Genomic DNA, 288,358 nt, shown 5'->3' with positions numbered 1-288,358 from the left:
AAACAGTCAGACCAGAAGACTAAAAGACATAAAACAATCTGGAAATCACCCCCTTAGAGCACACATGCTCTGACAACATTAGCTCCAGGTGTTTCCATCTGCTCAGTCTTCCAAGCTGTTACTCCCAGTGAGGACATCATTTCCCTGTGCCCATGTTAATGGCAAACCTCTCCAAGCTGACTCATCTAGATCCACAAACCTCAAGCCAGCCCAGCTGGAGCCAAAGCCTCCACTCCAGCACAGCTGTCTGATGTGATGCTCCCAGCAGAGGCTGATCTCACCGCACTGCTCTGTCTAACACCAAATGACAAACTGGTTTCCAGCGATTCCTTATGCTCCACTTGTATTTGAAACCCAAATGTTCCCAGCACAAAGAGGAAAGTTTGGAGTGAGAGATGAGATTCTACCTGAGAAGGAAGCATCAGCTCCCTCCAGGGCTTTGTGGCTCTGCTTACCCAAAGGGAGATGGTCATTGATACCAGCTGTCAGTGAGCTCGCTGCCTCATTCATTTTTTGTAGTTGTTCCAGTGGCTTCCTGTACCAATTTCTCTAGAACAGTCTAAAGCTGACTTCAGATGAAATCCCAGAAAGCCCAGAGACACCCCCCTTTCAAAGAGCCATCCACCAATTGTAGGCATTAATAGCTTCATAGAATGGTTCAGAAGGGAACTTAAAGATGATCTTGTTCCAAACCCCCTGCCACAGGCAGTGACACGCTCCACCACAGCAGGAACCTCAGGCTGCTCACACACACAGCCAGTGCCTACCACAATACTTGCCATGTTGTGGCTGGCCAGAAAATTTTTCTCAGTGAATGGGGGACAAGAATTGTAGCTTATTTTACTTGCAGTTTCCATATTTTCCTTGCTGTTTTGGTACAGCACTTTCATTCACTGCCAAGAAGATCCCTGCCCAAGCACTCGGATCACGCTGCCTTGGACGTACATCCCTCCAACACAAAACCCAAGTTGTAATTACCAAGCAGGCAATGCACTTCAGAGAGACAGCAAAGCCCAGTCCTGCTGAGCCCAGCTGTGGATATGGTGTTGTTTGGGACTCTTTTCTACATTCATATCTATAATAAACCAGGACATCTTCCTTTCTCACTTCAGAGACGACTCCAGCAAGAATTACTGGGACAGGTTTTGGCCTGGCATGAGCCAGGGGATGATCACATTGTGAGCACACCTGCTTACTGGTAACAAACAGCACCACACTGCAGAGCATGAAGCTGCCATAGTTTAGTACTTACACATCCTTTGGCGTGATTTTCCTCCATGACGCTCCATCCCAGGGTGCCTGTGAATGCAGATCCATTTCATTGTTGGAGGAAGTTTCCAATTCCTGTTCTTTATGAAGCTGTTTATTTAGTAGTCTCACACTAAGTTATCACAGGGAATTGTGTTTGCACAGGGAAAAAACAAACCAGCAAAATATGAGCCAGTTTCCTTTATTGCTGAAATCAACCTTAGCACTAATGACAGGAAGTTTTCTCTTCTTTCCAGACCCACTACAGTAGAAATAAGATGAACAGCAGTTCCTACAACATCACCCTAGGAAACCACTCAAGGTGGCTATTATTTTTATCTTTTAAAAGCTTAATTGACATAATTATTAAGTAGGTAAATACAGCAATTATGAATTCACAAAAGCACTCAGGTTATCATATCCTATTGGCTTACGCAACTATATTTTCAGTGACCTCATTGTAATGCAAATTCATACCAGAATTTTACTTAACCTGAAAAGCAAAACAAAGCTGGAAGTCAAAAAACCCCTACTTTTATGGGAGTGCATTAACTGTTTTAAATATCAAAGCATTTTTTCTTTCAACTTATTATTTATTTCAACTCATTCCAAGGAAAACAAATTGACGTATCAATTTTATTGTTATGGAGCCTACTCAGCAAAAAAATACAGAGGATCACAGAAATGTTGGTGGGATGGGACCTCTGGAGGTCACCTAGTCCTACCTACTGCTGAGCACATAAACTGTGTCTTTCTTGAGCCCCAGAATGCCTGTTCTGACTCTGGTGCATGCCTACCAAACAGCAAGTAAGGGCAAACTCAGTCTTCATGTTCAGGATCCCTGGGGAGGACAGAGCTGAACTCCGGCAGCAGGACGTGCCTGTGAGCTGCCCTCAGTGTATCAACCTCTTCTGTACCAGACTAATCTGGCTCACTGTCCTGAAATGGTTTGTGAGAGCTGATAGGATCAATCTTTTTCTACACCAGCAGAGATTCCCCAAAGCCAGGAAATATTCCATTTTTTAGACACCAGGTCCCCAAAAAAATAATAAAAAATATGCTTGAGACATTCTTGTTGATTTGATCCACACATGCCAGAGCAGCTGTGTGTGGGCACACCATGCCTCTCAGATCATTGGAAACTAATTAAGGGCTTTCTTCACCACGTGGATAATTATTATTATTCAAAATGAATTGATTCATTAAAGAATTTGACTCAAACACAGTAACTCCCTTACTCCTGGGTAAGGAGGCTGTTGTATAGCTCAGCCTTGGCTTCTGATCCTTTCCACTAGAGTTTCAGTGTCTGATTATCCTCAGGTTGCATCCTTATGAATTCTTGCTCTTAGACAAAGCTGTGCTAGAGAAGATAGACCAAGAGTGGGGTTTCTAGAGGGAACAGCAGCAATTATGTCTAATTTTTCAAAAGCTTTCTACATTCAAGGAATGTAGTGCTGAAAATTCCAAGGGAATGTCATGTCATCTTGCCCAACTCCCTGCATAATGCAAATGAGATAATTCCATCTAGTACTTAGAGTGCCATCAAAGCACACTGCCCAAAAGGCAGCTTGCCCTGATTTGACAACTTCAAAAAAGACCAAATCCATACAAGACTGAAAAATTCCCCTCTGTCATTTCAGAGAAAGATGGGAGATGTAGACTGAATTCTGCTTCAATTATTTGCTTGTCACACTTCAGTGCTGCTCAGTTTAGCCAAGGGATTTGGCTAATTTCTTCCAGGAGGAGGAAGTCAAGGTCCACAGATGATTTATTTGCAAATATCCATAAAATTAACTGCCTCTAAGTAAGGGATGACTTGGGCAACCCTTTGTGTCTATCTCCTTTTGTCCCTGTAAGAGGAGCTAATTTGGCTTCTTTCTCATTTTTACTGACATACAAGCACTAGAAATTAGACTAAATGAAGAGCTGGATAAGACCTGTATGATTCCATCACCATCACCCACCTTTTGACCACCTGCATCTTGGACCCACACCAGTCACCTTTACACCTATTTTAACACAGAAGTGTCACAAGTTTTTCATCCAGACAGCAGCCTCACCTTACAGGTAACCAGCTAGGAGTCCCAAGAACTGTCCACATCTTCAGTTCTGAAGAGCAGTCATTCATACCAATGAGCTCAAGAACACAACACTCAGTTCCTTTACCTTTTGCACATCCTAGCAAAAATGCTTCATTCCTGAAGGTACACATTTCCTCAATTAAACATGAAAGCTGTTCAAGCCCAAAGATGACCCTTAATTATGGCTTTGAATCCACTTGTTAGAATTACCTCCTTGCTCATCTTGGGAAAGTATAATAAGAAGTAACATGATAATATGCAGTGCTGTAGTTTTGGAGTAATTGCCTAGCATGCATGAACTCTGTGAGGCCTTTCCCAATTACATTTGTAGCTTGCTAATGTTTGGGGATTTTCCAGGATAAATTACGTTAATTGTGTTCCTTGGATCTGTTTTCCACAAAAAGCCCAATAAACAGCAAGAAGAGGGAGGGAGAGAATTAAGTGGCAGAGTTAATTAGATTAGGCTTGTGCTGTAGTGTAGCAGGAAGATTCCACTAAATCCTATAATAGGCCCTAATGAGGATTTTATCATGCTTGTTAAACGGGTCATTTAGTTGTGTGACGGGGCCGCTGAGTGCAATGCAAAAACTGGTTAATAAAAAAAAAAGTATTTTAATTGCACACACAGGCAAAGCAGTGTCAAAAGAATCCAGCCAAATGGAATAGCCTCCAACCAAACACGGGAAAAGCTTTGCAGTTCCTGAAGTGGTGAACATGTACCGTGATTAGGCCACTTAATTTTCCTTGACTGGCATAAAAATTAATGCTTCATGAGTGATTCACACTGGGGAACTTTAATAATCCAGATTTATCAAAATAGAAATTAGATTTTTCTTCTTTATTTGCTGTCTTGTTTTGTTGTTTGCTTTTTTTTACAGTGTACAAAAATGAATGTAGATCTGATTGTTGTTGAACCATCTGTACCTGTCCCTCTTGTTAGTGTTTGTAGAAATATCCATAACAGAGCCACTGACTGTTCTCATTAAGCTCTTGCCAGGGATGGGGAGAGACAATCCTAGCATTTTGTTTTCAGGCAGCAGACACCACACAGAAAAATGAGAGTCCTGGGAAATGCACCCCATAGAGAATTCTTCCTTTTCACTTTAATTTTTCATTCAAAGACAAAGGTCCTGGATGTCCTGCTTAGTACTGGGCACAAGAAACTATATATGCCCTGAATTTGCCAGGGGGTGTTTTTCTGTTCTCTCACCCCTGAGACCAACTAAAAAAGACTAACCTTAACCCTGCAGACACACTTTGAGGCTATGTTTAATAAACAAGAAGCAAATCTAGACCATCAGCAAAAATTATGAAGGATACCATTTGATCCCCCTGCTTGTCAAGGTTCACTCATTCAAAATGAGACTCATGATAGGAGCTTAAAGGTCTCCTGTCTCCTGGAAGCCTGTGAATGGTTGTTCTCTACAAGCTGCTTTCTTGGGTGATGTGTGGCCTGCATGTCTTCAGAGGCAGAGTACATCTCATCCCTATGAGCTGGTAATTCAGCCCCAAGCTCACATAAACAATAAGGGAAGATATCTCTTTTGTCTAGCTCTAGCCTTTGATTATTCTTCCAGTTCTCCCAGAGATGTTCTCATGTGCTCATGACTTCCTTCAGCATTCAGCTCAAGCAGCACAACAACTCCCCAGCTGGCTGCCAGCCTCTCAGGGCTGCATCTCTGACACTTCCTTCCTTGTACTTGAAAGCATCCATTTGTTTTCCCAAATGCAGTCAGGGTTTGATTTATATCAATCTCCACGGCGTGTGGCAGGGACCAGGTGGTGACTGAGCAGAAGACCATCGTGCTCCCACCAGTCCAGCAAGGGACAGCCATTACCCGAGCAGCCCTGGTGACACAGCAGCTGCTGCGCCCCCAGCACAGCTTGGTGGCACCCCAGAGGCACCAGCACAGGACAGCAGGTCATCCATAAACGCCTCTTCCAGCGCCCCGTGCTCTGTGCCTCAACAACCAAACATCTGCGGGGGAAAATGAGCACAAGAAGTTCAGCTCTTCCCTGCTTATTCATTCTGCACCAGCGATTTTTCAGCTTCTTTCGGTTTGCAGGGGTCTAATGGCAGCATGTGAGCCCCCCTGCAGGGATTCAAGCCAATCAACTGCTAATCAACTTCATTTTCTTAGTTCCCATTTCAGGAATGTTCTGTATGTTCTAGGAGACTCAGCACTAGCTACAGGTGGAATGTTGTTGTCCTGCTCACTTTCTAATAACATAACAAGTAAAATAAAAGAAAAATACCTGTCCAATAAGACATGACAACACCAGCCCACACACACTATTGGCACTGTAACTGTACATGTGTCTGAGCTTGTTTAAAATCTAAGTTTTATCTGTGACAAATACAATCCTTATAGAGCAGCTACTAGAATTTGCTAAATTTATGGCAGCTACTTTATCTTCCTTCTTGAGTCCTTCTTACAACAGTCCTGTGCCACAGAAGCTCCCCAAAACTATGTAAACATTAAGCAGCTTTCACTGCTTTGCAAGATTTATATCATTATTGTATTAAGTTCATATGTCTCATTGTATTATCCTTTTTGTATGCTTAGTCTGTAAACACTGAATTCCCTTCTCTGTGTTTCTCCAGCACTTGACACAATGGAGCCTGATCTATATCTGGATTTCCTTTGCACTACGAACATGAAAACGTTAAAATGATGTTATCTTTAGAAGTAGTTGCATTGTGGGCCACTCTGGGGCATCTGAAGCTCTTACAGATAAGGTGACTCCTGGATAAATAAACTAGCACTGCAGTTTGACTTCCTTGCTTCTTTTTCTTGAGTTTTCAGAGCTACATTCAGCCAGATTACTATGGGCCAATCCTCCTGTCCATCAAGATATCCGAACAACCACGTCTATTAATGTGTAAGGTGATCCCTGTTGCTCACAGCCAGGGTCCAATGTGCAACCTGTCAGTGATCCTGCAAAAAGCTCCAGCTCCTTCCTGCTCACAGTCTATTTCCTCAGAGTCACATCAGTGAGCACAGGGGTGCTGAAGACCTGGGTGGGATAGCAGGTTAAAATCACGCTGGTGGTCAAAGTCACAGCAATGCCAAGCAGATAAGTAGGCCAATGTGCTCTGAAAAGAGACTTGAGAGACTCTTACATTCACCAGGGCCTGCTGAAATGGTTAAAGCCAAGCACAGGCTCTGTTGCCATATCAATAACCGTGCTACATCTGTCATACTACAAGATACAGCTGCTTGTCATGGCTGGATAGCATTTTGCCCTTAATGTTTCATTGCATTTCACATTGCACAACTCAGTCTTCTACTCCCAGCTTGCAGAATTAAGTTCACTTTACTGAATCATTTTGCCAAGGAAAGACTTCTGGTTTTCTTCATCTACTCATCAAAATTATCAGCCTATGGGTGCACCCACATCTATGACAACATCCCTCAAATACACAGCTGTGACTAATAACACAGGGAAAGAACAGGAAAGACAAACTAACAAATGTGACCTACAAAGAACATTCAAACAGTGGATGCCAAACTGCTTAGAAGACAAGGGAGAAGATTTGGTAGTGGTATTCAAATAAGTCACCAGGGAGAGAAAGCCTCTTGACTTTAGAACTACCTCTGCTTTGAAAAGGAGGCTGTTCACCCAACAGCTGCCCAGCTCTGTGCTCTAACATCCCCTTGAACTCATTAGAGCAAAACCAGTGGGTGTAAACTTCAGCAATGGAGATTTAAATTAGATAGGAGAATTAAGAGCTAGGAAGCTGAGGCAAGTGTGATGACTCTTGCAGAAGGGTTTTATGAACCATGTCAAAAAACATCATCCTGGAACAGCCTCTGGGGTGGAGGGATAGGATTAGATGATCTATTGAGTCTCTGCTATACATCTGATATCTGTGATTTGACATGTTTCCTAACAAAAGCTGGACAAGTAGGATGTACATTAAAGGAGTGTGTTGCTTCACAGCAGAGCAGACTTCCCTTCCAATCAATGAGGCTCCCAGCGAGCAAAGTGCTGAAATAAACTCAAAATATTTTAATTGGCAACTTCCTTTCTTTAAACAATAAAGAAGTCATATGGGTCACTTCTCTTGTGGAGCAGCACAGACTTTCTGTCAGGCACAGGCAAGACTTGTATAACAACAAGATGGAAAATGCTGGCTTTATGTTCTCTGCTATTATACTTGTGACCTGGACTTCTCCCTGTTCTTCCTTTTTTTTCTCTCTCTCTCTCTTATTTTTTTTCCTCCTAATGCCAAGCCCTGAAAACATCCCAACCTGCCAAGTTCTCTTCCTACAGACAGCTGAAGCTGCTAATTGCAATCCCATCAGTAAAATGCAGACCTGCCCCTCATCTCCCCTGTACCATTCCTGTCTTTCCCTTGTGTTAATGAAGTGTCTCATGCTGCGGAGGGAGTGGTTTGTAGACCCAGCTTTCACCAAGATACTTACAATGCTATGCTCACAGCAAGGAATTAGAGCCAAAGCTCTCAGAAAATCAAAGGAAGAAAGAACTACCCACTGTTTTATAACCTGGGCAGGCAGTGGGCTGCAAGTACAAAGTGTCTGGGGATGGCTCTGTTGCATGGATTTCTCTGGACCTTGCTGTCTTCCCTGAGACTGTTTGTTTGCTTAGCCCCTGATGCAGCATAGCCAGTCCACACTCCAAGATTCATCTCTTTGCTTTTTGTCAAAAGGTCAAGAACACTCTGTGGATACAGCATGGCTTTTTCTGAAGAGGCAGAAGAAATGTGCTTCCTGGGAAGGGCAAAATCCTTTGGCATGGGAGTGTTGCTGTACAGGGAGCTGACCTGCCTTTCAGCTCTGTTGCTGGAGGCTGGGAAAGCTACACTTGTGAGACCCAGCAAACTGAGTGAGCTCCCTGACATGGCACAACAGCCTGATGACACTCTTCGCTTCTCCAGACTTCAAGTTCCTGTGGTTTGGGGGTGCAAATGTTATTTTTTCTCCTGGCTGTTGGGTTGGTTTGGAAGTCTATTTTTCCAATGAGAAGTTGTACCGAATTAATCTTAAAACAGTGACTTGAATTAAACTGACTTGGGGCACTCTCTAAAATTCCCCCCAAAAGAGGTCATCAACATGTAAGGGGAACAACTGCTCTTAGCCTGTCTTGAAAATCCAGTGGTGATGGAGGATGGATGTCTCACGGCAGCATTAGTTTTAGCTACAAGGAACCAGAATTGCTTCCAGACTCTTTTGCCCTCTCAGTCTCACACAGGGAGTCACCTATGAGAGGAAGAGGAGGGATAATTCCCAGGGAGGAATACGTTTTGGATATGCCGTGACAGCTCCCTATCTTTATGCTTGGTACTGGTTCCAGGATCCTTGTCTGTCTCTGCTGATCCTGTCTGCCCCTGCACCTTCTACACAAGTCCAGAGTTCGTACAATATTTGGGCCCAAGGCGCTGCATCCCCTCAGTCAGAGTATTCATTTAAATACATAACTGGTGAAACTAAAATAAACCAAATTCTGAGGCCCCAGGTGCTCTGGAGATTAATACATGGCTATATGTTAGCAACTGATTTCTCCAGAGATGGAAAACTGGTTCTCATCCCTGTCACAGCTGCCTCTGCTTTCTGCAGGGAGGATTGAAAGGGCCAAACCTCAAATAGGATGTCTAGATCCAGGCTTGCAAACAAAGCAAAACCAACAAACATATGAGATTTTGAAAAAAAAATTAATAAAAATAGAGGAATACTTAATACTTGCCATTTGCTTTCTGTTGTGAAGGGTTAATTTCTAAGTCTTATCTCCAGCTATGAAAGCTGAAAGTTATTCAGTCATCCCAAGGTTCACAGTTTAGCTACTTCCTAAGCACCTGTGAAAGGAGGCAAAGTAAAAGGTCACCTGTGCTGCACAGTAACCACACATGCACAATTTCAAAGCACCTCTTCAGTCTCCATGGGAAATGCTTAGAAATCAACAAATTGCAACTGTTTGGAAATGCTTCTTCTTTCTAAAGCTGTGAGCACCTAATCTATCCTTGTACTCTTACATCCATCTATGTGCATGTTTCTGGCAAATCCTTCTCAGGCTGAAGGTTTTAAAATCTAACTGGTTGAATGTAACAGAGTTTTAAAATCTAACTGGTTGAATGTAACAGAACTTTGTGCTGAAAGTGGTCCCAGCCATGGAGAGAAAGAGGCAGAATCCTTGGATGCACCCAGGCTGGTGGGGAAAGGATGAATCTTTGCCTTGTGAACACCAGGTGCTAAATGCAGTATAAGAAAAGTGCTCCCAGCCCAAAAAAGCTTTTAATTCTCACTTTCTGTTGGTGTGAATGAGATGTATGTCTCACCTGCCTTAGGCAGACCCTCAGTGCTGAATGTGGGCAGCCATTTCCCCACAAACATTTCTGCCATCACATCTCAGCGAGGGCTCATCTGCTGTCCACATTGCTCAGCTGCATCTGAGAGAACAGAGCTTCACACAGCTCTGCTCTCCAGAGGTGAACCACTATTAATATATCCCATTGCTGTTAAAAACATTAATAAAAGAAAGAACACACACATACAGAGAACTCAAGGAATTCATCATAATAATGGACAGCCCCTGAAGCACTGTAAATTCAAGCATATGAATTTCAACATCTTCAGGGGTTTTAATGGCATTTTTCCCTTCTGGTATCTAAGTGTTATAAAACTCTGGGCAAGTCAGTGAACCAGGGACTGAAACTGATTTGAAATAAAAGCAAAATGACTCAGGGGTTTAATTGTCCAGGCTGGGCAAAGTGAAAAAAAGTAAATAAGCACTTTGTTATACATGATGGAAAACAAATTGGAGCAAGTTCAATGCTGCAAACTTTCTTCAGGCAAAATTTTCATCAGTTTCACTGGCAGGGGCAGGTATGAGTTCCCAGAGTGGGACTCAGTGACTGGAAATCATCAAAAGCTCACAGAGCCACAGGGCATTTTTGAACATCAAACTGGAAACAGCCAGAAGGTGGGTGATTTTCAGAGCATTTCACCTGTATAAATTTGGGGGTTTTAGAATATCTCCACCAGGGCAATAAAAAGTTTGATGCTGAAGTTGTGCTCCCTCAAATAACATGTAGAGTGGTGTGTGATGTGAAGAATTCTGAATTTAGCACCCTACAGTGGGTTGAATTATTTCCATAAAGCACTTCCTTCATGAAAGAAAAGACTCTGCTTTTTTTCTTTTAATTACAGGTGATATTTTTCACAGGAAAACTTTGTTTCCACTTGATGATCTATTTTTTTTTTTAGTCAAGAAGAGTCAAATAAGAGGATTTTAGCTTTGCGCTGACATTTCAAAAATGCCAAGAACATCAACATTTGTTCAGATCATAGGTGTCACTATTCATCAATCTGATAGTTCAGAACTGGGATTTTCCAGAGCAAAAGCATTCAACAAAAATTTGATTTTTATCACATCCCAAAAACACGTTTTCAAAAACTTCTCCCAACCTCCACACGAAATGACAGCATCCACCACTGGCTGGCCCTGTGTCTCAGAAGTCCCCAGAGTGCCTGGAAGGGTACACCTCTCCAAGGTGTGTGTGTGACAGCAGAGCAGACACTACACAACAGTCCACAGCAGTCAAGGAGGCATAAAGGCCTGGCACAAAGTTCTCCAAAACCATGGGGAAACTGAAGGAAGAGCAAGGAAGCAATTCCCAGTGTTAAACTGGGCAGGCAGAGGAGCTGAAAATTCACCTGGCTTCCCCATCCAACAGCTTCTCTCCCTTCTCCAAGTGGCTGCACCAAGGACGAGGTACATGATTTCCCCCAGGCCCCTTCACGTGGCCAGGCTGAAAGCTCCTCTGGAATTGGCAGCACTGCTAAAATCTAATCAGGTGCTTCTGTGCAACAGACCCAGAAGCAATTGCAATCAAGGCAATTGCTGCATCTGATTACACATGAAAACCCTCGTGCCGTAAGTGTTTTGCAGTGCTTAATAAAATGTGCTGGTCTTGCCTCAAATTGCATCAGGCAGGGCTGGCTTGGTGTTTTTTTTTTTTAATATTAAGAATTATGTGAACAGAAAGAAACAGAAAGAATAGGGTGGAATTTGAAAAAGCAACCAGTGAAAGCAAGGTAACAGAGGCCGAAAATACACTAATTCCCTCATCACAGTGAAATGAGATCTTCAGGATGAACTTCATAGAAATCCCAGCAATCCCAGGAGAGAATTTGGCCAGGTGCCCATAGCTCCTTTGCTGGCCATGACAGACAGTCACACTGGTTAATCAAAGGCAGTGGTCTAATTCCCTAGAGAACAGTTTGGGTTTAACACACCCAGAATCTTGGGTTTGGGGGCACACACAGAAACACCCCTGAACAAAGGCACTACACCAGCCAAAACAAACAAAACCCACAGTATTTGTACCACTTCTGGCTGAGTTTCTGTTTTTCCCAATTTTCTAGCAATCTTCACAAAAACAGGATGAAAAATCTTAACTCTGAATTTTCCTTGTTAACCCATCACTTAGAAGTCATGGATTTTGCAATTGGTACATCAGCACAGCCCATCCTATGTTCCCTAAAGTCTTGATTTAAAGTGAGCCAACTGGAGACAGAAACTGCATGTTTGTGATAACACTGGAGAAGTCTTGCCTGCACTGTGCTTAGTCTACGTGGAAATTCACCATTTCACAGGCCCTGTGAGTCACACATCTCCTCCTCCAGCCAGTCCCACCATGTCTCCATCTCCCACACGTGCAGTGCAGCACCACCATCATCCCAGTTGGTGTTCTCAGACCTGTTGTGACCATCAAAGTGCCATCCTTTAGCTCTTTGGGCACCCACTTCTACATCTGTGCAGCTCAGGCTTGCTGCCTGGGCCAAGCATCTCCAGCAGTATATGGTTTCTCCTGAGCTCAAAGGAAGTATCTGCCAGACACACAGAGCTTCGGCCATTTCCAGACAGTCCCAGAGTGAGGGCAGCCCCAAAGAACCTGTTTGAACATTTGAGAGAAACAAAGAGTGATGGAGAAGAGGGATTAATGAACAAAATGACAGCCACATGCATTTTCTTTTATAACATAAATTGTGCCACTGTGAATTATGGTCTAATCGTGGCAGAGGAATTTATATTCCTGCAATAATGAGTAAAAGCTTGAAGCTGCCACAAATCCTGGAGCAATAGGCCACTCATCCCTGCTGCACTAAATTTCAGCTATGAAATCCAAAACTTCATAAAGAAGAGATACTCCCCCCTACCACTCCAGCAAAGGCAAAAAGGGAGCAAGGAGTTGCAGTGGGAGAAGAAAGCTCCAGGTCAACAGCGATTCCCACACACACCCAACCTCTGCCAATTGCAGCAGAGACTTGGCTCTGCTTCCTGGTTTTCAGCAAGGGGGCCATTGGAGCTGATGAATTCATAACCTCTGAAAGTCAAACCCATTCCTTGCAATTGCTGGTCAGGGTTTGGCAGAGGCGCTGAAGAAATCTCTGGCTTGAAAGGGAGCTGCAGCTCCAAGCTGGGACTTAGAGACACCAGTGCACATCATCTTCCCTTGAGGAAAGACTGAGCTCAGCAGCCAAATTCCAGGGCAGAAAATTGTATCCTAGCACAACTGAAGAAATTAAAGTCATAAAATGTTTCATGATACAATAAAGAAAACTGACAACAGGGAATCATTAAAAACATTATTATTTTAAAATAAGGCCAAGATAACCAATAGCGAGAAGCACTGTCTTCCTCTTACAATGACTTGGCCTCCAAGAGTGAGAGAAAATCTGAATGCTCTACTCTTCCATGTAATTCCATAGGTTCACCATATCCAACTTGTCCCTTTGGATTCCTTGCAGAGGCCCCTGTGACCCCCTTCAAAGTTCACCAAGATGCTGCAGGGCGCTTCAGTGGTTTTGGAGTGGCTGTTGAAGTCCCTTACAACCCCAGAGCAAAGGCACCAGGAGGGTTAATGCATCCTGAGTGCTGGAAAAAGCACTGCTTAAAACATTCAGCAGAAGGATGAGGCTGTGCAAGCCTGCTCAGAGACTCACGTCAGGAATTAAGCCTGCAGTGCTCATTAATAATAATGGGAACTAAATGCTATATTGCATGTGTCGTGATGGGAACAGACTCCTTCTGGTACAGCATGGGGCTGTCCTAAACAGATGATTTAATTAGTATGTTACAAGTATTGATTGTGGGAATAAATATGAATTCAACAAATATTGCTAATGAGCTTCTCAACCCAGCAGTATGTCCTCCACGCAAACCAGAAGCAGTTGCTAATTTAATAAATGCCATATCCCAATACTGACAGGAAAACCACTCTTAATGGCAAGACCAAAAATAATCTCTGCTTCCCTCAAATCTGTGTTTCAAGTCAGCATTTACAACTGGCCTTTCCATAGTCTCATTTTACTGTGTAGGCTTCTCTTTTAAAAGATGTTACTTTTTTAGGAAGCAGAATGTCCATGTGAGGATCGGGAACAGGCTTCCTGAGAGGGGCCCAGGAGGTAGGTCTCTACTAATCATTGGACTAAAACCAAATATCTACATAATATTCTTTTTGCTCTGGTCTTTTCCTGCATAGAGTTGCTGTGAGCCTGCACAGACCCCTCTGCTAGATATGAAGACCTGTTCAGACCCTACATTAAAATAATGTGGTCAGAGAAGTCTTTCTGCAACTCCTCCATTTCATGCTTGCATTTTCCTTTCTTTCTGTGCTTATTCTCATTCTCATTTAAAGTCTTTGGAGGACTGAACTCTACTGGCTGCTCACTTGTGCTGGTGCAGCACAGAGGAATCAGCAGAATTTTAGCCATCATTCTCCAAAATCTGGCAATGAAGTGCCCAACAGGACTCCCAGTTGGTCCACAGAATACAAGCAGTACCAGGTCCAACTGCAAGTCATCCTCATCAGTGAGCCAGACCTGTCCCACATAACCCTACATCTCTTGATTCAGATTTCTTCCTCCTGATGACTCATTGCACTGCTAGATTTTTGCATCCATCGTGACTCAGCCATTTGAGTAGCTCCAAATTGGGAAGAAGGGAAGGATTTTCTCCAATGAATTTGACCTTCACTTAATTGCTATTCATAAGTGTATATAGATGAACAAAAATTTTCACCTGAATTGCCTGCATTTTTGCAAAAGAGAGATTCCCAATCTTGTATATATGGTCATTAACTGATGCTTTCCCATCTGCTCTTTGCAGGGAATATGCAGGCTTGTTGATAATATTAGCTGTGGTAGTCAAGGGAAAAATCTCTGACTGCTGTGCATTAGCTTGGCTTTCCTCTGTTCTGGCAAGTTTGACTTATCATTAAACATCCCAGAAATGCCAGCTCTAAAAATCATTTCTACTTTGATGTTATTTTCCACCTCTGAGAAATTGCTGCTCTCTTTTGGGGATTTGATTTTTATTAGAAACTTTTTTAAAGGCCAAAAAGCAAGAAATGCATCAACAAAATCAAATGACTCCATCTCCAACTCAAGAAGAGAGCCAAAACCCTTCCACATTTCAGCCACTTTTTTAATGCACATTTTCCAATCCATCTCACTCTCTCCCTTCTTTATTACATAAATGTATAAAAGGAAAATAGATTATTTTTTTTTCCTAGCCAAAATTATTATCTGTTATGTTACATGAGAACTTAAGAACAGTCAGTCTGGGTTTAAAAAAATGTCCAGCCCAATATGCTTCCACAGCACAGGAGGTCAAGTAAGCTTGTACAAAACTTTCCCCCAGGCACCCCTTTCCTCCATGAGTCATTAGCAGTCATTAGCATTTTCTTTGTGTTGATTAACGCTTGCATGTAATAACTAATTACATATAGTTCATGAAGCTCAAATTCGGTGTTACTTTATGATGAGTAGCTGGTGCTAATCTATACTGGTGTTGAAAGAGCCAAGGGCCCTCTTCCCTGTTCCCATTTATTGAAATGCCAATCCATGTGCACTTACACAGAGATCCTGAGCAGATAACATTACTCACCATTTCCAACCTCCCCAGAGAAGTGTTTTCACTGCAAATGTTCCCAGCCTCATATAACACTGAGTTGTTCTTGTCCAGTCATGTCTCCAGAGTGAGCTGCTCACTATCAGCTCTGTGCATCTGTAGGCCAGAATCGCTCTCATGAATAAATAAGAAGGCATGATCAGTTATCAGGAGCATCAACATGCTGGAGAAGAAAGCTCACTAGGGGAGGGAAAAAGCTTTTATTACTTTTAGATGCCCTTTTGGTCTTATTAGAATGGAAACTGTGGGGCTAGAATGTGGAGATAAAGAAGTGCTGGCAATAGCAGATTTTATTGGAAAAAAAAATTATATATACACATTGTCAAGTTCCTGTTTTCACCTGGAAATCCTGTGTGGCCTTCAAGCCCTGCTCACAGAGTGTGGCAGCACCAGTTCCAGGAGGGGCTGTTAGCACAGGAACATCCTCCCAGCTTGGTTTGTGGAGGGCCTGGAGTACCACCAAGCCTGGGTTTGGGTCCCAGGACTGCAGCCAGCCTGCCTCCTTTTAGCCAGTGCATTACAGAGCTGCTTCTGTCCCTCCTGCCTGCACAGTGACCATTCCACTGCACTCAGCTGGACTCCAGACAGAGAACCTGCTAAATAAGAAGCTGCAAAGGATGTAGAGCCTGGCTTTGCATGCGTTTGTTATTCCTACCCACAGGCTGGAACTAGCTTTCAGATTTTCCTATCAATTCAGATATTCCAATGCAAGGACTTCAGGCTTGATTGTTCTCTGCAAGCCTTTCCTACAGACCTAAATAAAGAATTGAACAATACAACAATTAAGGTGTGGAGACTCTGCAGAGACCAATCCTGGATCATTGCTAAGAGTGCTTAACGATCCTTAAATTCATGAGGAAGAGAGAGGACCTCACCTCTCCAAAGAGCCATTTTTCCCATTTGGATCAGGTCCAAAGAAAAATATGGCAATTTTCTTTCAGGGAAATTTCTGCAGGTTTGAAATTCTGCAAAAAAAAAAAAAACATTGAGATGAAAAGTAGTTAAATGAGTTGTTTGGTTGGCTTTGTCTTCGGCTGAATTTTCTGATGTCTGACAGATTGTGAGTTCTGAAGCCTTTTCCCAAATCTGGACAATGATAGCAGTGTAATCCTATGTGGACTCCACTGTCTAGCAAAAGCTGTGGTCATGCACTAACACAGAAAAATTCTCCTTAACCTCTTTCAGGTCTCTTCTTTTTACAAAATACATAGAAGCTAGCTATATTTGAGATCTCTACCCTCTGCCAAATCTGATGACAATTCAATCCTCTAAAAAAACTTCATGCAGGTAGAAGATGAGCACACATACCTACACAAACGCAGGAAGTAGGGTCACACAAGTCAAGCACAGTGCAACAGAGCATTGGTTGATCCAAGATTTTCCTTCAATGCTGATCAATGCCAGCTATTTGAGGAAACATATTAGAACATGACAAGCGTTCAATGATACTTCAAGTATTTTTTCAGCCTCCAGGAAATCCTGTTAAAGGTTTTCCCAAACCAAAGGGGATACCCATTAAAGGATTTTTCTCCCAATAAATCTGTTCACTTATGTTTTACATGCATGGAAACTTCTAGCGTTTACAGCAACTGCAGCAAGGAACTCCACAGCCTAAGGATACATTTTGTGAAGATGACTCCCTTTTGTTTTCTCTGAGACTGCACCGTCACAGTTTCATGCCCCCATACTGAAAAAGGCATGGTGTTGTATTTCATTAGATTTAGAAACAAAATATCAAACAAACAACTCTGATCTGTACAAGAAAGTACTTGGCCTGCAGGCTACTCCAGAGACCAGCGTCAGAATCTCAGTAGTCACATTAGATGTTCAAAAACACACAAATCTGAAGGCTACTAATACTTGGTTTACCCATCCCTTGTGTCAAGACTTCTGAAAAAAAAAAAAACCTGAAACCCAGAAAAGAAAAAGTATAGGAATAAAAGTTCTCAGTCCAAACTCTCTTTCTACAAGCTATCCATCACACTGAGAAACATCAAAGATATTTGATTCTGGCTTTGGAGACTTTTATAAGCTCTTGTCCTATATAAGTAGCTGGGCCATTTTCTCTATGTACAATATATTAATATCAACCAGTGATTACTGCAATCAATGGAAGCCCTCCAGTTCAGCTCAAAATAGTTAATCAGGCTCCAAAAGCTGATCTTTGTTAATCTGCTTTGAAAACCTAAAAATCAAGGCTGATTTTCTCTTTTGAGGCCTCTCAACATCTTGAAAAACTACTCAGTCAGGGCCCTCAGATTACATTATTTATTAATCTGCTCTGCAAACCTAAAATAGAGGAAAAAAATAAGATTATCAATGTCTCAAAGAATGATGAATGCAATTTTCACTGATCCTCTGTGTAGGAAAACTTAGGGCTGCTAATACTGAATATAGGTCAATAAATCATCCTAGTAAGAGTGACCTAATTAACACTCAAGCACTGATTTGAATGCATGAAGCTCATTATCTTCACTTGAGGTTCACTCTCATAAAAAATAAAAAAAAATTAAAACTAAAAATCTCATAGAAAACTTTGTGGAAGCAAAGTTTCTGGACAAGACTAAAGGCAAATATTGCTTCTGGTTTCCAGTCTAAGATTCCTCCAGAACAAGAGGAGAGAATAGGAAACACTTTCAATGAGTCTGGTGCAGAACAACTGATGATGGCTCTGTTTGTAAATGCACTCTTTGCCTGTTTGAAAGGCTCCCCAGAGCTCAAAGGATATAAAAGCACAGTCTATTGCAGAACCCAAATAGCACGTCTGCAGTGACCTGTCCCCATGGAATACACAAGCCCAGGCCTGGCAGGCAGTATTCCAGCTCTCAGGGTCTTTGTCTGGAGGAATCAATTCCATTGCTCTGCCTCCCTGATTCAAGGCCAAAGAAATCTGTATGATCACCTATGTACCTAAACCCAAAAATCCTTCCTTAAATTATTGTAATGGCTCGAGACTAAACCTATATATTTTCCTTTTACAACTCCTTCTTCCCCAACACCAATCAGCTGGAATAAGAGTTTTCTCATTGCTTTTGTACTAAAAGTTGAACAGTGAACAAGGGAATATACTTTGGCAGATGAACAGGGTAGTGTTGCTTCTGAGTATCAGGTGTCAATTGAGAAAGATTTGGACCAGAAAGTGACCAAGGCCTGCTCTTTGACAGACAAGGTGGATTCTCCCTGTGGCACAAATGCCCACCATTGCATCCCCAACTATGCATCAGACACAAGTGGCAATAACCCAAGCACAGACACTCAGCTCTTGGAAAGAACAGAATAATTTAGAATAAACTAAGTGCAAGGTAGTTTAGGACACTTAATCTGGAAACTAGGAATTATTTCTAGTAGAGGAAGGAGACAATTTCTGGATAGATGAACAAGACAAATAGAGATTACTGGTTTTGAAGCTGAATGCTGATGTATGACAGAGATTATATAGTGCAAAAACTTAAGTTTCTGCAGTGGACCAGAGCTCTTCTGTAACCTGTAGTCCTGTCTTCACAATGTACTGCTGCGTATAAACTCATGTACTCTTATTCAGACTTTGGAAAAGGTGTATGAAACTGGAAAATTGAATCCATTTATCTCATTAACTGAAAAAAAAAAAAAACCTGAAGTGGAATCCTGTTCCATACAGCTCACTTGACTTAATTAACTAAAGCCTGAATCAGTGCTTGTTTGCAAATACTGTCATTCTAAATCAGGAGCCAGAACCAGCAATTGTTCATTTTCTATTAGAGTCATTGAGGAGGGTACCATTCAATTAGCCTATGGCTTTATTGATTAATTTATCATTTCTTTGTTTGGTATAGATTTTGATTGATTTTCTGTGCTCTTAGCAAATGAGTAGGTTGTCATGAATACAAAAGCACTACACACACAACCAGCACCACAGCTCACCCATCTGTTGTTCTCCTGATGCTCTAGTCACTGAAGCTGCCTCTTTTTGCTGTCACCAGCTCTCAATAACTGCTGTGTGAATTAATGACTGCACCTGGGCTACCAAAAAAGTACAGCGTCCTTACCAGAGACACAACAGGACAGAAGAGCAGGTAGTCACAGTGCCCCTTCAGTTTGAAATTAAGGTCTATTTAGACACAGGTCTCGTTGTAGCATGACACCAGATTGCTGCAGAGCTATGACATTTTTAGAAATTGCTGCTGATGAGAAATAGTTAATATTTTAGGAATAAAACAGAGATATGCTGGGCAAGACCATACCCATGTGGTCACACCAGCTTGTCCTGTTTGATTTTGGAATGGTAGAAACTCACACTGGTTCTGCAAAAGGAGCCTTGCCTCGTGAGTGGATTATGTGTTACAGCCCCTCTGTAGTACCCCTGCTGCAGTACTGGAAAAATTAGAGGGGCCGTGATAAGAGAAAATTAAACTGACTGTTGACAAGAAACAAACTGGAACTACTAAGACCAATTAGAAAAAAAATTTTAAAAAATTGGGGAGAGGGGGAAAAACTACAGAATTAACCACTGTGCTTTTAACTGTGTGGCAGAAGCAGTGTTCATTAGAGCAGTACCATTAGGAATTGAAAATGGGAATTCTTATTTTGTATGTATGTGCCTTTATGTACTTACCTATATGTATTCACGTATTTATTCCCATTTGTCCATTAGGATCTCTTCAACTGACAGTCAGGAGTTCTTTATCTATCGCTGAAACATAGTTCACTGAAACAGAATGTACTATAATTTCTTACTAGCAGTGGTTTGAAAATATAGAACAACAGACAGCTTGAAGTGTACCCAATTCATCTGTGATGAAAAGCAGAACAAAGACAGTATTTCCAGGGTATAGAAAGAGAAAGTATAAATGTGATGCAGATCAAGTGTCAGAACCTTTTTCCATTTTCACCCATAAAAGTTCAGTATTAAATTGAAAGGGTTATACTGAATTTTAACAGCATGGTATAGCCCTGTTCTATTGTTACTTCACTCAAACCTAATAGTAAGCAGACCACAGAAAAACAGAGAGGCACAACACAGGGTTTCATCCCTGATTAAAAGATTTTTGAGCGTGACAGAAAGCACAAAAGCTGCTGGGAAGTTGGGTAACCAGATACCATGTTTTAGCGTTTGTAGCTTGGTGGGATTCTGATGTACCCAGGATGATACTGAGAAGCCAGGTGAGTCACCCTTCTAGCCCTTTTCAATAAAAGACAATGAATGTAAGGTACTGCAGAAAGAGAGAAAGTGGGATACTCCCCTTTTCACCTCATGAAATAAACTGTAAGTTAACAATCCTGAAACATCGATCTGTGCTGCCTTGCATTATAGAAACCCCATCAAAAACTAATTAAGAGCCAAATACCATGCCATCTACTTCAAGATATGTTTCTAAAAGCATTTCATGCTTCTCTTGAGCTAATTTTGTGATCTCATGAAAATAAAGCATTCATCATCACTCCCAGACACACAAAGACAGAGGTAGGACCTCAGCAGCCCTTTCTGCCCGACTACTAAAATAGCACTTTCCTCCCAGGTTTAGAACTGATTCACAACAGAAAAAGTCAGAAGGTCAACAAACACAATTAGATTCAAAGCACAGACAAGCAAATCTTCACTTCAGGCCACATCTCCAAGCAGCAGCCAGTTGGCAGGGAGAAGCTCAGCAGGTTAGCCTTGTCCTCTCTGCCCACTTGCCAGAACAAATGGTGCTATTTCAGTCTGCCGTGGCTGCAGGCAAGCGATTAACTCTCAGGCTGATGAATTGAGAGCAGGACTAAATGGAGCAACCCAGTTTTTCCATGGGGTTCTCTAATCACAATTCACCACCCAGTAGGAAGAAGTGTAATCTTAGGTTTCTGCAGCCTTTCTGCTGGGTAACATGATTATATTGTAAAGCCATAATACTGTATAATGCTGTATACCTTTATGGAGCCTGAGGTGGCTGCAGCATTCTAGCAGCATTGTAATACAAAACCCAACCCACATTACACACAGAATATATTTAGCCCCTGTAACAGAGAAGTTGAGAAGACTGAGCTGATCAATAAAGAGTCTACAAAACCTCCCTGCAATGATGCAATATAAGAAAGATGAGCTCAGGATTTGACAGAATGCAAAAGTGCAGGAGAGAAATCCTAAAATTAAAGAGAAATAAGGAGGAGTCATCATCTGTGAGGTGAAGAAAACTATATAAGCAAGTTGACCAGGACATGGGCAAAGTGAAAAAGGATTTCCAACAGACTGAACTGAAGCTAGAAAAAAGGAGTTGTGGGGATAAGAGGAGAAGGCAGGTATTCAAAGAAAGGGACAAGAATGGTTGAAGTGTAGAGTAAGTAGAGAAAGCCTGAGAAAGCAATAGAAGAGCAAGAGAAGAAGGATTGAAAAATTTGAAAGGAGACAGGGGAAGTGAATTCCAGTAGAAAGACAGAGAAGAGCTGAAAGAAAAAAAGAAATGGGTGCAAAGAAAATAACTTAATTACATCCCAGGAGATGTGATCCTTTGGAAAAGCCAATGGAACGCGCTGGGGCATTCACACCTTAGTTCCTTTTTGATATTGGCTTTCAACAAGAGGTTCTGCCTTTGCTTCATCCATACCCCTAGAAAAAAAAAAGTTGAAATAGGCATTAAGATGTTAGACATTTTTTAATTCATCTTCCCTGGGACAGAACCAGGACAGGAACATTTCTCTGGGACAGGAACATTGCTCCTCACAGGGAGGAGCTTCTGACTGTCCAAGTCCTCTGACTCAGAGATAACTCCTCCCTTCAAGAAGTCCAACCCCACAGCCCTGGCAGCTCCCTGTGTTGGGATGCACAGAGCTGGATAAACCCACGACTCCTCAGATCTGCCTGGTTTGCCTTGTCTGTGATTATATCACTTTGCCTGGCTCAGAGCAGCTGGGAGGAACAAGCCTGGTGGGTATGTTCACATTACTCACCTTTCACCTCACCCCAGACCAAGCTCCTCACACCCATCCATCAACATCCCCCAGCCTGGAGAGGCAGAGATGCTTCTGTCTGCCTGTTAACAGCAAACAGCCCTGGATTGGAGGCCTGCAGACTCCCTGGTGTTCAAAGGAAGGAATTCTCTCTGGCCTGTCTGGCCACCTTTCTGCAGGCTGGCTTTCAGGTGACTTTCTGCCTGCCCTGCTGTGCAGTGCTCACAGAATGAATAAACCTGTTCTGCACACAGGTCTTTCATCTCTGTCTAGGCAAGCTGGAAATGAAAGACTGGGCCACAGCATTCAGCTAAGGTTTCCAAAGCAATTGGCTTCCCATTCCCCATGGATAGACTGAGATTACACCTAGAAACAGTAATTGCCACAAGTTTGCTGTGATCAAGCCAAGGGATGCTGATACATATTCTCCAGGCCCTGCAGTATGTGCAGACTGTGTCTAGAGGCAAACTGCTACGAAATTTAAACCAAGGTCCCCTGACCACACAGCTAAAAGCCTTGTGGTTTTATAATTTATATTTCATACAGAATTCCTGAGGGAACAGAGCTGGTTTAATTCCCCCCACCAGCAGCACTCCCTAAAGCACGAGTGACCCCCTTGGAAGAACCTCTCACCATCTCACTGCTAAGGGAGGAAAAATAGACAGGCTGATGTAGATGTCTGCAGTCTGGGTGGCTAAATGAGCTCCAGTAACTGCAAAATGAACAAAGGAAACAAACAAACAAAACAGTGGCAATGAAACCAAATAAATACCACAAACAAACAAACAAAAACCCACACAAAACTCTTTGGAATTAACTCTTATGGTCATTATAGTCCTGATTCCACTGGTCTTTACTGCAAGATTTTATCACAAGCCATTTATAAAGGGCAGGTGGGAGTAAGAAGATTATTTTTGCTTTCATTTCCTTGCCCAGGAAAGGGATCTTTGAGGTGATCTAGAGTAAATGTTGAGGGGAGGGAATGTATATACACAGAAGGGAATCTTCCACCTTCAGGACTAATCAAACCTCTGTAGAAGTTCAGAAACTTTCCAAAAGCCTTTTCCAGTTTTTTGATCACTCCAGAAATCTTGTTTGCAGAAACACACTGCAAGTCTGATCTTTAAATTGGATTGTTACACAAGCTTTTCACTGCCTCTAAACAAAGCAAGATACAGTCCTGTGGCAGTCTGCAGTGTACTCAATGTGAAATATCTGAGCATTAGCAGAACCTGCTCTGCAAAGGCAGATCTTTTGGGAGCTCGTGGGACCACCTGAACTGTCAGTAACCGGGAGAAGCCTGGCAAAACACAGATTCACAATTGCTACTAAGATGGTTTATCACAGTTTTCTATTGAAAGTCTTATAAGCTCAACACACCCATTAGTATGAAAATTGGACTCACTCATATCTGCTCAAAAGCAGGCTGGGGCCAAGTTGAAAAGGCATCTTGTGCATTACACCTCTGCTTAGAAACCAAGGCCTATTGGTAAAGTTCATTTTGCAATAGGAAAGAAATAAAAGGAGAAAAATTCCCTCCTCAGAGTCCCTACATGGCCTCTGCCAGTTACACACACAGTAATCCCTTCAAAGAACAAAAAAGTTCATACCTTCTCCTAAGCCAATGCTCAAGAAATGTAGGCTTTAGTTCATATTTGCTTTTCTCTCCTGCATCTTTTTTACAGTTAACATATTAAAATGAGAACTGGAAATGTAACAAACATCTCAAACAGAGCAGAGATTTGAGAATATTATCAAAGTCAGTTCATAAATTCAAACAAGTCCCTTAAATTTTACTTGGATTATTTTGGTCTTGTGTGTGCATCTGTATCATCACACTTGAGACACAGGGCCTCACACTCGATTGTAACACTTTTAATGATTTGTCATGTGACTTGGCAGGAAAAAATTTCTCCTTGTGGTAATTTAAACAACCTGTCCTTTATTCTTATTCCTGTAATAACTTAATTCCTTATTTCCTACCGAACAGACAACACAGCCCAGAGATGTTATCCTTACACCAGGACACGGGAGTTTCCAATGCCTCTGAAGTGGCCATGAGAAATTGGGAAAGGACTTGAGAGAAAGAGGACAGAGACTCATTCTTCTCGTTCAAAAGTGCAGTCTCAAGGCGTGGCACACAGCATGCTCAGGTGCTCTGAGATGGGTGCAGTGCTACCAGGGCTTTAGAGGAAGGGGAGGGCTTTGAAATATCTGGGAAAGAAGCCCCCCCTGCATTACCAGCGTCAAGCAGAGCACTGTTCTCAGCAGGCAGGTAATGAGATCACACCACATTGAAAGTCAATGAAGACTTTGAAGTTCTGACTTTACAAAGACAAACTGATTCTTACATTTTTTTGCCTTTCCCAAGTAGCAGTTCTGGCAGACACCTGAAAAGAAATGGTAACTAGACGTAAATATAAACAATTACTGTGTTTTACCCCTGTGTTATCCCAGTGGTACTTGGCATTTTAGGAGTTTAAAGTTTAATTACATTTTTGCTTTTGGTACATTGGATAGCCATTCACCTATGAAGAAGAGCATCTGAGAGGGTTTCAAGCTCATTTAAAACACTCAGAAGCAAAAACTGCTGAAGCGTGCGAGGCTGGCTCTGTGTTTTGATGTGCTATAGAATAATGTATGGAATTATTTATACATTCCCTAAGTGGTGTATTTTTCATTGTGCTTTCAGCTAACTTGCAAACTCCACCGGTCTCATCTCAGGAAAGCTCTCTCCACACTTGTTAATGCTTCAAGTAATATGCTGAATTTTTCCTTGCCCCATAGCACTATTGTGGGGAAGGAGATATTTGAAAGTCTGCTCAAATTGCAGTGTTATAAGAAAAGGGGGAAAGAGATGATCGAGAACATTTCAGTCACTTCATTGCTCACAGAATTTCTTATTTATTCAGATTACCCACTCCCAGCTTCCTCCAATCTCCTTGGTTTCTGATGCCTTTCCTGCCATTACCTCACGAGACAGGAGCTGGGGACCCTTCATCTTGAATCTCTTTGAATTTGTTCATCAGCAAGAAATCCCTGTTACAGCACTGGGCTCCGATGGTCATGTCCACAAAGTCACAACGTGCTCCTCACAAAAACTGTCAGGGCAGGCTGTTTTGAGGGACAGAAATGGCCATGTAGAAGTCAGCTTTTGATCTTCATCAGGTGGGCAAGGAGCCAGGGGAATCACCAGAATCACTGCAGAGTTTCCTGCTTGCCTGGTTACATCGTGAGTTCCACCACCCTCGTGTGTTTGCCTCCTCCATCTCTCTCTCGCTGTCCTGAGCATCCTCCTGCTGCCAGGGGCATGGAGCCAGCCCCTGCTGAGCTCAGCTCCACCAGCCACTGCTCCAGAGCAGGGGAATTGATTTTGCTAACACACGTCTGAAAACACAGCTTCTGCTGCTGTGGTAAATCAACACAGCACCGCAGGATCGGAGCAATAAAACACGGAGCAAGCTGGGGGTCTATTTCCTCTGCCTGAAGGGTGCTCCATCATGCCAAGCTATGATTACTACAGCCCCACACCAGCAATCTCCTCCATTTCTCAGGTCCAGTTTCAGTAGTTTGCTATAGGAGTGCATAGTTGTTTGTTTTAATCTAATCACTATTTGTTTTCAGTTACCCAGGAAAATGAGAAAATCTTTCACAATACGCAATGCCTGGGATTCTTTACCTCTGCCTCTGAGTGGGCTGGTTGCTGAAAGGACCTGGCCACGCAGGCTCTGATTTGGGGAAAAGATAGAAAATGTGGTAGTGGGCACCAAAAACATAAAAAACAGAATAAAGAAGTACAGGAAAATGTGATATACTGTCAAAAAATTTATATGTGATCAAAAAGAAACTGCTAAATAGATGGGCTAAAATTTCTTATACATACATGTATACATATATGACTATAATTATATATGTAGTTGCTGTGTACTTATGTATAAAAATATGCATGTATGTACAGAAAATGCCTCCCTCATCACATGTGGGCTTCTCTAGAAAACCCATTGTTTTCATTCTAATCTGGGAGGGAAGTAGATAGCCTGGTGTGATTTTTCAAAGGAAAAACAGGGAGCAGTTGATGATGCTGACTCCTACACTGCCTCCTGCCTCATTCAGTGGGGCTTTTTTCCTCACTCAAAGCTGTCCAAGGGATTCACACATGCACACATACACATATGCTTCTGTCTTTGCTCAGATGCTTGAATGATTGTTCTGGCCAGCAGTTACCCTCTCAGTCACAGGGAAAGCTTGTCTTTCACCAGCAAACTTTGTGAGAAGCCTCTGGACTTCCTCACCATTGTTTCAGGTTTTGTTACTTTTTCTTATTTAGCTGCAGAAAATTGTTAAAGAGAAGAAGTCCAGCTCCCCACAGTGCCTTTCAAAATCATTTCAAATGTACCTTACTGGGCTGAGACAGCTGTTTTTATCTTCTTAGGGGAAAAAAAAAAGGAAAAAAAAAGAGAGAGGGAGAAAGAGAGAGTTCTTTTGCTCCTTTTTTTTCCCTACTCTACAGACTCTCTTTTAAAAGGCACGTGTGTTTCCACTTCTGACCAAGGTTTCACAGCAGGAAGACAGCATCTCTGCCACCACCAGCAGCCTCCCAGCCTCACTCTCCAGCCTTTCCCTTGCACATGGAAAGGCTGCAGAGCTGAAGGCATTACCTCTGTTTCCCTCTGCAGCAGCCTGGGACAAACCCCAGGGCAGCATCACAGAAGAGAGGTTACAAAGACACTTCCATTTCAGGATCACAAAGCCCAGTGCCCCATGCACCAGGACCAGTTCTTGTGGACTCTTTGGAAACCTCTCTGGGAAATCACGGTGCCTGTATCCTGATCCATGCATCCCAAGCCACATCATGACTTCGTGTGCTCCTCCAGAGCTGCTCCAGAGGAACAGCCAGGGTTAGGGGAGCACAGTGACCAAGCTGGACAGTCCTACCAGGTACCAAGACAAAGTTTCTCACAGTTTCTAACAGGAATTCCTTCCTTTGCAGAAGGAATCAGGTTGTCTGCAAGATGGAGTTGAGTGCAGGCCAGCTGGATTAGACTATGGCAGTATTCAGGCTGCTGAACGTGAAAACCTTTACAGAAGCAGGAATCTGTCACCTCACACAGGGCTACCAGGTCGATGAGCAAGCTGTCTCCCTGCTATCCAGCTTTCTTTTCTGAGGACTCACTTGTCACTAGCACGGGATGTCCCCAGCTCACACCAGGGAGAAGAAACTCAATAATTATGGTTTAGTCAATTAACCTTTTGGACTCCAGCTCTAATGGGGCTACTGCTGACATCAGGAAAGGGATAAGGGGTGTCATGGGATCAAAGCTTGCTAAACCAAGGGCCAGATTAGCAGAATTTTAAGGCATTGGAAAATTATATCAAATATGATTTATAATCATAGCTGTTACAGAGCAAATCCAATGAAAAAAAAAAAAAAACAAGTCCTTTGACAAAAATAAAGGCAGCTACAAAATAGCCTTTCCGAGGCACTAGCATTCCCATGTAGGAGTCTGAAACCAAATCTATACTGCAATGAAATAGTTTTCTGCAAAACCATGCTGCAGTCCATTGGCTAGGTCATGCTCATGAGCTGAACTGTGACTCTGGGATCTAAAGGCATCAGTCACTTCTGCCAGAGCAGGGTTAGTAGTTGTGAAGCAGGAACCAGGATCTGATCTCTGCAAAGGGACATAGACAAGTTCAGTCAATATATTATTTGCTGTGTCTACACTGACAGCTGGATTGGATCCAAGCCCCCTGGCCACCCTCTGATTTACTGGAGCCTTTTAGTCACTGCATTTCTGCTTTAGCTCAGTGTGAGCCAGAATTAGCAAGTCCTGCCGAGATCCCCAAAGAAGGGTTGTGGTAGGTCAGAGCAGCTGTAGCCATGGGGAGAAAAGGCAGGTTTCTGTCAGTGTCCAGTCAGGGATTGTGCAGCTCTGTGGGAACGTTTTCCAAAGATAAACTAGGCAAACATCTCATTAAGACCCTTTCCTGTTGACCATCAGTGGATACTCACTTTCTCATCTTCTCAGAGAAATTCCCATACTGGATTGCCATAGGACCAACATCAAGTTCAGCTATGCCATTCCTGCTGAGACCTGTCTTGGTTCACCATGTCACAGCCAGCATGGCCTTCCTGCAGGCTCTCATCCTCCAGTCTGGAAAAAGACAGCACAGAGTCAGGGCAGCAAGAAAACAGATATGTCTTAGAAAGTCCTCCCCAAGCTTAAGTAAAACACAGTGAGCTGTGAACCCACCCAGGGGACACTCAGACTGATCACACTCAAAGCTCAGGCTCAAAATCAGGCTGGAGCAGAACATCATGTTGGTGATCAGTGCATTATTACACAGCAGCTGGGCTACAATAATTGTATTCCTCCTTAGCCTTGGAACAGCCCAGATAGTACAGCATGGCTTATCCCCAGGAAAAAGAAAGGTTACATCAAGCTGCTCCAGTCTCAGATTAAAAGCATGTGAGCAGAGGGGCAGTCAGCAGTGCCCACCTGCCTCCCAGTGACATACTGAGCCACTTTAATTTGGAAAACTGTCTAAGCCCCATATTTCATGGTATTTCTTTTAATGTGCTGGAGGGTGTTTGTCATGTTAGGCTGTATGGCTCAGGGCTGTTTTGGGGTCTGTTATAGAGCACAGTTTGTTAAAGTTCCTGTGCAGGTGCTGGGGAAGATCACAAGCATTACCCACCATGACAGGGACACATGCACCTCTCCTCTCAGCCCATCTCACCAGCCTCTCCAATTGTACAGGAGTGATCCCTGTGCTGTTTTATACATTTTGAAACCCATTAAGGCTGACACTTATGCAAATGTAAGTGTCTCATCCTTATTAAAGGGGACATTTAACTTTGAGCTCCTATAAGAATATGTGTGTGCTGTGGCCATCCAGGAGCCTCTCACACCTTCTGCCTGCTGAGACAAATGGGGCATTTCAAGCAGCCACCCATCTTCTTCCCTGTGAGACCATGAGCTGTTGGCACAATGGGCAGAGGAAAGCCAGAGCCATACTGACACCGACTGACTTGTTCTGTGCCTGCACCAAGGAATGTTGCACAGACATTTTAATCTTCATCAGCACAAAGCCCTGCATCTGGAAAAAAAAATAAAGCACAAGGGCAGGGCAGAAGAAGCCTGAAAAATTAACATAGGGCCACTTTCCCACCCCTGTCTTTTCATATGAGGAAAGGATGTTCTATCGGGACTGTAAATGGGGCCCCCAGTTGTGAGAGATGCTGAGATGTGCAATTTTCCTTCATGCTCTGCCTCTCACAGCTGCCACTAAATGATAGTCATGGAAAGCTAAGCTGTCATCCCTTTCCTGGAGTGACTTCCACTTACTTTGCCTACGTGTGGCACTTAGGGATATGGTTGGCAATGTTAGGATAATGACTGGACTTCCAACCTAAATTGTTCTATAGCTGTATTTGGTCACATTGCACTGTTCATTAAGAGATCTCAAAAACCTTTTTGAAAGGTGGCTCCTGGCACTGTCATCCTTGCAGAGAGGGCAAAATGAAGTGTATTGTGGTAAGGGACCTTGCCTGTGGTCCCAGGGATTAGGGGTAATTGGAGATGGTTTTGGGTTTTGAAGCCTCAGATTAATTCAGGCTGCATAATCCAGGCTGGTACTAGGTAGCTGCTGGCACTGTCAGCTCTTGTTCCTGCAAGGAAATAATTATTTGATCATGAGATTTCTCATACACATATATCTGGCATGTACACATGGCATTAGTTATAACTGCCTCAATTCTAAGCCACATGAACTCATTAAAATTCATTCCAATTAATGCCAATGAGCCGAAAACAAACCCAACACCTGCAAGCCAGAGAGAAATCAGCAGTTACAATACTTTACATATGTCACCCTACCTTGGAAGTTTTGCTGGAGCTTTAATGTGCAGGCTGTGAATTGAAAATGAAAATTTCTCTGCTCAGGCAGATCTTTACAGCTAAGGAGTTGAGAAGGTTAGGGAAGCCAGTGCACAATTAACCTCATGTGGCACTCTGCATGCAGCTGGTCCAGCACTACTTGCACAAGTTTGGAAATCTTTCCCTCATCTTACAGCCAAGGAAAGTGAAGCACAGAGGGAAAGGCACAAAGGCACTAGAATTGTTCTCCTGTGAGTCCCACCTCGAGGAGGAACATGCACACAGGTGTTGACTTGATCAGGGTTGAAGGGGCAGAATCTGCAGTTCCACTAGCCCACACTGCTTTGTCAGGGAGCTGGGAGACAGGAGCATCCTAGAAAATTGTCTGCCAAAAGCAGGGGCATGCTGGTGGTGAGAACAGCCTGACAAGCTGCTGAGGTGCAGCTGCAGCTGCAGCCTCTGCCCCAGAGCTCTATCCATCAATTACAGCTCTTGGGTAGGGAAGAGAGTTTGGAAGCACCAGAGCACACAGGTTATTCTCAACAGCCCCAAACATCACATCCTCTCCCAGCTCTGCCTCTGTGCTAGAGATAGAGCTGAGTCCCTTCCACAAAACCATCTCCCTTCTGAGGGTGCCACACAGCTCTAGAAAGGTTTAGTCATGGGGACCTCACTTTTGCCTCATGCACAGGAACATGCAAATTGCAATGACAGCACCGTTTCTTTGTGTCACACAAAATCTGGGCTGATGGAGCTTCTTGGGCAGGAGACCAGAAAACAAAAATAAAAGATAGAAACTTCTGAAATTCATGTGAACTATTCCCCATGTTTCTGTAGCACTTCAGAGCAGAGTGTGCCTTGTGTTTGTTCCCTCTCCTATCTGCAGTGTTGATATTTGCTTTAATGATTTTTTTTTTTCATTTCTTCTCTAGGTGTTCACTGGGAATTGTCAGCATCTCTTTTTCCCTATCAAGACTGAATGAACCACAAGTGCATTTTGTATTCAACTTAGCAGACTGATTGACTTTAGACTAAGTTTCACTATTTCTCACCTGACTTTCATTACCTTGAATAAGATGGTAAGTCAACCTGAACTGAAAGCAATTAAGGGAGTTTTGGAAGGGGAGGGTAAAAAATAAATGAAGAAAAAAAATCATTCTCTCTTCAAACACATAATTGTACAAAAATAACAGAACATGCAAATGACTTACAGATGTGCCAATCTGGCTCATTTGTTGTCACTTTGAAGATAGTAACTACAAAGGGCTAATATTTGTAATCTACTGACACAGTAGTACTGCTAAAGTGTGCTATTTAGCATCTTCCAAAAACACCTCCTGGGTTGGTCTAAAAGTATCTGAAGGAAACCCTGAAGTCTCTTCTCATTCAGACATTCCCCAAAATATCAAATCAAGCAGGATATGGGATAGACTCATGTGAGTTAACATTCCAGCTCTTGGATTTCACACAAAGTCAAGTTCAGCTCCTTTGCCAGCATGACTGGCTGCAAGCTCAAGGGTATATGGTTTTAAGAGCTCTGTTCAAGGCCAAAATATTTCAAATGTACCTTGTCCAAACTTGGATCTGCACATGAAAGTCAGGATTTTTTGTGTAGCCATTACCAGTATTAGGAGCTTTCAGTATTGGTAGATTAAAAAAGTTATCCCAGAGAGCTATAAGGGATATCACAGAATAATAATGTTGGAAATTATCTAAATGTATTCCAGTCTGCTTTGGAAAAAAACCCAAACAGACTCATAGGGACAACCTGAGTGTTGAGAATGCCACTCTGTAGCTCTAATTACTTTGTAGCTCTAACTACTTCATCCAATATTTTTTTTTTCAACAAGTGCCATTAAAACTCTGGTGGCAAACATTTGATGGCAAATCCAGAATTATTTTGTATAAGGACCAGGGAGAGAGCATACAGCAGGGCATGGTACACTTTGCCTCTAACACAATATAAATTACACTCCTTCAAAAACTCACTCAATGGCGATTTCAGCCTAGATCTGATGCTGCTTGAACCACAGGAAGAGATAACAGGCTCCGTACATGGCCCATCAGTCCCATTAACAGTGAGAGGAAGCAGCAGAGAAAAGTGGCAATGACAGCAAATCCCCAGGAATGAGGCAAGGACCAGCAGAGCAGGAGGAGGGATGCATGGCACCAGCTTGTTCAAGTCCTTACCCCTCATAGCTGATAAATGCCTGCCTTTGAATCACCTTTTGGTCACTCATCTAAATAATGCTTCCCGCAGAGCAGAAGGCTTCAGTGAAACAAGAACTAATTTCTGACATGGAATACTTTCTTCATCTCAGCAGCACAACAAATGAATTAAAGATAAAAATTGAGCCAGGGCTTTACTTTGGAGGCAGGTCAAAAGCACAAAGCACAGAGATTTTCCTTTCCCCAAAACTTATAGGGTGTCTGCTGTGAGATGTCCATGAAAGCAGTGGATTTCTGGCCACTGTGTTTTACTCATGGTGCATGGACTGGAACCATACTGGATGTCTGTCCATAGCCTTTGGGGACTTTTGGATGAATGACCATGAAAAAATATTTTCTCTCATTTCCAGATAACTGTGCACTGCAGGGATTTATCCTCTAAACAAGAAATTTATCCTCTGAATAAGCTTCTCTGTCACATTAAAAATAGTGAGACCTCTTAAAACAAAGAGGAATTCAGCTTTGAGTAGTGTTTTTAAGCATCCAACATCAGTAAAGGGGATAATTTATGCATCAAATAAGGAGCTGTCACTTTGTTCTGTGATGGTGAACAGTGTGAAATTCATCACTGATGCTGCCTCCCAGCAGAAACTGTAGGGAACATGGATGTGAGTAGAGTGCCCTGGGTAGCTGGAGTCTGTAACTTGCATCCTCATCCAGTTTCCTCTCAGGCCATGAGACTCCAGCATGTCCCTTGGAAATTTCCAAGCAAGAATTTCCATAGATGAGAACCAGGCAGAGGATACAGGTGTGGAGCTGTCTGCTCACCTGGATTGTTTATAGGCTCTGTGTTTGCTGCTGCTACCCACATGCCTTCCTGACAGGTGAGAAACAGTCTGAACTCCTCCCATGCTGGATCTTTCATCAGTGTCTAAGAAGGAAAGTTATCCAATGTCTTGCTTCATAAGGAATGTGTTCTGAGTTTCAGCAGAGGGCCATTATTCAGCTCTGAGAAAGCAAATAGTAACAGTCTGTCCTAAACCCTACCGTACATACCAAATGTATCTGTTTCTCTACCATGCATCATTAAAAGTCCTCCTGTCCTCAGGCTCTTTCTAGGGCACACTTAATTTCCAGCTCACATGACAAACAGCCTTTGGACAGCATGCCACGACACTGGGTGTCCTCTGTGCATTGACAGTGGCCAGACAACCCCTTCCCACTACCTGCTAATTTCTAGCGATGCCAGGTCCAGCTGAGCCAAATGGACATCAGCTGTTCAGAGCAGTACTTCTGGAAACAGTGGGGGTTGAGATTTTTAGCAAAGACTGTCCTTTCCTTCTACCTCTACAGCTGTCCTGTAACCTAAAGGACAAAAAAAAAAAAGCTTAATTATTTTTTCATTAATTGTTTTATAATTCACTGGATTCTCTGATCCTGTTCCAGTGCCTTTGCACAGACAGTGCTGTCTGTGCAGCAAAGGTAAGACCAGGAACAGCAAGAGGAAGGAAAGGTTTGAATGCCTGACTCAGTATCATCATGAATCCTTCACTTGGGAAATCAAACCTGAATGTTCCCACCTGTTTCTGAGATTTTAGCAACCCTTTTCGCTCTAATTGTTTCACTGAGGACTGTAATTAAATGAAAGTATGACAATTGTCCCCAACACTTATTTGCCTGGAAGCTGTCTGCTTGTGCTTTAGGCCCAAAGAAAGGCTGTTGTGCCCACCAGTTCCTTCAGTATTTAATTTTTTTTCTAGATATGGCTCTTGATCTAATAAGAAAATCTATTATCTCTGTCTGCCAATTTTTATCTCAAGTATTTATGGTGATTATGTTACATGGGGCTGTAGAGTTACTTATCTGTCAATATATGCTCACTAATTTATATGTTCATAATTTTTTTTCATTTACCTGCAAGGCTGATTTTTCCTTTTTCTTTTAAGATCTATTTAGCAATAGATCTTCTTTTATGACAATGTTTCCAAGCCAGGTTTGGTGCAGAAGCAGAGATCCCTCCTCCTCACTTTCCCTCTAAATTGTGGAAGTGAAAACACAGAACAGCTGCAGAACTACATTTATACAGCTGGTCCCACATCCCACACACTACTTGGTGGTTCCTACCTTCAGAGAGCTGACCTGAAGTCCAGAAATGGAGAGAAACCCATCCCAGATCAGATCCTGCACTTCTGAGCAGGACAGACACAGCTGGCAGCCACAGTGGTCTCCTCACAGAGAGTTATCTTCATTAAGGACACTTCAAAGCTAAATTCTGGGCTAAACAATTAAAGAAAAATCAGGCTGGAAGCACAGTTTGGGTTAAAGGCAAAGGCAAGATAAGAATTCTGTGAGAATCTGGTAGGGACAAACACAAAGCCCTTAGGATAATAATGGAGGATCTCCTATCAGATCTACCAGGAAATCACCTATTTGACATTATGCAAGTCTTATAGAGTAAAATCCTGAAATATTAGGCTTATCAAGGTGTAGTCAAAAGGCCTTTCTTTTCTTTTTTTCCTTTTACTGTTCTGTCACACAAGAAACTCATGAGATCATAGGCCCTATACAGGCTTGAGCAGAGCCTCTAGCTGGAGTTTTACAGATTAGAAAATGTGTAAGGAAGGGGATATCAGCCTGTAAGGGTGCCTGAGTTGTGCTCATGCAGGGAAGCAGCTCCTGGCTGCTGGGAGCTTTATCTTCCATGCAGCTCCTTCATGCTCCTGGGGAGCTGGTCACCCTTCTCCCACTTGTCCTATTTCACAGTCTGATGGCCAGTTTGGTTATTTTGGGAATATTTCAGCACCCTTTCAGGCTCTTCCAGCTGGGATAAATAGAAAGAGACTTTAAGGGAAAAAAACAGCTCAACAAAAACACTGTCCTCTTTATTTCTGTAAACACAAAAGCTCCCCAAACCTTTGATTTGGATTTGCTTTTAGAGGATGCTTGCATGTCTGCAAGGCGCTGCTGGAACACCAGAGCAGAGCAGAACGCACCCACATGCTGGGCAATTACCCAGCTGCTAATTCCCACAGCCAGAGCAGCCTCTGATCTGGAATGTGCTGGAAGGACTGGAGCTGCCAGCCATGTGCTGTGGGCACACGGGGGAGCTTTGTTCCTCCAACTTCAGAGGAGCCATTTCATCTGGGCACCGCCAGCCAGTGGGGCAGCCCTGTCAAACGCAAACCAGCAACGAGCAATGCCTATGAAAGAGAGATACCATGAGAGCTCTTGGGAACAATGAAAGGCTCGGGCAGGTTGCTCTGATTGTGCAACCTACCCGGGGCCTGTCAGCTCTGATAACAATGGCAGCCATCAATTCCTGCAAAAATGGCAATAGCATGAATTGAAAATTGTGAAGAACCATTTAGGGTCGAAATGAGATTTTCTTCAGAATGCGTTTGTCGGCGTGTTCCCATTCACTTGAAAAGCTCTGGACAGATCAGAACCAACGTGAAGTAGCCAGGGCTGGGAGGTTTTTTTTGTTATTATTCCTCCTCCTCCTTACAAAGCAGTTTTAAATGCCAAGAGTTTTCACAAAACAACAGTGGTTTCAGAGCTGCCAAAGGGCAATTTGAAAGTGAAAGGTATTCTCTTCAAATTACCTTGGAAAATGATACATGTTATGAAAGGGGTTTACTTTTTGGAGTGTTAAAGAGATACCAAAAATCCAATTTTATCGTCAGATTATGGAGGCAGGCAGTAGGGGACTGTGTAAAATTGCCAAATATCCTCTTTAGATTCCACAGATGTCTATTTGCCTTTCACTGACACCTACAATGAGGTATCAGAATGAACTGAAAGGCAAAAAAGAGATGTGGTTGTTTGGAAAATCTGTTTTGTTAGAATATTAACAAAAAGAGTCAGAGCTTACACAATTGTTACCTGTTAATAGTGAGAAAGAAAGAACTGCTTGAGACAATGCTGGTCAAAATCCCTGGAGAGACAGGAGCGACAAGAAATTTTTGTATTGGTTAAAGGAGGGTTGAGCCTGAAGAGGAAAATAAGTCTGTGACCCTCTTTATCAGCTTTAGATAACAGTATTTAGAATGCAGGTTTTTAATAGGGTTTTCTCCCCACACCCTTTGGTGCATGGAAAGGGGATTTTTGCCTTTTCATTTTTCTGAACAGCATGACATCTATTATTCCCCAAGGGAAAGAGCAAATCAAGTCAGCCTCCAAAATGTATGTTTTCTAACTTGTAGAATGGATGGATGGAAAATAACAGCACAGGCCTTTGAAAAAGGAAAATTGAGTCTGAAATCTGAATAGGATGAACATAATCGCTGTGTTCAGTGCAGAGGAGAAGGCAAACCTCAGGATTGAATTTTGCCCCAAGATGAGCAGGGAAATGTAAACCTGAGGATGGGTTCAGTCCTGCTACACAATAGACTCCTTTTGCTTATAAGTCCCAGTTCTATTTTCCCTCTTTCTTGTTCTTGAATTGGTTTTTATCCTTTAGAAAAAGATGGATCAGTAAAAAAAGCTACTTTTTGAAGAGCCTAGCACACTTAGTTCCCAGATAGTAGATATTCCTTTCTCTGAAATCACAGAAGAATTCTTTTCTCCTCTGGTCCAGGCTGACCAGTGACAGCTCTGTCCCTGTGGGCAGAGATGATGCTCATTGATCCAAGCCCAAACATGACAGTAATGGATGATGCCCTCTGACAGCTTCTAGGAGACAAATTCTAACTCAGCTAAGAGCAGTCAAATCCAGCTCCCACTGGGGTCAGGTGGTCCACACTGTGGTTTAAGTCCCTCAGCAAGCACCTAGCAGTCAGATGAAGACATAAGACTGGTGAGAAGTGGGAAACCTTTTCCATCTCTGTTTCTTGAAAGCAGAAAGTGACAAGTTGCTTCCTCTTCCCAGAGAGTCCCTTTTCAGGTGGAACCAAATCTGGTGGACCCTTCCCGGAGGACTGCCCCCTGGTTCTCCCAGTTGGAACCTTTTGCCTAAATTACAAGCCCCACTGGGAGCATTTTACAGCTGGAGTCTGTAACCATACAGAATTTAAGATGCACAAGTATTTGCTTTGCATAACAGGCAAGGAGCCACAGCCTGGGTTAGTGCTCACTATGAGCCCAGTGGAAGCAGGGGTTGAAATCATACTTACCTCTGACTTTCTCCTCCATCTGTGATCTTTAAAGGAACATCTGAAATACAGGAGCAGAGCTGGATTTGTGATTTCTTTGAGCTCCAAGACTTGCCTTTGAGGGAGAAAGGTTGCAGCATGAGCTGCAACAGTGAAACACCCTGTGTTCATACAAATCCAGGGTATTGCAAAGAACCATCAGGAAGAGAAACAAGCTTCCTTTTCCAACTCACTGCATTACTTCTAACTTGTCCTTTCCTTGCCAGCTAAGCTTCTACAAATTCAAAATCTTTCACTGGAGAATTTCTTCATGAATCAGAAAGGCCAAAAGAAAAATAAAAAGGAAGGAAATTGTTTCACATTTCCCATTGTTGCTTGCTTTGCTATTGAGGCTTCAAAGCAGGCTTCCAAGCAGATGGCAGATCTGTGTTTTCTGAGGCTGAAATGTACATGGGTGCACACACACTCTCACAAAATATCAGTCTCTGTCAGCTCCAATGAGCTCTTTCTGCCTGTGTTTTTCAGAGAAGGCTGAAAACCATGTCCCTCAGCCCATGCTGCAGTGAACTGTGATGCAGCTGAGACAACAGAGTCAGATTAAGGGAGATTGAAAGCTTTTGGGGAGAATTTGCTACCTTAGAAAGATTTGTGAAGTTTAAAAAGCCAAACACACCAAAATCAGGAGCTATTACCTTTTAGAAAACAAGTCCTACTTTGTTTGTAAAAAACATCTGTGCATGTGTGCATGCACATGGACATCCTCCCACCACCAGAAGCTCTGATTGTACCTGCTCTTTGAAAGCCAAGATTTGTTGCTTCATAACAGCTCCATGAAGTTTCTAAGGAGAAACACAGCTTGCTTTGGGAATATGGCATTCATGATTCACATTGGTGGCCAAATTATTGCAGCTTTAGGGGCTGGGGGCATAGGGGGGCCATTTCCTTGGGTGGAATATTGAAAGCAAGGCAGTTGATGGCAAGCATGGTTTACCAGGAGCCTCACCCAGAGAGGGCCTGAGGGCTGGTGTGTCACAGACATCTTTTATGGCAAATCCTTTCCTCAGGATTTTTCCTCCTGAGAAGCTGAGAGGCCTCAGGAACAAAATGTAAACAATGATTATCTGCTATTGTGGAATGCAGCAGGTGCATCTGTGATTGGTCTCATGTGGTTGTTTGTAATTAATGGCCAATCACAGTCAGCTGGCTCAGACAGAGCCCGAGCCACAAGCCTTTGTTATCATTCCTTCTTATTCTATTCTTAGCTAGCCTTCTGATGAAATCCTTTCTTCTATTCTTTTAGTATAGTTTTAATTTAAGATATATCACGAAATAATAAATCAAGCCTTCTGAAATATGGAGTCAAATCCTCATCTCTTCCCTCAACCTGAGACCCCTGTGAACACCACCACACTGCTGCTCCTCTGGCTGCTTCTCAGCCTCCCTGACTACATGCTGCTCCCCACTGGCAGCTGCAACTGCAGCAATTTTTTTCCCTTCCTATTTTATCCTCAGACTCTGCTTTTTCAGTCTTACCATGTACAGGCAACTGATGCTTTGCTTTACAGTGAATAACATGTTTTGCAGGTAGAAAAGACAGCCTGGGGGAAAGAGCAGCTGCTTTTTCCAACCAGAGTCTTTGGGGAGCATTTGTTTGGAGCTGGTTAAAGCCTTGGGTACCTCCATCATAGGAAAGCCCAAAGAGACCAAACTGGAGAGCTGGATGTTGGTGACACCCACGAGTGAGTGGCCCTGGGCAGGAGCCAGGGTTCCCTGCTCGTGCCTCTCTGGTGGTGCTTGCACACAGCAGTTCCAGTCCAAGACAAGCCTGGGTGTCCTGTGCCATGCTTTGGTTGTCCCCTTTGGGTCATGGAGTGATGCCAATTCTGCTTCCTTCCTCTGCCAGGGGGATTTCTAATAGTTTTCATCAATATAATAAACCATCTTTCAGTGGTTCATTCCTGCTGGAACCAAAAGGTTTAACCCTTCCTCCTGCCCTTGCTTCCCCATCTGTCATCTGTGGTGGTACAGTGATGAAGCATGCATTAGAGCCTGGGAGATGCTCACAATCTAGCAGGATGCAGGAGAAGGCTGGCACATCTCCTTTTGGCCAGCTGGAAAAGGAATGCCTTAAAAACAGCTTGGGGCTCAACATGTGCTTCCAGAACAGCAAGAGCATGTGCTACACTATTCACCCATCTTTGATATTCCACTTCTGTCATCATCACAAAGAAGTAATCGATTAAAAATTAATATCCCAGCTCTGAGATAGCAGTATTATTTCCTAATAAGTTTCTTGCCAGCCACTGCAAAGCAATAAATCTGACATGGCATGGTCATAAGAGGAAACATATAATCCTTCACCCTCTTTTTAAATATCTACTCAAAATTCATCCCCATGACTGCAGAAGTTTCCAGGTATAGGAAACCTTGTCCCTCCTTCTTAGGCAATGTCAGGAGCAGCAGTTAACAACAGTTAATTGTAATATTTGTCTTGAAACCTTTTGCAGTATTTGGCAACATCATCATCATCATTAGAGACCTCTCTTTCCCCTGGGGTGTTTAAGCATCACCATCTACTCACTGTCCAACAATTATTATTGTGTCAACTCCTGGCAGTCTTAGAAGATAAAAAAGAGTGAGAAAGGTCTCATATCCTGAGTTACTAGTAGTAGGACCTCCATTCAACCACTTTCTTTAGAATTTCTTGTCCAAAACATTCATAACCCATAATACAGAATTTTAACCCATTATTTATTCTCTCTAAGGTCTTATTCTTCCCACAACAAAAATATGCTGAGAGCTGATACATTGCTGCCCCAAACCCTCATGCTAAGAGCTAGAGCAGGGGTATCATCTCTTATTACCCCAATGCCTCCCCAAATCTAACTTCTGCAGTGCTCTGGCTGTCATGTGTCCCACAGCCTCAATGCTCAGCATTCTCAGGCCATTTGCTAAGTACAAGCAGACTCTGTTCAAAGCAGGGCATTTCTAGGCAGAGGGGGGATTTAACAATCAAAGTAGGAAACAGCAGCAGTCAAAAGAAAAAAATATTGACTTGTCCATTGTGAGCTGAAAAGTCTAAAAATAACCAATAAAGTTCCTCTTCTTTCCTCTACTCCCCAGCCTAAAATATGTCTGCTTTTCAGATTAACTCATTGCTACTCAGGCTCCCTGCCTTCATTCCTTTAATGTTTAACACAATATATTAAAGCAGAAAACAATGCCCTCAGCTCCATTTCAGGAAGCACTATGAAGTAAAGTATATCATAATCTGCTTCTTTATCTTTTCTCCAAGGGAATCTTTGTTCTCCTTCCCTCATAAACCTTCCTAGTAAACTGGTACTGCTGATTATCTCCTGCTCTCCGTTGGACTGCCTCTGCCATTTGTTTCTATTTAATGTGGGAGTTTTTTTGCTTTGACCTTTTTGCTCTGAGGTTCAGCCCCCAAAGTCCCAATAGCCAATAAGAAAACACCAGAGCACTTGGGGTTGGGACTGGGCACGCTGTGTGAAGTCTCTGGAGACAAGTACTTGAGACCTTCACTCACCTCCAGCTTCTGGACAGAGAATGAGATGAGGAATCACTCATGGGGACAGACCTGTCCCTTGCACAATGTGTGCACACACCTGGTGAAATTGTCACAGATATCTTTTATAAAAAATCCTTTCCTTGGGATTTTTCCTCCTGAGAAGCTGAGAGGCCTCAGGAACAAAATGTAAACAATGGTTATCTGCTGCTGTGGAATGCAACAGGTGCATCTGGGATCGGCCCATGTTGGTCATTTCTAATTAATGGCCAATCACAGTCAGCTGGCTGGGACAGAGACCCAAGACACAAGCCTTTGCTATCGTTCTTTCTTTTTCTATTCTTAGCTAGCCTTCTGATGAAATCCCTTCTTCTATTCTTTTAGTATAGTTTTAATGTAATATATATCATAAAATAATAAATCAAGCCTCCTGAAACATGGAGTCAGATCCCCATCTCTTCCCTCCTCCTCAGACCCCTGTGAACACACGGTCACAGTGAAATCCTTCATCCAGCAGCTCAGCGTCCCCCAGGTGCTCCTGGCAGGGTCTGACAGCCCCAGGAGAAACTGGATTCCATTTCACACTGGGAAGGGGCAAAGCTGAGAGCAAAGATGACCAAGGGCAGAGGGGGGACCCAGCCTCCCAGGTGGCAGCCAGGCTGCAGCACAGAGCCCAGAGCCCCTGTCTCTGAGCCCTCTGCTTAAACCACAGGGCTATTAAGCTAATAGGCATTAGTGTATGATTTTTCCCACAGGAGCATTTATTTCCTTGTGTGGTTAACTGCTTTGTCTTGTATTTCTCACTGTCATTGCTGTGTTGGCATTCTGCAAACCTCCTTATTTGCTGTTCTTTGCCCTTCTCTCGTGGGTTTCTGTCTGCACTGGGATTGAGGTAGACTGAGGTGTCTTTCATCTCACCTGCTAAAGTAATGATGTTTGCCATGAGAGAGAGGGTTTGATCAGGGAGAAGGAGGGGGAGGATTTAGAAGGAGAAAAACAGTGAAAAGAACATGAAGGAAAAGCAACTCAGGCTGAGAGAAGATATTGAAAATGTTGGTTGATTTGACATCTGATGCTTTGGAGAAATTCTTGGCCATATCTCCTAAGCAGGAGCCTTTGTGCTCCCTTTCTGGCAGCAGCAGCAGGAGAGACACAGCAGCAGAGACCTGTGCTGCAGACAGTCAACAGAATATCTCATCCTCCAAAAAAGCAACTGCTGTCCTTGTTCTGAGGGATAAAACGCCCTGCCTGGATTTTGTGGGGTTTGCAAATCCTGGAAAACTGCATTTGGCTCCATTTTATGTATTGCTACTTCTCTTTAGTTTTTGTGCTTTGCCTTTTCCTAGTTCCAGCCAAGCAGTCTCTATAGCCTCAGTAAAACACCCCTGCTGTTTATGCTTAGGGGAAGAGAATGCAGGAACAGACAGCAAGTCTCCTTTCTGATGGAGCTGTTTCCCTTTAGGCAACTCAGGATTTGATTCCACACAGCCATGGAGATACAGAAACCAGATCTGGGGATGAGTGGACATGTGTCCATCCCTGTGACCTGCCCTGCCCAAGCACTGCTGACACTGCTGTATCAGCACAACCAGCTCACAAATGGCTCAGTTACTTCTTCCCTGTACAAGGAGCAGATCCAAAGCACAACACAGGGAAAGGAGCTGGTGAGGGAAGCCTCCAGCTGGATGAGGAGAAGAAATAATGATTCAAACTCTAGGTAGCTGCCCTGGGCAGTGCTAAAGCTCAGGGGAAGCCCTGATGCTGTCTAGAACAAGTGGAGATGCTTTGCTTCCCAAATCACCAAAGCTTCAAGGGTATTTCAGGCATCAAACCTGCCACTTCACCAGGATGGGATGTCACCCCTGAGGCTGGGAGGTATTAATGAATAACAGAGAAGAAGCTTGGACATACACACAGGTACTCACCTGTATGCTGTGGCACCCAGCAGGATGCCTGTGACAGGACACCTCCCTGCCAGGGCTCCTGAAACTGTCCCCTGCAAAGCTGACAGAGAGACACTGTGAATAGCAGTGGGTGGATTTATCATTCATATATAGACACATAAATGGATTTCTAAATCTCTTTACACATCATGAGGGCTGCCTTGTTTCTGTCTGGGAGCCCCTGGACACATTTACATGTTCTTGAGCACATGGGCCACAGGTTTCACATAAAAAGCACAGAGCATCCACACAGCAGATATGTTGTCAGGGAAGAGGTAACAGCACAGCTTAGGTACCTTATGTCAGACTACACTGGAAATCCAGGAAAAACAGGGAAAATTCTTAACATCAAACTGAATGAAATGCCTAGGAGAAAATGTAATGTCCCATTGCCTTTATATTTATTTATACTGCTGTGTCTAATTAGGTAGGTGCATAGGTTTTATGGGATAAATAGATTTGACAGATAACAAATTGCACAGGAATATAAATGAAACATATTGAGTAGGCAGATTTCACATCATAGATCAGCTGCTTGGAGCTCCTCAAACCCATGAAATTGTGTCAATCACCCCCAGGAGACAGGTCAGTGCTGAGAGCACAAATGAAACAGCAACCAGCACACACGAGGCTGTGTCTGTTCCAGATCCGTGTGCCACTGCTCCCTCTCAGCCAGATGATGTCGGGATGAAGAGCTGTCACTCAAAGGTGACACTTTCCTTTGGGACTAGACAGTGCTAACAATCAATGCGGTGGCATTTTATAGTGTTCCTTTCCAATACTTCCTACAGAGGTTACACGCTTTTCCTTTCTGCCACGTACAGCAGAAATGTGTCTTTGGCACATGAGGTCACTTGAAATGCAAAAAATAGAGAAAATAGAAATAACCTTCTCTTTCTACATGGCAGTGATTTAATACTGCCAGATGTGAGCCCAAACTCAGGCTTGCCATAAAGCCACTTGAATTCCAGCACAGTGTGACTGGAGAAAGAGAGATGTTACCAAACAGGGACTTTTCCAGAGTGCCCTTAATTAAACCCAGCATGGCAGGACACAGACTTCTGCAGTTTGCATCTGTGGACTATTTTGTATGAAACCCCCGATGCTCCTTCTGGGGATACAACTCCCCGTGTGTCAGCAAGAAAATGGAATAAGCACAGGGAGCAGCGCAAACCGCAGGGCAACACTGCCACCCTGAGCTGCTCCTGCGGAGCTGCACGACAGCAAGGCAGCAAGGAGTTCAGCTGCCCAAGGCAACAGGATCTTTGTGAAAGCCATGAAGAAAGCTCTCAAACTGCTTTTGGCTTCAGCCAGACAAGCCACCAAAGTGGAATGGATGAATCTCATTCCTAAACCCAAGTAACGTGTTAACCATGGCTGTGCTGTCCTGATAAAAGCCTGTCAGGTGTCACTGTGACACCAATCCATCAGTCCAGATTTCCTGTGACAGAGCCATTGCTGGGCCTCCCAGCCTTCCTCACTGGGAGAAATGCTGCAGTTAAAAAAAAAAACACAGCATGGAGTGTTTGAAGAACAGAGACTTTGCTTGGCATCATGATATAAAATCCCACACCTGGACATTTGTCTGCAAGCTGTGGCAGTGTTTCTACCCTGACTGTAGGATCTCCTGTCTCTCCCCACAGTGAAATCCCTCTTCTGCCAGGGCCACCCTTCAAGCATCCTTCCTTGCTCACAACCTGCCTCCTGCAGCCTTCCAATGGCTGAGGGGCTGTGCTGCTCCCAGGGCACCTGGCCACCTCTCCACAGGGACTCTGCTGCTTTCTCACAGGAGCTGAGCCACCTTGAAGGAAGAAATGTGCCCTTTACACAAGCACGTCAGTAACACAGCAGCCCCCTGAAGTGTTGGTGGAGATCCCCTGTCTGCAACGCTCTGTGCAGCGCTCAGCAGGCTGACTCTTTAACATCAGGCTGAATTTAGGAGAAAAAGGTGTGCTGTGCTTTATAATGCACAGGTCAGTGCTATAAATCTGGCTTTTATAAGTGCCTGGTGTGATCAGTGCTTTCACAACCTTTCAGTGTGGCTATAACCAGTCCTGTGGCTTTCACTCACCACGGGGTGTTGCAAATGAAGTACTTTGGTCCAGCAGCCCAGGCACTTTTACATCACAAAAATTTGCTTTGTCACAGAGTCCATTAAGGGGAAATGGTGCTGTGCTGCAAAGCAAGTCTTCTGTACCCCTGTAAAATCATATCAATCTACCAGTCTCACTGCTGGGAGTGACTGCAAACAGGCTGAGGGAGTTCTGCAGAGAGCCAGCACTATTAAGTGCTATTGACTGGACTTTCAAAAAACAAAGTCCATGTTAATAACTATAACACACACACCCCAGCTCCTCATCAGAGAAGCTGGCCTTGTCTTCTACTTGCACCACACTCCTGGGTGTGATCCATCCTCAGCCTTTTATCCTCTGAAGAGTGGGTGATACAACTTGCTCCTGATGGTAAGAAAGCAGAAAAGAAATAACAACTCTGGCAGCTGTAGAGCTTTATCCTAATTACAAAACTCTTTTCCCCAGCTGAGATGGAGCCTGTTATCTTTCTCCCATCCCATCCCATGGACCAGTGACACCTGCAAGGCAATTTCCAGCCACAGCAGGAGACAGGATGCAAGAAACATGCTTCTTGCTGGGGCTCCACAGCCTCCATCCCACTCCAGGTTTTTTCCCCCTAAACCCAGAGCCAGGCTGCAACACTGCAGGGCTGAGGTCTTTGTGAGCTATTTCTGCTGAGACAGCAATGCTTTTCCTCTGCAGAAACAGCTCCATGGTGGCAGGATCATAGCAAAAGCCCCAAATGCCACAGCAGCAAGTCCTACAAGAGCTGTAAAGAAATGGTTTGCAAGCAAGGACTCACCTCTGTCAAAGCCAGCTCCTGAGGCAGCCAGGACCCTGGCTGTAGCGGGAAAGCAAGATCTGAATGTCATAAGGAAGAATGGAGTCTGAAAGAAGCCATAAGAGGAGGGCATTACTTGTTCTCATATCCAACAGCTGGTAGCCCTTTGCCATGTAGTCTTGAATTTGAAGAAGCAAAGTCATACAGTGCTGTCCCTAGTAACACTGAAAGACACCTTTTCCCTTCTGCAGTGGCTCTTATTAGAGAGACATCTTCCTTCCAGCTGTCCCAAAAGGAAAATCAACCCCTAAGAGACATATCATGCTAGCCTACCATGATACTGCATCTGTGACAGGTTTCCTGCTGAGAAAACATGAATAATATTACTTCTGGGGATGAGAAGTCCATCTCATTGCATAGGAAGCTCAATATCTTAGTGATTTCTGACAGACACTGGACACAGTGGCCATCCAAACCTGTTCAGGGACTAAACAGGATATGGGGTGAGAGACCTATAAACCAGCCTCAGCTGCTGTGCTCTAAGAGCCTGGAACTCCATGAGCTCCTGTGGTTATGCAGAAGTCTGGAGCAGGGCAAGGACCAAAGCCAGCCCCCCTGAAGCCCATTGCAGCTGAGCTGCCTTTCCTGACTCACCTACCCTTATTCAGTGATGATCTTCAGTGTTCCAGAGGCAATCCTTTGTCAATGGCAAGGACACCAAATTTACATTTATCTTGTTTACTCTACCCTGGCGTTGGGTATTTCTATAGCTGCCAGCTCTCTGTGACACATGACCAACATTCTTGAAAATGGGACTTCTCAGAAGTGTCTTGGCACCTCTAAAAGCAAAACACCCATGATTTCAGTAGGATGTAGGCATGGAGAGTTCTCAGTGAGTCCCCACAAGTATTTATCCACCTAAACACCGTAGAAAATCCAGCCCAAACATCACACTGCAGCCTCCCACTATGAAGTCTGAATAGTTGCATCATTGACATGAAAATGTGCAATTTCCCAGCTGACAGCTGCTTCCACTACAGCAGTGCCTACATTTGTGTGAGCATCAAAGGGGGACAGCCCTTGTACATCATCACATTTGGCCAGAAGATAACTAAGCAGCTTCAAAGCTGAGACATGTAACAACACAGATAACAGAAGGTGGTTTCAAAGTACAACAAAAATCACCCTATTCCCCCTCATTTTCTTTTCTTATTCTTCCTTTTTTTTGCCCACTCAAGCAACTGCCTAGTGACTACCTCACACCTGAAGACAGGTGAAGCAGAGGTGCTTTAGGAGTGCTGCTGCTGTGAGACATTCCATGTGCCTGGCTGCCTGTGCTGCAGAGAAGGGCCACTGGAACACGGCTCTCTTTTCTGCTGTTGTGCCAACGTGTCCCTTCTCCTTGAGCCATGGAAAGCCCAGTTTTGTTTTCTGCAGCTCAAGATCTTTCTGCTCAGCACGTGTGATGGCTGGCACCATCCCTTAGCCCAAAACCAACCCCTTAATTATAAAAACTAAGCTGGGTCTGGTCCTTCCTGGAAGGCTGTCATGGTTTGTTGAGGCATCCACGTCCCTAAGATGTGAAAACTGCTTGGATGAACATTACTGTGCACAGGAAGGGGAGGTGCAGGGATGGCTTCAGTGCTGTGCACACATCCTCTGTTACCCACACACACAGAGGCTGCAGCTCAGTTGCTACAGACTCCCCAAAGAATGGTGCAGCCACAACAGCAAGCACCTGGGGAGGTTAGGTCTTCTTCAAGCTACATTTAATTCCTTTGCTTATAAACCTACACATTAATAAAAAGGGGGTATTGGAAGAACCTTTCATCTCCCAGTGCAAGTGTTTCAAGAGAGCATAAATGAGGCCTTGCAGGAGTTAAAGAGCACCAGAACAGCAGAAAGTTCAAGTGGAAATGAAAAAAAGTCATTACAGATTAAACCGGCTGTGTAAAGCCCCCAAAGCTTAGAATTAAAAGCTTCTAAAAAGCTTTGCATGGACTCACTGACTCATCAAAATTTAAAGGCAGAATTATTCCAAAGGAGATGCTAACAGACTTTTAACTCAATGATGGAGAAAGAAGTGGAGCAGGAAAGGATTTTTTAAAATAAAGAAAAAAAACTCCTTTAAAGCCCCGATAGACTTGAGCTGGTCAAGCTGCTGATAGCAGCACTGCTGAGTGGCTGCAAGTCCCAAATTCAGTGTGGAGCATCAGGCAAATGCACAGCTGGGAACTGCTGGGAAGGGAAGGTGCTGCAAAAGGCTTGAGCACACTGGATCCCTCACACTGCCCTCCTCCAAGGCAGGGATCAGATCACTCTGCCCTCCTCCAAGGCAGGATCAGATCACTCTGCCCTCCTCTAAGGCAGGATCAGATCACTCTGCCCTCCTCCAAGCAGCTCACCTCTCCAGGGCTCACAGCCACAAGGCCTGAGGCAGAAGTCCCAGAAGGTCCTTAATCCAAAGGAGCTCATGCTGTATCCTGTGCTGTATCCACAGCTGCATCCAGCAGCCACAGCACCAGGAGTGCTGCTGGTTGTGACTCTGAACATTGGCTCTCAGCAATTGACCCTGTCCTGTCATGTTCTTTAGCCTAATAACTGCGAGGAGTGTTGCATTTCTGGCCTGGATAGATATTTCTTGAGATTCAGAAACAGAGGTACAGACAACCCAACTTTAACCCCTGAGAAACCTCCATAGGAAATTTTCTTTTGGGCATCTCGATTCCTATTGAAAAGCTTGGGATTTAGCTCTTTCTATTTCTGGATATGTTCAGAAGATCACAGCAGTTTCACTTTCTTTCCCCTTGAGTTTCTCAACACACACTAAAAGCCACAGGATTCCCCCCTGCTGCTGGAGATAAAAATGGTGCAAGCCCAGGGCTCTGCTTGGCAGTGCTCCACATCTAAGCTAAGCAAAGCTGGTCAACAGCTGCAACACCTTACATCAAAAAAAGAGAAAAAGCTTAATTAACAAAATTGTAAAATTTGTAGAATGTTTGTAGTAGAAATACTATGTTCCACTGTTTTGATTTTCTACTTTTCACTTCCACAATAGCACTGTGTTATTAAAATCAGGAAATAGATGTTTATAATAAAAATGAAAAAGTTGGAACAGGAAAATACAGAAAACAGGAGTTCTGTGTTTGGCAGACTGATATTGTCCATCAGCTCACTGAAACTGAGTTTTAACTTTTAATCTCAATTTTCTTTTAAGGCAAATTTGAAAGTCTCATGCTCAGAAAAAAAAAAATTTCTTTCTCAGAAATAGAAAAATCAAACTTTTGTTTTAATTCCAATCCACATTCACTCCTACACCACCTTCATGACCCAGAGCTGATTGTATCAGAATAATGGCAGAGGGAGACCCAATTCCTGGCTTTTGCCCAAATTTCCAGCATTAACAGGCAGTTCTTGAGAAAGCTGCAATTTCTGCAAAGGGACTTGGAGAATACACACAGAGCTCTCTGAGTCTGCTGCTGTGGCACCTTTGTACAGCTCAGGTCCTTTGAGTTGCACCTAACCCTGCTGCAGATCCCACAAGAAGCCCATATAAGATAAGTCTGCTTATAAAGAGCTTGAGTATCAAAATTAATCACAGTGAAGAAAGAGGCCACAAGAATGACACCTGGAAGGAGGAAGTCAAAACCACAGTCTAATTCCAGGCAGAGAAGGCTTTCCTGGCTGTCTCACACACTCATCAGGAAGCCATTTGTTTATTCATTATTATTATTATTTATGATAAATGAAGTGTGCTGTAAACCCAAGGCCGGAAGAAGCTGTGCAGCTGGAATAAGATGCTCCTCAGATGGCTGCTCTGGGGAGACTGAAATGTTTTTGCAGAGCTAATTGCCTCATAAATTGGTTTTATTCTCCTGGCTGAGGCTAATGTCTTCTTTTAAAGTTAATAAAAAGAACTCAATTTGCTGATTGTTCTGGACTGGTACTAGCAAAAAGAGCTGCTCAGGGACTCTGGAAGGGCCCAGACAATTCCTCAAAGCCATTGCAGCTTGGATGCTAAGTGGTGCCAAGCAAGGTGTTCCCTGTCTGCTAGTTAATCTGCTTTGCAGTGATGCTGTCACAGTGCGTGCCTTGGGTGTCCCCAAAAACATTTAAGGGGGAGAGATTGTAACTGACAGCCTCCCGTAGCAGACTCCAGGGCTGGGATTGAGGGAACAGAGCAGGTGTTTGTGCCAAAGAGTGGGATATCAGCAGGCATGATGTGAGCCCAGGTCCCAGCAGTGCTCAAGGCACAGCAGGCTCCTCACACCCCACCTTCCATGGCTCAGGGCCACCAGCCCGTGAACTCACCACTTCCAGGGCATCCCTCTGCAGGTCACAGTCTGAGCAGCCCTGCAGGGCTTTGTCAAATGGATCCTGTGGGGTCACTCCTGAAGCTGGCACACCCTGCAAGCCCCATCACGGGCAGGGCTGTGTCCTGCCCCACCACCCCAGAGCCTGGTGCACGTGGAACCGCACCAGTAGGAACATTTTTGCCCTGGTCAGGTAAGAAATGAGCTGTTCCCAGCTGTGATCCTTACATACCCTGATATCCAGAGTGAAGCGTGAGCCCCTCACAACACATCCTCCCTGCCTTTCCATTTAGGAAGAGAAGGAAATCCCTATCCATGACCATGGCACATGCAGTGCCTGGATGCTGCATGTGATCATTGCAGACACACCAGCTGCAGCCACCACCCCTGTGAGACCTCTTTGATAATCTGAGATAAATGAGAATGTCACAAACCCACAGCTTCTTACACTGACACAAATTTCCCAGGAGTTAAGCAGGAACTGACTCTGGAAAACTTGAGCTGAAAACTTCAGCAGAGATCCAAGGAGGATGCTTAAAACTCAGTGCCCCTTGGCCCCTCGTGCTTTGAAAGGATCAAATCCTCTGCTAGTGCTAAGCACAGGGAACTCAGCTGTGATGCTGAGCTTAATTAAATAGAAATATGAAGTAAGAAAGCAGGGCTAATTAGATAGAAATGCAGAGTTAGAGGATGTGAATGCTGATTAACCTAATAATAGACAATAATGCTGTTAAAGGGAGTTAAATTGATTGCTTAATGGATGGAATGATCTATAGTATATAATATATAAAGTACTTAACAGTAAACATTTAATTACCTCTTCAGTTGCATTTTTCTTTATTGTGTGAAGAAAAAGTGCTTCATAAAAGAGTTATTGGATGGGAGTAATTTACAGTCCTGCAAAAACATCTGTATTGCAAGGGAAAGAGCAACAATTTGTCAGAGCCACAGCAGAAAGCCTGAGACACAGTGAGCAGTGACAGAGTTGCCAGATAGGGCAGAACAAGGCAAGTGAAATGCCTGCCCTCCTGGTATGGGACAGCACTGCCTCTGTGGGGCAGGAGGCACAGCCTGCCCCGATGTGCCTCCCACAGGAAGGAGGGCTTAGGAAGCAAAGATGGATGGATGTGACACTTCATGAGATGGCTCCAGGTGAAATTCACTGAGGATTTAGGAAGGTGACCACTTGTCACAGAGGAGCAAAGCCAGCTTCTGCTGTGCACTATGGGGAAAGTCCTTGGAGGGCTGGAAGCATCTCTGGTTCATGTGACCATCAAGTGCAATGCTGCTGCAGTTACATTGCATGAGTTCTATTATCATTACATTGCAAGGGTTTCATATTGCTAGAGTACCTCCTTGATGTTTCTTGTAGGCAGCTCCTCCAAGCACTGACTCATCCTCACAGCAGCCATCTGACTGCAGTTCCCTCAACCAACCAATCCACTCTTTTATAACACTCTTCTTGTTGGCTACAGCTGTGGCCTGTTAACATCAGGTCTGCTCCTAATCTTTAATAACTAACCCAGCTGCAACTCTTTAGTGATAAGATTACTTTGTATACTACCTTCATTTACTTATATTCTATCCCCCTACACAATGCCATGGCCCAGCCACTAAAACACTGTGACTGCTCCCAGCACAGATGAGCTTTTTTCAGTTTGAGCTTTTCCCAGATTTCCCCAGGGGAGCCAACCAGAAGTCTGGCATACAGAAGGTGTTTCCCAGACCCTAGGGATATTTCACACTGAGACAGGGAGCTCGTGGATGTCACGAGTGCCTCCGTGTGGCCAGCTCCCTGCTAAAGCAGCATCGCCCTCAGCAGCAAATACAGCACTTTCTGCAAAATCAATAGTCAGGTCTCTCCTGGAGGCCTCTAATAGAGATGTACAGAGGCAATCCTGAACATTAGAGAGGGGAAGTCACTCCAGGAGGTTCTCACAGGTCTCTGAATTGGAGACAGGAGAAATTACAGTCTGGCACAGGGGTTTCTGTACCTGCTTCACTACTGCTGTAATAGGCATAATTGTGACTGTCACAGAGCGTGCCCTAAAGGGGCACATGATCATGTCACTTTGGGACACAGGACAAGGCTTGCACTCCTTACTGGCAGCACAGCAGCAGTCTCAGTCCCATCACATTCATTTCACACCCTGGGCTGTATCATGTTGCTCAAATGATGAAAACGTGTGCAATTTAATTTCTATACCTTGCACTCCTGCTAGAATTTTTCTTTCTCCTATCTCATTGCTAAGCAGCTGGGAGAGAGGCAATCATTTGCACTTGGTGGAGCTCAGCCCTCTCCCTGGCAGGGTCACTACTAGAGTGGATTGCTTCCTCATCACTTGGATTTCAAAAAGCAGCCTTGCTTTCATCTCCTCGTTACAGCACGGCTCTGTCATCCCCAGTGCCTGATGCAGCAAAGGTGGCACCTGAATTTCTAAATATTAATTCCTGAGGAAGTGCTGAGACAAGCAGAGTACACGTGAAGGAGTCAGCCTCAGTAAGAGGGAGCAGAAGCAGGACGTGAGGTAAGAGCAGTGCTAGGGAAAGGAAAGCTGATATTAGCTTGGGGCTGTGCCAGAGTTGCCTACCTGACTTTGATAACTAACAAGTTCCCTTACAGATCTATTCCCCCAGCATCCAAAAAAACAATCTCACCCAAAACCTCTCTGCAGCCCATCAGAACAGCTCAGAGAGTCTGCCCATTGCCCCTGGCAGGGGGCTATGCCTTGTCCAGGGGGAAGCAATGCCTATTCCATTACCTGCACCACAGGGCCAAGGAGAGCAGCCTGGCCATTAACTGCCTGTGACGAGCTAATTAATCATGGGCACTTGCTGAATTCCTGTTCCCACACCATTATTAATGGCTCTGTGGATTGGGCTGCACAGCAGAGGCTCCTCCACGTGCTGAAGCAGCAATTCTGCTCTGCAAAGGGCACCAGCTTCAGCCAGCCAGCAAACAGGAGAAATTGCTGAGTGCTGCCCCAAACTCCCATCTTCTCTTCCTCACCATTGTGGACTGACTCCCAGCTGCCCACTGGGGCTCAAGCTCCTGTCACGAGGTCTTCCCAGGTGGCATGGGCTCCTGCTGAAGGACAGCCCTGGTATACCAGCTTGTCCCTTCATGTGTGCATGTCATGAGGTGACTAACACCAGTCACTGCACCACAGAACACCCTGGCTTCCACCTTGTCACTCCCAGACACTCCAGCCTCACCTGGAGTCTCCTCCATTTTAGAGGCTTCCTTCTCCAGCTGTGTTGCCAGAGGGAAGCCCAGTCTTCCCTCAGTGTGATAAGTCTTCCCTCACTGATGTTGGACCAGGGCCCCTTGAGCCTGACCCTGCTCCAGATGTGCTGCCAGAGCTTATGTGGCCACAGCCTGCACATAGCCAATGACACCAACTGCTGCTTGTTTGGAGCAACAAAGCATCACTGGGAATGAATTATGCAGCCGAGCAGAGACTCTGACAATGAATTCTTCACTGTTCCCACTCATCTGTCTTCTCCCCTCTCATTTCCTTCATGTTTCTAGATGATGGGAATGAAACTGTGTGAGGCAGGACAAGCAGAAGGCATGAACAGAGCCTCTGGGTCCTGCTCCTGCCCTGTGAGCTTCCACCTGCAGCAGATCTGGCCCAGCTCAGCCTCCCAGGTGTTGTCTTATATATCAAGATCTCTATTATCATTATAGCACAAGGATTCCATACCGCCAGAGTTTCATGCCTCCTCGATGTTTCTTGTAGGCAGCTCCTCTAGGCACTGACTCTTCCTGGTCCTTGCAGCAGCCATCTGACTCCAGTTCCCACCAATCAACTCTTTTATACCACTTGTTCTTATTGGCTACAGGTGTGGCCTGTTAAGATCAGGCCTGCTCCTAATCTTTAGTAATTGGGCCAGCTGCAACTCATTGGGGGGTAAGATTACATTCTGTGCCCCCTTCATTTACCCATGCTGCATCCCCCTACACCCAGGAGCCACCACACCAAGGCAGAGCCCGAGGCACCAGCTGCAGTGATAGTTCCAGGGGCACAGCCTTGCTTGTGCCTCTTGCTCTCCCTCTGCCACAAGATGTGACTCAGGTCCATCCCAAGGCCATAGAGGTGAGAGGCTAAAGGCCATTAAACCCTCCAGGCTGTCTGGAAGCAAAGGAATGGTGCAAGCACAGCTTAGACAGTTGCCTGAGCTGGCTCCAGGCTTGTGGAGCTTGTGCATCCTAAAGCAGTGGACTCTGGCAGTCCATTTATCAAAGTGTTCACTGGCACCAGTTTACAGCTGTGCCAAGCCTGTCTGGAACCAAGCATCTGAGGGAGTGGCACCAAAACCAGTCAGCTATGAACTGTGAATCCTTCTCATCCTATCCCTCAATCCCAGTGGCTCATGGGCACAAACACCCCTTTCTACCTGCAAAGGAAATGTCCAATTTAAAGAGAAGAACCCAAATCCAGCCTGGGAACTGAGCTCACACAGGTGTGGCAGCAAGTCAGAGGGAGCTGAGCAGAGTTTGGCCAGGTGGCACAGAGTGCCCTTGCAGTGCCATAGTCCCACCACAGACCTGCTTTAGACAATGAAGGTCACATCACTTTGGGGTCAGTAGCTAATAAAAAGGAAAGATCTCAAATCCTTTCTTACACTACTTTCATTTAGTGTCACAATCAAGTGGAAGAGAGATGCTGCTACAAGAGCTTACCCTGCTCTTGTAAGGACCAGCATCACCCTCTCCATCCTATGTGAGTGCAAGAACTCCCAATGTTAAAGGTGCCTGGACACCAAACACCTATGAAGCTACTCACCTCTGTGGGGAGAAAAAGGTCCTGAATTGTTTCAGCTTCTTAATATAAAGGTAGGAAAAAAATAGAGAGAGAAACTGACACAGGATTTAGGATGACACAAATTATATTTCTGAACATCACCAAGAAACAAGATGGGACAAATTCATCTAGTACTTGTGGAACTGGGTATCACAGCTCTAAATACAATGGGAATTGTTCAGCTTTGATTAAACAAAACAAAAAATTAATTAAAAAATCACTCAACCCCCAAACATGTTTCAGGTCATTGTGATTAAACTCAGAGACTGAATTAACAGAAGGAAAAGAGATTGCTAATACACTGCCAAAGTCGTTCCCACTTAATTCAGCTAAAGAGAAGCAATAAGCCCAGAGCTGCATCTGGCAAGTTTCAAGTAGGGACCATCTACATGAAATGCAGACTAGGGTCACAAGAGCAGAATAAGCTGCAGAAGGAGGTGAAGGAATTATAGCCATAGGACACATCAAAGTACAAGCTTATACAGACCAGTCTTCACAGCTGTAGTTTCTCCATTTAGTTTCATAAGCAAAATTTCCAAAAGAGCCTTTGATTCTTAGCCCCCAAGTGTCAACTAGACCCGATGGATTGTGAGGGCTGGTGCCACAATCCAGCTCTGGGCACCACCCAGGACTCCTTTCCATCAGGAGTTGTGCAAAAAAAGGTGTGAACCAGAGCATGCAAGCAGAGAGGGGTCTGCACCAGTGCCAGGTGTGACAGTACCTGTGTGGCAAGGAGTAGCTTCCCTTTGGTGGCCCAGAGAATCAAAGCTGTTGCTTGTTTTCCTGGTATCAGCACTGTCAAGCTGCATTGTGTAGGATTTGCTGATGGACATGTTTGTGCATCTTCTGGCTTTGCACATTTTGGCTGGTGGGACGTGCCCAATGCTGCCATCATCCTCAAAGAGCATGGGAGAGGCTGGGAAGTGAGAGGAGCTGGAGAATGGGGCCAGTGCTGAAATCAGAGGTGCCTGTGTTAGACACACACAGTCCTCCCTTGTCTGTGGGAGATCCACAGGTCTTCCTAGAAAGGGCTGAGATGCACCTCTGCCTCCTTCAGACAAGGACATTCACTGTTTTGGGGCACTGACTGCAGACCATCCAGAATACCTGTGGCAGAGCATTGCATCTGTCTGGCACAGAGCAGGAAGCTCAGAACTCAGTGCTACTAGCAGGCAAGAAGCACCTGCTATCAGATTGAACATACACATCTTGGCATTCATATTTTGTTCTCAGCCCTATAGAGTTTCTCCCTGGAATTAAGAGGTGAGGGAGTCAGTACATCAACCCAAAATGAAAAAGATAATGAGTCATCCCTCCATCCTCCTCCATCTCCTCAGCTTTGGGCCTTTTCCCTCCAATTAGGATGCAAAACCTAATTGAACTGGCATCCCAGTTCCAGGTAGAATTTGGAGTCCTCAATCCTGCTCCAAGTCCCCTTGGGGCTGTCTGCCTTGGCCACAGTCTTAGGGTAGGGGGACAGGAAAGGGTTCTGCAGCAGTGAACAAAGCTTCAGGGATTGTGGCACAATTCACACAAAGCACTACCAGCTTTGAGCAGTTGGAAATGAACCTGCACAACCCCATTTACTGCCTCACCTCAACAGCCAAGAAAACAAAGGTGATAAAAGCAGAGAGCTGAGGAATCCCCATGGAAAACAGCACAGAGTATGTGGGAGTCTCACCTGGAACACCATACTCTTCTTCACCCGGGGACTCTTCCTTAATTCTATCAAATAGATATATTACTGACACTGCTAAGATAGAAAAAGGGGTAAGAAACAATGTCTTAACTTCTTTCTCATCAGTTGGGTAAATATTAATTACCACTTCATACTAGGATTAGGCTCAAACTGAAGTATCATAAATCTGTAACCAAACTGAAGCCAACAGAGCAAGAATTACTTTTTAAGTCCAGCTACAAAACCAGTCAATGGCACGGGATGAGAGATGCTTTTATTTTTCACCCAGTAGAACAATCAAGTGGAAGATTATTAAATGGGGAAAACAGCAGCTTTGATGGGCCAGATACCAAGTAATCCCTGAAATGTGTCCAGTGTATCTGTCAGTGGAGCAGAACTGGGCTTCTTTGGGTTCTCTTCAGTGGATATTTGCAAAAAAACACAGTTTAGAGTTAACTGAAACCAGTCATCAGATTAAGAAAAAAGGCAAAAAGACTATTAACGCTAAAACATTTTCTTTCAGCATTTTCAAAACAGAAGGTTTCACATTTTTGCTTCAAAGCAATTTGTTACAGCCCAAGACATAACATTTGTTAAAATGCAAGCCTAGAAATTAATGTTTCATTTTGGTATGAAAGGATTTGTTTGTTTCAATTTTTCCCTTTTTCATTCCACTGTGGAAATGGAAAAAAAAATTGTCTCAGGTCACCCTTACATTTTTTCTCAGATTTTTCAGTTCAGCCTGCAAACTGAAAAACCAGAAGGGTACAGCCTACTTGAGAGTTTACTGTCCCTCTTTCTATTTGAATCAGATCTAAACCAAAGAAAAGGGGAAGTTCATTTCACCACGTAACACCAACCAGAATCAAGGTATGTAGGAGATGTAAAAACACTGAAAATGGGAGGAGCCATGGCTGTTTACAAGGGGCTGAAGGACCCAGGAGACAGCTCTCCTGGCTCTAAAGAACACTGCCATCTACAGGTTTCCTGCTCTGCCATCCTCCTTTCACATAAGGCAATTTATAAACTGTGGGTCCGATCCTGCATTTTCAGAACCTGACTTGAGATGTGCTGACACCAATTATCTGTGAGCAATGCAAGATCCAGGTAACCCACCCTAACCTGCTCTAAGCCAGGGGGCTTGGGGGTTTTGGGGCCGGGGGAAGCAAATGGAGAGAGACACAACACTCTCCCCACCAGCAACACTGGAGCATCACTCAACTGACCTGAAAACAACATCCCTTTTTTGCAAAGTGCTACCACTTCTGCAGGGACAATACAGTACTGGATAGTTGCTCTGCAAGCTCAATAAAATGAAAAGGCCTTACACGGATCTTTGTTGGGACAGTCATCTGGTTCAAGCACAGCAGAGGACAACAACAGCAAAAAAATAACCCCACAATAAATTAGGTATCAGCACAGCTTTCTAAATGGTCTAGAACAGTTACTACAAGACAAAAATCACAGCTCTGGTAACTTAGAATCTTGTCCTTTTTTTAAAAAAAACAAAGCTATTATCCACAGGTTTTGCATAAAAATAAACATTTTAAGCTGACAGCATTATGTTAATTGGATCAACCCGCTTTTTTATATATATATATTTATATATATATTTAAATGTATATTTTTATATGAATAATCTTTAAAGGAGTAATGGGAGTCACAAATGCATAAAAATAGATATTTTGAAAAACAAAAAAAAGAGTAATAATAAAGACAACCCTGATGAAAAAGGAAAAAAAAGTCAAACAGGGCAGTATTCTAAAGCAACAGCTCACCATACCATAATTTGTGGAGTCCAGTCCTTCTGTATTGTGAGCAGTTACTCCTAAATACTATTGGGGTTTTTTAACAGTGATGCAAAATAAATTGCTGCACATTTTTTTCTTTTAAAAAGGAGAAGGGATTTGGGTATATAGGACAGATTTAATGCCTGTTACATTGCTGTAAATAACTAGCATGGATCATCTCCTAAGCTGAAAGCAGGAGGAACTCCAACAATGCTTGCATCTATAAGAATATATTTTCTGATCAAAATCAGATCTGTCCAAACTAAGTTGTTTGGTTTTTTGGTTGTTTTTTTAACACAATTTTACCCTACAATATTTTTCTGTTGTTCTACAAATAATGCAAACAGACTGAAAAAGGTGAGATTTTTCAATACTCTGTCAGCATTTTGTGCAGCTTTGACAAAAGCCAACTCCTACCAGTTTGGAAGATTATTTCAGAGTGATCCTGAGCGTGGTGTAACCTCACTGTTAAAAATCCCTTCAGGGCAAAACAATCATGGGGGAGGAGGGGAAGCTGTAAAAAATTAAAATAGTCTGACTTGCTTGCCAGCTGCATCAGTATTCAAGTAAAGTTTATAAAGTACCTTTGTGGGACTTTAGAGTCTTGGAGAGAGCCAGACCGGCTTATATTAACAAGTGTAATATGCACTTAGAATATGCCTTGTCATCTGCTTGTCTAAACTAAAAAAAAAAAAAAAAACAAAATTCAAAAACAAACAGAAGCAAAGGAAAGGTAAAGGAAAGGACTCAGCATCAGTATTAGACTGCAGAGTGTCTTCTTGACACTGACACTTTGATATTCTTGCCTTCCTTTCTAATGCATTACAATAGCATGAAGTCACACAGCCATTTTAAACAAGCATTTCAAGAGTCCAGTTTTCATAGAGGTTAACTTGATCATCAGCACAGCACTGGAGAAAGCTGATCTAACGATATTTCACTTACAGAACTCTTCAAAGGAAAATAAGAAATACAATTCCACAAAAAACAACGCCAATGAAAAGCACAGAAAGTAATTTGTTTTTTATCAGTGTTTTTGCTTTGATATTCTTACAGAAAAAAAAATTCCCTTATCTGTCTTTAAAAGCAAATTTTCTAACCAGTAGATTTTAGAGCTATTTTCCATCTACATGAATCTAACTTTTCTGAAACCACCAATAGGTTTGGGGTTTTTTTGGGGGAGTAAGGGATGGGGATGTGTGTACTAGAGGATTCTCTCTCCTAAATTTCAGACATCCAAATGGCATCTATTTGTTTTGTCTTGTTTCTCCTCTTGAATTTGTCCATTCCCCTTAGGTTTTCAAAGGCCATCACTACTGTGAGAATTTAGGTGTCCGCATTTCAAAGAACTTTGGACTGAGCACAGCTTCACACATTTCACCTTCTTCATGCCCTTTCCATGTAGTTTCTTCTCTCTTTTTATGTATAAAATCACAGTTTATGTAACATTGTTTTAAAGGAAGAAAATAAAATACACACACACACACATACATTGTAGTGGTGAACACTATACACTAAATTTTTTTTCAACAGCATAACAGAAAGTTTGGCCTACTGTAGGTTGAAAATGTAGGGAAGGCTGAATTTTTATGGTTGCCATGCAAGCCACCTTCAAGACAAAACAGATTAACCCACCCAAGAGCAAACGCAGCTCCTACTTTCAAACCATTCAACAAATACTGCCTTTCCAGGAATCAGACTGACATCTGACAATTCAGTCAATGCAGTACTTGGAGAACCTCACTGAGTTGCTTCTGTATCAGTCCTTTGAATCCAAATGCTGTTTAAACCAAAGGGGAAGAGGGTATCTGAATTGCCTTATTATTATTAATATGTATATATTTCAGTAACACTTTGAATTTCAATTAACTTCTGAAACCTTGCCCTTTGAGAAGAACACACCCTTTAAGTTGACTTTTTTTTTCAGGCTTCTATTCCTTCATTATTCTCTCTTCATTTCCTCTTGTTGTTCTTTTTCAGTTATCTACCAGAAAACTTGCTTTCTTCCAGCAGAAACTCAGCTGGTGGGGCTTGGACTTTCACTGCACCCGTTCTGTGAAATTCTCAGGGAAAACCCCTCGGCATTGGTCAAGTTCCTTATGCTGGATCCAGTCAGACTCCTTCACACCCATCAGCCATCCTTCATCCTGCAGGGGAAGACAGAGATCAGATGCTAAGGGACGCATGTGAGCAGGGATTTTTCTTACACAGTGCAGGCCAAGGAGGTGTCAAGGCATTACCAAAGCCATGCTCTTATTTGGCTTGGAGACAGTCCAGGAGGAGTATGGGGAAGAAGGAAAAACTGCTTTTGTTTCCTTTTAAACAGAGAAAAGGCTACATCCCGCCAGAGTTCATACCAAAGCTCCCATCTGACCCAGACTGTGCAGACACAGTAAAAAATAAGCAAGTGTAACAGAAACATGTCATAATTTACACCCACTGAAACAGGAGAAATTCTGCCAAAAGAGACTCCAGAGCTACAGGATGGGAATCATCTATCTCACCCTTCACAATGCAAACATGAGGGGTCTAGCATTCTCCATAGCCATAAAAGAGACAGGCACCTCCAGCGTGTTATTCACCCCATTCATCTCGGGCACAAGGCTTTGGAAAGGATAAATCAGCCCCAGGAGGTGCTCATCCCTGCTCCAGTCAGGGGCACTCAGATGACTGGCATTTTAGAGGTGGTACAGGCAAAAGGAGTCTTACTTGCTGTGCTGAAATCCTGACCTATGGGAGCTGGGAGCTGAGTAACCCAATCCATCTTCCCAAAACTCAGCAGTCTGTATGGTTTGATGCAAGGTGAGGTTTGCAAAACTCCCAAATTTTGGTTACATGTGATTTAGGTCTTTCAATAAGGTCTTCCCTAGCCTCCAACCTGTACATCTATAAACACAGATGAATTTTCACTCAGGCAAAAGGAACCCTGCTTGGTAGAACCTGGTCATGAGCAGCAGCAGACTTCCCACCCTCTGCCTGGAGGCTGCCTGGCACTGAGGTTTCTGCACCATCCTAGGCACATGAGGGAGATATTCAGGGTGGGAGGGCTGCACTGAGCTTGCAGCTCAGGTGTACAACCTCTGTATTCCCTGCATGCCTTGGAGCTGCCACAGTGGGAGCTCCCCTTCCACGCACATGCCCCACTCATTTGCAGGGGGCAGCCGATGGGTTTAGAGTGCAGCATGAGGCACGGGAGCTGCACAGTCCCCAGGGCCTGCAGGCTCACTCAGCCCTGACTGCTGCCTTAGACTGGAACATTCAGGAGAATAACACGAGATGGGAGCCCATCTGCAGCAGCCAGCTGCAGAATCTGTGCAAGGATTGACATGCCATAAATCAGGGAGACAAACAACGAGGCAGAAGGCACTGGGCCCAAGTGTGTAGAAGGCAGCTCCCAGCACGTCAGGCACAAAAGCTCATCCATTTGCACACAGTGCTGTGCCATAGAGCATGCATGCATCACTCCCACCACATCCTGCTATGAGGGGTCTCCTTGGCTGTAGGGATTAGACACAAGGATCCAGATGGGGCCTTAACAATTTTAAACCACATCACTTGAAGTGCCAGCTTAGAAGTGTTGCTGCCCTCAACCCTTTCTTCTACCAAGAGAGATGAATCCAGGCCTGGGCACACCCACAAACTGAGACCTAAGCTGCAAGGCAGGGATGGGAATCACTCCAGTATCCTAAGCTCCCTCCACTCACCTGCACAGTTCATGCACATGTTAACAGCCAGCCATTCCTGGCTGGGTATGGTTGAGGTTAGGGAAATGAGTTGTAGCACAGGATACACTGTAGAAGGGTTAGAGGGCTTCAGTGCAGCTACAGAGTCATGTTAGCAACACTCAGAGCTCACCCTCTGCAGCTTGGAGAGTCTCGAGTTCATGGCTGTTGCACCCACATCCAGCTAAAGTGCAAACACATGGCATTGAAAAACTCTGATCCAAAAACGCCATCTGCTCCACAAACGCCATCTCCTACCACAGAAACTGGGGGAGCTGACACTCATTTCCCATCCAGAAAGCTTTCTGAGAAAGAAATGTTCACAAATGCTTGTGCAGGGCAGTCCCACCCAGTGGGGAGTCTCGTCTCCAGAGGGAATCAGTGCCTGTTCCCCAAAAACCTCTCCTCCTCTAGCTGTGTGGGAACTGTTGGCATTTTATGGCTCCATTTCACAAGCATCAGCATGATCTGCCTCCTTCGTTCACAAAGCCAACAGCTGGGCCACAAAGAGGATCCACATTTTCTGAGTTAGTGAACTACAACACCTTCCCTTTACCCCTTGTAGAATCCAGATCTTATCTGAACTTGGCCAAACCCAAAGAGCTGATCACTGCTCATCAATTTGGAGAATTCTCTTTTGTTTTCCAAACAGAAACCTAGAGATGTGAGCATTAATTTTATAAACTCAACACCTCTCTCAGTCAAGACAGTAAAACTGCTGCAGATTGTCAGCTGGGTGCCGTCAAACACAGAAAGTGAGGAGCAATCACTCAAGGCTTCTAGCTCAAATTAAAGAAAAACATGACCAAGTAAATTCAGGTTGAAGATGAGCAGCAAGACTTGTTCTCTGGAGCTGAGACCTGTTCTAGCCTTTGATTCTGCTGCCATCTCCTGACCAAACACAGTCATTTGGAAACAGCCACTGCTGAGCTAGATGCAAGACATCATCCACCACCAGCTGCTTTCTCAGAGCTCCAACATTTCTCAAAAGAGAAGAAAACATCATAAGGTATGAGTCACTTCTCTCAATGCCACAGTCTGTGGCATTGAATATGGATCAAGTTTAGGGGCAGTGAGGAGGCAAAGTATGGGCTCTGTTGGGCACCCTGATCAAGAGAGCCACTGCATTGGCTCAAATGTTTTGATAGGGACAAGAACCCACAGCTACTCCACATGCTTTATGCAGAATAATGTCTCCACTTTCCAGGAACAAGCAGAGTCTCCCCTCTGTTGCAAGAAGCCAATCTCAAGCTCAAGGACAACCAGCTCTCTTGCCAGCTCCCAGCCACAAACTAACGGCTCAGGACTCAGCCAGCCAACTGTTAGTGAAGAAAGAAGCAGCTCAGGAAGCCCCCTTGGCTCCACCTGGCCCATGCTCACACCCTGCCTCCCCCACTCACCTGCTCCTCAGGGTTCTCAAACGGAATCACAAGCACCACGTCCCCAGCCTTCAGCTGCAGCTCGTCAGTGTCGGTGGCCGTGTAATCGTGCATGGCCTGGACCTGCAGGGACAGGAGAGCAGCACTTTGAGCACTGCAGCCTAAAATGCCACCTGAAACCACACTCAATGTTATGAGCCTCCTGCCATTCTTCAGGGCTTTGCCATTCTTCTGCTTTCAGCAGAACTCACAGAAAAAAAAATGGGAATGATTAAAGCAGGGAAGTGTTCCTACAGTAAGATGCTGTAAATTCTCACTTTCAGGACACGATAAAGCTGTACTTTCTGGCTACCACACTCCTTTATGCACATTAAATTTGTGGCTTATCTTCACCCAGAATCACTCCTTCCTCCACTCCTTTGCTGCAAGTGATCTTTGGCATATTGAGAATGCCCACCCAACTAACCTGCCTAGTCCTATACTTTTCTCTGTTAAGTCTGACTTTTTAACATCCCTGAACATAGAGTGCACTGCTCCTGCTGGTGTTCCAAACTCTTCTCAATTTGCCAACTTGCACCAAAGTTTAACTTTTCCTGTCAGGAGCACATTTTATCCACTATCCAGAGTCTGTGACTGACAACACCACACCACCAAGACAGAGACCACTCCAGCAGAGAGAACAGATTTTGCTGCACAGTACAGCAAGACCTTTAGATGCTGATCTTCTTACATAATCCTTTGAAACATCTGGAACTGCATGAAGCTGCAGTGCTGGAGAGGAAGGTTTATCTCTTCTTCAACTTCTGTTCTGCCTTTCAATGTGGCCTAGCCCATGGCCATGCTGAATGAAAGCAGTTAATGCCTTACAGAGGAGGAAAAAACCCTCACCAGGAACTCAATGCTGCACAGCCACACACTCACCTTGAACAGAAATCCTGGGGGCATGTCAGCTCTCTCAGATGAAGCACCTCCTTCCACAGTGCCATTGACAGTCGCAGGGAAAGTTTCCACAACAACAGCAGGCAAAGAGCTCTGATAGGCAGTGGCAGCCAAGGAAGGGAAAAAAAAGACATTGAGAAAAGAGAATCCAAAACTGAAGCTCCAAGTCCACCCTGGAGGATCCAGACCCCAACCATCCCATGGCTTCAGTGGGTTTTCCAAGAACACCCCAAGGGACAGCAGAGGCAGCAGTGAGAAGGCAGAATTGGTGACTGCTGTCTTTCTCTGCCTAAGGCTGCAGAAAGGCAGGGATGAGTTGTAGGTTTCCTGAGACCATAATGCCCAGCATTTCCCAGTTGCTGTGATCACAATGCAATCTCAGAGCCCTCCTGGAACAGACAATTCAAATGTGACTGCCTGTAAGAACAAAGCTGCCATGAAACAGGACCTACCCCTGTCCCCTATAAAGGGCAGTAGTGTCACCAAGAAGAGAGGAAGCCTGGATATTCGGGACACAGCCAGAGCCCAGAGGACAGGGTAGGTAAAGTAAATGGCAAGCAAGAGGGAATCCAGCTGACAACACAGCTTAGGACAGCATGGGCTGTGAGCTGACTTCATAACAAGGGATAATTCTTTTACTGAATTTTCCAGCAGAACTTCTCCCTAAGTATTACACAGATAAAATGCAACAACTAAGTCTGGTCCCTGAATAAGAGCATTGTAACTCCTCTCGTGGCAGGGATGTGTTTTTCCAAGCAGCCACACAGCTCTTGTCCCAGTCCAGCCTCCCACGTGTGCTGTGTAACAAAGGGATGGAGGAAAGGGATTGCTGTCCTTGAGGTGTTTACCGATCCTGAGTCAGCTTCAGCTTTAGATGCTTCAGCTCCAGCTGCTGCTTCTGATCCAGCTGCTTCAGCTCCTGCACGGGCTGCTTCTGCAGGCTGCAATACAAAAGTTATCCCAGTGGAAAGTTACTCTCATTCCAGCTACACAAGTGTGCAGAAAAGTGCAGCCCAGCCTGCCCAAGTGCTCTGTGCCACTGCCTGAGCCATCTGCTGACTAACGGGTGAGACACTGCAGGGTCTGGCTGCACTTCTGTCTTCTCCTTTCTCTGCAACGCATGGAAATCACAACAAAGTCAGAAACCCTCAACTCCAGCCATGCCATAATTCAGAGGAAATCAATGAAATGCCAAAAATTCTCCGTGCCTTTTTCTCTTCACAATCCAAACTGCAGACCTACTTTACACACACACAGTACTTATTATTAGATCTAGATTGCCCACTTGTAAGAGAATACAAGCTCTCTTGCATGCCAAAGAACAAGGATCTCTCCACAGTCTTCTTCCAAGGATAACAATCACAGAACATTTAAGTACTCACCTACTCCCAGAAACAAAAGAGCATGGAAAGAATGTGCCCAGATATGAAATTTAGTCCAGACCCAGCACCAACATGACATTAGCACTGAATCAAACAGACACTGAGCTAACTTACACTCCCTTCAATTTCGGACAGGCCCAAACAGTTCTGAATTTGGATTCTTTTGTGAATATTCTATTACTAAGAATTTTCTAGGAATATTCCAGATGGGGTGCATAGCACATTTGTGTTGATGGAAAGCTTCTACTGCACAAAAGCTGCCACCACCAAGGAAAACCAGTGTCACCCACAAATCACTGCCTGACAAAACAAGCCTGGGGACAGGGGTTTCTGTGCACAACAAAAGACCAACCACACGCCTATGATAGGCTTCCAGCAGTTCAAGTTTTTATTCTCCTTTATCTGGAGTCAGATCAACTTCTTTTTTAACACAAAATTAAAAGACATTCATTTGCCCCTCCCAAAAATTGCAACAATACAGGAAGTACATTGGATCTGGTAGCACCAAGGCTGCAAATCAGCCCCCTGGGAGACTGGCCAGGCAGCATCAGGGAAGACTCCCAAGATTTGCCATTTTTAATACATGGGAAAACCCAGCTTTAGAATGCCTACATGTCTCATAAATTTGATAAAAATGTGTTGTCCTGCTTCAGCTGGGATAGTTGATTTTCTTCCTAACAGCTGGTACAGGGCTGTGTTTTGGATTTAGGATGAGAATAATGTTGCCAACACTGATGATGTAGTTGTTGTTGAGCAGTACTCACACCAATTCAAAGACTTTTCAGCTCCTCTTGCTGCCCTGCCAGCAAGGAGGCTGGGGGGCACAAGGACATGGGAGGGGACACAGCCAGGACAGTTGACCCAACTGACCACAGGGATATCCCAAATGCCATCATGCTCAGCAGTGTATAAACTAGGGGAAAAGCTGATCAGGCACCACTGCTCAGGAATGAACTGGGCATCAGTCAGCTGGTGTTGAGCAACTGTTTTTCATTTGCCTCACTTGGGTTTTTTGGGGTTTCATTTATCTCTGTTATTTTTCTTTTTATTACAATTATTATTATTTGTTTGAACTAAGATGGTCTCATCTCAATCCACAAGTTTTATTACTTTTATCCTTCCAACTTTCTCCTCCATCCCACCAATGGGAGGGAAATGAATGAGTGGTTGTGTGGTGCTTCACTGCCAGTTGGAGTTTAATCAAGACACATGCACCCCTGCATACAATCATATTCAAAACAAGGCATTGTCCAGATTCCTTAACTTTATAATTCTCATAGTCCCAACCTTACAAAACCCCAGAGTAAAGCAATCACCATGGTAAACCTTAAATGTACCAGCTGGCTACTAGCCATGCACTAGCACAATGCTCCAGGCAGCATTCTAATAACAGCAGCCATAACAAAGAAATAAATCCTTGATTTAATAAAAATCCATTACTTTACCTTAAGCTGGTCCAGTGGTGTCATCTAACACATGCTTTCCTCCCCTACCACATCCTTCCTCATGTCTCCCAATCACCATGTCCACAGGCCTATACTGCCAGAAGATGTTCTAAAGAGCAGAGCTGTTCCCATCCTACAGAGGATTCCCTCAGCAGCTTTGGTAGAGCTAAGGTAAATATATGCCTGTAAAATGCTACAAAGGATCATCCTGTTTAATTGGATTCACTCCCAGGTTTTCATTTGGGTTCAGTGAAACTGGAACTGGGACAAATGCCAGGCCAGCTCTATCTGACCATGCATGAGTTTAATATGGACAAGTGAAAAGGACCTCAAGGTGAGGGTTTGGAGTTTTGTTGATTTTTAAGCAGCTAATTTGCAAAAATAGTATGGAATAGTCAGAGAAACTGGATCTACATTAATCCCCTGAATTTCAACAAAGGGCATTTTCATGTTAACTATTAATTTTTCTGTTTTATATAGTAAGGCATCCTGAGGCCTATAAGAGCATTTACAGCCATGGAAAGATATTACAGGGAGAGGAAAAATTGCTCACTGCTGTTACCAGGTTTAAAACTTTGCTTATTCCAACAGCAGCATCATGCACACCAAATGCACATTTCCCCATCTGCAGAACTAAGCCAGTCCTGCTGCACTCAAGTTTCTATGCAGTTGTTAACCTCACGGCCCAGGGGACTAAAGAACCCCAAAAAAAAAAGTCTCCTCTCATCAACAGCTAAGAATATTTATAACAAAAACACTTCAGAAGACTTGAAGAGGGAGATTCCCCAGCCTTAGGAAGCTCTGCTCTCTGTGTATGGTATGCCAAGGTGAGAATTGGTACAGTGAGAACACCTTGACTAGTAGCATTTCCTGGTTGAGCAGATTCTCCTTTGGGTAAAACCAGTTTGCAGGATGAGAGATGTGGTCATAAAAAAAAAAAAAAAAAAAAAAAAACCTTTTACAGCCAAGACTGTAAGCACAGCTCAATCAGATGCAGTCATACCTTACCCCATTCACCTGAAAGGAATGAGATTTTTCCTAGCTAAACCAGTCTCTTCTTCCCTATGACAGATTGACAATGCACATACAGGGGAAGGACAGATGTTAAACACTGATGGCTGGTACAACACACAGGGGAAACCCTTCTTCCTTGACATCACCCAAGCTCATGGGAAGGAGAGTAGGGGCCACTGTGAGCCCTTAGGCCAGGGCTAAGTCATGTCCTTCCAAGTATACTTATTCTAGAGGGTGATCTGACCCTCGGGAATGGAAGGCTGGCAGGACTCAATTCCTCTGCACGAGCCAAGGCCATGAGCTTACTCAGTGAATACAGCCAGTTCCAGCAGCAGGCCTGAGAACCCAGATCAAGCATTTTCTGTCCACACTGCTGGCTGCCAGTCCAGGGGGACTCAGAAGTAGTTGTGCTTGAAATACCTCTCAAGGGGCTCATCTGCAGCAACCTGAGACCTGCCCAGGCCACATATGTAAGAGAGCATAAACAAGGGCCAGGTTTCTGTTCAGATGCAGGGCACGTGCAGGGTCTCCATGTCAGCAAGCTCCAAAGCTGAGGCAGATGCCAGGCAGGTCTTGGGCCTGCAGTTAACTTCCAGTGGAGACACAGGGTGAGCAAAATCACATCAGCCTTTCTGACAACGATGGTCAATGAACAGCAAACACCACAGACAATTCAAGATGAGTACATATCTAATGGTACAGGCAGTAATGATGATATATTTATGATAGCTGAGATATTAATGCATTGCACACAAGACCAACAGCACACAGAGAGTTCAGGAAATGTGTTGTGGAGAGTGAGGATGATGCCACAGGTGTTAAGTATGAGTTGAAAGTCACAGTATTATGCCAAGGGAAGGATGAGTGGGTTAGCAGGGAAAGGCAAGGGCCATGTGCACTGGTAGAATGGTAAGTCTCAGAGTGCCAGACTGACTTGCAAACATGTGCTTGGCCCTGGGGCTTCATACAAGGTGCATAAATGGGTCCAGCAGCACAAAGAGCAACTTTGGCCTGGGGTGTGCAGGAAGGAGAAGCAGTGAAGGAAAGGAGACAGGCATGTGAACAGAGCTGGCACAGGCACGTGAACAGACATGATGAGAGACAAAAGCTGTATGAATTTCTTACCTCCCATAAATCCCAAGGTAAAGACTAAGCATGTCAAAGAGCAACAAAAATAAAACATGTTTATACATGATTATTTCAAACACTACAGACACTGATCAGACAGAAGCAGACATACACATTCAACAGCACTTATCTCTGCATGTTTTGAAAATATCTGTTAGTACATGAATTTATACATCCCTGGGAATAGAAGATCTTTAAGGTCCCTTCCAACCCTTTAACATTCCATGATTCTGAGGTGTCTTTGGATCAGTAGTAAAATACCTTAACCACTCTGCCATACTGCCCATCCTATAGGAAATAAATCTGACTGTTTAGATACCTAGGTGGTTTTCACTATTTTTTGGTTACCAATAGAAAATATTTCTTTTTTACTCTCTTTTAATGACTTCTGAAGCTGATAATAATTAGGTTAGAACACTAAATATGCTATTGTTGAGTACTTTTGAAAAACCCACTTAGTGTAATATTTGTTGCTTACTGGAAGGATAACAATTTCAAGTCAAATTTATACTTGTATCCTATGTAAATATAACCAATAATCTGAGTTCTAACTGATGATTCAGAAAAAACAGTAATTTTTTTTTTTTCAGAAAGGCTTTTCCTGATATGCAGCTTGTCCTGAAGGCAAGTAGACACAAAATGCCCATGTACCCACATAAAGTTCCAAAAAAGGATAGCTTTGCCATTTTGGTGTGTATCCAATTATGATAATAAATAGTATCTTGCAGATACAGTATTTTAATTTAGGGGAATCAAATGCCTAGTGTTTGCTTGCTCTGACAAAAGAAGTCTTATTCCTACAAAAATCTGTGCCATATAGACCCACTTAACATGATTATACTGGAGATGTACTATAAACAACCCAATTATGTTAATTTCAAATTTTAGTGGCATCCACAGGCAAAAAATAACCACTTCACATATATAAAACGGAAAATCTCAGTGAGGACAAGAACTATATTCAGGATGCACTGCAAAGCCTCCAGTCACATAGACATAACACAAGGCACAGTCCACCTGCCTCTGACAGAGGACAGGACCAGGTACAGGCCAGAACAGAATTAGGCATCTTCCTTTATGATACCAGACTGTGACAGGCAGGAAGCTGCTTCTCAACTATGAGTGCAGGCTGTGTCATACATAGAAAAAGAAGAGCTTCACATCACTTGAATATCCATTTACAGCCTTATTCACCTTAAGTAACTGCAGATTATCAAAGTGTCTGTTAATTAAAAATTCATTTGAGAGCAATTTATAGCAGGAGCACAGAGCTCAGGCTGAATTCCCATCCAAGAATAACAACTTTAATACATACAGCATACAGAGCATGCTGCTCTAGGGAGGGACATACATTAAGTGGATCATCAGAGCAAAGCCCAAGCACCCCACAAACACCTAGTGCCTGACTGTGGCCAGGCCAGCAGCCACTGATTCTTCCTGGTCTTTCACACCGAGCAGAGAAGACCAAGGTCCCCATACCCAAGCCCAGCCTCCCACAGCTCAGATCCATGCTATTGTTCAAGGTGGGTGCAAGTCAGTCATGAAGGGAGAAGGAACGGCGAGATGAACCAACCTGGGAGGCGGGTGTGGGGGTCTTCCCCACAGTGGCATCTGGTTTAATGGGATCAAAATCCAGATCCAACAGGCTTGCTCCCTCCTGGAAGGGCCCAGGGGCATCAAACTTGGCAGCAGTGAGGGAGAGAAGTAGTATGAGCATTAGACACGCGCGTGTGCACGGTGGAGGGAGGGCGTGTGATATCCCGGAGCTGAGGCTGCAAGCGCAGAAGAAATGGTGGCAGCGCAAACACTGGATGCGAGTCCTGACTGCCTGGTGCCCACAATCACAGGCAGCTCACGTGGGGCCCTGCAAACCAAATCTGAGCCTTTTCCACAGCACTCATTCATCTTCCCACCTGGCCGAATGAGCTGACATGGTGTGAGCATCTGATCTGCTGTGGCCAAAGGGATCACGGCCACTGACGAGTGAGAAGGGCTGCTCCTCTATCTGCATCTACTCCCCACAGCTCACCCAGCTGCCTTTACACTGACAGACCAACTTCCCCAGCTGCATATAAAAGAGCTACCATCCATACAATCCATCTCAGGAACAAAAATCCAGGCAGAATACCACTGAAACTACTGGAAGGAAAGGCTGAGAGACCTCAGAGCTAAGTCCCAAAGGTGCTAATTTCCTCCTGCCTTCTGAGTCAGAAACACAAAATATGGCAGCTCACCCCAGCTAAGAGATTTTAATCCCCTCCCAACTCAAAAATGTTGTTTTCAATAGTTTTCATTTCTAGACATCCCATAAACTTACACATGTAAGTCTTCTAAAAAGCATACATTTGAGAAGCTTTGCTACTTTATTCAAAGTCATCAGAGTAACTCCCTTTGAGTGAATAATGCTCTACCTAGAGACAATGATTCCACATTTGCTGATCACCATTAATAAGAAATCTACAAAGGACAACTACAAAGGACACAAATTATTAGCATTTAAGACTGGACTATCACTTTGGTGGTTTAGATTTAATCTAACCACAAGATACTGTTTTCCACTCAGCTTCAGAGGAAGCTGCTGTCTCTGGGAAGTCAGGAAGATTTGCCCCTGTTTCCTACAACCTCCCAGCTCACTGGCCCAACTGCTTCAGCTACCTTTTCAATAACACAAAATTTGGCAGATTGGTCTCCACAGTTATATGAAAATACCACAATGGCAAAGCTTCTGGAAAGTAGCAAGTGACACTCTTTAAGGTAAGTCCTCTGAATTCCACCAACATTTTTGCCTCTTCTAATTTTCTCTTGCCCCAATTTTCTTACAGATTTTTCTCTGCCTTATGAATATGCCTTTTTTGAGATCCACAAGGATAAGGAACCAAGCTTTCTCATCTCATCTGACCAGCATGCAAAAACCAACTATCATTCTAGTAATTCTAGTTTGTTCTTCCAGCATATCCAAGCCACCCATCAGAGAGTTTACAACCCGAATCTTTAGCTTTGTTTAGTAGTGAAACCTCAAAAGGCTGCAGCCATGGAATAGTCTTACCTGTCATTCAAGATTTGAATGCAAGGGCTAACACTCCTTGCCTTTACCCAAATCTCCCACAGGACAGCTCATTGGAACTAAGGCATCTGACAGAACAGCCCTGGGCAACACACAGAGTGCCAGGGGCTGCTGGGCCCTTGAAGTGAAGATTGTTCTGGAAACCAGAGTCCTCCCTCAGGACTCCCATCTGGTCAAAAGTCACAGCAGATCCCATCCTGGCTCAGAGCACTGATCAGGTGCAGAAGAGCATGACTAAGGGCTGGCATTCACATGGAAATACATGATAGAGAGCATGGGACAGACAGAGCTGTCCATTGCAATAAAGGAGAAGGAAGCACAGACGATGATAAAGAGTTGCTCAGCTGCCTGCAGTCCCCGCCTTCCAGCAGTGATGTCAAATCATCTCTCCACTCTGCAAGTTTTATCTATTGCAATGCCAAATCTAACATGGACTTCCTTCCCTCCCCACATCATCTCTGCCCCCCAGCAGCTGGGTGGAAGGTGGCAAACCAGAGGCAATGGAGCAGCGTGATGCAAGGAGAAATGAGGGAATGAGTCACAGATGAGCACGATAGAGATAGGATTTGTGCTTTAACAAGCATTTAGGGAATATATATATACACATTTGTACATACATATGTGTATATATATATTTAAATAAAGTAGATGCAGGTATCTCATGATACAGCCAGAAATCTGGTCAGGCTCCTATGTACATAAGGACTGCCATTCTCCTAGATCCAACAGAGAACTGTCTACCTGGATAGCCTCTCTGGTAGTGACACAAATCAAAGGGCATATGAAAACATGAAAACATATAATCTGTAAACTTTTTCCTTTTTCAGGGCTTCAGAAGGTGCCACTTGACAATACTGACAGACTGTGTCAGTAGACTTAACTACAGGCACAGTCCTGCCCATCTAACTACATCAACTATTCTTTGCAAAGAGAACTTTGGCAATTCCTTGTGGCCTTTCCCGGGCTTTAAACCACAAAGCACATGAGTGAAGACACAGAGAGCACAAAACTGTCTTCTCCAAGAACTGGCAGAGATGCCAAGGTCAGCAGTTAGGGACGTACATGGGCAGGGAAAAAAAAATGTTTCATCCACACAGGATCAGTGGCTTTGGAGAAAGCATAGCACACCACAGGACATGAAGGGAGTCATAATCCATGTGCACTGCTGCTGAATAAATGCAGCAATTACTTTCTGGTATCTTGACCAGGTGCATTTCTCCTGTTTCTTCTATGAATGAAAGCTCTCAAGGGACAACCTGTTACTGCCTTTCAAGTACTCTCCCCTTTAAGTCAGCTCCTAGGTAATCCTTTGCCTTCTGAGGTCCAATGCTGAGCTTGCTTTCCTCTTTCACCTGACCAGGTTTCATGGCTTGACACCTCCAAAAAGAAAAATGGTCTGAAGGAAGAGTTCAGAGGCAGAGAAAAATTAGGCAGGGCATAGCAGCTAACCTGCGAAGGGGTTGTCACACTTATCTCGGGGACAAAATTGTCATCAAACAGACTGATGATGTTCTCCTGCTTGATCTCCTTGGAGGGGGTGACTTTTGGAGGCGGAGGCACTGGAGGCCCTTTCCTCAACTGCATGCAAGAGAGCACACGGCCACAGCACAGACGGCGACACCCAAAAAAACCAAAGACAGGAACCAGGTTAGTCACAAAAACTGAAGGTGAGGGAAATCACAACCACTGGCACAGAGCAGGGTCCAATCAACTCCATCTGAAGAGAGAGGGGAAGGGCTGAAGGGCGGAACTGAAACAAAACAAAAATCAATAACCACACGCCTCCAGAGAAGGTTTGGCATCATTAGTTACACTTCAGCCGCGGGCAAGTTTCCCTCTGCAGAGGAGAAGCGTAACACAATTAATATGCATTGACAGGACATGCATACATAATTAAACACGTGCAACCTTCAAAAGAACCACTGGGAAGGGAGCAGATCAATTACTGAGAACATGATCCAACAGAACAGGCCAGCACTGCCTCCCTTTGCCATACTTACCATACCTAAGGGAATGAGAGAAGAGACTCCGTTTGTCCTACAGTGGGTGGGTGGCATTGACAGGACAGACGGATCTGCCCAGTTCAGGACAGACTGATCTGCCCAGTTCTGGCTCCCTGGTGCACTGATTTTAAGTGTGCTGTAAGAAAGGTCTGCAGGAGCTCTTGATGGCATCTCAGCTTTAGGCAAGAACAACTCAAACTCCTGAGAAGCCATGACTGCTGTGAGCCCAACTCTGCTCTCAGTTTCACCAGTGAGCATTGACAGCAATGAAGTCATGTCTCCCAAATGGAGATCCCAGTGAATACATAAAACCACCTCACTCTGTAACTTTAACCCATTCTATTACCCCTCATCATGCTAAATATTCACCCCGACACTGCATCCACAACCCCACGGAAGTCAAGGTAGGTGCTGCCTAGATCATCCCATCCACATAACTTTTCATATTTTGCTTTGTACAGGGGTTAATGATTGTTTCTAGATCAAATCAGACTTTGAGGAGCTGCTGCTTTGTTGCCATACAGCAGCAGCAGTATGTCAGCCATACAAGTTTCCAGCAACGCTTAGCAATGACAATGCCTCCCATTTACAATGAAGTTTTCCAGCTACTTGGTCTTCTTATTGCATACAAGGCAGCAAGACCCAGAGACCTGACAATGTGCACCCAGTGTATCAGTGTGAAGCCCAGATCTGAAATCCATTACTCCTAGGCCTGTGTTCACACTTCTCCAGCACAAAACTAAGTCCTACACAGCCTTTATTCAGATTTCTAAGGATGTGCCCAGTTTTCTACTGGATTATCCTACTTGAGAGAGAGTGATTGTGTATGAAAACATACTTCCCCCCCCCGAAATAGCTAGCTAGGGGAAATAATGGAAGCAAGTGTGTTCACTTGTAACTTTTTGTTTGCAGAAGGTGGTGTATCTACATTCCCTGAGAACAATTCCTGACTGAAAACCCCCTGCCTTCCAGTTGCAAGATGGGACCAGGAGTTTCAGGGAAATGCTCTTCTCAGAACAGATCCACCCTCTGCAGAAATGGAAGGCTCCAATTACTAACTCTCAAGTCAAAAATATCACAACTCACTCTTCTATTTATTCCTCTGATATGGATAGTCAGTCTCCTTCATTCCAATGCAATAGTGTTTTGGAAATCACCAGTTCCAAACTATTCCAGCATTACTTCCAAAAGCACATTTCAAAGACAAGATGATTGCATATTGATGTTGGGTTAAACCCATAAATTCATCATGCATTAACAACTTTGTTGCCTAGAATAGAACAAATCCTCTAAAATCCTTCTGCTGACTTCGACCTCACAGAGATTTATCTGCCCAAATTCTGCACAGTTGCACTGATTTCAAAAGTCTCATTACAGAGTTTCAGAGGTGTAACTGAGAGCAGAAGTCTGACCTTTTAATTTTCACAGATCCCCTCAAGTCTTGTTTCATCATCAAATTATTCTGCTGAGAGCTGAGAGCATTCACTTATTCCAAAAGACACAAATAAACTGTTCTTAAAAATTAAATGACAGTAAAAGAGTTTGAGGTTGCTTTGGGTTGTACAGGGAACAGTGCAAAATTTAGTTAGCATTTATTTGATCACTCCTGATCTTGTCTTTCTCTCCACAGCCTTTGCTCACACTCTGCATTGGTATTTCAGACACAAAGAGGCCAGGGAATTGTTCTTGCTCATTGCTTTGTGTTCCATCCTCCCAAAGAGGGTGAGCCTCTTAGCCTCCCTTGGAGGACCAATAGAGAACAAATCACTTACCCAGAGGTCAAAAGTAATGACACCTGTGAAGATTTCAGTGTTAAAGTCAGGCACTTTTGCTGTTGAGAGATCAGACACTTGTGCTCCCAGCTGCCTGGTAAGCTAACACACACTTGGTTCCTAGATTTTATCCACACAGACACCAGGCTCAGCTCTGAGTGTGAAACTCCTGCCTTTGCCTTCTCTGCCTCTGGAGCTCCATCCCTCAGCAACTGCTGTGAATACGGAGTGGAGCTCTCCTCTTCATGATTCCTGAGGGAATGAGTTAAACACAGGCTGGCAAAGAGCTGCCGGGCGGTGGCAGCATTGGCTGCAAATGTCATTTCAGTGCTGCCTGTGGCCCAGCCCAGACAGGGCTGTGCTGGAATATCTCCTGCTTGTTCCTCAAGGGGTGCCTCCAGCCCCATTCCTGCGGGCAGGCAGGCAGCAAGTGAAGGAGAAAGCACTTGCAGGCTGGCAAAAACAAGGGTTGTGTGTGCTATTTAAAGGAAAGGGAAGAAACCAAACTCGGCAAGATGAGTCCACAGGCAGGGTAAGTGAAGTCTGTCGTAAATAGCTTAATAAATCTCTATATGACTTCTTGTTCCAAATTTTAGTCAAGTTTGGAAATCTCTGGGGGAATAAAAAAAAAAAAAAAACCTGCAACAGAAGGGCAATTTTGGATATTTTATCTTCTCCCCCCCATATACACAGCGTACTCCAGAGGTCCTAACCAGGTTGGTGGTCAGGCTCTGCACTGCTGAGCTTTTCAGAGCTTTTCAGAGACCCTGAAGAAGTCCTGAAAAGACAATGCCAGGCATCCACACATCTCACAGGGCTGGAAAAGAAATTTTGCCACATGTCCTCTTCCTGTCCCTCAATAATCGTAAAAAGCAAATATGCAGTGGAGAGAACAATATAGCGAGAGGCAATCTAGAAACAGGAATAAAAACTACCCCACAGGCTTGGATTTGGAATCACACTGCTATGCATGGGAACAGCAAGGAAGTTCTGGGTTGCACCCATCTCTTCTCAGAGGCAGTGGGTTTTCTTACCAGTTTGGCCAGAACCCCTCTGAGCTTTAATTCTTCCTGGAAGATTTCTCCCAATGTCCCACTTACTGAGACACAAGGACTGGAACCCAATGTAAATTTGGCCTAGTTACTACTTTTCCCTGCTAGGCTTTTCCCCCACTCAGCAACAGAGGGACAAGAGGATGGAGTAAATGTTTTATTTTCCCAAAGTAAAACACATAGATGATATGCTGAGCAGCTGTATCTACTGTTTTGAACATGCTGCTGGATATTTCCTATGTAAGGAAAGGCCTAATGAAGGCCATATGGAAGGTATCACATTCATACAATGAACTATCTTCTTCCTGGAACCCACCTAATTTCTTCCTAGCATAAAAATATAATCCTTTTTTTTTAGCATAATATTGTATCTTGATAGTAAAGTGAAATGTCATCCAATGTACAGATGATCTCCTTATAGTATTAAGCTTTTTTATTTTAACCTTTCTCAGCTTGAGAAGTTCTTAAAAACAAACTGGACCACTGAATCCCACTGGTTAATTCAAATGTAAAGAACAAACCTCCTCATCCAGCTACAACTCCATCCTCCCTGGATCTTCTTGGCCATCCTATCAGACAGCAAAAAGTGTTACTGGCCTTCCCCCTGTGAAACCATTCAAAGACAGTTCTTATAATAGAAAGATGGCAAATAAGCAACTTGCATTCTCAGGAACTTTCTCAGGAACCAGTGGAAGAAAACAACCATCATGTGATATTCTGTGTGCTCAGTAGCAGGATGAGGTCTAAAAAAACAACTGATGGAGTTCTTTGACTCACAGAGCTTGTGCCATCAGAAGAGACATGGTCAATGCCATGGGGACACTACCTGAGACGGTGACTTTGGGATGCTTGCCCCAGGTGCTTCCAAAGTGGACGGCTCCAGCTCGTGGTTGGCAGTCTTGGTCTCAGGGCTGGTGATGGGAGATCCATCTGGTGGAGGCGAGGGGCTTTTATTTGCTTTCGCTGGGGTGCTGTCACTGAAGGAAGTGGAGAGAGAAAGGAGGAGACAGGGGGAGAGAGAGGGGAAGAAAGAGAGAGAGAAGTCTGAGCCGGGCCTAGGAGGAGCTGTGCTAACCAGCACAGATCAGTGGCCTCCATTATCTCTTTGCTTCACTGCCCAGATACGCAATGAAGACATTTGGAGCTCCTGAGAAGCATCTCTGCTGAGTCACTCGCAGTCCAACACACTGCAGCAGCACCACTTTGCAGCAGGCTACTCACTAAAAGCCTACAGAACTTACATACTTGCCTCAGACACAGAAAAACAAAAACAAAACAACCAGGCATCCTTCATTTTGCCAGATTTTAATGTAAGTGCCTGACATTAAATTATAGTCTTTAATACTGGGGAAGTAGATGGGGAAAGGAGTTCAGTGCTACTCATTTAGTTTTAAATGCCACCACAGATTAGAATTTTTCTGTGTGGTTGTCTATGGACCTCTGCATGGGTTATGACTAATAGATTCACAACACCTGAACTAAGGCTGCAATCACAGAATGTCTTATTCCTTGATGTGGTATGAACTGACCAAGCTAGTAGAGAGGCAAAGTAGCCAGAGGTTTCACAGATCACTCCAGGAACAGTGAGGTTCTGGCTACTAATAGAGATTTCTCTATTATGAAAGGTCACCCTAGTTGATCTCTAGTCCAAGACTGTTTCTGACACACAGTCAAGAGAGATTCTTCAGGAAATTAAGATGCAAGAAGCATATGCCAGTGGCATTTGTTGGTTCACAGCTTGGACAGATTTGGGCAGATTTTTCAAAGGCATGGCAAGAGGCACATGCCTTTCCCTACAGGCATGCCCTGGCTGGGTGTCAAGTCTCTGCTTCAAAACACAGAGTCATGAGACATTTAGCAAAAAGTTGGTTACCAGAGAATTTCAACTGGGAAAATTCACTGCTGGAGGATATTTTAGCAGAAGTGATTACAGTTTGGCAAAACCATACGCAGATGAAAATATAATATCACAGCATATTGCAAAAGGGCTGTGCAACCTCATCTACAGGGAGTGATATTTGACTCCAGTAAAAGTCACAGTTCCTGTGAAATTCAAGGCCTTGAGAGAAGCTGAAAGAAACAGACCCTTTCCTACAACTTGAGACACTAAACCCTGGCATAGAGCCAGCACTAAAGCAAGGCAGATCTGATTCTGCAGGGAGATGAAGTAATTTATTACCTTACTCTGTCCCAAGAGAGCCCAGAGCCTCAGACATGTACATCCACTCACACTTGGATGCCTGAGTTGTGGTGGTCACTGGCCAACATGCACGATGGCCTCATTCCTAAACATTGGTTTGCAAGTGGGGGATAGCAAGAGGAAGAAGGGATAGCAAGGCATTTCAACAAACCTCCTCTCACAGGCAAGCATCTCACCCTGCTCAGCATTCCAGCTTTCAAGCTCCCCATCCCATTCCCTCTTCATTCACTTTGCCCTCACCCATTCCCCCAACTTTCTCCCCCCATATCCACACCCCACACACACATTTCCCCATAAAGCACTTTTTCTCAGGTCCACATGCAGGCTGGACACTTCTGATGACACTGATGCCAAGAGCACACCAACATGATGCAACAAACCCAAGGACATTCCCTGCCAGCAGCTCTCAACCAGGGGCACACACACCAAGGGAGAAAGAGGGACATGAGGAAGGAAAAGGGAGGAGGAGAGACTGAAGAACATGGATGCCAACCCCTGCAGCTCTTCAGTCTGACTGAAAGTGTCCTTCCTCAAAAGTTCCCAGAAATCACTTCAATACCTGGAGTCTGTAAAGAATTCTGAAAAAATCTACGAAGTTGTGCTACAGATCAAAAGTAGTAATGGTTGGAGGGTGAGGGTAAAGTCCTGATGTAAACAGGAGTCACCAGGAAACATCAAAGAACATCCTCTAATACTAGATTTGGGGGGAAAAAAGTACATGTTACCTCCCTTGGAGTTGAAAGCACTTTGGAGAAAATGGGGGACACAGTGATCTACATCTAAAGTGCCAGGACTTCCCAAATGCCCCAGCTACACTGGGAACACTGGGACTGTGGCTATCAGCTGAACTACCAAGACAAGGGTAGACTTTTCCTTCTAGGGACTTGAAAAGGCCAGTTCTCCCAGTGAGAAAGGAGTTCAGGCTTATTTTCTAAAGGCCGTGGAACAGTTTTGGAGTGACTTATTTCCAGTGCCTGGCAGTGACTTAATTTGGAGATATATTGGTAAAAGGCTCCCATGTGAGTCAGCCCCTGTAGGATGAAGGGAAGAACTGGGCTGTGAGGGCCCAACACTAAAGCCTTCATTAAGTCACTACTATTTACAGCTTGTTTGATGTGTTGGCCAGCCCCCCTAGGAAAATGCCAGTGCTAATTTTGGCTGAGCCTTTTCCAGCCCCCTGAGCGGCACCTTCATTCCTGCACTTGCTGCTTTGTAACTTTGCTGAATTTAGCCAGTGCAACCAGCATCAAGTGAGATGGTCACCAGGATCCTCTGTCCTTCACACGTCCCCAGGGAGCACACACTGCCCACACAGAGCAAAATCTTGTCTCCAGCTAACTGTTTTCTCCAGGAAACACAGGAAAGAGCCAGAGTGCAGGGACTCTACCTACTGACCAAACATGAGCACCACAGTAAAAGCAAGCCAAAACAACAAGGCCACTGCTCTTTTTCCTTCCCATGAGCAAATGGGAAGTGATGCCAATTCCAGGAATATCAGGCAACGAAAGGAAACAGAGAGTTTCTTCTGCAAACAGAGAGCTGGGTCTAATACAGCTGAAGAGAAAGTCAAAATCCCCCAGCCTCTTTTTAGTGCTGCTGAGCTCCCAGACACTCCAAGGTGCTGCCTCATTTGTTCTGGAAGGGCAGAGTAACATCTGCAGATGAGTTTCCCTTGCACTTGTAACAATCCTACATTAGAGGATAAAACCTATTTTCCAATGTGGTAAAAACAGATCAGTCACATCCTGCCAAGTTCTCAAGTTAAAAAAGAAAAAAAGACTGACATCTCAGTTAAGGCTCACACTGGGCCTTTCAGCCAAAGGTAATTAAATTTTTACCTGTAGAGCATACTGGAGAATTATTTGGAAATAAAATTAAAGGAGTGGGTGGGAGAAAGAAGGAAAAAAGAACCTACATACCTAAACATATGGTGGCACAAATGTACATTCTTGCTGCAGATCAAATATGGAGTTCCAGATCCTCCTTCTCTGCACTAGGGATTGCACATTTCTCTGTGACCCCAGCAGCTGCTCTGACAGCACAAACCACCAGCAGAGCCCAGGTCAGGCACCTTTATGTCCAGGCCAGTTGGACTTTACCGGGGGAGAGCAGGAGCCCAGAACTCATCAGGGGGGCTCTCCTTCTGTTGCATAATCCATCCACTCTCAGGGACTGGAAATATCAGACTTCCTGCCTGGTACAGATACAACACCAGTCCAACCAAGACCAGAGTCCTCCTTTTCCTACAGTAGAAAACCCCAGAATAGTAACAACACAATCTATTGCCTTATTACTTGCATTTGAAGATATAAATATCTAAGCTTGCCCATCAGCTTTCTTGTGAAATTACCACTCTTCACTCTCCAACTTCCCACTTTACAAAATATGCACAGCAGACACAAAGAGAAAGGCTGCATTACTTGCCCTAGTCAGTGGGAAACCAGATCAGGAAAAACAAGGATCTCAATCCAGCAGCACTTTCTTTTATTGCTGGCAGGACACCATCTTGACAATTATAATTTTTTTTCTCCCAGTAAGGATCCCATGGAGGAAGTACCAACAAAAAAAGTGAGAAAAACCAAAATCAGAGGAATTTTCCATGTCATTATGGAGCAGCTCCCACTTTGCTCCAGAGCATGTTCTTGTCAGAGTCCTTGACCTATGGTAACTCCAGGCATTGTAGCAATCCAGAAAATCAATGCCATCACTGTTTTAAAGGCAAGATGCAGATACTAGTCTTTATACAAGACAAGGTTCTTCCTATTTCTCCAGTCCTGCACAAAATCTTACATGGATGGAGCAAGATAGTGAGGATTCTCAAGAACAGAGCAAGCAAAGAGCAAAGCTGGACGTATCCTTCTCCCACCTCATTATTCTCCCAATTGCAACAGGTAGATAGGATAGGATAGGACTTCTGAGGGTGAAAGACCTGCCTACTGGTCCTCCCTGGCTAGGCAGGGGATGAGAATGCAGCATTTCAGACCTACTCAAAAGGACAAGCCCACTAGGTAAAACTAGAAGCTGTTAAAACACCAAAATCGATTATACTTCCCATGGAAAACCCAGCACTGCATTTTCCATCACACAAAAACAACTGGACAGACAATGCCTGAGTTTTCACACGGCCTTCTTAGATAGGAAAAGAAGCAAGGATTCAAACCAGGCACACAAGCAAGTTAATGGGATTATCCAGACACAGAAAGATCTCAGCAGGACCCAGCAGGCCACAAACACATCTTATCATGCACAGGACCCCTCTCCCACCACAGGGTTAACACGTGCCAGGCTGTTAGAGTCCAGCAACAGCCTCTCCAGTTTTAGGAGCTCAATGAAACACGTATCGAAATGCTGCTCTCCATACCAGTACCTGCTCATCTTTTTCCTCAGCCTGGCGAACAGTTTAGTTTTCTTTCTGTTGAGGATGGCACGCAAATCATTTCAGTTACAGGACGGCACAGTCAAACCAGGGAGGAAAAGTTTAGCTTCCAAGTACCCATTCAGTGGGTGCCACAAAACTCGGTGTAATTAAGATGACAGGATCTCCTCTCTCTCTCACACACACATGAGTACACACAGACACACTTCCCTTCATTACTAGAAAGCTATGACCTGGTCTAGAGAAAGCAGAAGAAGGTTCTTTATGTCTGTCAAAGACATACATCTATATCTATACATATAAGCAAACTAGAACTTTCCCTGCACTTTGGAATATGGGGCCAGGGTGCAAATGGAAAAGAAGAAAAAGGAAACTATACAGACCACCAGAGTACTGTAAATGTGCTTTCACAGCTCCTCACGGTCCCCTGTGAATATTGCTGCAAAAGAAATAAGCTCCCAATTCTTCTTTTCTTATGTAGTCTGTGCAGTCTGATACATGGAACCTACTCAGCAGCTTTCCTGCCATGTCTTTTTCCAGTTTACCCAATCACATGAGGATAATCCCACAGATCTCCTCGGTCTTCTAGGCATCTGAGCCCTGAACATTCCTACCTCTTTCAGAAGCAAATCCCAAACATAGGTCTGAGGTTCCCAGAAATACACCAGCTGTTCTGTGCTACACTGCCAGCTCCAGAGACATCAGCCACAGCAGTATTTGTGTAGGGCCTCACATGAATGCCATAATGATGTGCACAGATAACTGCCTCTCTTCTCACACCTCCTCATTCATTTCCTGCCATTGTATCCATCTCCAGTCCCCTTCCCAGTAGAAAAGGGTTAGGGAAGCATCTGCTCCTACTGCAGACCAGAATAAGCTGTCAGATGAGTGAGGGCTATTTCCTCCTGCACACTCTCACCCCAGCCCTGCCCCACAAGGAGAGGCCAGATGTGCAGCAGACACAGAAGTGCCTCACAGCAGTTCCTGGGCACTGCAGAGCCACCCTGGCAAATCTTTGCTACATCCTCCTACAACACCCTGCTCCAGTGTGCTCAGGAGGAAGAGATTCACTCTGGGGCAGGTCTGGCTCCTCAGCTGAGATGCAGAGAGTGGGTGATGAAGCAGCAGCTCTCAGACTGCTGCCCACACAGGGACCCTTCTGTGTGCACTCAGGTTTTAGGGCCACGTGGTCTCCTAGCCAGCCAAAGGGCACAGAACTGCAGCTGAGATACCCACTACAGCCCCAGAGCAAGCTAGCAGGCTGGGGGGAGAGGGGGGCAGAAATTGTACAGAGATGGGGCAGGAATTGTAAAAACAGGTGATTTGCTCATTGAAAGCTCTTTAAGGCCAGAAACCTTGCCACAACAGCAAGGAACATCTCTGAGCCAGGTTGCCACTACTGCCTACAATCAGTTCTTCAAGGAATAGAGAACGGAGGAAAAAGAAGCTGGGCAAAGCAATAGTACAGCCTTCATCTGTCCTGTTACCTCATCCTCCTCCAGGGACCCTGGAGGATGCTGCTAACAGAGACAACACAGCCAATGGCAGCAAGAGGATGGGCACCACAACCTCCTCACAAGGTTTCAGTCTGGTTGGGTTGTGATGATCAACAGACACCACATAGTAATTTGGGGGGAAGACATTTTCACAAATAGCATTCCAACTGGCATCACTGAAATCTGCTGTCAGCAATCCAGAATTCAGGGGCCAAAATTCAACCCAAACCTCCTCTTTTTTTAGAGTTGGCAACCACCACACTGGAAGAATTGCTGGGAGAAGACATGCAAGTCATCAATGCATGACTGCAACAGGTTAAACTGGGAGGAGACACAAGGGAGCACCGAGGTCTCAACAGCTGATCTATCCCTTCTAAACCAATGCACTCAGACCGCAGCGTGCCCTTACTTCATGCTGACTTCACCTCCTCCTTCCATTAACGCAGCAGTCGAGGACCTGGGCCGTGCTGCTGCTCTCCCTGCACGTGGGATTAGCAGCAGCTGGAAGCCAAAGCTATTTCATCACTTGTGCACTTGGATGGGGGCCAGTCAGCCCAATCCAGAGCCCAACCCCTCCATCCCTCCTCAGTGCTAGGGAATGTGCAGAGTTGCACTTAAACACACAGAACAGGACCCAGCTGAGAAAGCAAACTGAAGCCCAGAGGACACTCACTCCTTGCACACACACAGATTGGAAGTGCTCTGAGTTCAGGAGGCCTCCTATGAGTGATGCTGCAACTACTTCCACAACACAGGAAGGAGAAACACACTGCAGCTGGGTACACAGGATGGGCATACGGCTCTGGCAAAATGGTGATTCCAGGTTTGGTGGGCCAAAGAAGGGGTTGGGGAAATGGGCTCTTGGTGCTGAAGCTGCTGGTACATGGCAGGAGCTTTTGAGGGAAAGAACAGGACAGGTGCTGGGCAACTGGGCCCAGAAGGAAGGGCAGCTCAGTAGCTGGAATTAGATTTTAAAAGCAGAGCTGAGAGTCAGTTGCCTAAATATCAGGACCTAGTGAACGTTCAGGCCTCCAGATGCTATCCTAGAAAGGTAAGAGGTATTGGATTGCACCATGCAATGCCAAGTGCAATCTTGGGCATGGCTCTAGGAAGTCTCAGGAGGGCACTGGCAGGTGGGCAAATCACTTGCAACTGACAGCTTGGAGGTTTCAACACCCCTGGGCAGGTAGAGAGATCCCTGTCCCACCTCCCCTGCTGAGGGAAAGCCACTACCCACAGTTACTGACCTGGGCTGTGCTTTAACAGGGAAGGCATTGCCTGAGTACTGCTTGTCTAGACCCAGCAGGACATCGTGAAGATTTTGGTTCAACTGCAAAATACAAAAACAAAAGACAGAAAAATAATGAGAAAGGAGCTCAGATGCCAGAGAAGAGCCTGGGCTGGCCTGCACAGACTGACCAAACACAAGCTTGTGGCAGGACATGCACAGTTCCTCAGCTATCCCAAGAGAGGACAACCTTAAATCTGGTTCCACTTCTCTGTGGGCTGTGCAGTGCTACAGCACTTGAGCTGTCAAAGAGCTGCTGGCATTTCTGGGAATGCTCTGCCTTCCTTAGAGATCATCATCTTTGCTTCCCTATCACCTGGACCCACCAGTGTGCTGCCAGGCACCACTGCAGAAGCAGGTGGATTGTTTACCTAAGATCTGTGTGCTACAGCTGGAGCTTCACTCAGGATTTGTAGCCAAAAGCTGTTTCTCAGCTTGGGACACGGCCATTTCCATGAACAACCTTCAATTTCACCAGCTACCTGGGCCATCTAGACCTGGGCAGCACCTGGATGTCTTTGCAGAAATGCACTGCTAGGGGTTAAACTCTCCCTGGCACTGAAGGCTGCAGCAGTGACTCCAGACACTCCTATCCTGGAACAGCCAGTCCATGAACGAGACAAGATGTTGGATTTATCACTGGCAGGAGGAGGGATCCCATGAAATCAAGGTTGGAGGCAGTGTGCAGGCAACACCAGCAATTAATTGGAAGCTGTAGCAGTAATAAGAAACAGATGGTTCTTATGGAACCAAAGCAAAAGCCCTGCCCTCATACAAAATTCCTCAAGAAAGAAAATATCCTGACTAGAAAAATCATACAAGAAGAGAATTCCTGTCTAACAAGCATCTTTCCTATGTTTTGTTGAATGTGAGCTAGCAGCAACAAACCAGTAATTCTAACAATCCTCCCTATTCTTAACACTTAGTTCATCCCTCAGTGGAGAAGAGCAGGCTATTAACTGGAAAAGACCCCATAAAATGTCAGCAGGGCTCAAAATTGATGTGTTACACCAAGGCAGAGGGCCCCTGACTGCTGGGAGTTGAAGGACTATAATGTTTCCTGTTGCTTAGTGGCTGTTTTGTTGTCAGGATGACATTAGGGAGCACAGGGAATATAAGGGTTTTCCAGCTGGGCTCTCACTCCTGCCTCAAGATTAGTGCAACATTTACATTTCCAAGCAGCATGCAGACCTAAGGAATCCAGGATTTCTCTAGCTCTTCACTGAAAGAACAAGAACGTATCTGTAAATGAGACTGGCAATGGGGGACGTTCCCACAGACCGGTCCTGGGGTCTCCTGTGGGTGCTGCCACACAGCACCAGGATGTTGCCAACCCTGCTTTCTGTTGTGATTCCCAACTCAAGGCACACTGGGGGTCCACACAACGCCCACACTAAGTACTTAAATGCCTTCTTTTGGGTCACAGGACAGGAAAGGAGCCAAAGCAGAGGGGTACTGTGGGGGAGAGCCTTTTTGAGGGACTGGAGTGAGGCATGTCTCAGTCTTCAGTCGATTCAGACTACCTGCTGGTTTTAACCCCACACCTGGGTACAGTGAGGGTACAGAGCAACTGGGTGCAGGCAGCAGAGGGGGAGGAAAATGTACCAGGCTTAGCCTGGCCAGGTCATAGGTTACAGATCCACAATGCAGATGAACTAAAAATGGCAGCAAGAGACAGGTCAAAGAGTGGCTTCCCTTTCCTCTGTGGATCTGGAAATGAGTGCTGTCAAGTGACAAACTCCCCACTGCTGCCCACAGCTCAGCAGTCTCTTCCCTGTGCTCCATCCCTTTACATTACTGTGTCAGACTGCCTTTGTCCCATGTTGCTCAGAAAAATATTAAGGGTTTTATTATGCTCCAACATAGGGCCATTTTCTACAACTGTGTTTTAGCTTGAGGTTTTGGTGGGTTTTTTTTTTTTGGTTTGTTTGTTTTTTCTTTGGTTTTGTTTGAATTTGTTTGCTGGCTCTTGGTTTTTGTTTTTCTTTCATTAACAGTGAAGAGACAGTAAGTAGGATAAGCTGTTGGTTGCCTTACCTTGCTCATTTCTTTATGGAAGTTCTCTTCTAGGCCAGCTATACTCTGGAATGTGTTGACATAGAAACCAACACGACTGTCAAATGAAATACAAGACAGAAGAACTTAATGGACACAGTGCTCTCTCAAAATCTTTCAATCCTGCTCTGCTACCTCCCACCCACCATTCCCATGCAAACTCAACTCAGATATGGTACATGTGAGAAGAGAGGGTGGCAAGGAAATGGAACCATGGAGCAAAGGCGAGGCACAGGACAAACATGTCCATGGGAAGATGAGACTGAGTAGGACAGGATTTGAATTTATGCTGACTGAAGGGAGAGGGAGGTATAGGGTGGGCAGGAAAAAAAGAAATAAAAAATACAAAAGAAGGTTAAAAAAAAAATAAAGCATCAGCTGTAGGAAAATGGTAAAAAAAAAGGATAGAGGCTGTGATGCAGACAGTGCTGGGAGAATTAGCAGGGGACAGATATTAATTCATCCAGAAGTCCCTTAGCACCAGGGAATCAAAAAAGAGCATGAACTGTTTGCTTCAGGGGCAGAAAGAGTAAGAAAGCAAAGGAGAGCACAGAGAGTAACAGGGAAGCAGAAGGATCAGCTGGGAAGCAGGAGTCTGTGAAAAACCTGTGGGGCCTGAAAATGCCAGCAGCTGCCTGTCACCAGCCTGCCAGCTGCCAACAGAGAGTGCTCCACCAGCACCCAGCCTAAGGAGCAACAGCAGGAGGGACAGGAGAGGCTGTCCCAGGCCAGCAGCATTGGGGCTCTGCACAGTGAACCCCCAGATGCCTCTGTCCCTCCCAGCTCCTTCCCCAGCCAGGCCTGCAGGCTGCTGTGAGCACAAGTCCTGGCTCAGGCTGGTGGAAAGGGGAGTGAAGGCACACATCAGCACTCTGCTTTCCCACCCTGCTGCTGCCCACTTTCTCAATCCTCACAGAGCATCACTGTCAGCCTGGACATGACCATTGCATTTGAAAATAAGAAGCTGGGACACTGCTAGGAAGATTTGGCCAGATTTCCACTGTGTCATCCCCATAAATCAGCTTCTGCTGCCCTGCAGTTCATCCCCCAAGCTAAATGTTGGTCTTTGCTTCACCTCTCTTTTCATCACCACAATCTCTGGTATGGCAAACCCATGGTCTCTCAGGTCTTTCTTGAAAATGGAGCAGAGTTGGTAACATGCAATATAAAGACCATTTTGTACAAATCTCTAATAACTCTGTGCAAAATAACAACTAAATAAACTATTTAGGGCAATACAGCAGTAGGGCAAAGAGATTAAGAAAAGCAGAGAAATACAGTTTCTCTTTGTGGTAAAATCATGCTTTTCAGGAAAATCATGAAGTAAAGCACAAGAGTGAACCTGTGACTGAGGGGAATCCTAGGACAGACAGAGACAATCCAGAGGAAAAAAAAAGAGCAGACACCCAGTCTAGGCTAAGAGGATTTGTGACCCTAGAGCTTGGATATTCATTTCCTTCCAACCAGGCTTCAGGAAAAGTTCCATCACTCACCTATTCCATAGTGAAGGCAGTTCCTCCTGCAGATCAACATTCATCTCTTCAAACACCTTCTGAGCCTTTACCAACTCTTCTTCAGCCTTAGCAACAGAGAAAGGAAATTGTCAGCTCCAGCACAGCCAAGCACCCTGCAGGGCTGGAACAGCTGAGACTCTTTTCACTTCTTTGGGAGACCAGGCAAAATTCTGGCATGAGGTAACCAGCGTCCCAAGTGAGTCTCCCAGGAACCAGGGCTGCACCACAGGTGACCCTTTAGGTTGAATTTGTTCCTCTCAGGTTCTCTCAACAAATTTCCCCGTTTATACACACAGCAATTCAAACAACCACTAATGTGTTTCAAGTTCTTTAAACCTCCCTGACTTCAAAAACTGAAAGGAATTGGTCAGGCATCCAGCCTCCAGCTCAGATACAGATGAAGGTAACAGGGGCCTCTGTCCCTTGCCAGATCTCAGAAAGAGTTGAAACCCATCCCAAATGGCTTTAGAGAAGAATCCTCCCTCTTGAAGACTCTCTGCTGAGGTCAGGTCATGCCAAAGCCCCATCTCCTTGAGGAAGAGAGGAGGTCTGCATCCTTGGCTGATAGAGCCCTCCCACAAAGCTGACTGGAGAAGCAAGGAAGGGTATGCAAAGCATGAGTTGTGCCAGAGGGAGGCCAGGCTGCAGGCCTTCAGCAGCACATCCTGGTTTCCATGGTCTCACACAAGCGCAATCCCTGGCTGGCTGTCGGCCCCAACTCCAGAAGGGATCTCCTTCTCCCAGATGAGAGTTTAAATTTGATCTGTTCATTGGACCCAGACACTGACAGATCCCAACACTGATGGACAATTCTGTCAGTTTTCAGCAACAAAAAGGATGCTCCTGGTTTCTGTTGCTGACAGCAGACACCAGCAACAAGCACATGTCCTTTCCTGCATCTGCCCTAGGTCACCTCTTTCTCTTTTCAGTGCCTTGACCTAAAGTTTTCTAATTAAAATATTTCTATCCTGTAATCTATAGCAGCACAGCATTCTGCCATGCAGTGAGATGTAGAATAGAAAAAAACCCTGCATGATCAAATTTGGAAGGTCAGCACAAGTGCCTTTATTTGTGACAACAGCAGGAATTTCACAACACCACAGGCCTCTGCAAAGAGCCCACAAGCTATGGAAGCTGAATCTCCCTACCAGCCTGTAGTCAGATTCCTACACCTTCTATGAAATCAAATTTTATCTTCTTTGTGTCAGCTTAATTAAAGAAATCCAGCTTACTGCTCCTTAGTGACAGTTATATACAACAACAGGAATGATGGGAGAAATGGCTTAAAAATATTTGGCAGTTCCAAATCCTGTTCCTCACAGGAATCACTCTCCATTATATGGAGCAGGATCCTTTCACTCTCCATTTCTCTCCTGACTCAAGAGCAAACCACAGGAGCTCCTACTTTCCAGCTAGCTTCACCTATCACAGGGTTGCTCATTGCTGCCAGAGGCAAGGCTAAGGCTCTGTACTCAAGACCAGGGGAAAAATATTCCCCTGTAAAAAGACACATCTGGGTATTCAGAAATTAAGACCTGGTGAGGAACAGGCAAGGGGAGAAGGGGTCATGGTGCTTCCACCCAGAAACCCCTGTTTCGCTGCTACACTCACTGAAAAACTCAACATTTCAAGAGGGTTTGCACAAAACAAACAAAAAGTCTTTTAAACAGAGACACAGTTTATGCTGAATGAGAGACAATGATCACAAAGACTCCTTCTACCTTAAAACACCTTTATGAATGAATGCTACTAATGCAACCATTTTAAAAGGAGTAAAAAAATAAAAAAACCAACAAGTCCACCCTTTGGCTTTATCTTATTCGAACTTCCAAACTATATTGGAACCTGAATCAACCCAGGAGATGACATGACATCATCAAATGCTGTTAGTTTTTCAGATGTGGTAAATATCATTAACATTCTTTCCCTCTCCCATTTACTTATTTATAAGGTCAAAACCTAGAAAGCAAGGTGTGAATATTGTGACATCCCGAGGCAAAAGCAAAGCCAGGAACAGGCAACGTTCACTCTAGAGCAGTTGTAGGAATCAGGGATCCATCCAGCAGGGCCTGTGGCTCAGCTAGTGCTCTCATCCCCAGCTAGAGCATTGAAACAATTCTTCAGTCCTTAGTCTGCCCAGGGATCTTCTCACCAGTGGGATTTATTTTGCTTGGAAGCTGGAATCCTGGCACTTGATAGCCCTGACTGCTTCCAGCCAGAGCCAAAGCCAGACATCAGCCTGGTCACAAGCCCTTCTAGAGAAAAAATAGGAAACAGGATCTCAGAAAATCTCTCTCTCCTCTCCCTGCCTGAAAGGGGGAAGGTTTGGGCAGGAGATGGACAACAAATACTTTCCTGACCTTCCACCTAGCCAAAGCTCAGAGTGCCAAGCACAACCAGTTCAGTTGTGGCAGGGGACAATTTTTCCACACTGTTTATGCTACTACCACTGATTCTGCAACATCCCAGCCCTCCTGAGTGTCTGGTTATGTCCAGCCTTGTGCTTCCAGGCAGTCTGGTGACCATTTCACTTCAAAGGCTTTTGTTGTGAACTGTGGTAATTAGGCACTGCTCAGTAAATAGTTTAGATACCCAAGAGGCAGGGATAAGGAACAGAGCAGGAAGATTCCCTCCAGGCCCAGGCCCCACCAGTCCCAACCAGACCTGCCTCTCAGAAAGGCTCAACTTGCTCACCTTTTCCTGCAGACAGAGATATTGTTCTGTTATCACTGGGATGTTGATTTTTAGTCTGCATTAAACATGTCAGCAGAGCTTAGTCAAAAGGCAAGAATGTGCTGTTCTAAGCCATTTTCCTCTTTGTTTCAAAAAGCACAGTCACTGACATTTCTAACTGGGAGTGTGCAATAGCAACTCCCACAGCAGACTTCACAAAAAATCCTCACTGTGTTGTTTTTGTTTTTATCTGCTAAAGGCCTAAAGAGCCAGAAGTTTGCACACTGGAAGGAAGTGTGCACACACTGGAAGGAAGTTTCTGCGTTACACTAGAAACACCATATCTCACTGACCCCATTTTTGCATGGAGGCTGTAAAAGTATCAGGCAAGAAGAGACAGCAACACAGCTGCTGGTAAAAGGAGACTTTTTTGAGGCTTGACATTCTGAAGCTTCTCAATAAATCCAGTGTCATCAGCCCTCCTGGTTTTATTAAGAGGTTAATGAGATTTAGGGCTGTCATTAACACCTTCAGTCTTGAAATCACACAAATGTAAAAACTGAAGCCTTTTCTTCCTATCTACTCATTTTTGTGAAGGCAAGCCAGAAAACCTACAGGTTAAGAATACAACTAATGTTCTTTGTTAAGGGGTTTTTTTGGTTATTCTCCAACCAAAAGTAAAACTAAAATAAAGAAAAAAACCCCAAATGCTTACACAAATAGAAAAAAAAAAATTAGCGTTGGCAATAGCATTACTCAGCAGAGGAATAAAAGGGAGCGTTTTGAAAATATCTGTGGTCACTGAATATATTAATGCCATGTACTGGGAGATTAATGCCCCCGCAGCACAGTGCCTGGAAAGATTACACAGTCCCTTGCATGTGCTGTAGGGCAAAGTGACCCAGAACAGTGAAATTATGGAGTGACTCTTGGTATCCTAAGATCCACAGGCAATGGATGAGGGGGCACTCATAGGAACTTCCTCTCTGGGCAGTCTGTGCTTGCTGCTATTATAGCAGTCACCACAGCCAAGCCTGAGAAGAGGAAAAACGCCCATGAGCTGATAGATTCATATATTTATTTGTGACTTGAGGAACTTTCCATACCTGTTTTCTAGTTCTCCAGAAAAACCACCAGTCAAACAGACCAGTCAAGAACCCCAGCTGTGCAGGTAGCTCCCAGCTGGGCCAGCAGAGTTACAGGAAAAGCCCCCAGGAGGCTGCCATGTGTCCTTCTCCCTTCAATCTAGAATGAATACATATTTCCTCCCTTTGCTCTGCATCTTAAGCAGGGCTGCTAACAGCTGTTTGTTCCCCAAGCTTTACTGATGTGGTACTGGAGTCTTTTCCCTGATCCAAAGCCATAAAGTGACTGTGAAAACCCAGGGGCTTCATAAGGTGAGAGGCGTTTCTAAACTGCAATTCATTCCATGGACAAGGAATGTGAAAACACAGGAGCATTTGAATGAGAACACATGAGCTCACCAGGAATTTGTGAGCAGGTAACTGGTGCTCTCTCCCAGTCTGGTAAGGATTTATTATCCCTTGCTCATTGAAAGCATTTTCTTCTCACTGACTGTCTTCTGACAACTCCCTCTTGTCCCTTAAGGTGTTCCAACTGAAACACTGATCAAGATTTCATCAGAAAGTCACACTTCTATGCAAGTAGGATTGAAATTTTTCTTCCCTGCAGTTCCTCTGAGCTGCTTATATCTCTCAAGGTGCTATAGCCTAAGTACTGCTAGATGACACCACCTTGATCTCAGCCTGTTCAAATATGTCACACAGGGTACAAATTGCCCGATCTGGGCCCATCTCCTCTCCTGTGCAGATCGAAATTGTATCTAAAAATGGCTTTTAAACCACAACAGCCAGGACAGTGCTCATGTGGGAATATCACAGGAGAATGTTGCAAGCTAACTCAGCAGCCACAGAAATCACAATGTTATTTTTTTGTGGCTTTACTCAATGACACGAATCCATAGGCCAATTTTTCAGCGTTTCCTTTTTCTCTTTTTTTTTGAAATGGCAACAATAAAAATTGACTGCTTCTCTTAGCGCAAAATGGAAGCGGTAATTGGAGGAGCTGTGTAATACATCACCCTCTGCCTCAGAGTTATTCCATAGCCTTTCTTCATCCACATTTCATCTCGGGGGAAAAAACAACAGCCCAGTATTAACACATCTGACTAGAAATCAGTCAGGCAGCCACAGATTCATTCACTGGTCAGCAACTTCCCCGTGCCCACGGTGGCTAAGGAGTGTCAAGGACTTGTCAAGGCTCTCTTGCCAGTCCAGAGAGGACTTGTCAGTCCCCTCTGATCTTGACACTGATCAGAGAGGACTAGAGTGAACGTTGCCTAGAGATTACTTGCAGGGTGCAATCTAGAGCCCAAAATAGCACATGCAGGGTTAGAGCCAGGTAGATCAGCAGTCACCTGATTTCGGAGCAGATTAGTTTGTGCAACGAGGTGAGCTTGTAGCTTCCCTTGACACCACTGAGGCGCAGCTTTCTCAAGCAGCGAAACAGGCTGGGGGAGGGAGCATGTTTGAGTGGGAAAAAAAAGAAAAACAAATAAACAGAGAACAAGAGAGACACAAACATTTATCTTTTAGGATAAAAAAATTAAAATCACAACAGAGTGTGTATTTAGAGGCTGGGCCAAACCAGTATCACCAAGGTGAGAGAAAAAAAACAAACATCCTGGGACTGATCAGTTATGAATCCTTTGAAGCATGCCAAGTTTAGCAGTAATTAATGTCCCCATGTGGGCTGGATACTGCAGACCAGCCAGGCAGCTGTAAGAGCAACAGATACAGTTGTTAGTGACCTAGCACACAAACAACCCTACTCCAAGGCATGGCTGTGAAGTTGGAGCTCCTTAAAGAGAGGTCAGGATTAATTAATCATCATAATTATTTGCATGCAACAGCTGAAAGTCCACAGTGATTTATTTTAATAGCAGGATGTAAGTTTAGCAATAAGTGGCAGGGGTCCTGGGTGGGAAAAGAACATCCATATATTAGAGAAGAATAAAAGAGACCACGTAATGCCAAAAAGTATCTGCACTGCTGTTTCTGTTACTATACCATGAAACCTTAATTAAGTCAGTTCCCACTTGTATCCCGTGTCAGAAACATGAATTCCCTCTCCTAGGGGTCTGTCATCACATTCCAAAGTAACTTATACTGGAACAACCCTACTTCAAAGGTCACAGGAGCAAAACTCCAGGCACAGAAACAGAGGTGAACTACCTCCAGCAGCTGAGTGCACACTGAGCCCTGGCTGCTGCCCACAACCCTGCAGAGCTGTGTGACTGCAAATGCCAGATCCCAGGCTGGGCAGTGAGAGCTGCCCCCTTGGGAAGGCCACACACACAACCCCCAGGGACTTGCTGCTCCCATCTTTGCAGTGCAATGTGTCACCTATTATCCTGTGCATGAGCTTATGGCCTGAATTCCAGAGGGTGGAAAGATCAGATCCAGTGCATGCTTTGGCTGATGAGAAGAGTTTGATCAGGTACTGAGAGACCCTTTCACAGGCTCATGAATAGAGCACCAACTCCTAACTCTCAATATTTCACTCTTCAAACTATACTTTCCTCCATACCTGTTATATCATCTTAGGTGAACATTTGGGGCAACAGTGACTGCAGCAGTGATAAGGGCAGCTAAACTCTGCTGCAGGGCACCAGGTACCAACCTGAGTAGATCAATTCCTACAAAACAATTTGGCTTTATCTTACACTGCAGCAAAGATCCCACTGGCATGCACCAATAAAATAACATGCCCCAGGGAAATTCTGCTCCTGCCCCAGACACAATGAATTACTGCTTTGAACTGAAGGCACAACCAGCTGGGCCTCATGCCTTGCATACAGAATCAAGACTTGCTTTGCCACACAAGTGATGCAATGACACTTGGGCCATCAATCTCTCTCCCCTTTTGTCTGTCAAGGTTAATCACAGTGCAAGCAGCACACTGTAGATGACTGATGACTTGCAGGTTAACAATCAAAGTACAGTGGCCTCTAAATGCACATCTTTCACTCAGAGCAGGGATGCATCTTAATTTCTTCTATGCAGGAAAAACACCAGCATCACTTACCTAGCTCATATTCCCCCCTAACAGAAATAACCCTAAGCAAAAAATGACTTGTCAGCCTGGTTAAAAGATACAGATCCAGGGTCTTTCTTTCCTCCACCGCTTCTACCCTGAGCAGTCACAATTTACCATGGCCCACACTGAAGAGAATAAAAGATGTCTCCCCAGCCCTGGACTATTCTGTTGTGTCAAGAAGTATCCTGTGAAAGGAAGCACATGGGTTCAAATACACTCCGGGTATAAGAGGAATCCATAGCTCATTTTAGGGACAGTATTCAATCCATGCACCTTCTCTAGAACAAAATTAGCACTATTACCTTTTTTCAGCTACATTAAAAAAATGTAAACTTTACTTTTAATTAAAATAAATCTCATTAAAAATAAAATCCTTCACTTGACTATTGGGCAAGCCCTGGATCAAGCTATTCAGAGGCAGGAAAGAAACCTGACAAGGAAAAACTCTTATTTTTCTGCTGTTGGCCATATTTATTATCCAGTAATTGTGACCAACAGACAATAGAATGCATTCATCAAGTGTGCATAGAGTGCTTTTCCATTGATGTACTTGTACTTCACACTCCTAAGGTTCTCTCTGCTGGGATATCAGAAGGTTTCACAAACAGAACCAACTTCAAGTAACACTGAAACATTCCTACCACTGCTCTAGGATGGAGAGAAAGTCCCAAGAAGCAGACAAACTGTAACATTTTTCTGGAGCACTGCAAGATTTTGCTTCCCCAAGGAGCACACAGGCTTTTCTGTCAGAGGCTGTTGGTCCTGTGCACGTGACAAACCCATGCCCAAGCATTTGGCCACCAAGACATGCAGACTGATGATAGTGGGTCTGAACCAACCAAACAGAGGCCATCCTGCCTTCCAGGAAAACTAAACAAATGAGAAGGAAATACCTAGCAAAACGTCACCAGTTCACAACACCCTAATGATCTTAAAGGTCCTTGCCAAAATGAATGAATTCTATGAAAACACAATGAACAGGTACAACTGGCAAATGCAGAGCTCCCAAAAAGAAAGGAAGGCTGCGTATCCTGATTCCTTTACCTTTGCAATTTTGGTTTCATCCTTCTTCTTTGCAGTTTGCAGGGCTTCAAAGTGGTGCCTGGCACTGTCGTAATCCACAAGCTTCCTTCCTCGCTTGGCGATACGAGACTAGAAACATGGAGAAAAGAGTCACACCAAGAGTCCTCCCCAGCAGCCAAAACTGCAAAGCCTCCCAGGGAAAACACCCTCCCAACCTCCAGAACACCCCACACTCTGCCCACACAAGGACTCTCCCTGGATCCTCCACACAGGAGACGGCCCTGGGAGCCACTGTGGCAAGCACCATTTCAGAGGGAGCACCTCAGGAGGAGAGAGAAGCCATCAAGGGAAGGTGAAGGGATCCACCAACAGGCCCCAGCTCTGGGTGACATGGGTGTTTTCAGAACTTTAGCTCCACTGCCTCCTAAGCCCCACCATGGGCATGCATCCTGTTCTTCATTATTTTCAGGGCTTCCTGAGGCCTGCAGTCAGTCTCTAACGAACCAGCTCACTAGTTAGTGTGGAAGCCTGAGAGATTAAGTTCAACAAAAGAAGGCATTTCTGCTGCCAGCACAGCTAAAGCACTCATCCCCATGCTCGGGCTATGCCATGGACAGCTTTTTGGACCCTGTGACAGAAGCTGCAGACGGTGGTGACTGCCAAAGGCAGAGGTTGCTGTCACCAGCATTCAAACAAGGGAAGTGCAAGGGAAAACCTGCAGCCCTGGGTCACCAACACACAACACTGAAGCCAAAACAAATACAGGGAGAGTGCTGACTGTGTACCAGACTTAAATTTAGGAATGGAGTCCTGACAAATCCATGGTTGAGAATCCAGGACAGACAGTCAGGCCTGTGGCCTGATCCTGTGTGGAAGTGAGGAGCCCAAGGCTCTCTCTCCCAGCCGAGTTGCACTTTATTGAGGTTCTGGCCCACTGGGTTTCCCTATTTTAGGAACTATCCATCCCCTCAGCCCCCTTGCCTCCCACACTGCGTGCAAACACGCCAGACTATCTGGGTTGGAGCACACACCTTCCCAGCCTCACCAAACACTTCTCCCTGGATCACAGAGCCTGGACCAGGGTCAGTAATCAGCCGCCCAGAGACAGGCTGGATAACAGAGAGAAAAGGCATGGCAATGAGCCAGGAGCATTTCTAATTAACCACAAAACCCAGGGACACAGTGCAGAAGGAGGAATCAGCACTGGGATTTACTTGCAAAAGCAGAATCTCCTTCTGTCCTGCCTTGGCAGGGAGCTGTGGTTTCCTCTCCCCAGGCTCCTGCAGATACGCTGCAGAGCCGTGCTCGGGGCTGATCTGTGCCAGAGCAGCTCACACACCTCCCACACACACTGATCTGCTCCTCCAGCAAACACTGCTGCAGCTCTGGGTGAGTCACAGCAGAGCTGCAGGATCTCAGCCACATGCACTCCCAAACTCTCCTCTAAATGCTCAGCTCACTCCAAGAGAGGAGTCACGAAGAAGCTGAGCCACCCCACAGCTGAGGTCACTAGGAGACACCTCCCAAACACCACAGTGCCAGCCAGAAGACAAGGTATTGGAGGGGGCTTCCAGCTGCAGAGCAACCTGATCTGCAGCTTAATGCATCTTACAAACAGACCAGAGGAAACATGACCCCATCTGGGATTTAAGATACCACTTTGCCCCCAGGTCAGCCTGGTAGAGATAGCTGGAGTTCTCCCCACCTCTGACATGGCCACACAGACACTTCAGTTTTCAGGCTACCCACCAGGAAGTTTGATTCAATGTCACCCATCTTTCAAACAAAGTCACCCTTCCATGTTTATGCAGCTCCCAAACTTCTAACACCCCCATGTTTCTGTTTCATTCTTCCCTGGAGTACAGGGAAATGCTGCAAGGTACAGACACACAGGGTGTGAGCTCTCCTGGAGTAACCACTGAGCACACCACTGTCAGTGGTGGCACTAACAGGATTGTTGGGAAGACTCAAGGCTCCCTCCTATCACTCCAGGACAGCTGCAGGGACCCACCATCACCCAAATGTAACAGCTGAACTCCAGCAGACTTCATTACTTTGCAATTAATCCATTTTTTTTAAGGAGGCTCAAATTAACAAACCCAAGCCGTCACAAAAAACTTCTGCCCTCCACACCCTTCTTTACTGATATTTGGTTTTACAGCTAGTTTTAGTGCTAGACAGAAAATCCCTAATTCCACAGCTATTCAGAACTTGGGCTGTAGTTTATCTTCTCTGGGCTCACTACAGAGACCTGTACTATTACTGCATGTTGTGAAAAACCGACAAAAAAAATGCAAGAAGAGTCCTACTCCAAGAAGTACAGACACTGACCTGCAAAGAAAGTTTAAAGTACTTTTTCAAGTTAGAGAAGATGGAGAGGCCTTGTTCAGGGGTTAACTTCCAACACTGGATAAATTATTTTCTTTAACACACAAAAATTCCTTACTAAAGGCATGCTCTGTTTTCACACTCCTGCTGCAGATCCCTTTTCAAGTCCAAAGAATCCAAGGGAATTTTTACAGCCCCTCAAGTAAAGATTGATTGAGAACATGCTAGAATGTAACAAAAAAATAGCACATGCATGATCTAACTCAAACATTTTAATTACTAGGCTATTAATAAAAACAGGCCTTTTCACAACAAAATTAAAATCATCTCTCCATTAATCAACTTATTTTACCAGAGTAATGCCAGAATTCCAGGAAAAGCAGAAAATTTCATTTTGTGGAAAACAAAAACCAGAAAACTAATACCACAACAACAAAAACCAACTCAAATATTCTGTAAATGACATGAGACAGGGAATTTTTTTAATTTTTTTTGCCTGCAAATCTCAAGAATGCTAATTCTTTATGTGAGGCCTAGCTATACTTCTGTGTAGCTAACAATGTTCAACAACTGATAAAATGTGATTTGGACCAAAGGAGTGCCAAAGCCTGAGTCTGCAGCAAGCCCAAAGTAAGGCACCCAGCTGAGGAAGCAGCACAGGGTGCACTTTGACTGAGGCCCATGGCATCACATCCCAGAGAGATCAGCCCTACAGCTTCCAGGGGCTGGAAAGCCACAGCCCTTCCCCACCCCAGAATTCCAGGGGCAGAACAGGCTGGAAAAATGAAGCAAACCCAGGGAGTCCCAGGAGACAAGGCCACTGCTGTTCAGGGCTCATTTTACAAGCCTGTGACCTGCCCCCATCTGATACAGCACAGTCCTCCTGAAGCGATAAATATTGACAAAGGTTTTAAGAGACATGTGCTGGGGAAAGGGCTGCTCTCACTGGAAAGGAGCCAAGCTGATACTTCCCATATGGTGATATCATTACTTGTGCTTCCATATGGTGAAGACATTTCCTGCATAACCTCCAAATGAACAGAGGAGATAGCTGTGGGGGAAGGGAAGGTCACAGGCCAGCATTCAAACCCTGGTCCCTGGATACATTCTCTCCCAAAAAGACACCCATCCAGCACTCTCCCTTCCCTGAAAAAAGCTGGGTACACACACAGCAGACTTCAAGGACCCACAGAAATTTGCCTTCCACACCAGCCTCTATTCATAAAGTACATTTGGCACTAACTGCTTCCTCAATTTTTTCTGCTTACAAGAAAGTTATAAGACAAAAGGACAAAAAGAGATTGAGACCTTCTGAGCTTTTGTTGACACTGCCCCCCCTGCACTCTGATGCAATAGGGAATTTCATGGATCCTCTTGTTCAACACTTCTATTTTCTCTTCAGCATCTTTCCCCTGGAATCTTCACTCTCATTTTAAGCCCAAAATTAGAACAAGACATTTTCAATTAACCCAGGGCTACAAAGATCTTGGCTGCTTTTAAAGAAGACCTTGGAGAAGCCCAGTACACACTCTCCTAAAGCAGATATAAGAAATTGATCTTCAGAGCTTTTATCTGCTGCGAGTCTCTAGATCAAATAGTTCCAAGAGAATCTTACTTTAATATCTGGAAATTGGCCAAGGTATGTATCCATGGTCAGAAGTGCTTGATCCACCAGCTTCTGATGGAAATCTGTCCACAGGAGATCATTGTTCTGAAAAACAAAAGTAATGAGTTAACTATTAAGAACACAGGGCTCCACATTTCTGTTTTTCTCTGTGAGTGCGACAGCCAACAATCTTGGGCATTCAGAGCTCTTAAGAAACAGTAAGTTCTTTGGAAAACTAATGATAACAGAGATCTTGGCAGAAATGGCAAAGCCTCATGCTGCTAATTCTGGTGACCTCTCCAAGGACAGAATGCCTTTGAAGCCCTATCTTTCCCCTGCAATGTTAAACTCAAATCTCTACAATGGAAGGTAATTGCCAAGCTGGTTTTGCCTCCTTCTCCCAGCAGCTACAAAAAAGGGACACCTGACACCACAAGCCACTATTTTCTGGTTTTCATTGCAACACAGCTTCCTGGATAATCATGAACAACAGAAAGCTACACTATCAATCTCACACCTCCTGCCTCCACAGCCCAATGGAAGCCACAGCCAAGGCTTTCACCTTGAGCTGTGCCCACTTCATCCTTGACCTTAACTCAGGCACAGCGATTTCCTATCAACACCTTGAATTAGGTGAAAATTACCCTCTCTCCTGTTTTTCCACATGAACAAAGGGTTTTGGCTAAAACATTCAGGAAAACTTCCCACTTTGTGCTTTTTATTTAGCAGGAATAATTCTTCTCTCTCACCTTCTCACAAGCAAACTATAAATAAGGAATTAAAAGGGAAAGTAGACAGCTGGAAATATTCTTGCAGACCCAAAGGGTAGCTACAGTTAGTTCTAGGATTCATGTCCCCTTTGATGTCTCTGGCTCAAGTTTTCTGAAGGGTCAATGTCTCAGGAGGCACCACAGTTGCTCAGGAAAAAAAAACAAGGCCAACAGAGACTGCGTAGTCAAACCAGCTGAAATACAACTCCATTATTTACTGCAACAGCACTTCCTAATGAAAAGTTTCCATGTTAATGAAAAAACTGACCTGGAAATGTTCAGATTTTGTTTGAATTATCTGCTTTGAAGTCATTATTTCCTGGGCAAGATACAGATGTTATTTCAGGTGAGATTTTCTGCAGGGGAAAGGAGGAGAAGGAAAGAATCCTTCTCCTGTTTACTCCTTCACCACTTCTCCAATGGCACAGACAGCTGCAGATAAGCCCAGTCCTGCAGCCTCATGGCAAATGAATCCAGAGAGCTGAACTGGAACAGCTGTTGCTCAGCAGAACAGCTGAGCAAGAGAGCAGAGGTTGCTGCCTCCAGCTGGATCCACCCCAGGCACAGGCCAAGGGGATCCAAGCTGCCAAATGCCAGGCTGGGCCCTGAGCTCCACAGCAAACACCTGGGCAAGCTGCACGGGCATCACCTTGCCAAGGGATGACAACACCTGCAGTGGGGGTGACACATGGCTCAGCCAAACAAGGGAGCAAGTGGAACAAGGCAGCTGGTGGTGCTGCCATGAGGGGCTGTGGCAGCTACACAACTGGCTGCTCTGAGAGCTTTAGCCATGATTGTATCTGCTCCTTTCTCTTACACAGAACATAAGCAGTACACCCAGCTGGCCCTCCTGAGTTTCTGTTGGAATCCTCTGTCCCCGTTTAGCCACTCAGGAGAAACAAACAGCCTCTGGGCATAAGTGTTCAGTTCTGTGTAATGTACAAGCATTTGGCAACAATCTCCTACAAAAATACAGGGCACATCCTTCCAGCCTTCCTTTCCTCACAGTGCTGTGTTTGTCTCCAATTCTTCTGCAAAGTGTTATGCCTGGAGAAATGTGGTGCACAGACACAGCTTCCAAAGCTCATCTCTGCTGACAGAGCAAGTCTGGACATCCCCACATCCTGGACAAAGTCTTACCTCTGCTATTTTATTTGTGTCATCTCTCCCAGGCCAATCTGGCTCATAAACTTCCTGCAAACACTCTGTCAGCTTCTTGGAGGCCTCGTGCATAGCTAGGAAAGAAGAGGGAACTGTTCAGACAAAGAAGAAAATAATGTGTTCGTCACAGTTTAACCCTTACCCAGAGGCACAGGAGCATTACAACAGATGCTGAGCTCTGCCTTATGAAATGTCTGACCCTTGATGAAATGGAGATGGAAGGTAACCAGAGGGAGAAAGGAACCAAGGGTGCAGCTGCATTAAGCCCTTTGTGTCCATCCTCCCCTAGAAGAACATGTGGAGGTCCATCTGCTAAGACACCACCACGTGTTTGGCACCAAAGCATCCCCAGCTGGTGCCAAAGGACTCTGAAAGATTCCCCCTCTAACAAAGCTGCAACCCATGCCTGGGGTAACAGCAGGGAGGGGGAGGCTGCAGAAACCTCCCTGGGAGGTGGCACTGGAAGGGAACAAACCTCAGCTGGTGCAGACCTTACCTTTGACAGAAGCCAAGTAAGTGCGGAGGTCCTTCTGCAGCCTCGTGCCTTCGGACTGCCAACGTAAGGAGATAGCAGTTATTCTCTCAGCTAAGGAGAGTCTGTAAGAAGCACTCAAGCATTTATAACTAAAGAAAACTGGTCTGGCAGACAGGCTACACACCAGTCCTATGATCACATGAAACTTCAAGCCATCGCATTTTTTGTATTTTTTTGCTCTGTGTTCTAGGAACTTGTAGGACTTTTGCAGCAAATGTAACTCCTCTCCTCTTGTACTCTCTTTGGGTCAGTTCCCAATGCTTCCCCAGACCAGAAGACTTTGTTTGTAAAACTGGCCAGCTTTTTCCAATCCCTCATTTCCTTTTCTGATGGCAGTAGGAAAAGAACAAATGTGAACTCATCCAGAACTTTCGAGGCATGGAAAACAATTTGGGCCATGCTGCTGGAAGCAGAGGGATTTCTCACAAAGCTATGCTATCACTGCCACTTCAACAGCTGGGCAGATTTAGCCTCTGCTTAGAGAGCACAGCTGCACTGGGAACACAAAGGATCTCAGCATGAGCTCAGTTGAGACAAGAGGTGCCTGAGTGGTGGGGAGAGCTGATGGGAAACATCTGCTTTTGAAGTCAGTAGCTCTGAGGCAGCTGTTGAAGATGTCCCGTGAGCTCCCAGTCTCTGGAGTTGGCTTCAGCTGTCAAAAGTCATTATGCTGGGGTGCCCCCTCAATGGGGCACAAACTGGGAAGGAGAAAAACGATAGCAGGCTATGAGGTGCAATGGTTGCATTCTTGTTTTGCACAAGATATGCAAAGTCCCACCAATGGATACATTATCATCCTGCTGTATCATTTTTAAGAATAACTAAATTTCAAACAAACTCACATAAATTTGTAGGTTATAAAAAACTGTCAGCAGGGAAAGTCCTCTGCAGAACTTGCCCACTACACACTTGGGCACTGCAATGTCTGGAGCAGTAACATTCAAAACTGTAACATCTAAAATCAGAAGCCACTTCTAAAATTGTGTGCATGCTTGCTCTAATCCTGCCACAGCAGCAAATGACACAAGCCAAACTCAGAACTCTTCAAGTCTCAATACCCAGTTCCAAAGCCATGGAGACAAAAGTATCCTCTGAGCAGAAAACCAGCACCACAATTAAATGTCTAGTCAATATTTTTAGATAGATCTCCTGGAAAAGGTAGGGCTGAAAAGTGGAGTATGCAAATGCAGCAATGCAGAACCAGCCTTCTGTGCTCTCCAGGCATCCTCACCAGTGGTGCTGCATCCTGCAGCTGGAGTGCTCTCAGTCACCTCTTGCTGATGTTTAAACTCAGCTGTGCACTCAGTGCACATTTGACATCTGAGGGGGCAGGAGATATGTCCTGTTTCAGATTAGATTAATGTAGGGCTGGAAGAGCAGACTGTGTAATTACAGGGAGGGGAAGCACTGAAACAACAGCTCCAGGTAACCCCCCCTCAGCAAAACTTCAGAGCTGTTAACACAGAGCATGAACTCTGGGAGGGAAGCTCCACCCTAGGGTACCACAGCGAGGCTGTTAAGCTGGCTTTGTCACATAGGGCTGAAATGGAAACTGCTGGGTCTGAAGGGTTCTTGTCAGGGAAGAAACCCTCTTTGAGCTCCTGACTGCAATGGGAACCTACTCTGTGACAGCAAATGTCCCCAGTGCCTGCCCTGCAGCAGGGGCTGTGCCCACCACAGTGTGGTGCAGGCAGAGGTGGGTGCAGCCTGTGCCAGCAGCAGCTTCCCTCTCATGTGCTCGGTGTGAAAGGTGTAAACCAGCCCAGAACTTCCACACAAGTGGCAGCTCAGGAAGGGTATCAGAACCCAGCAGCTCTGCCAGGTAGAAACACACCTGGTGCCAGGTGTAAGAGCTGCCACCAGCCTCACACTGTCCCTGCAGTGAGTACTTCAGCTCAGGGTAAGAGAAGGCAAAGCCTGGCACACCTCAGGCACGGGCTGAGCTGCACCTTTATAGCAGACTCTTGCTCCCAGGTCAGCATCTGGGACAGATCCTCGCGCCAGTGACTGAACACAAGTGACACTGGGAAAGTGAAAAAGGAGGGAACCTTCAAATGGCCATTTGGGAAGGTAAATAGCCAAAGAATCTCCATGAGGGAGTAGTGAGGGGCAGTTCTGCTGCCTGTCAAGCCTTCAGGAGATGCAGCTGCACCTGCGCAGCTCTCTCCAGCTCTTTTGCCACAAAGCAGATCCATCTGAGCCAAAAAGTTCATACCATTCAGGGACCTCAGAGTGGTGCTCTTATATGAACCTGATGGACGGAGTTAGGAAGTCCAGTGCCTTCCCTTATGTCCACTCAACCACTATTTGAGAGACCCACAAACACCTTGGCTGAAAATGACTGATTTTTAGACCTGTACTCCATTCCTCAGCAGACCACACACAGCAACATGTGTCAAAGTGATCCAGCACAGTCATTAGAGTCAGAGGAGCCTCTAATCAGCCAGTGAACAAGGTCAATGCCTGCTCACACCCTGGCCAGTTCCACAAGAGAGCAGCGCTGTCCTGTCACCAGCCTGCAGCAACAGGTCAGCTTTCCTCCAGACCTCCATTCCCCACTGGAGCAGTTTGTAATGAAAGGTCACAGAAATCTCAAAGATAACAATACTACACACACCTAATACATAGAAAAATATAAAGAAGTTTGTATATATGTATGTAAAGCTAATTTTTTATTCCCCTAGCCTTCAGCTCTGGATATCCTAAGAATCCAGCTAACTCACACTCATGGTTTGCCCTGTAAAACAGGCATTGTCTGCATTTATTTTAGTAATAGGGAAACTGAAAGCCTAAGAAAAACCAGCAGACCCCAAGCAGCAAATGCAGAGCAGCCTCCAGCTTCTTTGATTAATTATTTGGAGAATTTAGTTCATGGTCTGCTCCACAAAAAAGGAGAAAGAATTCAGATGCAAGGGATACAAGAGGCAGTGCTTCTTAACAGGCTCCTCACTGGAACTTAGGGCTTTGGAAATTGAAAAAGCCATCCCAGAGAGTCACAACTAGAAATGTGAATCTGAGGGTTTTTGTATTTCTCATTTATAAAGGTTATTTCTTAATTGCTTAAAAATTATACCAAAAAAGTCATGTCTGGTAATGTCACATTGTCAGAAAGCAGTTAAAATATATTCTGCTGTCTACAAAACAGTATCATTGCTGGACATGCTGCATGGACTTCTGGAGCAATAGCTGCTATTGCTGCCAAGAGAAGGAGCATTAGTGTTCAGGAATCTGCAATCAGCTCTGGTTACACATAAGTCAAAGCCAGACTGAAGGATTTTCATTACATTCAGCTGTGGCAAATCCCTGCTCAGCTGGTTTTGCGACACCACCACATCTGCTGAGTCTCAACAGACACGATGCAGCTGCCACTAACAGCTCTAGAAAAAGGTCCTAAATGTGTCAAGCCACAAAAGAGTAACATGTATTCAGCACCACCTGAGCTACGCTGTGGCACACATTTCCTGCCACAAAACAGAAGCAATGCTTCCCCTACCAACAAGCACCAGCAAAATCCACAAGGTAACTGGTGTTTTCCCGGCTGGGAGGCTGAAGGCTCTAGATAAAAAAATAAAACAAAACACACCCAGTTGAAGATTGAAACCTACTGCTGTGGAAGTAGGAGGGTGGGGGAAAATTGCTACACTGTTAAAATATTTCTGTGCCCTAAAATACTGGGGATGAGGCAGACACGCAGAAGAATAATGACTCAGGCCTGACACAGTGATTGTGCAAGTATGGGGAAGAAGTCAGATTTAGGTCTTAGCCATGGAAGGATGTTCCCTTTTCAGCATTTGCTTTCTCTGTCTCTTCTGCCCTACACTGTGCTTGGGAAACTGAAACTGCCTTGTTCCATTTTACTTTTTTATTTCTAATCTGTTTCCCAACTTATCCCTCGTTCAGTGACACAATGTTGCTCTTATATCTCTGCTTCCAGCAGAGCAGCAAAAATTATATTACAAAGCAGCTGCTAACTGAAGAAAGTGTTCTGCTCAAGCTATTTCTTCTTGTAAAATTGAGTCTAGAACAAGCATTATTTTTACTGATCTCTTCATTATTTTTACTGATCTCTTCCCTCTCATGACCAGTGACAGGACTGAGGAAACAGGATGAAGCTGAGGAGGGGAGATTTAGGCTGGGTATCAAGAAAAGGTTTTTCACCCTGAGGGTGGTTGGGCACTGGGACAGGCTCCTCAGGGACATTTTCACAGCACCAGGCCTGACAGAGCTCAGGAAGGATTTGGACAATGCTCTCAGGCACATGGTGTGACTCGTGGGGTGTCCTGCACAGGGATTGGACTTATGATCCTGATGGGCACCTTCCATCTCAGCATGCTCGATGATTCTCCCACTGATCCCATGAAAGAGACCCTGGAAGCCACAATGTCATTTCTTGTAAGTGAGAAGTTATGAGTTATGGGTCACTTCAACAGGTCTATGTCATTGTTTAATTTAATGGCCTTTAATTGCATTGCAGCAGATGACTGGAGGCTAATACTGAAACCCAGGGTGCAATTACATATTGACAATTATCTTACCAGCTGTTTGTTGAAGTTTTGCACACACTGTTCAAACTGCTCATCTTTTGTTTCATCTGCTTTACCAAGCTTCTGAAGGACCTGCAGAGAGAGAGGAGAAAGGAGACTTTAAACACAGATACAGAAAAGCATAGAAACAGTTGCACATTTTTGGTCCCAAGGCCAAAGTTAAAAAGTCACCCTTATTCTTGTGCTCAGGATTTTCAGAATATTTTTCCACACAATCATAGTTTGAAAACAGATTTACAGATGAGTCAGGAAGAACTCAGACCCCTTACATTCTGCTGTACTGAAGAGCATGACTGAGGCTTCTCTTTCACTGATGCAATGTTTTTTCGCAGACAAGGCAACAGCAATCCAGTTATCTCCTGAACCAGCAAGACACAAACCACATCCCTAATATGCCTTGTGTTGTGCAGTTACATTTGTCCTGATTTAACACTAGTGCCTAGTCCAGACAGGGTGGGGTTCTGCTCCCAGAACAGCAGGATTGGCCTCAAACAGAGAGAGTTGTGCAGCGATCTCAGGGAGGGAGGGAGAGTGGCTGGAGCACTGAAAGTCCCACCTTCCTTCCACCTTTTCTCACTCTGCCCATGCCTGGCAAGAGCTGGTGCTGAGAGCCATTGGGGACCTTACACCACTAATCTGTGTGACACTCAGGCCAAGTGTCACTTCTGAGAGTGTCAGCAGCCACATCCCTGCACAGCACAGCTCCCCACAGCCTGTACAAAAATCCTTATCAGGCTACTTCTCTTATCACCCTTTTCTCTTAGTTCCCTCTCCGTGCAGCTAAGTGGATTGCTCCCAGGCTTAGAACAAAACAGCATTTCATGTTCTGGGCTGGCAGGTACATCCATCACAAGAGGTCTGGGCAAACCTGTGGAGGAGGGCAGCAGCTATTTGCCATGCCCCAAGCAACTCCAGCTGCAGGGAGACTGGGATATACCCTGTAATTGGTTAATGCTGATTATATCATATCTCTGTATCAAAACTAAAACCTAACCATACCAAAAAAAAAAAAAAAAGGCAAAAAAAGCCTTGTCTCACAGGAACAGTGAAACCAGAGAAAAGCCCTCCCAGCCCTCAGCCACAGGAGGTTTTGGTGAGCCAGAGGTGAGCTAGAAAGGGAGCTGAGGGAGCACCTCAATGAGTGAGGCAGCCCTGTCTGGAAAGGGCACCAGTGCCCAAGAGGCAAAAGGGTCTGGAAAGCTGGAGTCCCCCTTGCTCTGCTGAGCACAGCACAACAGCCCTTTACCCACAGACCCCAGCTGTAAATTCAGCTTCTTTGGGGGAAAAGGGGATTACGGCAAAAAAAGCAGGTCCCTGATACTGACACCAAGTCTTCATGCAGACCATTACTAACTGTTCCCAGACTGAGGGACTGCCAGAGAGCCATGACAGTCACCCAAACCAGTTTCCTCCAGCTGCCTTTGCTACCCATGGATCTTCTCAGAGAACACAAGAGAGAATTTTTCCCCTGCAAGGCAGAGATCAGTCTTTCATGATTAGTCCCCAAAATGGAATTGAAAAGGATCGTGCAACAGGATGTAAATAGAATATTTTCAATTTGAAGTGACCTACAATAATAATTTAGTCCAACTGGCCATGCACCTACTGGCCCATTCTCATGGTTTTTTATACTGTTGAGGTGGAGAACACCTGTTATGCCTATTTGGCTAATCTCAGTTTCTCTCTCCCCAACACAAGAATGGATATTCCCATCTCACCCCTGACCACAGTAACAGACTCTGGTGGAAGATCTGATAAATAGTGCAGTCATTCAGCATTCAGCTCCTAAATCCCCTTATTTCAGCTGGAATTAAATGTCTAGGAGGAAATCACTATTTTTCATCCTCCCTCTGTTCAACAGCTTCTCTTCACCTCCAGAAAATGCTGAGGTATTCCAGTGTCAGCAAAAGGAGGGGAAAGGACACACAGACAAAAAGTACCCTCTTTGTCACCAAGAGCTGAATCAAGGACCACCAGAATTTTGAGTACAACTCAACAAACACTGCAACCACAAATGCCTGGTAAATCCGTCTACACAGCAGGACACAGACAGCATGAATATTCCCTTCTTCCTCACAAACCCTTGGCACGTAGGAGCTTGCTGGAGAGAGAAGCAGCAATGTTGTTTGTACTGGCAGAGTCCTGTGCACCAGACACTGGTGTCTCCTGTACCCATCCACTCCAGCAAAGGGGAGCACATCCCATAGCAGCACTGCTGCTGAGGTTACACATTCCTCTGCCATGCCAGCAGGACACAAGTTCAGTATGGCCTCATCTTTCTCATCAAGTGGTATCTCCTCCAGATGTTGTTCAGCTGCACTCCCCTAGGCTGTCAGATCTATGGAGCAGGGGTTTCCCACCTGCTGGGTGACTTTCTAGGTGTCCAAAGAGCAGGCACACCAATAGCACCCATCACTGATAAAATAAAGTATGCAAGCTGTAAATTCCAAAGAAGAATTACATTCTCTCTCAATGTGCAGATCAATAGAATTACTGGAGATACAAAGGAGATTTTTACAGGGCAATGCATCTGTCTGGCTGTTCAAAAGATGTGATGCTTTCAGGCCTGGAGGGGAGGGAAGGAGAGCATTTAACTGGGAGGAATCTGGAGTATGTTACCAGGGTCAAAGACTCAGAACAGCCTCAGTGCTTTCTGGTGTAAAACACTGAGCAGCACTCACAGACTATTCATTATGGAGCCACATGCCTGCTTCCATCATATCCAAGGAGTTAATTTCCAGTTCTACTGCCCCTTGGGGAACAGGCACACTTAGTCTGGGATCATCTGGCCAGCCGGGAAAATCTTGTTCCACTGTGCTGAGGCGCTCTGTACAATTTCTGTAAAACACTGGGCACTGCAAAGAGCTCTGATCCCAGCCTATCTCTAAGGAAAAAGCTCCTGCTGTAACAGGTGAGGAGCAGCTCTGAATGGGGAGAGAGGAAGGGAGGAGAAACCCTGTGTGATTCCAGTGGTGACAAGGGATGGGTGAAACAGATGACTTGGGGATGCCTGCAGAGGAATAAAGCAAGGAAAACAAAATCAGGTACAAGAGAGAGCCTGTGAGAAGTGAATCCCTGGCTACACAAAAAAAAAAAAAAAAATCCCTTTTCTTGCTTCCTACACTACTCCCCAAGTAGATGAAGGCTCGTGCCCCATGTCTGCCAGCTGGCCCTGTGGGCAAGCCCCAGCCATACAATGATCCCTTCTTTTACCTGCTATGATGCAGCAGAGAGACAACAGCCCTGGGCTGCAGCAGGACAGTGGTTATCTCATCACAATGCTCTCCCTCATAGCCAGATCTGCCCTGCACAAAGCCCAGAGGTCAAACCCCAAGCCATCTGAGCAGCACGGAGGACGGCGCCTCAATGCTGGCCCTCCAGCCTACTCCCAGTTCCCCCATCCAAGAGCTGTGCTGGCAAGCCATACTAACAAATCCCCCTGGACTCCCTGAAGCAGGCAGGGATGGAGCAGCTGGCCCAGGGCGTGCTGCTGACTGCAGACATGTCTGTGCTCACTGCTAATAACCCCTGAGCTCACAGGACAGCTCCCCTCCCCAGGCTGGCACTGCCGTCATAGGTCAGGCTATTCCGGGTGAGCCGCGGCCGCTCCCTCCCTTCCCCTGCCACAGCTTTAATCCTCCAGCTCACTGCAAAGCCAGATAAAGTTGGGATGGAAACTTCAGGCTCTTTGATAGCTATTAATGGAGCAGCTTTACCAGGGCAGGAGACAGGAGTCCACCGCAGCTCCCAGATCTCGGGCGGATCAGAGATGGTGTGATGTGTCAGCTGCTGTCTGGTGCAAACCACACCAGAAGCAGGCATGGATCTGGCATTCAGAGATCAAGCAGCAACCATGGCCTGGCTCCTTGGTCTGCCCTTGACCTCAGGAGTCCTGGCCCTGCTAAGGACAGGGACCATTGCAAAATGGTGCAAGATAGGGTGAAGGAGGGAATACTTTGTCTGAATCCCACAGAACACCTTGCGAAATGGATTTCAGAGGAGGCTCTAGTGTTGCTGTGGGTTTCAGTCTTGATTTACAATGGCAATAGTAAATTGATTTACTATGATTTATTGATTTACTATGACAGGATGGGGCTGTCATCCCAGCCAGTGTTTTTTGCCTCAGTGTTTTTCACTGAGGCAAAATACTTTTCCAGTGTTTCTCAGAAACCAGGTCTCTTCTAATAATTATAGCTAGACCTGCAAATGCTCTGCATAAACTAAGATCAACAGGCACAGACCAGCTACTGTAGAATCTCCAAAGACAGCCAAATTCCACTCACAGAGCCTCAGTTTTTCCTGCATTTGAATAAAAGCAACAAACAAAACAAGGAAACTCAGAGTTCAATTGAAGTTTTAAAAGCAGTTTAAGAACCTCGAAGGCAAGATGCTATTAAAAAAAAAAAAATCAGTAAATAATCACATTCCTCTCATATCACACATGTGTTTGTAATCTGCTGTTGTGGACAGAACCATCTGCAGTAAACTCAGAATTGCTACACTTTGAGAACAGAAGAAGTGAAAGGGAAATATGAAAATCCTCATACCAGAGATGTGGCCTTTGCTAGCAATGGTCAGAGAAGTCAAGGCATTAAATAGCCTTTAAAAACAGCAGCTGTTCCTACCAAATTTGAACATTTGATTTGGGCTACCCAAGTTGCAGGTTCTCCCCAAAGACCATTAGATTCACAGTGACTGATCATTACCTAAATACCACAACTTGTACAACTCAAAATAAAGCACCTTATCTGGTTGCAGTTTTTTCCCAGGTTTGTACAGGTGCAAACATTCCTGAAGGGCAAGCCCCACAGCGATTAGCACAGGGTCTCCAGCGCTCTGATTCAAGCACTGGGCGGTAAGGGAATGGAGATCTGGATCAGCCCTGTGACCACCAAATTCTGATATAGAGCAGCAATCCCCAGTAAGGACAAACACTTACTGGCAGTGCCGCAGCTGTCAGCACCAAGCAGCAGTATCAAACCAAATAAATGCAATTCTGCTTTGATTCAAAAAGCAACTGAAACCACATTTATGCTTTCTAATAAAGAAATATATGCCAGCTGCTTAATGCAGCCACAGTCCTCAGTCAGCACTTTCCCTTTACTCCCTTTTGAAATATCAATGCCACAACACAGCAAAAGCCCTGAAACCCCAAATATTCTCAACACACCCCATGCAGACTCATTATGTGAACCAATAACCTAGCAAAAGCCTACTTTCCACGGCATATGGATCACCCAGGCTAAATACCAGTTTAGGGAATGCAAGTGATGATCAGGAAGGCAATAAAATAAACACATTTATTTTGTGGCTCTCAAACAAAGCTAAATCTGCCTCTGAAACACCTGAATTTAGAGTGGTCCAGCCCTGATGAAGGGGAAGTCATCAAGCACAAACCCAGGCAACTTCAGCCCTACAAGTCCACATCTTAGTCCCCCCACAGTATCAGAGAGGAGCTGCACTTTCTGACATGGGCCCACTGCCCCTAAATCACTCCATCTCCTGACCTCCTCACCCCTTATCAACAACACCTCTGACTGCTGCTGTGTCTGCCAACCCCAGTGCATAATCTCCAAGCACCAAATGGGCACTGAGCCAGTAAATACTGTGACTAATTTTGAATTGCAATAAATTGGCATGTGTCAATGGGTCAACCAGCAACAGAACAAACAGACCTTTGATCTCAAGCTGCTGCCTGTTATCCCATGGAAGACATTCTACTCAGAACAGGAGGAGAAGGAAATAGTGTCCAAGTCAGATGGAAAGCACAAAGCCATGTAACTTAATAAGGTACAAAGGAAGCTTCATAAGCTTTTTTAAGCCTCTCTGTGCCCAGATACAATGTGACTTGTTCACTGAAGTAGACTTGTGCTCATGGAATACTTTGGTTATTTCATTCAGATTTGGGGAGAGAAGCACGAGCAGTAGGGGGAATCTGCTCCCCCTCCAGCCCTCCCCAGGAGAAGGGCACGTCCTCCTGCCCTCCATGCCTGACTCCAGGCTGGTTTTGGGGACAGCCTGGCTTTCCTCATGCAAGCCTGACACAATCAAGTCTTTCTTTCAAACAACTGGACAAAAGAAGATGGGGGTGGAGAGGAAGAAACTCCAAACATATTAATGCTTAATTTTAAATTGAGGAAATTATTCCCATAGCTGGGCAATCACCAAGGCCCTCGGATCACCGGAAGATGGGAAAGGGCAATGTCAAACTTGGCACAGACAGAGCAGTTCTTGTTTGCTTCTTACTTGCAAACAAGGTTCAATAGATCCCACAAAGACAGGACACTGCCTCTGCTACAGAGCTAAGTGTTGGGAAATGAGGGTCCAATACTGCATTTTGTTAGAAGCTTCCTGAATGACCTGGAAAAGCCATGTCTAATGTCACACATTCAGCTGTAAGGAAGTGTTTGGTCAGCATGTCACAGAGTCACCAAATTTATCTCTGGCATTTCCAGCTGGCAAATGGGAAAGAGGAACAGAGAGATGAGATGACCAGTTTTCAGTGTTTGGCTCAAGGCACACTGAGTTCGATTTTCACAGGTGTCCCTATAGTTAAACTATGTGAGAATTTGCATGCTTAGAGCCATACTGTAAAACACAAATGACTAAACAGATAATTCTCTGTACACACTCCCCAAAAATGTTACCAGTGAGGAATTCAAATCATTAAGATAGATTGCATGAAAGTCCTTTGCTAATGAAAGACTTTAAGGCAAGCATCTCAAGTGTGACTTAAGCCAGATTGATCCCACTCTACAAAATAGTCAGACCTTGTAAGGTCGTTCCAAAGCTATTCTTTCCCAAACTCAGAAGATGACAGCTTCAACAAAGGTCAATCACTTCATCTCCAAAGAAACAGATCAAAAATATCTCATTCCTTTCTCCATATAATACTGAGTGTGTGACTAGATACTAACAAGTGTGGCTAGATACTAACAACATACATAGCCAAAGAAACAGCCTGTATGTGTCAAAGAACCATCATCTTCCCTAAATAGCACTATATTAAAAAATTTCTGTAGGAGCCAGTCATGCTGCATTGCCTTGAAGGCTCATCTCAAGTATTTGCCTCTGACAGCTGTTAAACAGCAGCCTCACCATGACCTGCACCTTCAGGACACACCTCTCAAGTTTAACATGACTCAGTGTGCTCATATTGCAACGCCTTTCATGCTTCATCCTTCTCTCTCACTCTGTAGTCAATGTAGAAAAAAAAAAAAAAAAAAACAAGTTTCAGTTTTCTCACTCAGAATTATCTCCTGGAAAACCTCCTTCCCCACAACAGGCTCAAGAGAAAGTTCATGGCAACAATTTTCACCAGGCTGAAGTCAGCATCTTAAAATACACAGGACATCAAGTGTCCTAGGACCATAGGTGACCAAAATGAGAAGAATCAGGTCTAACCCCAGTTTTCGGACATTCCTCCCAATGCTACCTCCATGGGTTTAGTGGATCTCAGGCTGTTCCTGCTCAAGATGCTGTCCTCCAGGCTGTTGTTGGAGAACTCCTGACATGCCTGGCTGGTCAAAATTGCTACACCCATAGGTAGAACCCTGTGCCCAAGATAAAAAGCCCTCTCGTACACAGGGCCAGAATTCCAGTTAATCTTCTGCCCTAGGAAAAAGACCAGGATGATTTTGATTTCCCGGATTACCTCTTCTCTTTCTACTGCTCCCAGAATCTGCAGTATCACCTGCTGACCCCATTCTCTGTCTCAGCAAGACTAATGTCCCTGAGGACCCACATAAAAAGCATCTTTGTTTTTGGAGTAGAACCTATGACAGTTTCTCCCAAGGCCATTCCCACTCTACTGACAATACTCAGTTTTTCCTGAAGCAGGTACCAAACACTTTGCCTCCAACCTCCGTGCTGTGATCAAATCACTTACCTAAAATGGGCTTTGACATTTCCCTGCCTCTATGCCACTCCCACTCTGGGAAGCGTGGCTATCTGCTAACACTGTCTCTAACCATGCAATGGTTTAAAAAAACGTTCATAGTCCTTTACATTATTGCAAGGCTCAGTGCTGCTTCCCACAGAACTGGGATAAGTATCTCAGTGGGATGGGTTGAGCCTTGACTTCCCAGAACACAGCAGTGGGACTTGTGCAGAACTCTAAACCAAAAGGCACAGTAAGTTCTGTACCCCTAATCTGTGCTGACTCTAGTCTCATACAGACTCATTAAGGAAAAAGATAAAGATGACATTCAAGTGTACACAAAGCCCAGGGACTCAGTCAATTTTTTGCAGCATCAGCTTTGGCAAAAAGCCTATAAATAACCAGCTCTTTGAAGAAATGGGCAAGCTGTATATGTACTCCCTTGCTTTTACTTCAGATAAGCACTTTCAGTGGGAAAAAAATTGTTCATATTTCTCTTGAATGGCTCCAGTTGAGTTTTAAAGCAAAAAACAACAACAAAACGAACAAAAAAGTACAAACTTACAACCAAAACCACAAACTCAAGAGCTCCCCAAAATCACTGCGATATATTCAAAAGCTCCACCCCAAGCTCATTATTCCATCTAAAGTGTTAATTGAAGTATTTTTTTCTTTTAAAGAAAAGAATAAAGCCACAAATAGAATCGCTCCCTTAACAGTAGTATGTCCCGCATTTTTATTAGCTATTCTAGCAAAAGTTTAAAATTTGCTTGCAAAGATTTTTAAAACTGACAGTGTAGGAGCCTTATTTTATTCAAGACCCTAATGTAACATCATCTCAGTGGTCAATTGTGAAAAGACATTTCTGAACAAATTAGCAGGTTTTTTAAGTCATATGACCAGTCCCCAGATGTTCTTCCATCTAAGAACAGATTGCAAAGCACAAGCTCTCTCCTTCCAGCAAGAGCTCCTGTGAACACACCTGCATCGAGCAGATTTGCTCTGTTAGATGGACCCTGAACTTAGAGATATTCAGAAGGAAGATACCATGAAGAGATTAAGTCAAAACCTCCTGGTTGGCCTGGCAGCAAATGCTTTCATCACTGCAAAGAGCAGATCTAGAATGCTTCACTGTTTTCTCCCAGGAGCACAGATCAAGGTGAAGGACATTTCACCACACCTGTGTCAGGTACAATACAAATGACATTTCTTGATTGCACCATTTGGGGAGAAGAGGGCCCTTCCACATTTCACTGCCTACATCAGGGATGGATTTCCCAGCAGTGTGAAAGGAGATGCTGTCCTCATGCTAGCAGTCACGTATGTCCCCACAGCAGGCAATGACATGAGGAGTTCAGCTGCCCTCTCTTCCTGAAGGATCACAGCTATGTCCTCAACACAGAGCTGTGCAGACTTCTCAAGTGTCTTTTTCTTTCATGGAAGAAGATACCAAGAGCTGCTGAGAGAGCCCAGCTCAGCTGACATTAGCACAGGGCAGCAAGGGTGCTGAGGTCCTGTCACCAGCACCAGACAGCAGGGACTGCTGAGTTGTCTGCATCTTGTGAGTTTGGCAAAAGCACCGAGGTGCCTCTCCTGCTCTGGCTCCATTTGCCATTTTTGTTTTACTGTTTTTTAAAGAGAGAGGGCTCCTTCATATGCTAAAGCAGCAGCAAAATTGTTTGCTAAATCCTTAAAAACGGTACATGGGAAAGCATGCTGTGCTCTGCGTTATCAACTCAGTCACTTCTGTCCTTCACAGTTTGCAGTTCTCAGATATCCAGATCTGGTTCAAGCTCAGCAGCTTTTATTTTTGACAGCAGTCTCAGAGCTCAGTTACCAGCCTTGGACAAGATGGCTCTGCTCAGCTTCATGCTGGAAGGGTGTCGACAGATGCTGAATATATTATGAACAAGTGGACATGAACTGTCACTCCCTAAGGAGAAGAAAATGCCACACTGAGGAAATTTGGTCACTATAAATCAGTTGGAGGGGGGTCTGTTAAAAGATCCTCAGATTGTTTTTATTCCTGCCGTGCACCATACATTAATCAACATTAAAAGAGGTCCATGAAACAACACAGGAACAACAACTTAAAGCTGCTGCAAAGTACTTCAAGGAGAGCATTATACAGCTAGAAATGGCTCAAAACATCTCTCTTTATTTGATGAAGTGTGGTGGAAAGAAAAAATATTTCCTCTTTTTTGTCCAAGGCAGTACCAATCGTAGGTATTCGTATAGGTAGATATCATAGAGATCTGTATCTATAGATGTAGAGATCTTTTCACTCATATCTTTATAGATGTCACATGAATTGTCCAGGGATTTTAGTACTATCCCATACATAGCTACTGAAACAACAAGATTCGTCAACCAGAACTCAGTACCTTTCATTCACAGGTGTGTTGATGGACCAACACTTCTCTCTCACCCTGGTACTCCATGCCCCAGAAAATCCCAAATTCAGGCAAGCAGGATTGCTGATTACAGCATCAGCACAGCTGCAAAGCTTGGTCTGCTCAGTATCATCATTCATTGTATGCAACCTCAAGGCAGAAGGCCTTTCTTGTTCCAGATTTGTTTACCCTGGAGCTTTACTCCTCAGAAGTGCTGCAGTGCTAATGCACAATCACACTAACAAGAATGAAACTGGACCATGTGTCCAGCCTACCAAAGGACAGAAGGGTTGCAAAGCACACATAACTGAAAATCCTCAAGTCTCCTACAGACAAAAGATGCAGCTCACTCCACAAATACCAAGTGACAATGGAAACGCTGCTAGCACTGCTCACATAGGTGCAGTTTTGCAAACTTGAAGAGCAAGGACTAAAAGAAGTGGAAACAGAGGGTCGAGTTCTGCATTAGCTCAGGACATTTCTGGCTCAGCCATCACTGGACAAGGATCTGCTCCTCTCTCCCTGTGCTACCAGTTGCTTGAGCATTCAAACAGAACAGGCTTCCCCTCCTAGTCCTCCTCCTTCAAGGCCACCTCTGCTCTTTTGGTCTAGCCTGCTGTGGGAAGCAGGAGAATTTCTGTCTTGCAACAATGTTCATTAACAGGAAACTCTTCTAAAAGAGTAACAGGGATGCAAGGCAAGAAATGAAATCTCAGCAGTCAGCTAAGACCACATGCTATTTCCAGATGGCTTATGGACAACCACCCACAAAGCATGTCATTAGCTGTGCACAGGTGGGGCCAAGGCTACCAGCCAACTCTAAGTTCAGCTTGCCCAAAAAACCCAAAACCACACAGTCACACTGACAGTCCCAGAGTTATGAATATCTACCACACACTTCAGAAGAGCCAACCCAAAGTGCCAAAATAGGTAACAACCTTTCAACACTTCAGTATCTCAAATGAGAATTTACGGCAACTAGTCCATGAAAATCCATGAAGGTTTAACACCTCCCTCTTTCACATTCAGCCATAGTTTGGAATTCCTGTTACATTTTCATTTGCAGAAGGCTTCCCCTGGTTTTTTATCTTATAAAGCACACACATGCAGACAAACACAAAATCACCACCTAAACTTAGACCAGAGAAGTTAACTCTGCTGTAAATGTCACTGGGTTTAAGCCTTGGCTGGGGGGAGGACAAGTTTGTGTTACTGTCAATCAAAAGCCAGGCAGAGACACATTGCTGTACCAAACACCATTGTCAGCTGTCTCCCCCAAAGCAAACACAGGGCCTATTCTCAGAATCTGAGAGACCTTGCTGTGGCCATTAATAACCAGGGAACTGTCAACAACCTGCAGCTCTCCCAAAGCCCAGCTCCACATGCCTCCACTTGATGTTACAGCCTCACTTGGAAAGGCCTGAAATTTCAAGTAGATTCACAGAAAACAAGAAGGTTTTATATAAGAATTAATGCAGCTGAAGGTTTGCAGAGCAGCACACATGAGTGGAATGAGCCAGGCATGGACTCAGTTCACCTGCATCATCACTCAGGGGGTGTCACAAAGAACCAGCACTTGCTCTGTGCCATCCCAGTCACATCCTACCACAGAGTGACACAGAGGCAGCCTGGCACTCACAAGCTGTCATCCCTCCAAAAGGGCTCACTGAGAACCTAAGATTCTCTAGGAAAGTAGTAGATACTCAATAACCTGGGAGCAAACCCCCTTGCTTTTATTTGATTCCAGCTTTGTGGCAGTGCTTGTGGACAAAACCAGGCCCACTCATTTTGTTTTACACCTAGGATATGAGAAAGTATAAAGAAGGGGATGTCTTGTTATACACTACAGACTTTAAATTTCCCACACAGACCTCTCAAAGCAGAGCAGAGACAGTACCTATAGAAAAAGTAGAGTAACCAGAAGGAATTATGATTTGTGGCTTTCTGCATGGAGCAAAGCTGGGCAATACCTAAAGGAGGGGAGTTACATCCATCCCTCACCTTGGGCCCTAGGCATGTACATCTCTGGAAACACAGCCACCAGTGCCTGAGCACTCCCTGCCCACCACATTACTTATATTTCTGTTTATCCACTAAAAAAGCACCTGTATGTCTACAAACATCAACACCATTCTTTCAATCCTCTGTCATTATTACAATTATACAAATATCAGTCAGAATCATAAGGGTTGCTAAGACACCCACATGCCCAGTGACACCCTCCTGCTACTCTGTCCTGGCCTCCCTCTTGTTTGTGTTCTCCTGTTCACCATCTTCACATGCATTTTGTATACATCTGGGGCCATAGCTCTAAATGGCACCAACTCCTGCAAGAGGAGTCAAGCACACAGTTCTCAACCTTCCTGCACAGCTGACTTCACCCTCAGCACACTTTCAAAAGGCGTTTAAGGGGCCTCTTGGAAATTCAGGGGTCAGTCTGGGGTTCTCGTTCACTCCCACCAAAAATGTGTAAATCAAAGTCCTCTGCAAAGCTCTTGAGTCATTACAATGAAGATAATAAGCAAAAGGGGAAAGATACAAGTTAAAAGGAGGACAAGTTACCTTGCCACAAATTAACTCCAATTGCATTTTCATTATCAGCCTAAGATCACAGCTTTTAAAATACAACTCTCATCACAGTGTCTGATTAGCAAAAGACACCCAGTATTTACATCGGTGCTTCTCATTTTACAGAGATGAGATTAGCTTCATTCCAACATAAGGAAAACCCCAGAACCATTTCAAAGAAAAATAGTCAAACAGGGAAAAAAAATGAACCCACCACTCTTTCAATATTTGTGCTTAATAAAGTTGAGAGTTCCCACAGAAAATACTTGTCACTGAAGACCTGATTTTGTCAAAGTTTTCAGCCACAACATTTGTCATGGTAATGAAAATGTCTTCATACCAACCCAGATACAGAGATTAAAGACCACCTGGCTTGTTCTGTGAGTCATTTGGTGCTAATCTTGTTATACAGGCTAACAATAAAATCATAATGTCTGTCTGGAGCCCGAAGGCCTCGCTGACCTTCTGTGGTTAAAGCACACTTATTCCACTGCTAGCAGCACTCACAAAAGAAAGGCTGGAAATGCCTCCAGTTGCTTTTATCTCCTCTTGCCCAAGAGTTTATTTGTAAAGGGTTACCAGGAGCCAGCAAGCCCAGATACAACTCAAGTTGTCTCTGTATCACAGCAAACCTATTTAACCACATCACCCCTGTTCAGATCTCATGCATATTCACTGCTGCACACCTTTGGTTATGCCACCACCAACTGCACAGCTTTGTAAAGTCCCCTCTAACATTCAACATGGTCTGCAAGAACACCATCAGGACATCTTTATGTCTCAAGTCACTTTATGCCATCTTTAAGTCTAAATCTTCTATGCCAAGATTTCTGTATTTCACAAACTTTTTCTGGATTGCCTTTGAAGTACCAAGAGCCAGTCCCTTGAAACCCCACCTCACACACTTTAAGTCACACACAGAGAACAGAGAAGCCCCTGCCAGTATTTAAGAGCATTCACATCCTCTTACATTACATTTCATACTCAACATGTTGAATTGGTATGCAATAGACACCCTTGCACTACCCTGGATGACCAGGAAGGATTCAAGTGCACAATCTGCTGAAGAAGAGGGACCAAAGAACCTCCTAACACATCTCCAGTCCTGGATTCACTTTGCAGCAGTACAGACATGTACATCCAGCCTTGCAGCAACTCTGCCCTCAGAGCAAAGTGGCCAGGCTCCTTTTCTGTTCAGAGCTGGATGTGCAATGCTGCTGCAAGACCCAATGGCACTGTAAAAAAGACACAAAGAGCTGCCTGCACACACTGGAACAAGAGCAAACTCAGCACAGTATACTTTCTAACTCACACTTTGATGCATTAGAACCCTGCTCAGTAACCAGTCAGGCTGTGTTTTGAGTTACTGTCACTACAGGTTCACCACCACAGTGACAAAAGCACCAAGCTGTGACCTTCAAGTAGTTTCATCACTGTAGGCACACTTAGATGCCAGCATTCCATTCAACTCACTCTGCTGCACAAAATTTACCATGAAAGCCAAATAAAAAGAAGGGACCAAACAAGTTTTTGTGCTTCTGTCTCACAGGATACATTTAAATGCTTTGTTACAACAAGCAGGACAAGTTATCTGTTCTAAAACCTGCCTCATTTAAACATTAAATGTCTCCAGACAGTCATGTACAACTTTGTGTAATGATCAATCTCTTAAACAGCTTTTTGAAAAGCTTGTCCCTGGAACAGAGCCATGTTTGAATCTTTACTATAAAGTCAACATCTAAAGCACTTTTATTCCAGATAATTACATGCAAGCAATTTTGCCCTTCTTAATCCCACACATGAAATACAACAGAGGCCTTTTCCACTTGCCCAGTTCCTTGCAGTAGATTTTATCCATAGATAATGTAAGATAAACTTTTCTTTTGACACAGACCCCCTTTATCCAGGTGGTTCCCAAGCCTGCTTCTATTCTTGCTGCTGCTGAAGTCAGAGAAGAGCAAGTCCCAGCTAAAACAGGGAACTAAGTTGTCAGTGACTAGAGCGATTGAAGGTTTTGTTCACCTACCCAGAAAACGAAATTCCCAGAGAACAAACCCTGCAGAGGAGAGTCTATGCTCAAAGGGAACAGGAAGGGCAAGGGTTCAATACACAAAATAAGGCAGAAACCACAACAATGATCTGGCACTGTAGGAAGCATCAGAAAGCAGCCACATGGGAATTGTCACAGAAGTTACTCCTTCTCTGATTATCCATGAAAGCAATTGTCAGTCAGGAGATGAGATGAAGTGCCAGGCAAACACAGGCATCACCCAAACAACCTTCACCATATATTACCAAAAATCATCCTTCTCAGAAGAGACAAGGGAGGGAGGCACTCAGTGCAAAACCATCTCACCACTCTGGGAGCCAGATCTGAGCAGGCACCTTTGCTTTCCTCATATTTGGATGGGAGTGTCCAGCTGTCACCAAGATGCTGTGCACCTACATAGTGGTTCAACACAGCATGGGTAGGGGTTGCCAGGGTTTACTTTACAAGTACCCCAGGAATACAAAGGACACATGAAAGGTACACTGTCATTCATCCAACTTCTTCAGAATGGGGAGATAACCCCACTGAGTTTTCAAACCACTGCCACAAACAGATCAGTTACATCAGCCCAGGATTCCAGATACAGGAGACCATGTTAGGAAAAAAATAAATGCCTGAGCTCACTCTGCCACAGTCATGCTAGATTGTGGGATGGTGGTTCAATTTTTTTTCCCCCAACTGTAAACAGCACAAGGAGTTACACAGCAAGGCCAGAAGATACTGGGTTGAAATTACAGATCTGGCAATAAACACAAAAGAATGTCGCGTGATTTTCAGCATGTGGTCTGCAGACTCCAAGGGCAATGAAGAACAACTATGGAAAGCGAGCTGTATATCTGGCATTTACAGAGAAGGCCAAATCCCTGGAAAAGAAAATGAAGGCCCCATGACTCAAGAAAAGGTTTGAAGCCCTCCTCTAGTTCATCTAGAACATGGATGAGACTTTTTTTCATGAGGTACATTCCTCTCCTGGTTTTAAGGGAACCTCCTTCAATACCACTGACACATTCACATAAAACTCAGCTATGGGAAGCCAGTACCTGTCTGGAAAAAGAACAAGCACCTCATTAAGACTAACACAACACAATCTGCACCCATTATGAATAAAGATTTAAAACTGGAATGAGTGGGGTATGAAACAAAATAACCATAAAGATAAGATTTCTTGATAAAAACCTTATAAAGGCTTCTCTGTTTTCTGTAATTCTCAAGCAGAAGTAAGGGGAACTAAGTAATATCTCTTTCTTGGTCTTTAAACACAGAGCCATGCCAGGCCTGCCAGTACAGCTGTTATGGATCCAAGCAAGGCTGCTGCCCAGGACATGCAGCCACACCAGTGTCATGGCCATGGTCACTGCCCCTCAGCACCGGGTGCTGCAGGCGTGCTGGCTCACATGGGTGTCCTTCCAGCACAGTCACACAGCCTCCTGGGCAGCTCCTACACACTAATTTTGGCTCAGCATGGTTTTAATAAAAATGAGTCATGACAGCAACCAGCAAGTGTTCCATGGCTGCGGCTACCCACACGGGTAGCTCAGGAAAACAAAAATGGCACACGCACACATCTCTGTGCCTGCCTTCCCACGAGGCAGGTGCCAGCACCTGAATACTTCTGCTGGCACCTGCAAGGATGAAGGTGGGCCTGAGGCTGCTGTCAGCACCTGCTCCGTCCATTCCCCACCACATGGACAATGCTGCAGATACCTGATGGGCACGGGACACTGTTACAAAACCTCCCTGCTGGATCCTATCCTGCCACAGTTTCACTTCCCAGTCCTTAAACAGCTCTGCGTGACAACAGCCAAGCAAGCACAGGAACTGGACTGCTCCCATGGAGGGGAACAGAAACCTGAGAAGGGAGGAGAACTTCTCTCAGCAGGTGGGTGTTCCCCAGCTCATTCCCAAGTCCCAACCTGCTCCTCAAACACCTCTCCCCACCAACCACCACACTTTAGTTTCAATGATGCACAGCCTGCAGAGTTTCAATGGTGTTAAATGCTACTACTGAACACAGACAGGGTTTAGGAAAAATAAAACCAAACCCCAAAACAAACACACAACTGAGATTAGCTGCATAAAGCATATAAGAGCAAAGGTAGAAGAGAACAGAGAAAAACGTGTTTATCACTGTCTGTTCACTGTTGCCTGCACCTGGCCACAAAGGCTCACATTCACCCAATATTGAGCTTCCTCCTGTGCAAACTTCGACCTCACTCGTGCCTTTTCTCCTCTCCCAGAATGACAATAGGAAGCACTCTCTGGTCAGTGTGGTGACTCCCCAGGAGGCTCTGGAATCCCTGCAGGATGCCCCAGCCAGAGGCAAGTGCTGGGAAGCACGTTCATGTCCCGGGCCACAGCTCCCAACAAAAGGAGCCTTTGTCCCCCGGTGGCTTTTGCAGGACTGTGCCAGAATCAACAGGGATCGACTCCAGCAGCGCTAGGAAACAGGATGGGGCAGGAAAAAATAGGCTGGGCTGCTCCTACCTTCTGCTCACCTCTGACTTGCACTGGGGGGAGGGCTGCATATCAAAGGAACCTGGCTTTTAAGAACTGTACCATCCTAAAAACCTTCAGGTGCTTGATACGAGACATAGGATCCATCTTCTGTAGACAGCTTAAATACACAAATCATTCAAAAGTACAGCCACCTAATCACTTCCAGGTAGCAGTTTCCAGAGTCAAAGTTCTGCTCTAATTCATCTCCTGCAAGAAACAATAGGACCTTCCTTTGAAGTACACTTTCCAGCACAGATGGGTACAGCATCCCCGCCACCCTCATTTCCAGAATGGAACTATCCTACTCAGGGGATAGAGAGAATATCTGTTTTGGACTGGAGAAATTCCCAGAGTACAGACGACTCTTTGCAGAGGTCACAGTTTCATGAATACTTAAAAGTTTTCCCAAGAAGGCCACTGGAAAAGCCTCATTTCCCACTCTCTCCTGCCTCTGGATCACTGTCCCTCCTTGTGCTTCCCCAAGAATGCAAGGGCTAAATGCTGAAACAGGATTGACAACCAAACCTCAACTCCAAATAGCAACACAGGTTGGGCTGAAAGTAACCAATGGTTTCAATGTCCCAGCCTGGCTCACAAGGGGTGGAATTGAATTTCCAAGCAGCACTGCTGCACTTATGCCCTCCTGTAAATTGCTGGGCCATTGTTTTCACTAAGTCACACCAGTTGAGGGTGGATTCTGGGCTAAAGGACTAGAAAGGCTGGGCTGTTTCAGCAGAATGTCCCCTGTTTCTAGCACTCTGGAAAACACCAAGCTTGAGACTTGCTAAACTTGTATAAACTTGTATTTCAACACTAAGAAATTCCCACCCATTCCTAAAGAGGAGAATCACTGCCAAGCCTTTTTCTTTTTCAAGATAAGATGTTGAATTCCAGTCTCAGCATTTCAAATTGTTTTAAACTCTTAATTATACAAGGGAGATGCAGATAAGTCAGACAATTTCAGACAAACCCATTCAAATTCAGTGGTTTAGGAACCAGTTTATTGACTGAAAACTTTGGCTTTGCTCACCAAGAGTAATTCCAAACCTCAATATTTACATACCTTCTATAACACCTGAAGTTCTCACTGAGATCCAAGTGTTTAAAAAAAAAAAAAGTGTGAATCTACTGTTCTAAGCAACACAGAGTATGACCCAATATTATGGAGATAAAACTGCAATGGCAAAGCTCCAAACCAACTTTACCACATATCTTCACAGTTCATGTAACTTCTGGGGTAGGTTTTTGCTGTCCACTCAAGACAAATCTCCCAAGAAACTGAGTGCTGGGTTTCTGAGACTTCATTACTGTCAGATTTTTAAAGCGATACCATTTCAACTACTACAAAACTATTTTCATATCTAAACTGGTTTTAAAATTATGTAGCTTTTTGAGACAGTTTCTCAGGCTGATGAGGCCACTCTGCAATTGTGGCTAGTCTCAGGATGTGTGCAGCTAGTCTCAGGATGAACTTTGGAAAGCAATTAAGAGCTTAAAATGACTGTATACTGCCCAAATCACTAATTAAAATTTTGAATGAAAGAAGACCCAATGCACCTTGTAATGTCATTTCCTCTGTAAGAACCAGAGCCCTATTATTAAATGCAGGCTAGGATCAAAGAGGCAGCCCCATCTGGATTCTGGTCTGATTGCACAGCTGCCACAGGCAAAGGTTAAAGATGATGGGAAGAGAAAGAAAAAATAGAACAATGAGGATATAGATCAACAACTAAATAGATGTTACTGTGGAACACCACACATCCTGAGACAGAAGTCTTAACTGGGAAGAGGAGGGGTCACCTGTGTTTTGGCTCGTCTATGATTAGAGGACAGAAAGCTCTGAGGAGCTGTTTGAGGTGACAGCTTCAGGTTTTCCAAGAGCAGGAAAACACAGTCAAAGCAGGGGCACTTTCTAACACCAAAAGGGAGCTGGGAGCACAGACAGGCTCCCAGGGCCTCCCTTGGAGCTCTCTGGGGAAAGCCCTTCTCAGTAGCTGAGGAGGGTATCCCCTCCTTAAGCACTTGGCTGCCTGCCACCCCTGGAGATGGCTGGGGATTACCAGGGGGGATTGGAAGGAAGGTGGGATTGGAAGCAGGAACTCCAACGATGCACAGCTGATGCTATCTAGGCCTTAGGTGCTTTGCTAAGCAGATGAAAGGAACAAATAAATGCACAATCAGAGCTGATCACCAGTTTCTTGTGAAGAGGAGCATCCAGCTGCAGCTATTTTTTCCACATGCACCTGCAGGCAAGTGTAAAATGCTTGGACATCTTCCTCTGAAACAAACACAGAACCTTCTTCTGTATCAAAAGAAACAAGCACATCACACAGCAGCACTAGTACTGCCCCAGTGCAAGCACAAAATACTTTCTTTCTCATCTCTGACTTCAGAGCAGGGACACAAACAAACCAAAGATGCTGGCTGAAAGCAGGCAGTCTGTCTCTGCCAATCTTCACCAGCACACACAACACAAACCCAGAACACTTCTGCAGCAGAGAGCAGGGCAGTCTCACCCAGAGCACTGCCAGGAGGAGAGCAGGCTACGTGCAAAGGCTTGGCCATCACACACATGCGCTCAAAGACTTTTTCACCCCACACAGAACCACTTCCTCTTCATTATTTGAAGATTTCAGAATGAGACCTCTAGAGAACAAGTAACTCAGCCATAGCTGTACAAGGAGTACTCAACACTGCTACAAAATAACCCTAAAGTACATGTAAGTCAATAATAAACAATAATGTTTATTATAGAAGGAATGGAGAAACTGTCACAGTTCCCTCCACACCCAGGAAAACCTGCACTGTCACAGAGGCGCTGTTCAGTTTTGTACAAACCATGATGCCCTTCTGCATCATTACCTTTCCTTTCTGTCACAGTGGGGCCTGTACTCTCACACAGCCCCTGAGGAAGCACAAAATAACTGATATTAAAAAAATCAGGTGCTTAATTTAAGAATTCCAAGCATTTTCCCTTACCACTGCTGGGGCCATTGTGTATGGCAGCACTAGTTCTTGCAAGATAATATTTCTGTCAGGTAGACAAGTCCAGCTGGCTTCTTCAGCTACTGCTGAAGGAGATAAAGATGCTGATTATGCTCCTGGCTCTCCTTCAGCCTTTTGGGTTTTACACACTGGGTAATGGTGAGGGAGGAACAAAAAACTGTTTACTTCTGCAACCTTGAGTCAGCTTTGCACGGGCTACATCTCAGCCACACTGGGGATTTCCTTCCAAAAAGCAAGGACATCAAGTAAAAAAAAAAAAAAAGTGAAAACCAGTTTAAAGGGTTCCAAAGAACATTCCCAAGTGGTCATTCTCAAATTGAGATTTCCTCCTTGGGCAAGACAGGAGTGAAGCATCCAGGCTGTACAGATATTGGTCCCAAGATATACTAACACAGGTAAATAAACACAGCTACTCCAAAACTCTTCTCTTTTTTTCTTGCGCCCACATGTTCCCAGCAAGAACTAGTTCTGAAGCCCAAAGAAATGAGCTGCACTGGTGCAACATGCCCCAAGGACAAAGCTCAAGGACAGGGGAACTGACTGACCTTACATCATCTCCTCCTCCTCCTCTTCTCCCCTGCAAAGCCTCCTAGAGAAGTCACAGTTGAATGAACAAAGGGTATCCTGACTTGTACCTTTCTTTTCTTTACAAAAATGGCAAAATCAATCCAAGCATGACTGATGACTAGAAGGAACACTAGAGAGAATGACAGCAACAAACAGAAAGCAGATCAATGGGTTTTAGTAAGGAAGCTATAGAGCCAGACAGCAAAGCAGAAAGCACTACGCATGAATTTTCATCTCTCAGCCTGTCACCACAAAAACAGATTCTGTTTTCCTATGTTTTCGTCATGTTTCCAACCACTTGTTAACATCCCTCCTTATCCTGGCCACAGTTTCAGGATAACACTAAAAATCTGTCTGGGTTGGTACAGGCACATGGGGTTAGAGTAGCAGGGCTACCATCACTACTGGAGACAATATCCTGTGAATAAAAATATCACCAGAAGGTTACTACAGTCAGAAAACTAAGGGAGGCAGCAGCAGGAGGAAGAAATTAAGGAAGAGTTTGTTGTCTCAACACACAGCCTCTTCTCCACATTGTAATCTCCCATCACCCAGAGACTCCTTACTGGTGAGAGCTTTAACCATGGCACAGGAGTATGCACATCTTTCAGACCCCCGTTTCCCCTTTTTGCATCTTCCCCAATAGCTTCACCAGAGAAAAAATGTTAGGGATGGGAGGAAGGAACAGAGAGAACAGGTCAGGGAGGGAACAGGAAGGACTTGGGAATTATGAACAGCCTATCACTGATAACCACCCCTACAGTAACAGACCAGAGCAAATGAACAATGCTCTCTGTTTGAACAGCCTTGCCTCCAACTCCAACCCTACTTTTTCTAAAAACGAAAGGGACATTACTCAAGTCTTTTGATTTTCCACATGGGAGGGAGCTGATTTTTATGTTACAGTCATGTCTTAGTGCCACAGATCCACCAACAGCTCAAGGAAAAACAGAGGAGGGAGCTCCAAAGGAAGCCGGTTCCAAACATGACAATTTCACCTCCAAAAACAAGTACCTGTTTCATCTGATGAGGGAAAAAAAAGCTTTTTTGTCTGTTCTCCATTCCATGAAACAAGGAGTTAGTCATCACTTAAAAAGGACACCTGGTTCCTCAGCACCAGGAGAGAAAAAACCACAGGAATATTTTTTTTCTGGCCCCTTCAACCCTTGCCCCTACTCATTCTGGCTAAAAATATCCATCAAGGCTCTTGATACCCTTCCATACCTACATCATGACTGGCTTTGGGCCCTGGGCTCCAAGAATGTGCTGCATGGCTTCTCCCTCAACACAGAGGTCAGTCAGCTGTCCCCTTCCTTCCCACCGCCATCACTGCAGGCTCTCAAGGAGGGCTTTACTCCCAAGGCCTGCCACTCCACTGTCCCATCCTGGCTTTCATTAACAGCTCCATTCATGATGGTGAAACCCTAACTCACACCCAGGCAGCCAAGCTGTGCTGCTGCTCCTTGCTGCCTGTGGGGCCCAGGGTCTGTGTCTGCAGGGCTCTGAGCACAGGCCCGGGGGCACACGGCCGCACGGGCAGCCTCTGCCAACGGCAGCAGGGGCTTAGGAACCTGCTCCAGAGCAGGACTCAGCCCCCACCAACACCTGCTGCAGAAAAACAAGGCACACCATCACGCTCCAGGGATTTCTTTGGCAGTCCCTTTCTTTCCTGTCCTTCTGAAGTAGCACTTTCCTACATATGAGCTGGCACTGGTGCTATTTCCCATAAAGCAAAAGGCCCCATTTCCTCCCCTGGAAGCCCCACTCCAGCTCTCACTCCTCCTGTTCATTACCCCTGTTGTAGCTGGACCCTGTTTTTCTATTCAGCCCCTAAAACACATTTGTTCCTTTTACAGGATCAGACCTCCTGTGACAAGGAGAACATTTCCATTCCCTTCCCCAAGCAGCCTGTGCCAGTCCCACCAGTGCTGCTCTCAGACACTGAGCACCACAAGGTTTCTGAGGCCAGGTCCCTCCTTCAGCCCCTGCTGCCCAGCAAGACACAGCAGCTCCTCACTGAGCCTGCCCACCCAGGGATGGCAGAGCCTCCAGAACTCCCATCTGACACCCTGCTGTCCCACCAGGCAGGACTCTGCTCCTGACACCACGGCAGAGGGCTGGAGCTAAGAAACATACACATTTTAGAGCAATTCCAGCTTAGTTCCCAAGATTTGGCAGGGCAGAAGGATCTTTTATTTTTCTTCTGTTTTACTCCAGGAGACTTTACTGGGCACCTGAAACATCACCCCAACTCACTGGTGACAGTTTTAATGACACAGCTTCCCACACAAACACTTTACCATCTGTCTCCTCAAGTTCTTCAGGGCAGAGCAGTTCCCCAGAGCTGATTTTTGGGTGACTTTTTCCCAAGCAGACTGCGTTGTTTGCCAACTAACAAGTCTGTCAGCTCAAATTCACCTCCTGAGCACCTCTCCCTTCCTTCCTTCCTCGAGTATCCATTAACTCCCATTAATCCATCCTCCTGGATAATCAGAGTAATGCTCTTTGCCCTGTGTTAGGTGTTTAAAGCCACTCTCTGTCTGCAGGTTGTGTTAGAGGGCACAGTGACCCTGCAGGTAACATGACTGGGAATATTATGCTCCAGAGCCTCCAAATAATCCATTTATGGAGAGAGGTCCCCAGAAGAGGACATGACTACTGCAGAAAAGGCACTTTTGCTGAGTCTCCTGGCATACTCAAATACACCTGGCTAAACAGAGACTTACTGCAGTCCTAAAACAAAGTGTTCCCTCCCCTCCTCCAACCACCCTGGACAACATCTCATCTAATTTAAGAGTGACATTGGATGAATCATTTCTGTCTGTGTGAAAGAAAATCATCTTGAGAAGAGCTGGCAGCATGATTTTCCCCTCCCTTTCTGATAAATTGTCCAGGTCATCAGCATCCACACTACACTGAATTGTCAAAAAGCCAGTGCATGGGAACACCAAAGGAGAAGACAGATTGGGACTCTTCACCATCACAAAAATCTGCTTTTCTGACTCCCTGACCTTGAAGCAGGAACTGAAAAAGGCTTTGGCACCCATTGCAGGAGAAACCAAACTGGTGCACCATGAACCAGGAGAAATGGAAAGCTGCTGTTAGCACCTATCAAATACCTTGGAATTAAGGTGGCAGGGAACTATAACATCATTTAATTCTCTTATGTTCCAGGAAAGGAGCCAGTTAGATTTCATCAGTCGGTGAGCTGCATCCTCATCCCTCATTCCCCCTCTGTGCAGTCACAGTCAGCTCACCCCATGCATGAAGAGGCTGGAAGGAGGGCAGGATTCTCACCCATCCCTGCCAGCTGAGGAGCTCAGACTCAGTGAATTCAACAAACAAGGATAAAGACAAAGATTTTCATCCAACAGTAAAAATTCTTTTTTTGCTGCCACTTAATATTACAAACAAAGCAAATTAGGGTATGACATTAACATTAAGGATGTGGCTTCTTACATAAAAAACTCTCAAGTGACTGAGATGCAGCGCTAACCTCTGAAACTGCTCCAACAACAATAAAAAGGTCAGTACAAGTGGAAGACAGGCCCAACAGCACTGCAACAAAAAGCCAGCCTTGGAAATAGGTGAACAGCAGCTGCTTGACCTAAACTAAAATCTGAGTAGAAGCAAAGATTTATCTTAAAATCTGTGTTCACTTTTGTAAGAGAATATTAATGCACCTTCTATATGTCTAATATCAGCCCTTATAAGGGTCACTTTTCTCTAGAAAACAGCCATATTGACAGTTTAAGAAAACAGAAGAACAGATCTCCAGGATGCAAGAGTTATTTTCCTCAAAGCAATCTACAGCATGTTTACAGAAAGATACAAATAAACCCCCAGCTATCCAGATGTTTTGCAAGCACTCTCTGCAATGGCCAATCAGTGAGGATGAAAGGTTCTTTTACCTTCATAACCACAGGCTCAAACCAAGCATCTCCTCTCCCACAGAGGGCATTTAGAAACAAGACAAGCCTCAAGAAGGTGAACTGGCTGGGGACTCTGGTGTGCATCTAGTACTGACACGAACACTGACATATCAGGATTTTTTTATATGAAGATTTTAGTCTCTTCACTATGTTTAACATTTTAGGTATTTTCTCCCCCCCTCTTCACCCACAGTTTTTGCAGTTTAGCTCCATTTGTCAGTCAAGTCTAAATTAAGTGATGCTCCAGCAGGAGTGGGGCTGTGACAGACAGCAAGGAAAAGCAGTTCCCTGTCGCCCTGGCAGGATGCTTGGTGTCTGCACTCACACACTTGCAATGCAGTTCAGTGTCTGCCTAGCTCGAGGCCACCCAAGCACCTTCAAAAGCAGGTTCCTTTTAAGGCTCCTCCTACATTAGTTGATGTATCTTGCTACTCCTCTCTCTCTCTGTTTAGTTCATTTTGCATTGTGCCTGCCCTGCAGGTACAGCCCAGGCACTGTGTTTGTACTCCAGCATGAATTCAAGGGTTGGTTCTCAGGTATAACCAACATTATATAATAAACTGAAAAAAAAATAATTATTTCCTCCTTTTTTTTTTTTTTCTTAAATAGATCTATGTTCCCAGCCCCCATCCATCTCCAAATATTTGACTGATATGTCAGGTTTCCTGCAGGTCTAACTCATTGTGTTATTTAGTGGAGTTTTTTTCTCCCTTCTATAAATGAACGAGCTTGCCTTGCTAAATAAAAGCTTATCAGGAAAATATAGTGGGGCTTATTTATCTTTTCTTGTTTCTTACAGATTTTAACAGTTAAAAAGAAAACAGATATTTCCCTCTTCTCTCCTTTACTCTTCACACACATACCCCATTTATATTTAAGGACATGAAAAATCCTCGCAAATGTGATATAAACTTCACTTCCAATTTTTTCCCCATCAATTTTATAGCCTTCAGTCAGAGGTTTCAGAGAATCAAAACATAAGCAAAAGAGAGCATAAAATTAAGAGGTTAGGTGCTAGCTACAGATCTAGTTGAGCTGAGCTGGGACAGAGGCAAAGCTCAGGCACCATCCCACTGCCCTATAGTCCTGTGGATTGCTTGGCTTTCCCCTGTTCCCACACTTTTTGCTGCCCTCTAGTCCCCCATCCAGAATTTCCCATTTAGTCCAGCTATGAAAGGAGAGATTTGAAAGAACACCAGGTAAAGCAGCACAACCAGAGGGTTGATAATGGAGCAGCAGAATGCAGAACAGAGGAGGAAAAGGTGCAGCCAGAGATGACACATCTCAGTGGCAGAGGTGATGTGAAACAGCTGCCCCAGAGGGAGTAGCTGGGTCAGGTTAAACTTCAGTCTGTAAAGACAAGATGTATTTAAGGCAGGCAGATGGAGACACAAAGAAAGTGCTCCAGCAGCAGAGGACAGGGCAGCACGATAACTATTCAGAAGTGGTCACTTCTCCCTCCAGAACAAACTCAATGCCAGAAGCAGGCACCTGCCTCAAGAGATGTGGGAGATTAAGAATATTAAGAGCTTAAGCCAGAGTTTTCAGACTTTGAATGCTTTAATCTTGACACCTTAAGCAGATGGCCCAGTTCCTGAGGTGCTGACAACACAGCTCCACCAGGAGACACAGCTCTGCAGGGTCAGCCTTAGTCTGTCATGGCTGGGGTCCCCAAACTGCACACAGGTACCACTCCACCATCACTGTCACTGCCCCCTCAGCCCCTGGCTGTGCTGGTGACACCTGGCCATCCTCACCAGATGCTGTTGTATGCCTCATTCATAACTTTGGGGGCAATTTTTTTCTACTTGGTTTGCTCTTATTCAAAGCAGGCAGCTAAAAACACTGCACCCCCGACTTCATGCTATTCAACAAAGCAGAAACTGGAGAGAATATGTATTTGTCAATACCGTGAAAATTTCAGTCTCCAGAAAGCAGGTAAATTTCCACCCTCCCTTCTGTTTGCCCCAGCCCTAAGCAGACACCAAAGAGAGACCAAAAAAAGTGGCACAACTGTGGAGCTACATCCCAGCTCTGTAGTTAATAAAGCCAAATGGCATCATTTAATTCAGCTGGCATCAATGTGACATTCCAGGCAACACAACTTCAGCAACATCAACGTCTATTACTTGGATAGGCATTTAACATAGCTTAATTAAACCCTATCTATAGCCAACAGTAACACTAGCAAGAGGAATAGATAGTATAAATAGTGTTGTTTGCACAAATTCCCCGTCTCAATTCCTCTGCCTCCTCCTCTGCAACACTCATTTTAAATGCTGATACTTCTGCATGAAGTATTTTTATTTTTACACAGGCCCTGATGCAGAATGAAGCAACCAAATCAGGAGAACATAAAAGGCATTTGAGGCCATGACTGAGCTGGAGAAAGAGATAGAGGAGCAGGTGCATGCTAGGAGGGAGGGGCCAAAGAGCTCTTACAAGGCAAAACAATGCTAGGGGGGGACTCCAGAAGGGACAGGCTGGATGCAGAGCCCTTAGAGGCCAGTACAGCTCCTTCACAGGTTCACAAACACCTTGCTGGACAACAATGAGAGCTTCCCAAGTGCAGTACACATTGGGAACATGCAGCACACAGTGGGGCACAGGAAAGACATGGGCATCTGGGTCAGCTATTGCCATTCCCTGAGCTGGAAGGTGATGCTGCAAGGGACCAGCCATGGGGGACTTAGGAACAGTGCCCTCCAGGGCCAAGCTGACCTACAGAATGTGGTTTGTCCCATGAAAGTGTGAATGTATCGATCAACAGATGATTAGCTCTTGGTCTTTCCCTAGCAGCTTTTGAACAGCTCTTCTCCTTTTCACCTTTGCTTTTTCTTCAGCAGAGCTGAAGGGCAAGGAACAGTAAATTGGAGAGCCAGGCTTGATAGGGCAAGTCTTTTGGCTGTGAATGAGTGTTAAGTCCATCAGCTTCTTTGCCAGAGCACTTGTTAAGGATCTGGGCCACACTGGTTTTGGAGAGGAAAATCACTACAAAGTGCTCCCCAAAGAGCCTCCTCAAAAACCAAGGCCTCAGCTGGAGACTCAGGACTGCCAGCTCAGGTGACATTCTAGCTAAAACATCCCAGCTCCAAGTCACCTTCACCCAGCATGACAAAGCAGCTCTTTTAACCTGCAACATCCACAGCCCACGGTAAGGGCATCCAGCCCTGATAACGCACACTTCCTCCCTGAATTATTTACAGCCACCAAGGGGCAGGAATAAGGAGAGCTTGGCAAAAAGCTCTAGTCTGGCAACTGCCTCTGACATCCATTCAAGAGAAGTCCCAGACCATGAGCAATTGGGTGCAGCACACCATTCCAGAGCTCTGTGACTGATGGACCACGTAACCCCTCTGACTCCACCACAGCCAGGTGAACAAACTCTACTGTCCCAGCCCTGCACAAAAACTCTTCTTCCTCTCCAAAGACAGACAATCTTTTTACACTTTCTTATGCTATTTCCATAAAAATTTTACTGGTCAAAAACAGTCCTGAACCTTTGCTTACAAAACCATCCATATCCAACTTCTGCAAAAATATCTGAAAACCCTTTTACGTCTTTTGGAATAAACTTTTACTGAAACAAACCAGAATCATCTGTTTTAACTGAGACTGTCCAATATTTACATTGGAATTGTTTCAGAATAGGGAATGGCCTTTTTTGGCAATACAGAATGCAATCACACTGCAGATACTAACAAATAATCACACTGACTGCTTGCATGATGTAGGAAACATTATCAGAGCGAGTACATCCTTTTAATAGCTCATGTTTATTAACACACAATTAAGCTTGGCCTTTCACAATGGCTGCCCAGTCTAAACAGACCAAAAAAAAATCCCTACTATCCCTCTACTGCAGAGGTCAGTTCAATACACTGAAGAATGGCCATTTCACTCCTCTGCTGAGGAAACTGTACCTAAGGAGTGTTTCAGTCAGAACCCAAGTGTATTTCTCCATCTGAATGATTTTACACTCTCCTTGAGCACTGTTCCTCTTATGGAAGCTGCCTCTCTCTCAACAGAATTTTTCCAAAAACATATTTTCAAGCAACCTTTGAAATATGCTGTCCCTCAGTACAACAACTCAAACCCTTTTCGTGCCTCGTGTCAAACTCAACACCTGGACCAAGGGGTCACGTTGCACCCACAGTGGGGAAAGGCAGCAGCTCTCCAGGACAACACTTTACTGCCTGAAAATTGAAAATTAATGAGCTGAACATTCAAATGCCAGGAAAGGAATTTCCTGCATTTTTAAGCATACTCTTCTTTTATTTCCCCCTCAATGACTGTAGAAGTGGGGATAAGGAAATAAGGTTGGTCTTTCCACACTCAAGACTCACAGAGCTGGCAGGATCAAGACTTAAGTAGTTACAACAATTTACAGGAATGGTGAACTTCACCTACAAGGGTACTGGAGAGCTACAAGAGCAGCATATCTGTTAAATAAAAAGATTCAGAGATCTACATTTTCTTCAAATGTCAGGTATTTATACCTTCTTGGTATAAGTTTGCATCTGTTGCTGGCACCATTCCAAGTAAATCCAATGGGAAGAATTGTTTCACTCTGCAAATACCATCCAAGTCAGTTCTGAGTCAGTTAAGTCACACATTATTGTTCCTGGCCTGATAAAATGTGCAATCAAGCCAAGTAGTACAAAGGAAAAAAAAAAACCCCAAAAGTGTAAACACTTTTAGCTGTGTTTTCAAATACTGCAGTTTCTGTACCATTGAAGTTCCCTTTCCATCCCTGCTGGCAAACAAGCATTCAGCTCTGTCTAATACAGTTCCAAAGCAGAGTATTAGCAATTGCCCAATGAAAAATGTTTGCACTTCAGCTGTATCAACCTCTAATCTCCCTCCTGAAGAGCTAACTTTGAAACAACTGAGAAACTAATGTGGCTCTTAAAGTTTAACAAAAAGCTCTAAACCTATTTAAAATAAACAAACCAAATACGATCAATACAGAATTACAAAAAAAAAAAAAAAAAGAATTTCAGAACAGGTTACCAACTTTCTGAAACTGCCTGTCAAATCCTTGCAGAGAGGGCAGCACTCCTGCATATCAAGAGATTAAATACAGCCCATGGTTTTCACAGAGGGATTAGTTGTTGTTAAGCACTGCTTTCTCCTTATTGGTGAAGTCTGCACTCTCCATCCTGCCTGGCAGCCTATATTAAGAACACACTGCCACCCAGACTTCTTCTTTCTTGTAAAGAATGGGACAGAAAGAAAGGCAACACTGTCTGGCTTTCAGGACTCTCCCAGCAGCACTTCTGTGGAAACACTGACTTTCAGAAACTTCAACCTCCCAGACCTCCCAGGTCTGAGTAAAGCTCACTCCAACCCAGCCCAAACAGTAGAAAATTCTATGTTGCACATGTGTACTAACAGAGATCTGAGCAAACACAGAACCTATTTCTCATTTCATAAAGCTGCTCATAGTGACTCTGTGAGACCTCTGTCTACATTTGTGAAAGCCCCAAGTTCATCATAAAATGCAACTCCCTGCTCTGGCAAACCCTTCCTGAATGCAGGCTCCCAACATAACAAAGGAGAAACCCAGGGGGAAAAAAAGGAGAGAAAAAAAGGAAGGAAAAAAAATAAATTAAACAACTGTCCAACTTCAGCAGCTTGAAGAATTTCTATTCCCTTCTGTTCCTTCACATCACAAATCCACAAATCTAAAGAGAACTACAAATCTACAGAGAGGTACTTTCTGAGCAGCAGCTAAGAAACAAATCTATGCAAGCAAGTTGGCATGATGAAAATATAACCCAAACAAAAAAAATACTCATCAATCCTATTTCCTGCTAATAAATACACTTTAAGTTTTTCTCCAGGAATGTGGCACAGGACCTACCCTGCAGCACTTGCCAGCTTCATGAAGATCAAATGGCTTCAGAGGCTAGGAAAGTGCCTAGGGAAACCTGAACAGTCTGAGGTTCTCCAGCCACTTGGATGCACCTGCTGAGAAGACACCTGACAAGATTTATTCATTCCCTGTGCCACTGCCAATAGCTCAGGCAAATTTGCAGGGGTTCCCCTCTCCTGTTTTGACAGTATTAGCTACTCAATGAATTCCATATTTAAAATTTATTTTGACTAGCAGGAAAATGGAAACTTTCTTCTCTCTCCCAAGCCCTTCCTGTGAGAGATGTCCCCTTTTAGCTCAGTAGAAAGGATGCCAGAATGGCACAGGTTTGGTGGCACTCATGCATTCAATATTGTAGTTGCTGGAGAAACCCAAATAAACAGTCCCTCAAGAGAAGGCTAAAACAGCCTGAAGTCAGAATGGGCCTTTTTGCACAATTCTACCTCCAAGGAGGCTTTATTCATATTTAATGTTTGTTCCCATCCCATTGATCTGGGGTAGAGAATGCACAGTCTCCTGGTCAGCATTAACTCAGTCTCACCCCATTAGAAGCTGCTGGTCTGCACACTCTGAATGGGCCAGCTCAGGGTGACAGCCCTGCCTGCTCTGCTTGGCAAACTGAGTCTGGCTTTGTCATCAGTCAGGGTGCCAGCACAGAACTTTGGGAAGACAGGCTGACCCTTCTGTGCACAGGTAGGCAGCCAGGGCTGTAAGATGATCCTTGCAAAGCTGCAGAACTCACACCACAGGCAGCTCAGGTGTCTGGGCACCATTGCGACAGCAGAAAAAAATAACCACTCTAATACCTGTTAACCTAAGGGGCCCTCTTGTCATCCCAAATGTTTCTAAACCAGAGCTTTATTACACATTTGATCCCAAGCAATAGGGTCTTGTGTCTCTGTCCAGGGAGTCGTGAACAAAGGAAAACTTGTGTTATTTCTAAAGGCCCTAGTCCAGTTAGATGCTGAACGCAGCTTTCCCCAATGGCTTGGCTACAGCCACGTGCAAAGAACAATCATGATGTTGGAAAAAAAACAAACATCTGAGCCTGGAAACACAAACCTTGCCTAACAGCATGCAGGATGGAGGGATAGCCAGACAAGCTTTGATGTCACCCCCAGAGAGATGAGGTCTGTAACACTCTGTATGGCCTAGAGCCTCTTTAAAAGCCCACAGAGAAAAGAGATCTGCCAGATCCTGCTTCATAAACCTGATCTCACAAGAACTGCACTGAAAAGGACTGTTTGCAAGACTAGAACTTACAGGGAAGATAAAATGACAAGGAATAGGGTTGGGCCTTTTCCAATCAGAAAATTCATCCATCCATGAGATTCTGCTTCACATAAGAAATCTGTTGCCAATAGCCAGACAGAAGGGCACCTTCAGCACGGCACTGTAAGTGCTCTGCCAATCAAACCATTCCATGGGCAAGGAGACATGTGGAGCCTGGTTTCCTATTTCACCTCCTCCCTGTGCCATGCAGATTATCTGATACCAGTAATACAGTCTGAGCTCACACTGGAATCATCTGAACGTTAGGGGCATTAATTCAGATCTTCCTGCAGTATCCAGTGCCTGTTTTCCAGCAACCTTTAGGCATGAAGTACCTTTGAGACTCTACCCATCCCCTAAGCCCTGCATTCTTAGGAAAGCAAGCTAACAGACAAAGTAAAAAGCCCCATCTTTGTCATCTAGGGAGTCCCTCAGAAAAAAAAAACCAAAATGTCAATTTTCCTGCCAGATTAGAAGGCAAATAATACTTGCAGCTTTTCAGGCCATTTGTTCTTTGCTAGCACAAGGCAGACTGCCACCAACCCATCCTACCCTATGCAAAGGCAAGAAAAAAAACCATAGAAGTTTTGCAGAGACAGGAGGACCCGGAAGGAAAACCAATGAGGAATTTGTCTCAAGTAGGTAGATGGATTACTATTTCCCAATAACAGAGCTTGCTGCATCTACCATTTTTACAGAAAGGCTCCCTGCCCACCTGCAGAGTTTCTACAGAGCAGGGAGCCTCTGACAGGCTGGTAATAGCTGTATTTAAATTTGCTTTAAGGTTCTTGGGTACTGCTCATTAGTATGGACTCTCACCTGCTTCAACAGGGCTGAAATTTTATCCCAGGTGTTTCCTTCTGCAATGCTCCACCTATTGGAGCTTAGAAGGACAAAAAAATGTCTTATCAGGGCAAACTCAAAATGCAAACCATGCCTCCTGCAAACCCAGTTCCACCCAAACCACAACCTGTGAGACCAAGACTGCAGCCCAGGCTCCTTGGACTGTGCAGCCAGCGGAGAGCAGAACTGTGCTCTGAAAGATGGTTTAACCGGGAAAACTTCAAATACACCGGGGCAAACATCGGTGGAATTAACAAAGCCGGGAACAGGAAAACAAAGTGACATTTCACAGCAACAGGCAAGCCAGAGTCTGTGACTATAAACGGCAGTTTACGACCTAAATGTGACCCTTTAACACAAGGGAGTTGGGATTTCCAAACTAAGCTTTGCCAGGTCCCACGTGGAAAGCAAGGCTTTCCCCTTTGGTTAGGGATGGAGAGAGAGAAAAGGGGGTGCCTTGGTTTGTTGGTACATCAGAAGATACCCATGACAAAATACAACAGTCTGTTCATGCCCCAGAACACAGACTCCTCATTTTGCCCAGCTTTGTAACAAAAAGAGTGAGAGACCACCACTCCTATAGGATAAGAACTTCCCACACTCAGTCTAAGTAAAAACAAGTCCATTCCTTTCTACTCCTCTCCACACACACAAAAAAAAAAAAAAAAAGCTCCCAAGGGAAAAACAAAAATCTTTTTTTCTTTCTGATGTCAACTTTGCATTTCATCTCCTCAGACAAAGCTATTAACCTGTATGCAGCTTAAATCAACAGTTGGTACCCATACAGCCAATACATCTTTCCACCCTGAACCTCCACCTAACATGCAGAAGGAAAGCAAAGAGCCTGATCCTGTGACAAGGACACTGCCAGTCAAGATATTAAACCCCAACTCTTTGCTCCTTGAGCTCAGCTCCCTGCTGGAACCTACAGAGTTACCCTCACCCCAGGATGGCATCAAGTCATCAAGATGCTGTTTGAATTTGTTCAGAACAGAAACATGCATGTGCAGGTAGACACATTCAGAAACAGGACATTATTAGAGGAAAATGAGAATTGTGGAAACTGGGGAGATTTTTAAAATTTTCAAAAGTTTTAAGATAAAACACCAACTTTAACCAAGATAATGGATTACAAGCATAAAGAATAAAAAACTTCATAAACTGGAAGAGTTTAAAAGAACGGCAAACATCAGGCTCCCTCTAAGACACCATGACAGTGGGGGCATTACATTTTTTACTCATATTTAAGAAGTTTAGAATTATGAAAAGTCCAGAGCTCAACATCTCAGGCTGAAAATTCTTCAGCTAAATTTCAGATTAACTGATCGTGATTTCCAGTCTAGATATCCTAATTAGTTGGAAAAGGTGATATGAGTTAGAAACAGTTGCATGGGTTCCTTCTGCAAGGTCTGTTCCTCTGGATAGCACCATCAATTTGATACATTTCGCTGGACAACTGGGAAATTATTGCCCAGTATTGTGCTTGAGGCTACCTCTGAGCAGAGATGGAGGTTAAATGGGTGTCCATCCCCTTTTTAAAACCACAGTCGACCATTCCACCATATATTTCCTGCGGGATTGCTCGAGTGCCTTCCAAAAATAGCCAACAGTTTTGCTGAAAGGCTCAAAACAAACAGCACTTCTGAGGGAATATCTTACATAGTTTACATAATAGGCATCTCAGAAGGGAAAAAAGGATGTGTGCAGTGTTTCAATGTGAATTCTGCACTGAACAAAAAGACATCATTCTTTGCTTAGCACAAGGCTGAAATTCACCAGGAAGAAAACTGCTGAGGTCAAAGCCTCAGGGCTCACGTTGAGAGGGAAATATTCTCAAGGGAAGAACTTTTTTATCCTTGATTCAAATGAAAATACGATATGGAAAAGGAACAGTCAGCTGTTTAAGCTCAAAAAGGAAGAGTTCAACCCTAGCCAAAATATATTCACAAAAAATCTAACACATATTTAAGTTGTTAGCAGATCCACCTCTGCACATCTCTGCTTACCGTTTTTTAAATTATTTAACACCTGGTCCTTATCTCCTGACCCACGGTTCACCCTTCCTGCTAAACACAGTATCTCAGTTTATAACTAAATACCACAAGTGTAGAGTGTCATAACCACTGGTGCTTCCACATCACTTCAATTTCAGCTGTATCTCTCCTCAGAACCTGAAAGTGAACACTGACATATATTCCTCACTGAAAGTCTGTCCTTCATGGGTAAAATACTAAATGCTTCACAAAAGAAGAATTGCTACAGAGAATCCTGTAGCAGTATGAAGAGGCAAGTCAGATGATGAAGCTAGCAATGCCATTTTTTTCTTTTTTTGAGAGCCCAGAGATTTAAGTTGTACTGTTTGCATCAGGGTAACAACAACTGAATGGTCTAAAATTTGTATTAGCAAGTGCTTTGGGCTTGTTTTCCTTTTCTCCTTAAAGCAAAACAAGCCGTGCTTTTCTCTTCCCAAAGAAACAAACAACTGCTTTCAGATCGTGCAAATCACCTGCAATAACCAGCTAACTCTCGATTATTATTGCCATTCCCAGTCCCCAAACACCACCAGGGAGTGAGCAAGGAAGTGAGCTAGATCAACAGCGGACAGGAATTTGTGGAAAATCCTCCGTAGGAAAAGAACCTGTGTGTGTTTGATAAGAGACAGGGCAGGGCTTGGCAGGACAAGCTTGGTTCCAAGCTGCACCACTAAATATAACAACTCCATCAGCAGGCCCAGGAGCTCTACACCTACCCTAATGTTAACTACAAATATGGTTGCCATCTGGTGGCTAACACTGAATGAAGTTTAGCATCTGTGATGAGTTCACGGTGGACCAGATTCCCTGGAACAACAGTAGGATAAAGAAAACCACAGATGTGGCCATCTCATTCTTGTGTTCAGAGTGAAGCCAGGACCTTGTTGCTGCAGTTCCATACTGGATCTGGCAGTCATTGGGGAATTTTACAAGCAGTCAGACAAGTTCAAGGGATGCTCCTCGTCTCAGCAAGCGAGCTAAAAGTAGTGGATGCAGCATAGGGAAACATTAAATAAAAGTGGTTTGGGCTGCCATTCTGACCCAGCAGCGTTTTTGAGCAGGGTCAGAGATTGGTACAAGGCTCAGGCCAGCACCGTGTTTAATCCAAGCCCTCCTAGATTAAATCTAGCTGCTAAAGATAACTCGCAGGGAACACGAGCAGCAGTGGGCAGATCTGCTCGCCCGCCCTCCCTCCGAGATGCACCAGTCCTTATTCAGTCAATGTCATCTCACAGCAAACCACTGAAAACCAAGACGAGCGTGCCCGCAGTAAAAGCAGCTGATCAATGTCCCTGCGTAAAACGCCCGACAATCCCTGCCCAGAGCAGGCAGCTGGCATCAGATGCGGCATGCCAGAGAGATGAACAGGAAAAGTATCCATTGCATATTCCTGGCACCTTCTGCCGGCACAGGGGTGGGCGGAGAGCAGCGAAAGGGCTCCCGGGATCCAAAAATCCCCCCCTCCCTGAGCAGATCGGCACAATCTTTAGAGGCCGTGTGGCTGAACCACCATTCCAAAACGAGCAGCTCAAGGTCAGCACAGCGAGCAGCGATGCTGCTGGAGATAAGGGGCGAGTGTCCGTCTGTCTCCCTTCCCTCACCATCTTTGGTGTTACGCATTTAGCGCTATGGCAAAGCACGGCACCGCTCCGAAAACGCTGCATAAGCACACCCTAAATGCCACAAGGAGAGGTCTCCTCCTGGTGAAACAAAAAGCATCCGCGGATCCCGCCCGGGCGAGCGGCGCTCCCGCTGCCGGCCGGAGCCGATGCCATGTTTGCGGCGAGCCCGCAGCGCTCCAGCGGGGGCACCCGGCATCCCCGGGATGCACCGGGAACCCGGCTCCGCAGGCAGGGAACGCAGCTGCCATGCCCTCGCAGGGACCCACTGCCAGACCCATCCCTGCTCCGGGCAGGGCTGTCACCATCCCCGGTGCCCGCAGCCCCCGCGCCCAGCCCCGCATCCCGGGGATGCCCCCCCTTCCCCGCTACCTTCTCCTGCGCCCGGGTCAGCTTCTTCTGCACGTTGCTGGCGATTTTCCCGGCCGTGACCCCCTTGCTGCCCAGCTCGGCCATCTTGCCTGCTCTTTTTAACGGGCTGCGAGCGGCGGACCGGCAGGAAGGGGGGGAAAACCCGGCGGGCAGGCGATGGCCCCGGCCGTCACCGCCGCGCCGCCCGCCCGCCGCCTTTTAAAGGGACAGCGCCGCCTTACCGGGACACGCGCGGGGCCGGCTCGGCGCGGATCGCCCCCGCACTGACTGCTCCGGGTCCGCGCCGCTGCCCGGCCCACGGGAAGGCAGCAGGGTGGGAAAGTCCGGGAAGCATCGCAAGGGATTCGCATTAGATACTAAAATGAGTTTGCTGGCATCTTTCATCCCGCAGCAAAACGCCACTCTTGTTTTAAGAGATTTGTGGCACTAATTGTTATCACTGATTGTCCAAATTCATATGACAAAGGCACTTTCCAAATTATTCCTGGGTATTCACAAGCACAAAGAGAAATTTAATTCCTTAAGGAAGGGCACCTGGAAATTAATCAAACCCCCGATTTTAAAAGGTGACATGAAGTTTCAGAAGATTCCATCCTTTAATCATGGAATTATTAAGGTTGGGAAAGACCTCTCATAATTGAGTCCAACCATTACCCCAGCATCACTGTGTTCACCACTAAACCATACCCCAAGTGCAACATTCCCCCACTCTTTGAACACTTCCAGGGATGGTGATTTCACCACATCCCTGGGCAGCACATTTCAATGCCTGATCATCCTGTCAGTGAAGAAATTTTTCCCACTATCCAATCTAAAGCACCAACAGCAAATCCTGAGGCCATTTCTGCTAGTTCTGTCATTTGTTACCAGGGGAAAGAGAACAACATCCACCTTGCTACAATCTTTTTTCAGGTGAGCACAGAGAGGGATGGTGTTGCAGTTGAGACAGCCACAATACACAGAGTGTCACCATCCAATTTCAGAAAGCTTCAAGCCATACAGAGTAACACCATACCTCATCAGAAGGCTCCAAGCATCTGCCCTTCTTACTCTTTAGCCCAACCTTTTAAATTCTTCATCCTACATGCTTTACACCTGTGTGCCCTCTGTTCCCTTTGGTGGTTGGTCAGTGCCCCTGGGCACTCCATGGCTCATTGCTGACAGTGCTGCTCACAGCTGTGCCCATTGGGGATGAGGCTCGGCCTCACTCCCAATCACCACAAACTGTGTACCCACATGATGAGGTCTCCCTTGAGACTCCTTTCCTCCAGGCTGAATCCTCCCAGCCCCCTCAGCTGTTTCTCATGGCACTTGTGCTCCAGACCTTCCACCAGCCTTGTTATGCTGCTGTGGATACCCTTCAGCACCTCTGTGTCTTTCCTGAATTGCACAGCCAGGAAAATGAGCACAGGATTTGGGGTGTGGCCTCACCAGTGTCAGGTACAGGGAGGTGATCACTGCTCTGGGCCTGGTGCCACACTGATGCCATTAGCCACAATGCCATTTCTGATTCCATTTCTGATGCCATTAGCCACGATGCCATTGGCCTTCCTGGCCACCTGGCTTTGGTTTTGCTTTGCTAGGTCTGCTGGGCAAATACCTTTTGTGAAACTTTATCCCTTTACACGTCAGGACAGAGTTCTGCTTCCTGGAACTCAGGAAGCCACCTCAGTGCTGTTATTCACATCCTAATCCTCGGCCCCCAGGCTTCCCTCAGTACCACACACCAGGGCTTGGGTGAGTGGTGGGGAAGCTTCCTTCCTTCCTATCCTGCTCCTGCACACTCATCCCAGCTCTTTGTGGTGCTTGGGACTATGTGCACTCAGTACCCAGTACACTACCAACCAATCCAGTGCTCTGCAGAAAATTGAGATACATAACAAACTTGCATTTACCTTTAAGATGGGAACACCTATTTTAATTCAACAATGGGACCAAAACCTCTGTATGTCCCCAGAGCATTTCACACAGTCATTATTTTTCCAGATGAAGACTGTTATCTCCAGTTTCACACACAGGGAATAGTGTAGCACACACTACTGCAATGTAAAGCAGCAGATAAATGTTGAAGATGTTAACTTAAGACAGCTAAACCAGGTCTTCCAAAATATATATAATTAATTTTTTTCCATTTCTGCTTCAGTACTATTTCTGTTCATTCAGATCAGAAAATAAAAATAAAACCAATTAAAATAAAAACAATTGTCTTGTCAGAGCCCTTAGAAACTGTGAGCAGAGAAACTGTCAACACCTCTTTGTAAGGCTTCATGAGACAGTGCCTCTGCATTTCTTGCCTGTTTTCACAATGGCTTTTTTAATGACAAAACCTTCATTCAGAATCTAGTTTAAATCTATGGTATACTTAATATGTTAGTAGACATACTATTCCTATTTAATAAAATACTAGGACATGTGTTCCAGTTGTGCATAAGAAAAGTGCAGTGACACTGGACATAGTGTGTGACTACCCATGATGCCAATCTGTATTGCAAACTGCAAATTTATTCAATTCCTTCCTGGTTTTATATCTAGTATTCATCTATCTGCATGATTTGCATTTAGTATTAATTTAGTACTCATTTTCTATAGTACTTGTCCCAAATGCATCTGATTTCTTCCATAATTTCAGCCTTACTAGTTATTTTCACATTACCTTTCTTCTTGGGTATCATCCATAATTTTTCTCTCACCCCCACCTCCCCTGCCTTAGCTGAGTTTTTAAGGTTGAAAGATGCACATGTGTTTAAACATTTGTAACATCACGTTTAAAAAAGCAGATGTTTCAGGGTCAGAACACATTCCTCTCCGCCCTACCTCATATATTTGCTTCTCCTGCTTAGGCTTTTCTTCAGTGGAACTGGTTTTGAGGAGATTTTTGTCTGATTACGTCCTTTCAAGTGAAAAGCAAATTAGCTGAGAAGAGAGTCCACAGCAAACATCAGACAACCGTGAAACAAAAGCAGCCAGACACACACACTGTTCACCACAATGAAAAATGATGACAAACTGTGTACACTTTAAAAGCTGGGATTAACAGCAAGTATCCACCTCTCAGCATGAGTCATTTCCCAGTTATTTCTGTACTTGATTGGATCAGCACCAAAGACCAAAGCTGCAAAGCATTTGCTGGGCTCCAGGTGTGTTGCAAAAGGTACTCCCCTGGCATGACCCACATACTATGAGTGGCCATGCCCCTGAGTGACCATGTAAGCCATTTCAGCCAGGTCACATATGCAGGAGGTGAGCAAGAAAGGCTTCAGGCTCATATCTATCCACCATTGTTCTGATCTCAAGCTTACTGTGTTTTACAAGGCTATAAATGTAAATAAATTCAATTGGACTGCAGTGCAATTATGTAGTTACAAACATACAGGCTGGTAACTTAATGCTTTTATATATGTTTATGCTTTGTGTCATTGTGTGACAGAGATATCAAGCCTTTTGGAAGCCATTAGTGACAGATTCTGCACAATTGGAGTTAATATAAATCAAACTTAATGCTTATGAGTATCATCTGAGATTAAGTTCAATATGTGCATATTTGTCTAATCTATTCTAACACTGGACCCAGAACACTTCATTTTGCCCAACTGTAACCAGCTAAACATATTTAATTTCAGCTGAGTCACCTTGGCTCCTTTTATAGTCAAAAGAGAGAAATCTGTATCTCAAAGCTGAGGAAAGGTAACCAGAAAGGTCTCCCTTCCCCGTGAGCCACAGAGGGAGATTAGCTGGATAGCTCAAATAGCTGAAGCTGAGAAAGCCAGATGGGTTATGAAACCCACCTGTAGTCCATCTCCCTGGTGACAGCATGACTCACTGCCACAGTTCAGAGGGAAGAAGCAAATCTGTCAGACACCCCAGCACAAACAGGCATATCTAACGTGTACATAGCCACCACTGCCTTTTTATGGCTCTCTTAATTGATTAATGCTCTAGTCAATAATAACTGTGTTAGGCCTCAGCCCCACAAGTGCATTTCACTTCTCAGTTGTCTCATTAAAGGGAGATGAACTGTTCACCTGTTTACAATTAAACATATGCTTAAATGCTCACTGGCTTGGAGTCTATTATTTTGCAGCTTAGGTACAATTTATTCCCTTCATTGCACAAATTGTTGTTCCAGCTATTTTTTTCATTATTATCAGTATTCCTGTTTTGCCAGTTTTGTCCATCTGGGAGCAGGATGTTTTCTTCATGATTAGAAGAGTGATTGCAAAGAGTGATTTCAGCAATGTATCCATTAACTGTTTTTTTTATTTTTCCTGACTTGAACCTTTAAATTCTAGTTCATGTGTTTAAAAGTACAAGCTATGATAATCAAAATCTTCCCTGCTACTGATGGCAAAATCTTTCATTTTAATAAAATAATTTAAATAAAATAATTGTAAAATAACAGCAGAAGTTGTTTCTACTATTCATGGAACTAGAAGTATATATTCTCTGTTCCAATTACACAGAAGATTGAAAGCCAGTTAAATTGATTTTTGTTTCTTTTCAGCAAGGAGTTCTGATTTTCAGTGTATAATTACAGTTTTTAGAAAATATTTAGTAGAGTTCAATTAATTAAATATTTATGGAAATATTAATATATCAGTATTGGATGCTTTAAATTCTTATAGTTAAGAATAATATTTGCAGTAAACTATTTGAAGAACTCTAAAGCCCTTTACCCCAAGTACCCATATGATGCAAAATGGGTCTATTTCAATCACAATTTGTTGCAGCATTCAAAGCTGAAGTTTGGGTATTAAACAATACCTGGTTGTTTGGATCTGTAGCTCTGTTCTGACCTTGGCCTCACTCCCTCCAGCACCACTCTCTGCCTTCAGTGATGTCAGCTGCAGGACTAATTTAAGACAGTAAATCCAACATCTTGAAAACAACAAATTGCACTAAATATATTATGTAACAAAATCCAATCAAGTTCTAACTCCAACCCTGCCCACCTTTTTCTTTCCCTTGCAGATCATGCATTCTTCTGGGACAGCATTCCAGAGGAGTTTGCAAAGGTGACTTCTGTCTTTTTTTTTTAACCTGATAACATTGTCAGGGATAATTTGGTTATCAATTTCACCATTATCTAGTTTGTCTTAGAATTCCTTCCTGACTGACTATAATCTCTTGCAAACTCTCCCTTTGTTCTCCCACAGGAAGGTGCAGGGAAGAATCAGGAAGTTTCTGCCATAGAAATAATAGATAAGAACTTGCTGATTACATGTTCTCTCCTTTAAAACAAGTGCAACGTGAAAGAACTTTGATTTAAAAATAGTGTCCGAAGGTGTTCCCTCCCACACCCCTCAGACACAATTCCTGTTGAATCTCTCCATTATCTTTTGTGAGAATCAGATGATACCAAATTTACTCTTCTCATGCTCTAAACACACAAAATAAACCAACAAAAAACCCCCTAATCCTATGGCACTGGGAAGGCTCCAAAGCTGAGAGCTTTGCCTGTCTAGCCCAGACTCTCCTGTTCAGAAACAGGGAGAGGCAGGAAATAAAATGGCATTAAAACTTTGTCTCATGTCTCACTGAAGACTGTCCTGTGGTTGCAAGCTTGCTTGAATTTTAGGGAATTACTGGGTGTTCATGATGTGCCTTACTGGAACCTCTAAATTTTGGCAGATTTTTCAAAATTCAGAGTGCATTTCTTTTCCATCCACATACCTGTTTGAGTGCTTGATACACATGCATGTAATTATTTTTTTCTCTGCCTGAGTGGATTTAGCCATTACAAAGTGATCTTTGGCCCTGCATTTGTGACAGATTAGCCACACTTCACTATCAAATGAAGTGAGTAAAGAATGGCAAAGGTCTGTAAGATTTGCACTAATGTATATCCAAGAAGCTTGTCAAAAATTCTGTGTACCCTATTGTGCAGGAAAAGAAGGGATTTAGCAAATATGAAATAATTTTGGTTTTACTTTTTCATTATCATCAGTCAGCAAGGAACAGGCAAGTGAATCATGTGCTTCCTTTGGAAAATATTCTGAGAATTCTGGAAGCCTTCAACTATTTATTAAAATATCTTAAAAAATCAGAAATAATTATATACTCAAATGGACTCAGTTTATACACAGTTTATCCCCATCTATAGCTACAGTAGAACACATGGGCCAAGTGGTGGAATCACACAAAGGATCTCATATCAACAGCACAAACTGTCACTGAAGTGCAGGAGGTATTTGACATTTTCTATCAAGCACACATCCACAAGTTCCACACTTGTGATAACCATGCCAGGTGGATTATGTAATGCTAACAGTTGTCCCAGTTGCAATGTCTTCCTCCTTGCTTCCCTTTACCAAGAGCCTCATTTTATTTCCTTGGCAACGAAATAGAATGACTTATTCACTGCACATTACTTACAAGAGCCATCTCTCCTTCAACTACTGCAAGCTTGCTATCAGTACAAATCTTTGCAGTTTTTAAAATTATCCAACTCTTTGCTTTTGAGGTCTGGGATTTGATTTTTCCCTAAAATAAGGATGGTGGCTTTCCAGTCTGGGCAAATCCTCTTTTCTCCAATATCTAATAAAACATTGGATACAATTTATTCATACAATCTATTCTATTTAATAATTACTGACATTTATAATAATGTTTTCCTAGACGTGGATCAGAAGAAAATACAACACAGAAAAATGTTAAAAAAAAATCATTCTTACCTGTAACAACTCAGCCATTTCCAGAGCTCTATCAAGCGTGTAAAAAGGCTTTCATAAAGATTCAGCAAAAAACAGTGAAGGCCTCAAATAGTTAGAATTAGTTAGAATTGATATATTTCTCTTCCCAAATTATGTGACATTTTAATGTATCATTCAGTGCTGTGACATCTTCAAGTTTCCCTGCCAAGTTTAGCAGAGAACATTCACAGTCCTAAAGGAAGCATCCTCTACAGTTTAATGAGTCAAAGCCATGTGTACACAGATATCAGGGTTATCAGCATGTAGAAGAATAAACATAAATTTCAAGCTAAATTTCTGCTTTGTTTCCATACTGTATTTTGAAACAAGGCAACATTACCAAATAAATGAACCAAATGTAGTAAATTGTGAAAAATTTTCTTAACATGTCACTCACTGCACAAGTGATGGAAATACATGTTATTTCTACTATTTTACTCTGAAAGACAAGGCACAAGTCTGGAAATGTTGCACATCTGAGCATTTTTACTAGAGATTTTTTAATACAGGATGTTCCCTCAAAATCCCACCTTTTGGAATCACATGAATGGGTGTTCAGACAGGAGAAAAAGTAATAATCTGAATCACAAAAACTGTAAACCAAAGAAGGGCAGGGGGAATTAAACCACCACTTAAACATTTTCAAATATTTTAAAGAATTCACAGCCTTGAGTCACAAGGTAAGGAAAGACAAAACGTGACACTTCTCTCTTGGACATGGAGGTGAATTTATTATAGATATTGCTGAAGTATGCTGCTTGTAAAACAAGCTTCCAGAAACTGGTAGCAAATAGAAAGCCAAAAGGCAACTATTAACAGAGAGCAGTATTTTTGGTCTACATAACAGCAGTGAGCTACATCACAACAAAACAAAGCAAACTGCCTGGATAGGAATAATCTTGCACAGCATTATCCCCTGGCTGTATGTGTGCTGTCACATCTTCTGAGATCCTAGCCAACCAAACAAACAAAAATATCCCTTCCTAGCACGCCAACATGATCCAGATTTACCAACTCTTACACAGCAAACATTTAGAAAGGCAAGCAAGCCTACATTCCCTAGACAGGGCAACAAATATGTACAAATCCATTTGCAGATCCTACCAACACTGCACCAACTCATAGCCTCAAAAGGGTGTGGTGATCCTGGGAACCACACAGTTCTTTCCTGCTGAAATTACACATTTCCATTCTATTTAGAAAGCTTTTCTATATGAGGAAGAACAAGAAGGTTTGACCTTGCCATTAATGAAATATTTCCTAGAGATATTTAATTAATTCTCCTATCCTATCCTATCCTATCCTATCCTATCCTATCCTATCCTATCCTATCCTATCCTATCCTATCCTATCCTATCCCATCCCATCCCATCCCATCCCATCCCATCCCATCCCATCCCATCCATTATCACAGCAAACAAGTCTTCATCTTCTTATGTAATTATCAGAATATGTAAATGGAAATACACACAATTAGTGCTTTATACTGTACAGGATGGAACAGTGCCCCACACAGGTTTTGATAAAGGTAATCTGATCAGTTATGATCTTTTTATAAAAAAATATTTTACAGATTCCTGTTTGTTTATATGTAATATTAGAGGCAGTGCTGTAGACACTAGTCCCACATTAATTATCTTGCAATTAGAGGTTGCTGTTCATCTCACAGGAATGTCCAGCTGACCACAAAAACTTTAGTGACTTACTGCTGTCTTTGATGCATTTCTCTTGGCCCCTTGGTTACAATCACTAGTCACTAAAAACACCAATCACAATCACAAAAACCAGCCAAAGAAAGTATCTTCTAGCTAGCAGTTCTTACTCATTTATAAGTTGCCATCCTCTTAAAAAATACTTCAATAAATATTAAAGCATGACAAGCCTTCCTTGTTTTAGTTCTTCTTTACTGATCCTGAGAAATAAATAATGGATTCTCATTGCTCTCTGGTGCTGACACTGAACATCCCTCTTTCCAGTCAAATTGTTCAACATTAAACTTCCAAACTTTAGATGTCGAGTGCATAATGATAACCAATAAAGAGAATGCTTCCATTTGTTGCCTAAAGACATCTAAAAATAATGAGCTCTTTTCTCCTCTCTTTTTTCTTATCACTGTGCAGTTACATAATAGTCATAGAAGTAAAGCAAAGGCCTAGGAAGATTTTCTCCTCTGAGAAGTAGCCAGCTCAGTGGAAAAGCCTGAGGACCTTGACTTAACCCAGCATCTGGGAATGTAAGGTTATTCCCCATCCACTATATGTTTTTCTGTAATTTAATTCATTTTAATTTTACATGAATCGCACAACTGATATTTCATCACTTCTCATGGCAGAAAATCATTAGTAGCTCACTGTTTTCTGTTCCAGTAGAAAAAAGACAATGTGCTAATTGTAATTATTTTCTAGCCAAATAACAGCATAAATTTCATTTGGTCTTGTCTCTAGTATTGTGCAGTGGAATGCCAACATCAAAAATAATAATGAAAGTACTTAATACCAAATTATCCATCAACACAATTGCAGTAATTACAATCAGTGCTCTTGCATTCCAATGTGACCCAGAATCATGACAGATTAAAACATTAATCTCTACCTATGCATTTGCCAGTGAAGCTTTGTCAGTTGAGATGACCCAGTCCCACAAGATGCAGAAAGAGGAATTCAAAACAATGAAACTGTTCAGAGTGGGCCTAAAATTCACAGTCTTGAAAACATACAAACATTATAGACATCTGCTCTGATGCTGTATTAGATTTTCCTGCCTCAATTTAATCTGACATGACCAGTGGATGGAGAAGTGTAGCCACTCCCCGCAGAGGTGATGATTGATCTCTGCATCACAGGAGGAGTTAGAAAGCTTTGCCAGCTGAGATTTATGTCTCAGAAATCTGCAAAGTTGGGATGTTTTTTAACCATTTTAAAAATACAATGTAGGATAGAGGTGAGACAAATGGCTGCCCACACTTCCTGGAGCTGATTTCTATTTATATTGCAAAACTAAGCTGACTAGCAACCAGTGAATGATTACTGCTTGGATGAATTTGGTGCCTTCATTCTTTGTGGAAAGAAATGCATGTTATTTCATACAACCTCCTCTGAAAATAACAGGTGTTTGGTAAAGTTATCATGATTGCTATGCATTTATTATTTATGAATTTGTGACCATAAGAGAAGCATCGATAAATGTGATAGTCCTTGGGAAAATTAGAAATACTGACTGCCTTTTCAGTGGTATCTTCTTAAATGAAGATGTTTAGCCAAATCCCTCCAGATATGTGTAACTGATTCCCTGCATACCTTTCTGATTCTCTAATCCACTAGACTTAATTCTTCTTTTCACATTTGGGATGAGACTGCCTCTGCATTATTTGGGAATCTTCAAGCAAATTCAAGTGTTCACCCCTGTCTGCATAAAGGAGACAAAGAGCTTCAGGAGTTGAGCTGCTGAAAGTGAGAAAGGCTTGTCCAAGTATTTCTTATCCCATTCTTAGCTGTGGTGGCAAACATTCTCTTGCAGCCGTTTATCCCTTAGACACTTCTTCCCAGAATCCCTGACTCCAGCCTTCCTTTTGTCTGAGTAAAGTGGGCTGCTTCAGTGAGTTTACACTTCAGTGAGTTTACACTTCAATGTAATTGTTTCCCAACTAGATAAACATTTGACAGCAAACACAGACTTTCAAACATTGCCAAGATTGCTACAACACCCTCTAAATGGTGTCAGATGATCTCCTGTTTGCTGCAATGTTTACTGCAGGAGTGTCTGAAACACACTAATATCCCCCTCAATTGCTTCCTGTCTCCTTCACTCTTATCTCACCTCGGCTGTGATCTCTTCAGAGTAGGAACTGGCTTTATTTTGAATTTTGCATGATAACAGGTAGAGTGTCAAAGCTCAATGATTAACAAACTGTTAAAGACAAATCTCAGCAGGAGCCATACAGGATTGCAAAGGCTGGATTTTCTCTAACAAAACATTTCCCATATGAAACTTTGGACATGCTCTACTTTTTCCCACGTGCAAATTCCCATTTTGAGCAAGGATATACAAAAGATGAACAGAAATTGAGACTGTTTACATGTACAGGGGCAAAGAGACTTTGTGAAACAAGTGTAACCAAACTCTTCTATCTTTAAGAAGCCATCATAAGTATATATATTATATATTTATTATATATTTATATCTTTTTCTTATTTTTTCCATAGATATATAATCCCAGACTTTCACCAAGGAATACTATAAAGGCAGCACCACCTAGTGGTACCAAAACCACAGTGTAGTATTTTCAGTGGTTTCCCGAAAATCCTTTTGGAAACACACGGGAAATTCAGCTGAAATTATTTTTGAAATACCCAAATGACATTTACATGTTTTGGTCTTTTTTTTTCCATCAAGAACATGAATAAATATTTGCAAGCTCATAGCATACATACATATATATATATATATATATATATACTTGTTTTCTGTTGTAAGTACCCTTTGGAAAGGAAGAAGGGAAGTAAACAGGTGCATTAATCACAGTAGACAAAATATTTTTCTTTATACACACACACACACAAATACATATATATATATTAATACTTTTAAATGATCAGGTGCCAAAATAATTACTACTCACACCTTTCCATACCACTTTATTATTTTCTACTGCATGTGTGAGGTTTAGAGGAAAACCTACACAGGAATAAGAAATACCTGGCAGCTTTGGACTGCTTCCCAAATATTTTCCAGCATACATTCCAGGGAACTGTAATTTATCTTGCTTCAATAAATACAGTCCATGACAGAGGTGCTCACTTCCAAAAATCAGAAGGGTCCAGAGTGTCAGGGCCCAGTTTTCCTCCCCAGAGATGGTATTGGCACATGGATTTACATCTGTGCTCAGTAGCTGTGCAGTGCTGGGAGTATCTTTAGATCATCCTACCATCTGCTTTTCACTTGCCCCTGTAAATCCTCTATTGACACTTCAGGAGGTGAAAAACCCTCGGATTCATCTGCATCCGTGGGAGCCTGCCAGGGCAAACTACCATTGTTCTGAGCAGTGAGAATCAGTGGTTTGTTACAGCCCTTCTGAGTCTTCCTCTGGGCATGCACTGGTGAAGTTTGGCATTACCAAAGATATAAATCTTAGCAATTCTATGAAATTATATGATAGCATGTTTTAAAGTTAGAAACATTATGTGACGTATGGAATTCTTTATCATTTCATGGTTGGGGATATTAATTTTTTTTCAGTCTTCCCCACGTCTCAGAATGACTTCATTCTAAACTCTAATTCCCCTGATAGTTTGAAACCTTCCACACCAGTTTACTGATTCATTGTTACTGGTGATACCTGTTTTGAACAGGCATTGTCCTTTGCCTTAAGGAGTAAAGAGCTTAACCTGAAAGTATTTGAAGAGATTATGTCCTCTTACAATATTCACTTTTCTAGAACTAATTACATGAACTTTTTGAGGATAAATTTAATCTCTTGCAGATATCCATGTTTCCACTACCTGTTATCTAATCCAACTGGAAAGAGCAAAATCAACTCAGCAGTTTTGTGTCCAACAAAACAAGTTCTCCAAACCCCATGGTTACATAGCTTCCAGATGTGCCAGGGCTTGATCTGCCAGCAAACCACAGGGAGGCAGAGCACAAACCATTATAGCATAACCCTTTCTCCACTCACAGAAACTATGAACCTGATAATCTCAGTGCGTCCTCATCTGCCCAAATCAAACCCCACCCTTCTTGAACAGTGAAGCACACTGTATTACAGCAGTTAGAAGTACCTCTGACAGAAGTTGGGGAAGAATAGGTCAGATTGCATCTCCTACATTGTAGGCTGTATTTCTCATTATTCTCACATACTTGCACTTTCTAGTCACCTGTGATTATCTAAGCCTTCCTCCACATATTACATTTTCAAGTGGTGAGCTCCTCAAATAAATTATTTTTATTTCCCACATAGATATATTTTGCTATTAAGTTCCAGCCCATTTCTATTACATTCTGGGTTGTTTATGTTGTTTTGGTTTGATTTTCACACTTTTTGCCTTTTTTCTTTATATCTTTAATACTCTTTATCTTCTTTAATACTCATCTGTGTATTAAGCAGTTAATCAAAACATTAACATTAGAGTCAGTCCTTGGGTATTTCTTGGACAACTTTGCCAGTACCTTTCCTCCACAATGACAGTACCCTTAAGATAATGTTATCTCCCCTTTTGCCAAGTCATTACACATCTTAAATTCTTGTAAGAATGCCCCTCTTTTCTAGCTGAACTATTACCTTTCCATGGAGTAGTCAATCTTTCAGTTCAATACAACAACTTAAAGACTTGAGGCTGCTAAAGAAAAATGCCAATATAAATAGTAATTAAAATAAGAACAAAGCCTTGTAAATTCTGTATAAATATTTTATTACGTATAAAAGACAACTTACATGGATAGGTGCTCTATTAGAACAAAATACTGGCTGTTTTCATTAAAAGATTCAAATGCTACAAAAAGCATTTTAGAATGTCTCTTCCATCTTCTGCACTGACATTTTACTTAGGGACTCACACCAAGCAGCAAATGTACGGCAACATACCAGTGGCTGGTGTTTCTAATGATGCTGTGGCAAAGCAAAAGGAAGGCACCATATGGCATCCAAATTTGGATTCAAGGCAGGAGCTCCTTGTCTCCAAGTCAACAAAACCAGGCAGAGTTATGGAGTCAAATACTCAGTCCATAGACTTTTAAACAGATTTTGCAAAACATCTCCTTTGGGATGTCAGCTGGTTCTGGCAAATACAAATTTCTTCATTTGATTTAAGATGGAGACAATTGAAAATAACAATGGGGGGAAAAAAAAGATGGAATAATTGGGAGCCTTGGAAAAATCAGAAGGCAGGCTTGTTCAAGGAAAATACTCCCAAGAGAATACCTGGTTTTCTTACAGTACACATACATGCTCAACACAAGAATAATATTTTTAAAGTCCTTATGTAGGCATTTAATCCTCTACTAGATCAGATCAATTTTGTTTACTGTTATTTTGTATAGGAGATCCACACAAAGGAGATTTTGGTTCTCTTTTGTCTAAACCTTGAAAAGGCACCACTAAAAGAAATTAAAATACTTTAACAGTGCAACTGTAGTAGCTAGGTGGCAATGTGAAATTTCATGTACACCATTAAAATTACAGAGGTTTTAAATTTCTAACCTGTCTTTGACTTCCAAAGGCTAGACAACCAAAGAAAATTTTTGTCATTTTAAAAAACAAGTTGCAAAACTTTTCCTTAGTTTATTTAGCTGAAATATTTATGATTGTATGTAAACTACCTCCCAAAAAACAGTCAGAGCCTGACATGTAAACAATTAACTATATATAATTACATATGTACCATAGTAGGATATGCAGGTTTGAACATTGTTCAAGGCATAATGTGGACATAGGGTACAAGGTTTCTCTCAAAAATGGGAATGTAAGGTTAGTGCAGTGATACCAAAGTTATCCAAAGTACCATGAAAGGAAGAGTTTTCTGTTGGGTGTCACAGGAAAAGTAATCATAATAAAAAAAAAAAGCAACCAAAAAAATGACCCCCAAAAGACCAAACCCAAACTTCCAGGTGTCCACTCTTTCTGTTAGGCACCAGAGAGTAAACAAACTTCTCTGAATACTTCAGTAGTCACATTTCCATCCAACAGAATTCTGTATTTGCCTATGGGTTCAGCAAGTTAAAATGGGAAGATTCCAGTTCTTTACTGGTGAAGAACAGTAAAATTTACTGTTTCCAGTTCTTACTGTTGAAGAATAGAATAAAGTCAAAAGCAGTATTTTAATTGAATGATAAAAATGTAACAACTACTTTCTTTTAATATTTACATTTGGGTTTGGCATATTAGCTAGAACAATGAAAGTGGCTTGTGCTTTGGTGATGAGAACAATGCCTGGCTTCAAACTCTCCAATGTGACATTTAAACTTTCATTTTTAAGATTTTATTTTTAAAAAACCGTATAAAAACATTTTATGGGGATTATGTTTAGATAAATTTGTATATGTTCTGTATTTCAAGTCTAAACAACTTGACATAAGATGTATTTTTTCTATCCTTAATTTTCATATTACTGGGTTTTTTTTTAATACATGCAGAGTAAATGTTTTTACATATTTAAAAATTACCTCAAAATTTTATTGTTAATTGGAAACTTTAAAAAACACTGGAGGACAAGAAACAGGAAAATATAAACTTATACATGCAGCTAATTTCCACATATTACATAATAATCCCCTTGCTCTCAAATGCACTGAGTAGCAGCGTGACAAAACCACTGAGTGATACTGACATGTCTGAATCTACTTCTGGTTGGCTTTTTTCAAAGCATGTGCTGTTCTTACAAGGAATTCTCCCAGATAAAAGGAGATTCCCAGTGCAAGTAGGAATGTTTTTGGTATGTATTTTCATGTGTAATTAACTGTTAGGAGGAGAGGTAATTGCTCTTATGTACTGCAAGAACCAAGGCAGAACATAATACTTCATGATACTGTCAAATAGCTACAAACCAGAGAACAAGCATGTTTTAAACTTCCACAAAATGCAAACCTGTTTCCATGAAAATTGTATAAGTACTTCCAAAATGTTTGAGTTTCACTTCCTGTCAGAAAATCTGACATTGATGGAGTTTCCAGGAGTCAGAAGTCCATGAGTTTTGGCATGAACTGGTTCAGTTTTGGGAGAAATTTTGATTTCAAAATTCTGAAGTAGCTGTGAACATAAGCAGGACAAGTATTAGAAAAACTGCAAAATTACCAATGAGGAGTAGCCTTTAAACAAGAGAACATAAGCGACTGTCACAAGCAAAATTTGTGTTGCCAGTTTGGCAGTTTAAGTGCTATGATTCCCATCCTGGAAAAGAAAAAGAAGGTGTAAAGATTATAATTCAAAATCTTCCTCCTCTGATGGAGGGAGGACTGAGCAAGTCCTTTCTGAAGAAATCCCCCAGAACCAGATGAAACAGTCTGAACTATCGAAGAAACTAAGGTCTCCTCCAAACTTTGTGAGGTTCCACTCTATGTGTTTTTGATTTCACTTCCTTTAATATCAATCAATATGTGAAATTATTAAGAAAGCTGTAGAAATCCCAATCCCATCAGACTCATTTTTCTGAATGAAGAATACTTCAGCTCTCTACTTTTACACTTTCAAGAGGAAAATACTGCAACATCCTCAACTTTTCCTAATAATAAATCTCAAACACTTTTTTCTATAAATTAAATAATTTTCTTTATTCCTTCTCCTAGTATGACGGATAACCAATGCATTATTTTCCTACACATAACTACATTTTTCAGTGTCAGATGGTTGACAAAGCTTTTATTTAATTTTACTCTTTTTAAAATCCCTCTTGTTATTATCTTTGTCTTCCAAATTTCCTTGAATTTGGCCATATTGTCCTTAAAATGCAGTGCATGGGGATGGCTGTTTATTGCTGCTAAGTGAGACTTCATCAGTGTTTGGCAAGTCTGAGCAATTTAGCTCCTCTTTCTGATATACAAAATGCTTGCTAATGCTGCTAATATTATCTAAAATCACATTGCCTTGCCAGAATTGAATGATTTTTTACTATATCACTCCAGTCTGCTCCTATGGTACTAATATTACTCAGACAGTTGTTCATAAATTTGTATTTGTGCATTTATTTATTCTCAAGGGCACTAACTTGTAACTGTCATTAATGAATAATTTTGTATTGCTTCTAGCACATTTCTCATTTTTCTTCAAAATACCATATTTATGTCCCCTTATTTTAAATTAATTCACATCAGCTTGGTATCCCATGCAAACTGAAAAAGTATTCTCTAATCCATCACTTACACTGTTAATGAAAATAACAGCCTAAATCAAACGCAGGACAGACTTTTAGTGAATTTTAATTAAATGCTTTCCCAGTTCAACAGCAATTATTCTATAGCTACTGCCTCCAGCTATTTCCTTTTTCCAACCAACTGTGCATGCATTTTGTGGGCACTTCCATCTGGAACAAATTTTATTAATTTAATTGAGAGCAAAAACATACAGGACGTGTGAAAATACTTACTGAAGTCAGAGTACATGACTTAGTTCATGCTCCCACATGAGGTAAGTGATCAAGTCAAAGAAAGAAATTAGATTGGTCTGAAACAATTTCTCTTTGATGAGCTCCATGTGTTTCTAATTTTAACTCACTGAAGTATCATCTCTGTGTTTGTAAATAGGTTGTGTGCTGTTTTGCTCTAGTTTATTTCCAGAAAACAAAGCAGGTTCTCCATTGCTTCCTCGAGCCTCCTTTTACAAAAGATGGAAGTGTGTTTGTTTTACCAAGCCCCCTGGGAGCTCTCTCACTCTCAGCTCTGCAGGACAGGCACTAATTGTTCAGAGATTGCTCTCAAAGTTTACTGAAGGAAATTCAAAGAAAAATTCAATCAAGCTTTCCTTTGAATATATAAAATTGATCTAAATATTTTTATAGTTAAGTAACTATAAATAGTTGTCAAATCTTCACTATTTGATTGCACAACCTGTACTCATTATTTGAGCTGTAGGCTGTCTTGTAAATGACAAAAAAATGTAGCAGCTGTTGGGAACATTTTCTTTATGATATGAACCAATCAAAAACAATATATCTCAATATGTACTATTTATATAGCTATAAATTATGTATATCTAAAATGAGAATGAGTTAGAAGAAAGAACTAGAAGAGACAGAAAAGCCCAGAACATAGAAAAATTCTGTCTGCCATCAGTATAAGGATATAAAATCTATTTTCCATCTTTGTAAGTTCTGAATTCTTCTAAATTAAACACAGAAATTGAGCAGGTAACCATTCTAATACACATTAAGAAAGATTTTTTTATTTGCTTACAAAAGCCTTCTGTACCAAATCTATATATTTCCTTACCAAACTTACCTTTAGTTTTATATCCTGTGTACCATACCATCTGCAATGTAGTTTAGGTACTATGCTACATTTCAAGCATGATTATTTTCAATTTTTTAAGTCTCTGCAGCTTGAGTACATTAGACAAAACTCCAAAACAAAGGTTTTGAGCACTGTAGGTTACCCAGAAATAGCATACATAAAAAAAAATTAATACCAATTCACTTTTTTCTTGTAGTGCTGTCATATAGTTCTAACCTGAATGAGTGCAAGATGGATTTCCAGCTCTGCAATTCTTTTTCCTATACAACTTCTGATGCCATAACCAAAGGGGATGGAGCCAAAGTTGTCTACTCTGTCCCAGTTGTCTTTCCTCAGCCAGCGCTCAGGTCGGAACTCATTTGCCACTGAGAAATTTTCTTCACTGTATGAAGTGGCATAATGACAAAGTGCTAGCTGGGTCTGAGGAAATAAATGATATTTATATTTAGCTACCTCCAATGCACATAACAAAATTTAAAATCATTTGCAATTACTGAAATTTCTGCAATAAGAGGTAATAAAAATTAAGCAACTTTGAGTAATTCTGAAGACAAAAGGAAACCTCAAATATCAAATCCCTTACTCAGTATGTCAAAGGAAATAATCTTCAAATTATTTTCAATGTTGCTGGATATGTTAGAGAACATGCAATGGGGAAGGAGATGGGAGCAAGTCACAAGAATTGGGAATTGTTTCATAAAGTTGCTATGAGAAAAGGGAGAAACTTTCCACAAAGAGAATTAACAGACAAAGAATTGGAAAACTGCAAGAATAATGAAATCCATGGTTTTTTAAATTGAATTGTATCATTACACAGATATGTTATTAATAGACTCCACCATCAAGAATATTAAGAAGAAGTCAGGATGATAAATTTCATTTGCAGGTGAGGATCCAAAAAAAAAAACAAAACCAAAACAACAGCAGCAAGTCAATCATAAAATCTATTTGTGGCATATAAATGGGTATTACTGAAATACTTTCCTCTTAATATTCTAGCATGGTGAAATCTTTTAAAATCAATGAAGTATATATATGTTGGAGCAGATCATATTTCATTTGCAAAAATTAAACTGTTCTCTGCAGAGAACTGCAACAGAACCTACCCCTTTAGGTATCAAGTATCCTCCAATGATCAAGTCTTTTTGGGTCACTCTTCCATTTCCTGGCAATACTGGATATAACCTAGTGAGAAATATTTATCTGAAGTTCAAAAGTAATAACTAATACAATTTTTAAAATGTTAAGATTCCAATTTGCATTCCCAAATATGCAGGATGAATGCCATATTCAATCACACCAAAAATGTTTTTCAGGAGTACAGAACACCTTGGAGCTTCAAAGACCTTGAATCATCTGTAAGAATATAACCATCATCTGAGAAAAGTTATTTATTAGTAACTGAATGTTGAGCTATTTGGTCTATACATTTATTTGCTTTATACATGTGCAAGCATGAAGGTAGGTGGTCAAGCTTGAGACATTTTAGCACTACTGCTAAAGCTGAAAAAGTCTTATTGATGCCTTCTCTAAAATCCTCTTACTTCCCTCACCTCATGATGAACATTTAGTATAAACATATTTTTTTAAAAAGTATGTCACATGCCTTTAATTTAAATCAAAAAGCTTGAAATTGTTGAAGTGGGACTGCGAAGTACCAGTGTGGGGGAAGAGGTTGTTACATTTTATCATACAGATTAAAGGGAAAAATCAAGCTTTCTATTCTCTACTTTAACAGACATGTCCTAGGTTTATGCTACCACTTCTACCATACTGAAAAACATTAAACATTATGTAATCTATCTTATTCATTGCTTGAGCATCCTTGGACACAATACTGCTGAAATAAATAAAAGTAGAAGCAGCAAATTGCACTAGCAACAATAAACTACAAATGCTAAAATGGAGTCATTCTCTGCTAGAATAACATGGAATTAAATCTTTTAGTTGTCTGCTACTTACCTCAATGTTTCTTTCAGGACAGCTCTAATCAAAGGCAATTTTGGGACATCATGAGCCACTGGAACTTGATCTTTTCTCAGTTTATTGACTATTTCCTCATAAACACGTTGCTGCACCTCTGGGTGCTTTGCCAACAAGTATATGGCCCAGGACAAAGTAAAAGAAGTCTAAGGAAAAACCACAATCATCAACCACAACAAGATTACATTAATAATAATTTCAAGCCACGAAAAACAATCAGCTTTCAACTATGTGTTTTATATGTTTAAAGTTAGAAAACAGGCTGGCAATGATTCCCATCTGGATTCAATGGGTGGTTGCCAGACGTTGCCATCCCCTCCTTCATCCCTTTCTCATCTAAAAGTCCACCACATATCAAAACAATCCCTGCTGATATTTTCCCAGTGAAATATAAAAAGCAACAGACAAACCAAATGCAAACCCAACTATGTGAGCAATATTGAAACATGAGCACTCCAAACAGCAATGGATTAAGTTAGCTCTTAGTTTTCAATATGCATTTCACCTTTCCTTCCAACAAAAACAATTCACAGGAAACAAGATAAGAAAATTCTTCTCAGAACATTTCCAACCCCTTTTAAGCATATGGGGGTCCCTCCCATCGCATTCACACAACAGAATTGATATCACCATTGCTAAGATTATACTTTATCCTTTTGGTAAGCAATGCTCCACCACTATCATTTAAAAATATTTTGTGTGAAGAAGAAACAGAACACGAGGCAGGACACGGTTCAACTTCGAGCACAAGAGATTTAAAGAAGGCCATAATCTAATCTTTTTTCACCACAGCTGGATAAAAAATCAGTTTGTGGAAATGTCTTATTTTGGTCTTAAGTTTAAGATCAATTTAGAATGCAAATTCATCATGATGGTGACCTTTTATGTCTTGTCTTCAAACAGGGGTATAATGCTTGAAGAACAACTCTCATAAGCTTTTCTTGATTTTCTTGCAATATGGAATGGCTGTGCCTTCTGCAATGCAACCCAGTTGTATTCCACTCAGAACAGCTGGAAATTGTGCAGAACTTCTCTGGTTAAACAGTGTTCCTTCCCAGGTTCCCAGTTCCTTCATAACTTCTCAAAAATTAGGACTGTTCCAGGAACAGACAAAATGCTTTGCAGCCAACAACTGCCTCACAATTCTACTGAAAGCTTTTATAATCCTTAAAATCTCTTTCAGTTTCTATGATAAAATGAGATCTGAATTGACAGCAGAAGAAGAAAAAAGATTCCTTCCATTTTTGTTTTGTGCTTGAAAATGAGGAAGTCAGAAGTATAGTCCTCTCAGAAAAAGACTGTTGCCAGCTGAGAAAGCTGAGTCAAATGGAAAGGGAAATTCTTGTTGGCATGAATATTGTCCTTTTAGTTTAATGAAAAATGTCACACACTAAAAATGGAAAATTAATGGTGTGAAAGATTAGAAAATGAATGGGATTAACAACTGTGTTTTACTTAAGAAACAAGATCAAAAACCTCTGCAAATTATTAAGCCCTTGGGACATTTAACCAATGGAGTAATATTCAGCACATAAAGAAGTTTTACATATGTTCCTTATTTTGGAATTCAAAAGTGATTGCTGCTGGGGTTTTCTGGTTTTCTTTAGAAACCTTACAAACTTTCTTAAGCCAAAAAAATCTGAATTCAATTATCCAGAGAGTTTTTCTTTTCTTTAAGACCATTTTACTTTTTTACTTACTTTAACCTTTTTACTATAAGACTATTTAAGTCCACTTCTTTATCAAATTAATGTAATTTCTTTAAAAAAATTTGTTCAGTAACAATCATATATAGTAGAAGTGTTCACCGATATTCTAAATAATTATGTATACATTTTACATGCAATAACTCATCTTTTTTTTTCCTTATTTTTCCAATGGTCATGCTGCAGTCAGTACTGAGCTACACTGATTTCATATGCTAGGAATGAGAGGGGAAGAGACACACATGACATTAATGTTTCTTCAAATGTAAGGCAAATCAGAAGAATAAAGGATGAGAGACACTTGAAACACATTCCTAGGTGTTAACATAGTGGATACACCAGGCCCACTGACCCTGAGCCTCTACCACAGCCCTCTGCCTCAGCCTGACTCTGTGTTGTCAGCACAAGCAGGGGCAGAGTGAACTGGTGCCTTATCCACATCATTGCTGGCCTAACATCCCCCCAGTAATGGATTCCAGCAGAAAGCAGGTATCTGATCCATAGTGTGTGTCCCAGTTGATTTAATTAGCCATACATGGAAATCCTTTACCAAACTCTACATATGAATTTACTGATCAATTTTTTTCACCCTAACTTTCAGCTAACCTTTCTATTGTGCTCCACCTAAAGTAGCACAAACACCAACCTGATAAGCAAACTTGTAAAAGAAAATGTATGAAATACAAGCTGAATGTAAAGACAATTGCTATTTTATCTGTTTAATAAACTGTGGGACAGACTCCCAAGTAATGAGTTCCTGTAGACCACAGCTAGATCAGAACACTGATTTCATTCCAGTGGAGAGATTACACACTACAGGAAGCATTCTGTATCACTTTAAAGGCCTCATGGCCTAAATGTGTTAAAATTACATCCTTATGAGCAATGTAACCCCCCTGAAGAGAGCTGCCAGTGATCCCTGTGTACAAAAACAACTATGCACAAGAAAAATGGTAAAAGCTTACTGTGTCCACTCCTGCCAGAAGCATCTCAGTCATGTTGGCATAGATCTCTTCCAAAGTAAGTTCCTTACTCACTAGGAGGTGTGTAAGTAGCCCACCATTCACTACTTCTCCTTGGTCCAGCTGAGACTGAATAGCCTTCAGTTTGTTGTCAACATGGATTTGACCTTTGAGATTCAAAAAAATTGTTAAGCCTCCATTTTTATTTTTGTGCTGCTTCCATTCAGTAATCACATTTCTCATGCTAGGCTGCACATCCAGGGGAAAAAAAAAATTCTTTTTTCTTAAAGAAAAATCCTAAAGTGATGATGGAGGTCCTTGGGTACTCATGGCAAGGAAAGATTGAGCTGACAGGAACTTTGATAGCTCACAGCATGAGAATGCTGAGCCCAAAGAAAGGACATAAGAGACTTCAGTGCCCTTTCTTGAGGGAAGATCAAAGCCAAGGTTTACACCCACCTGGCCTGTCTCTGGTGACTCTGCAAGAAGTGGTGGGGTCTGCAGGGCATGCTGCAGCTCAGCACAGAGGCTGCTGCAAGATGCTAGCAGCAACCAGAAGGTCAAAGCCACAGAAATTAATTACTTTGAAGAGAAAGATGAGGACCATCAAGTGATAAAAATACAAAAACTTGAGTGAATGACACGCTGAGCAATTTCACCCACAGCTCCATGTACACTCTAATGACTGCAAAGAGCATCTTTGGTCGAGCAAGGGATTTAAGAAGAGAAAAACTCCTCCAAAAGATAATGGCTCACAGAACGAGCTTACAAAAAATGAAAATGCATGCAGCTTTCTAATATTTGAGAGAGAAAAGGGGTTCAAGATTTTTTAACACCCAAGAACATTAGAAAAATAAAATTGCAAAGACAACTCCTTCCTACTTACATGAAAACTGATTTATAAAGTAGACTGGAATGTTCTATTTAGGAAAAAAACCCCCATATTGTAGTATATCAGTGTACTTCAATGTCAACTTATACACTTGTATACATACAAATAAATTTTACAAAATGTTTAATTAATATTCAGAGTCTAGTTTATTAACTTTCTAGTCAGTTTTAGTGGTGATTATGTCAGGGTGCTTAATTAAAATTTTGCTGAAGTCAACAAAAGTACCCTCATTAAAATTGAAGTGGCTTAAGATAAAACCTTGGCAAAGCACTTGGACCTGGAATGACAAGTGTGTGCTGAAACAGATGAAGATAAATAAAGAGCAGTATAACATAGGGAGTTTTGAAAGGTACTGGTAAAGTTTGCTTTCAGTTGAATATTTTTTAAAACAGTTCCCCTGGCCAGTCTGCATTTAACATGAAACTTACTTCTGCCACAATGTCTTCTTATAATTTTAGAAGAGAAATGCAGCTTGTCCCGTTCAAACACACCCAGAACCTGCAGAAATACAGCTGAACTTTTCTACTACTAAATCTTACTAAATTTGAAGAGTCCATCCCAGGATCTGCAGAACTCTCTCCAGGGTTTTGGAATAAGTGGACGAAGCCATTTGGGAATAGCACCTGCATACATAGTGGTCTTAAACATGCTAAACATCAATTCCAGAGCCTCAATATATTCAACAGTCTGCTGTGGGATGTTGTTTTCCAGGCAGCCCAGCCGGCATTCGTACAGAATAGTGGCCACACCTGCACATAAAAAAAATGAAAGAATTGTCTGTAAACATACATGAATATATATTAATAATTTAAGGAATTAACTAGCATTAAATGGAACTACTTTACAATAAATTTATTAATATTATTACTACTTCAGTTGGGGAACAGATAAAACAGAAATTCAAAGCACAGTAAAAGAGCCCAGCTAAACATTGCAGCAAGAGAGTAGTTGCTATGTCAGTAATGCTCAGCATGAGAAGACAGCCAGGAATTCCACCAGAAGCAGAGCAGCCTCCAGCCTGTTTGCTGTGCTTTGCACTGCACTGTGAATCCTGAGCCTGCCCTGCTGGCCTGTGAACACTCAGGGACACACGAGTCCAAAGACATTCCTGATAACTGCTGACAATGGAGGAGTTTCTACCACTGGCTGTGTCTGTCATCAGCTGGTAGCAAATAAATAATGAGTCTGGTCTGTGTAAATGGATAAAAAGCCTGCACTCCAGACAGTGCTTTTACTGCACACACTATTCTCCACCCAGCCCTAAAAAAAGCAAATGTGACACTGTTGCAAGTGGCAATGTTGACTGTCTCTTGTTCTGACTTGCTGTAATTTTCACAGATCTTTTTCTGCAGTTCTGCAGGCATCTCTAGACATTATCTTTACTGACAAAAATAATTTTAAAATACGATTATTTTTAACTCACTCCTCCTTTCCTAATTTTCCTGCCTGGGAAGATTTTTTTTGCATCTTTTTTTTCTTTTGTGCCTCTTTCAGAAACTGCTAGCTCTTATACATCCTCTCACTGCTCACATGGTCCCTTCAAAGAAACCTTATGTATTGGTTCTCTGAACAGTTACAGAGTAAGTTAAATAAACAGCAAGTCCTATAGGAAATAAATGTGTGCCAGGCGCAAGTTATAAATGAAAAAGTAAAAGAATGTGAAGAATTTAAACCAACCCATCAGTTACAGTGAATCTGTAAGCTCACAGTTTGAAATTCCATAAACTGGTAGTTAAATGCTGGTTTTAGACACTATTAATGTGAAACAGACCAAGCAGGCAGTCAGTAATTTGACACAAAGTGAGCAATCTGGATATTCTTCAAATCCCAAATTACTCAGTTGCCTGTCAGCAAAGAGTACCAATGTTTTTAAAGGGCATTACATAGAACAAGATGGGGTTGTATGCAGCCAGTTAAAGAAATACATAAAATATGTATAAAAAACATGAGATTTCTATAAGAACACAGGAAATGCCATACAGGCTCAGGCCAGGGTTTCATTCAGCATTCCCTCATTAATGGTAGCCAGTGGCAGATGATCTTAAGGAAAGCATAGCAATCCCATAGTTGGCATCTGTATGCAGGGAAAAGCAGTATTTTTTCCCACATTAAACTACGAACTGAATTTAGATACATCACATGGGGATTCCTCATTGGAATTTGGCTGGTAAATTGTGAAATTAACATGTCTTAGAAGTCACCTGTTAGAAAGTCAGCACCCTTACTCTTGAGAAACTAATACAGAAATACAGAGTACTGAAACTGTTCAAGACCTTGATTGAGCATTTTACCTGTACACCAGCATTTCCATGGGAATTGCTCTTTAATAGAATGACTCTATTAAGGAATTCTACTCATACCCACTGCACTGACTAGGAAGACACACAAATGCAGAATGTCAAACTTCCTTTTTCAGATTAATCACATCGGGGCACAGTCATTTGACAGAAATTCCTAACCACAACCACACTGCTTTACATTTATTTTCTTTACAGATCCTGCCTGGGCTTACCTTCCATTGAGTACTTGAAGAAAAGGTTGTTAACATTGGTCACTGTTTCCCCATCCTCCTCTTGGCTTCTGAGGGTGTGGATTCTTTTAATTAAGTCTGTGATAACTTCATTGACTCCTTCAGAGTATACAGCCACATCTTTGGGTTTCAGAATTTTTTGCCTCAGTACACTTCTCATTTTTAGCCACTGCTCCCCCTCCCTAGAAGAAATTATTGATAATGTCAATACATGGTTTTCCTTAACAATCATCAGCTGGGTAAGAGCTCCACAACCAAACTGTCTGCAATTTTTCATGTCAAATGAAACCAAACGGTAAAGTGGAAATTATGATAATGTATATTTTGTATTATGCTCCTACCATGTTATTCTGTATTTATTGCACATCGTCATTAAATTTCAGTGTGGCAACATGTCAGTCTCTGGGTTGAGTGGCAGAATTTGCCCACTCAGTGATCTGAATTTTATGAGTGTCCCTATGTTAGTCTGTTAGTAGTAGCTAATGCAAGAAATTAGTAAAATATGCTATTAAAATTACTTTAAATAAACATTTGAATGGGTAGTCTGCAAAACTGCTTTTACAGAGAAATAGTACTTAATTACCAAATAAAGGTCTCATATTCACATCTGATAAATCAACAACTTGGGCTGGTACCATAAATTCTGTTACTGATACATCACTTTCAGCTATCCCAGTTCTAAACCTACAAAGTAATAAGAGAGCAGAGCTACCTAGAGAGAAACAACTTACAGCTACAGATTCTGCTTTAGCTGAGCTATGCATGGAAACCTTGAGGCTGAAGACTAAAAATCTGAATTCTAGTATCTACATGCTCTGTATGAGCAGAGTATTTGGGAACAGTAGTTCCAGGGATACCTTTCAAATTCTTATGAAAATGGGCAATTATCTTTTATGTGTTTACTTTAAATTGTTATATTTCCCATTACTTTTTTTACCTGGAGCAATGCCATTGCAAGGCACAGAAACTTATCATCCAGCAGAAGAATTTGGTCTCTTTAACAGTTATCTCCTGAGTCTCCTGGTTTAAGATCTCTTTCCACTAAGTATCAAGGAACTGTTAGTTTGAGTCTCAACTGCAGCTTAAGATTTGAGTCTGCAGTGCAATACATAAGACTTTTGCTACCATGAATAACAGACTGTCCATGACTCAGGAAATTAATTTCCCTCTAAATAAACATCCTATGTCAGTGGGGACTGTGAGTAGTTCCCAGTGGCAATTAACCACACCCACACGCGCTGCCAGGTTATGCAAGCTGTACAGACAGATAGCTCCTCTGCAACCAGCCAGACTCAAAAATATCTGTCTGGGGATGCACTACACTGTGAATTGACCATTCTTTACATTAGTCTACTGAGGGGGCACTTCAGAGAACAATAAAGCTAAAACCAATCTGAGCCAACAATTCCACACAGCACACTGCCTGCTAGATAGAACAGTCTAGAACTGATGCAATGAGCCCACATTCATGCAGTGCAGTGCCAAAGCTAGTAAGCTCTGTTCTATAAAACTGCTTGCAGGTAAGTGACTCAGCTCAAACTCCAGCTGATGCACACTCCCAAAGAATGTCTTCGTGCAAAGCAGCTTACTGCACACTCAATTACACATCACTGCCATCCCTTTGAAACTTCACAGCAGGACAAATTCACAGCATTCACCACACTAGACCCAGAGAAAAGCCTGATTTCCCAGATGACCTATACAGTCCTTCAGAAAATCACTAGAAAACAGGGGAAGTGAAGGGCTGACAGCACTTACGCAGAAATGAGCCCCGTGGCTCTGCCCCGTAAATCTCTGTACTCCTGCCAGGATTCCATGTTGGCTCTTTGTGGTGCTCTGCCTTCTGCTCGGAGCACTTGAGCAACCATGTCTCGATCTGCAATGGACACAACAAACTGGGGACCAAAGTGAGACTTGAAGATCTTTCCATATTCCTGAGTGTGTTTTTGCTACAGCATCACCAACAAAGAGAAACAGAAGCCAAGTATTACTAAGGAAAGCTATGACAAAAGGAAACTGACAATTTGTTATACACAAACTCGCTCACATCTCGGATTTGATCCCCAGCCTTCCAGACAAGGAACTGTTTGAAATGTCAGGAGAAGCATGTAAGCATTACTGTGAAATATTCACAAGGAAAACAGAGAGGTCACACAGTTCAGGACCCTGACTGGAAAGACCCAAAGCTCTAAGGCACAGAGTGTGAGTGAAACCAAACACTGAGGAGATGAAAGGACTTAAAAACACATCCCCTCAGATCAAACAGGTTAGAAAGAATGTCTGCAAAAATGAAAAACATGGAAGCATATAGGGTTAAATTACCAGTATAATACAAAGATATCTTTTGTGAATAACTACTTACTCTACCATTTAATTGCTTATAAAGAAGCTATGCCTACGTTTCTCACACCTAACCAAGAATAATGACAGCACAACAGCCTAGTGAAAAATTGCATTTTGGAAGAGACTGGTCAGCAGTAAATTTGAGAGAGACATATGCTAATTCTGCAAAAGGAAAAGGTGGGATCTTATTCTTCAAGGGGGGTTTATTAAGTGGTTGATCCACAAATCATATGATTCAGGCTGGAGGCAAATAAGAGGATTGGAAATTAATAAAGAGGATTGGAAAATATTAAGCTGTGTATATATATTAAAACAAATATACAAAAGCAACCCAAACGGTTTTCCAGTAAGATTGCACTATCACTGTCCTGTGAAATCTTACTGATTATTTCAAATAAATTTCATTCTGACATGGTCATGAAGTGAAATTCTCAACTCTTACAAATTCACTTGGAGTTGAGGTACATCCTCATTTCAGAGGGGAAAAAATTTCCCCAAAACTGCAAAGTAGTTATTGGAAAGATATTATTAAGGCTGTGAAAATCAATTTTAAAGCCTTTATTTCTGGTTAAAGTATTAAGACAAGTTAAACTGACCAAAGTTTAACTTTGACACATTACCTATTTTCTAATCCAAAGACATCTGCACACAGAGTTATGCTGATTATAAGCCAAAGATGGTTGACACCAACTGCACTTGTGAAAATCTAGCATTGACCCAAGATTAATTTATTTGAAATATATTTTATTCAATCTTAGTTACAGAGATGAATTGTTTAATTGCCAACAATAAGTTAAAGACACATGAATCACTCTTCAAAATATGATACCAAGTACGCTTAAAAAAATATAATTCTTTTTGTCTAGTTTCCAAATAAAACATGAGTTGTGCAATTGTGGTCTCTGCCAGTCACCTCTTAACTACTTTTGGAACACAATGGACAACTTCAGTTGAAGCTCTAAATATTCTTACCATTTTCAAAAATCAGCATCTAGATTCATATGAGACACATGTATTAGTCACCCTGATGAGGGAAATGCTACAGCAGGAACTCAGTTGTCATTTTGTGTGGTCTGCTCCTAACCAACACCACAGATAGAGCAATGTATGAACAACCTCTCCTAAAATCCAAAGCATCTCTTGCCTTAGAAATGCTTTAGGGATACTGAACTTGGAGATAATAACTTTGAGAGTAGGTGTCTTGAAAGGAAAGCATGAGTTGGAAAAAGAGTGTGGCAAGGAAAAAATCAGTGGAGTGAGGGGAATACAGGCCACCAGTCACAGAAAAACAGGTTCAACAAATTTTGGTATTTAGGGAGCAGTTTATTTTTTCGATGATGGTGAGGTTTACATGGGAAAACAAACTTCAGCAGAAAATAAATCAAGTGACGAGCCATCCAATCAAATAAATTAAATACTAGTTTTAAACCAGAAATGACAGAAACAAAGTATTTGGACATCCCTTTCTTTCAATAGACTGAACACCATTCTATCAACTTCAGGTATTAAAAAAAATGCCCAGGATTTCTATTTCAATATTTTCTATCACAACATGGGTTTTTACTTCCTTTGTTCCAAACCTTGAAAATGTTCCTCTCTAGTGCCTCACATACCACTCTCACACCAGTCGTTCTTTCACACACCATAAATTCAAACTGCCAGCATCCAAATCCCACCCTCCTCACCTTTCTTTTCTTTATCCCTGCATAGCACTGATGAGACAAAAGAGATCCAACCCCATCAAATTAAAAATACTTTCCCTTTGTCATAATTGCTGTAGGCATTACTACTTTGGCCAGGACTAGCTGGAATCATGTTACTGAGAACAGAACCTCCTTTGTGAAAAGGCTCTCGGCTTCCCCACCCCTTCTGCATATATGTGCGCACCAAAGGACATCGTTTAAGTAGCTGTGCTGGTTACCAGAGGGTTTGGGATTAATTCATTCCTGATGTTCACTGTATTGTTAAATTTAACAGACTGTTAAATTTAATGCCTGCTTGCATTCTACGTGTAGGCAAACAGGGCATCCTGTGATTCTTGAGACTCTAGGCAGAATAACAACTAGAATTATATTGCAACTTCTCCTTATCCTTCCTCACTTTCTAGGAATAGTATTCACTAAAGAAGAGATATTCACCATATCAGCTAGTGGTAGTGAAAAGGATATACTATTTAGGATGTCTAATATTCTTTTTAATATTTTGAATAATTTTCACTGTTTTGGCAGTGAAAGAACTTGAAACCAATGGTAGCATCTTTTTTAGTGTTATGAAACTATGATGAGTACCTCTTAAATTCTGTACACCACCACAGAGTTAGAGGAAAAAAATAAACAGAATGAAACAAAGAGCTTTAGTTGTCTTCACCTTACATGTGCATGTCTTGGTTAGTAAGCAATTAAGCTGAGCAATTCATCATTAGCAATCTAGTTTGGCTGCCATGGAATACCGCATACATCCTAACATTTCTTCCTAAAAATCTAAATGGTAAATATAAGAAAGCTGGACAAAACTAAGCAGCTTATGTGATGCTTTATTTTTCTGTCTCCTGCCTCTTCCTGGTGTTTTCAGGCCCTTTGAAAATCTTAACTTTCAACTTTTGGTTCTCATACCATTTAAAGTTCGGTTTTCTTTACTTTCCCTTTTCTATTTTAATTTTCCTTTCTCTCTCTTCTTTTTTCCTGAAATTTCAGTAATTTTCAGACAGCAAACCTCTTGGGGTTTGTGAATTTCTGACTGTGAATTTCTTCCTAGCGATTTGGGAAAGGTCACTAAAACAAGCAAAATAATAAATGCCCCGTTTGAAGTATTCCCAACAAGATATGTACAGCCGGCACAAAGCTTATGGATCCACAGCTGCAGAAGAGTGAAACACGCAGCTTTACTCCCTTATACACAAAGCGCTTCCTTTAGAATCGCTTGGATTACGCGGGGAAAGGGCCCCAGGAGATGCACTGTGACTTTTCAGGAATGAAACCCACATGTTTGGCCAAGCAACCAAAAGAATTCATCTCTGGATAGCGACAGCCTTACGGTAAGAGTGCTGCCCATGCCAGCATCCCCGAGGCGCCGCACAGAGATCCCCGTTCCCCAGCTCCCTCAGGGACATCGCGCCTCGCCCGCCCTCACCAGGTGCGCCCCAAGGAGGGGACCCGCCGCGGCTCCACAGCAGCGGAGCTGCCCGGACCGGAGGACGCTGCTCAAGCCCCACCCGGCCCCTGGTTCGCTTGGCCGCCTCCCCCCGCTGCAGCACCGCCACACGCCAGGTGACAGGAGCCGCTCTCGGCCCGCCCTCCGTCCTCCCCTCCCCTCCCCTCCCCTCCCGCCGCCATCCCGCCCCGCTTCCCGCCACCGCTCCCCTCCCCCGCGCCAATGTGGCGGCCGGGCAGGGGGCGGCAGGGCCGGCCGCGCCAGCCGCCACCGCTCCGGGCCTGTCCCTCGCCCCCCCGGCGCGTTCGAACCGCCCGCCTCCCGCCACAAGGCCGGGACGGCCGCTGGGGGCCGGCCAGCGCTGACGGCGGCGCATTTACGGGTCTCTCAGGGCACCGCGATAGGCAGAGTGTATTTATGTAAGAGGAGGCCGGGGCAGGAGAGACAAAATGGTCTCTGAGCACGGCGGGGCCGGGCTGAGGGAAGGGCAGCGGCCGGGGCGGCTCCGGGTGCCGGCACAGCCTCGTGCACGGGTGGGTGCTGCGGTCTCAGAGTCCGGGGAAGCCCACGTTTCCCAGCCCTGCCCGCCAAAAATAAGCCCTCTGCAGGCTTGTGAAACAGCTCAGTAAAAAAAGAAAAAAGAAAAAAAAGTGGATTTTTTTTTTCCTTCTTTGAGGCACCTCCCCAGCGGTTCAAAACGCGCACAAAGATGCGCGGGGAGCGCTGGCGGGCGCCGGGGCACCGGGATCGTGGGATCCCCGCGAAACAAAACTGCGGAGCCTCCGGGGCTGCGGGAACTGGAGCGGGGGATCCCCGAAACCCGGCTCTCCCCTGCGGGAAGGCGGCGCGGCGGTGCCCGGCTGCGGCGCTGCTCGCCCGGCGATTCACCGGCGCTTTGCCAGGGGAGGAAAGGAAAGGTTTAAGCAACCCTGGCGTGATTAACGCTCTAAGTACCCGAGGGAGCTGTACCTGGATTTCATGGATGCGGCCGAAGCCGTCCTTCCAGAAGAACTCGTAGAGGTTGTAGAGGGTGTTGGGTCCGGGCATTTCGTGCAGGCTCTTCACGCTGGCCCGGCGGCGCGGGGGGGGCTCCAGCAGCTCCGCTGCGCGCCCCTCGCCTTTGTTCGCTGCCCGCCGGCCAGCCCGCACCTCCCGCGGCTGGCTGCTGCTGCTGCCCGGCCGCGGCTGCCCGGGAAACCTGCTGCTGCTGCTGCTGCTGGCAAAAAGCGCCTGGTAAATAGAAGTCCTCTCGCATTCAAGTGTCTGCTTGCATTTCATCGTCAAAACTCTGGTGAGGAAAGACATGTCTTTTAATTTCAGAAGGGTCCACTTTGCTGCTGCAGCTGCTTTTTATTTGGTTGCTCTTTCTTCGGTGCCTGCTTTAACTTGTACAAGCAGCACTTCTCCAAACTCTTACTGCATGAGCATCAGTTTACACAGACCATTATTTAACGCTCCCTCCCCTAGGGCTGGAAAAGGGGGGTGGGTCTGGGATGAGACTTGAATAGAACGAACCTATTATTTTGTATAATTCAAATCAGATAAATTTACCCATTATACATGCTGCCAAAGTCCAGGTTTTGCCTCTTTCACCCATTAGTTTGGTGAAAAGCTCACCCCATCTTTCTCCTACTTTTTAAAAAAAACAGGATTAGGCCTATTTTTTTTTTTTTTTTTTTTTGGTGGCATTAATTCATTCCCCTGTGTTAGAAAATCGGGTACTTTCTGCAAGAAGTTCTCTTAGAACTGTTCATTATCCTGTAACATATATGAAAAACATTTGTGCATCCACATATAAGTAGCAGTGGTCTTACGCAATAACCTTGCACAAAAGAATTCCTGTAAATTACAATGTTCAGAGGTGTTACTTGTATTGCAGAATGATTTATCTTTTGGACAGGATCTGCAGCTTGTGTCAACTTCTGTAGAAATCTGTATGGTTTAAAAAGTATTTGTGTTATTTTTGTATGTATTTCTGTATCATTCCAAAGGTGTTAGTGATTATCTGTAAAATGTTGATTAGCTTCTGAAATGATGTGGAAGAGACTATCTTGGTTTTTAAGTGAGTCAGCCACTTACATAAAATTTGAGGACAGAGGAAAGTCTTAAGGAAGATCCAAATTTCTAGAACAGAATTATGAATAAACTGCTGGAAAAGTAAATCTAATAAGCATCAAAATTATTACCTTTTGTTTTCCTTATTTATCTTCACTTAGATTTTTGAGGTTGTATTCTGTTTAAGCTCTGTGTGCCTGCTTATTTTGGACACTGATAACTCCACTTAAACAACTCTGAAGTTAGACAGGCACATCAGTCTTTATGGATACAGCAGTAAATTTTACATGAATAAAATCTGTTAAGGTACATGCTGGTTTAAGCTAAAATCACATGTTTGAAATGGACTTCATCATACTTGAAAGGGTCCAGAGAAGAGCAACAGGAACAAGAAATGAGGAGGTTTTTAAAAACTAAATAAGAAAGGTTGAGAGACTTATTTCATCTAGGAAGGATGGCTACCACGACCATGACAACACCCTACAGATGTGGACATCATTTGTTGAAAGGGTGCATGTAAGAGAGAGAAGAAAGAAGATGATGGTCTTATTTTGCAGCTCCAGATTTCTTGATTACTTTTCCAGGTAGCCTTGGTACCTCACATTTCAGGCAGCCAAGACATTGCAGGATGTTACATACTTGCCATCACTGAGCTTTGCAAGAACAGGTTTGAGAACATCATCAAGGAACCTCTGAAGTTCTCCTTCCTACATTTCTATGAAATGTAGCTACATCATTTCTTTGGTATCTATCTAAAGATGCTTGGAGAGAGACAGTTGCACAGATTTTTAAAATTATATAAACACCGTAATTTCTAGATTACTGGAGGGAATATGTGCACCCTTCCTAGAAACTCCTGCTCACAGCTATCAGTATGGTTGATTTTTTGATTTTAGTTTGAAGTCATACATGGTTAAGGTAAAGCATCTGCTGCTGTTAATATGATAGGGAGATAAACTTAGATACATTATGCTGTAAAGGTTACAGTTTTGCAACTGGTAGTAGCTTTCTCTAAGGGTACCTTTTTCCAATTTCCATAAATGGAATTCTCCATTATTTTGCCCTGTTACCCTTTTTCCATGAAAATCATTGTAGGACATATTGTTTCTAGCCACTTGAAAAAGCTTCATTAGATTTATCCTTTAAGTATATCACCAGAACAGTACCTGCTTTCCTTCTGAGGAATTTCTGGAGGTGGCAGTAGTCCCAGCATAGGAACTAAGGGTTGTATAACCCCACCTGCACTCGGTTTCTTCTCAGTTTACTTATTGTTAGATTTCTGTTTGTTTGCAATAAAATGGTCTGAAACACAGACCCCATTTTAAAAAACCAACATGTAAACACTCAGAGAATCTGCAATTTCAGTGAAACAGGGAGCTCACCTGGTGCAGCCCATAAAACAGCTGCAGACCTTCAGATCTCATTACTGGCAAAACTCAGCAAATTTTTAGTATTTTAAAGAAAGAGTGGAATGTGCCTTTTGAGAAGAGTCCCAACCCAGGAGTGTCTGTGTGAGACACCTCCATTACTGCTTACCATCTTGTATTTTTATTACAAGGAGACATCACTGTTTGATAAGCAAAGCCAAAACCACACCATCCTGAAGAATTTCCAGAGTACATTACAGGCAATGGCAGAGTGTAACAAAGAAATAAATTAAGAAAGCACAAAGTGGCAATGCATCAATGACGAAAATTGCCAAATTTCTTTGATATGAAGGATTTAAAGGGGTGGATAAAGGTGCCTTAATGCAAATCTATATAGAGTACCTTTCTTGCACAAATGGAGATGAATAGATTGACATCCACAGAAACTATTTTTTTGTAGTGCAGGTGGTGCCCAGAGGTAGGTCTGATGACCAGTGGGCCAAAAATATTTGTAAGCAATAGCTATTTCTAGGCAGTTTGCCAGAGGGAGTAGAAATTCAGAGCCACTAACAGATGCAGCTCTGGTGCACTATTAAAACCTTGCTCTACAATAATCATCAGCAATACCATAGCAACCCATCAGTGCAGATACAAGTTTCTTTTTCTATGTAAACTGTACAAAAAGAACACTCCAGACAACAAGAGCCAAATTGTAAGGTGGTTCAATAGCTGAATACAGGAAGGGAATGTTTATGAATGTGAGTGAATACATGTGGGCTACCACAACATGGAATGTGTAATTAAACCATTCACTTCTCTTTGCTGTGCCAGATTGTAATTGTGTAGTTCTGTTTGACTTTCAAATTAAGAGTTTCAGTGTACATATGTGCCACTAATGTTCCTGCTTTACTGACACACTTCACATCCTTACTACTGCAGAATCTGAGTTGGAGATCAAACTTGCAAAACTGCAGAATGTTCAGTAGTCAACATTACGAGGAAACACCAAAATTTACGTGACAAGAGACAGATGAAACTGAAATAGGTTTCCTATAATAGACTTGAAAAAGAGAAAGGAAGAGTAAAGGAAAGGAGCCAACAAACGTTTGAAGGAGCAGCAGAGGATGAAATGTTTAGAGGGCAACCTGAAGTGGTGGAGGGGTTGGCATTGTCTGGTCCCATTTTCCTCTCAAATATGAACACAGACTTATTTCAGGTAACAGAAGTCCAGCAGTAGTGCCACAGAATTCCCAGGAATAATGGTGAGTATAGCAGCCATTATACAAAACCTCCTTCCAATTCCACATAAAGCCACCAAACCATAAAGAAGGGAGGAGTTATGCCATCAGCACAAACCAACCAAAACACATTTATGTGACTGAAAAGATAAATATTTTCTCCCACTTGTACAACCTACCAGTATATATATTTATCAGACATCTTAACACTGACTCAGAAACACAGAGTCCTTTAAATTTAAACAATGACGTTTGTCCTAGCCTGTTGGTCCCTGAAGTCTGAAAATATGTTTTATGTAACCAGTCAGTTGGGACTTTTGTTATTTCAAACAAGTTGGAGCACGTGCCCCTTCACAGCAGACATGCTTCAGATTTAGTTAACTTTTGCTATGTAATGGGATAACAGTATAAACTAAACTTGGCTTATTGATAATTTAGATTATGTATTATTTTTGGATAATTTGTCTTCAAACCCACAGTCCTGCTGTTCTCTCAGTCTAGACCCCCCAATGGTCTGATTAATTGTACTTTGTTACCTTCGTTTAGTTATTTCTAAATCCAATTTAAACTTGCCCTCCTCTTTGCAGGAACTCTGACAAAGTTCAGTCAAAGATCTTTGTGTCAATAACATTGGTATTCAGAGTCAATGGTTACATTATCATCTTACCAGGAATTCTGTTTTTAGAATTATTCTCACCTTTTAACAGTCTTGGCTCTATCTGGTTTGTAATTATTTGAACATAATTTTATTACATCCAGTATAATAAATATTGTACTGTATGTTTTACATATCTGTTGAAATAGCTACAAGTATAAATAATTTATAATTTATGGACATAAAAGATTTTATAGGAGGCATTTAACTTTGCCCAACATTTTCAGCTAGGACTACACAGATACACTCTTCAGAACATTTGCAAAGAAAAGCTGAAAAAGGGTTGCATTGTCAGAAATTAAACAAAAAAATTCAGTGTAGTTTAAAACACTTTCACTGAAAAAGCCACACAGTTAGCCATAATTTTTTGCCTTTTGTGACTGTCCTCAAGCACATCTTCTGAAAGATCCTTTCAGGTTGTGAAGCCACTTCTTTGGAATTTTAAATGCTCTCTAAATTCCTGCTTTTTCCTGAAAACAGGACAAATCTGAACTTCACAGGCTAAATACTAATCAAAGATTGTACAAAAAGAAGGTATGAGAACAAGCAAGCCAATGCTGCTGTGACTTACTGTTCAGTCCTTGATAAAAACCCATGAATCAACTGTAAAAAATTCAGTTCTACCTGCAGACTTCTCATAGATTTAGATCCTTGCCCTGTGCCTCCCAGGGCATATGCCACTAAGTTATACGGAGAACCACTTGCCTTGAAGTCCAGTTTTTAAACACATGAAGAATGGCATTATGAGAAATGACCATCAGGAGGGCATAAGGAGACACAGAAACTGGCTGTAGTTTGGTGCTTGGGTGAGCACTGTGAAATTGCCACTCCATCATCACTGCACTTTTAGTCTAGAATGCCATTTTAATGAGCAACAGCAGCAGTCTTCAAGCTTTAACATCTTCATGTGGACACTTCCATGCTTCAGGATTGCTGCCTATCAGAAACACATACAGCAAATACTAAACAAGACAATTCCTGAAGCACATTAAGTCTCCTCAGTATGGAATTCAGACCAAGGAGGGGACCAGGGAGCAGGGGCCAGCAAGGAAACCTGAATGACAACCAAGAAAATCACACCTCCTCTATCCACAGACTTCCAAGAAATAATTTACTTACCCCTGAGTTCACCTGCCTCTGGCATCAGTCATAATCTGAATCACACTTCTGCCACACTGTCTGTTCTTCTGTGGACAACTGAGTTTCCTAGAGGGCTGGGATTAGAGATCTGGAGCTGTCTGTGACCCTTGGGTGCATTGCCAGAGTGCAGCAATGCAGCTGTGGTGAGTAAATGCACCAGTCTGCCACTTGCTGCTGCAGCCTGGAGTAAGAGCAGGCAGTAATTACTGCACTTTACCTTATCAAGGTCATGAATTCTAAAGTGTGAATACCAAGATGCTATCACTGATGCATGGAGTCATTCATACCTCATACAATTATTATGCTTGATGCTGAATGTACTGCATCCCACACACATTACTTAGAGGAGTGACATCATTAGTCACGATTTACCACACATGAACTACTGCAGTACTAAATCCAGCTACTACTAGTGATTCCACAATTACAGGAATCAGCATTAAGCCATTTGCATTTAGTAGGCTGTTGTGAGTTTTTTCAAGTTTATGAAGGGTGGAGAATTGTTTCAAAGCAATTCATAAAGCTCTTTAAGAGAGAATTATGCACAGGCCCCTCCCATGATACTAAATTACCATTTTGCTACTAGCTGTTGCCATTAGAGCTGGTCCAAACTACTATCAGAAGTAAATAATGCTTTAAACTGGGGAGAGGAAATCAGTACCAGAATACTGTACAATCATCTCTTCCATTTAAGCTACTCCAGCACTGCCATGGCTGGTTTCAGGTTGAGGCAGAAGACACAGCATGAGAGAAAGAATCAAATGTTACAGGGTAAGGCTCAGAGCCTAAACAAAGTTTAAACTGGGGCAGATCAGTTCCCTTTCTAAAAATTACCTGATTCTGATACAGAGACCAAAACCAAGCACCATCTGTTCTCAATTATTAAAGGCTTCCAATATCTCTGCATTCTCAATTTGTGAATTCATGCTAATAAGAGACAGAATTCAGTATTCTTGTGAAGCACATTTGTCATATTACCAGAATAGCTGTACCATGCATGCTCCTTCCAGTATGGTAAATGTTTATACAAACCTATTTTCAACCAACAGAGGTCGTTCCTAAAGCTCTACAAACAACCAGAGAAATAACACCTCTTAGTACAACAGCAAGTAGCGTGTTACATTATTAAGCAGGTGTTACTTAAAGCATTAAAAAGCATTCTTCTGCCACAAACCACCAACATTTCCCTATTGCTTTCTAGAATTATAATGCAGTCTTCTTTAAAAAAAAGAAACTCAGGAATCTTTCTTTCACACATTCTTCCAACTCACCTTGTGAGAAGTCAAAATGCTTTTTGATTCAGTAACAACCGCTGTGGTGACAGTGCACTGTTTAGCAGTTATGAAGGTTTTATTGCATGGTTAATAAATAGAATATAAATAACAAGAGAAACAGCTTTTATTTGAGCAACTTCTCAAGAGTAGCAAGAAAAATTAGGAAAACGAGCACAGAATTCCTTTGTATTTACTACTAACGCTGTCCTTGAGTTTACTTTGGTGACAGTCTCTTTTTCTTCTTGTCTTCAAACTCTAAAGTATTTCTGACCTATTTTTTAGAATTTTAATACAGGTGAAGTCACAAGTATAAATTAGCTCTCAGTTTAAAAATATAATGTAAAGTGCTCCTCTCAGGATTTGTTCAGCTCACTGAATGATTTTATTTAAGCATCTTGAGAAACAGTATATTGTTGAGCAGACACAAGAATCAGATAAATAATATCTCAAACATCAGTACAAACTTCATTTACAAAACCTTTTAAGGACTCTTCTGAAAAAGGATCTTCAGCTGATAAAAATAAAATCTATTAATTACCCTGAAAACCAGACAAGTACTTCTCTTGAATGAAGTGGCCCATATGCTTCTGCCCTCCAGCCATGAGGAAATGAGGGCATAAGACAAGGAGCACAGTGCTACACAAAAAAAGCATGTGCTGTGACGTATTTGTATCTTCAAGTTCCTAAAAATATTGTCATGGTAAGATTTAGTTCCTTCTTTGCTTTCCCATTCACCTACAGGAGCACATACATTGGTAAGTAAATATGTGGCTGTACAGATGCACATAAAGAGTCTGTTAGAGGACCTGTCATAAATTCCAGCTCCATCTCTGCAGTGACAGGAACACCGGTGACATTCCAAGGAGCTGCCATGTGAGGGGTCACTTGCGGAAGCGCTTGAACAGGGGGTGGATGTGCTTGTTGGAGGACGCCTTGCTCCGGGACGAGTGGTACTCCATGTACACCGTGTCGTCTGCCCCGGACATGGAGCTCATGGTGCCGGCACGGCGCGACACCTGCAGGACAACGAGCACACACACGTGCTTAGGGTGGCGTCAGAGGCTTCAAATATTTGCACTGCATGTGACTTAAAAGATTTACTTCAAATCTGTAATGACAGATCTGTTACCTTCTCCTTCAAATATGATGGAGAAGGACACGAATTCCATGTCGAATTTTTTCTGAGTGCCCAACAAGTGAATTATTCCAATAGCTAAAGGCTAATACACATTAAAAAAACAAATCTGTTCTCTAATGTTTCACAAAGATACCAGGCCATCAATGACAACACCACATTTAGAATTGGATGGAAATAAAATGGCCCAGTTCTGTCCCACCTGCGGTCATCCTTTTCAAAGAATTCTTCATTACCTGAGTTGACTTTGAACCATATTCTCCAGCAACTACTTCCTCTTCAGCATCCAGGTCAGATGCTTGCAGGACTTTCTGGAGAAGCTGTTGCTGTTCTTCTTTGGTTGAAAATGAAAGTTCTTCTTCTTCCATGCCTGCCAGCTTTGTGATTACCTAAGAAACAGAGCACACTACAAGGTGAGGGCTCTTCCTCCTCACTGTTAGCTATTCAAAACCAAGACATGTATTTCTGATTCCATATCCTGTTGGAACTGCCTTCAACTTTGATCACTGGTTGGAACAACCTCACACTACATACAAAATCTTGCTGAGTGATGTATATATACATACACTCACAGCTCTTGTTATATTCTGGCTGGAAATGCAAAAGACAAATCTTTGGGGGAAAAAAAGGGAAAGAAGAAAGAAAAGCTCTGGGCAGAGCATGTCAGCTAAGCATTGTTTATACCAGCTTGACCAAGAACCTGACCAAAGCACATATAACTCAGACATGTATTCAACTTCCTGCAAGGTTGGTGTCATGCTGTAGGCTCTAGATTTGTCTAGTTTAAGAACCAGTATTTTATATTTAACAAAAATAATCCAGTAGGTCTGCAGAGACTTAGAATTTTAGCAAGAAGCATTTAGGACAATGGGGAAAAGCTCCTAACAAATTGAGATGTACAGCTGTTGGGAGACAGTGCAGCAACCTGCAACAGAGCATAAGTCACAGAGCAAAAGGACTCTTCCAGCCTTTGAGTATTTAAACACTGGGTAACTTCAGTTAGGTTTGTTCTCCTTGGAAGTCTCAGTAACTCATCTGGTAACTGTGGGTGCAGGGCACATGTGACCTACTGGCAATGCAGTGCCATGGCCTCCATCAGCGGACAAAGCTCCTCTTCTGAAGAGCTGAAAGATCTCAAGCTTCTGTTATAAAGATTTGCAACAGGCAGCTTACTTTCTTAACCAGAGGTATTTTGAAAATGTCACATTTGACATGGTTTTGAGAAAGACATTCTAATTCAACCATTGATTATGTAGTGTTTTCCCTCATCTTTTCTGCTTATCTCTTGAGTCAATACAATTAGAAACTAATAACTTCAGCAGTCTGGGTTGGAGCAGATCACAAAAACACTGTAAATAAAGTTTAAGGTAAAAGGAAATCCATATTAGCTGCCAAGTACCATCTTTCAAAAATGGGGTAGGGAAACACTGGAATGAATAATCAGAGCTGTGGGCTGTTATTTGTGGGAATATCTAGTCTGAAAAAGGATGTTTTCCTGAGAAAATGTCCAAGCTTGAAGAATCCATTAATGGAAGGAATCACTCATACATGGCTAAAGGAACACCATGGTACTTCTTGTTTATTTAGGAGTATATGTGCTATGGTCATTTCAAAAATAAAGCAAAAGGAGTCACAAAAATCCATTTTAAATTGTATTTGCCTGTTTCCACTTCTGGTTGCAAAACAGTGCTAGCATGATTCATAGAATGGAAAGAATTCCCACTGCATCATCTTTTAAGCTGTACAACTGATGCTCTGTTTAAAAGTTACCCCCTAATTCTTTAATATACAGAGTTCTTCTGCATCTGGTTTAAAATTTAGTATATCTTACATTTAGTCTCTAAAATAATAAAGAAAATACAGTAGCAAAGGCAACTGGTTAGCTAACCAAAAAAAACCCAGCTAGCAGTGCACTCCAAGCAGAAAACTGCAATAAGGCTGATATTTAAGAAGCAAAGACAAGGTATGTGGATTGAGCAAAAACGTATTCCTCCAGTTCTCTTTTGGCTAAAAGGCAAAGAATGAACCTATTGAAAGACGGCAAGAATAAAGTAAGTACTAAACAAAAAATGAAAAGAAAAAACCTTAATTAACACATTCCACAACCAGAATTCTCAAGTACTGGACCAAATACTAACACTAAACAATATGACAATTACATTCTTAGGCCTCAAGTATAATAGGTAGAAGGAACAAGTTACCTTGAAGCTATAACCTTGATCTACAAGAAACCGTTGTCGTTTTGTTGAATATGCCATTTCTTGAGTGTCTTGGGACACAAGGGAATAAAAAAAGGCATTGTATTCCTCTGCCACCATGCCTAAGAGACAAAAGCACTCAGTGATTAGTTTCATTTGCAACACTGCAACAAAGAACAACCATGGAATAAATACTGAAAACAGGTACTTAAGTAAGTTATCCCCACAAAACTATTTGTATTGTCTAGCTGCACCCAGCCCTTGCATAAACTGATTGACACAGCAACTCCTACTTTTGGTCTTAATAACTTGAGGATAGGTGAAATGACAAAAACAGAAAAGGAAAAGTAGACTAACACAATCAAACAGGTGCTCTAAGAAGAATCTGCTACTTTATTCTGCTAGGCAAGGTGAAAGATAAAATCGTTTTTAAGTCTATCATGTCAAGAAGTGAAAAGTCAAGAGCAAGGACTGCAGTGCATGTCAAAAAAAGTCCATCAGAAAAAGACAAAGGAAAAGTTTTATCCATGTGAACTAGAGTTTGCAGTGTTTTTGAATTAAAAAAGTGAAACAAACACACTCAGCTAAGAATTCATAGCACTATCTGAAGACCAGCACATACCAGGCTGTGCATAAACTTTTTTACACTTACAGTCCTTAAGGTCTGCTACCCTGGTAATAGAGTTCTCTTCTAAAACTCAGGGTTTCATTAAGACTTTGTCAATTCACTAACATGGGGTTTGTTTGCATTTTCAAACAAAGCCTTACCTGTAACAAGAACAAACTGCTTGTTTTAAAATATTAAAATATATAAAATATACAAACTGCTTGTATTAAAATAAGTATTTGCAGAGCTTAAGTTTGAGTAGAAAGTATTTTAAGGGTAATTGTTCTAAACAAAAAAAATTCTTTTGGCCATGTTTTACAAAAACACACTAGTCAAAAACCTAATCCAGTTTTTAAAAGCAAGTAATGTACAGTGTCAAAAATGTGATTTCTAGAGGCTTGCTTCTTAGAATAATACTATGATCCAACACAAACAATTGCATGTTGAAGAAAATATCAAGGAATGAAAAAGTGAGAGAATTGCCATAGAAAGTCAGTTTTCTTTCAGCTTTTTTTGTCCTTTAGAAGTTTTCTCATCACTAAGTTTACTGACCCAGAAGATGCTTCATTTTCATTCCCTGGGATATAGGTATATTCTCTTTGACTAAAACCTAAGGACAGTATAAGGAAGCCTCATGAACATCCAGTTTCCCCTGCTCTAGGTTGCTGTGATCCAAGGCCCAAGCACCACCTCCTTTACCTTTTTTGGCTCTCAGCACTCGGCCCAGCCTCTGAGCCTCCTGCCTCCGTGAGCCCCCATGGGATGAGATCTGGATGAGAACATTGGCCTCTGGCAGATCGAAGGACGTGTCCCCTACCTGCAACAGAGCAGCACCTCTGAGCACTCTCTCATTTCCACATCTCCCCAGCCAACACCAAAGCCAAAGCACAGCTTTCTTTGTGAGCTGTGATATGCAGATGTCAAATGCACACCAGGCATGTGCAGCTGACTCTTAAAGCTGACTCCAAAGACAGGCACAAGGACACAGTGAATGTACTCCCTCACCTTGGAAATGAAAATAGTGTTGATTTTTGGATTGTGCTTGAAGTTCTGTAGAATTTGCATTCTTTCCCCTTGTGCAGTAGGACCATATATATAGGGTCTGAAAAGAACACAATATATACAAATGAAATAAATTGAAGATTTCTCACTCATTTCTTATGAGGTACCCTGGGAAGGAGTGCAGGACATCTTTGAGCAGAAACTAAAACAAAGCAGATTTTGGTACAGATATCAGTTTACTTTTATCTTGTTTGACTCTTTATGGCAGCTGCCCAGGGGTTTGTGGAACCCTCTGCAGCAACCCAGTCAGCCAGAAAGAAATTCTGACAGTTACAAATGTTTTGCCATTACATGCACCAATGAAGCTGTATATCAACAGACTGAATACATTTGCTAAGCCTACATGAAAGACTGAAGGCAGCTGTTAAAGACATTTTTTTCCCTCAAATGTACTGAGTTAGCACATTTACAGCTGCAACCTTTGCTTCCTGTTTAAACACTTGAAAATACAGGCTTCTCTATCAAGGATATGCTGGGTGTCACAAATGGGCTGCTGGGTGTTGTTCTGGGAAAATTATTTCTGCTTTTCAAGGTAACCTCTTGCCCCTCTAATACCTTCTGGGCTTATTGAAATGATGCAAAGGCCTCAAACATTTCATGAGCAGCTCACAGTGGCATTTCACCTATGGTTTCTGATGTCTGACAATGAATTACATGGAACATTTAATGTTTCAATCCCAAAGGCTCACACAAACTCAGTCACTCACAGACTTCATGAGTAACTTGGACTGCTGTGAATTTTCCAGTGTCTGGCTGTTTTACTTCTGCCTAAGCAGAGTTAAAAAAACAAAAAGCTAAGAAGAGCAAAGCCCACACAAAAACAGTGAGCTGCATGCAGGATAGCACTGCCATTGCTTTGTCATCTTTTGCACTACTTTTCCAAATTAAGGTTACCAAAGCATCTCCAAACAATAGGAGCTAAATTTTCCAATTACCATTTTGCTCACAGTTCCATAAATTATTTCTTACACAAGGAACTAAGCTCAAATTTTCCATTTAATATTGCACATAGATCATGGCTGAACATAAACATGGCAGTGCATGGACTTAGGTTTTCTATTCTTATCAACTAATCCCTGTGCACTGGCTCCTCTTGCTTTCTTTGCTACAAACTTTATTCTAGGATTTTTTACCAAACAATCCTAGTAATCTCTAATCTAATTCTTCTATTTAATGTATTTAAGCAGACTTTTAGAAAAAAAAACAGCTAAAAATTGAAACTAGCAAATGAATCAATTCTGAAAAAATATCTTCATTATTATATTAGTAATATTCAGTAATATCTTAAGTCTCATTTTAAATTTAATGTATTATTTAAATTGTGAAGTTAAATGGCAGATTTAAACTGAAACTAAATTTTTGAGCCTTCCTTTCCTTAAGACCAAAGAAGGCATTCAAAAACATTTTGTATTAAGAACAGAATAGTCCTGAACTCCTGGCTATCAATCCTTCATTTCAACTTGCCCAGATCCTACTTGACAGTGATTCACTGGCATTCCTGAGTACTCTGCTGAATCTAGAACATTAAGTGCTAAATGGATTCTTTTTTTAATGTCTCATTTTCCTCACTGTGAAAAGACATTTGAGGGATTTGCAAAGATAGATTCCTCTGCCATTAACTGACATAACTGATAAAACCACAGAGGCACAGTCCTTCAGAAACACTGATTTAAACATATTCCTAACACCAGTGAAACCAGGCAGTACATGAGCTATGCTGGCTGAGCAAATCTGGATTCTCTGGCCCCAAAAATTGCGAACAAAGTAATTCCTGTCATGTGCATGGTCCTTCCAGCTTCCAAGGGCAAGGGGGTTAAGGGAGGAGTCAGCAGAGGCAGCCAGACTGTGGCCACCTCTCCCCCCATGGGGGAGCCCACCCAGCCCACAGCCTCCTGTCAGGCCATGAGAAGGGCACTGGGAGCTGTGCTCCTGCTGGGCACACAGCCACAGCACTCCTGATGGACACACAGCCACAGCACTCCTGCTGGACACACAGCCACAGCACTCCTGCTGGACACACAGCCACAGCACTCCTGCTGTACCCACTGGGCTGCTCTGTCCTGCTGGACACACAGCCACAGCACTCCTGCTGGACACACAGCCACAGCACTCCTGCCCTACCCATGGGGCTGCTCTGTCCTGCTGTACCCACAGCCACAGCACTCCTGATGGACACACAGCCACAGCACTCTTGCCCTACCCATGGGGCTGCTCTCTCCTCCACAGAGTTCCTGCCCTACACAAACTAACAATTCCCTTTGGTTTAGTCTGCTCACAGCAAAAAACCTCCAGTTAAAACAAACCTCACCTTTGTCCAGCACAGCAAGCCTGTGCTTTCTTTCTAACAGTGGCAGCTGGATAACCTGGAGCTCCATAAATGATGTGAGAAACACAGAATTCCCTCTAGAACATAAAAAGGGGCCACCTACTCTTTCTTCAACTGGTTTTCCTACCATCTTCCACAGCATCTACCCCACTTACAACTGCTGTGCCCCAGAGCATCCCCTGCCCCCCCAGCACTGCCTGTACTAAAGGCTTTGTCTGTGGTACACTGAACACTGCTAGAGACATTCCAGAGGCATCATTACAGCTAATCTCTGTCCAGACAGATTAAAAAAATGATGAAAGAGACCACGGGTGTTGGAATTCATCCAACACCATTAGCTCTGCTTGCTATTTGATGTCACAGCATGCCAGCACCACACGGTCCCTTAACGTGCAGTCAGAACTGATCATGAATTTTGGAAAGTGTAAGGCTTGTTTGTGGTTTTGCTAAGGAATACTGCTGAAATTCCCAAACATGAAATCATACACCATCAAAATGCCCCACAGCTTCCAGCAAGCAAGGCATTATTTGGCCTTATCAAAGAAAGGGTGAAGCCAGCTTATAAGGTTATGTTCCCCAAAAATTGCTCTATGCCTGATCCTGTTAAACTCTCCCTGACCATCCCTCCCCAAATCCTACCAACAGATTGATGCTGACCCCTCATTAAACCCGGCTTGCACAACCTCCCATAACTGCACTCATTTTACAGTCATTTAAGGTAATCAAGGAGCTCTAGGGACAAATGTCCTTTAATTTATTAAACAATTACTGCACTTCTAGGCAGTGCACTAGTACAGCACAGATACCAAAAAAGCCTGTCTTAGTTTTTTAGACAAGGGTAAGAACTTTTGAGAACCTGAAGAAGAAGGCCCTGGGTCTCAGAACATCCTGAAAGATCCAGAGTATATATTTGAAAACCTTTCTCTCAGAGAGATAGGGAAAGCTACCATCCATTAAAGAAACAGTTCTAGTGATATTTCCAAAACCCCCTCATTTTTCCATTGGCCTTTACTAATTAAAATAAAATAAAAATACTAAATCTTTCACAAAATCCTGGATGTAAACTTTTCTGAAGCAAATGCCAAACAGAGACTCTTTTCAAACATCAAAATCATGCTGCAGTGCCAGTCCATCCAAAAATACCCTCCCGAGCTTTTTATGCAGGAGGAATGGAGTTACAGCATTACATAAAATATCAAAGACTACTGAAAGCTGTGAGATTGCAAGGAAATTGTCATGGAAGGAGGAAAACAACCGTGCCATCACTGGCTGAACACTTACTTCCCAAGTCTGACTGCATATTCCTTCAGTGCAAACACATTGTCAGCAAAGACGATGATTTTATCATTCCGTCGCTCGTGAAACTTTATCAGGAACTGACAGGCTCTGAATTTATTTGGGTTCATGGTGTAGAGCAGTATCCTTTTCTTTGTTTTAATAGCTACATATTCTCTGTAAAATTCAGGTGACATTGGGCACCATACCTACAATTAGAAAACACACACATACACAAAGTAGCACTCTGTTATTTACTTATTTAATCCCAGTGGGAGTTGAAAACCTATTGGGGGCTGGTAATGCATTAGGACTTTCTGTACAGGGCAGGTTACACATTTTAACACAGTCATTTCTGTACCAAAACGAAAGCTATCACTCACTGAAGTCTCCTGCATCACTAAAATCTGTTTTTACAAAATGCTTTGGCATTGAGATCCATGACAGAAATAGGCAGTGGGACTGGAACAAGACTGAAAGACAGTTACTTCATGTTCACACTTAAATAATTTACTAACAACTACTATTTCCTACAAAGCAGTAATTAAGGGAATGAACTGTGTAGTCTCCCTCTCACAGCAGTCAAAGCTTTTTCCCATAAAGACTCATTTTCATCCATATTCTGAATGCTGAGACATGTTTTGTCTTCATTACAGAACAAACTCGCCCATCTTTCTCCATATATCTACAGCTATTGAGTCTAGAATTTCCAAAACACTAGGACTGATTAGAAGTTTTCAACAGACAATAACATCACCCCAGGACACCTAAGCAACTCTTCTATTATGTAAACAACAACCATAGTACTTCAACAAGTCTAGGTTTATTTTTCCTATTCTAGCATGAAAAAAAGAAGAAATTATCTAGTTTAAGCTAATGAAGTGACACTATTGATAACATCTGACACTATGCATAGGGGATATAATTTGGGAAACATTCACTCTGCTGTACATAAATTATTCCCTCATATCCATTGCACAATAGAAATTAACCAACTACCACAGAGAAAAGCCTCTTTCATAACCACCATTCAGCTAAGGAAGTTTATGACAATTTAGAGGAGTTTATTTAAACAACATTAATTGTTCTATACTGATAAGACCTAATTTTTTGCTTCAAAATATTTTTTCCAGTGACTTAAATGCCAGATGATGCTTTCATTATCCTTTGACTACATTAAAATAAATGTACTGAATAGGCTCTGTTGTTATTGTGTGCTGTCTACATGAAATACTTAAAACTCTTGAACCAGAAGACAATTAGATCAAAGTGACAATGAGATACAAATACTGAATATTTTACTGTGGTAAAAATTTTCATCTATTGCTCAATGCCTCTGACTGCATGGCAAACACATGTATTTTGTATTTTCATTTTACATTTTGCAAGACAGGCACTCCAATCCAAAGACTTAGTATGGTTGCTCAGAAAGGGATTATTTGTAAATTACAAAACTCTGAAAAAATAGGTAAAGAACGGGTTTGTTGTCTTTTTTAGAACTTTGTGTAACTATTTAAACTGTGCTGCTCTTTCTCTTTTAGAGCAGGGAAAGAGCAACACCTTCAATAACCATGACCTGCCCTGTGAGACATGAGCACTGCCCTCTCCAGCCACCTGGGAAGAACTGCACTTGAAGAGTGAGCCAGACACCGTTCCTGGCTGAGCGGAATAAACCAAGTTGATTAATGGTGCTACTCCTCAAGGAAATCCAAACAAATATCCAAAGCAGTTGTGCACATACGGGACTCAACACTGGGCTTTTTGTTCTTTGCTTTTGGTAGAGTCATCAAATGTTAGCTCCAAACACTGGCCTAAGGAATAGAAACTTGCAGAATTTCCCCATCATTCACAACAAAAGGTAGCCCATGCTTCATTTTTTAACGACTAAAGGGCAGTTCAGGGACTGGGAATTTTGCTTAGCAGAACTAACCAAAGTGCCTAAATGCAAACCTGAATTTGAGGACTGGTTACTCTCCCTTCAACAGTTATTTTCTAGGTGCTTTTCACTTGCATTCTATGAGTTCAAAGCAGTGGGTTTTTTTCCTTCTACAATCTCCAGTTTGCACAGTGTTCAGAAGGAGAACTGCTGACCTACATGTGCATATTTTATTCCAGTACCAGAGCTAGGGAGAATTGCATGAAATTAGCAAGACAGGCTTAAAATGAACTACCACAACAATAACAACAACACAAAGACAAAAAACCCCCTAAACTCTTCCATAACACACTGCAGCCACTAAAACTTTTTGGTCTCCTGTTGAATGGAAGTAAAGTTCATGAAAAAGCAATCCTCTAACGCTTACATGGAAATATTGTAAATAACAGCTTGGAGAAAGTTATACTCTTCCCTAAGTATCTTCCATGTCAATTACCAGCGATAATATATTGAATTAGGCTTTCCAGAAAGATTACTCTAACATTCTAATGTGCCTGTGTGAAAGATTTTCACCTCCTTCTATACCAGATTTACCTCTCATCCATATGCTGGAAAGAACAGAGTTACATCTGTATACTGGAAAGAATGGTGAGACCCAGTCCTACGTTTTCAAGTTTCACCCTCACATGTTCAGGCTTGAAATAAGCAGGTATTTTCTTAAGTGTTTTAAAATATCTATCATCATTCTTTTTTATAAGAGCTGCAAGAATTTTTCTCAACTTTATAAGCATACTAAATAAACACTAATAGTACCAAAGAGCAGAGCATCACCTCAGCACACTGGACTTTAGCAATGTAGCCATTGTTCTGCAGCTCCATCCAGTTGGCTTCATAGAGCTTTGGTCCTATCAGGAAGTTCAGGTCAACAATTTTATCATCTTCTCTGACCAGGGTAGCAGTCAGCCCCAGTTTACAGTGAGCTTGGACGATAGTGAGCACACGTCTGAACATTTTTGCTAAAAAATCCAAGACAAATTGTTTGTTAACTTTCCTGGATGGTTTCAGAAGACAAATATTGCAACTTTAAAACGACATTTTCATCAACTCCTGAGCATAAGGCAAGCACAGCATTGGGAAATTGTACCCCACTGCACAAACACTCCTAACAAATCTGTGTTACATCAAAACTGCACAGTGATTGCAGCTTTACTTTGCATTGTCAAGTACACTCTGAAAAATCTCAGTAAACCTTTTTTATTATTTTCCATTCCCCAAGAGAAAATTAATATATGCACAGGTTACATGCTTTGGTTTGGGTCTATAGTATTTCCTAGCAAGAACTATGACACAAGGACTCTTGGCTGACTGCCACATTCAGGACTTGCAGGATATGGCGGAATTACTCATCTTTAGTATTGCTAGAAACCACAGAGGAGTTGCTGTACTTTCATTTCTATGAAACCAAGCAAGGACAAATGACAGGACAGTGCCAGTATGCTACTTTGATAAAATGGCAATTAATCACCAAGGTCTACTTCTGAAATCCATTACTTCTGTAGACACCAAAATATATTCAAATAAAAAAAAGGAAGAACAGCTAACAGAATCTTGGGTGTTTTTTTAGCCAGGATTATTCCACAGACACTTTAATAGCACATTATTGCTTTCCAGTAGTACAGATCTCAATTACATGGCAATTTCAAAGACAGCAGTTATTTCTGGATGTTAATCACTATGGTTACTCATAGACATTAAAAGCTGGCCTGCAGTGCCACTGCATCTACAAGAAGAAGGCAGATGATTTCCTCTCCTGTTCAATTATCTACAGCAAAATTATGCAAAGGTAATTCAGGTATTTTAGCAGCACTTTATCAACCTACAAGGAGGAACTTGTACATTACACTGCTATTATAGAAAACACAGTGTCTAATTTGAAGGGTTCAGAAAACTAGTGGTCAGCTAAACTATGTAGTATCAGGGAAAAAAAGAAAAAAAACGTAGAACAAGGCAGTTTACTTGTTCCAAACCCCTAAGCCATGGGTTTACTCACTACATTAATAATGAGAAGAACAGCAAAAAAACCATCACTTCTCCAAGAACAGAAGAACATTAACAATGTGTGCAACATGGAAGATTTGCACACCTTTTCCTTACCAGGAATGGTATGGACTTCATCCAGTATCATAAGGCCCCACTCTTGACTTTTAAGCCACTCCATTACTCTTTCTGCTTCCCAAGACCTTTTTGTCGTGTGCCCCAACATGGAGTAGGTGCTGATGGCAACAGAGCAGCCAATGGGCTTGTCTTTGGCATCAGAGGTGAAGCGGCAGATCTGGCTGTCGTCGATGGTGGACCACATCTTGAACTGGGCCTTCCACTGCTCCACCGACACGGCGGAATTGCCGAGCACCAGGCAGCGCTTGCGCACGGTGCACGCGGCCGTCACCCCCACCAGGGACTTGCCAGCACCTGCAGGCAGGAGCAGTGACACTCGTTAGGCATCTCTCAGACACCACTGGAGTGGGAGGAAAAAAAGCCAAAGAGCAAAGGAAAATCGTGAGAGGATATGAAACCATGCAAAGGGAATTTCTTTGTTGTTTCTTTGCTACAATAGTCATAAAGGGATCAAGTATTCGCTTCTTAAAAGTGCAGCTGGATTATCTACAGGACACAACCGTATTTCCTCAAGAAAATAATGCAAACAATGGCTTTGACAATTAGAAGCAATCATTTTAATGCTTTATAATTTCAAAAGAATGTTAAATTACAGGTGGCTACAGAAAGCTTCCCTAGGGTTGCTCTATTCCTCTGTCTCTGCCAGTTATACATTTCCCTTCAAAGAAACTCCTTAAATCTTCCCATCCTTCACACTTCTCCCAGCATCCCTCACAGACTCTCAGACTCTCATCACAGGTCCCATGTGCCCCCTCCTCCCCCCGTACTGAGGGCACTGGCACACAGCCTCCTGTTTGCTCCTTTTCCCCATTTTCTGTGGGCTGTCCCAGTCAGCATGTTTCTCATTTCTTCCTCAAACTCTCCTGCCCAGCACCTGTAGACTCAAGATCTTTCCTTCCTTGGACACCCCTTTATGCCACCTTTGTATTCCCAGCTCCCCCCAGTTTGCCCATTCCCATCCAAGGAACAAATTCCAAAGCCAACAGCTTTACATTTCACAGGAAGATGAGCAGAGGTGGCAGAGAGCACAGCAGAAGCAGGACTGGCACTGTGAAGGCACCACAGCTGCTCCCCAGCCCCTGCCACGACACCAACAGCTCTGTGACTTTGCTCTCCCTCAGCACAGCCTCACCAACAGCTCAATAAAAACCACCAGGACTCTGCACACAGGGACCAGAACAGTCCCTGCTGCTGTCTGAAATCCAGGCAGCTGTCACCTTTGGAATTTTCTGTACTACAGGCAAATAAAAAACAAATTGTCTAAGTAACAACACAGAAACTTACCACACGGCAAGACAATAACACCAGACCTGGCTCGTCCATTCCCAAACATCTTCCTCAGGCTTTTCTCTTGATAGGGTCTGAGGACTGCAGTAGGTTTCAGATCTATATTGATATCAGGATTCACAGAATCATTTCTGAAATCATACTCTGCTAGTAAGGGGTACTCCAAATGGATACAACGCTTCTGAAGTTCTTCAATCATCTCCTGAAGAGGAAACAAAGCTTCAGTTGATAAATTCTCCACATCTGAGTTAATTTCTTTTCCCTAAAAAAAACTAGGTTACATAGTACCAAGTGAAGTTACATTTATTTTTTATGTTTATGAAGTCTTATTCTGGAAACTTTACCAGTGATTATCCCAGCCCCCAAAACACTTTGAACAATGGTTAACATCAGAGAGGGCTCTTTAGGCAGATGGAAGAACATGACACATTCAGCTCAGGTTGCTGCTTGCCCAGCAATGACTGAACTACACCCTGAAGTCCTGCAACGAAGAGTTCAGTAACAGACAGGAAAGGTTCTCTGTGTTACACAAAGCTGCACATCTGTTACCCTGAAAACCTCCATGGCCTGTATGGAAGTTATTCCAAGACAATGACAGGCTGAATCAGTCACCAAGAGGTTGTTGGTTTGGGTTGGCTTTTTTCAAATAAACAAAACAGCTACTAAGTTATCCTTTTCTAAATTCCTTTTTCCCCTACTAAGGCATCATTAGAATTACCAAGTCCAAAACCAACTTGAGAAGTTCTATAGAAGCTCTCTGAAGGTCAAGCAAGGACTCTGCTCCAACCTCCAGCTCCCCTTCTCAAGTGATGAAATTGGAACCACCAACTAAGAGTTTCTTCTGCAACCATGAATTACAAACCAAAAGCAGGAGGGAAAAGAAAAAAAAAACCAAGCTCTCTAAAAGCAGCCTCCACTGAATTCTCATCTTGAACTAAGTAATACTCAGCCACATGTGATGGGGACCTCCCTAAGTCCCTGGAGCCTCTTGGGCCTGTGAGCACTGTGCTCTGCAGGCAAGGAAAGAACACCCACACTGCCACTCTCTAAGATTCTAAACTTTGGAAGGTAAAAGGAAAGAAATGTTAATGACTTCCAGTGATCTCCTCTACCAAACAAAGAGCCACAGTCCTTCCTAGTAAGTTCTCATGTTTATTTGCTTCTGTGCAACATTCATACCTGCTTGACTTCAAAAGACACCGTCTGCGTTTCCTCCTCCTCCTCCTCATCTTTGTCCATCTGTTCATAAAACTCAAATAAGTCAGCTGGGACATCTGGCTTATTCTGAGCATCTGTTGCCTGTGAAGTTGATGGACCACCTTCACTAGATTTGGAAATCTGAAACAGAGGAACATGAATTTTCACCATAAGTTTCATTAGAGACACACTCTGGCTCCCCTCTTCCCCCCAAATTCGGGCTCATTAAAGAGGAAGAGTTTGTTACTGGCAAATGCAGCTGATGCAACAAAAAACCAACAGCAACTCCAAACTACTCAAGAGTTTACCTCCAGTCAGTGCAGTAATTTTAGAATGTGGCTGGACATACCGCTGATTTACTTGTGAATGTCTCTGTAATCAGCTCTGTCTCTTCACCTTCAGCATTCCTCAGGCGACATTCTTTAATTACATGGTCTTGCAGAAGCTGCTGAATTACATCAGGGTGGGTACTTTCCACAAAATACCTAAAATGAAAGAATAAATGAAAACATTTTTATGAACTTATCAACTGAATAACTCACAGAAAGAGTGGCATAGATGCATAACTAGATGCACACTCAAGCATCCAGTCTTGGGGTGCTAATATAAAAATAAAGACATTACGGCAACCAAAACCTTTTAAAAGATGCCTCACACCAAAAGCAACATGTACTGTGCAGTCATCCCTCATTACTCAAATGTTCTCTAACCGGAGTGGCAAACTCCAGCAGAAATGCCCACACAGAGCTCTCACATACACATCTTATTTGTGACACAGGCAAATGAAGTAAATTTTGACTGAACTGAGGTGAGTCTGTGAAAATGCCAGATGTGGTGTTTTCAAGACCTGTCCACATCACCACAAAAGCCCAAAAGACAAAACCTCAAACTTCCAAAACACAAACCACCTAAAAATTTAAAACTGATGCATCCTGTGATTCAGTGATGATTCTGGTTGGAGATCACAGTTAGAATATGTGCTGACTTCTCCAGACTCCTTCCAGCATTATCCTCTAGCTTTAAAACAAATCAGATCCAACACCAACACAAGCACCCATCTCTTGCCATGGGATTTACTTATCTTTCCCAAATGATTTGAAAACTTCAAAAGACATATTGCAAGTCCAAGCAATAAACAAGCAAACTACAATATCGGGTTTGCCACCTACTTTCAAAAATGTGATGACAACCAGAGCTAGCTCAGGACAGCCAAACACAATTCGTCAGCTAACATACTAAATATTTCCAAAAGCTGTAAAAGTGATACCTGAGAGCTCTGGAGTCTCACTCAGCTGGCAGCTGTGAGACTGCAGAGCTCCTGAGAGCACTCACTCACTCATACAGCTGTGCATTCGGAGGGTTTGCTGCCACAAGAAGCCAAGGAAGAAGCCACTCACCTGTTATGTTTCAGAACAAGCTTCACCTTCCCATAGCTGACAGTGCACAGCTACAAAGACAGCAGTCATCAGGAACATGCAAAAGAGAGATTCCATGTTTAGGACCAAACACTGCAATGGCTTTAAGTTTTTGTGGGGAAGCACCTTACCACAAAACATTTACTTGCACTGCTGTTATGCTCATGGAACAAACCTGAAAAGGTATTTTCAGAAGGTGCTCACATCATCTCACACAGGAGATCAGGCACAGATACTCACTTTTTATACCAAATCTCAAACTGTTTCCAGGACTGTGAGAACACACTTGCAGGATAAGGCAGGCTGTCTCATAGTGCCACACTATTACAGACTGCTTCCTACATTCTCAGTTTTCCTTCAGAGCAAATCTGAGGAAACGTTCCCCATGTACAAGTTGTACTGGCTGAAATTATCTACACAGATGTTTAAATGTACTTTTTATAAACCCCACAAAGGCTATATTATGAAAATAGTATGTGTGCAGCAATATCCTATGCAAAAAGACAGAAAAAAAATTCTCTTGAAACAATGACAGAAGAATAAGACAGTTAAAAGTGATGAATGATTAAAAAATAATAAACCAATTAGGCAGAGGCAGCAGGAAAGGAATTCTTTAGTAGAAACAGATGTATTTCCAATGCCAGTGGAATAGCCTTACCTTGATAAACTGAATTATTCCATCTGGGACACCAGTCTTGCTGAGTTTCTGCAAATACTCGGTGATGTCACTTGTCTGCAAGCCCACACTCACAGCAGCATACAGGGAGTAAGCAGTCAGCTTGTACTCGTGAATATGGGTGGGTCTGCACACAGGCTCAGCAATGGCAACCAGAAAGTCCTGGGCATATTTGTAAACTGGAGAAAAGGCTTCCAAAAATATATGGCCATCAGGAGCCTAGAGAAATAAACAAATGCTGAAGGCACAACACTGTTAGTTGTACTGAATCTCATAATGAAGTTAAAAAAAATGAATAAACATGTAACTTTTGTCTTCTAAAAATGGTCCAGGAATTAATTTATCCACGCTCCTTCCATGGCACTATGAATAAACCCCATCCAGATCAATAACGTTTTTCCAGACTGACACGCTGGGGTATTCCTTCTTTTTTAATGCTACAGAAATTGCTTGAGTAGAGGCAAGCTTCCAGCCCCATTCCCCTGGAACAAAAAAACTGCTTGCTCATTTTACACAGAATAAATGAATGAATGAAAGTCAGCATTCGGGTGTCACAGCCCCAGGTGCCTGTACAGCACCTGGTGACAGGCACCGTGCAGAAGTTGGCTCGGAAACCACCTCTGCCCTAGATGGTGCACACTGGCAAGTTTACTGACATCCCTTTCGAAGGACACAGAAAACAAACGGCACCAGTTACAGAATATGAGGCCAGCCCGTCTTAAAGCCGTTTCACTGCAACACACAAACCCTGCTACTGTATCACTGCAGAGACAGATCCCCTCGGGTCACCAGCCAACGCGCTGCTCCACAGCCCTCCCCGAGACGCCTGGCTCAGCTGCGGCTGTGCCGCTCCGCAGCACACCCGGACCAGCGGGGACCCCGCCTGGAGGCTGCAGCGATCCATCCCCTGGGCACTGCCGGGGCTGCAGCGATCAATCCCCCGGGCACTGCAGGGGCTCCTGTCCCCGCTCCAGGCGCGGCCGAGGCTCTCCGCCCTGCGCTCCCCGCCTGACCCGCAGCAGTCCCGGCTTCTCCCCCTGTCCGGCCCTGTCGTGTCCCGCAGCGATCCCGGCCCCGGCACGTCCCACCGTGGGGCACACGGCGGCAGCGGCCCCGCCGCCCCCCGCACGCACCACCCAGAGGGGCCGCGAGCTGTGGTCGGCCTTCAGCGGCATCTGCAGCCGGTAGTCCTTGGCGCCGTACTCGTCCACCTTGGTGCCGCTCTCCTCCACCTGCTTCCCCGCCGCCGACGGCACCGCCTCCTGCGGCTCCTTCCCGGCACCTTCGTCCTCATCGTCTTCGTCGTCATCGTAATGGCGCTTCTTGGACTTCTTCTTATCTGGGAGCAGAGCGGGAGCCGTGACTGAGCCGCCCCAGGTCCGCCCTCCCCGGCCCGGCCCGCGCCGCTCCCCGGCCCCGCTCACCGCGCTCCTTCTTGCCCATGGCCGCCGCGCGCCGCGCTGCGCCCGCCCGCGCGTCACTTCCGCAGGGCAGCGCCGCGCGGGGCGGAGACACCATCGTCTCTCTGTTCCCCGGCCGCCCCCGCCGCGGGGAGACGCGCGGGCGGGCGCGGGGCGGGGCCTCGGATACGGGGGGCAGCCACACCCCGAGCCACGCCCGGAACAGCGGGAAATGAGGAAAAATAATTAAATATTAATAAAAGAAATTGAAGTTCCGGAAAGTGCACCGTAAATAACAGTAAAAAAGCTAACGCGGAATTGAGATATGACAGTGACATTGCGCAGTGTTCTAAAGTACAGAATTCTTAAAAGAGAAATCACACTGTTGTCCCTACAGAGTGTTTTAATATATTTCTAAGTACAATTCGTGTCTGATTTTGGAAATACAAATACATTTCGAATGGTTAAAAACAAAAATTAAAAAAATATTTTGAACATCAGCCAGCTGAAAATATATTTATCTAGTAAATCATCTCTCAAAGCTTTTATATATTTAATTATTCTAACTAAACATAGTACCCTTAAAAAACAAGTTCATAAAAATGTAGAAATGAAATTGTGGAATAAGATTACTGGGATATATACACACACACATTCAATGCATACACAGAATTACAAGGCGGGGTTGGTTGGTTGTTTTTAAGTTTGGAACGTTGTTAGACAACGGAACTAGCAAGCAATGCCCAACTCCTGAGTTCCTCAACCATGATAACCATAACCTAATTTTTAAATTGCTTTTATCTTTTTTTATACACAAGATATTCCATGTAAAGCAGTAACAGCAGTGCAGTTACTGGCAGCAACATCTCAAAAGTAATAAAAAACCCCATACATCCAGACAGTAGTACATTGCACACACACGTGATTCTCATACACCCATCGACAATTGGTCAGAGTATTAAATCAGTGTACAAATTAAATATTTCCAAAAATGTGCAAAAACGTCAACGTTGATAGAAAAAAACACCTTTGTGTACATACATTACAAACTGTGCCCAGCATTCAACTGAGAGTAAAAACATTTACAGTGAGAAACCGATAGATTAAATAGAGAATTTAATGGCTACATAAAAATGTACATTAGATCAAGAGTAAATTTACAAATTTTTATTCATAGCTTCATGAAAACTAAAAGCCTACGTTCCAATTAATCTACGTCTCCTCCACATATTTACAGTGATACTCCATTATACAACCCCTGTGAGGTCTGAGATACAGACACTATGCTTTAATAAACCATTCCAATTTTAGGGTGACACTACCTTCTTTTACTGGTATTAACAAGAAACAAACACTAGGGAACTGACAATCTAATGGCTGTTCAGAAAAGAAAATGCAATCCTTGTTTATATATCCACATTTTATAAACCTCTGGGGGAAAAGGATCATCTAGTTTTCAGGTAAAAAGCACAAAAAAGCTCTGATGTATTTCCTATGACTATCCACTTATGAGCTGGAGTATCCTTTTCCTTATTTCTCAAAAGAAGACCCTGACCTCCAATCCGTACCTGTGGACTCAACATAAGGGCTGAACCATGAGATACACTTTTTTATGCCGTTTAATCCAGGTCTTCTCCCTTTCAAATAAGTTTCTGAAAACTAAGCCCTAGCCAAGATGTGACTGCTCTGAAACATGAGAAATATCATTTCCTCCACCCCATCTATCTCTCTACTCTGTATACAAATATATTGGTAGAGGAAACCCAAGGACTGCACCAGCAAACTGGGAGCTGCAGCATCCTGGGTTCAAGTGATGGGCTCCCTGGTCTAAAGCTGGACACCTTACTCAGGAGCTACCACCTATGCAGGACTTGAGCTTTGCCAGCTAGAAAGAAAAATAAATGGTGTGGGCCAAGTGGGGGATATCAAGTGAGAAAGGAGCTCCTTTGTTTCTGATCACAGATTTTGATTCAGAAACCTTGGCTTGACAGCAAACCTGTCTGACCCCTCAGTGCACATTAGTGGCTCCTCCTGAAGGCAGCACCCACACCCAAGTACCTGTGGGTGACATCTGGCTGTCACATAAAGAGGAATGACCACCTCCCAGAGCTTTGGAACATTCTCACTATGGTGCACAAAACAGATCAGGTCACAATTTTATCTTCACGGTGTTCCTGACATGTCCCAAGGCTCAAACCCAGCTACAGAAGTCACCAGGTTTTAGTCACCAAGCTTATGCAGTAATTTTAGAATGACAACAGTAAGATTAAATTAGAAAGAGCTTTTAAAAAGAAAACTCTTCATTTTAATACAAGCATGAGTTTTGCATATCAAACAGCAACTATAAACACCCACATGTCTGAAATATGGGCAGTGTCTATCACTTTTTACTAGTACCTGCTTTACTCAGTCAGCAACAGCTTACTGGTGGATACACACTATTTATAAGAGACATGAAACATCACTTTTGGCTATATGTATATGGGATAGAAAAGCTTTGGTAATTGTATGTGATTCACACTGCAGACTTGGCATTGCCACAAAACAGCAAGTTACCAGCAGGAGGAAATGACACTGGCGGCAATACTTTCGCTTTTCCAGAAACACCATAGGGACTTACATTCAAGCACACACATTATATACTTCTCTATATGCGTGACACAGTCTGTCAAGATTAAAAAAGTAAGAAATTGGTTATAAATAACTGTAGATCTGACCAATTTTCTCAAGTCTCTGAAGCTGCAGTTAGACATAGCTCTATGCTGTCCAAAAGAATGGCTTGCTGTACTGCACTGTACCTACGGGTGCTACGAGGCTTTCAGTCAAGACAACAGCAGGGTTAGGATTATCCAAAAAGCACAAGAAAGAAATCTGTTTGTTTGCTTGAACAGATCAAATTCCTGTGCACTGAAAGTAAACAGCTTTTAATATAGTACCACACTTACAAATGTACCAACATTGCTTTCAAGCCCAGTAAGAAACTCTGCTGCAGAGTCTGGTACCCAGAGCCAGGAAGCCAAATCCTGACAATCCAGTTACTTCTGTGCATGCAGACAAATCCTCTTTCTGGCATGTACACTGGTGTACAATATCCAGAATGCAAATACAAAATGTGTATTAGCACAGGAAGCCAAAAATCACTTTCAAGTTCTGAATTTAAATGTCTGCTGCAGATTGTAACTCCAGCACACTTTTCAATGCAGTTAGGCAAGCTCTGCTTTGGGCACTTTGAAAAAACCCATTCTCTAAGACTGCTTTGGTGACATGGAATTGTATGACATATTTCAATATGGTGTTCTAACATGAACCAAATTAAGGCATACAGAGAAAAAGGCACTAGCTAAAAAAAACCCCAAACATTTCATTTTGTTTTACTGAAAGGACTATTTAGCTACAATTCTAATTGGAAATTAAGTTAGAAATTTTAATACTATATTTAAACTGTCAAGAAAAGAAGACTGTAGAGTTAACTATGCAATTATTAGATCCATAGATTTATGAGTTCTTCCATGGATATTTCTATCCCCCAAATAAAAAATAAGCAATTTTCTTTAACACAACTGAAACCTTGAGTCATGCTCTAACAGGGCTGTTAGACACACCATTAAAACCATACCACAGAAGTAGCTTTTCTGACTTAATATGTGCAACAGACAGAATACTAAAAATCATTAGATAAGTAAGACTTTTGAAAATACAAATACTCACCATGAATTTCAACCCTTATTTTTTGGGAGTACAGCTTCATCATGCTGTTTACAGAAAAGCAAACTATCCCTGCAGCAGTATTGCTTTCACTGGAATTTTTTTATAACTGGATTCAATAATTAAGACCAATTCATGATTCTAAAATGCTGGTGGCTTTTTAAGTGGGATACAAGAAGTTGTGAGTAGGGATCTTGGCTTTGCAATCCTCTCCCAATGGAGTTTAAAGCTTGAAATTCCATGCAACCTCACAAATTCTAGAATGAGGGGTCATTCACCATGACCCCACAATCCCCTGTAAGTGTTTAACAAACCCTGTATATAGGTTGTTTTACTACATTACCCCACTAGAGGTGAGTAATAGCCAACCTCTTGGTAAAAGTCTGATTTAGCTTCATAATTAGTTCTAGCTTAAAATATTTGTGTTAATAACCATCTGATTTACTGTAAGTTATTTAAGTCAATAGAGAAATTATCTTTAGGGTGCAAAAACTAGCTCAAGCCTAACGTTGGTTAAATTTATAAAATTTTACTAGAATCACTCAAACTGGAAAATGTCAACTTCATTTAAGAAGCACAGTCTTTACATTGACAGCTTTCTGACTTGCTAAAGACATGATGAAAAATGCATTCTGAAAGTTGCTTTTTTTCCTGGCTCCAAAATGCTGACCGTTGTCATGACTGAATGCCATTTTTTTTTTTAGAAAAGGCACAAAAGCAGCAAACTTGATTGTTCAGTAATTAAAAATCACAACAAGGAAGTGATATTGCAATATACATGATCCAGCACTGTCTCACGGAAAGGTCACATTATAAGAAAACTAGATTCTGAAAATTTTCAAGCTTCAGAGAGTGCAGTTTCTCTTCAGAATAGTATATTTAAATGTTATGAATGCTACAGATAAACCTGGTTACATTTTCCCTTTAATGTCCTTTTTTGGTAATATAAAATTTCCTTACCTTTTCAGGAATCACTGACCACTATGGATTTTTATATACATTTTCACCTTGGTTTTGGTACCTTATTAGTCTGAAATTAATAATCTCAATTACATGATCTTGAAAATTACCTACATAAACTATTAGGTTCTACATTAAACTTCCCATTCCTACTGTCACTAAAATTTGCTTATAAAGCAAAGGCCCCTAACAGCAGAGTACATACCAATTCTTCTCAAAGGCTGCTTCATAGCTTTTATCTAGTGACAGAGAAAAAAAAAAAGTCAGTACAAGCTGCCTTTGCTTTCAGCCTTTAACACTCTTCCTGGTATGAAGTTCCTCCTGTGCTCAGGAAACCTTGCACAGTTGTGTACCCTGACCAAGAAAATTTTAAGTTGGGTAAAATACTCACATAAGTTGAAGAAATCACCACTCTCAGTTTCTGGAGAGATGGCCACAAAAAAGTCTTTCTTACTCCACCTACAGGTAAAGTGGTTAGGATAGATCCTTACTCCTGATTATGCTCTGGTAAAACATATGGAATTCAGCAGAATAAATTCAGAAATCTCATATGTGAGTGACTGTGGGAATGGGTAAGCTTATGGTTCTGTCTCCATGCATTTTGTAAACCTGATAGTCCTCTAAAGATGCAGAACAGGTAGAGCCTTGTCAGACTGGACAAGGGTAACAGTACCAGCCTGCTCTGCCTTTAAAAAACAACAAAAGCAAGCAATGAATCATCCAAAACAGTAAACATAATTTCAGTTCTGTTGTCCAATAGTTTATTTCCAAATGCCCCTTTAAATTATCTATGTTCTGTTCTTCTACAAAAATATGAGAGTCTGATTTTTCTATTGTGAAAAGACAGTTATTCACTACACCTGATCAGTACCTGGGCTTCTCAGCTGAGAAGCATTATTTCAGATTTTTAATTCTTTTATTATGCTCTTTCAGAAATATAAAAAGTAATTCACGTACACTTTATGACAGCTGGAAATCTGACAAATACCAATCTGGATTATCAGGCTGGAATATTCACACTCATGTTATTTAATTGCTGGCTCTCTGCACTTTTGGCCTGTTCTTTGTACAATTTTCTGTGCTGTGCCTCCTTCTTCATAGGATTTATCAGTGCAACCTTATTAAAAATGTAACTGGAATCTTAGCTTTCTCAGTGACTCTTTCCTGATGTTAAGAGATGTTTGACTTTATTTCAGGAATTTTCAATGCATCCTAGACTGACCTGCATTACTAAACCAATTTTTTTTTAGTGCAGAATGGGAAGAATTTTATATTATTCAGGCACTTGATGTTGACATACATTCCATTCTAGCGCCTCTCAACAGCTTTGCAAATATTTCTTATAGCTCATTCTGAATCCAGTAACTCATATACTGCACAAGGATTAGTCATTCCCTTTCCCCTGCAGCCATTCATGGGACTGTGGAGGAGAACTGACCCTCAACATTAGTATTTTTTATCAGCTAAGATAACTGTCTCCCTCAAAGCTTATGCAACAGAGGTTCTCTTTGGCAGATAGAGCAGGAGGCATTCTCCTAACTATTTACATCCAATAGCTGACCCTTGTCTAGCATGGAAAATTTCCCCTTTGCAGTATAGTAGTTTCTAGGAGTCTGGGCCCATAATCTGTTTACCTGTAATTATTTTCATATTAAGATAATACAATAATTCTACACCAAAATCTCTAACTAGTACATCAGTTTTGAGCTCGTTTTTGTTATTTTCTTTTGGTCACATAGAAGTACCAGCTAGACATGCTGCTGCACAAAGAGTTCTAAGTTCTTCCAGCTTCATCAATTAACTCTCAGAACCACATGTTCCTGCTTAAACTGTACATTCCAGAAGCTGATTAAATGCTAAAATACAGTAAGAACTTAGAACTCTCTGCTGCAAGTACCTACAATATAGATAAGAATCACATAGAAGTAACCTTCTTGTCCATTAGCTGCATGTCTATTTTTCCCTGCACCCTGAGTCAGTCAGCGGTGTCAGAAAAAGTCACACAGTTCCTGACTGTCCAAGCATTTGTAATTTTTTTTCCTCTTTAAATAAGGAACAAATATGTACTAAAGTGCTTTATCTACATCAACCACATCAGTACATTATAGAAACAAAAAGTTCTAGTCCTGGTGGGAGGGGGGAAGAGAAGATTCTCATTTTAGATACAAATTTTAGATTGTTTACAATCTAAATGAAACAAAGATTCAAGAGAATATTCTCTCTCTTGTCTTTTTTTCTCCTTTTTCTTTGTAAAAAATAAAAAATAAAAGTGCAGTCAAATAGAAAATAAATGCAGTAGATGCAAGCTGAGTTGAGGCAGGTGTTAGTGATAGTGTGCAAACGTGTGTCTCAGCAGTTCATCTGCAAACGGTCGCAGCTTGGCCTCGATAAAAATCCGTTTCAAGAAATCCCGAGCGTGGTCGGAGACGTGAGGAGGGAGCTGGGGGTTGGTTGGCTGAGTGGCAATTTTAAAGATGGCAGCCATGGCTTCAAACTCTGCCCACGGGGGCTTCTCAGTGAGCATTTCTACCACTGTGCAACCTACACTCCTGAAACAGAGGCAGAAGTGAAACAGCAGGTTACAACAGAGTCATGGCCTCCCAGGAAAACAGGAAACAGCAAAGAGGGACTAAAATATCACATATAAGCAGGGTCCACATAATACTACAGGGTAACTTCAGCATGAAACAGGCATTGGGACACACCAGCATGTACTGCTATACCTTTACCTCAGAGTTACACAAATGTCTCCACTTCATCACTTCCCTGGGCTGAAAGCTACTACCTCAATGAAGGGATAATTACATATTTATTCAGGCAATACTAACTGTCATAGGGCACTGCCAGCACCCAGTGCTCAGCAGGCCACGCACTCAGCATTGCACTTGGAAGCTTTCCTGCTCCTTGAGGCTGAACAGAAATGCAAAGCATCAGGAAAGCTCCATGCATGCCACGTGTGGTGCCAGCTCATTAGAAATACACAAGTTATCACCAGTGAATCGTGTGAAACAGAATATGGCAGCTGAAGAACAAAAGCCCTACTTTCAAGGTATCTTCTCTTTTAGTTAAGGATACTAAAAATATATTTAGATGGACAAACAAAATTTTAAGTTCCTAAACAATCTTTGTTCAGGAACAATTTTAAAGAATTTAGGAAGGTAAAAGGGCATATATATGGCCAGAGAAACTTTGTTCCAGAAGTCCTTAAAGATCAGCATCTTCCAATAACAAGTGATCAATACTGCAAAATGGATAGGCTGGAATAATTTTCCAATTTTTCGAAAGTTTGAATGTTTTTCAAGATGCTTGCAAGAAACTTTGTACTTAAATAGAGGTATGTTGCACAATACGGATTAACTGACTGACAGCTGTCTAACTTTGGTAGTTTTTATTAAGTTTTCACCAAGAAATACACAATAACCTTCATACCAATATTTGAAATTTGAGCAAACGAACTGCTTGATATTATAAGGTGGACCTATTTTTCACTTATATCAGAGTAACCACTAAATAATCTGAAGTAGCCTAAATTCATTTCCCTGAAATTGAAAGTACTGCCTTTGTTTGGATACAATGTAGTTCCTTTTTAAACACACAGTGTTACTACTCCAGCCTGTCTGCTGCTGCCGGCCCATTACTGTGTATTCACAGATCACCTGCAGTGCAAGGGGTCTCATTGCCAAAGTCCTCAGTCCACTGGGCAGGAGCCATGTTAGACTGTGGCATATACAATGTTTCACTAACCTTCATTTTTGCAAATTACCTTTCCCCCTTAGTTCTTATGTATTTAATAACAACTTAAACCAAATTATTTTTTTATACTCCCTTTTAAATCTGGCAAATTCACTCTGAAGTGTTCAATTTCTAGAGGAGTAGCATTTTATTTTCTGCCTTGCATCAAACGTATTTTGGTGTTGAAGTTTCATTACAACACATTGAACTGATGTTTCAAAGCTTCACACATTGCTTTCAGTCAGTACCTCTCCAGAACTAACAGTTTGGTAATCCTAACTTCATGCAAGGTCAGTTGAAAGGATTCTCTGATGATGTTTAAACTGATGGGCTGAGAAACTGCCATGTGAAAAATTAAATTTCAGTGTTAAGACTCTCCAAAAATGACTGTCAGTGTTCATATTTGCCACCTTCTTCAGCTTAAATCCCAGGATGAAACACTGCAGCAGCTTCAGATAACAAACACCTACTCTCTATTGAAAATGAAATGACACTTTTCAGTGGAGAAGGGGTTTAACATACCAGATGTCTGCTTTTCTGCCGTACCCTTCTCCACTAATAACTTCAGGACTCATCCAGTAGGGAGTCCCTGTGACAGACTTCATTCCTGTACCAGACAGACAGATGGTCTGCAGCCGTTTGCTGGCACCGAAGTCACCAAGCTTCACATTGCCTGCTGAGTCCCGCAGAATATTCGCTCCTGGAGGGAAGGGAACACAGCATTACCTTCACAAAAGACTCAAGGTTTTGGTGTGGGAAACAGTAAAAGAAGTTTGGATACAGTGGTACAATTCAACATCAACCTAGGATTTCAAGCCAGAGAATTTACTTTCTCTGCTCGTTCCTACTAGTCTGTTCTGGAGTTCAGAAAATAATGAATTGCTCACACTGGTTTGCATCCAGGCCTTTTCCAGGAAGGGGCAGTACCTTTGTAAAGCCCTCCTGACAAAATAAGGAAAGTGCTACACATGGCAAATTAAAAGAAATGGGGAAACAATTTCCACACAACTGAAAATGTCTCCCATACTATTGTAAAGCAAAATCTCAAACTGTGTTATAGATTTATTCAAAACAGTTATCTGCACAAGATGTACAAATTGACTGTGATACCTCAACCTGCTTTGGAACAAAGCATTGTTGATACAAAGCAACAGAAAAATGGTAAAAGTATTATGGAATACAAGAGCATTGTGTTCAACACACCTATTCTGCACATCATCTCCCTACATATTCACATCTTGCTTATGCAACACTTGCAAGTCACCTGCACCTGTCTGCAAAAAGTAGATGTTACACCAGGCTTCCTAGCAGTAAAATGGAATAAGTCTGATCAGGCAGGTGATCTCTGCTGGTCACTTCTTGTACCAGTGAAGTGCTGGTTAATTTCTATATAATTGATGAAACCAAACTCTGTAAATTTAAACTCTGAAGTCATGACACTTTTCTCTGCACAGTCTATTTCTAATGACATAATCCTCCAATATATTTAATGCTATTAATCAATTAATAGCAAAATAGTAAAATAAAATCAAAGGAATTTATCCTGCTTGTTTTACAGATGAAGACTGAAGAAACATTGCCAGAACTCTGCTAGAACATCATAAAGTTGCTTATTTTTCCTTCCCCAGGTTACAACAGTGACAAGACTAAAAGATAGAAAGCAATCACACTGATTTTAAGTCAGTATTTTGGTATTTCAATTTTAGTGCTTCACATAAGATTGGAAAAGGATCAGTAATAAAGAGCACTGAGCTGTGCACAGAACTCTCATTACCTTTAATATCTCGATGGACAATCATATTACTGTGCAAATAGTGAACTCCTTCCAGAATCTGCCGTGTGTATTTACGAGTCACGTTCTCTGTGAGCGCTCCGTATGATTTCAATTGGTCTTTGATGGAACCCTATGGCACAGAAGCATAAAGCACTAACACTTCTAGAATTCAACTGAGATTCAATTACATTTATGCTTGAAACACAGACATTTAAAATTACAATTCTTCTTGATTTAACCTTAAAACTTGCAAGCAGCTGAATAGTTCCACTACAATGTACAGAAAGAGAACAGCCCCCTAAACAGCCTCCTGAAGTTTTTGATGGGTGACACTCAGGATGAACATAACACATGCCCTTTGGGTTAGCTTATACTCAGAAAAAAACATTGTCAAGAAAAAAAAACACCATGTCCTACAGGGTGGTAAAAAATAATAGGTAAGCAAATCTTAGCTTAAAATAAGATTAAATCAAAACTTCTTCAAAAATAGTTTTGCAACTATTTTTGTATAACCTGTCTTTGTCACATGAAGTTAGAAACTGCTAAGATTACTTCTGTCACTTCTCCAAATGTCAGAAGAATTCAAGACATCCCACAAAACAAGACCAAGAACTCAAAGAAATGAAGAAGCAAAAAAAAACCCCACTACCACTTAGAAACCAAGGCCCAGACACTGCTTTTCCTCTCATAGTAAGTAGACTGCTGTAACTATTCAGAAATACAGAGATACTCCAGAAATATAGAGCCTCTGTTTTTATAGGAGCACATTTTATTTAGCTCTGCTGACACCACTTGGTGAGAAAGCGAAACTCTACAGTTTTCTGACCTTATAATATTTCCTAACAAAGAAGAAGAACAGCAGTTCAGCATGTACTAGGTGCCACACAAGAAGCAAGCCCCAAAATTATTTTCTGAATGCACTTATTCTCACCCCCATCTCAGCTGATCTTTGTATTCCAGAAATACTTGAAGTGTGGCAAAACAAAACAATGAAATTCAGGGAGATTTAAGGGTTTACTAATGATAATATTGCCTTTTCAAAGACATTGCCAGGCACCATTTACACCAAAACCAAACACAAAGTGCTTTTGTACAAACCACTGTAATTCTGAGAACTCAAGCAACCAATGGAGAAGACAGGAGGTTGCAAGCAGTTGTCAGTACCCATCTTTGGTGGTTTTGATTTGGCAGTTTGAAATATCTGTGTGCATTTATGCAAAGCTGAATGCTTGGGTGCTCATCACACTGCACACTATGGATGGCTGAAGTGGACGAGCTCTCTTTCTTACCCCAGGCATGTACTCCATGAATATTGAGAGTGTCCTTTCAGGTGCATCTCTCAAGAAGCCATAATATTGAACAATTCTTTCATGCAGCAGATTTTTCAGCAACTGAATCTCACACTCAAGTGCATTTACTTCCTGAAAGGACAAAACAGGACAGATTAGCCATGCTTGATGTAGTAAAACTAAGATTTTGCATTTGAATTTTTTCAAGCAGAGCAGTGTGTACATATCAAAGTGTTATGCAAACTAAGTAACAAAATACGCCTACAGCTAATGTAAAGTTTTTGTATTTTATAACAAGAAAATATCAACGTTAAACTGAGGTAATTAAAACCAAGCAAAATTATGGCTTTTCTATACATTATCTTTGGGAAGGTTTTGCTAGTTTTCATTGTTTCTCTTTTCTTAAAAGTTATATTTGTTTCAGAGCACAGCAGATATCAGTATGCTGATGAGGTCAGTGATCATTATGCAACACGCCATACACTTCCACTTGGGTAAAAAACCAAATAACAAAGCACAGAAAACCACCCCACATTTTAATCTTTGTGGTGGAATAATTAGCATTAATTCTTAATTTTTCCAGGATCATAGACTATACTTTAAAAATGCCTTTGATTAGCACCTGATATTGTAATAATGAAATGCACCAAAGGAAAACACTAACAGCTGGTGCTTTCTCTGGAGCCATCCAAAATACTAGAAATTTTGCAAACAGGAAGTAGGTAAGAATCTCAAATTGTCTTCATAGCCAAACCAAATTTCTTTTTGGCAAATTGTTTTCAGGAACACTTATATTAGTACAGCTTTTTCTGCTTATAAATGTAACTTCTTCCAATTCCTGTTAATATAACTAATTATCTATTTCAGAGTACCCTTCATAATAGATTGTTTGATTTTAGAGACCAAGGCGACACCAAATCAAATTATGCATCTTCACAGCATAAGGATCTGTCTGAAAATTTAAATGTGATGTAATATTAAAATCAGGTAAGCAGACTAATTTTCTATGGTACAAACAAAACAGAATTCCTAACAAGGACATTGTTTCCTATCACAACATGGTTTAAAACATGTTCATCCTGTTCAAGGAAAAGAAAGTCAGCCTGGTCTGGAACCCACCACTTCAGCAGGAGCCTTTTCCAAGGTGTCTCTTTGGTATCACTTACCTTGCTGGTTTCGGGGCTATCGGGATCAAACTGCACTTGTTTAACAGCCAGTTCTCGTCCAGTGTCAGCATCATAACACAGATACACTCTGCCAAAGGCACCTTGACCCAGCAGTTTACCAAGTCTCCAGTTAGTTGGAGCTCGTGGTGCTGAAAATATAAGTATGTTTTGGTTTTCAAATGAGCTTGTTATTCAGCTGATCGAGAAAAACTGGAATACACAGAAAATGATTTTTTAAAAGACTACTCTTTCAACAACAGAGACTGTGCGTCCTAAACCTCACTATCTAAATTACCAAGATCAATAAAACTCCCTGTAAGATGGAAAACATGAGCTACTTAAACTTATTCACAAAATAAGTTGTGGTAGAACTAGACATCCTTAAAACAACTAGCAATAGCTAATTTGAAAAACAGAAAAAGAATGTTAAACAAACAGCTTTCTTTTTAAAAAAAGAGAGAGGCATAATTACAAGGTATGAGCTACTGAAGTCATCACAAAGTATATTTGCTCCTGAAATTCTACCACAAGTATGAAGCAGTACCACTAAAAATTTACAGTTTAACTGAAAACATGACCAAGATCTGCAAAAATAAATAGTAATTGCAACCTACAAAATCCTTCTCAGGTCCTAAAGTCTAAGAAATCACTTTTACAATGTTTTGTTATCACAGATGTAAATTCCAATTGAAAGTCTACATGGAGGTTGGTAAGGTAAGCAAGGAAAATACTGATGAGCATAGTCCTGACCTTCGCCTATTAGAGAGACAAAAACATATTATTTAATGGCATGTGTTTGGATGGCATGCTAGGTTTTGACACGATATACCTGAAAAGTAAGAGTTTTACAGTGGGGTTCACCAAATGGCAGAACTTACAGCGGCTGGGTGGGCTGATGTCCATGACTGACAAGGTGGGATTGTCAATGTCACTGCCCCTCCTCCTCATGCGGTTATCCTCGTACTCCGGGGTGAAGACGCTGCTCCCACTGCTGGTGCTCAGTGAGTGATCAGTGGGGCTGAAACTGACCGGGGATCGGAAGCTGTTGCCCTGAGTCCTTCTGGCTCTTGGAAAAGTTTTACGACCTTCAATGATAAACACAGAACATAAAAGTTACAGTACAAAAAGATACTGGAAAGAAATGTCTGCATGCAAATATTTTATGAGCTCTACATCGCCTCATTCAGATCTGCCACAGCAGAGGATAGCCACAATCATCACGAAGTTTACTGGACTACAATCATCATGAACTTTCCACCTGGAAGGAAACAAACATTCATCACAGATGTATCTAAGGACTAGACAGAATCAAAATCTTGTGTTTAAGAGATTAAAATTGGGACCAAATTTTGGAATTTTTTTAAAATATAATCAACATGCTTGGAAAATCTGGAGACATATAAGAGGAGGAATGAAAACGCCATGCCTCTGCTTTTATTGCTCTATTAAATGTGCAAATACCAATTTTCTGATATTTAGGAGAATAAAATACACATTTACAATGCTGTAGGGCCAAGCCAGCCACTTCCTTCTGTAAACTAGAAAGTATTTAATTCAGAGAAAGACTGACACCTGGAATTAAACAGGAAGACCACAAAAGGATTTTAAAAATCAAAACACAAGCAATGCAAAATTTGGAGACAGCTACAGCATCAGAATGAAAAAACAGAGCACTGATCTTCCACATGTTAATTACAACCAGATGACTAATACAATTTATGTTAATCTATTTAGATAACACAACTATTTTTAGAATAGCATCTCTTGATTAAGTTTCATTCTAGAGAACTCAGCAATAACTGAGTGAGTCTCTGATTCATTAGGTACTACACTAGAGGAGGAGTTCTCAGAGGACTAAAGATAAAATATCTCTGAAATAGTAGACATAGCCTTATATACTAGTCTGGACAATTTAAATTCCAAGAAAGATATGCAAACAAGTTATTAAGCAGTTTTATTCAACATTGAAAAGATAAAAATGTGATAAACCAGTCATAATTGGTTTGTCTCATGTAGCTAATCCTATTTTCCCATTTCAATGGGACATTCTCACAAGCTAACTTATGAAGTGTTGCAGACCATCTTACTATGCAGATTATACTCAAGACAGATTCAGAGAAGTTATCAGTGATTTCTCATCAAAGGGGAAGATAAACTGCTGGGGATGTCCACTTAAATTATCTTCAGTTCATTGCCATGCACTATTTTAATTCATCATGTACATATGATGGAATTCAACACACTGAAATATTGCAGATGACATCATGTTAAGTGTGGCTGTAAATCCATTTAGAGACAAAAATAAAAATTCACAGTGGAATTAGGCGTTAAAGATGATTCAAAAATCAAGATGAAATTCAGTAAGGAAGCACAATATGCATACTTAAAGAGAAACCTAATGCAGAAACTACAAAATGTAAAGCAATTGGACGTCATGAAGAAAATGATATAATATAGAAAAATGTAACCCAAGACTGAAGAGCAGTCAGAGTGGTGACCAGAAAGTAGGGTCACTCTGCAACAAATTAATGTGACTGCTACATATCAAGTTCTGCTTATATTCTGTGTTATACATAAAGTGGCCATGAGAAAAGCCTCAGCTCGGGCAGAAGAAGAAAACAAAGACGAGAAACCAGGCGTCTGTATGTGTGTGTGTGATGTAGGGATATATAAGGGCAATGACTAATTCTTCACTGTGATAAAATAGACTAACTAGTTCTACTTCCATTTGCAGGAAAAATGTCTTGGGAGACAGAGAAAGCTAAGTTATAAGATAAGCTATCTTGGAAGTTGATAACATAAAGGAAATGTATGTCTTCTGTTCAAGTCAATTTAGAGTTTACTTGAAAGTCAGTGTGACAGATTATTGCCTCCTTAAATCTTGCTCTAGAGCAAGGAACTGGACTTTGCAGTGGCCAAGTTTGATATTTCTGTGATTCCTGTAACATAATTCCATTTATTGCTCTGCACATTCCACACAGCAAGTGAAGCCATCTGGTCTTGGGACACATTTCTTTCTAACTCTTCTCAACTAGTGCTCGACACACCCTGAAGTAGGAAAATCCTTCAGCTGCTCCTCTCTACTTCATTTAGAAATTTAACACATGTTAAATTTATATCAATGGTATTACTGTCCTAACCAGTTTTGTGGACACATCAGCAGGTGCTGCCTTGCATTCCAACAATTTATTTCACCAACTAATTCTCAGTTTACATCACTGCTCTTAAATTTTATTTACTCTTTTAATCTAAGAAAATGTTAACAGGAACTCCACTGTACTTGGGATTTCTTAAAGCAAAACCAGACATTATAAACAGACATACCTACTTTAGCTAGAAAAGGGTCACAAAGGTCAAAAACTTATACTGTATGACTTGTGGGTGGCCAAAGATAGCAAACGTTTCCACAGTTGTGCATATGACTCAGAAATTCTGTAATCCATAACTTTACCAGAGATAAAACTGCTCAGAGGTTCTATCAATCATTAGAAGCTTAGCAAGTGAGTTTGGGGAAGAAATTTAGGCTTTCAATTTCATCAGTGTTTCCATTTAATTTCATTAAGATCTTAAAATTTTATCACGTTTTCCAATGAGAAAAACAGATTAATAAAACTGTTGCAGTGCTTACCATCATTGTAGTCTTGTTGATGATATGAAATATGGTATCTTCTGGGATAAGTCCCCCCTTTTCCAAATTTCTCGAATATTGGGATATCATACTCTACTAGAAAATAAAATTATTCATTTCAAAATTTAAAATGTGACAAAAGCATGTTAAATTATTCACTTTGGTAATACAACCTTAAAATGGGCAAGCAGATCAGAGGATATGAAGGGCAGAAGCATCAGAGGAAAAAGAGTTATAGAACAAAATTACACAAGTCACAAGTACTAACAGGACTTCAGTCAAAAGTCCCAAAGGATCAAGAATTCAACAGCTCAAGTGGTTTGTAACCTCTTGCTTAAAAGAATGTTGGAGGACTGCAGTATGCCTGATTACTCCAGTTTTAAAAATACTTTATAGAGGAGAAACTATTCCAAAGAATATAATTTAAAGTTGTATAAATATGAAAAACTGGTGAATGAGTCAACACAGCTTGAATTACTAAAACACATCCAAAAGATCCTCTTTTAAAAGTTATTGAGGGGGAAAAGTATAAGGTAAGGGAAAAAGTCCCTCAGTGCATAAATAATTGGTTACATGGCAAGTACATAAGAAAGGGGGAAACAGTCAATAGTCCATAGGAATCTAAAACTCATGCAGTTTAATTATCCATGAATTCTCTGTACAGAACAAGGAACAGGGAGGTGACAAAATCACTTTGAGAAATAAAACCAAGAGAATAATTAGAGAAAGCCTTTAAGAGGCTACGTGACTGGATAATAAAGTTGCAGATGAAATTCAGTGTAGGCTTCAGTAAAGGTTTGTGATACAGACTTCCAAAAAAGCAGCACCAGAACTCTTTTATTAGCTAAGAAGAAAATTAAATGCTGTAAGATATACCGAACAAAGTTTTGGTCCACTCAATTTCAAAGATTTTAGTAAAACTGGAAAATATTCAGAAGTACAGAGATGATCAAAGATACAAACTGTTCCTCCCTAAGGAATGTAGGTCCCTATATACTAGAAAAGCAACAGCTCAAAGGGAGCAAAGAGATCCATCAAAAAACCAAACCAAACAAAAAAAAAATACACTGGAAAAACAGTAACAGGAAAAAAAAAAAAAAACACCAAGCCTTAGAAAAAGTTACAAAGCACATACTTCTTCAGAAACACAATAAATTGCACAACTTTCTGTTGCAACCTACAGCTGATGCTGAGAAACTTTATATAATTTGAAATAGGGACAAGAAAAATTTGTGGAAGGAAAAAAAATTATCAAATCACAGAACATCTTGCATTTACAGAACTCTTGAGCAACACATGACTAGGAATATATTCTGAGAGAGGAACATTACACACCCCTCTGTAGAAGCCCAGTACTGGTGGTGGCAGGAGGAAAGACTATGCCAGATTGACATTTTTTTCTGCTTCTGTTACACTTCAAATCATTAAAATAAATATTGAATATGGAATTAATGATTGCTGTCTATCCCACTATTAACATACTAGAACATGGAATGGGGAAAATCCCAACAAATCCCAATAAAAACTTAGAGATAGATATTACAGTCCAATTTAACTAAGTGTGCATGCCCCTATGCACTGCACATTTGCACTTCTTACAGAAGCAGATAGTTATACTACACCCACTAGGAGTGATGTCACACACAATAATCTAGAAGAAACATGAAACTTCTTGTATTTTCAAAGTATCTTTCACTGTGTGCATTTGGTGTTGCTTTGCTTTCTTCCACCATATTGTTTGTGTAATACAATACCTCTCCAGTGTGAACATCCTTTCTAAGTCCTATTAATTTGCAAGAGGAGCAGTTCTGGAAAGCCAGTGGGTCTCCAGTGATTTCTGCCTACCTGAGAATTCCTGATGATTATCTGGATAGCTCTGTGCTCGTGGCATCCGAGACTTGGGATAGTTTTCCCTGGAAGTGTAAAAATACACAGAATCTAAAATCTGCTGTTAAACCACAGTTAAGCTTACTGTCCTCTTACTGATGAAAAGCCACTGCTATACAGATTGCTGCAGAATGGAACTCAATTCTGAAACTCAATTCTAGTAGGCAACTGTAACAATTAAGGATCAGCAACAATGGAGAAGCTTGCTCACTGAGCTTAATGTAGGTAAGAAAGCAACAGACTCTGTTAATGAGCAATGATATTAGTAAAAACATGAATTATCACAAGTACAGCCACAAAGGAACACTGTTATGTTTAACACCTTTATGGCTAAACACAAAAGTTTATAGACTGTCAAAATGGGTTATACAGTCTACAATAACTCTTGAGGAAATTTAACCAAAGAAATGTAGAACCTTTTAATGAGAAAAAACATTTCCTCTTCTCTCCATGAAAGTCATAGGATTAAGAGAGTGATTTTATTGAGTTATAGAATGATGAAGAATTTTTTGGTTCTTACATGATCACATTGTTTCTTACCTACAGTTGGTATGTAACTCCCAGCCACAAAAAGGAATGGATGGGATTGCCAGTCAGAGCAATCGATAACAGTTTATTTCCATAAACATACCAAAACAGTGTCCTCCTTTTTCTGGTAAGAATTTCTCTAATGGGTAACAGAAGCTAAATGGAGACACAAAACCTACATCTTTGTAGGAAATATTTAAATGAAAAAAAAAAAAAAAAGGAAAACAAACTAAGTAGAGGTGACAAATTAAGTAAATAAAAACAACCAAAAAGAGTTTTGAAGAAGAAATATGATTTGCTTTAAGTTTGCTTTGTTTCCCCTTCTTTCGCTAACTCCTACCCCACAAAACCCTTAAATTTGGCAATTAGATGAAATTTCTTTTCTATGGAGCTGTGTATGTACAACCTACCACACTAAAACCACAAAATATCTTTCATGTCTACTGTCTTCCTTGTGAAATGCAGACTTATTAAACACAAAATTGTATTTGTTAGACCAAATCTACTTGTGTCCTCAAACCACATATTCTCAAATGAAATAGTACTACTGAATAACACAGCTCTGATTAACTGCCACAGGCAGTGACCTCCAACTCTTCACCTTTCCACCAGTTAAATAAAAAATTTTATTAGCAGTTTTATTACTTTTGCAGTTTGAAATAAACAAAGAGCAAATCTGCACATTAAACCCAAGGTTATTTGCCTGACCACCATAAACCAAACAGGAATTTGTGTTACTTGACTTGGCTGGTGGACAGTGACCCCTCCAAACACAGGGGTCTTCTCAGAGGTCAATCCAAAAAGACCCCCCACAGCACACACTGCCTCTTGCTGACTGGTGGGCTTTAACAAAGAAAAATCAGCTGAAAGTTTGCAAGAGGAACAAAGGGAGAGGAACAGACAGTAATTGCAAAGGAAAGGAAGGGACTGTCTGTTGCAGCCAGTACATGACTCTACCATCTTCTTGAACTGGGTACCCCCTGCTTTAGCAAAGAAAAGCCTACTTCATATGGCAGTGCCTAAGAACTGTAAATTTAATGCAGTGGCTCACTGCCAGGGTATATACACCACCCATGTGAAAGACCTAGCAACATTTAGTAAAAATCTTCAGTATATTTTTATAGGACCTTAAATCTAAATTTTTGTGGTTTAAATTATTGAAAAAAAGAAAAAAGCACCACAGTATTTTCCATGTATTAGTAAGCAATTAAGTTTCAATAAGCTTTTATAAACATTCTATAACTTACAAGGGAATTTCTGGAAGAAGCACTGTCACTTGAAAGGAATTGTATTTTACAACTGAGACATTATGCAATCTAATAAAGATAAATAATTAAATAATGAATGTAAATAATTTTTACCCATCTAATGGGCTGTCAAGCGAGGGACAGCTTCCTGAGCCAGAGTTTTCAGGACTGCTCAAAGACAATGGATCCAGCATCTAATAAACAATAAACAGAGGAAGATCAATGAAGTTTAAGGTTTTTTTCCACATTATTTTTCCAAATAGCTAAGGGGGTTGCTATAAAACAGTTAATAAGAAACAAATCCAAATCACATATGAACTGGTAAAAACAGAATGGAAAGCTCATCTGTTGACTTGAAATGAGCTCCTTCCTAAAATGAAGTTTGTTTTGATATATTGTATAACATCTATTATTTTCCATGAATTGGACAACAGTCTTTTGCTGTAAATTAAGCAGTTACCCCTCCAATTTTTATGGTCTGTGCTGCATCTTAAAGGTCCTGGGTACCTACTTTGCCATACACCAGTTAAGGACTTATTAAGTAAACAGTGTCCTGAAAGTGAGTTTGCAGAGTGCAAACTCTTAAATGAACTCTGTACTGGGAAGGACAACACTTACCACAGGTTCAGCATTTTTATTCCTCTTGTTTCATGCAGAACAATATTGAATACCTCTCTATCCAACCCCTCATCTCTTACAGAAAGTGTGGGGTCTGCTGTCAGAGTGCCAATAGCTGTGCTCAGGCAGATCAACAGCAGAGCAGAGCAAAACCCTCCATTCCCTAATTCCCTTCTTGTCTTTGTTGGGCAGGCTGTGACAGATAAAGGCAGCATGGCCAACACTTGCCAAGGTGATGTGGCAATGTAGGTGGGGGGAGCAAACAGAATTTGTGAGCCCACCACACCAAACTGGCCCTTGAGGCTGCTTAGGTTGAACTAACCCGGCTTCTTATCAAAGTAAAATTCATTGATTTAAACCTGCTGACAGCTCACACAGCAATACCTCTATGACAGGTTATATATTTCTAGAATAATTAGGAGTGAATGGACATCCCAGGCTTCAGGGACCATCTGTCTGTCTGACCAGACAGTGACCAGAAATTACTTTACCCCCACGAAAAGTAACTATTTCCCTGGAATGAGCCCAGACTTGGGCTGGATCTGACCACATGGCTATGATAATGAATAGCCCTGGTCTGGAAAGTAGGAGATGCAGTCCCTATTCTCAGCTCGGTCATTAAAATTGTGCAACAAATTGCACTATCCCCTTGCCTTTATTCTATCATCTGTCTCTCATTTAGTCAGCTCATAAAAACTGTTGCCTCTTGCCTTTTGTAAATACACTGCCAATGTCAACAACAACTTGAACTGATTTGTGTATGCAGCATTATTTTTCTTTCCTCCTTGAAATATCTCTTTCTCCATTGCCAATTCTGTGAGCAGTTACATTCCTGCTCCTTTTCCTGCTGTTTTGAAGGGCAATTTTTTATACTCAGTAGAGAGCAGGATTTTTATTTTGCTAACTGTGCAGACATCCAACATCAATGCAGGTGAGTAAGAAGAAAAAAAAACAACATACATTTGTGATCTGTACACACCAAAAAAGTGAATTTGGGAAGTCTTTCAGAGTTTATTTATGCCAGGCCTACAGCCATCACCTCGCCTCTATCCCAACACGGTATCTACCACACAGAATATCCTGAGTTGGAAAGAGGATCATTGAGTCCAAATCTTAAGTATCAACTGAGTCCAAATAATTCTGACAGGTCCAAACCCTTTCTCAAAATCTCCTTTTAATTACCTGGAAAAGTTGTAAAGCTGGTCCTGCTTACATATCACTCTCAGTAAAATAAAGGGGCTTGTGTTTTCTAATGTTTTCCGCTGGCATCTCTGCTGTTACTTGCATCTACCACTATCTAACTCAACTATCATGGCAATTAAGAACATTATCTTTCTCCTTGTAACAGCATATTTTAAAAATTGAAGAGACAGAGTAAAAAAAAATAACCAGGTTCTGCAAGACTAAACAGCACAACCTTGACATAAACAACCTTATGTCAAGGTTGAAACCAATCAAATTTTACCGAGTTATCATCAATTTTTTGCTGTTCCTCCTAAAAATTCCATATCCTTCTTGAACAGCAGTATTTCATAAATAAACTTCGCAAGAAACTTTAATTTCAATATTCACAGACATACCTGATCCATACTTTCTGGAATGAATTCACCCTCACTGTTGATACTGGTGAAGGATCCATTTCGAGCCACCTGATGCAGCTCATCTGGAATGTATCCTGGGGGAGGTGAACTCCTGTCACGAGTATTAGAACCTTTTGAAAGAACAGGGCCAGTCAGAATCTCCACTAACCCAGAATTCAAGGCTTTACTGAAATGCTTCATAGGCACTGAACCTGCCTGCATCACTTCTTGCTTTAGGAATCCCCCAAATGCCTGTGCAACACAAGACTTAAGAACAGCATTTAAAATCTACAATCCAGAAATTGCGAAAAATTTGGGGCAGAGTTACCTCAATGACATTAAAGAGAATTTTCATTATACAGGAACAGAAATGTAATTTGCCCATACACCTAGCTGAGTAAATTCCTTGTTTTGACCAAAAGCAAAATCCAAACCATCTACCCATGTCACCTAATCCTTTCCAGCTCTTGAGAATTTCAGTTTTGCTTTGTTGAATATTAAGTCTGTAAGAACATAAATACATATATTCATAACAAATGCATAATAATACAAATAAATTGTCTGGAAAATAATTAATTAAGCTCCCTAGTTTCATAATTAAATTTGGAAGTTAACATCACCCAACTTTCAAACATGAATAAGTGAAGAGGTTACATCAATCCCAAAATCAGTATGTTAAACAAATGCTCACACAGTAAAAAGCTATGGGGGTCTTAAGCAAGCAAACACATTGTCATATAAGCAGATTTTTCAGTAGCTCATTCCTCTATCAAAAAAATCAGTTTTTTAAGCTACCCTGAAATAACTCTATATACACTTACTTGTGGGGTTTTTTTGATAACTTTCTGTATTATATATATTAAAAACCCTTTTGTCTTAATATTCAAAATCTACTCCCCCAAATCCAAATTCTGTAGTAGTCATTGATGAGTAGAAGAGACAGACTTTGTTGAGAGCAAAATTTTCATGAAGAGTAAAAGACAAAAGACGTTTTTACAATTAAAGGTATTGAAATGTGCAGCTTACCTATTACAGAGAGTCGCCTTTTTCTGTCTGTCACACCAAACACTGTATTATCTAAATCTTCCAGTGAGGGCAAGGGTTCCACATTATTTACACTGGGTGACTGAAAATGCATAAGTATTACAACCTGCAGTTATTACTTTACATTCCTGACAATGAAAATACTTTTTAAGCGTTACAGCCTTTGTGCAGTACATTCCATTTTTTAAGCAGTCAAAAAAGCAGCTTGCCAATTTACATCACAGTTCATCTCTTTTCGTAGCTCATTCACAGTCTTTAAAATTCATTTTCAATATGTGCCAGTATACAAATCCTATGAATATCAATGCCATGATTTGTTAGATAATACCAAAATATCTCAGCATTTAGTCTATAGACTACCAGTCTTTGCTACAACAAATATTGAATTTCCCACATATGACTTAAAGAACAGTTTCAAATAACTACCATTACTTAAATTCTCTCTGTTTGTTTTGTATCATTCTACTAAGGTTCACTTTTCTACACCTGTAGGGTTGGCAAACAAAAAGACAGGAACAAGATCTAGGAAAGACTTAAAACTGAGTCAGTACAAAATGCTTAAAGTGAAACGAAGAAGCAATTAGTATTATATTCAATTGGGAAAATGCCATATTTAAGAAAAGATACAAATTATATTTCATTATGAAAACTGAGGAAAAAGGCCTTTAGCACATCTGCTCATACCTGTGTATTTCCATGTATTACAAGCAGTATCTTGAGACTCTTCATATGTACACTACGGTCAAGTAGTTCAACAGCTTTGTCCAGGTCATCCTGTGTGGTTAATGGAATTACAAGCTACAAAACAAGGGGCAAGGAGAAAAAAAGGCTTAAACAGGACACAAGAAAGAAATTATGAATTCAAGCGCAGAGAAACAAACAGAATGTTTCCTTTCATAACAAACAACTTGAAAATAAACCTTATTAAATGATCCCTTAAGTATTAAAAACTCAACCTTAACTCTTCCTTCAGATTCCTCTACTAAGCAGAACAAGTCTTCACAAGAAGCAACCATTCTGCATATACAGAACTTAAATATCTAGAAGTTTCACCAAAACAGGTACAAGTGGGTCAATGCCTAAATTAACAAAAGTCTGTAAGATAAATATAAGTCCTATTTCATAGAGTATAAAGCAGATTTTTGTATCTCAAATGTTAGTAATACACTTGTTTAAAGTTTCATCACTAAAAGAATTTCTCCACTGAAAGCCAGCATTTGTTAAGAAGATATGATCCATGTGCAACAACTCTAGTCCTCACTAGAATCCTACTTGGATCTAATTAACTAGAATTAACTTGGCATACATCTATCTTTAGAACAGAAAATTATGCCATTAATGTGCAGTTGAGATCTGAATTCTGTAACAGTGAAAATTTGGCTTGTGTTTCAGGAGTGTAAATTACAGCTTCGGCTGTAACAAAGTAACAAAGGAAAAACAATACAGATTTTTAAATCTATTCTACTTGTAAACAGCCTCAGTCAATGATGTTTAAATACAGTACTTTTATACAAAAAGAGATAGAATTGAGGGGGAAGATCTTGATAAAATGAAAAGTATGCTTATTTGTTAAATTCCACTTTCAATACTAGTGACACATTATTACCATCACATTTCTGAAAGGTGATGGGATGACTTGCTAACTAGTGCAGAAGGCAAGAAGCAGAAAACCTATGCAAATGCCTAAAAATCTACTGGTGGAAGGACCTGAGGCCAAAGCATTATGAAGGGCCATTTCACCTGACCTTCCTAACATCCAAAAACCTTCTGTTGGAATTCTTCATTTTGAGGATCAGTTTCACAGAAGTGTCTGGTAATGCAATGAGTAACTAACAAAGAGCAATCACTGGCATTTTCTTCTGCAGAGATGCAGGGTACATACAGCAGTTAAACTGAGCTTAACCAAGCAGATGAATAAGCCTCCATGCACTTTGCTGACTCAAGGCAAAAGCCAGATGTAACCCCTAAGAATGGATCCTGCATCTGTAAATACATTTGCTATTAATAATTCTATCCCTACTTCTAAAGGAAAGCCAGAAGTAATATTGATCAGGCAAAGGTGGCTTGACAGTGCTGGCCCTGTTACCAAGAAATCTTTGGCAACCAGACACTTCAGAGGAGCAACAGTTAAGCCCAGTTCTCCAATCTACACATTATCTAAATGCAGCATTCCAGCAATTACCTAACAAGATTAATCCTTAAAGAAAATTACCTACAAGGAAGGATAAGAGCTGTTTCAAGTTTACAAACATGCCAAAGCTCAAAGAAGTAAAGAATTTCCCAAGATCACACAACAGGACTGTGGAAGATCAGGAAGATAATTTTTCCACCCTTCAACAAGTCAGAGACACCATTATGACATAACACTACTCATGAAACATTTCATGCATTTCCTGCCTATCCTAATTCAGACAAGACTTACATGTTTGAGAAAACACACATTAGAAATCTGGGGTTTTGTCACAGGACAAAAGAGGTGGTTCCCACTTCTTACAAGTGCAAATTTCAGCCTTAAAATGATCAATGGCCAAGGCAAGAATTTTAAGGACACAGAATATTACCTCATTATTGCTGTAATGTAAATCCATAGTCTGTCCAAAAGCAACTTTAGCTTTAGCTGCAAGATCTTCAAGTTTAACAGGCCTTGGTAATTGCAGGATCCTGAAACACAATTTAAGTTATAAAGAATTTCTCTCCATTACTTATGAAAATCTGGCAACTCATTACTTAAGAACTATCTCAGAACTAAATCTACTACTAAAAAGACTGTAAGAGGCTATACTTTATTTTGCGTCCTCCATATTCTGAGACTTTTAAAAAAGAAAGAAAAGCAGTGAAAAATCTAAAAGGGATAAACAGATACAGAATTAGATTTCATTGTAACTATTTTACTTGCTTAATGCTGGGCAAGCCTCCATTTCTGAGGGAAAATCTTAGAGACTTCTACATTTTTCCACTTTAGAAAACTACGACAATGGAGTGCCATAGGCTGACAAGCATAAGCATAGAAAGGAATTACTCCTGCAGTCCCCATTTTTTGGAAATCCGAAAGACTATCTTACCTGAGGAAGGTAACTAAATGTCACCATCTTTACCATAATGAACTACACACTCAAACTGCCCAGTCCATCACTAACTGTGCTTCAAGTGTGCTCCTGTAAGAATGGTGCAGTTGTAGGTCAACAACTTAAGATTTTTTTTTTTAACTCAATGTCCCATCAAACTCATCAGCCCAAACTGTGTATAACTAACCTTTTACTATAGAAAACCATTTCATTTTTGAGATACAACACCATTAAACAAAAATGAGCTTTTAATAGGGACTAAGCTATTGAGGTACATTCAATTCACATTCAAAAAAGAAAGAGCACTCAAATTCTGTGAAGTAGAAAAGTTAGCACAGGGTACCTGTCCCTTTCATCAGTAGTTCAGTTAGTATTATGGTGGTTTGGGGGACATTTTTTCTCACTGAAATGAGGCTAAAAACCAGGCCAATTTCAATTAAAAATTATTTTTAAAAAATAAAATCTTAAAAATTACCCTAAAAAAGCAAACAAACCACCCCCCCTAAAACCTAACAAACACCAATTCTCACTGTAGTTAACACGTTGGGCAGCAAGCCTGCAACTCTACCCATCACACTACATACTCTTTTGAACAAAGTGCCACATTCACCACTGAAAGCAAGTCTGGAATCACTTCTCTTTTTCACTTCCTGTCTTAAAAACTAGTGAGAAAGCCATTGCATAATTTTTTTTCCCTGCATGATTTCTTCCCTTGATCACTAGAGTTACATGCCTCGGCAAACTGATGTATTGTAACTCATGCTGAACAATGAGCCTAGGCTGCCCAGAGCCCCCGGGCAAGCAGGCTGAAGTCACCTGGGACACTTCATCACAGACTTGGGTTAATGAGCATAAAAACCTGGGAAAGGGATCCTTCCATGCACTTACTTTATGCTTGTATTAATACTGAACTGGTTAACTTAGTCCATTGTGAAACTGAAATATGATGAATAGCAAAATGCACCATCTGTGCAGACTGGCAGCATGTAAACATTTTTCTGTTTTTAAATTCATGCGTCCTCTTATTTCACTAGAAATTATTAGGTAGATGAGACCTCAATTCTCAAAACTTTCAAAAAAACATATTCCCTCCAAATTATATAGAGAACTCAATCATTACTGATGCACCTCTACATGCGATGTCCAGAGAGTCACACTAAGGGCTGCCCAGAACTAGTATAGGGTTTATTGAAGCTAATTATTTAAAAAGAATTTAATATTTCTCTTGAGAAATAGCATGCCCAGGATATTACTTCCTTTTTTGTGTAAGTATTTTCAAAGATCTTATTCTATCATAATTTGTCTATCAGTAGAATGAAATTTGATACTTTCAGAGACAGGCAAAATGAATTGTCAACAAACCAGTTCTGGATGGAATTATACATCCAATTCTGTAAAAGCTTTTGAGCACACACCAGAGAAGAGATTATATAGAGACAGATGTTTATATACTTTAGCAGGTGCATCATCCACCTCTCATAAACAAAATGTAAATAAATTTTAACTGATTAAATGAAAACAATTTGAGTCTAATAAATTTTCCTCTTACAGTTGTCAGACTGGCACCCCTGAAGTAAAATCCAACCTCCTCCTCTGGGTATTACAGTAACAATAAATTATCACACATTTATTACACACACAATGAAGGACAATAATGAATTTTCTGGTCTACTCAAACTTGAGATCTATTTTGAAGACTTAAGTAATTATACAAGACTACAAACATCTATCTGAAGTGAAACCAAATGAAGGGTACTACATTGGACATAGTCACAGTATGATATTTAGGTGTTTGCATAATTAGAAGCTATATTTTAAACATTTTAAACAGTAAATTCTCTCTAAATTGTGTTCATAAAAAATTAAATTTAAGCTCAAACAAAAAATCTTATAGATCTGAAACACTTCAAACTGTTAATCTGATACTTTATGACAGGAGCATAACAAAACCATAAACAAAGAGACAAGACTGTTTCTTTACCTTTTTTCACCTCGATGCTCAAATTTGACTCTAACATCATTCTGTAAGAAAAGAGATAAAGGAACCACTATGAGTTTGGTATTACCTCTTTTGATGAAGTCAATGAACTCCAATAGTCCTACACTAGAACTAAATTCCACATTAATTTTCTGTCCTTTGCAATACATCAAGTATTTTAATAAGCTACATCTGCTGAGGTACATGACAGAGGCTTAAAGAGTTCAAAACCAAAAAATGTTAAAAATAACTTATAGTGTTAAAGTACAAAAACTTATTTGGAAGTGCAATGAATGCTTTTGTAAATAAACACATTATTTTCTATAAATACATGTTAATATTACAACATATTTATGACTTCAAATTTAATGTGGATGTGGTTACCAAATAATTCTGTATCCTGAATAGGCAGATGGATTTATCTACCAATAACATGTTTGTGAGTGCACTTTGCAGCTGAGAGTTCCAGGCCTAAGAAACATATCTTGTTGCATAAGCATTACCATAGAAACCCAGGCATACAATTAAGCCAGAAGTCATGCAATACATCTCCCAATAACCATCTCTGTATATACTTGCAGTTTAAAAAAAAACCATTGCTTTGCAAAATCATAATTTTAGGAATCAAATTGTATTAGCAACTACTGCAGGAAAAACAATAATGCATTCAACCACAAAGTTTATCTAAGTAACAGTGTTTCATCTTCCAAAAGAACTGATTTTCAAATGATTACTTTCAAAATCCACAAACTGAAACAGTGATAAACATTTCTTCTAACTTTCTAAACACAGATTATACTCAAATTATTTTGGATCATATGTGCATGTTACCACAACATCTAAAGTCACAGCTCAGATGTGAGTTTCAAGACAGTAGCAAAGCACCACTGTGTTACAGACTGAACTCTAACAACTTTTAAGGCACAGAATTAAAATTATGAAGACGTGTGGCTTTGACAGTTTAAGAGCCAAATCTACCCAAAAATTTTCATTTTTAAAAGGTTAAATTAACACAAACTGAAGTTTATTGAACTGTAAATTAAGGATCAAATCAAATAAACATACAGTTAATTTAGGTAGAAGTCTACATCCTCTCCTAATCTCTCCATATAGTAGTTCAAACCTATCAATTAAAAATTTACTACCTGTCTATTTGTGTTCAGTATCTACAGAAAAAACTGCAGCTGAAAAGAACTCTTATTTCCAGCTGCATGAACAAGAAATTGAGGCAAAAGATGCAGTGAAAGACTTCAGGCATATTTCTGCTGCTGTCCTGACATTCTTTCTTGGTATGATATAGGTGACATTTGGGTAATCCACTAAACCTACAAAATTATCCCCTGGTATTTTAAAATAGTATAGTTCCAATATAATAATAACAACAAATATAAAATCACTTCACATATGGTGTAAATACCTCTATAATCTTTAATTTACTTACTTAAGCACACACCATGATCTGTTCTGAAATGCCACCATTTCATTTTGCTGTTAATATAAGAATATGAACAAAGAAAATGGCAGCACACGTGGGAGACTAATAGCTCATTCTGGTATGCTCACTGGTCTGGCAAGCAAAATAATTACAGAAGTCCCAGCAGGACACTCCATGTTCAGTACATTGGAGAGGATATTGAAGATTACCTGTTTTTTAGGGGAAGATGACTTTGGTTTTCCTGTTTCTTGCTGGGGCAATACAGGACGACTGGCCTTATGAAGCACAGCCAAATCCTGCATGATTGAATTCAAAGCTTGCTGCTCATCTGCTCAGAGAAAAAGACCAGACAAGTGTAAAAGGCTGTTACTTTTGAAGGCATTACTCTCTCATTTCACAATTAGGCAGGCATTAGTCTAAAATCTAAGAGTCTGCATTACACTTCAATACATAAATACCAATTTTAAAAAAATTGTTGCCACATTGTAAACATTTTTATTTTATTTATCATTAACAGTGCTTAAGGAAATAGACAGCTTAATCAGTAACCTCAATTCAATAACAAGTTTAAAAAAACTGAAGTCATAACAAAGATTAAAGTTTAAACAGCTGTAGGCTGTATTAATAAGAGAAAGGGGATGCAGGAGAAAGCCTCGCCTATTTCAATTCAAACAATATCCATAGATGAGACGTTCACTTCCAACTCCTTTCCATAAAATAAAGAATACAAAGCAAGTTCTTTTGAACTATTTCTCCTCTATCCTGAACAGGTATGACCATGCCCATGAGAGGCATACACAAACTCCCACATGAACACCTCAACTGCCTGAGCATCTGCTGATAGCCCATGGAACATTATAAAAATGGGCTATCCAAAACAAAAACACAACAAAAAACAATAAACAAACCAAAAATAAAACACTACAGAACTTTTCCAGGACTGAAAATACAGAGGACTTTATGGCTTAAAGGAAGAATTCACATGGAGAATCAGAAGCTTTGAATCCAGGGGATAATTTAGGGGCAGGAATGCTACATAAATTAGGCTTCAAGTTGACAAAAAAATCCTAAATCCTGACAATCTGCTGCAGCTGTGATGTCCTGATGTCATGACAGACAAAATCTGCCCCAGAACTGGGATGTTCCTTTAGACAGGAAAGTGCTTCGGAGCTCAAAAGTCTGTACATCCATCACTAAGAGTAATTTATTTCTAATATTTTACATTAATTCCTTGCTACAGCATTAGTAGTGCACTCAGCATGTATCTAGAACACTGAACAAAATTTATCTCCAGAGCTGTTGACTGTGTGCCTTCATGCTCCTTGACAATGGATATGCTTGTTGAAGAATTCATTGCTAAATGCTATGATTTACAAAGCATACATTTACAACTGGATTTCTCAAATATGGACCTGAGAAAAGCTCAGCATTAAAAGCAGCAAACAAGCATCCCAAATATTCAGCAACAAGAATTCCTTCATTCTATTAAAATATAACCAAATATATTTATCATATAAAGAAATTTAAGTGCTCTAATTTAAAAGATTCCTTATAGAATGGAAGGCTGGTCTGAAAATGAGTAACTTTGATCATCACTCATGCTGTCATTATTCATAACTCTACTAAGATATGCAAATCTACAACAGCAAGTTTTACCAGCAATATTTAATAGCAAAACTAAAGGTGTTCTTGCAGCTCAGCTATTGATTTCTCACACTAAAGCACACTTCAAAATTTGCCACAATTAAAACAGCTGAACTATTTTATTGTGTTATGGCCTATTCCAGTGCTCAGCAATGCAAAAGAGAAAATAATGCTTTAGCAGTTCGTTGGAGTTTCCAGTGGTTACTGGATTGGATATTTTATACAAAGGAAACCAAAGTACTGTGGCAAAGCATCTAAAGTTACTAAATATCCAGTATGACTCAACAATCATTTCTCACACAAAATGTCAGAAATCTGAAGAGTGCTGTATTCCTAGATTGAGCAACTTTTATTGTTAAGCATAAGGTTAGGAAAAATTGACAAAACATTAGTAGATAAACAAAGGCAATACGAAAATGCGTGTGGCGTGGTTGGTTTGTTGGGATTTTCTGGAGAGGGAGCACCAAGAAATTATTACAATAACAACATGGTGAACTCACTAAAAACATACAGCTTGAAAAACTGACATACAATTTAAAGTAATACAAATGTGCCACATATGTAGAAAAAGTCAAACCATCTGCACAGAGGTGGCTTGTCATGACACAAGGGAGTAAGATAAAACTCTTATATGTAGATTTTATGTTTTGAGTTTGATTCTAACACCCATCACCACTAAGAGCACAGTAAGTATTGCTCAGTACTCTAATACCTTGAATGTAAATTTCCTAAATTTGAATCTGTAAGTACAGCTGAAGACAAACACCTTTTATTTCACATACAAGAACTGTGAACATGGAGCTGAATCTGATGTTGTGTTTATGACTTTTTGTTTTGTTTGCCCTCAGCACTGCGGTTTTATAATAAAAAAAAATGAGGGAAAAGTACTACATTATAAGGAAGGGGAAAAACCAAACAAACAAACAAAAAAACCCCAAAAAACCACAAAAGGAATATTTTCAACACTAGTGAAGCTGCTGAACATTCACTTTCATATATAGACGTTACATTATGTTAAACAGACCAAGCATATTTTCCAGGAATCGTAGTAAATTGTGTAAGTTACACAGAACACTTACCCATTATGGCAGTGAGTCTGAAAACTCAAACTTCAGAGAAATGGTTGCTTCATTAGCATTATTTTATTTCCTAAAAAGCAAAACCAAAACCCCACAATTACTAAAGTTGTCAAAGCCATACAAAATGGTCAACTTTTCATTGTTTATAGGCAGTTTTTCTAAGATTCTACATAGCAAACTCACAGATAAACTACAAATAAGCTTGCATAAGACACATATTATATGTGGAGAAAACAGCTTTTGCATCCCCAAGAGTCCAAAAAAGCAGAACATATATTAAATGATTTCCTATGCTGTGTTTTTTGTATCAGCAGTTGCCCTGGAGAATCTTCCAAAAAATTATTCACTTAAAGTGCTTATTAAACATCTTTTAAATTCTGTATTTGATCAAACTGTCTTAAAATGAGAGCTAATGTAATTTTCATTAAAATGTCTGTTTTAATTAGCTGTCAATACATTAAACATAACAATATATTCCATGATTTTAGATGAACCACTTCTGTAATACTTCTTTGTAAGCGTTTCAAAGAAATACAGTAGTTCTGAGGCATTTTAAATCTTCTACCACACCTGAAGACAACAAAACCAACTTATATCTCCAAACAAAAACACCCCAGATGTTCTTCCTCAGGCTAGCTGAAAAAAACCAAACTTGGAAGCTGAAGATATTTGAGCTTAAGGGCTCACATAGGGCTAAGAAAAAAACACTTCCTTCAAGTTCCTCCAGCTACAACAATTCATTCTTTAGCCTTGATTTGTGATATGTCTCATTAGAACATAAGCTAATAAGTAAGCATCCATTTATTTTCCCCATCACTTTATTACTTAAAGAAAAAAAAAAAAAACTTAAGAAAATTAAATTTCTCTGAATAGCTTGTTTCTTATTTTATCGCCCCTTTGAACCAAAATTCTCAGTTCAAATATGAAGTATATTCAGTCACCTTAACAACCTTTGTGTTAGCATTTAATGTTACTTTAAAAATAAGCTAACAACATTAAAATTTCAATTAGAAACATGACTCAGACCCAATTTTTTTAAGACCTCTATGAATTCGCCTTGTGAAATGGAAAAAGACTTCTGTTTTTAACTGATAATTTTCACAATGATTATAACAACAGGGTGCTTGTGGAGAGTGACTAAAAATAAGATAAAATTCAACATTTTTCAAACAAGTCTATATAAATTCAGTAAAAAGGTAAAAAGCATACCCTAATCCCTAGACAAAAAAAAAAAAGGAAGCAAAAACAAAAAATTGAAACTCAGAGAAAGATTCAGGAGAAGCAAAGGCTGCAAACACAAAGAGCAGATGCAAAGGTAGAATAAAATTATGTCAAGGTCTTGCAGAGAGACACAAGCAGCCTGAATTTGAATGTAATTAAAGAAGGGATGACAGAGTGAATTTCAAAAAGGTGTTTGCTACACTCCTATCACATCATCAAAGAAGAATATCCTAGCAACAGCATTGTGTATCTAAGGGTGGAGAGATGCTGATTCATATTCATGATTCACTTCCCACCAGCCACCTTCCAAAGTCTGGAAGTCTTTCAAAATCTGAGAAAGCTAAAAACAATTTCCAAGAATCACCTGGATATTTTCTTTCCTCGGTGGCCTTGTCAATGCAAATGAAACAAAGCCTGAGGACAAGTAAGCCGTGCTGATGATGCAGCTGTTTCAGACACGCTGAGCTAATTGCCCATTCTCACACACTTCTATAATAACCAGACAAGGTGCCTCTCAGTTACTAAATCAAGAAGAAAAAAACCCAGTGAAGCAAGCAATCTAGTTTAGCCTGTTTTAGTAAGGAATTCAGACTTACACAGCAAGACTTTACCTACATAGAAAGGTGCTTTACACTTTCAGAGTCCAAACCTGTTGCAATAGTGGGGCAAGAATCTCAAGGATATCAATTCCCTCCACCAAAATAAATGAGTGCAAAGATAAATGTTTTCCAACCCTTACAGCAAAGCCAAATGACATAATGTGAACTCAAGATACGAAAGATGCACTGTGATTATTTCAATCACAGCTAAAGATTAAATCTGACTTACACTGTATTAGACACAAGCAAGTTAAACCAAGACAATACAAAACCAGTATCTGCTTGCACTGCTATTCAGAGAGACATCTGCCTATAATATTATTTCAATCACAGCTAAAGATTAAATCTGACTTACACTGTATTAGACACAAGCAAGTTAAACCAAGACAATACAAAACCAGTATCTGCTTGCACTGCTATTCAGAGAGACGTCTGCCTATAATACATGAAGCAAAAAGAGCCAAGTAAAAATGAAGAGTGAGCATTCACAGGTGATTTTTCAGACTGTAGAATGGACAACCAGAATATCAAGTAAGACTATAAAATTTTATTTCATAGCAAGAAGAATGAGCCAGATAAAATGGTTTTACTCTAAAAATGTTATTCTTAAACAATCAAATGCTTGATCTCACACAACCAACATCCTATAAATCACAGCAAGCAGGGCTGACAAAACCTCAAGTGATCACCTAGTCAAATACACCGACTTAACCTTTCACCAAAATAATGTGCAGCACTGCTTGTGAAGGTTTTTATTTTAAAAAAATAAACACAGTATCTGTGAACAAGACAAAGAGTAATACCTAAATCTGAATTTCTGTAGCATTTTTCATAACTCAAAGCAACTGCTGGCATAAATAACAAGAATGACACTACATGGGGTGGTGAGCATAGAAGTCAGTATTGTTACAAGATATCAGAAGGTAACTCCACAGAAATGAACATAAAGAAGAGGATTGTATATGGACATACACACAAATGAACACTGGACAAAAAGCCAGCCTTTTCAAAGAATATGAAAGCAGCAGCAGTAGCACAAAATCACAAATGACAGAAAAAAAGAAGAACAGTAATGAGAAAAGCTGAACAGTAACACATCAGATGTGAGATCAGCTTTAGAAAAACTTGGATCTTTAACATATTGTAATAATACATTAAAAACACATTCACAGGGAAAGCAGATAAGGGAGAAAAAGATTAAACAAATCCAAATCAAAAGCCAATGATACATTGCTAAATTAAGGTAACATTTGCAAAACAAAACCATAATAATAAATTATGTAAAACATAGCAAATGCCTTGATTTCAAGGTTTACTGCCAAGCAAAATATGTCTTCTTGAAATAATTACAGATTAGTTAACAGAACTACCTGCAGCAATCACCCTACTTAGGTTTTTTCAGCATATTTGGCTAAATATCACATACTTATTTGCTTTAAAACGTCAATTAATTAACAGGAAACCCAGCTGATGGACTAAAATAAAAGAAATCCATATTCCTACTTAGCAGAAAACTCCAACGAACATGATTCCCACTGCAGGCCCCTGGAGACCAACAATGATCAGGCAGGCACAATGAAATAGAAAAGTTAAGGTTTAAGGAAATTACCTAAATCATGTCTGAAAACAGTTGCAGTCCAGCAAAATGTATTTAAATACCATTAAGTGTTTTAAATACATATAATAATTTACTGTGGTTACTCCCCATTTATTATTAATTAAAAATAATACTAATCATTTTAAAACTGAGATGAACTGTGTTTATGATACTAAAATTCACAGGACTGCTTTCTGAACTTCTGTACTCCCTGCAACCAGGAGAGCACCACCCACAATCAGAAGCTGTATTCCATGCAAGTCTAAATACTGTGGTTTATTACATTTACTCAGTAATGTTTTTGCATTGAATGCATTTTGACATAAACACAATAATTTAGGCAATTGGAAAAATGGTTGCAGCCACAAGACTGGACAGTCTTACCAAGAAACAATTGAGAAGAATTATTAAATCACAATGTAATTACCTAACACAGGTGCAATACACATTAAAGTGGCATAGTGAAATCCTTGTGTGTATAAAAATGCAGTGAATGCAGAAGCCATCTTGCTTCTGCACACAACCTGCAGGCACAGTGCTCTGTGCACACTGCACGTGTGGGATGGCTGAAGCATCACAATCTCTGTGGCTGGCACAGAGCTATCAGGTGTCTCCACCATCAGCAGACTTGTGATTTCTTACACTGAAGATTTTAAAAATCTTCCTGGCAAGCAAAAGAAAAGTGAGTTAATGTCTCACTGAGCCCACAGGAGCATGCAGACTTACCTCATCTATACAGATTCAGACATGATTTGGTATCTATTTTATGAAAAGAATGGTTACTAGCTGTACTCCTTTTTGAGTTCAATTTAATACACAAACAAAAAAAAGTAACAAAAATCTCCAAACCAATAAAACAGACTAGAAGACTTGCATAAAAATCAATATGTATGGATGGTGCCCTCCCAGTTCCAGGAAGAATAAAACCTCAAAAATCAGCGCTGTCAGTTCAGGCACCTTAAATGCAACTCTCACTCAAATTACCTAGGGAATCAGATTTCAGAATTAACTGAAGGATCCAATGTGCCCAGTGACAATAGCAAAATTTCATTCATAGTTCCTGCTGTTCAATAAACTGTAATTTGACAGAGTAATGTAACATTTATCAGCTTGATGAACTATGATGTTGACTTGAAAAACTTAAAATGTGCTGGAAGGTTTGAGAACGTAAGGACAGAGTTTTTAAAGACTGTTCTCATAAAAAATGGAAAGCAGCAGTTCAAGATGAGTTTATACCGAAATTAGGCTTTTGAGATAAATATCTTAACACTTACAGCAATATTCACAAAGAATAACCAGAGTCTACGAAAGCTAATCTCTCTACACTTCCTTTACAGTTGACAGGGAGAGATAAGCATATTTAGAGAGTTTCAAGACACTCAAATGCAAGTTTCCTGCTTTGAATGAACCTCTTCTTTCCAAGTAGTATCAAGAGCCTCTATTAGCTAACCTTTCGTAGGCCTATTCCATTTCAAGTACACCAAAAAGATAAGACTGTAATTGGCCTCAAACAGGAAAACATCTACTTTCCTCAACAAGATCTCTTTCCTCACCTAATTCGAGTTTTACAGAACTTCTCTATTTCCTGTATCTGTCATTGCCTGGGCAGCAGCCAAAGCACTTGACAGCTCATTCCTCAACCTAACTGAACAATTACTTTGCTGATACATCAAGCAAATCTTCCTTGAAAGTGATGATGCTTTCTTAAGATCTGTTCATGATTTTTAAACTTAAAAATGTTAACTTGAGGAAGGGTCACAGCAGCTGAAACTTGCAGACAGGCACCACAGCGACACCTTGCAAAATATAAATATGTTAGTGTTGCCAATTTTGCAACAGAACATACTGGCTGCAAATTGACAGCTCATTCTCTTCTCTTATCCAGGACCAGACTTTCTCACAAAGATGTGTCAAAAAGCAACAGGCACAGTTCACTGGGCTACACATAACTGCATCACTGCCACCAGAGCACTCTGACATCTTGGAAATTTATCACAACCACCATGGCGGAAAGCCCCAGCACCACAACACAAACATTCCTTACCATTAGCTGGGCTGTTCACATCATAAAATCATAGCTGTATTACTGTATTAAGGCTAACTCAATATATTAAGATAACATTGGAGTGTCGACAAACACACAATAAAACACTTCTGTGATGCTTGTAACTTTATCCTAATTTACTATCTTACATTAACTGAGTAGCTGCATAGGAGGTGTCTAAAAAAAATAGGTGTATAAAATTTTTAGACTCTAGAATGCCATGAAACATGCACTACAGTGAGTGAATATTACGTAGATTTAGGTGCTTCTGTGTCTCCTTCCAAAAATCTCAAGTGGTGCTCCTGGTTCAGGCACTTATCACTGCCATTTGGAGCCCTTATGCTGAAGCTGTCATGAAGGGCACCAATATTTGTTTTTCTTCAAACTTTAGACTAACAAGTCAAAATCCCTGTAAAGAAGGGGTAAAGGTGTTACAACGAAAACCATCCCTCACTACAAATGTAACTGCTTTTGCTCTATCCAAGGTCCTACAGGGAGACAACTGTTTGGAGGGGGTTTTGTCCAGAGTATTAACAGCACACACCCTAAAAGAATACAGGTTAGCTCTCATCCTTGTGACAGCATTCAAGATCACCAGTTCAGCCAAAGAACTAAACCAGCACTGATGATTCCTGCAACCATCACTACTCTAAGAATGGAAGACCATGCTACAACCAGCAACAAATAAATGGATTTTAAGAGTAATCACTCACTAAAAGAGTAAACCTATCACACACCACTTGTATCAGCAATATTCTATGAGCAAAAATAAAGTACATTAGAAAAAAAAATGCAGTCTTCCAGCAGTTACTGAATATTGCAAACAACTTAATGTACAAGAGCGATTGCACACAAATTTTCAGTCAGATATGGCTTTTGAGGACATACAGAAAAAAGCACCTCCTTAAACTCCAGTAACTAGTTCTATCCTTTTCACTTAACCTTCCACTTTTGTGACTGTGATGGGTTGAAATACAAACATTTTGGGAAATAAGTCAGACAAATAACCCCACTCTCCATTTCTACACCTAGTTTTAATACCTACCTTCAGGTACTGAAACTGCAAAGCTTTGTTTTTCTTCAGTCTAACAGTCATATTTGGAGGACAGAATGGAGGACAGAATCCTCCATTCAGAGCAAAACTCAACTATTTCAAATTTGCAGCAGCTGAGAGTTTAAATCATGGCTGCAAATCACATCACCATTTCAAATCAAGTACCAAAAAAAATTAACACAAGGATACATATGAGCCTTTTTGATCAATATGATCCACCTGGCATTTTGCTGTGACGCCAGGAAGAACAGAATTTAAGTCTCCAAGGACATTTCTGTGTCTCCAGCATGAAGACAGCTCAGTCTCAATTACTCTCCATCTTCAAATTTTTCAAGACATAAAGGAGAAAATGCCCTCAGTGAACAGTCTTTGTTATACACTTACTCATTCCTCAAAGCACAGTTCTTCCTGCTCACTACTCAAGGCAGTGATACATTGAGGAAATTCAGAGTACAGTAATACAACTATGATTTTTCTCATCTTCTGCTGCCTTGCTGAAATGTTTTCCCACTCCAATGACGCACCAGCACCTGGAGCTTCTGCCTAAAATGCATTTCCTGGCTCATACTCAATTCTTCCTCATTAAGTACCCCACGTGCTCTTCTCATCGTAATTCAAATTAGCTTTGTACATTCAATCAGACTGTTCCTTCATTTTTTTCTATCCTCACAACAACTATAAAATGCAAAAACCCCCTCATAATATGCTAGCATGGAATATTTAAGTAGATAAGACATTGATGAGCCATACAGATTTTCAACACAGCATAAAAAATCCACCCCTGAATCCATCTCCAATTCAAGAATAAAACATGCAACAACAAACAGCAATGAATTGAACCAGGGTGCCCCAGGTACAGACAGACTCAGACCCCTCACACTTTGAACTGTACAGAGAGCTCAGTGACACCACCAAGAAGACAGGTAAGTGAGCAATGATTATACACTAATGGAAACTGTAAAAACCATGTGCACATGCACAGCTAACACATCGTATGCAAAATCCAAACATTCTTTTACATGACTCTGCAGCATTTTTGTAGCAAGCAGGTGTCACTGCACAGGTCTAAATGGACAAATTCATAAGTTTTTACCCACATGCAGTAGGCACTGTGTTTTAAACTGGATGAATCACAGAGGCTAAAACACTAAGAGTGCTAAGTGGTCAAGTGCACAAACTCCTCATCACTTTCCACTTTGATCTTTAGCTCCCTGTGAATCAAAAAAAAAAAATCATAACTCAACCCAAACCCTCATAATAACACTTAAACCAAAATGTAAAAATAGAAGCCTAGGTTTGCCAAAACACTCCAGAATGAAATGCAAAGACACAAAGACAACATATTATCATAAGGTTTCCTTCTCGCCCCTGCACCAGCACAGCCCTTAGCAGTGGGTACCAAATGATGAGGACTATGATGCTTCATTATTGTACTTTTCCCTCAAGTGATAAAAATGTAAAAACCTTCATAAATAGAGCTAATAAGGAAAACTAACTACAGTTCTAAAGAAAGGATTACTATGCCTGTGCCCACTTCTATCTATCTGCTTTAAGAAAACTGTTCCACTGCTAAGGTTGCATTTGTGTCAAGAGAGCAGTGCTGCTTGTCTACACTAACTGCTGCTGTCCAGCTGAGCCTTAATTACAGCAGGAGATCTGGAGCCAACAGATGATCCAGCTGAAAAGATTTTACATTTTAATTAATAATCAGCCTATCTAACTGGTTTCACATTTCTACAGAATCAATGCCAGCACAAAGAATAGAGCAATAACTCAGGCTGGAGTCAACCCTCTTGGCCACTGCACAGATCTGGATCTTTTAAAAAGATGATATGCATAATGCAGGGATTTGAAGTTACACAATATTAAGTGTGACATATAACAAACTACAAATAACGGACATATGCATAATTGTGATAGAGCAGGGAGGAGCAGATATGGCTCTCCAAAAAGAGATCTTCACTTTTAAATCTTTGAGCACTCTGTGTACATGTATGAAGAACTGATCTCACTCAGTATCATGGTCTACTTGGATTTATGGTGCTGGAGAAGTCTTGCCAAAGGCTCTCTTGCAGTCACAGCATGAGAACGAAGATCTACCCTTGCATGAATAAATGATTAAAATATAGAAGACAAAGGACAGACAGTTGTTTTCACAAGGAAGGAGGATACCAGTGGGCCTCCACAACTGTGTGTGTTGTTCAATATATTCTAGAATACCCAAGAAACAGGAGCTTTCTGAAACTCCTATTATTTGGGAGAGCAAGGAGAGGACTGACAATAGTAGAGGTGGTGGTCTTTATCAGAGAGAGGACTGAGCAATAAGCAGTAATTACCAGCATGGTGAATGAAAGTCCAAGTTGAGTGGAAGGGAGGAAGGAGAGCAATGGTTCCAACTCTGTACATGAGAAACCAATGGGCTCTGCACTGAATACTGCCAGCACTCAGGAATAAAGCCACTGTTAGGAATTGTGAACAAAAAGTGTGAAACACATCACTGACTTTACATTTTGAGCACCATTAGCATTCCTGAGACCTTCAACTCCAGAAGAGGATGTAGCAAAGTAGGAGAAGGTACAATCAAAAGCATAGAATGCTTTTGTTCTACAGGGGGAAAGAAATAGGCAAATTAGGATTCTGGTTTCAATAACATTTGGGTGTGGAGAGAAAGTGATAAAGGGCTACAAAATTGTACAATGAACAGAGAAATGTATTGTTATAACACACAGAGAATGTCCACTCTTCTCCCAAAGAAAGGTGGCACCAAAGGAATTCAGTAAAATGTTTTAAAAGTTTTAAAAAAGAGTAGTTTTTACTAGAACCACTAACATTCCTATAGAATTTCTTACAAAAGGATATTTGGATGCCAGACATTTATTTAGCTGCATGCAAAAAAAGTCTGAGAAAAAAATCCAAACATTACTAGCTACACAAAAACTACTCCAGATTTAGAATCAACCTTTACTAAAAATAATTAGGGATTGAAAGAATATTCAAGCTAAGAATGCTTACACTGTTCTTACTCTTCCATAAGCATTCATTTATGCTCTTCATTGAGGGATGAATACTGAATTTTCTTTTGCTTGATTCTATGACAGATTAAGATTTTACCTAAAACTCGCCAGACAGTTCACCAATAACATATAAATTTATTTTTAAAAATCTCACTCAGTATTCATGACAGTGCCAGTATCACAAACACAGAAGCATAACAGATATTCCATGAAGGAACTTGCTGCAGCAAGGCATTCATTAAGGCAGTCATTAAGAAGTCATTACATTATCCACGTCATCCCTGCCTGAAGTTATTGTGCTTACAGCTACCAGCAGGACAAAAGAAACGCTTTTCTAAACCCAACTTTACACCAAGACAGTTATCATCAAGCCATTATGGAAAAAAACTCCACAACTCCCATGGGGATTTGCTATTCAAATTGAATTTTACTTTTAAAACAAAGTCTTACGCTGGAGTTACAAAAATTGTGGCACTGCTAAAAACACACAAGTCAGTGTGACAAAACAACAATTAAATACAGGTTGAACTTTACCAGTTTTCAGCTGCTGCATTAATAAGATATTCAGGGTGACAAATCTCATGCTCTTCAATAGAATGTTGTATTTATTTTAGTTTTTCTTTAGAAGTTTAACTTCTGCTTGTGTCAGTGTTTTAGCTCTCTGTTATCTTTTTAAAAATTATTATAAATTCAAACAGCTTGATCCAGATTTTTCCAGTTTTCAAATGTTTGTTCAAAGATGAGACTACGTGTACTTCCAGTGACATGGCATTTAAACTGTTAACATTTACAGACCTCTTGTCTAAATTATTTTAAAATAATTTTAAGGACAGGTGAGATGCAATCAACATTGACTGCTTGAATACTTCTTGCTGCAAGAAACTAAAAAGGGACTTCTCTAGTCATCATTATTGGTGTCCATTTAAATTTTTGTGAAGAACACACTGTTGAAAGAATTGCAAAATTTGTCCCATCTGTGATCTAGCCTCAAAAATTATGGATAACAGCATTTACATAAGTCTGATAAAATGGAGTAAAACCAGGGAACGTGCTGAACACATCTGTCCCATAGCTGACTCTGCAATTCTTCCAATAAAACATGCCTATAGGATTAAAATTTCTTCTGCTACATCACTGGACCATATGACAACTCAAGATGGCAAAAGGCTTGTTCAGGTACAGTTGCACTAACAGACATTACCTCAGCAATATCATTTACTCCAAAAGACAGCACATGTACAAAACAGACCAGTGAGGTCTGTTTTGTGGAAAATGCATCTAACCCTAGGAGAACTTGTCCTCAATCCAAATTTCCTGTTGTAGAGCAGCTTATGCTCAAAAGCCACAGGGATTGCACATGCTAGGAAAGAGAGATGGAAGAGCAGCAAGTGCATACTCTGCTAAGTCTAAAAATGCTAAACAGAAGAAAACTAACCCAAAATAAAGATTGAATTCAATACAGTTATATTCCTTGAAAAGACAACTCCAATTCATATATTGGAGTTATACTGAAGAAAGAGATAGCTGATACAACAAACACTAGTATGAGCTCCTGTGTTCGCAAATGCAGGAGCCAGGAACCTGATGCTGTTGGCAAGAAAAGAAAAAAGCCCCAACAACAAAACAAAAACAAAACCCAGCCATACCTGCATGCACACACCCTAGAATGACATTTTAATAAGGCCACCAGGTTACTTCTGCTACTTGCAGAGTAACTTAATTACTCTGTTGCTCAAAAACTGTCTGTAGAACTTTGAAAAAGATACAGACAAATCAGTGCACAGTGAGACTGAAGAACAAACATCCTGTTTGGGCAGTTTAGAAAAGAGAAGTCTAAAATAAAAGGAGACAGAAGAAGAGTCTTCAGGTATGAAGACTTGGTGAAAAGAGCACAGAAACCATTATCCTGCACGAGTGGTAAGAGTTGGATGAGAATTAAATGGCTTAACTAGCACCAAGACAGAGTTAAGTGTTAAGCCTCCTAACAACAGTAATAGTCATATGTACCAGCTATAAATAGACCAGCAAAGAGGTGTGGTATTCCCCTCTTCTGAGTTCTTAAAGAGAAGATCAGACAAATGTCTGTCACACATGATTTCAGCATATTTCCTTCTGCCTCTGGTGGGGGCTGACCTCATGAAATCCCTTCCTTTCTTACACATCCATCAGCCAAATCAGAAATGTTCATCACTGTTATCATACCTGAGCTTCACAAGTATAGTCTTTCCAATACAAACATCAGAAGCATATGAATTTTATTGCATTGCTGTTGTCAGATTGCTCATGTGCTTGGCACAAATCATCTCAGGAAAACAAAAAGCAGCAAAAATCTTTTACTGCTGCAGATAATCCACAAATGATGACTGGAAATACAGGAAGAGAAGAAAGTGAGAAAGATATTGTGAAGGATTCAAAGAAAAAAAATGGCTGAAAACAAAATTACAGCAAAGAAAAAATACTTCAGCAAAGAAAAAATACTTTAGCCTCAAGAAAACTATTTTCCTCTCACATGAAAAACTGAGTTAAAGTATGCTGGTATATCTTAAGAACTATGCAATAATTGGAGACAGAGAAGTACACATAAGACTTCACAGATGGGACAAAGACACATCTCTACAGGATTCCCCCAATTCCCAAATGCCAGTTTTTAAAGGAACATGTAGATACTTTGGCTTTGGTCCTGCTCAAGTAAGTCCAACTGCAAATAACCTCATTGAGATGGGAACTAAACTGTGCCACATGTGTGTTTGTGGGTCAAGTATCTCTAGAGCAGGGGTTCCCATTTCCCAGGAGAATCCCTGCAATATCACAACACAGAACTCCATCTTTCATTTTCTAATTGTCACCAATCTTCCTGTTGTGTTTAAAAGATTACATTTCAGATGCATATACTAAAACATCCCAGAAAACCCTGCAAATAAGCATGGTTAGTCTAAGAAAATGGGTTTACATAGAGCCATAAACTTCATTTGTCATACTATTAAATCAAGATGTCATGCCAAGATCCAGAAGTGAGGAGTCAATCACACATAACATGCTGAATTCTGAACACATTCCCATGTTTCCAATGTTATTCTACAAGCTGCGTGCAATTATAGCATGCATGATCTATTTTGACCTTAACACTACAAAACACAAAATATTAAAATAGCAAAAGAAGCACTTCTGCCTAAAGAGATTTTTCTTTCTTCTCACAGAAAAATCAGTGTGTTTAACAGAATTTATGGATTTTTTTCTTTTGTCAGTTTAATACTCTGTCAGTTCTACTTGAGAATTTTAAAAGCTTGCATTTAGATATTGAACTTTCAGGACAGCAAATGTAACAGTTTGCCTAATTAGATAAACCTAGAGTCACTAAGCAACATACATATTTACATTAGCCTGCATGTACATGAAAACACACGACATTTTCTGCAAATGTATTGAAGATCTACTTAATTACATCAATCAGTCAAATTTTCATCACTCATTTCTTTTTCTCCCAAAAGTCTAAACAAAGGATATTGTTAGCAGAACAAAACATCTAAGAAGATATTACTAGAAAGTATGTTCATTACTCCAAACTAAATGGGTACCTCTCCACAGCTCAGAACACCACTGGCTGTGTGCTGTGGAAGAGGGGGGAGAAATGAAGGAAATCAATCTATTATCATTCTAAGGCTGCATTTTATAAGAAAACATTACTTTTAAGTTCAGAGGATGCCCAGTTAGAGAGCCACTAACAACTTCTCACAAACCAGATTACTCATTACTTCTCACTTAGTTTGCTGAGGTAAAAAGTCAGCCTACCTTTAATACGAAAGAAAAAAATATACAACTTTAGATTGCTGAGATTTCAAATCTTTTTTCTTCACAGTTCCCTACAAATACTTATTATTAATGACAATGTTTTTAAAACCAGTCATTCTGATTTGTACCTAATATGAACAACTTCTAGGAAATGATCAGGAAAAAATGTGAAGTAAAAACTGTAACTGTGGATTAAAGTTACAGCTTGACCAACTTGTGCTTGATTTCTCCAGAGCAAACTATAATAAAACAATCTCTCCTGCATTTAGAATCACTGGGCTTTAAATTCCACAAGCCTGTGCACTGACTGGCTTTCCCAACATTCATAGCAAAGAACCACTGAAAAAAAAATTAAATGTTTACTCATTTTTATCATAAATTAGTTTTATCAACATAAAGCACAAACAACACAAAAAAGCTTGCCTACTGATATTGAACAAAAACATAATGGTCATTTCACCCAACGACTACATTCTGTCACAGCTCTCTGCCTAATAACATTTACTACAAAACTCCTAAGATTACCAAGCTATCTTGGGAAAAAAAGATTCCTCTGACAGTTCAGAAATCTCAGCAAGCCAAGGCAAGCAATGCAAAAACTTCTGTTTTCTTCACCTTACTCGTCTATTACTGCCAGGTAAACCACCTGTTCAAACACCAACATAGAGCTCATCAAGGCAAACTCTACACAGATTTTTCTTCTCAAGGAATGAGCCAATCTGACAAATGTTATCTTCCTGGTCTGCTTTATCAATATACACTAAAACCTTGGGGGGAAAATCAAATTAATTATATGCAGCTTTGCTACCTCAATCAAATCTGGGTTCAATACGTATTGGTGGCAGTCACGATAGAACACACAGTGCAAAGGAAACAGGAATTATAACAAGTTCTGATTTTAAAATAGATTGCTGAGGAAATCACTTATTTACAGAGTCACTGTAAGGAAAGGTATAGGTGAAAGCAGGAAAAATAGCAAAAAAAGCTCATCAATGTCTCTTCCCTTAAAAATATCCAGAGGGAATTCCACAGGAAAGAATACTTTCTAGGCTATTTCGTTAGTGAGTGCTGTGCCTCGAGAGAACCCAAGATGCTGTGCACGACAAGCCTGTAGCCATTCACTCTGCTACGTCTCTGCCATATACACAGCAACACAATTCCTTAGGCCTCCAACGCTCTGCAACGTGCTGCATTGTTTAAAGAAAAGAAACGCTGTAGTTGAGAGACATTTGCTGCGCGGACTAGAAATCCCCCTTATTTCAAGGCAGGCTTCTATTATCTTTTACCACCCTCTTAGAGGACACTGCATGATACAATACAGCTTAGAAGCTCTCAGCTGTTTTCACGCTTTGATCTTCAGTAATGCCACAGCCAAAAACTAAAAGGAGATTTATGAAGCAAGAGCAACCAAGGGTGAAAAAAAAAGGGCAAAAAAAACCTCCCAACCTCGTGGGTGCTGCAATGCACTTCAAAAGCAACACGGGAATAAATAATCCAACATTCACTTTTTCCCCTGACAAAAACATCTCGCAGAATTTGACCTACATACCCAATTCACAGCACTACCACTGCAGAGCAATTCAAAGACGAGAAACCACAGCGGCATCAGCGAGCAATCACGGCAAGGTTCAGGGTGACACAGAAATACTCGGCAGGCACATAAAACACTTAAGACACTGCAGCGGTAATGTAAGCCAGCGACACCAGCGCGCGTCTCCCGGCACCGCAAACAACCACACCGCCGCGCAGCTCCACCTGCGCCGGGCCGGCTCCGCGCTGCCCCCGGCCCGGGCACCTCCGGGACGCCGGGCCCGCCCCGCGGCCCCGCCAGGCGCCCGGGCAAACCCGCCCCGGGGTTCCCCGCACTGGGGCCGCCCCCGCCCGCCCCCTCCCCGCGCACCGACCTATGTCACGGCGGAGGCCGGGCGGCCGCCGGGGACCCCCCGCGCTTCCCGGCGGCGGCGGGAGCAGCCCCGGCTGGGCGGGCGGCGCGGAGGGAGCGGCCAGGATTCCGGAGCGGAGCCCACCCCCCCGGGGGAGGGGGGGAAGGGGCCCGGGGCCTGCCCGCGCCGGAGCACGGCGGGGACGGTGACAGGCGGCGCCGAGGCCGGCGCGGAAGGAGCGACGCGACTCGGCGGCGGAGAGGAGCGGGGCAGGTGCCTCGGGGCGCTGCGGCCGCGGCGGGGCCGGGCCGGGCCGGGCCGGGGGTCCCGTCGGGCGTGAAGCGCCGCGGCTGCCGCTGCTGCCGCCCGCGAGCTCCGCCCCGCGCGCGCCGGGCCCCGTGACGGGCAGGGAGCGCGAGGCGTCACCGCGCGGCGGCGTCACGGCGAGGGGCGGCGCGCGCCCGGGGGCTGCGGGGGCGCGTGCGCGCAGGGACGGACCCGGGTTCGAATCCCGCCCGGGACCCTCCGCGGGCTGAGGGCACCGGGGCCGTGCGGCTCCTGCCGCTCCCGGACGGGCGAGCCTGAGAGAAGCCCGGCCCAGTGCCGATCCGCAGCTGCGGCATCGGCGCCGAGCGGGGGCAGGACGGGAAGGTGCAGCGCGGTACAGCCATTGCCATTGCTCGCTGCAACAAATCCCCCGCCTCTGGGCCCCGAGCGCAGCCCGCGCTGCCGTGACTTGCCTCTCACGGGGCCGTGCGCGCTTTTAGCACAACTTAGAAGGGCGCTGTGCCGCCTTCAGTGCGCCCATTGCTCCCCGCGCTCCGCAGGAGGCACCTGCTTCCCGCAGGAAGTCCGTGCATGCAGGGAAGAAGGATGCTACCCTCAATTAATCAGCGAGGAAGCAGTCCCTGATACGTAGCAGGGCAGCTATTACAGCTACCCTTGCGGTCTTAAGTAACCGATGACTGTAAATAATAGCAGGGCACCGTAATTAGTTTTGTACAGATTTAACAGTAACCTCAGAGGCATGAACCATTGTGTGTGAGATGCACAAATGACCTGTGCGTGTTTAGCGGCGCCCTTTGAGACACTGCCAGGCGCGGTGTGTTCACACAGAGCCAGCAGTGACCTGTGCTGGGCACCTGACTCCGCTGCTGCTCACATGCGGCTTTCTGGGCATGGCCTAAGAGGTATTTAATGTGTAAGACCTGCAAATCCTGACAACCTCTCAAAATCTACCCAAAACAAGGGTTGGGGGGCTACTTTGGGGTCACCCTTAACAAACCTCTGAAATAAATCTTAAACTTCTGTTCAAGTATTACATGTAAATTTCCAGTGGGAACAACATATGAAACTAAGTAATTGCCCATTAAGATCCATAATCGGATTGAGATCTTCAACCAAAATAGGCTGCAGAGAATGATAAAATAATATACCATCATATTTTTTAAAGGGCACTGAAGAAGACAGTGCTAAAGAGCATCTGATGAAGCACATCCAAGAAAGGCACAAGGCACTGACTCATTGATTCCATCATACAGGAGACATAGTCATCTCAAAGCTAAGACACTTTGCTCCAGACTTGGGGAAATTGTCAGTGGTGTTCACAAGACACTTGTCATGATCAAGAGTCTTTAATGAGGAAGTTAAAAAGGTGACCTTTTCTGCCAAATGATGGGGAAACAGCCAAGAAAATGCTGATATGTGATGCTCCTGCACCATCGAGCAAAATCAATGAGCCACAGCTGCTTACACAGCTTTGAAAACACATCCAGTGTTTCCCTTGCTTTAATGTTCCATTTCATTGCCATTTGTCACCTTTAGCATCTTGTAACTGGATTTAACTGATGGAGGAGGGCTTAGCAAATGGTAGATTTTGAAGTCAAAGTTCTTTCACTACAGAAGAAGCTAGCAGGGATTGTGGAAGATCATCCCACATTGCTCTGCCCTGTGATGCTCTGTATTGCTGCACAAAGCCTGCCCAGCACAGAGCAGCATCCCGAGAGTGCCTGGCAGAGGTGATGTACATCCTGACAGGCACCAGCGTGACCATGCCATAATCCTGAAATCAGAGCATCTTCAGTACCAGGAACAGCATGAACATCTAAATACTGACTCTGAGATAAAAAATACCTATCAGCACCAAGGACCAGCACTTATGACACTGGCTCACACTGAGCTCAGCCCAAACCCAGGGGCATGGTTCTGGGATCATGTGTCATGCAAAATAAATCTTACAGGAACAGTTGTTGATATGGAAAATAACAGTAAAAAATAGCTGACAGGAGTTGAAATAAAGTATATCAGTTATTTTTATCCATTCAGTTCAAACCCTGTACAGGTGACAGAAGTTGGGAGGTGTGGGTGTGGAAACCATAGAGTAAGCACATCTCAGGATAGTGTACCCAAGCAATTGACTGAAATCTGGCAGAATGGCTCTCCCTGAATTCCAGAATCAATACTCATTGCAATGAGAGGTTCTCACCTCCTACATATACTGCTTCAGGCTAACAAGTGCCTGTATTAGTTGACACTGAAGCCACAGCTTCTAAACACTTTAAAAAGGAACAAACCATCCCCTTTTCAGAGGCATGCTATCATTCTCCTTTTTCTCCCATATTTCTTGGCCTCCCCACCACTCCTTCCTATAGATGGCACCGTGTTACCACATTTTGAATGGCATCCAGAAAAGGATAATTTAGTGATTAATTTAATATATATTTAATCAAATGAGGGGTTAACTGACAAAGGAACAAGCTGCTGGAGACAGAGCAGATAACAGAAGTCAAAATGGCTTCTTCTGGGAACTGCAGTAGGGTAAAGCTTGAGATGCCAGGATGTTATAACATGAGCCAGAGTCTTTCCTCACCAGCAGGAGGGCCAACAATCTGTTTATAAGCTTAAATCCAGCTCACATGCATTGAGGAAACAGCAGTATTATTTCAAACCTTTGCTAGTCATGTGTGCTATGCTCCTCTGCCTTCCCATGACAGAAGGAAACAAGTGCCTGCATCTCAGTGCTTGCACCCAATCCAAATGCACCATCACTGTAGGGCTGATGAGAAAAGAAAGGAAGAGCAAATATCTTGGGGAGGACAGTCCTAAACCACTGCTGGAAGATTTGTAAAAATGTAATATACACAAAGAGATCTTGGGCAGCAGTACTGATAGGTTTGTCTGCTCCAACCCCATCACTGAAGTTTATGAAGCAACCCATTTACCTTTAGGACTCAGCCATATTCAGTAACCCAGAATGCAGACACTGTTGACTTTACTAATAGCACAATTCCCCTAACATCTGCAGCACTCAGCCATTTAACACAAGGCTGCTATTTTAGATGGCAAGGAGAAACTGGGAGATGCTGATTAGAAGTATATTAAATTACACTATCTTGCAAGAGCACACTTTCTTAAAGATTTAGGGGATATTCTGTGTGACTGTTCAGAAGACTAAACACAGCCATAAATGCTTGAAACAAGCAATGGTTGCCTCATATTTGTTCATTTACACCTTAAAGCAGACAAGGGACCTTACTGCAGAATGACACTGCACAGACTGATCTCCCTTTAGCAAACATGACAACTGTTAATCTTTAAAGAACGAAGATTTTACAACACAGACTTCATTTTACACTAAGTAAACCCACAGAATAATCAGACTTCACTTTATGCTAAATAAATATGAATGAACAATATTCTGCTTAAGAGTACAGAGAGAAAGAGTATCTGTAAAAGGTAAGGCAAGTGCAGTTGACAGAAACTGACAGAAGTTCCCCTTCCCTGAATTACACTGCTGTCACAAATGTAAAGTTCTATGACACATATTCAGATATAACACCAGACAGTGGTGTATTGTAGCTGTTGGTAAGCACCTATTAATCCATCAAATGAATATCTGATAAGGGATAGGCAGAATGGGCAGAGGCTTAGCCAGGGGTAAATACTAGAGCAACTAACAGAATGGTAAATGTACCTGTCATTCTAACAGTCTTCTCTTTGCTTATTACAATTATACAGTGCAGCAAATGTCTACATTTCAGTGTTTGGTCAGTAAATCTTGATTCTTCCTGAGGTTCCTTAGCCCTTTTCTCACAGTTGCTTTCACCTCCCTTGTAAAATAAATCAAATCAAATAAAGTCCTGTTCTCTGAACTCCAGATACCCCAATCTTAAGGTCAAGGATGTTTTTGCTACCACACCCATTTCTTTTAACCTCTCAATGCCCTTTGATCAAGGGCTGTTGGCATAGGAAGAGCATTGCTACAGTTGATATTATCTGCAGCACTACAGCAGAAACCTGAAACAGTCTTGATGCCAGCTAACACAACACTGGGTTTCTGCAAGGTGCTGCAAAACTTTTCAAATAATTTTAACCTACATAAAAATGGGCCAAAGAGGCAAGAACAAAATAAAACCTCTGTTCTAAGAATTAGACAATTCATGTAATCCATGGTGCAAGACGAAAACCACAAAAACAAAGTAACCCCCCCAAAAAATACAAATAAAAACAAAACAAAAAACCCCAAACAATAAAGGAAAGGTTGTGATTACTGCAAAACCATTGCAGCAAGGGAGTTACTATCCTAATACATAAACAATTGTGATAAAAATGTTACTATTATGCACAGTAAGCCTCAGCTCATGAGGTAACCTTAGTATTATCACTGGGAAAAAAAAAAGGCAAAGAAAAGCAGACAACAGTGATGAGTCCCCCTCTCCTTCCAAGGATGTAGTTTCTATATTTTTAAACCAGACTTTCCCTTAGAGTATTCTGAGTATATTCTCCTATTGCACTAAGCTGAGCATGTTATAGCTGCAGAAATGCTGCCATTTCAACTTCCTGCCAGTTAAAAAGAAAAAGCACACACAGCCTCTTCTTAAGAACTAATATACATCTTCTTAGTACATCCATTGCTTTGCTGAAGGTTGAAGAAGGCAAGGTCAAATTGTATTCAGCACAAGCAGAAAGGTTTGTTATAGTTTTACCGAGAAGGAATTTATTAACTGCAGACTGAACCTGTCTCCCACACAGGAAAATGCTCACTTTTCTAATGTTTTCATGATTTCCTGAGGTGAATGATTAATTTCACCATCATTAAATATAAACTTCCCCTCTTTATGAATATTCACACTATAGCATAGTTAAAGAGGAAATTTGCAAGATTAAAAATTGATGATTTCCAAGTTTGTACTCAAATATTTCAGTGAACTTTTCTGGGATATAATAAAAGTAATCAATTCACTTCCATTTCACTTTAAAGCCACAGTGCACATGTACCATAGAAACACACAGTCAAACATAAAGTAAGTTCCACAAGTCTCAAGCTTATTCATACTTAACCTTCTTTTCCAGAATGATGTTAAGGATGTTGAAACAATGTGTTAAGAACCTAAATAATTTCACTTGAATGCAATGGGCTAGACTTCTAGAGTTAGTTATCTAACAGGTGCATCTGCTTCCAGGAACCCTCTTGCTGAGTACCCTGAACTAAGATTTGCAATAACTAAATTATACCTTGGACAAGAGATTTGAAAAAAGCTGGCTTTATCTCTGTACCAATTTCTCACAGTCACATAAATGACTGTCCAGTTACTAAGAGGATAAAGCAGAAAGAACACACATGATGGCTCAAACTCCTCCCCCACCCAACATTGGTATTTATTTCATTTTCATGAAAGAACAATCTACATGTACCTACATAAGAACACATATTTTACTGAAAGACACAAAAGTCTAATATCTTTGCAGAGAACAAACAACCATCAGACTCTGACATTCAGTCCAAAATGAAGTATTAAAAGTTCCCTTCTATAGCAGCAACTTGATTCCAGGAATTTCAGTTTTTAGAGCAAACAAACACAGTCATTACATATTTTTTATATATTCACTAAAGTGAGCAGACATGGGAACATTTGTCTTAAAGTGAATAAATAATTTACAAATATAGTCTCTTCAAGTCATGGATTTCTGGTTTTTAAATGGCATCTCTGCATTGTTCACAAAAACCACACCTGAAGACAGTAAGGAATAAAATTCTGTTAACATTGTAAGACAAGTATGGATAAAAGGTGTTTTAGCTGACAAATTAACAATTCCAAATTTTATCTTTACTAGTGTAGCATACTGCAGAGAGCACTGCAATATACACCATGGATTTTGCATGTTAAATTGTTGAATCTATACTGCTCTCCATCACTGTATTTAGTACCTTCTTATTCTGTTACCAAATTTAAGTTGCAGCCAGCTTAACTCCATTATGTCATTATATCTGCAAACAATACAAAACATTCAAAATATTATATGCCATATTAGTTTGAAACATTAATAAGAGTATTCCATCTCATTTTTATTTATTTTCAGAGAAATACTTACTCGGTCTTTAAAACTATTGTTGAACACTTAACAATAGTTGAACACTCAACAATGTGGCTGAACAGAAACAGTGTAGAGCTAACACTGACCCAAGGGTTACTGATGCAACTAACAGTAAAAGATTTAAATTACCTTCTGTGTAAATTCATCAAGGACAGAAGGATTCCTAAACATTCCCTCTTGGCTATCTTCACTGCAAAATAAGTATACTTTTTATTCACTTCTGGCTGGGATTCTTCATTAATTTATGCCTGTGCAAATGGATAATTTGTCTTTTATATCTTTTCCCTTCCTAAAAGACTGAATGTTTTCAGGGTGAGTATTTTCAGAGAAAAGATGTACAATGTAAGGCCTTTCAAAAGTTTTAAATATAAACCAACAAAAAATCAAGGCACTTAATGTAGTTAGATATGAGCAAAATAAATTATTACTGAGAATAATAAGGTCAAATCACAAATTGAGATTATCCGGAGGGTAAAAATCTCTTTCTTTTACAGCTTTGGTTTGAACTTGCCAGAAACAAGCTTTTTCAGCATTTCAGAATTTTTTCCTTCTGGTGGGGAGGGCCATCTGTCATGATCTGAGGAAAACAAATAGAAGAATTTATGTAGTTGATTGAGAAACTAGACATTTTACTTTTGTGTCCTCCCACTGCACAACTTTGACCACTTGAAGGGCATTATTTTGTAGCCCACTTCTTACCAGGTATTTCCAGGCCATGGCCGTACAAACTCTGGCCACCATCCACAACCATGGTTATCCCAGTTATGAATGATGCAGCTGGAGACAGCAGGAAACACACTGCAGGAGAGATCTAGCAAAAGAATGGCATTTTAAAATCTTAATTTCAAAATCTCAAATTTTAATCTTTCTTAAACTGCTAGGAATTGTTCGTGTCAAAGAAGCTTGTGAAACTTTTTACAAGCAAGATCTAGTAACATTTTCTACTTAGTAATAAAAACTGTAACAGCCTTAAAGCCCTCCTTCCAGCCACAAACATCAAGCATTTAACAGAGGAAAACCAGTATGCTGTCACAGAGCAGCATCAGATACCAAAAAACAACAAAAATGTTGATCAGTTCATCAAAGATGCACATTCTTGGTGGAAGAGAGCTAAGTGCTTTTAAGATACACTTTTCCCCCCTTAATATTCATTCTTTCAGCCCTTCCTGTTGAAGTTAACTTTTTCAAGAAATAATGTTTGCTATCAAAACACTTCAGCTGTAAGAGGCAGCTGAATTAAATCTTCTGTACAACAGTGACTACTGGTTAAGTCTCTTACTTGGCACAACCACACATTGGTACAAGCTTTCTTCTTTTTAAATATTCCATCACAGTGCAAAATTAAATCTTTTTTGTTCTGCATATAATAAAGTGGCTTCAAAATAGAGACAGAGAAGTAGGCATATCAGAAGCATTCTGAAATACATTACCTCCTCAGGAACAGCTGACCTCTTGGCAGGAATCTTTGGTATGCTCTTTAACCACATCATTACACCTTGTTCTCCATAGTTTGCAACAGCAGTTTCTGAAAATACCAGTCCCTATTTAAAACAGCACAATGACACTTAAGTTCTCTTGCATACATTTAAACTGATCATTCTAAAATTTGAAGTTGTCATTACTGATTTTCTGTGGGACTGAACTATCTAAAGAGCACTTGAATACAAGTTTTTGAATGTAATGGCACAGTATAATTTATACAAGAAGGTAATTTGGCTGCTAGCCACATCTCTGTTCAAGCACAATAATTCTGATTATTCTAAATCTCTGCTGTCACTTCAATAACAAAAAATTGGAGCATAAAAAACTCAGCCGCTGCTTTGAAATTACAAGCATTTCATGTTAAATTACAGCAGGAAACTACAAAGCCACAAGAACAAGTTCTCAAAAGTTTCTTGTCATTTGTAGGAGCACTAGACCGATTTATTGTGAATTACAGAAGCAGATTTCAGTCAGAATTCTGACCCTCCCTACTTAGCTGCTCCAGAAGCAGAAAAAGATGACTGCGTTTGCTCTGGTGACCACACAGTCACCAGAGTGACAGGTGAGAAGGAAGACAGCAATGTGAACACAGAGTTACATCCACCAGTTAGGAGAGAACTTTTAGGAGTCAAGTTAAGGTAAAATAGCAACATTTGATTTGACCCATGAAGCACATACTAAGATGTTGAAGATACCTGTATAATGTATGTGAAACTTTTATTCAGAATGCACATTTCCCTCTCTATGTATCCATTCCCTACAAGTTACTCTCCTCCCATAAGGCAGTAACAATTTTGTATTGTTACCACAGACCTGATGGGTCCACAAAGGTGACAGAAGTATTATTGTAACTACAACAGGGACTTTTGTTACCAGCATTGTAACAAAGCTAGCAAATACTTCTAAAAGACCCAAAGCCTTGAAGTGTTTGCTTGTCAAAAACATCTTCTGACATGTGCTATAATATCTAATCAGCATGATTCATTAGGTAATTAGCATGCCTGAAAAGTATATTCACATAATAATGCTGTCTTAATTACTTACTTCCCCAAGACTTGATAAATCAGAAAAAGCAGATAAACAGGAAATACAAGTCAGTGCATCTTAACATTTAACATGTCTCCAGATGAATTTGGTCTCACAAAGGTTACATAAAAGTCTTTACCTGAATGATTAACAAACATCTGCCATTAAGCATTCTATGCTATGCCAAACAAAGCAAGCCAGATGTTTTACGACAAGAGGCAAAAAGAATACACAGACATTCTACAAAAATAGTAGCAAGATCTTCCTAAGGATCACTTAAACAAACATGACACTTCACTTATGACACTCACTGTGAGATAAGCTAAATTCTGACTGTAGAAGTAGCTGGACAAAGTTTATGTTTCCTCTTTTAATTTCAAGGGAGTAAATGCGCAAAATAAATTGTGGATAAGAGAAAATTACAACCAATCACACATTCTCAAATGTCAAAGCTAGAGCTTCTACATAACTTTTGTATCTGCAGCACTACAAAACATAGCTGCTCTTTCTATACAGTTATTTAAAACAACTCTACCGGCTGTCTACTTCCTCAGAAATGTGGCAGGCATATTTTAGCTGACCTGTATAGTGGTTTCCTGTCTGCATCAATTTGTTACAAAAAAAAACAAAACAAAACATACATATTTACATATGATTTCTCTCAGAGATGGTACACTCCAACTACAGTCTCTTTATATGCCTAAAGCTAAACTAACTTAACATGTAGGAGACAAAGTAAAAGGCATTATGTGAGACATTCAGAGATTTTCAAACTAAGTTTGTGAACATAGGTGGAAACCATCAGCATACCTGAACCTCAAACAGAAAAGGTTTCCTGAACTCAGAAGTAATGTATCCATTACTGAAACACAGAGCATTCAGTAATTTTATGTCAAGGCTTTGTAAGACAGGTCACCAACTCCTACCAGTATTATTTCATTTAGCTATAAAAAAACTAAAAACCTAGCATGCCAAGTCAAGGCAGAAAGCAGAAGCAATTTTATCCCACATCCTCTGACTCATCATCCAAAAGTACAAAACACTGTCAAATGGTCCAAAGAACACACTAAGGGAATTATAAATAAACAAATATATAAATAATCCACAAACAGTTACTGGTAATAAATTTAAAAATCTGCTTTGGTCCAAAAGCTCTAACTATGAACATGTGTAATAGCTGATTTTAATCAGACCATTTGCCATTACTTACAGGAGCAACACTGTTGATTCTCACTCCACTGTGAGCCCATTCTAAAGCTAAAGTCTTGGTTAGGTTATCCACTGCAGCTCTTGCAGCTCCTGTGTGCCTATGGAGAAAAAAAGCAAAGGAAGCATCTGTTCCCTTAGCTAGGAGTCTCCAGTGGTAATTCTACTGCAGCTTCATTAGGGAATTCAGAGTGGTTTTCTGTGGCTGGACCAACCATCTGGAAGAGAGAGACTCTCTAGTTTCCAAGTTTGACCATAGCTTCGCTGTTTAAACAAGCCATGCTGTGATTTTCTGTCATTGCTAGAAATATTTAAAATCTCTTCCCCAATGCAACATGGCGTCAGCTACACTCTACTGCAGTAGGAGGCTTATAAAAAAGAGAAACAACTGAAGTTCAAACTGTGTAAAAGGACCTGTAGCTTGCACAGGTAAAGCAAAACTTGGAAGAACAGTGGTCTGGAAGATTGTTTAAATCTTCTGACAATCATGATTAAAGTAAATCACTATTCAAAAATTACTGTGGGTGGATGGAGATAGAGACATGAGAGTCAGAGTGAACTCCTACGCCTTGCTGCTGTAGGTAACCAGTCTGAAATGATTACAAGCTTGAACAAGTGCAAACAGAATTACTGCAGCAATGAATTGTAGAGAGTTTTAGTCAGAGAAAATGAATAAATTTAGCTGCTTTAGCCTAGCAAAATAGACTAAGAGGATACAGATACAATAGCTTCTCAGATACAGGGAAAGAATAAGAAAAACTTAAGAAAAACCTAAGATAACTTATTCATATGTTTAGGCCAGAAATAGATAACCTCCAGGCACACTCTGAGAAAACAGGACAACTTTTATATTCAAAATTAATATTAATAAAATACTCCTATCAGGTAACTTTAGGCATGAGTGATGGCTGGACTTGTAAAGGAATATCTTTTACAACAGTACACTTCTACAAGAAGTTCCAATCAGTTAAATTTGGAAGTAGTTTTGTCTATCCATCTACATGCAAGGGTTGCTTAGGAAAATGTTTTCACTGTTATTCAGAATGAGCTTGTTTTTCCTCTTAGTTCAACTCAAACTGAAATATCTTCAGCCTATTTGCCATGATAGCTGAACCAGATACCACAGATACTGAAATAACTGTAGCTTCAGCACCACCGTGTGGATCTCTATATTTATTCTGTACTGTGAAGAACAAGCTAGTGAGAAAATATGCTGCTGTTCCTTAAAAATGTTGGTTTTGAAAGCATTCAACCCTGAATGAGGACAAAGAGAGATAATGCAACACTTGCTCAAAATATATTTTTATATTTCAACAGAAACTCAATTTCCAAGTTAAAAAAAAAAAAAAAACAAACAAAAAGACAGCAAAGGGAGCTATTACCAACTAAAGCTTCACTGACAAGTCTTGCTTCATAGTTTCTTACAAACAAGTGGAGAGAGACCAGAGATGCCATCTACTGGATTAATAAGAGATCCCCAGACATACTGCCAAGTGATACTCTTGCTCTCTCTTGACCTAACTACTGTATTTCTCTACTCTGCTGCTACCCAGTACACACCTCTCTGAAGGGTTTAGGAACAGTTAGTATTTCTGGGGGAAAAATATAGGAAAGTATGAAAAGAAAATATATATTACGACATTCCAGGGAAGCCATTTCTCACGGCAGCAGTAATGTTGACAATGGCTCCTCCATGTTCCTGCATCCAGGCATTGTACACTGTATGAAGGAGGAAGATAACCTATAAATATCAGAAGAAATGCATAGAAATGAACTTGCCAACTGGAAACCAAACTTGGAGTTTTAACTGCAATCACACTACACATTTTAGAACAACAATCTGCTGTTTGTAGCACAGCCTTGCCAATCCAGAGGTGAGGCCATGAGGCAACAGGCACAGTCCAGGTAAGGCTCAAGGATTGTAAAGAAGCACTGGATGGAAATTAATTTCATATTTCCATGTAAATTACTTTAATTTCCACATTCCAAATGCTGTCTGAGAATGACACACCATACTTAAATTTAAGCCTAAATTTATATCCCTGAAAAAAGTATTTTCCTATGTTATAAACAGTGAATACAGGCCATGAAAGTTAAGTGGTTTTCCTATAGTCCTTTAAATGAGCATCCAAGTCAATTGACTTCCCAAACCTGGCCTTAACTAGAAGATCATGCTTGCCTTAAATGTATGTTTGTATTTATGAACAAATGTAATATACCATTTAATGCAAATCTTTGGATGAGATTCAGGAAAACAACTACCCACTGTCAGGTAAGTGCATGAAAAGAAGCAGCTAGGGAAACTTGACATTTCTTATCTTCTGGTATTTCTGTAAAAAGCAAAACCAAATAAACACAAAAAGCTTAATGTTCACACCTTACCTGCTTTGCAACAATAGAAGGTCCCTGTCAGATTGGTGTCTATCACAGCATTCCAGCCTTTTGCACGGATGGCTTCAGAAGGACTTGCAAACTGGCCCCCTCCATTATTCACCAGGAAGTCAATCTTGCCATGCAGACTCAGTGTAGACTTCACCAAAGCTTCTACCTGAAACAGTATTTGTTAGTGAGGTATGCTGATCAAGGTCTACACCCAGTTTTCTTCTCAGACAGTATTTTCTCCCTCATGCCCTTTTCACAGAAAAAGAGGAGGTCTAGCATTCAGAGAGGCTGTGAGATTGGTATGACAGGATCAGCCAGCCAAGGACTGGGCTGTATCCATGTTTACTTAGGAAATTTTGCTGGTATAATGCAGGTGCTGCATAAAATACCAGCACCCAAAAAAGAAGGGGATTTAATCTTTTTTTTCACAAAAAAGATTTGTGAAATCAAACAGACACAAAAGCCCACTACACACAACCTACTAAGAATCTCCTGATGTTCTTCAAAAGAGTGGGTGTGTTCACATGAGATCTGCAAAGAGCTCCATGTTATGTAGCTACTGTTATTTTTATCTGACCATATACCCGACCATTTTAAATAGAAAACATAACTCATCTGGAGTTTTATCATCGTTATCTAGAAGTTTAGTATATTCACTACAGCTCTGACACATGAGTTGGCAATAGCCAGTCTTCTTACACAGAGCAAGAAGGCTAATTACCCTACAGAACATGAAGTCTAAAAAATGCTGGAAATATAAGTTGCTTTCTTTAGCAAAACTATTATTGTAAGATAGTAAAAAGAACTCCATAGCAACAACTTAATATTTATCTCAAGAAACAGGAAATGGGACAAAATGATTGTTTCCTGCTCACATCATCAATCATAACTAGAGACCATGCATCAGTTATTCCTATTCAAGCATATATAAAAAGATAACCTAGCATCTGTGGTCAGAGAAAAGCATAGAAAAAAAAATCCCCAAAAGACAGGTGGAGCAATGCTGCCACTCAAACAGATAGGCTGGTTGATATCCTTCCCCTAGCCCATTCTCTGTATTGAGTTACAATAGAACATCAGAAACAGAAAAAAGTGCAAGCAATGCATTATCTGTATCTCACAATGAGTGTTACCAACCCAGTCTCAAAAAGGCTGCCTTACTATTTACTTACTAATCTTTTATTTCTAACAGCACAGAATGGTTTTACAGGATAGTATGGATCCTGTAAGGATGCATCTCTTGAAAGAAAAAAACCCTAAGCAAGCAAATAATGACTGAAAAACTAGTGCCTGCTGAGAAAAAATGCCTTCAATACCTAAACCCATTCTTCAAATTCTGAATGTCATCTTATTCCTCACTTATTAGTCACTGCAGGTTGTGGGATGTGAGGAAAAAATGCAGAAAACCAAAACATCTGTGACAGTAGTTCCAAACTCATAGCTTGCAAGAACAGCCATGCCACAAGGACATTCTGGCCTTTACTTCTCTCTTGTTGTGAGCAAAGGAAAGTCATGTCTGGCTAGGCAGCAAAAGTTATGCTTTGCTCAGCAATATCAAACTCTTCTCCCTGTCAGTCTGAGAATCTTACTTTAAATATTATTCTCTGTAAGTCACTGAAATATGGGCTCATTTATGGAACACAAATGGTTTCAGTACAAAGAAGATTTGAACAGACTAAGGCTATTCAGACTGTGGAGAGATGAGAGAGAGAGAGAGAGAAGGAAAAATACTAAGAATGAAAAAAAGAAAAGACTGAAAACAAATTAACAAGAAAAATCCACTGAGAAGAGTCATTCAAGCAACTTTTCAACAGCTGGACAAAATGTATGTTATATGCTATAGCATACCAATTCAAAATGATTCATATGGTGCATTTAAGGAACTGTTGTTCCTACATGTTGCACCATATTCTCAGGGAAAAAAAAACAACAAAACCCAACAACAACAAACACACATCAGTTCTGCTTTCTGAAAGCCAGGAAAGGCTAGAAGGCTCTCCAGTGACAGCTCAGATGGCTCCAACTGTAGCAATCTTCACAAAGTCTTCTGTGCTGCAGGAAAGTATCACTGCAGTGCTTCTCCCAGTTACACTAAATGTGGTGACTGCAGCCAGCAGCACAGGGAGAAGGAGGGTCTGGTAAAACACATTTAAATCACAGTGACTACTAAAGAAGATTCTTTTCTATTGCTGTAATTAAAATATCCACTTGGAAGGAACTTAGAAAAGCTATTAAAGACTCTCTGTGGAAGCAAAGCAAAGCTGCATGAGGTAGAGCTACTAGTTTAAGATATTCTTCTGATAAAGACAGAAAAGAACAAAATCAGGCACTTCAGACATAACCAGAAGATTGGAACACTGCAATAAGGAACTTTTGTGTGTGACTGCAAGTTAAATATATTAGGCAGTAGCCCATACTTACAGACAATTGAGATGACAGCATTCACTGACTCAGAGAAAAGGGACAAATGTCCACATGCATTCACAGGTCACCCTGGGTCAGTAAAACACACAGGCAAACAACCCACTACAGAGTTTTAGAGATTTGTGATTTGGTGGCTAGAACTAAAAGGCATTCTGGCACAGTGGTAACAGGTATTTTTACTGTGTTACTGCTGTGTTATTTAAAAGCACAACAACAGGAATCTCTTATCCACAACTCCCCACTAAGCCACAGCCTTTCACGACAGGCTTCACACAGACAGGCATTAAGTATTTATAAACCAACTGAGCCTATGCTAAGCTATAAAGTTTATTGGAAAAGAAAAGCTACTAGAGAGCTCAGACACAAGGTATGTGCTAAGTAGCACTGCTGAGGCTGTCTGAAGTTTTGTTGATGTCCAGCTGACAGATTTTACCCTCAGGGTCTGGTCCAGCAGCAGGTTCTGCTGCTGGAGCTCAAGTATGGAAAGGAGACACCATGAACAGAATTCTGAATTGCTGATTTCAAGAACAGCCATGGCCTACCAGAAGTACAAGGATTTTTCTTCCACTTAGCTAGACATGTAAGCTTCTACTTATCTAGGTGCCAGTTAAAGGAATGTTTGTCCACAGAGTATAGTAAAAAGGCTTCCCAAGTGTAAGGATTTAAAGAGTATTGCTGCCTGTCTCAAAACACTGTCAAGGCCACAGAAGGAACTTACCATAAGATGATAAGCCACCAAAGCAAGAACTTGAGAGAAGCACAGAAGGGAGGAATTTGCAACAGGAAAGCATTAATTCCAGGCCTAGCAGAGGTAAGATCAGGTCAGAACATCTTGGTTAATGCATCTGGACAAAAGTGCCCACTGTGGCAAACTGTGGGAAAGGAAGCAACTGCTCATACACATCACCCCAAGTCATGGGAATGGCACCTGTGACCACCCCATGGGTACCTGAAGCTTGGCCAGTGTGAAGGTGGCACCCTCAGAAGACTGACAGGACACTGCTGCATCCATGGCTTGGGACCATCATCTGCTCAGTCTCTGTCTCTCTCAGTCTCTCTCCCTCCCCTTAATTCAGACATTCATTCCTCATGTCTTGTCCCTGTCAACAGATTTTGCTGTGGCTCAAAATTCAAGACACAAAAAGAGATAAATAAAAATACATGTGCACACAGAACTGTCTGGTTTGCATCTCAGCAAGAGCAAACTGATCTGCTCTCAACACATTATGAGGCCAGGAAATATGCAAACAATGAAAATCACTTCAGTTTCATAATCACTAAGAAGCAATTTCTATCACTATATACACTGCAAACCACAGGAAAAGAGAAGAGGTGCACAACCACTGCTCCAGGATAAAGCCCCATGACACAATACAGAAATATATTCTGATGACAGAATAGAGAAACCTCTGGTCCTCTTATCCCAGAACCTTCAACTCTGCCATTTTTAAAAATAAAACAGGTTTTTTTATTCTTTACAGACACTCAATGGAAAACTAGTTAAAGCAGCATCAAACTCATGACAAAAATAAGCCTGACAGGTTATGCAGTGGTTCAAAATCCTCCATCAAGCATGATTATTTCTTGCACATTAAACAAAAAGTAAGCTTTGCTAGAAAGCAAAAGGGCTTCTGAGGATGAAGATTTAGATACTTAAAAATGTGAATTCATTAAGCTATTCCCATGATATTTGCCATCAAGCTTCTGCAATAATTAATTCACTGCACCTTCTTTGCCTCTTCCTAGGCCAGAAAGAGCTCTAACAAACATCCTGGACTACATGATGAGGGATCAACCTTCTAATGCTTGAATTTCACAGATCCAAACCAGAGGCATGAACCGTGTCATCTTCAAAGCAGGTCAGTTACTTTAAGATTTGCAAAAGCAGGCAAAAAATAATCTTCTGGCAATTTGAAAGCACCTTCATCTTTCTTAAATTTTCCCTATTCAAAGTCCCTCCCTCCAATTTATAAAATTCAAACCAGGACAAAATGTATAGAGGCCTTTAGAGAAATGCAGAACAATTGATGAAGAAGGAGGGATAAAAAAATGGCATTTTGTAGTAAAAAGAAATGGCTTGATCCTATAGGTGATGAGGGTGGCTTCCTTTGAAACAAAGACTTACTCTTAAAAAGACTTCAGTGAGATGTCAGAGAGAATGATATATTAAATGAATTATGTACTTCTTCAGGAAACTTCCTGGGCTTTGAAGCTTGTGATAGATCACTTCTGACATCTAAGGGAGCTTGAACTCCAAAGTTGGTTTTTTTTTCTTGTTGAAACATTTATAATGTTTTTCTCCTGCACATGTTCTTTGGTACCTGGTATAAAAGCTAAGAAGGAGGATGTTGTGACTCACAGGGAATTCTTGAGGAGGCTGTTCCTCTCTACCCAACAATGTGCTCCTGGGATTTCTGAAGTAAATACTCTTCACTCACACTAAGCTGAAAGCAAACAATGAGTTGTAATGTTGCTAATGAGTAGCACACAGAGCCAACACAGTTGTAACTAGTCCCATTTCTTTCATGAGGGAAACCAAAAGCTGCCATGCCCTCCCATCCCCTCTTCCACTGCAACAGGAAGGTCTTCCTGTATTTGTGAAAATACTGAAGTGAGTTATACTACTGTGTTACCTCTACTCAATATTTGCCTCTTAGGCTAAAAAAATCCTTAACAACATCTTTTACTGATTCCTATGACTCCAAGTCCCAGGCACTAAATTTTAAGTTAAGAATGGAGTAGGTTTGGAACATGAATGTACAACACTCTTTGAATCAAAGTAAAAGCCCAAAGGTACTTTTCCTCTAGTTTCCACAAGGCAAGCAAGTGCAAATTAGGAAAAAAAGGACTTTTCACCTCTGCTGCTCTAGGAGACATAATAAATAAGCAACAGTAAGCAGTGGGATGTGGAAAATCTGCCATACACCTCAGTTCGGACTGAGTTTTCAGCAGAGTAAGTTAACAATTGTTAATTGGAGTTTATCTAGTTACAACTCACAAACCAAAGTACCTCAGTGTAAGGAAGCACTATCCTCACTACAAATTTGAGCTGAAAACATAAATTTCTGGTCCAACAGTAAATTTAGAAATTAGGTAACACCTGGTCAGGATTTAGGATTCTTTGAGAATTTCAGCATTACCAGAAGAGAACAGAGTCAGAGAGGCACAAACTGAAGAACAAGAATGTCAGGATGTCTCCAACCAATAAAATATCTGGTCTTGTAGATGGACATCTGGAATGGAGAAATATTTACCAGGTACACAAGTTCTTATGTTAACATGCAACAGAAACTGCATCCCTTGTTCAGATCGTCAGCAAAAGGCTTATGAAATTTTCTTAGTATTTTTTTTTCTAAATAGGACTTCAACAGAAATAAGAGCAGTTGCAGAACTGAAGTAAGTCAAACTATAAGACTAAATCAATGACTGAAAAGTTCAAGACAAGAGTTTAATCTGCCTTTTTCCTCTGAAGCCAGTCTTCAATAGAAACAGACATGAAAGGACAATGGTTGAAGTGAACTTCCACTGATAGGAGACGTCCAATAGAAGCTTCACAAATATCATATGAAAAGTTCTAGGAAAGTTCTGGTGTGCCTGTAAATGGGTAAAGTTTAAATTGGAAACAGGACAATTTTATGATAAAACTGCAAGGCAATAGCAAAGACAGAAGTTTCTTCAAGTATCAGTATGGCTACCCATACACAGAACTCTTTACACAGCATTATAAAGAAGGCTTGAAAAGCACCTTCAAAAACTTCCAAAGCCACTTAAGCCTGTTTTATCAAAGAGGCATTTAGCACACTTAAGAAAGAAACAAAGAAGGAATGGCAGTTTAGTGGAGATTACCTCATTTCACCATCCAAGCAAACCCCAAACCATCTCACAGAACACTGTAGTTCTCACTGATCAATTTCAGACTGATGTAGAAATAAGATTCACCTGCAGAAGGTTATTAAGCATGCCAGAGTGCTCTCTCCAAGAAACAGACCTGAAAAAAGCATTTTTCCCTTTTTTCCTCTTTACCTCTTTTCTTTCCTGTAGCTTTAATCATGCAAGTTGCCCTCTGACATCTGCCATAACCTATTATGTTGCACTGCTGATGCCAGTAAATACACACCTAAAATTCACTGGTAGGTGAAGTGACATACAGCACAGCCCCAGGGTTCACCTCCTTCAGGAGAGAAAGTCTGAGTAGAGCACTATAAATATTTTATGGCACGAACTGTTCCACAAGGGAAGAATTTCAATTTTTATTTGTTTTATGGCTACATTGTAGGATATTTCCAGAATCCTTATAGCTATTGAAGGTCATTAATATTTAGGTTAAGAGAGACTTTGAGAGGTTTAAAAAAATGTAGCAATCAGTGGTTACTGGAGGATTTTCTAGCTGTCTTCAAAAACTTAAAAATCCAACCTGAAGTTGGACTTTTAAATATTTAATTACAGAGATAAAAAAAATTAGGAGGTGCATGCAGACTTCTGAAGAACCTGGATTATGTACTTTAGCTCTTGATCTTCCATTTTTTGCAATATGAAGAAAAAATTCAAAAATCAACTTGAATAGTAGCAGATCTTCCATTTTTTGTAATATGAAGAAAAAATTTAAAAATCAGCTTGAATAGTAACAGAGCTTGCAATGAGGCACAAACTGCAACTAAAATTTCTGACATGGCTAAAATATTATATATCTATGGGGTTTTTGGCTTACTACAAGCCAAACTGACAATGCAGGGCACTTGTGGCAAGTCACAAGCATTCAGATTCATGCTATGCCTTCCTGTTTGAAGGAACTATTCTGAGGTCTCCATCTTCACAAGTTTACACCCCCTCACTTCTGTCACAGCAATGTGACAAAGAATCATGCTAAGTGGGCTCTGCCTGCCGGTAGAACAAGGCCTGCATCTCCCAGAAATATCTGAAACATACAAGCATGGTCAGAAATATATTTGCCAATATTTACACATGCTTTTTTGCTTAGGTGGCTAACAAATATCTTCCCTGGGGAAGCACACCTATCCAGATCAATTTTCTTTCTTTGCTCCACCTTTCCCCTGATCTAAGCTACTTTTGAAAAGACCAGAAATCTTTAGAGATCTGAGAACTTATATACACAAAACGCTTTTGATATGTTAAGCCCCAGAACAAGGTCAGTAATCTTTACCTCTTCTTCTTTGCGGATATTGCACTGCATGGGGGTCACTTGGGCAGCACTCACAGAGGCAAATCTGTTATTCAGCTCTTCTGCTGCAGCTTTTAATCGGTCAAATTTACGAGAGGCAATGACAACACTGCAACCTGTGTGTGGAGACAAAATGAAACATCATTCAGCTAACACAATATTGCTGTATTTTTAGTAACACCATGGCGATATCTTGTAGGATGTGCATTTATTAGTCACTGACTAGAAAATACAGTGTTGAAGCTCTTGCAAGAGAGAGAAATACTGATGTCAAATGCTTCTTAGCAACAAAATCCCTCTGTGCCAGGAAAAGAGCAATTAAAAAAAAAAAAAGTCCACAAGATTTCCTCTCCTTCCTGCAGAAGAGAAGATAACCTGTGAGTTGCAGAGTCAGCAAAGCAGCTTTCAGACATCACTTCTGCTGCTTCTGCACACAGCTGCCTCATTTATCAATTAAGTGATTTAAAGATGTTTCAGCAGGTCTTGATTACAAAAAATACTTGCTCTTAGAACCACAAAAATAATCTTCTTGTGCAACTGATTGTAATTTTGAGTAGCAGTGAGTAAATGTAATGGTCTGGTTTTTAACTCTACAGAGACTGAAGGAAAGGATAATAGCCTCACAAGATTAATCCCTATCTGCAGTCTACAGACAGTGGGAACAGAGCCCTCCCTGTGGCACTGCAGAATCCTAGCTGCAGAAAGGAGAGAAAAAAAATCAGGCAGGAGCTCAAGTGCTCCTTTTTTTCAGCATTTGGAGGCAGAAGGATTCATTCTACAGAGAAAAAACAATGCAGGTGCCAAATTTAAGTCAAGCACTCACACTACAACCAGTCTAATTTCTTCTGAGACACCAGTGGACTCAGGACAGCTTTAAGGCTACAGCAATTGCTACTACACAGACTAAACCAAAGGACACCAAATTAATTCCTAGTGCAAATCCAGCAGGCAGTTTCGTGTAATGATAAGCAAATGGATAAGCAAATTACTAGCCAAGCAAGCAAGGAGGTCTTGCTGCCAGCTTGCTCCTTCCATCATCTTAGCATTTCAGCAGAAGTAATCTCTTCTTCATATCAGGTCTGCTGCTCATCTGCTTTAATACTTTAATACAAACCATACTCAACCAACCAAAAAAAAAGGGAAAAAGTTAATATCTTGCCAGGCGTGGGGGTTTTTCCCCCCACCTCTGCTGCAGAGTGGAATTTGGCCTCTCATGTGATCAAGCAAACACCAGAATCAAATCAAAATAACTAGGGGGAGGAAAGAGCAGCAAGCTGTTCATCTGACTCAGACAGTCTTGTGAAACTATATATTAAAATAAATATTAAAAATAGAGGAGTTTAATTCTTCCAGGGGGAAAGCTTTGCAACTACATATCCTTAGGAATAGGAGCTTCACCTTTAATTAGTGGCTATCTTAAAACAACACATTATATAAAGACAGTAGTCTCTGAAGTCTCCTGATTATTTTTTTTAATTAAGAACTCCAGTCACTTGCACAACCACCTAACTAAAGCAAAGTTCATAAAATGCCACACACAATTACTAATTAACACAAAATACTGAATCACAGTAGCCCAGTAGTATCTACCAACTTAAGTGCTTATTAATACACACATTGATATAGAATAAGGTTTAGTAAGAGACTGTATTTTAGCTAAATGTACTAATTGGGAGAGGGAGAGATTCTAATCACTGGAGAACATTTGGTACATACTGTGCAAGCTGACAACATAACTTTCTTCACAAAGAATGACTGGACCATTTCCTGATAGGGTCAGGGAAAAGGGCACAAGTTTCCAGATAAAAGGTTTAAATTTGTCCAGAAGGCCTCAAAGGAGACTGGTTATATAAACAATGTATATAACAACTAGCATTATGTGTCAGTGCTCCTATGCCTGTAAGAACCAGTCCCCCTTACCTGAAGCGCAGGGTATACATGGAAATCCTAATCATTATCTTGTCAGGAGTAACCAGAAGGTCTACAGGTAAGGAAGGTTATTCAGTCACTCTTAAGCTCTGTATAGCTCTTTCTTAATTTTTTCTCACGTGCTTTGCATAGATTTCTTTTCTATTGTGTTCTATTTAGGCTGTTATGGACACACTTTTGTTATTGTATTTTTCTTGAGAAAACCAGCAAAAATCAAATTAATCACAATTTTAAGGTAACTGGGTAACATCACCAACCAATATTGTGGTGATGCTTAAAATGTACCTCTTTAAAGCAGCATGTAAGGACACCTGAAAAAAAAAATACTAATTTCCCCAGTAATACAAAGGTAACAGAACTAATCTTCCATTCAGCTGTACAAAGCAAGTGGAAAGCTGCAGCACAAAGGCCAGGAGAGGCAGAGCTGTCTCCCACCACAGCCTTAACAAAGAAAGCTCCTTACTATGCAGTGCAGCGGTGCACATTCCAATAATGCAAACCACGGGAGTGTGACACCGGGAGCTGTAACACCAGCGCTGGCATTCTGAGCGCTGAACCTAATCGTGACAATAAACTACCCAAACCCAGGCTGACGCCGATGATCCCTAGCAGAGCTGAAATCTGCAGGAAAGGTGTTGCAAGGTGGATGTAGGAGTCATTCCTACCTCTCCTGGTCTCGTATCAGACAGTCAGGGACTGCCTTTCGCTCTAGGTTTTACCACTTCTCTGTATTCAGAGTGGAAAGAAACGCTACGCCGTGCATCATGAAGATATTCTTCAATTTCAGGACATTCCTGAAACCGCAGACACTGGGAGAAGCACCACGTCTCTAAGAAGTTACTGTGCGGGCAGCAGTTTAAGGATACTGCTCTGTAAGAATCAATGTTCAACGACCTCGTAAGTCCTCCAGTTAAAGCAAGACGAGAACTCATTGAAGGGAGAGTCGGAGAGAAAGGGTCCTGGTTTAACATAACCTCGCTGACCTCTGTGTTTAAACAGCGAGTGTTTTGTGGGACAAAAGGCACAGCCCCACACCAGCCTCACCTCGTGCCCCTTGCTGACCCTGTCCCAAAGTCCCACCCACGGGCTCCTGGCACCGTCAGCCCCCGAAAGGCAGCAGAGCCCGCGGGCACTTCCTGACGGCCCCTCGAACTCCATCCGCCCTCCCACCACCCGCCCGGCCCCACTGCCCCACCGGGGCTTCCTGCGGAGCCCGGCCCGCGCCCACCTAGCGCCAGCAGGTCGGCGGCGATGGCCTTGCCGATGCCGGTGCCGCCGCCGGTGACAATGGCGACCCGCCCGCGGAACAGCCCCGCCGCCAGCAGCCCGCGCCCCGCCGCCGCCATCTTCCCCCTCCTTCCCTCCCCTCCTGCCCGCCCCAGCCGCGCCCGCCGAGTGACGCGGGGCCCCGCCCGCCCGGGGCTCGGCGCCGGGGACGTCGGAGCGGTGCCGACGGCGGTGGCGGTGCCCGGGTCCTGCGGGGCGGCACGGCGCCGCGGGCGGCAGGTAAGGCAAGGGAAGCGGCTGTCCGCTGTCGCTATCGCCGGGTCCCGCCCCGCGGGCAGACACCGCTCGGCGCCCGGGAGGGGTCGGTGCCTCCGGTGGCGCCGCGGGGTCGCCGCTGCAGCCCCGCAGTGAGCGCCCACCTGCCCGCAGCCGCGGGCTCGTCCGCTTGCAAGGGACGGGGTCGCCGTGGTGTTCTGTTCTGCTTCGGGTCACCTTCCCCTGAGGAGCCGCGGGAGCGGAGCCGCGCCGGGAGCAGCCGAGGGGAAGCCCGGAGGCTGTCACGGACAGGAGAAGGTGCTGGTGTGCGCCTGCCACGGACCCACGGGCGGGCAGTCCTCTCTCCGGGCATGGACTGTGCAGGGAAGAGGCCGCGAAGATTGAGGTGACAGCGTTCAGCATGACCCCACTAGAGTCATTTTGGGCTCAATTGCCTTTGTGGTGGTGGTGTCTGCTCCCCCTCTCCCGGCCCCCTTAAGATGGCCCTAACTGAGCTCGGTGTTAACTGCTCAGAGGACAGGCAGCATTATTTTCTTTTCTGTCCCACAGTGAAGTGACAGAGCATCTTTGTCCGTGTCAGATGATTGTAACCGGCGCTGATGTGCCCAGCAGCATGTGTGTGCATGTTCAGTGTCTTTCCAGGCATCTCCTCTGTCCTTTTCAATAGAGGAGATGTTTGAAAGTATGTCTCAATTTTGTCTTGTTATTTTTGCCTTAGGAGAGTTGGCTAATGTGAGAAGAGAGTGAGGTTTTGGGGATTTTTTTAAGACGTATAAGTAAAGTGGGAGAATCATTGAGTCTGTTTGGGGATTCTCATTTGTGAAACAAATGTATTTACTTTCCAAAAGCATGTTTTAAGGTTTAATACTTTGAATCGGGGACAATGTTAGCATAATGTGTTTATCCTGTAGTTCAGTGTGTTTTAATGGAAGCTGTAGACCTTCCTTTTAAGTGTATGGGAGGGGAGGCATGGAGAAGTTAACCGGGTGTCCAGATTCATTCACCTGCAATGAAAGGTGACAAGACAGGGGTGCATTTCTGCATGGTGATTTAGGCCAATAAGGCAACTGTTAGACAAAATTGCCCTTTTTGGGTGGGTCAGTGTTTGCAGAGTACATCGGTGTTGAAAGCATTCCACTTTCTGGGGGCAAAACGTGAAGCACTGTCAGTGACACTGCAAAAATTTTTTTTTCTTCCCTTTAATTATCTTTCACAATCTGAGACTTCACAAATTCCCATTAACTGTCTCTGGCTGCCCTACATATCTTGGGCAGGCCGTATCTGAGCAATCATTAATTAATCCCAGGGAGAAGCACTCATCTGTGCTAGTGAATTAGATCTTCATATTCCAGCCTGCCTGCCATCCCAACTGAGCTGCATGGCTCCAAGGAAAATCCAGTGAGCTTTTCTACTCATGTGACCTCCTTGACTTCAGTGTTCTTCCTAGAGAGCACTATCAAGGAATTTTTCTTCCCTATCAGGATATATTGCTTGGTTTCTGGAATTTCCCCATAGCCACGGAAATGCCATAAATAAGGGGCTGAACACAAGTAAGGGTTCTGTGAGTGATGGATGGGAGGAGAAAGGGGAAAGGCATCAAGACTGTAGAGGAAGGAGGAGGGAAAAAGAAACATCCATTCCTTGGCATTCAGTGGAGGGTAGCCCCTTCTGGTACGAAATGTATTCACAAAAAATAGAGCTGGGATAACCAATGCTCACAGACATTTTCAGCAAAGCAGTGGCCTTCTGTTCACTGTTGTGTGTGTTGCCTTTCAACTAAGAATTCACATGTACCTTTGTGTGAATGGATTTAACCCCAGTCATTGAAATTCAAAATTATTTAAGCTGAAAGGAAGAAAATCTTATTAACTAAAATCAATTTTAATCTCCTCATATGCTTGTACTTTCTAAATCACAAAGGAATGTTACTTTTCTTTTATTGATAGAGAGCATTAAAACATATCTGTCTGTCACGCCACACAGACAGTGGTACATTCAGTAAGCATAAGGCTTTTGCATATTGATGTTACTCTATAAACTTAATGTTAAGATTCTGAATCTTTATGTGTTAGAAAATAGTGTCTGATTAGATAGCTTTTTTTTTCCAGTATATATCAGCTTGAATTTGAAAGAAAATAAATCTGCATTTAAAGCCTTGGAGTCTTAATTTTTGCTTTTTGAAGTTAACCATCTGACTTTTTTTGCCTTGGTATAACTATTGCTTAAAACATCAACCATTCAAAAGTCAAAATGACAAAAAAAAGAATTCAGTAGTTTTTTCCAGTTGTCAGCTCATTTGGAGTTGTAGGATTAGCATATGTCATTCTTGAACATCTACTTTTTTATTTACATATTGAAGAGAAAAAACTAGATTTCCTGTTTTTTCAGATTTCCTAGCTCCCAGATTGTGTCTTGGCTTTGAATGAAGTAGTTCAATTTATTGAGATGAATAGGAAACTCTGCATTTTCAGAAAAGGCTCCTTTTGTCCAAAGCTGTCATTGTGCTTTGCCAGCCTATGGCTCAGCTATTCAGCTGATGACACCTGCCAGTCCAGTCTGCTGCCATGCTTTAAAAATCCTGGCACTGATATGTACTCCCTTGAGAATTCCTTATGGCATGCTGTCCCTCAGGGTGTCTGTGCCCTCCTGTAGCTCAGAATCCACCTTGGCAAGGGGAAAGGTCTCAAGAGCAGTTAAGTACCAACCTGAGAGAAGAAGTGGCTTCAAACAGGAGAGAAACCTCCACAGGATCCAAACCCTGTGAGAGGTATGCCTGGGGTCAGCAGTCTCACAAGGAGGTGAGGGCAGAGGAGATTTAATGGAAAGCATCTTAGTGCCAGAAATAAAATTTTAAGGTTAGAGACAGCTTCTCATAGAGGATTTCTGCTGGTTAGCCTTCAGAAAAATGCAGGCTTGCACTCCAGTAGCATTTGCTGTCACAGACCCCACTCTTGTTGGTGCTCCAGGCTCATATTTTTCTTCTTCTGGGACAGCAAAAACCACACAAAATATAACAACAATAATGTCTGTTCTCCCATTACAAGAAATGCTTAGATTGAGCCAAAACTAAAGGAAAGCTGGTGTGAGTTTGTATCCTTACCTCTCTAGACCTTTCCATGGGATTATGCAATTCTTCTTTGGAAATTCCTGCTACTTTCTCCTCCTGTCTGTACATTCTCTCTTGAGGCTGCTTTTCCTTCCATCCTCTCTTAACATCAAGGGAGAGCCTTTCTGTTTTGTGGCTTCTGGTTTCCTTGTCAGAACAGCCTCCTGGTCAGCCCCAGCCAATGTTCAGCCTTTCTGGTCAATTCATCTTTTTAGGGAGGAAAGGCACTTTACTCTCAGCTATGTCTTGGGGGATTTCAGTCTAATTAGAAGATTATCAGGATTTTATCACTATCCCTAGTAATTTCATTCCAGTGATTAAAAAAAAAAAAAAAAGGACATACCAAACAGACATCCCACTCAAAGCTGAGTTCACAGTGGTGCAAGATATAGAATATCAGCATCAAACAGTTCGAAACAGGTTTGTAGAAAGATTTTCTAAACAAATACACACCCTGCTAATACCATACTAATGATACTGAAGCATTCACTTGTCTGCAGTTCAAAATGCTGCATTTTTAATATCCTGGCATCACAGGTCTCTATCTGCACTTGTATCCAATCACAACTCCCCTGAGCCAAGTAATTCCTGCTGCTGGAGATACTGTCTAAATATCCTAGATTGTATTTACTGTGCAATGCATTAAACAATCCTGAATCACTCCCAGGGGAATATTCTAGTTCACTCTGTGCAGTTGTGCTCTCCAGCAGCTCCTGGGCTGCAGCCAGGTGTTACTCAGAGAAAGCTCTGATTTGAAGCCCCCAAATATCTTGTCTAAAGAAGAACTACAGGATGTGTGTATGCAGCTTGTTGTTGGTATTTTCAGATAATGCTGTCCAGACTGGATTCACAATTGACTGTATTTTCCATTAGGCTGTATGGCTGCAAGTGCTTCCTCTCTAATTGCAGGTATTTCAATGTGTGGTTTCTCCTCATTTTGTCAGAGCAAAGCACTGACTGGGGTGCTTGATCTTGCCAGCACAGAGCAGGGTGGGAAAGGGGACTGAGACTGTCAGGGATCTTCTGAGTAGGAAGGAAAAAAAGCCTGAGGTGTTAACCAGGGTCCTTGCTTCTAGTTATTGTAAAGGTCAGAAAAGATTCCAGCATGCATTGGAACCTTCTCTTGAGAGCACGGTGTGATGGAGGTCTCGGAGCTCTTCGCTGGCATTCCCTGCAGTCAGGCTTGTAGCAGAAGTCCTGTGCTAGCACTGGTTAGTAAGTTCTGTGTTAGCACAGGTGCTTCACACCCACCACCAGTGTTTCGTGGCTTTGGAGCAGCTCCCAGTGCTTCTTACTTCCCCATGTGTGTGTATATGCTGTGCAGAGGGTGTTTTCTCTGCACTCTGGTTTGTGTATGCAGCAAGTTCTAGTGCATCTTCCAAACCAGTGAAGGACAAGTTGGGTCTTCTACCAATAAAAATAGATGCTGCACTTGATCCCAGACTGAAGGCACTGCTGTGGAGGCAGAATGTGTTACTAAAGTTGGTGGGATTGACTTTGTTCAGATGTTCCTATGGCACAGTGTGATCCAGCAGTGACCTGGGAGATAGGGTAGGGATTGCAATGAGCACATGTTGTTTTGAGGTGCAGGATGGCCTGTTTTGGCAAGTCCAGAAGCGAGGGGTAGAGCAGGGCAGCAGAGAAAGCATGCCTCTACAGTTGAAATCTAATTTTTCTTAAAAATTTAGAGTCTTTGGTTGAGTTTATTCAAGACTCATATCTAAAAGCTTGGTTTGCTTTGAAGATTTGAAACCTTCCATTTCCAAATCAGGCTCTTTTTAAAACCTTGGCTCTCTTTAAAGGCTATGTGCCCATGCCATTCCTTGACATTTTTAGCATTGTATAATAAACATAAAGAAACAGATATCATCCATGTGGAGGCAGTGGGAAGCTTTATGTCTTTTATCACAATTTCTCTTTCTTCTAGCAGTCTGATCAAATAAGTGGGAAGATGAGGGCAAGATAGCATTTCAGGCTTTTGCTCCAAAAAAGGTAGACTAGTACAGTTGGGGGATTTTTTAAAAGTAGGTATGCAAGAAAATTGATTGGACATTGCATTTAATAAAAAATAAAAATGCTCAGCTATTCTTGTATGCTGTCTTCCAGTCTTCAGTAATAAATGATCTGCACAGCAGTTATTGTTCTGTCACATTTGGAAAAGTTATGGAACAGCAAAGGAAAGTAAAAAGAACTGATTCATAAAATAGATACTCTGCAAAATGTCCTTGACTTTTAAAAATATCGTTTTTTAAAAATGTCATTCAGAAACAATAGTGATACTATGGAATGTATCTCTCTACTACTTTTTTTTTTTGGTGTTTTGTCTGTATCTGTAGAATGCTGTCAGTGAGCATTTGGTGTCTCGTGGAAGAATGGAAGGGAGAGCAAAGGTCCTGAGGCACCCAGCATGGCCCCAGGAGCCAGGAAGCCCTTAATCCACACCCAAGCAAGTCCAGTCTGGCTGCAGCTCCAGTGATGGTCAACAGCTGAGCTGGCCACAGCAGGTTTGGCTCATGGTGTGGTGCAGGGCTCCCCTAATGGCACCTGCCAACAGGCAGGAGCTGTGTGCCTGTGGTAAACTGGAGGGACTGGGCAAACTTGGGTCTGACAGTGCTTGCCCCCAGAAATGATGTTGCTTTCCTCTGCCTCCCTTTGCCTTTAGCTTGAGCTTTCAGCACCCTCTGCTCCTGAGGGCAAGGCATGGAGCAGGGGTGGCTCCACTAGCAAACACTGTAAAGGTTTTGGTGACTTGGATCATCTACTGTGTTATTCCCTCTGCCCAGGTGCTCAGTGCTGTCCTCTGCTTGTGGCAGTCCAGCTTAAAGTCTGCTCCTGCTTGGAAGCACGCCCAGAGCATGGTCATTTCTCTTGTTTCTCTTTCCAAGAAATGAAAGTGCTTGGAAGCCTGTGGATTAAGCATGGAGGGTGTGAACTTTGAATTTTGGTGTTTCCTTTCTTTTACCTTGTTGGTGTGGCAGAGGCAGATGTCTTCCTTTGTGTTTCTTGCTGTTATACAGACACTTAATGCAGTCTGAAATCAGCTACTGCTAGGAGGGGTAGTTTTTTCCCTCCTTCCTTTGACATTCCTTCCTGTAGAAGGAGCTGCTTGGTGAAGAATCTGTATGGCTAAAAATAACATTTTAGTGTTTTCAGTGAGATAAATCCCCCTGTCAAGCTCACCACAAGCTGCACAGACCCTGGTACTGATAGAGAGGAGCTGTTCTTGCCTCACTGTCTAATATGTCATTCATCACAGCCTTGAGTATTTGCTAGTTTCAAGTAACTGTGCAATCTAGTTTGATCTATTTCACCATGAAATAAAGAGGAAACAGACATCCTCTGTTTTAGCAGGTGAGGATGCATATGTGAAAGATAATGTGGAGTCATTTAGGTATTTAAAACAGATCCAAAGCTGTGGAGGAAGCCCTACCATTTGGCCCTTTTCCCACATAAAGTGTGAATTAAATTTGCTTTCTTATATATGTCTTGTCACGTGTTTTTCTAGGGCCTGGGGGCTGCATGTTCTGCGTTAGACCAATGCATTTCATCATAACACAATTGGTTGGTGGCAGACAGATCTGTCCTGAACAGCTGGATGCATCTAATACCACCTATTTTTCACAGTTTGCCCCTGCAGTTACAGCAGATAACCCCTTTAAAAATACGAGGGATTGGAAAAGATCCTTTGGGTAACATGCGTGCTCAAAACCACACACATGCACACGCACAAAATCAGAGGTGCGGGTTGAGCGGGGATGGGATGGGGATGCAGAGGTTATGGAGTAAAAGCAGCAAGCAAAGGAAGATCTGTGGCTGGGAAGTTCTCTCAAGGTATCTCTGGGGTAGATTTCCCTTCATCTCTTCCCCATCCTGCATAAATCACAGTGCTTCTAAAGCACAGGTTGTTTTTTTGTTTCTGCAGACAACCCCAGCATGATGTGAGTGAAGATGCTGTGCCAGTTCTTCTTATGTGTTGTACATTTTATGTGACTATAAAAATAAAAATTTATGCTCCTTGCTGCTTACTGTCTACATTTTTTCCTCTCATGTCTGCTCTGAGCAGTCATAAAAAGGTTACTTGTGCTCTAGCTGGGATTTAAGATCAAAGATTTTATTAGCTTGCAGGAAGGCTCTTCCTCCCTGTCTGCGTTCAAACCAGATAATTTCTATTCTGTTAGCAGCAGGATCAAACCCTGAAAACCAATGGAAGAAGCTTCCTTTGACCTAAATGGTGCAAGGCCAAGCTTTTAGGCTCCTGTTTTGTGTGTCAAAGACTATTACTGTCACAGGAAGCATAAGCAGCCGTAGCTTTCCTGCATAGTAACAGAAGACTGTGCTTCTAAAAATTACTCTACAAAGTGCTTTTGCAGAGCAGCCTCCCCAGGGTTCTCCATCTGTTTTCATATGGAGATTAATAACAAATTGTTTGGCTAATAACCTGCTCCTTGCTATCTCTGAAATGTGACCATTTCTTTTCCTTCCCTCCCATGGACAGTTATTAGATTCCTGTCTGCCCCTGTGCACCCACATGGGGGGCATCACTAGTATGAGATGCACAGCTATTGTAATGTTTCAGCTCCATTTCAGCTTTTAAAGGGTGAAGATTTTGGTGTGTGGCTGAAGGAACTGGTGCTGTGGACAGCTGTGTAGTGCTGAGGGCTGGCCTTATTCTTAGAAGTGGTAAAGAAAAGGAAGAGAGGAAAATCAAGCTCTTTGTACACTACTGTGATTTCTACAAGAGCCCATTTCTTGTTTGCAGCTACAGAGAAAATATTTCCAGGAAAAATGGGACTGAGGCTTGAACCTGTTCAACTCAGCACAGCTCAGCTGTGGGATGTAGGGCTGATGGTGGTATTTTGAAGTGCTGTGTTCAGAAGTTCTGGACCAGCTGGCAGGGGATATTCTAGCTGCTTCATTGGGAAACCGATGAGACAAAAATAAACATGTACTGTGAGAACAGGCTCAAGATCAGGAGGGGGCTTTTTGATCTTCAATCTGACTGCTCCCTAATGCAAACCAGAGGACTTTCCCTCTTCTAGTCAAGTATAGGTGACCAAAATTCTGCCAAGACACCCAGTCCAGATTTGGAAGTTTCCCGACAGTTTATCACCCAGTGATATACCAAGGGACACCTACCCACTTTGTTAAAACACCTACCTAACATCTGCCTTTTTGCATCTTTCAACTTTTTATCTTGCTATATCCTCCTCTGCTGGGTCATAAGGATCTCCTACATACTTTTGGTTTTGATGTAGGCAGACTGACATCAGATGTTACCTTCTTGTGCCTTAAACAGAATAATCTGAGCTCCCTCACTTCCTTATCCCAAGGGTTTTGCCGCAGCCACAGCAGCAGTGCTTCTTAGGGGCTTGTCCTGCATGGCCCATTCCCTCTCCTTTTATCAGCAGGAGAAGAAATTGAGCTGCCACTCTCAGATTACCCTGCTGTGGAGGTGTTTCTTGTCCTGGTGGTAACTCACAGAGGCAGTGGCTACCATAGTGGGGTGGGAACATCAGACACAGCAAGATAACTCGGTGATCATGGGCATCTTCTGGTCATTAATCAGGGTCTGCCTGTGTGGTGAGCACAAGAACAGGACACAGATTGCCAGTGCCTGTCTAGGAGAGATTCAGGAGGGATATCACCTTCACAGTCAAGGCTGACATAGTCCTGTGGGCTTTGGCATCACACTGAGAACTGACATTAGCTTATCATCCACTGTGAGTTTAAGCAAGGCCACAGCTGGATCAACTTTAAGGAAGAAAAAAAAAAGCCCAACTACAAATATTTGCCTGTAGCTTTTGTGTTATTTTTAAATGTTACTTGTAAGTGATCCCCTTCTCAAGTCAGTAGGGACTGAACATGGAACTACAGCCAGGAACTTTGGGAATCTAATCAACTACTGTGTCTCCAGACTTCTAGTAGATTATTCCAAAAGTGATGCTTTTGGTTTCTCTGTTTCCAGGCCTGTTTTCCTCACTTTTGGAAGCAGAATCTCACTGTTGTCTCAGGGGCTCATTAGGTTCAATCACATAATTTCAAGGGTTTATAGATGCAAAACATTAAGTTTTACAGCTGATTTTCAGAGAAAAATATTAGAGTCTATTGTACTTCCTGAATGAATTTACTACAAAGAGTGAGTTTATTCCATTGCATAAAATAATTCCATTTACCCCTAAAGGCATTAAAACAAAAACAAAACAAAAACCAAGCAAACAAAAAAGCCAACAAACAAAAGCTTACATGAATTTGTTTTCCAGTGTGTCTGCTAATTTAGACATGCATATTTTATGGCAGGTGTGATGGCAACAGACTCCTTCCAGCCATGCTGCAGAGCTAAAAGTACTGTCTGCCCAGTAATTTAGAAGTAGTCTGACTTCTAGGGTATACTGAATCTTGAGGGGGTTTTTAAGTCCATTTTATGTGTCTTCTGATCACCAGGGAAGATTTATTTTCTCTAATGCACAAAAATAATTTGAATTGTTGAATTCTTCGAAGCTCCATAGAGCCAAATGGGCACAGTCTTAGGTGTTAAAGTGATACAATTACAAGTTTTGTGTGGGTGTGGTGTGTTTAAGTGTGAGCATACCAGGCATAAATAGTTGATCTAAAGTTCTGCACAAAATTTCAAAACAGACCAGCAAAATCTTAGATCTGTGGGAAGACCAGGACCATACTGCCAAATTTAAAAATGCTAAACTTTTTCTGTCATCCTTTCAAGTAAAACTATTTCCCAACATCATGTAGGCTGTAAACTGTGATACTTGTGTTTCTTAGTTTCCTGTTAAAGGAAAGACTCAGTTACTAGGTAGAAGCTTAACTATTGGTCAGTTGCATTTTTTTAAATACAAATGTTCACGTAAATGTTCAACAGAGCTCTTTAGAGTTGTTAAAATGTTATTCATTGTATTCAGATTTGTACCTAAATGCTTCATGAATACTTGGCACAGTCACTTTCCTTAAATGTTATGAAATCTGAGAACCATTAATCCTTTTTCCATATTCATGGAACAGGATTTGCCTGCCTCGATGCATGTTTAATTATGTTTTTACTTAGGCAGCTTTCCCATGGATGACAGTTTCACTTGATATCGCTGTTAACTTTGCTTGAATGAGGAGCAAAAATTGATTTTTGCTAAAAAGATTTGTGAACACTTGTGTTGTTTTCTCTGCACAAGCAGAAGAATTTGCTGTGGTTCCCAATTCCCTCTCCACCAAAGTCATCTTAATCATAATTTTGCTTTAAATCCACTGTATATTCTGTATTTTTAAAGTATGGCAACACTACATATTGCTAAATTGTTAAAGTTTGAAACATCACTCATTTTGACATAATTTGATCAATTTTTGGAATGTCTTTGCAGAAGGGAGTAAATCATTAGAAGCTCAAAATGAGAAAGGCTAGCACCAATATAGCTGTTGTAATGCTGGACAAGCACAGTGTTCATGTTGCAGTTGTCTCTAGGCCAGTCTCTTAAATCGGTCAACTTCTTTTTCATCTATGGTTTCAGTCCTTTATTCTGATGCCTTTGGGCCAAAACTATTGTCTTCTGTTTGTTTCCAGCATTGCAGAGGAATGTTAAATTCATCCAGTAAGCTGGCTATGTTTAATCCCTTCTTATAAAGGTTAATACTCTTTCCAGTAGCTTTGGTTTGTTCTAGTGAAAACTGGACCCTAAGAATCAAGATAGATTAGAAACCACAAAACATGTAGGCATGTAAGAGAATTGATTTTCAGGACAGTAATAGAGATCTTCAGATGACATTTAAACCAGTTGGAAGTAACTCTTTTGAGGATAATTCTGCCAATCTTTTCTACTTGGTAAGACAAAGACACTTTTTCAGCTTTCTCTCTCATTTTAGGCTGGGAATGGAGTGCATAGTTTGGATACCAGCAGTGGGACATCTTACCAGAACAAAGCATCCATGGGACCATTGTTAATCAATGACTTCTAAGTGCAGGATTGGTGCTGTTGGATTGGAAACAGGTGCTACAAGATGCCAGGTGAGGTGACTGAGAGCAGCAGCGGGATGGAGGAGACTGTGCAGAAAGACAGCAAGTCTGGAGGCCAGAGCCCTCGCTGTGGAACAATGAGAAGGGCTGTGGCAACCACTGTCACCTTTGATGGGGAAGCCACTATGGACCGCAGGAAAAAGAAGAAGAAAGAGTCCCGGCCCGAGTCAATAATCGTGTATCGGTCCGAGCATGACAATAAGGTGGAAGAAGAACAGGCAGATGAAGAAGGAGGGGAGAAGAGCTCTGAGGAAGGCTCCAAGTTCCTGGGTCAGTCTATGACAGATGGTATGTAGTCCTGAGAACACTCACTTCACATAAGCTTTTTTGATGCCATCATGCTCTAAGGTCAAATGGAAGTGACTGTGGGCCCAACCCTCTCCAAGACTGCAGGCAAGGAGAGCTTGAGTTCATATATTAAAATGCTCTGAAACAGAAAGCATTCCAGGCTGATTTGGGATGTCACCTGCAGTTCTTTGCAAACTTTGGTTATTGCTACAGTCTTAGTTTTAAATGTATGTGCTGGTTGGGGTTGATGTGCTGGTTGCACTGCTATGCATGCATTAAGCCAATGATGTCCTTCTAAGCTGTGATCAAGCCGCTGTCCATGCCTGAACAACTGCCTGTAAAGTGAAAGGATGGAAGCAGATGGAGTTAGTGGCTCTACCTTTGATAGGGAATTTAACTTATTATCTAGGATTTGCTGTTGCCTTCTGTTTGCATGCACTCAGCACGGCTTCCTCTTGAAGGTTGATTATTTGACAAGGTCATCACGGGGTATCTTCGAGTCACTTTCACTTCTGCTATCCGTCCTGGGTGCCCTTGCAGGAAGAAGTGTGGAAGGCAGGTCCTGTGGCTAAATACTCCAGTGAGTCAGCAGTGCAGGCTGAGAGGGGCTCAAATGCTCCTGGGCCACCAGCTACACCAGGTGCCCCCATGATCCCAGACCTATCATTACTTGCCTGCTGCCTTCCTGCTTTTTTGCAGCCCTTCAAGCTGCTCAGCCTCTTTTTAAGAGTTTCTGAAGACCTTCTTCCAAGCTAGTCAGAAGTAAGACAGGAGGAAATATGCTGTAGCCCCAAAGAGGAGTTTATGGCCAGTACTACTGCATGGCCCATCCTATACCAATGTCACTTGAAAGCTAAAGCAGACCCTTTGTAGCTTTAACACATATACCAGCACTGTCCAGTTTGGTGCCTCTACTGATCTCTTAAAATGCAAAAATAATTTTATGATAGTTTGTTAAGTTTTTCTAAACTTCAAAAATTAATTTGGATTGAGCTACAATGCAAATGTAAAGTGAAATATTAGCTATTCAGGTATAATTCCATGTGTGGATGTGCTTATTCCAAAACAACAGTCTCAGTGATATTTATCTAATTAATCCCAAGTGTCCATGCTGTTCAGGAATAAATCCATGAAGTAAACAGAGAAAATATGTATACCATTTTCAATTGAGTTACTCTGTCTCATTCTCTCTCATTCTCCTATACTCTTGCAGCACTTTCCCTTCACATATTTTCCCTAGTGGAGATACTAGAGTTTTCTCCCTTGTGATTTCTATCATTTGGAATTCCTGTCATTTTCCTCATTAGCTCTTCTTCCATTTTCTTTTGTGGTAATTTTCTTCATACTGCATTGCTTCTTGTCTTCCATCTCTTAAAATCTGATTCTAAATACAACTCCATATGTACTATCTAATTGTCTTTGGGGTCTTTGAAGATTTACACAAAATACTTTGTACAGCAAATAAATCTGATGTAGATGAGTTTATCTGTGTTGTAGGTGTCTGGAACATGCCTTTAGACAGCCGCTATGTCACCTTGACTGGAACAATCACCAGGGGCAAGAAGAAGGGTCAGATGGTGGACATCCATGTCACCCTAACAGATAAAGAGCTGCAGGAACTGGCTAAGTCAAAGGAACCTCCTAAAGAAGATGTACCTGAGAAGAAGAAGAAATGTGATGTGGGGCTAGACAGAGGACCTCACATTGTCCTCTGGACCATCATCTGCCTCCCCGTCATTTTTGTAGTGTCCTTCGTGGTTTCATTCTACTATGGAACCATTACATGGTACAACATCTTCTTGGTGTATAATGAAGAGAGGACCTTCTGGCACAAAATCACCTTTTGTCCCTTTTTGATTATCTCCTACCCAATTATAATTATGGTTGTTTCTTTCTCCCTAGGCCTGTATTCAGCTGTAGCCCAGGTAGCATGGTCCTTTGGGTACTGGTGGCACGCTGTCAGGGATATGGAGAAAGGATTCTGTGGCTGGCTCTGCAGCAAGCTGGGCTTGGAAGATTGTTCTCCATACAGCATTGTTGAGCTACTTGATTCTGACAATATCTCAGGTAGTCTCTCTGGCAAGAGCTCTGCACAGGGGGTTGACACCTCAGCAGTCTGAGCCTTTGTCCTGGGTGATTATTTTGGTCATACACCAGTGTTCTCACCTAGAAAATAACACACTGATTTTTTTAAAAAATATACATACATATTTAAACACAAACTTAATGAATAAAATATTGGGCTGAGAGTCCTCTTTAAATGTCACAGAATGCAAGAATGCTAGCTTCACATGCTCTGGGTGGGGAGGTGCATGGCTTTCCAAGGATTTGTCATGTGTTGTAGCTATTTACAGCTTCTGGGACTTGTAAGAAAATCCAGGTCTGCAGGGCTCTGGCTGTTTGTGGAGTAGCAGAGACATATTATGAAAAGTCCACTTCTGTCAAGGTAGACTTTACTTTTCAGCAAGAGGAAATAGTAGTGACCTATGACACAGTGAAAAGAAGTCTCTGCTCGGGGGATGAACTTCAAGAGATGGGAACCCATTCAGAGGTGAAGGCTAAATTGCAAAATGTGTGATGTTCCTGCAGTTTTCTTAGAAAGGTTCCTTTCCCAGTCCTTCCAACAAGAGCAGCTAACTTAGGCAGGCGAGGACAGCATAGCTGCTAACAAATCAAGTGAGTTCTGCTCTGACCTGAAACAGCCCCATCCCACGATGGAAGAGCAGAGCTTGCTTTGTAATGTGGTGTGGGGGGACCTGATGAGGCTGTCACCAAGAACCCTCAGGTGCTCAGATAGGCGCTTGGAACACCTCTGCGCTGGATCTCTTGTTATGTGCACTGCTAGGGAGGAATGATCTACAGGAGTCATTGTGCACTGCACTGTGTGCAGTGCAAACAGGTGTATTTTAGGGAGGAAACACCTGCTCTAAGGAGGTGCCTGCTCCTAAGGAGGGGACAATCCATTTACATCTCACTGCAATGCAGGTGTGGACTTGCAGCACCTGGATTTAGAGGTGGAGTTGAAGGCACTTAGGATGCAAAGGGCTCTGAAACAAGTTATTCTGGTTTTCAAGTTGCTCTTATGGAAGAGCTGTTGGATCTCCCCTTTCAGAACGGGGGAGTCCAGAAGTTCACATCTATCCGTGCCTCTGGAAATCTGTGTCGCCTTCCCCACCCCATCCCCCTTCCTGTTTAATTACGTGGAAGAGCAATGGATCGTACGTCCTCCTCCCCTCATGTCTCATTTTTGTAATGGGTTTCCCTCCCGTTTGGATTTTTCATGGCATCATAGCAGGCTCCCTGACCAGGCTGAGGTGGCCACCATAGGCTGGAGAAATTTTAATTGTTTTTTAAAAAAATTACTAGGAGAAAAATTCTTTATTCTAAATCATCTATTGGGGTTTTGGCCTAAGAAGGAGATGAGCAAAATAAAAGTGTAGCAGATTCTAATGGGAACTGAGTAACATATCTGAAACATAGTTAATTTTCTCAGTGTTCCACTGCTGGTGCTGCTGGAAAGTCTGTGAGGCCCAAGCCAGAGGAGCCCACCATTTGCTTGCATGTAGGTAGGTAAGTGTGACATGCAGTCTGTCAGCTGCACAGTCACTCCTGTCTCTGTAGTGT

At 42.0% G+C, this 288,358-nt stretch overlaps 6 protein-coding genes across 13 annotated transcripts; 1 reads left to right on the top strand and 5 right to left on the bottom strand.

Annotated features, from left to right (window-relative positions):
• Positions 1 to 54,815: 54,815 nt before the first annotated feature.
• Positions 54,816 to 144,894, bottom strand: BIN1 (bridging integrator 1). Of its 5 annotated transcripts, XM_058028388.1 has the most exons (19): positions 144,713 to 144,894; positions 107,796 to 107,876; positions 103,222 to 103,276; positions 102,705 to 102,799; positions 100,804 to 100,899; positions 96,882 to 96,989; positions 94,156 to 94,248; positions 89,025 to 89,110; positions 87,514 to 87,589; positions 85,436 to 85,518; positions 82,684 to 82,728; positions 77,943 to 78,093; positions 73,739 to 73,867; positions 70,799 to 70,906; positions 69,223 to 69,246; positions 65,105 to 65,197; positions 64,239 to 64,349; positions 63,339 to 63,440; positions 54,816 to 60,363 (listed from the first exon to the last, which is right to left on the bottom strand). In XM_058028388.1, the coding sequence occupies exons 1-19, from the start codon at positions 144,794 to 144,796 to the stop codon at positions 60,256 to 60,258; spliced, it is 1,728 nt and encodes a 575-aa protein (XP_057884371.1). In that variant the 5' UTR covers positions 144,797 to 144,894; the 3' UTR covers positions 54,816 to 60,255. The 5 variants fall into 5 exon arrangements, with proteins under 5 accessions (XP_057884371.1, XP_057884373.1, XP_057884374.1 ...); XM_058028390.1 differs by lacking the exon at positions 69,223 to 69,246; XM_058028391.1 differs by lacking the exon at positions 82,684 to 82,728.
• Positions 144,895 to 157,839: 12,945 nt separating this feature from the next.
• Positions 157,840 to 177,307, bottom strand: LOC131085905 (cytochrome P450 27C1). 2 transcript variants are annotated; one of them, XM_058028460.1, is made up of 9 exons: positions 176,872 to 177,307; positions 172,168 to 172,358; positions 170,392 to 170,591; positions 168,419 to 168,628; positions 166,991 to 167,154; positions 164,299 to 164,465; positions 163,443 to 163,521; positions 162,553 to 162,756; positions 157,840 to 160,141 (listed from the first exon to the last, which is right to left on the bottom strand). In XM_058028460.1, the coding sequence occupies exons 1-9, from the start codon at positions 177,205 to 177,207 to the stop codon at positions 160,025 to 160,027; spliced, it is 1,668 nt and encodes a 555-aa protein (XP_057884443.1). In that variant the 5' UTR covers positions 177,208 to 177,307; the 3' UTR covers positions 157,840 to 160,024. The 2 variants fall into 2 exon arrangements, with proteins under 2 accessions (XP_057884443.1, XP_057884444.1); XM_058028461.1 differs by having other exon boundaries at positions 172,168 to 172,285; positions 176,872 to 176,952.
• Positions 177,308 to 183,683: 6,376 nt separating this feature from the next.
• Positions 183,684 to 202,339, bottom strand: ERCC3 (ERCC excision repair 3, TFIIH core complex helicase subunit). The gene is made up of 15 exons (XM_058028209.1): positions 202,285 to 202,339; positions 201,994 to 202,199; positions 200,843 to 201,079; positions 200,167 to 200,216; positions 199,119 to 199,254; positions 198,752 to 198,910; positions 197,570 to 197,774; positions 196,265 to 196,579; positions 194,942 to 195,126; positions 192,241 to 192,443; positions 188,577 to 188,673; positions 188,271 to 188,388; positions 186,968 to 187,086; positions 185,003 to 185,155; positions 183,684 to 184,647 (listed from the first exon to the last, which is right to left on the bottom strand). The coding sequence occupies exons 1-15, from the start codon at positions 202,301 to 202,303 to the stop codon at positions 184,513 to 184,515; spliced, it is 2,337 nt and encodes a 778-aa protein (XP_057884192.1). The 5' UTR covers positions 202,304 to 202,339; the 3' UTR covers positions 183,684 to 184,512.
• A 5,333-nt stretch (positions 202,340 to 207,672) lies between these two features.
• MAP3K2 (mitogen-activated protein kinase kinase kinase 2) lies at positions 207,673 to 249,921 on the bottom strand. Of its 3 annotated transcripts, none has more exons than XM_058027742.1 (17): positions 249,842 to 249,921; positions 234,620 to 234,689; positions 232,106 to 232,224; positions 230,465 to 230,505; positions 227,980 to 228,079; positions 226,103 to 226,216; positions 225,401 to 225,500; positions 224,375 to 224,505; positions 222,291 to 222,370; positions 220,360 to 220,427; positions 218,515 to 218,610; positions 215,765 to 215,971; positions 214,887 to 215,035; positions 213,721 to 213,852; positions 212,432 to 212,561; positions 211,180 to 211,357; positions 207,673 to 209,474 (listed from the first exon to the last, which is right to left on the bottom strand). In XM_058027742.1, the coding sequence occupies exons 2-17, from the start codon at positions 234,621 to 234,623 to the stop codon at positions 209,249 to 209,251; spliced, it is 1,875 nt and encodes a 624-aa protein (XP_057883725.1). In that variant the 5' UTR covers positions 234,624 to 234,689; positions 249,842 to 249,921; the 3' UTR covers positions 207,673 to 209,248. The 3 variants fall into 3 exon arrangements, with proteins under 3 accessions (XP_057883725.1, XP_057883727.1, XP_057883726.1); XM_058027744.1 differs by having other exon boundaries at positions 218,515 to 218,607; XM_058027743.1 differs by lacking the exon at positions 249,842 to 249,921 and adding an exon at positions 242,232 to 242,296.
• Positions 249,922 to 255,450: 5,529 nt separating this feature from the next.
• Positions 255,451 to 273,169, bottom strand: PECR (peroxisomal trans-2-enoyl-CoA reductase). Its single transcript, XM_058027931.1, has 8 exons — positions 273,052 to 273,169; positions 269,877 to 270,010; positions 262,292 to 262,457; positions 261,547 to 261,628; positions 259,914 to 260,010; positions 257,626 to 257,736; positions 256,895 to 257,006; positions 255,451 to 256,772 (listed from the first exon to the last, which is right to left on the bottom strand). Exons 1-8 carry the CDS (start codon positions 273,167 to 273,169, stop codon positions 256,684 to 256,686), a joined length of 909 nt encoding a protein of 302 aa, XP_057883914.1. The 3' UTR covers positions 255,451 to 256,683.
• Positions 273,170 to 273,283: 114 nt separating this feature from the next.
• Positions 273,284 to 288,082, top strand: TMEM169 (transmembrane protein 169). The gene is made up of 3 exons (XM_058028016.1): positions 273,284 to 273,329; positions 284,296 to 284,734; positions 286,232 to 288,082. The coding sequence occupies exons 2-3, from the start codon at positions 284,431 to 284,433 to the stop codon at positions 286,852 to 286,854; spliced, it is 927 nt and encodes a 308-aa protein (XP_057883999.1). The 5' UTR covers positions 273,284 to 273,329; positions 284,296 to 284,430; the 3' UTR covers positions 286,855 to 288,082.
• The last annotated feature ends 276 nt before the right edge of the window (positions 288,083 to 288,358 follow it).

This window comes from Melospiza georgiana, chromosome 7 (assembly GCF_028018845.1).
Source record: "Melospiza georgiana isolate bMelGeo1 chromosome 7, bMelGeo1.pri, whole genome shotgun sequence".
Lineage (NCBI taxonomy): Eukaryota > Metazoa > Chordata > Aves > Passeriformes > Passerellidae > Melospiza > Melospiza georgiana.
This window is presented reverse-complemented; position numbering and strand designations above follow the sequence as displayed.

Excerpts from the sequence above, each read along its gene's own strand:
- MAP3K2 (XM_058027742.1), bottom strand. Across the intron at positions 230,506-232,105 it reads CATCTTCCCCTAAAAAACAG|AATGATGTTAGAGTCAAATT; the intron begins GTAATCTTCAAT and ends CTTTTCTTACAG. Across the intron at positions 218,611-220,359 it reads TAATCATCAGGAATTCTCAG|TAGAGTATGATATCCCAATA; the intron begins GTAGGCAGAAAT and ends TTTATTTTCTAG.
- TMEM169 (XM_058028016.1), top strand. The coding sequence starts at position 284,431 with ATGCCAGGTGAGGTGACTGAGAGCAGCAGCGGGATGGAGGAGACTGTG. Across the intron at positions 284,735-286,231 it reads GGGTCAGTCTATGACAGATG|GTGTCTGGAACATGCCTTTA; the intron begins GTATGTAGTCCT and ends TCTGTGTTGTAG.
- LOC131085905 (XM_058028460.1), bottom strand. The coding sequence starts at position 177,207 with ATGTCTTTCCTCACCAGAGTTTTGACGATGAAATGCAAGCAGACACTT. Across the intron at positions 168,629-170,391 it reads CTTCAAGTACTCAATGGAAG|GTGTGGCCACTATTCTGTAC; the intron begins GTAAGCCCAGGC and ends TTTTATGTGCAG. Across the intron at positions 167,155-168,418 it reads GGATGGACTCTTCAAATTTA|GTCAAATCCATGTTGACAAC; the intron begins GTAAGATTTAGT and ends TGAATCTCAAAG.
- BIN1 (XM_058028388.1), bottom strand. The coding sequence starts at position 144,796 with ATGGCCGAGCTGGGCAGCAAGGGGGTCACGGCCGGGAAAATCGCCAGC. Across the intron at positions 69,247-70,798 it reads CCCCCACACCCGCCTCCCAG|TCTTTACCTTGGGATTTATG; the intron begins GTTGGTTCATCT and ends TGACATGCTTAG. Across the intron at positions 63,441-64,238 it reads CCCCAGGATTTCTGTTCAAG|GTCCAGGCCATGCACGATTA; the intron begins GTGAGTGTGTGG and ends CTGTCCCTGCAG.
- ERCC3 (XM_058028209.1), bottom strand. Across the intron at positions 196,580-197,569 it reads TGTTATTGTCTTGCCGTGTG|GTGCTGGCAAGTCCCTGGTG; the intron begins GTAAGTTTCTGT and ends TCCTGCCTGCAG. Across the intron at positions 185,156-186,967 it reads ATCAAGGTTATAGCTTCAAG|GTAATCACAAAGCTGGCAGG; the intron begins GTAACTTGTTCC and ends TCTGTTTCTTAG.
- PECR (XM_058027931.1), bottom strand. The coding sequence starts at position 273,169 with ATGGCGGCGGCGGGGCGCGGGCTGCTGGCGGCGGGGCTGTTCCGCGGG. Across the intron at positions 262,458-269,876 it reads ATATCCGCAAAGAAGAAGAG|GTAGAAGCTTTGGTGAAGTC; the intron begins GTAAAGATTACT and ends ATACTGTTTCAG. Across the intron at positions 260,011-261,546 it reads AATGGCTTCCCTGGAATGTC|GCACACAGGAGCTGCAAGAG; the intron begins GTAATATATATT and ends TTTTCTCCATAG.